Source organism: Athene noctua, chromosome 12 (genome assembly GCF_965140245.1).
Source record: "Athene noctua chromosome 12, bAthNoc1.hap1.1, whole genome shotgun sequence".
NCBI classification, from domain to species: Eukaryota; Metazoa; Chordata; class Aves; order Strigiformes; family Strigidae; genus Athene; species Athene noctua.
In genome coordinates this window covers 24,113,250-24,338,939 of record NC_134048.1, presented here as the reverse complement: position 1 = coordinate 24,338,939, position 225,690 = coordinate 24,113,250, and the positions used below count along the sequence as shown (strand labels likewise).

The window sequence follows — 225,690 nt, the reverse complement described above, 5'->3', positions numbered from 1 at the left end:
ATGACCATGCATTACAAAGACAAAACACCGATATCCATTTGGTGTCTGTGCAACACAGTAATCCCATAAAGCCAGATAATCCCTACCCCCTCTAAGCTAGACTTCCAAACTGGTTAGAGATTAGGGAGCAGGTTTTTATTGTCTCACCCTTTCAGCTGGCACTGATGCATGGGCTGAGGGTGGAAAGGAACGTCCTCCTCTTCAACACTTTGCACTCTCTTTTGCAGAGGAAAATGCAGACCCAGGCTCGAGATGTAACGGCATCCTGAAGTGAGCAGGATGTACCTGTGGCTTCCACTTCCAGCCTCTGACATGGGGTCACAAATTTCACCTTGGATGTGCAGCCACTTAGGGCAGTTTAATCCTGAAGTGCCTGTTGCCATCGCAGAGAAAGAAAAGAACAACACATCAAGCAGACAAAAAGCAAAAATTAAAAGCATTTGAGGGAAGATTATATTGTCTCCTTTTTTGGCCTGCTAAAGCAAAAGTTACTAAGAACTTTAACCCTTGCTGCTAGGAGCATAACCCTGCCTGCATACCCCCTTGTCTGGAGCTCCCCTCGTTCCCAGCCCCGTGGCCCGGACCCTCAGCCACTGTGCACGTCGTCACTGTCCGCTCAGAGGAGGATTTCCCTGGGAAACAGGGATCCACCGGGTGGTCTGGAACTGGCACAACTTGCTCTTCTCCCCCAGCCTCTGGGTACATCACAGGCCTGACACTGGCCTTGCTGTGGCAGGACTTACTCCAGACTAAGTGCCCTTTTCAGGTGACTTCCAGGTGCACTCGATGCAGCTGAGCTTGGTTCAGCCTTCTGACAGTCCTGGGTTTCACGTCAGCACCCGAAAATTAGTTTAGGGAACAACCGTTCCAAGACCGTTTGCAAAGAAGTGAAGGGCAGGATGTGTTTGAGTGACAAATTTTGGTGATACAGAGACTTTTTCTACTATTCCCTGAAAAGGAGAGCCCACAAGCTGTGCATGTTTTTCCCTAGGACATAGCTAGCAAGCAAACGTAGACAGACATTATCTATTTTTATCTATTTTAACATCTGTGTTGAAGGGGTAGACCTTAATGGTGGGATGATTTGGCAGTGGTTTCAAAGGGAAATTTGGTGGGATAGTGAATACAGACTGAACACAATTACTAATATAATTAGATAAGCTGGAGGTGTGGCTTGCTGGCACTGGATCTGCTGAAGAACTCTTGTCTCTACTGCCCTGCTGTCTCTGCTCTTTAGACCCAGGGGAACTTGCCCATTTTTTTGCCCAGCAATGCATGGTATAAACATCAAGGTGTTCCCTGAAGTGCCTTGAGCTCATTCATTTCTCTCCTGTCTGTTCCTACTGTGTCTCAGAGCCTTAACTGCTGCGCCGTGCTTGGCTGATGGAGTCACAGAATCACAGAACGAATCACAGAACCACAGACCAGTTCGGGTTGGGAGGGGCCTTAAAGCCCATCCCGTGCCACCCCCTGCCCCGGGCAGGGCCACCTTCCCCCAGCCCAGGTTGCCCAAAGCCCCGTCCAACCCGGCCTTGGACCCTTCCAGGGAGGGGGCAGCCACAGCTGCTCTGGGCAGCCAGGTGGGGTCTCACAGGAGCAGAGCAGAGGGGGAGAATCACCTTCCTGCTACAGACCATGGCTAACGATGACTAATGATGGCTGACCCGAGGACTGAGCACAGCACTGGCGACTCACCAACTCCACGGCAGTGTCCTCGGGAGCCCCGTGCTGGGGCTGGGGAGCGGCAGCAGAGCAGGAGCTGTGCACCAGGGCAAGGCCACACTGCAAAGGTTTTTCTGTGTTGCTGTCGCTGACTCCAGTCTGTACTGGTGGCACTTATGTCTCCTGAAACTTTGCAGCTGTCAGATGACCTATGCTAATTAAATGAATACGGATTATTTTATAATGTGTTTTGGCCATTACTGACCTGGTTAGAATTATGTAAGTATATTAAAGCTGAAAGCAAATGTAGCTTCTTATCAATTCTCAGAACTGTCTGCTTGCCTGAAAAAACATGCTTCAGTAAACCTCTAAAGGACCCCAGCTGATTAGAAGGTGACATGTCTGATGTTTGAGGAGCTAACAAGGATCTTCACGTTTGGGCCTTTTTTCTGTTCTCTTTGATGCCTAAAACTTCAAAAGTTATAGTTCAAATAAAATCTACCAAACTTATCTTTCCACTGAGATACCTCTCTCCTGACGTGTCTTCCTCCAACACACAGAGACTGCAGCCAGGATTTAGGTTCATCCTCTGGCCAACAAGGATAAATCTCTCTCTTCTGATTCCTCCCCCCACCCCTGCTTTCAAGCAGATGGAGTACAGGACTGTAGCAGTTAGCACATGGCTCCCTGGTGTAGCTTGGAAAGAAACAGAAATCCTTGCGGACTTTCTTCTGGACTAGCAGTGTTCTGGCCTCTGTAGCTCTGTCCCTGCTCAGCATCCATCACCTCAGCGCGTTACGTTCTCCAGCTGAGCGGCCGTGACAGGACAGAGCCCTCAGCTCTGCCTGCCCGGCCTCATCCCCTGCACGCCGAGTGTCGCTGCCCGGGTGCCCCCCGCACGGCCACGCTGCCTGCGGTCCCGTCCTTCCCCGGTGACACGAGCTCCTCTGCAGCGCCCGGGAGCCCGTCACTCTGCTCGCCGGTGGCCAGGGCTCACCCGCTGATCACAGCGCAGCGAGCTGCCTCCCGCGCATCGCTGGCCACCCACTGATCTCTCCAGTACAGTCTATCCTGGTAAATTCGTGACTCACCACGGAAAAGCTGAGACCTAAAGCAGTGCTCAAGCCAACTCTCCCTTCTCCTAGGCAGTAAGGCTTTGCTTGGCTCTTGCTAGTGACGCTGAGCCAGGACTGCTGCTAGACAGCAAGGAGTGGATTCGACTCTCTCGGCACAGTAAGGACCCCGATACCGAGTTAGCACAGTCTAGCTTTACACATCATTAGATGACAGCTGTTTCCCAGTTACTTTTCATCTGAATAAGTGAAAATTAAGAAGTTGTCCTGGCCATGGCAAGCACAGGTCTAGTGGCTGCAAGACATTAGTTTAGAGAACAGCGTTTTCCTCAAAGTGATAGCAAATGTATGACAGGCAAGCAGACTGCAATCCTTCAGTCACAGCCCAGTTCCTGCGGTATTTACATGGCAAAGATGCTTATGTCATGGGTTACACCAGAGGTAAGAGGGCCATGACAAAACGTGCACACATAGAGCCCTGCCTGCTTCACTAGCCTGTCCATTCACTGCTGGCTTCCTCACAGTCACAAGAAACCCTGCAAACAAAAAAACAAGCAATCAAAACCACAGTTCCTTTAAATCCACTATAATTCTACTCTGTTGACATATAATTACTGATTATAGGCATGTAACCACTGACATGTAATCACTAATTACCTCTAGATACACCACCTGGTTTTGCTATAGATCTTCAGCGTACTCTCCTGAAGCTGTGGGCAGGGAGGTTGGAAGCAATACTGCTTCAGGTCTGCGGTGGTTGATTAGGTCAAGTGCAACACCATGGAAACAAGGAAATCTCAGCTTAACCCTCAAAGTCCTGTTCAGGAATAAAAGCAGGCACAGAGAGGAGTAGCTGGTGATCCCTGGGACAGGCTGGAATGAGAGGGAATCACAATACAATCGTCATGTCAAAGAGCAGGGTAAGCAGAACCTGATCACAGTCTGTAAGTGCCAATATGGGGGTGCAGATACTTGATGCAGGAGGCCCCTGAAGCTCATGGATGGATGTGTATGAGGGGTCTATTGCTGGAACCTGAAGTCGAGCACATTTAGAGGAGATATGGGATGCCCATTTTTAACAGCAAGGGTAGGATTCTGATTTAGGCCCTTACTGTGCCTCTCATACTCCCCAGCACTAAAAGTGTAGATCAGATGGTTTTCTGAAAGATATACAGAGGTGAGATGGAGAACCCCTTGACATGCAGAGTAGCCTGGAGGATCACAGAGGTCTGTTCTGACCTTCTAACCTACTATGTCCAACAGTTCAGAAACTGGCCTTCCCTAATTGATGCAGACAGCAGTCACAGAATCACAGAATCATCTCGGTTGGAAAAGACCTTGAAGATCATCGAGTCCAACCATTAACCTCACACTGATCATCCATCTCTGACCTCTGCCTCTCAAGGCGGGTATGACAAGCAGATTTGCCTGTCAAGTTTGGCTCTTTCACTCTTTTTTCTGTTTCTCCTTAACCTGACTTTCCCCGAGGCACATGAAATGCAGTGCTGGAGGCTGTCCTGACATTGCTGCAAGAATGAATCAGCAAAACAATCCTGTTTATCTGGCAGTCTCCTAAAACAGGACACCCCAGTAAATCAGGACAGCAGACTAAGAGAAGGCAGCTCTAACTTTGCATGAAACAAGATAATTCTGACTAACTTAATTGTTGCTACTTATTATGCATGTAATAAAGGATGCAGTTTTATCAAACCCTGTAGGAAGCAGATGGGATGAAGTCACTATTGTATCATATGCAGAGGGGGGTGCTTCCTGTTGGCAGTTTACTAGCTCATGCTCTGACACGTGGTATTTATTTGTGTTTACCAATAGATGCCCATGAAAATCACCTGACTAAAGAACTCCAGATATTCACCACTGATCCTGAAATTATCCACTGCTTGATAAAATCCAGCTGTAGTATTTAGCACTGTGATTCTGCTTCACTAACAGGCTAAAACAAAAGTGAGGGCTAGTGGATTTCACCTTGTTAGTGAGACAAGGGAAACACAACAAGATCTCAACCTCCTGGTCTAGGGAACAACCTCCAGTGGCACAGGCAACATTATGTGAACAGGAAGCCCCAATTTGGGACACACTTCACGCTTTTTTAATCCTTTTCTATTTTTATCATAGACAGAATGATGTTGCACAGAGCATCTGTGCCCAGACCTGGCACAGAAGTTTGCCAACAGAGGATGCAGAGGTTTTCCAATTAAAAAACTGCCTGCCAGCCTGACAAACAGAAAATAAACTAGCAAAATCATCAGAAAACACCCGGCAAAGAACAACGGTGCCTTGGCAGCAGCAGGCAAGATGACCTAATATGACTTCTCTGGCAATACCTTTGCTGTTTGAATGATTCAGTTGGCAATTTCAATTCCCCTTCAAACATTTAGAAGATAACAGTAAGCGGGCAGCCTCATGGGGAAAATGCTTCTGAAAGTTATACCGCACGTGGTGCTTCTCACTGGTTACTCAGCGGGTTGGGCAGTCGTGGCTGTAGCCCACGATTCCCCTGTGTAGGTACTAATGGGAAACCCAGCTGGTGATCTGGCAGCAGGTGATGAGAACAACAGAGGAAACCAACACGGGGCTGAGTGTGCGCAGTAAGAAAACGCCCATCCCAGACAGGGTGATTATGTCCCATCTTATTAAGTAATCCTTTTGCAGAAAGGGATTTGCCTAAAGACCATTTCCAAGAAGGCTTCCCCAGTGCCCCCATTCATAACTAGTGCAGTGCACCCTGTAACGTGACCGATTTCCATTTCTGAGTGCTGCTTAATAAAAGCAGTTCTTACTCAACTAGAAAGACACAGTCAAGTCAGACGTAAATTAGAAGCTTGCCACTACAAAATGTAATTTCCCATAAAATAAATGCTGCTGCCTAATCAGAATACTACCCTGTTTCTTTCTTCTTCTGGCAGGCTGGGCCCAGCTCCTGACCCCCAAGGGACAGGCGTCTCACTCTGGGGTCAGGATGCCAACGCAGCCCTCGAGCCGAGGAAAGGTGCTGCAGGGCTGACGCCTTGGTTCTGGCGGGTCCTGCGGCAGCACCCACGTACACGAGCTCAGACGCCCGCCAGCAGAACCTCCTGGGGCACAGCCATTCTGTGGGAACCCCTCCCTGATCTCTATCTCTCATCTACTCCACACAGACAAGTGAGAGGAGATCTGGTTTGCCAGCAGGATTTAAAGATGCACCACTCATGACTGTTTGCCTCAAAAGCATTTTTGTCAACCAGCATATAAACATGTGATTCAGAGAAAATAAAATGTGCTTAATTACAGGGGACAGACATTTTGTCATTGTATAATTAAAAGCTTCAAATCTGATCTGAGACATACGTATACAGAAATACAAATCATGCATTTTGCTGGGCTCAAAAGCAAGGCTATTGCAGCGAACACACAATGAACCCAGTCAGTTTTCATGGTATTCTTGAACTAGAGGCCTTACAACACCCAGCAAAAAGAATCTTAAAACTGAACGTCAACTTGAGAAATAAAATAAAGAATTACCTTTTATACAGTGAATAACTTCCATTAAAGGCCAGATTTTCAAGTCTTCACTGCTTAGGAGAGCCCCCGTACTCTTTTACTGGTGCAGATAACTTCAGTGCAACCATTTATGCAGCAAGGCACTAGGAAAGATAAACATCAGAATCAGGATTTGAGTAAATATTGCTATTAAAGTACAATGCTGAAACTTTTGCACATTTGCAGAACCAGACAAAGGCCAGGCCCTGTTCCAAGGAATTTTAATTCCCCATAAAGCTACACAACCATATGGAGAGGTCCCAACCAAAACAAGGGGTTCGCTTGAACGTCACCATGGTCAGTGCACAAAGCCACAGGGCAGTCTGCAGCCCAGGAGCATGCTTTTTGGCCCAGGAAAGGCTCACTTCCTCACTTGCCTTACTTGGCAACCGGTAGGCAGGGGCTCTGCTCGCTGTCTGAACTATTCTGGCCACCGGTTCTGAGATCAGCAGGTGTGTAAATTTTCCCCCTTGCTAGGGGCAGAGGGTGGCTGAGATGGTTTTCAGCTTCTGCTCAGTGGATCCCGCTTACAGCGGAGGAGGATAAATTCATTCAGGCTCAGGGAGCCCCTCAGGAAGGGGAAGTCCTCATGGGCTGCCACTCTGTGTGCTGGTGGTCTCGCTGCTAAGCACCCAGCTACGGAGGGAGAGCGTTTGCCAGGGGAGCTGTAGTAGGAGAAAACCACAAAACTCACTCATTCTGGCTATTTGGAGGGACACTTCCTTCCTTAGCTGCCAGGCACTGCTGAAAGGCGGCAGCAAAGGCTGCGGGGCTCTGCCCCCGGCGCCGCCCCAGTCAGGCGAGCAGTGGGGCTCTGGCGCAGGCACGAAGCCCATGGTGGTAAATGCTGTGAACCACAAAGCCAGGGCAGCTGCTTATTAAAGTTATGCAAGATTGAGAGAATAAACAAATGTAACCCTCTCCGGTGTTGCCTTTGAGAAAGTAAGGGTAGACACTGACCGGTGTTTTACTCTGCTGTGTAACACAGTGTGGTTCAGGTAACTCACCCAAGTTGGCTGACACCCGATGTTCATATTCAGTGGATCCTCTCTTCTCCTAAACCCCCAGACCTGAATAATGAGTCACAAACTCAAGGTCCTGTAGATGGTTCCACTTAGGTGGAGAAAAAAGGAACAGAGTTAATGACACTGGTACAAGCCCAGCCACAAAAGCAGACTGTTTCGCAGAGTGCAAAAGGAAGGAAACAATCCCAAACTGTTTCCTCCCTCATAACTTCAGCCCTCTGTCAGCCGGTGGCCACAGACTCCCTCTCCGGGCATAATCACAGGGTCATTGTTCTCCCCGATGGGTCAGGCTCCACGTGAATTCTTCCTTAAGTGAGAACCACTAGTCCTTGGAGGACTGGCAGAGACAATGGCACTGCTTTGTTTTCACAAAAAAGGTCGAAAAAAGCGTAACTGGCAACATCTTGTAACACTAATACGCAGTGTGAGAAATTACTTGACGGGATGTTGAGCCCAGGTCCTATGTACACTTGCCCTATATAAAGAAATGGGCACTTGGAAAAAAAATTTTAAGTCAGAACCCAGTTTCGCTCTGTGTGATGGTTTTCACAGGCTGGTGCTCAGTTATGGAGCCACAGGCAGGCTCGAGGTTCAGCCTTGGCTGCCCTCCGGCCTCCTCCGCTTTTGGATGAGGCCGCGAGTTCTCCGAGCAGCACCTTAAATCAGCCGTTACACGGCGCCTGCTCCTGCCATTGTGTCCGGCGGGGTCTGTGTGACAGGAACACGCCTGCACACGCGTGTGAAGCCTTCGTGTGCCTGACGCCGCCCGTGTCTAGCGGGGCCGTTTGCGGGACCCGGGGCCTGTCTGGGGCCTGTGGCCCGAGCGGGACCCCAGACACCCCACCCGCCCGGGGACGGACGCCCCTCCGCTGGCAGCGCCCCGTTACCTGCCGGGGCAGGACCGGGCCCGCAAGGCTGAGAACAGCGCCCGGCCAGGCCGGCACCGGGCTGCCCTCGGAGCCTCCCTGCCGAGCCCCGGCTCTCGGTCCCCGAGAGGCTCCCGCGGCCGACGCCGGTGGCCGGGACCGCCCCGCCGCGGAGCCCCCGCCAGCCCCTGCCCGCCCCGTCGGTGCGGCCCGCCCCGCCCGGTCCCGCCCCGTCCCGTCGGTGCGGCTGCGGCCCGTCCCGCCCGGTCCCGCCCCGTCGGTGCGGCGCGGCGGGGCTGGCGGCGGGGATGGCGGCGGGCGGGCGGCGGGGCGGCGAGGAGCTGCCGGTGTACCTGGCGCGGCCGGGCGCGGCGGCGGTGCCCCGGCAGAAGCGCGGGGGCCTCTTCTGCAGCGTCGAGGGCGCCTTCGAGAGCAAGACCCTGGACTTCGGGGCGCTGCGCGTCGGGCAGCGCCGAGCCCCGCCGTCCCCCCGGCCCGGCCCCGAGCCCGGGCCCGGCCCCGAGCCCGGCCCGGCCGCCGGCAGCGACCTCCGCGCCGCCTCCGACGAGGAGCGGCTGCAGGACCCGGCCCCCGCGGACAAGGTAGGGGCCGGGGGGGTGCGGGGGGGGGGTCGCTGCCCCCGGGCGCCGTCCGGCCGCCGATCGCCTCCGGGGCTGGTCGCTGTGCGGGGGGGCCGGGGGGGGCGTCGGGCCCGGCCGGTTCTCCGGGGCGCGGGCAGCCGCGGGCGGGCACCCCCGGGGCAGCCAGACCCTGACCGCCGGGCGGGGGGTTCGCGCCGCGTTACGGGAGCGGCGGGGCCGAGCGTTCAGCGGCCGCTGCGGTTGCTCTGCATGCTCGGACGAAAGAACGCCAGCCCCCCCGCCCTAAAAAGTGAGTTTGGGGAGTTGTGACTCCGAATCAGGCGGAATTTTACCTCAGGCTGGCGCGGGGCGGCCCCTCGCCCGGGGTCCCGCGGGGGGTCCCGGCTGGGCCCGAGCGCGGTAACGTCGGTTCGGCCGGATCCGCCTCGGGGCTGGTCCCGCCAGGTGCGTCTGGCGGAAAGGAGTTAATGGCGGGCGGGGATTCCTCAGCTGGGCCTCGGGGGAGGGCAGGGGGGAGGCCAGAGCCGGGCTGTCGGGCGAGGGGTGCGTTTGGGGCTCAGTTCTGTAGAAGATAGTTGTCTTAAGGGCACTGGTTTTCAAGGGCGAACAGGGCAAATTAATAACCCCCCGTTTTTAAAAATGGAAGCAAAAATCACCGCAGTAAGTAGCGAGCCTGCAGCGTGGCCTGAAGGAGTGGGGCGGTTGTCTCGGGTCCTGCAGAGGCCTCAGCTGATGCCCAGAGCGTGAACCCCGGTAACGCGCAGACTGCGCAGGCCGGGCCCGGCGGGCAGAGCCGGGCCTTGGCCTCTCTTGGTTTTGGGGAAAAGCATCAGCCCGCCCTTAGTGTCCGCTGCCTTCTGTAGGAACCTCTAGCTGGGCATTGGGTCACTTTGAGGTTCCTTCATTGCACTTTAATTTCTTCAGCCTCTGCTTCTTGGTTTCTTATCGGCACACTATTTGGTTCCTCTCTTTGAGCTTTGCTCCTTTACAGCCCGTCTTACAAAGTCAGGAACAAAATTAACATTATTCCTGCCAGTACCCACCCTGTCTGTATGTTTTGAGTAGCAGCTGCAGAACTGACCACTGCATTAACGATTTTATGCGGCTTCATGTTGGAAAAGAAGCAGCAACTCACAACAGCCGGTCTGCAGGCTTTGCTGTGAGCTTTTCCTTTAGCTGTACCAAAAGTTTGAAATATTGTTCACTTTTAAGGTCTTACATAGACCCTTATCACTGGAGTTTTGTAGCAGAGGTTTTCCTTCAACACCCCCCCTCTTCCTGATGATTTCCACTCTGAGATTTCTGCCTCTGAGACCTTCCACCCAACAGGCATCAGCAACCAAACCCTTTCAATCTGCATGTCTTGCCTAAGGAGGTGGGAAGCTTCATTGTACGTGTTCTTGTGCACACACAGCTAGAAGGAGCCCTGTGACTGGGTGCTACAATTCCCCGTTCGGGAGCATCCCGGAGCCCTGCGACAGTCCAGCGGGAAGTGCATCCTGAGGCACACGGTGTCACCCAGGCAGCTTGTGTTGAACTTTGCAGATTCAGAGCACACAAAGGCTCTTTTGACAGGGCAAATCGAATTTCTTTGAAAAATTTCACAGATTAAGAAACAAAGAGAGAGGTTAAATCATCTGCCCTTGGCCAAGCAACTTGTTTATTAAGGAGAGCTGAAAATGAGAGACTTGCCTGTGCACAGGGCACAGACAGAGATATATCTCCTAATTTTTGCAGTGAACAGTTTCTTGGAAGTACAATAGACCAACACACCTGTTGTTGTTGTTGTTGTTGTAATGGCATTCATTGCCATTAGCACACCAGCATTTCTGCAGGACAGCTGCAGTGTGTAACATAAAATGTGATGCCATACAACCTGCCAGTGTGATATGGGCCCAGGTAGATGTTTCAGCCTCACTTTGCTTTAGCACAAAGTCTGTTGGAAGGACAAAAACTGAGTCAGGACACAGTGAGCCCTAGTGACACTCAGCGAGGGATACGGCTGAGAGCTGTGAGGTGCCATACCTTTGTTTCATCAGCAGGGACTGGAGCTTTGCCCGTTAATTGAGGGAGAAGGACAGTGACGGGTGGTTGGGGCAGGGGCTGCTGGAGGAGGCCCTGGCTGCGCAGGCTCCTGCCTGCCTGCGCGGGCAGATGGCTGTCCTGAGCTCGGCCACATCCAATGCAGTGCCCCGTCCTGGTGCGGGACTCATGCGAACAAGAGATGCTCTTGCTCTTTGCTAAAAGCAGGAGGCCCCTTTCGCTGGTACGAGGGTCGGCTGCAGCAAGGGTAGTTATTGCAGAACACTTGAGATTTGGAGGAACAGTGTTGGGGGGCCAGATTCTGCTCTGCTCTAGGCAATTTGCAGAGACCTTATTTAATAAGAGCTACTGAACTTGGTGCAGGTTTCTGTCAGAAGAAACAGAAGCCCGCATTCTGCCTATGTGGACTCTATCCCTGTGAAGTTTTCCGTGAGAGCTGCTGTGCCTTTTGTCTAACCAGAGTGGATTACGCTTGCTTTACTATAATGAAGGCAAAGAGAATTTCTCTGTAGGTTGCAGACAACACCCTCTGAATTCCTGTGGTGAGGATGTTCACCGAGGGCTAGGAATGTATGAATAGGTACCGGAGAGCTGCAGTGCTGGGCATCTGTGGAGGCAGCGTGGCTTTGAGGAGCGGGGAAGGAGCTTTACACTCTGTGCCTGGGACAAAGGTAAACCAGGAGCCTGTGGCAGCCTCCTCCATGCAGCTCCTCGCTGCTCGGCCGTGCAGACCCTGCTTTGCCATCCTCGGGTGTGGTGGCACGGGCGGGAGCACTCAGCTTGTTACGCTCACCCCGAGACGTTTTGTCTCGTCCCACTGCGTGGTTCTGCAGTGAAGTCGTCATTTCCAAGGCAACTGGCTGTGCTCCCACAAACACGGGATTGCAGCCTCACCGCAGGCTGGGGCAGCTCCCTCAGCCCGGCGAGGAGGAGGAGGAGGCGGCTCCTGCCCTTTGCAGGAGCCAGGAGCGTGAGGGAACGTTCTGGGCAGCAAAAGCAGGCGAGGGGTCCGTCCCCTCCAGGAGATGTGCTGGAGCCCGTCCTGGGCTCCACTGGCGTGGCCGGTGTCACACGTGCCCCCTCGTGCCCAGCCGTGTGACACCGTGCAGCCTCAGTTTGTGACGGGTCCGGGAGGGACGCGCGGGGCTGCCTCAGGTGTAGAAGGAGGCTTGAGCTAACTCGATCCTCTCTTGGTTTTTCTTTTTCTAACACTTGTAAAATGTGCTGTGACTTCAGCATTCAGCTTTTTTGTTTCCATTGCCAGTAATTTATAGCAGAAGCACCAAGCCAGCTGCAGCCTTTCCCTTAGCAGTGAACTTAGCGTGATCTAAAAGTTGCAGTTGTGCGCTGTCTTGTAGCACAGATTAAAATCTTGCTTTTGTGGAAGAGATCATAAAGCACTTTGATAGCATTAATTCATAACCTCAGTATCACCCGTTCAGCAGAGAGCTCAGGTTTTTGTTTTGGTTTTAACTTTTTTTAAGAGAAGGATTTGGAGTTACATTATTTCTGGTGTTTCTACAAACAACAAGAACAAACCCAAGCCACTGAAGTAGTTCCTAAAACGAAAATACAGCAGTGAAACCTATATTATAATTCACGGAGTCTGATGATAGATACGCTGATCTTTACTGAAAAAAATCCTGCACATTTTTGTTTGTGTTTTTTAAGAAATCTGATGCCTGAAGCACAACAATAAGAGGTCAGTTCTTTGGCTGTTCATGCTGGGATACAGATTATTGCCAGCAGTTATGCAAAACTGCAAAGTTTGATAGACTACCCCCCCGCCCCGTGTAAGAAGACTCGATTAGATTTTGTGGGAGCTATGCAGCAGGGCTAGTGCTGTAAAGAAATTAGGGATTCAGCTGAAAAGTTCCCGCTTGCTGCAAAGAGCTTTTGTTTTACCAAAAAACTCACCCTCAGATGGAAATAGAGGTATCCCACTACCTTGTGGCAACAGCCCTTGGTTTCCTTCTGTCCTCGTTCTGAGCTCTGGGTGGCCGCGGCTCTGCTGGCCCTGGTGTCATGGGTGGTGGGGTCAGAGCAGGGGCATAGGGGGTACCAGCCCCCCGCCTCCGTGAGGCACCGTGACGGCGGCGTGACGGCGCGCTGAGCTTGCACCACTGGGGCTGTGGAAGGACATTGCAAGTTGTTATTCTGGGTGATACGTTCTTGAAAACCTGAGGCTTTTCCCAGGAGAATGTAGGTCTTCTGGGAACTTTTATGCAGAAAAGAAACTAGGTTTTGCAGCCAGGTGTAAGAAAAGGGGTTGGCTGATGGCTCAGTCATGCGCTGGTCCAGCCTGTTCTCAGCCTCCTTGAAGCAGATCTCTCTCCTGACAAGGCAGGGGCCCTGGGCGGGCTGGCTGGCACCGCCTCCAAGAGGAGAATTTTTGCTGGTGCCTTTCTGTTGTGTTATGACCCCAGGACGTGCAGCGTTTAGAGGGATTCTGACCTGGTGGTCTACGAGGGGCTCATGTGCAGGGCAAGGAGGTCTTTTCTGTGCCTGTGATAGGGGTTTATAATGCTCTTTACCTTTGCAAAGTGATACCCCAAAAGACTCTTTATTTAAATTGAAAAACCAGTGATATTTTTTCTCCACATTTAACAACTAGTAACAGATCCCAGCCACGGCACATTTTATGGGAGCAGTGGGACATCACCAAGCATGCCATGAGGTGCACTGTACTTAGCAACAGCCCGTTGCAGCAGGTAGGAGAGGTGATGCTTCTTCTAATACTGTATATATTTTTTGAGGTTATTAGAAAACACAGCAAGACCTGCACCTGCTGCTGCATCAGGAAAAGTCTGTTTTCACGAGTAGCTTCCAGAGTAGCTGAGGCTGCTTCTCCCTGACCACAGACCAGCAGTGGCTGGCTCAGTGCTCTGGTGAGGGGTGCCACCAGAAGAACACCTGCAGCAGGACATGGCGTCAGCGAAGCAGCAGCTTCTCTCCTCTGAAGTGGTTCTGGGCTGTGAAGCCCAGCAGGGTACGAGGGGCCTCTGTCCCTGCCAAGCTGCTGGCTTTGGGGTGAGAAACAAAGGGCTGGTGTCCAGGCGCCTGTTGTCCTGCCAGGGCTGTCACGGAGGTGTCGCCGGGAGCCTCCTAGCAGGTACCATTCAATCGACAAACATACCTTGGGAGCCAAACAAGCTACATGGGCCACATGGACTTTTCTTGTTCTCACACATTTGTGTGACTTCTGAGATGCCCATTTTAGGAAAGAAAGGAAAACAATGAAAAGTTCTGAGAAGCAGCTAAACATTTTGAGATTTGCAAGGCAAGACTCACTGCTTTCTCACTTGGAAGAGGCTTTGTTGTGTTGGGAACTCCTCTAAGCATTTTTTATGAACATAGTTGAAAGTGTCAAACACAAATTTCAGTAGGTTTAAATTGAAATGAAACATTGTGGTTTGGCTGCAGCAAAATACTTGGCTCCATCCAAAATAATATTTTCCTTTTCTTTTTATCTTAGATGTCACTACCTCCAGCAGGCCAGAACAACCCTAGCTCTGCCTGCCCACAGCGTGGGAAGAGGGTTTGTCTCCTGTACGTGCCAGGCGTGCCACTGGCAAGGTGGACCAAGCTTTTGGGGCTTTCCTTTCCTAACAGGTGGTGTCTTGCTGGCAGCTGCCAAGACATGGGTCCTCTGGGAGGATTCAGCAGGGTCCTGGGTTTGTCCTGAGCAGCTTTCCCGTGTCAGCGGGCTGCTCGGCTCCTCTCACAGGGGAGGGTGAGCAGGGTGCTTGCTGCGCTGTTGCGGAAGGGTCTTGCTTGTGGTCCCACCGAAGTCCCACAGCAGCCGGTCGGGCCGGAGGCTGGTGGCCAGCACCTGCTGCCCTGGGCACGTGGATCAGGGCAGCCCAGAGGAGGCTGAGCCCTTGTGTGTGAAGGGGGGACCTTGAAATGGTCCTGACCCTGCGCACACTCTGTCAGCTGCACTGCCAGCACCGCAGTGGGAACTTGCAGATGGACCAGGTGGGTGCAGCTCCGTGGGAAAATTGCGTGGGGCTTAGAGGGGGTGTGTGTGAATTTAGTGCAAAGCTGTATGCATCTGTGTTAGAAACAACTCTTCTCCAGTATCACCAGTGACCTGGAAGGAGAGGTACAGCATGTGGCAGTGATGTTGTGAATGCTACCTGGGGAGGAATAATCCTGACGTGGTCTTGAGGGCTCAGAGACATGAGCCGGGAATGACAAAAAGAGATTCAGGTCTGAAAAGTGCAAGCAAACATTGCTAGAGACTGTAAAATGTAGATGCCATTGCAAATGGTGTCAAAATAAGGAGGTTTCATGATGAAACCCAGAAAAGTCGTTTCATATGTGTGGCCTGCTCTTCGGAGATGGTCTGAGCGAGGGCAAAGCTGGTCACTGACAGTCAGCCCTGATCCCGAGGAAGACCATGGTAGAGACCAGCTAGAGCTGCGTTTGCTCTGTCACTTCATTTCAGGTGAAAGCTTTCCGAACACCGACCCCTTCCATCCTCACCTTTGCAAAGAGGTGGAAAGCAGAGGCGGTTGGTTTTTCTGCTGGGGAACAGTTGCTATGGATGGCTGGAGGAAATGGGAGGAAGAAACAAAAAACCAAACATGCCTGCAGCCTTCCTGGAGACAGGGCTGAGAAGCTGGAAAATGTGGCTGGACCTTGGCTTGTTCAGCTGGGCTGGCTCGCGACTGTGGGCTGGATCCAGCAGCATCTTTCCCATCGCTCTGCTGGGAACAGCCGAGCCCCATTGTACAACACATGGATTTGGATCCGTAACGGATGTTTCCTGAGGGGCAGAAGGGACGGAGCTGCCACCATCAGATGCAGCACATGCTCTGATCCCGTGTGGGAGAGGAGCTGACCCACCGTCACAGCTGCACTTATCCTGTATGTGTCGTGAGTCAGGATCTGTTCCTGGGTGGGGTTTGGGTCTGTCAGTAGTTTACAGCATCTGGTTTTCTCTGGGATGTAAAATAGATGATGCTTCCAGGGAGCTGAGCCAGCATGCTGGCGGGAGCCAACCCCAGCCGGGTACCTGCGGTTTTAGAGATGCCTGTGGAGAGGGGAGCTCTCCTTAGTCTGGCTTTTGCCAGCTAGAGAAAGGGTGCCCGTGTGCTCCCCATGTCTGCTGGCCAGGGGTGTCAGACCTCTCGCAGGGGATGCAGTGAGGTCTTGATGTCCCTGGACTCACTTTTTTCGCGGGGTTCTTTGCCGTGACAGCACAGCAGCCTGCAGCAGGGCCTCTGCTCGTGGCTGAGGACTAAAAGAGTTATTTCTGAACATTCTTTTGGAGGCCTGGATCACCACCTGCTTGGCCAAGAGCCTCCGTGTCTTGGCGTTGCTGGGACGATCCTGTCCGGGTTGGGTGTCTTGTGTCCGTGGGGCTGCAGGGTGTGGCGGGGAAGGTGGCAGCAGGCCCCTCCGGCAGCTGTACCAGCCGTGGGTGCCAGAGGGCCTGGCCCTGCGGTCTGGTGACATCCTGCAGCAGGAGCACCTGTCAGCAGCCCCGCGCCGCTGGCACCGGGCATCTGCCGGCTAGGGGCTGGGCGGGGGAAGATGGTCCTGACCGGGAATGGAATGTCTCTTGGGGCACCCCTCATGTTCTCCTGCAGTTCTGGCTGTATGCTCCACTACTTCTGCTTCTTTACTGTAGTGCTGCTCTAATTTGGACCCTACTTCTGCACTCAGGTTTTATGCCCATGAGCCCTCGAGGCCATTTACAGACTCAGTTTTGCCACCAGGTACCCTCGAGTTCTGCCGGCCCAGCTGCCATGACCTTCTTGCTCTTGTGTTTCTCTCCCCTCCTTTTTTTTCCTGGTGAGCCTGGATTCATTCTGCTCCTCTCTGGGCTGTGCAGTTTCGCCAGCCCATCCTCGCAGCCGGGAGCTCTCCGTGTGCTTCCCACAGCCTGCCCTGCACCAGAGCCAAGGGGCTGCAGGGGGGGAAGCAGCTCCAGCCCCCCAGGAGACAGCAGTTTGTGAGTGTTTCCCATCGCCAGCCTGTCCGGGGGTGAGCAGCTCCCTTCATGCTAACCTTGCAGCCCGGGCAGTGAGGAGCTCTGGCAGAGCAGAAACCTGGGGGCTTGAGGGGGTGTGTGAGAGAAAGGCAGGAAATCATTAATGTACATATTGAGTAACAAAACTGGGACGTACAGGCTGCTCTGCTGGGCTCTCTGCATTTCCATCGTGCCTCTGAGGGGAGGATCTGGGGCTGGCAGGCGGGCAGTGTCTCACAGGCCGAGCAGAGGGACGGCGGCCGCGGCAGTGCCCGGCTCGCAGCCCGCTGGGCCGGCAGCTCCCAGCCCTGCCCTCGCGCAGGACGCTGTGCGACCCAGCCCTGGGGAAGGAAAAGCACCTGCCGAGCCACCCAAATCAAGGGCACATCATGACTCTGGAGGATCAGGCTGCAATTGAATTAATCGGCCTTGAAGCAGCAGTCACTTGTATACACATATTAGCGTATTCCGTTTGACATGTTTGGTTTCGACCTCATTTATTTCTGGCAAAGAGAAGAAACAGCTTCTCCCTTGCCTGGACACCTCCTCTGCGTGCATTTGGGGAGCAGGAGCTGTTTGGGGGCGTGAGGGTCCCTGCGCTGGTGCAGGGATGGGTTGGTAGCAGTGCGGGGAGCACCTCCAGAGGTGGTGGAAATGAGGGATCTGGTCACTCCTGAAGCCAGCTGGAGTCGCTGTGGGCTCCTGATGGCCAAGGGCAATCCCTTCTGGGGACATCTGCTTTGTCAGAGCCTTTGTTATGTTCCATGAGGCATCATCTCAGATGAGGATTTTGTGGATGGCATCACCTGTCACCTCAGTCCAAAGGAGGAAGAAAGGAATGGTCCTGAATAAGGCTGCTACAAATTCTGTCTTGAACAATTACCCACTCTAATGTCAGTCTGGACAGGTGATTGAAATCAGGTGGTAATCCAGCTGGAGCTGCAGTAATGCCTGCTGCTTTTAACCTAATGGTTCCTTGAAAATGTGAAATGCTGACCTAGAAGTTTAGTTTGTTTCGGGCCATACATCTGCTGATTTCCCTCCTTGTTTCCACTGACAAGGCCCCAATGTATCTTCTAGCCAGGAGAAAACTCAGCAGAGTTGCTTCACTGTGGAAAATCGTGTGTCCCTGCCCACCACCTGCCTCGTCTCCTGCTGCCTCCTGGCAGACCTCACGTGTGTCCGGCACAAGCAGCTGAGTTTTGGATTCCTTCCCATTCATGTCTGCTCCAGAGTGGGAGTTTGAAGGGCCACAGAGCTCCGTGTTGCCTCTGGGAGATGGTGTGGACGGTGGGAATGGTGTGAAAGTCAGTGTAGTTGTGTTTCTCAGTAACAGAGCCAGTGGGCTCTCTTCCCAGTTTCCTCCAGCTCTGGCTCTTAAGTTGAACGTGAGAGATTGGGAGAGCTGGAGCCAACAGCACTGAGTAGCGTGACTGTCAAACGCTCGTGAGCACTCATCGCTTGGGGCTGGACTCCCCACAGAAGTTGGGGTGACCCCATGGATCTCGATGCGAAGGGGACAGAGAGTGTGGAGGGAGAGCCACAGCTCTGGGTCAGCAACTCCCCTGCTCCAGGGGCATGCACAAGCACAGGAACAGCTTCTTTGAAGTTTGTGTGGCGGAAGTTCCCGGTGCGCCTGGGTAGGAGCGTGTACCCAGCCTTGAGGCCCCGCGTCCTGCTGGGGGTTCCGTCTGGAGGGGGTGCACCAGCTGTGCTGCTCAGCCCCTTGGACTTGCTGTGTTCCCGTGTAGGTCAGCCCCTGGAACTCATCTGCTAGGAGAGGAGAGGGGGTGGTTTTATGCAAAAAATACATATGGGGAGGAGGAGACTGTGCGCGTGGGGTCGGGCTGTCCTTACAGCTCTGCTGAGCACTGTGACATTGGAGCTGTGATTATTCCCTATACCCGGGTTGTGCCTGTCCACAAGGGCCATTGGTTGCAGACGTGTAGGGCTGGTGGGATCTGCTTTCATCCTTCACGCTAGAGCTAGGTCAGCGGCTTCCTGGTCTTTAAGGCAGGTGCTGAGGCTCTGGCACACCACAGCCAGAGCTGGGTTTGTTCTGGTGACAGAGTCCTTGCAGCAGCACCTGCCCTCTGCTCCGTGTTGACACTGCTGGTGTTCCTCGCTGTGCTCCCGTCACCCACCATGGCCATCCAAAACTGCCTGGTGCCCTCATCCCTGTGGGTGTTTCTGAGGAGGGTATGAGTAAGAGTATTGCCAGTTTTAAATAACTTTCAAGTTGACCTTGCTTCTTGTTGAGGATGTTTCGAAGCGTGTGAGTAACACCTCACTGACTGCACCTGGAAGAGGTCCTATGGAAAAAAGAAATCTTTTTCCATTTTGAATATTTTGGGCCCAGGGAAGCAGGTTTTACTGTGTATTTGTGTGAGTGTCACATAGCAACCAGGAGGAAAAGCACATCTCTTCAAAAGAAGGATCTGAAGTTGTCCAGCATCCATGGGGCTGATGCAGGCTCAGCTCTTCAAACTGTCCACGTTCTGCATCTGTCTGCATTGTCATTTAGCTGTTATTAACTAATTAACTGCTGCTCCAGACAAAGTAACGTGGTACCACCCAGCATAGGGACACCCTTCAACTTTCTGGAAAACGGGTGAGTGAAATTTCAGCAAGTTTGGTGATAGGGCTCAAGGGTCTTTCTCACGCCCGGCCCCAGCCAGTCTGATTTCAGCAGAGACCAGGGCCTGTTCCTGAGGCATCGCAGCGTCGTGGCAAGGGGCCGTATCTCTTCCCCACGCGCTCCCTGGTTGCAGAGGGTCCAGCACTGCTTCCCCGCTCCCTTCCCGGTGCTCGCAGACACCTCCCTGCCCACGGACCCACGCGGGAGGGGGAAGCTTCCAGCCCGTCTCTTGCCGACTGCTGGGGTGCTGCAGCTCGTGGGCAGGGAGCTGCGGGGAGGGAGGCGGGCGTCCAGCGGGGCCAAGCAGCCCATGCAGGTCTGCAGATGCCCTCATAGTCCTGGCAGTAAGAAGTAGGTTATTGAGAAGCTGCTGACTATCACTTTAAGCTGGTGAAAGCTTCTTGGGTTTAGAGTAAATATGTATCTAGTAAAACTTTCTAAGATCTTCAGCGGCAGCACACAGGGAGTAACAGACTCAGGGAGTAATGAAAGCTTTGGGCTGGGTTACTGAGCCAGTGGGGACATCAAAGGTTGTGGTAAGGGAGGGCTGCCATGCTGATCTGTGCTTAGTCCTCCAGCAAGGGGAACGCATGATTAGCACCACTGAGCATGCCCCCCCGCTGAACCCCGCGGCAGAGCACGCGTCAGGCCACGCTGCCATCACCCGCTCCTCCGAGCCAGGGCTGGCTGCGGCGCCGGGGCTCTGCCGGGGAGGGGGCTCTGGCCCTGCGGTGCCCGTGAGCAGCGTCCCTGAGGCCTGCAAATGGCGTCGGGCGCTGGTTGGGAAGGCCGCCGAGGGCAGGGTGGGTGCTGCTCACCTGGGGCAGATGGCTTCGGCGGGAGCTGTGCGTGGGGTGATGGCAGTGCCAGGCCTGGCTAGTGGAGGACGCGCCAGCGGCCACTGCCCGGCAGCAGGAGCTGTGGGAAGATCTCGCTGGTGGATTCAGAGCTCTGCGCGTCTGAGGGGCCACAGCCGGACGGGGGGAGAGCGAGATCCAGGCCCGGCCGCGGCTCTGCGGCCCTGCCGGCAGCACTGCGGGTCCCGCTGGGCGGGAGCGGGCGGACGAGCCCTTCCCGTGGCAGCACGGCTCCGGTGCTGGCTGGCAGTGGGGCCCCGGGCCCAGCACCGCCTGAGTCAGCGCACGCTCCGTACTGGTAACCAGTTCCACGGCTTAAACCTTCCTGCCGAGGTCGCAGCTGAGGAGATACAGGAGTTGTTAGGGCTGCCAGCACTCGTGGTGGACACAAGATTCCCCAAGTTAGATGTGTACGGCATTTTGCTATTTTTTGAATGTTTCCAATTCTTGTGCTCGTGACAGGAAGTTTAACGCGATGCAGATGCACTCTGGCGGTACCAAGTAACCCATTCTTTTAGAAATCTCTTTCATTTTTACTGGCTGTTGTTACATGGAAAAGTTTCAGCTTGCCGGGCTCCCGGCTGCCGTCAGCGGGGGGAAGCCTGGGGCTCGGGGTGGCCGCGGAGGGGCCGGTGCCCGGAGGCTGGGCTCTGCCCGGTGCTGGCTACCGGGGGACAGTGTCGGGGGGGGCAGCACCTCGTACCGGTGCCCAGCACCCAGCGTGTGGAGGGTGACGAGCCCTGCTCGGTGTCGGGGAGTTGTGCACGGGGAGCGGTGCCCGGTACCTGATACCCGGCGTGCGGGCAGACGTGGGTGGTGCCCGGTACCCGATGCTGGGTGCACCGGGAGCTGTGCCCGGAGCCCGGTATCTGGTACCTGCCGCACCGGGGGTGCTGCCCGGAGCCCGATACCCAGTACCCGGTGCCCCGGGAGCGGTTGCCGGTCCCTGACGCCCGGTGCCGGGGCGCCCCCTGGCGGGCGCGGGCGGCGCTGTGGGCGGGGCGGGGCGGGGCGGTCGGTCCCCGGTTGTCACGGCGGGCGCGGGTTCGCCTTTGTGCGGAGCCGGCGCGGAGGAGAGCGCGGGCGGGCCGGGCGGTGCCATGTCGTACCAGGGCAAGAAGAACATCCCGCGCATCACGGTGGGTGCCGCGGGCGGGGCGGGGGGCGCTGCCGGTACCGGTGAGCCCGGGACGGGCGAGACCGCGCCCCGGCGGGCTCGGCCCTGGCTGGAGCTCCGGCGGCGGCCGGTGCCCGGCGGTACCCGCTCCCCGGGCGCTGCCCAACTGCCCTCTCCCCATCCCGGAGCATCCCGGCCGGGAGCGGGCGCGGGGACCGGCCCGGAGAGCCCACGGCACCGGCGGGCATCCCTCCGGGCGGGGCCGGGAGCGGGTCCCCGGTGTCCCGGGGCGGGGGGGCGGGTGCCCGGGCCGGTGCCACCCGCCCGTCCCGGTCTGTCCTCCTGCGGTGCCGCCTCAGGTGCGGCGGCCCCGGTGGCTGCCGCCGGCGGGGAGGGGGCCGGTGCCATGTCTCCCTCGAAGGCGCAGGGACCCCTGGTCCCCCCAGTGCCACCGTGCCCCAGCGCTGGGCGCTCCCGCTGGGATCCAGCGCCTCTCCCCGGGGGAGGCTGCCCAGGGCGTTCTCCTGGAAAGCCGTCGGGTCTTTCATCTTGTTGGCGGCGTTCCGCTGGCTTTGTGTGGCGCCAGGTTCTCCCCCGAGGGCAGCTTCGGCCCCCGGGAGAAAAAGGAAAAACAAAGCACTTGAGCTTCATTATTCTTTCCAGTGTACAGATGCGAACAGAACGCTCCCAAAGAAGCACAAAGGTCATTAACCGCTGTAAAGAGAAATTCCTTTGTCAGCCCAGACCCAGTGGCTTTAATCAGCAATGTCACCCCTTCGCTCTCTTGTCTTCTCTCTACCCTTAGACCACCATGGCGGCAGCAGCGTTACTGCTGCAGGTGGGATTCCTCCCATTCTCTGGGGCTTTTTCTGCAGAGACCTTCACGATACACTTTACCCACATGCAGGGCTTGTTCCTGCTCCTGTGGGATCCAGCAGGATCTTTCTCACCCCAGTGGTAGCAAAATCTCACCAGTTGCTTTACTTCTGCCTATTCAATGCTCTCCTCAGCCTGCTGAAGCTGCAGATGCTGCGGGTGTGGTGCCCGTGGAGGTGATGTTACAGGTAGCTCTCTCCTCTGACTTCTGCAGCTTGGTGGCCACTCTCTGGGACTCGCTTGCCTCGTTCTGCAGCGTTACCGTGTCCTGGCTGGGGTGGAGGAGGCTGCTCTGGAATTCTGGTCAGGACACCCATTGTTTCCTGACCCCATGCTCTGGGGCCAAGGGGGGCAATGGAGTGAAGTCAGGTGTTGGGTGATAACTGTTTTAATGGTATGGCAGAAAGAAAATCCCAGCTACAGTGTCTCCTCTAGAACAAAGCTGTCTTCTGTCACTGAACAGAAGAACAGCTGAACTTCTGTCCCCTTCTGCAGACCGTGCCCCCCCTGGGCATTGTTTTGATTGTTTATTCCTCCTTCATAGATCTCTGCCCCAGAATCTTTTCTTGTATGTCAGGACACACGCTGACTTCTGGGGACAGCAGATTGTTAACGAAGCTGCACTTGTTAGGCGAGACTTTTGGGACTGCATTGTGCCACTGGGATATAGGATATCTGGGAGACCTCTCAGGCATCTCGGGCATCACAGCTGGGGGAGGTCTGAAGCGTGAGTGTACAGCACACGGTGCTGGCAGTGACTGTGCTGGTAGCACTGAGCGGTGGCAGCCTGCAGGTGAGGGCAGCGCTGCCATCCTCCCTTCTGTCAACTGAGCAATAGGAGGTTTGGCTTTTGTGAAGGATTTATTGGAATTTTGAGTATTGTTGCTTCCTGACAGCTCTTGTTTAAACTGTCTAGTGTGATTCTGGAGATGCACAAACACTCCCTCTTGGTTCCTCTCATGCTCAACAGTGCTGCGGTCAGAATTCATAGTTAGTTTCTGACAATAACGTCTGAAAAGCCACAGTTTGCCTGTTGTATCTGTTTGCAGCAATTTCTGGTCTTTTCTAGGACAGCCATTTTAGCGGAGAAGCCAGGAGCATGAGTGAGGGGTGTGTGTGTTTGTGTGCGATGAATTGCTGTGGGAATTATTCCCAACCTGAATTATAAAAGCCTGATCAAAAGCTATGTGTGACTGTGTGACAGGTGAGGCCGCAGCCACTGAGGGAGGACTGGGAAGCGTGGGCATGTCTGTTGGTTGCAATGTGGAGGAAACATGGGGAGGTTAACCAAGTCTTTTGGCTTTCTCAGTGATTGCTTCATCAGCTTGGTATGGAAGTGTTGCTCTTCACAGGTTGTGCGCAGTGGATCAGAGACCAGTAAATGTAGTATTGCTTTCCAGATGTGTGCTGATGGTGTGATGCCCAGCTCAGAAGAACAGTAATTTTGAACCTTGTGTGTCTATTGAGAGATTTTTTTATTGGTTCCTTTTCTTTGGTTGTTTGGAGATACGATTAAAATACTTCCCCTCCTGCTGTCCCCACAGTACGTTTTCCTGTTCTGCAGAAAGAGGTGGAAGACTGAAGTGGTGAAATACCTTGCCCCACTTTCACAAATTAACTATTGGCAGAGCTGTTGGTTGAATCAAAATCACCCAGTCTTTGTGCTTTGGTCACAAAAGCCTTTCCTATCCCAGGTAGACTGGAATTCCCGTGTTTTTTCTTGGTGTGGGCCATGCCCATCCCATTCAGCTACGCTGTCGCAGCCCACCAGCACCACCTCTGTGTGTCTCTGACACCTCTAAAGACAATGAAGCCTGCACCGGGACAGCTGCTGTGCTGTGTCAGGTGCGAATGGGGAGAAAAGCCTCAGCTACAGATTAGACAGGTTTTGGTAAATTGGCAGCTGTCAGTCTGGCGGTTCTTGCCATGCCCGCAGGCTGCGGGCAGGTGCTGGGTGTAGCTGGGGGCTGGTGTCTATCCTGGTGACTCCAGCCAGGGGTTCTTCCCTGCTGTCGTGTGGTACGTTAGTAAGGAGACATCCAGGTACTGATGAAACACCATTGCAATTAGTGTCTCTTCTTTCATGAGGGAGAGAGCAGTAAAGCCATACACCTGCTCCCATGCTACCCTAATTATGCCCTTGTGCTTTGTTAACAAGGTGAGCACTATTCTTGGCTGGGTTCAGCAGCATTCTGGAAGCTGCTGCCTCTTTCTCTGCAGCATCACGCTGAGGGATGTTAAAAGACCCCCTGCTATTCCGGGATCTCAGGTGACAGGATGATGCTTTAGAGCATCGGGAGCAGCGCGTGGCCGTGAGGGAACAGGTAATGGTTTTGGAAGCTTGACCCCAAGTGCCAACAGGTGGGAAACAGGGAGTGTTCAGCAGAAAGGCTTCCGGGCAGGGCAGGGGTGGTGGGGGCTGTTTTGGCAAAGCTGTGCTGGAAGGTGCGGCCAGGCTGCCTCGTGGAGCAGGTCCTGTGCCTGCAGCGATGGTGCTGCGAGAGGCACCGCACCGGTGACGGACGGGCTGTCGCTGCGGGCGCCGAGACTCCCCGAGACACAGTCCGAGGTGGGGCCGGGGCCGGCGAGCCCGGCAGGTCAGTGCCAGCCGCCGGGAGAGCTGTGCCCAGCCATGCTCTGCGGGGCACCTTCCGCAGGGCAGGGAGCACCTTCCCTGGGCACGCTCGTCCCGTCCCGTGGCACGAGGGAAGGTGCTCCCAGCCCTGCCTCCGCCGCTCCTGCCGCAGGAGGGTTTTTCCGTGCGCCAACAATGGCTGATGACACAGCCCGACACTGGCTGGCGGGGAGACGTGGTGGGTGTGGAGACGCACAAACGAGCCCTGGCAGGGGGAACAGTGCATTTATTGTAATCTGAGGCTGCTCTGGCAGCGTGTGCAGCAGAAGCCTATTAAGTCAGACTTGTTTCCTCGTAACTGCCTCGTTCTCTTCCTTTCTTGCTCCTTTTAATGTCTGGGTGCACTCCTGAATGATGCCAGAGCCTGTAGATGTGGTGTCATTTGGATTTTACTTATTTATTATTTTTTTATCTCGTAGCTGGTGGGTAGGCGCCGATGCAGGCCTCCCCTCCCCGGCGGGCACAGGGGGTGTCTGGCAGGCGGGCTCGGGGCAGGCCCCGAGGCGGTGCCCGGTCCCCTGAATGAACGAACGCCTTGTTCATGCTCCAGCCATTGTGGACCTCATGATTTTGTGCACTAACAGACTTAGCACTGAGCAGCCCTTCACATCTGCCACAGAATGACCATTTGTGTTTGTGGACAGGCATATTTTCTGAGTTCATATTAACAGTTTATTCAATAATTGTCAAGTGCTGCAGTCCCCTACCCCCGTGCCGCCCGCGCCCGTCTCCCTTTGCTTTCCCTTGTCCGACGCACGGGGCGGGCAGGCCAGCATCAGTGTTTGCTGGTGCTCCCACACTCTAGTGAGAACAAACGCCAGGACCTTTGGGAAAGCAGGTTGGGGAGATTTAAAGGGTGTGGGCAAGACAGAAAAATGGAGGCCCAGTTGTGTTATTGGATCTGGGCAGGCAGACTCTTTTTTTCTCATTGTGTGAGGTAAAGCCCAGGAGGGTCTGCCAGGGCATAGGGAATGGGTTATGTATGAGAAACTATGTGCCGTTGACTGAAATATAAACCAAGAATATTCTTCCCTCTGTTTCAAACTGTGGCCCTGATTCTTCCATAGCTGATGCCTGATACTGTTGCTTGGTAGTTTTTATCTACATTTCTTGTACTGTTGCTTAAATACTCAACATCTGCATCTATGGGAGCCATGGCTCAGCTGCTTGCCCCCAGTACTGACAGGCTATAAGCAACTTTGCTCTTTTAGGGGCTTCTGAACTTAAAATTGCGGTATTGTTAGTGACATGAATATTGGATAGACCAAGAGGAAGGATGGGTGCCCTGTGCTGGGGGAGGAGGAGGGCCAGTGGCTCATCAACAGCATTTGTTTGTGCCGGGGCCCTCAGCCCCGACGCGGAGCATCATCTGGCCTGTGCCCGGCCTGAGAACCTGGGACGCCTGGGCCAGCACACACGTGGCTGTCCTGCCTCGCTGTACCTGAGGAAAAGAGCTGCAAGTGGGAGGTGGCACTGGCCCCCCAGGTCACTAGTCAGTGGCCCCTGGGTCGCTAGTCAAGGCCGGTAGCTTCACGTGCAGGTTGTGCTCTGTTAAAGCCACAGTTCAAAGGAGCTGTGCAGGGCGGTCTGTGACCCGCAACGTGCCTTGGCCTCCAGACCCCCACTTAGCCAGCAGAGTTCTGCTGGACCTCTGCACCGACGCGTTGGAGAAGGGGACCTGGCGCCAGGTCTGGTGTCGGGGAGGACGGTGGGTGGGATGGGAGCAGGGGAGCAGCTCAGCCGTGCACTTTTCCTGGTGGGAGTCGAGGCTCCTGGTCGGCGTTAGGCTGTGCTGAGCGGCGAAGGTCAGTCCCCCTTGCTGGGGTTGTACGGCCGTGGGAAGGCCCCTGCCTGGGAAGCGAGGGGAGACGGCGGCTCTTCCCCCTGCGCCAGCGCCGAGCTGCAGCCGGGGTTGAGAGCGCCGTGCAGTCTGATCCTTTCCCCACCCAGTTTCTTTGTCTCGACTGCGTGTGAGATGAGATTGCTGTAAAAACGCACACAGGTCTTGGGGCTTTGGTGGCTGCGAGCTGCAGGGACACGGGGGGTTCTCTCCCATCCTTCTGTTGCCAGGGAGGAAGCAGCAAATTACCACTGCTGTGGTGATACTTCCAGAAATCGCCCCAGGGGCGGCAGATGAACAAACCCAGTTCCCTGTAGAGGAATTAATTGTGCAGGAGCCTCACGGGGTGAGGCTGGCGCGTGAGCCCTGCTGAAGGCTCCAGTCAGCCGTGGGCCAGGCTCAGGCCGGGGAAGGGGGGTGCATTCACACGCCAAAACCTGGGCTGTGGGCACCAGGGTGAGCGGAGAGGAGTAAGGGGAGCCTGAGAGCTGGAGGGTTGTTGGAGGCGTTTCAAGCCGTCGGGAGGACTGTGTATTTTTGGAGCAGCACAGTCAGCTTATGTCACCCGGATGCATGGCAGCCGTGTGCGAGGTGGGGCTGTTTGCCCCCGTACTGCCTGCAGCTGGTGCTTGGGCTTGCGCAGGTGGAGGCAGAAGAGTAGGACCTCAGCCATCCCAGCTCCTCAGGACAAGGGCTGTTCCCCGCAGGACAGTGTCTGTGTGGGCTTGCCCAAGTCCAAAAGCATGAACACAGGACGAGGTGAGAGCAGTTCTGGTCTGGGTGCTCCTCCGCTGCCCAGCTGCGCCCCTGTGGAGGAGGCTGCCGGCTGCTTGGGTCAGTAGAAAGGAGAACAGAGGAGGTGGTAAATGTGGAGGCAGGAAGGCAGTTCAGTGTCTCCTGGGTCTTGTGTAGACCTGTGGCACTGAGAAATGCCTCGGGACTACCCCAGGCACTGCAGGGGAGGGACAGACTCCAGCAGCAGATGCGTCATCTTCAGGACTGCCTGTCCTGTTGGGGGTCTGCAAGGTGGTAACAGATGAGAGAGGTATAAATTGTCTTCTTTAACACAACCTATTTTGCTTGATATTTGGATAAGATTTAAGGATGTGCCCTCAGTAACAAGCTCGCTCTGAATGCTGGTGTGTGGCTTGTGCTGCCTGCAGATTTGTGTGCGTAAGGACCTGGTGTAGGGAGCTTTGACTTCTCTGTATATTTTATGCAGGCAGGTTTGCCGTGTCCCAGTGACTCTCCTTTGTACTCATTCTGCCTCAGTGGTGTTTCTGGCAGCGCCTGTTCCATTCAGAGACAGCCCTATGAGTTTTTTCAGTCCTTGCTCTTGTCCCACTGTTTCGAGTGTGGGTACGGATGGGCACTCTGCGACGTCGGTGAGCTGTCTGGTGTGGTGGGAGAGCACCCAGGAGGGCACCGCGCTGGCGTGGGTGTCAGCTGCTGACAGCTGTGTCCTTCCCTTCACAGAGTGATCGTCTCCTTATTAAGGGAGGGAGAATAGTCAACGATGACCAGTCATTCTATGCTGACATTTACATGGAGGATGGCCTCATAAAGTAAGTATGGGACTTCTCTTACCTCCGTCTCCCCATCTCCAGGTTGAGTGGTTGTTGACTTTTGTGGGTGTGGTCTGTACCCAACTTGCCAGCCAGTAAAAGCTGATAGCCCACCCTGTTAGAGGCTCAGCTCTCTGCAGCGTGTGAGCCCCTATGGGATTGTCTGATGTGTTTATGGAGTAGCTCCAGTGATGGAACTGCAGTTGGGCTGGTGACTTCGTGGTACAGCATCCATTGTCCGGCAGAGCTGCATCTAATGGCACCAGCAACAAGATTTATCTCTGACTCCTGTTTTGCCCCGTGTTAACAGCATTAACGTGAATGATCCCACACTAGACCCTGTTTGTTAGTACTAACAAGGACAGTGCTGTGCTGCAGGTCACCTGCATGCTTGAGATTTTCAGGAATTGCAGGCAAACCTCTGTGTCCCCCCAGCTGCTTCGTGTGTCTGTGTCAGAGGTGCAGTAATAACTCAGTTATTTAAAGGCTCCAGTTCAAGCATGGCAGATGTATCACGCTGGGACCAGCTCCAAGCTGGCTGTATTGGAAGAACCATGACAGTTTATAGCAGAGAGACTTGAAAAGGCATTGCTTGCTCTGTGGTAAGAGGAAGATACCCAGCCTTCCCAGGATGGTATATTTTAAAAATCCAGCAGCAGAGAAATACTCCGAGAAGTGGGACTGTATTTTCATGAGGCTGTTTTTAGCTGGTGGGCAAGAGCATTGGTGATTGACTAGTACCAGGCAAGGGTCAGAGCCAGCCTCGGGTCTTGCTGTGACAGACTTTCTGGGTATCCTTGGGCAAATCCCTTAGCCTCATCTGCAGCCTGGAGGTCACAGAATTTCATTGCCTTGGAAGTGAAGTGCTCTCAAAAGTGAATTCCAGTAAGAATACAGTGAGCAGTTTAAATCCTTTGGTGATGGATTTATCTCAATAAAAGCTCTGAAAAGAGCAGCTGGTTTATTGCTGTGAGAACACTGGAGTGAGCAGTTCAGTCCAGAGAACTTTTGTTAAACTAAGGAAAAAAACCTGCAAAGTGATTAAGGTTGAATGAAATACAAAAGTGGAATTTGCTCCTCATTTACCTCCCCAGTGTGCCAAGGAAATCAGAAGTTTTATGCTAAAACCAACTTGTCTTTTATATTGATTTATCAGGGAAGTCTGAGGAAGGCTTGATGAAAATAGGATTTCTGAAAGAAGAGATTTGAAGGCTGAGTGCTACATATGGACAGATAAAGGGATTGAGGGGCAGAGGGCTGAGTGAAGGGAGTCCTGATGTTCAGGTGACCTGGCCTGCAGGAGGGCTGGGAATGTCTAGGGTGGAGAACGTCGTGTGTTAGAACAGCATGGACTCCAGAGGACTGTAATGGTATTTTAGGTTATGAGTAGATGTGTCCTGGAACTCTTTAAGTTTCCTGTTTTCAGCAGTTATTTTTAGGTACTTGAGGTTTTAGCTGCCTTCACAAGAGCGAGGCCCTGCTGATAGCAAAGATGTCCTTCAGGGGCAGGAGGAGACGGCGTGAGAGGGGAGGTCCTGGGGAGGGCTCAGCTCTGTTCCTTGGGAAGAGACTGAGCCCATCGGGGCTGCAGCCCGCCACCCCGTGCGCTTTGTGAGCCCCTCCCCAGCTCCCCAGAGGAGCTCCCCTTTGCTCTGGTGACTCTGTGCTGTGAGCAGCATTACAAGTCCTCGATGAGCCCCGGGCTTACCGTGCAGCTGTGGCGTTACGGTGGGAAATCATCTTCCTCTGTACGTAACCTCAGACTTGAGCCTTACTGAAGGTGGGCAGAAGGATGGGGGAGAGGAGAGACTGGGGTGCAGCTTGCTGGAAGCAGGGCTGGTGTTGGGTTTTGTGAACATGCCCCTGGGTGGGCAGGCAGGGCTGCTGCGCTGGAGACGCTTGCAGGAGCCTGGCTCACGCGCCTGCGGGTACGAAGTGTCCAAGGCAGCTTCTCGCCGTAGGCTGCGTGGACCTGCAGGCCTGTGGGTCCCGGCTGCCCCAGCCCAGGGCCGGCCCCGGCGGCAGGTGCCACCACGGACACCCCGAGAGCCGTGGGACGGAGAGCAGCCGCCCCTGGACTGTGCAAACTGTAGGCTTAAGCAGGCCAGGCCGTCGTGCGTTTTGCTGCAGTGAGGTGGTTTCACTCCCGCAGCCCCGGCGCGGGAGCGGGGAGGAGTGGGGGCATCTCTGTCAGCGCAGGGAGTGGACCTGGCTGCCTCCTGGCTGAGCTGCGCAGTGATGAGGTGGTGGCTGCCCCTCCTCTGTGCGTGGCTCACCACCTCGGAACGATCTCCTCAGGCAGATTGGAGACAATCTGATTGTCCCTGGAGGGGTCAAAACCATAGAAGCCAATGGGAAGATGGTGATCCCTGGAGGAATCGACGTCCACACTCGCCTGCAGATGCCGTACAAGGGGATGACAGCTGTGGATGATTTCTTCCAAGGAACGAAAGCGGCCCTGGCCGGCGGAACCACCATGATCAGTGAGTGCAGCAGGCGGGTCCTGTACATGGCAGTCCCCCGCACTCTTAGAACATCGCCCAGTTACTTCTTTTCCTCTTTGCTTTTCTCAGTCTTCTTTGTTTTGAATATCCATGAGTGTGCTCACCTTTCCTGTGATCTGTGTCAATGCAGTCTAGAGAGTGGGGATTGGGGTGAATCTTTGGGCTCCTTGGTAATAAGAAAGTGGGGGGACAGGAGATTTGCAGAGGACCCCTTGCCTGTGCAGACCCCGTGTTCTGCAGCCACTGCACCCTCAAGAAGGAACAATGGCATAACTTTTTTTCCCTGTTAAATAAAAATAGGGCAGCATGATGCTCAGATGACTCTGAGCAGAGGAACAGAGCAGTGCCCTGGCATCCCACACTGCTTGGAAATAAACAGTGCTAACGAAAAAGGAAAGGGAATTCTGAGGTCCTCCCCTGGAGAAGGCCACGGCTGTGCACTGGTTTGGGGTCCAGGTTTTACTGCTTGCAGTGGTCACAGCTGTGTGCACAGCAGGGTTTCTTGGGATGTGGGAGCAACTTTTGATCCTTCCAGTAAACGATGGGCTTTCTTGTCCTCCCCCCACCAGTTCTCCTTCCCCATGGGCCAAAAAAAAGTAAGATGTATGAAATGGGCTGTGGCAGAGCATGGGGATTATGTGGTGGGCAATAAAAAGTGCATTGGTATTGCAGTGTGGGAGGAGGCTATGTGCTAATGGGATGGAAGTGGGGTGAGGAGGGACAAGGCCCTTCAGCTGATTTCTCAGCAGAGGCCTGTAAAAGCCCCTGGTCCCGTGCCAAAGGCTGTTAAGCAAAGCCTCTGTGTGCTTCCCTGCCGATAAATGCACTTAGAGGAGCCCAGGCACGTGGCGGAGGTGATGGGCACCTCTTTGGAGCAGCCCCGAAGCTGCTGAGGAGCCAAGCCTGGGATGGCAGAGGTGCCCGGCAGTGTGGGGGATGTGTGGGGAGCCCTTGCCCACCCTGTGCCCCCCGGTGCCTCTGCAGTGGACCATGTGGTGCCGGAGCCCGAGTGCGGGCTGGTGGAGGCGCTGGAGCGGTGGCGGGAGTGGGCAGACGGGAAGGCCTGCTGCGACTACGCGCTGCACGTGGACATCCCACGCTGGAGCGACCGCGTGCGCCAGGAGCTGCACACCATGGTCCAGGAGAAAGGTTTGCTGCCCACCCTGGGCGAGCCACGCTCCCTGGCCACGGAGGGCGAGGGGTGACCACGCTGTCGTCCGTCCTCTCGCTGTCGGTCCCAAGGCGGCCCAGAGCAGGCAGCCTGACCCGGCAGGGAGAGCCCGGGCTCACCCCTCTCTCCTCTCTGCTCTGCCCCAGGAGTTAACTCCTTCATGGTGTACATGGCCTACAAGGATCTGTACCAGATGTCGAACACTGAGGTGAGATCCCCTTCGCCGCCCTGGCTGTGTCGGGCGCGGGGCGGCAGGGGGACGGCAGCCACGCTGGGCGCAGGGAGCCTGGGGTGGCCAGCAGCACCCCCGCGGGCCTTGGGCTCCTCTCCTCTGCCCCACTGCCTAGTAATAATTTTTTTCTTGTCTCTGTTTCAGCTGTATGAGATCTTCAGCTGCCTGGCGGAGCTGGGTGCCATAGCTCAAGTTCATGCTGAAAACGGTGATATAATTGCACAGGTAAGTGACTGCTCTTCTGGTGTGCAGGGGCTGAAAATCTATCCCGGGCGGATTCAGCGTGGGGCATTGGCAAAATGACTCCAGAGCTGCATGGACATCTTTTGCAAGGTGATCTCTGTGCTGCTCAGCAGCGCTATCAAATTTACTGAGGTTTTCTGCTGTGAACGTGTGGTGCATAAGCGAATCTGAAATAGTGGATTAGCAGTTATCTAAATGGAAGAGGCCGGGCCGTCCAGTACGGTGCATTCACTCCAATCGCAGCTCCTTTTCAGTGTGGAGAGACAGAGATGTTTGCCTTGCAAGTAATCAGCTAAGAGAGTTAAAGTGTGTTGAAAAGTGCCATGGCAAGAGAGGAATTTTCTCCCTGCTGTAAGCAGGCAGCTGGGTAATGGAGCTGGATTTGGAAGGGAATTATTATGAGGAATGTGGTTTGGTGTTCGAGTGGGTCGTCTGTATCGGCCTGCTGTGTTGTAATTGCTGGGTGAGCAAAGGTCCAAATGTTTGGATTTTCATTAAGACAGAAGACATTGCTCAGTTATGCTCTGCAACTACTTGTTTTTTCCTGTCTCATATTGTTGGGAGTTGAAGGAGTGTAAGCTAAGAGGTCATTCTTCAAACATCCTCTCAGATTACAAAATCAGTTTTTCTTTGGACTTTTTAGAGCTGCAGTGCACAATTGGATGGCTCTTTCACATGAAAATAAGGAGTGATCAGAGGAATTGTATTTGCTAGAGTTTACTTCAGAGGTGCTTGGTTTATCAAAGAGGTTTCAGTCAGTGTCCGTGCTCCCTCCGAGCCCTCCCGTTTCCCCATCCTCCCTCTCAAACCCCTTGAGGATGCAGCAGGGTCTCACCGTGCATGGTGGTCCCACAGGTCACAGGGTGGTGGCAGCCCCGAGGGAAGGGCTCGACACAGGAGGGTTCTGCTTTTCTGTGTGGGTGATGGTTTCAGAGTCTTGTAACATCCCTCTGTCCTTCCGCTGTCCTAGGAACAAAGCAGGATGTTGGAGATGGGAATAACCGGCCCCGAGGGCCACGTGCTGAGCAGACCTGAGGAGGTAAGGCACAAAGGATGGTACAGCCTTGCTGCACTGGAGAGCTTTCCCCACAGCTCACAGCAGGGCTTAGCGTACGTATTGGGGCCAAGCAAGCCTTGGGGAGAGGGGGGTGTGTGTGGGGTGTATTCATTTACACAGGCAATGCTGTCTTGTTCATCATCAGCTCAGGAAGGAGCGAGGTACAGGTTTGTGACAAGCGTTTTCCAATCTTGCTGGAGTCTCCTCGCAGAGACCAGGCTCCTGAGACTCAGAGATCAATCAGCCAACAGAAAGGTGGATGTGGCTGTAGCAGCATCTGGGGCTGCTTGGGGGTGTTTGTCTTGTATAGGTGACTCCATGGGTGTGAGAGGCCTGAGAAGAACCGAATGGTGAGTTTTAGTTCTCTGAAAATTCACTGTTCACATCTGAGTGCAGACAGATTCCAGCCTCTTCCTGCTCGATCTCTGCTTAGGGTCTAAAGTGTGTTTCAAAATCAGCCAGACAAAGCCATTGGTGGAGGGAGTGGGAGGGAAGGAGAGGGGGAATTCCCTGGATACAAATCATTGTCAGGACACTAATTAGATTATTTCTAATTTTAGCTCACATGGTATTTTTCTGTTTGGTCCATTAATCTGAGTTGAATCTAACTTGAGATGGGTTTTCTTGCAATAGCTCCCTGCTGAGAGGTGCTTTTAACTTTCCACAGCACGTGAAATAAGAAAACAATAGGGATTCAGTACGATAGCAAAGCTGAGCAGGGGAGCACAGGGACAGGTTTGTACTTCAGGGTCTGCTGGTAGTAAAATCGGTTGGCTTAAATTGGAAGTGTAAGAAGTTGGCTGTATGGTGGCTGGTAACAACACATACAGCCTCGTGTGGTACAGCACTTATTCCCTTTGAAGTGTGAGAGTGTAGAGAATTTTCCTGTGCAGGGAAGAGACTCAGTGTCAAATACAGTAGATGAGAGTCCCTCTGTGTGTAAACTACCATTTATTTTTATGGCTCTAGACCCATTGCCACTAGTTGGCAAGCTAACCCGTGGTTATAGGATGCTGTGGTTGTGCCAGGATTTGAGAACTGTCCTATTGTCATAAGACAGCACTTGTGGTTCTTCTTGTCCAAAGCCGGTAAAACATTGTTGAGTGTTTGATCTTGAAATGCCATTGAAGCATAAGGGAACTGAGAACGGTGCAAGAAGGCTCTAGATATCACCCGTCCAGCCAAATCCAGATCTCATTGCCTTTGACAATAACCAGGGTCCCTCTTCCAGGGCATGCTCTAGCTGGGAAGATGTCAGAGCACACATGACCCTCCTACCTGCCAGAAAGCTCTGGGAGAGTGGTCCCTGGCTGTGTGGTTCTGCTCTGTCCCAGAGGAACCTCTGTGCAGGTTAAAGGCAGGCTCTTCTGTCAGGTGATGGTGATTTGGTAGGGCAGGATGGTGCTGCTCCAGATTGTGACCTGCCATGAGGGCGTTCAGTGGTGGCTCTGCTCCTGCCCACGTGTTACACACCATCAACTCCTCAGGCCCATAAGTGGCTGAGAAAAACATTTTCTGGTGTAAGTTTCTGTTAAAGAATCTTCAAGCAGAAGAGAAAAACCTCTTCCACTGCAGGACACAGGCCTGCAGAAGCACGGGAGGTGCAGGGGTGCGTGTGTGCCTGGGTGCAGTGTTGTGCTGCTCCTGCTGCGGCAGCTCCTGTGCTCCCTGCGGCCCGGGCTCCCCCGGGACCTGCCGGCCCGTACATTGTCTTTTTAAGGCTTCTGTTCTGAACTTCCTCATGCCGAAGCTTGAAGCCAAACTGTAGAGCAAACACTTGGAGGACCTCTGGGGTTGAGCTCAGGCTGAGCACGGGCTGATGTCATAGTCCAAAGATATCCCTGGTGCTGGAAATGCGTCCTGGGCCGAGCGCGGGGCAGTGTGAGGTGGGGCGGTGTCGGAGCCGGGGTCAGAGCCTGGGACAGAGCCTGGGACAGCCATGGGCAGGGCGACCTTCGGTTAAACCAGGCGCAGCCTCAGGAGAGCCCGGAGCAGGGAGGGCTCTGGGGGACAGACCCTCGCCCTCAGCCCCGGGCTTCTCTGGCTGCCGGGAGAGCTGGAACCAGGCGCTGGAGAAACCAGCAGATGCAGCTCCGCGCTGGCCCCAGAGCACGCTCCAGGCAGCGCTCCCCCCAGGTGTTCCTGATTAACCTGGCCCCGGGGAGCCGGGGGTAAGAGCGAGGGCCCAGGGTGTCAGCGGCAGCTGGTGCTGTGCCGAGAGGAGCGGGGCTCCCCCTGCCCGCCCAGCGCTCTCTGCAGCCCGGCACCATCCTCTCTTCCAGCTGGAAGCAGAAGCTGTCTTCCGGGCCATCACCATCGCCAGCCAGACCAACTGTCCTCTCTACGTGACTAAAGTGATGAGCAAAAGCGCTGCTGACCTCATCTCACAAGCCAGAAAAAAGGGTGAGTGGCAGCTGCCCACAGCAGCAGCCCCATGGTCGCCGCTGGGTGAAGTAGCCCCCGTGTCCTCACGGTTGTTTTGCCTTTGGGCAGGGAAAACTAAACTTTTAGCTGAGCGTTAGTAAGACTCTGAGGATCTGCAGCCTCTCTAAAAAGAGTGGGGATGGAAATGTAAAAAAGTGCGTTTCTAGAGAAGATCTTGGTTGAGGTGGTGACTGTGGGACATAGCAAGTGTCTCCCAGAAGCACTTGCCCAGGCTGTAGAGCACGCTTTGGAGAGCAAAGCACAGTTTCTCAGTGCCCATCCTCATTCATCAGCATGACAAGTCCTGCTCTGCAAAAAGCCCTTGGTGCTGTCTGCCCTGGCCGGTCCCCGGAGCGTGGCCAGGGCAGGCCGGGCAGTGCCATCTCGAGGGCAGGAGGGCAGCTTGCCAGTGCCCTTCGTCCCTCTCTGGTGCCTTCTGGGGAACGCAGCTCCGCGGCCGGGCGTGCTGCGCCAGCAGGGTCTGTGCCCTGCGGCAGGAGGGCTCTGTGGCCGCGTGGGACAGCCCGATGCGGGTCCGGGTGTCCTCTGGGCACGGCGGGCTGTTGGTAGTGCTGTGGAGCCGAGAACACCTCCCGGCTCGACCCAAACAGCGTCCTCTGCCCCCTTTCCAGGCAACGTGGTGTTCGGTGAGCCCATCACGGCCAGTCTGGGGACCGACGGGACGCACTACTGGAGCAAGAACTGGGCCAAGGCTGCAGCTTTTGTGGTCTCTCCACCACTGAGTCCAGACCCAACAACTCCTGACTACATCAACTCCCTCCTGGCCAGGTGAGCGAGCTCTGCTGGGCGATGCTGCCAGCGGGAGGTGGATGCAGCCTCGGAGGGGGAAGGAAGAGGCGAGGGAGTACCCGGCAGCGCGGGCGTTAGTCCAACCGGCACCTCTTCACTGTCGGTGTTTAATGAGCCGGGTGAAGTGGCTCTGACCTGGAGCCGTGGTGGCTGACCCAGGAGAGCAGAGAGGGCAGTGGCAGCACAGTGTGCTTGATGTCAGTAGTGAGAAAAATACCAGGGCAGTTTAAAATGCCCTGAAGAAGACAAAGAAACAAGGACCAGCTAACACAGATGTGTCAGCGAAAGCAGTCACCAAGCTGGAGAGGCCGTTCCGCACGCGCGGGGTGGGACGTGGCTCCCTGGGTGCGATGGTGCAGAAGGTGGAAGGGCCGGTGGGGCCACTGGTCAAACACAAAGCAGTTGTTTTCTCACGCCGGTGCAGGTGAGCAGCGGCACAGAGGCAGGAGGCTCTAAGAGCAGCTCGTGCACGATTGACAGGGATGGTAGGTTGTGTTTTCATGCTGAAGGCAAGGGGGTGGGGAAGGGATTTATTGAAAATAGAGAGCAAACAATAAAAGCATTTCAGCAATTTGCTTTGACCTTTCACAGTTATGCTCCATCCTGTCACTGGCAAGGCACGCGTGGCCGCGGGGGACAGAGCTCGCTGCTGGCCTGTCCCCGCGCCGCGTGTCGCTCGCACGCCCCCCTCGCCCTCCGCTTGTACATCGAACTGTGCCTGTGGGGGCTGGTCTGTGTTAGCCAGGGGATGGCTGACACTGAGGGGCTGTAAATGGAAATGACCTTTGAGGTAATGCTGGAAACATTTTGGACTGGATGACCAAGGGATGGCTGGTCAGTGAGAGGTGTTGGGGCAGAGGGACGCCTTAGGATAAACCTGGGTTGTGCCAGGGTGGAGCTGCTGTGGTGGCATTAAGAGGTGCCAGTACATTTGGGGTCTGAATATGCAGCTCACCCTGGATTTTGCTGTGGTCAGGGAGCGAGAAATGCCTCTTCTCAGTCTGGATGTATGGAATAGGTGCAGGTCTTAGGGAACTGCCAGGGAGAGGTGAGCCCAGCTCCTGAACTGGCTTTCTAATCCTTCCCTTCCACTTCAGATTTACCCCAGACCTCAGAGCAGAGGCAAGAGCGCTTCTGAGTCCCTGCAGCTGACAGGCATCTGTCCTGGCACCTCTCCCATGCTGTTTTCTGGGAGGCTTCAGCAGGAGGGGAGGCTGTGAGACTCCAGCTGAGCTGGATGGATTTTCTTCCACCGGGATGATCTGGTGGAGATTAGGAATCACGTTGTGTCGTCAGCCTGGGCCTCTGGCTGTGCAGTCGGTCAGACATATGGCAGAAATTATCAGAGGAAGGGGGAGATTACCAGTGGATTAGGGCTGATTCGCAGCCCCGAGCAGAGCCGCTGTGTCTGCACCACCCGGGGCCCAGGCGCACGGGAGGGCACCGGAGCTGGCCTGTGTTCCTCTCCTGCCTTCACCCCGCAGCGATGACTTCCCAGCTGCTGCCTGTCGGCTGCTCCCCGAGGGCCCAGCAACAGCCACCCAGGAAGCCATGGGCAGCAACTCGCCCTGCCTGGCCTGTCGCTCACCAGCTCTGCCCGTCCTGCCCTTTGCCATCGCTGTCAGGAGCAGGGTGGCTCGGGGCAGAGGGCTCGGGGCAATGGTGGGGGGCAGCAGCTGCTGCAGGGTGCTGCAGTGGAGCTTCTCTGGGCCTCCTGGAGAGAGCAGCTTCTGGGGAGTCCTGGCCCTCCCCATCCCGCTGTCAGTGTGGCAGGGATGCTGCATCTCGCGCCAGCCTGTGCTCACAAGCACACCTTGGTCTGTGCTGCTGGCTGCTGTGAGTGTCCGTGGGGGCTCAGAGGAGCCTTCGGTGAGCTCAGCCCCCCCAAACCCCCTCCTGCAGCCACGTCCCCACTCCCAGAGACAGGGAGATTCCTGTGGGGCCGGGGGGGCTGCAGGGGCTGGCAGGACACAACCACGGCGCTGGCTCTGGGGACAGGGACCCAGCGCCAGGCCCCGAGGGAATGGCCTCAAGCTGCCCAGGGCAGGGTCAGGCTGGCTCTGAGGAAGGATTTCTGTGCAGAAGGGGCTGTTGGGCGTTGGAATGGGCTGCCCAGGGCAGGGGGGAGTGCCCGGGATCCCTGGGGGGGTTGAAGAGTCAGGCTGAGCCAGCGCTGAGGGATCTGGGGGAGTTGGGAAGGGTCGGGGGGAGGGTCGTGGTGGGGCTGGAGGAGCTGCAAGGGCTTTTCCAGTCAAGATGGTTCTGGGATTCTGTGACAGTCTTCAGGTGGAGAGGCCTTTTCCTCCCCGTGGAGCAGAAGTGCTGCCCTCCCAGGCAGACCTGACAAACTGCCAGAAATGTTTTTTCTGACTCACACTAGAATGTTTTTTAACCTGTCAGTTCAGGTGATGAACTCTGGTATGGAAGAACGTCTTTCGGCTTGACACAAAGGCCAGCCTGTTCCCTGGGACCGGAGCTGTTGACTCCTCTTGCGCACGGCCACTGTCCGTGCCCCGGGTGGGCAGCGCAGTGTGGCAGAGCTCTTGTCCCTGTGCCCCCGGGTGAGCACCACAGGGGCCGGTCTTCAGGCTGCGGGGCTGTAGAAATGAGGGCACAGAGTAAAACAGAACTGAGCCAGGGGCTGCCTGTGCCCAGAGGAGATCCGTGTGCCCCTGCTGTTGTCTGACTGTGAGACGACTGACGCTTTTGTTCTCCCCCTCAGTGGTGACCTGCAGGTTTCGGGAAGCGCCCACTGCACGTTCAGCACTGCACAGAAAGCGATTGGGAAGGACAACTTCACAGCCATCCCGGAAGGGACCAACGGCATAGAGGAGCGGATGTCTGTCATCTGGGACAAGGCCGTGGTAAGAGACACCAGGGCAGGGCGGAGCAGGCAGGGCTGACGGGCTCCCGGGTCCTTGCCCCTGCAGAGCTGGGCACCCGGCTGCCCGGCTGCTCTCTGGCTTTGGGAGTCAAAACAAGCCAGAGCAGGAGAGGCAGCTGCCGCGGGTTCAGGGTGAGCAGCAGGAGCTGTGACTGTGCCCCCAGTTCTGGGTCTGTCTGGCACCAGTAAGAGTGGCCGCAGCGACCTGGGCCCAGCCAGTGGCTTCTGTGGGAGTGAGTCTGGTGGTCCCTGGGGCTCTTACTCTCCCGTTCCCCAAAAGAGCACTTGGTTCTCTTTGTGTCTGAACAGGCCACAGGGAAGATGGATGAAAACCAGTTTGTGGCTGTGACAAGCACTAATGCTGCAAAAATCTTCAACCTGTACCCACGGAAGGGGAGAATAGCAGTGGGCTCGGACAGTGACCTGGTTATATGGGATCCCGATGCCGTGAAGATCGTCACAGCAAAAACCCATCAGTCTGTAAGGCTCCGCCCATCCGTGGGAGTGCTGGGGGCTCTGAGGAGGGGGGAGTGGGTGCAGGCATGGGGAGATGCCAGCTGTGGCTGTGGGGCGGGATGTCTGCGAGCCCTGGGCTCTGCACACAGGGCTTTTTCCACCCTTCTCCATTGCTTTTCTCCTGAGCCGGGCCCGTGCAGGTGTCAGGACTCGCATTTCTCCTTACCTGGGCTCCTCCAGGTACAAATGTTTTCTGGCTTTGCCAGTGTGCTCGGTCCCACCCTCCTCTGTTGTTGGAGTCCCTGCTCACAGAGAGCTCCGAAGCAGCAGGTTCTGGTTCGTGCTGGGAGCTCTGGTGTGATGGACGAGTGCACTGAGGGCGGCCTCTGGGGCTGTTGGAGTCCTCCTCTTGCTGCACTGGTGACGGCAGCAGCCAGGTGTGGGGCTGACAGTGCTCCTGCCCCTCCTGACTGTCGTCCCCTGGTTGCTGCAGGTGGCCGAGTACAACATCTTTGAAGGGATGGAGCTGCGTGGGGCCCCGCTGGTTGTCATATGCCAGGGGAAGATCATGCTGGAGGATGGCAACCTGCACGTGACCCAGGGGACGGGACGCTTCCTGCCCAGCAGCCCTTTCCCTGACTACGTCTACAAGCGCATCAAAGCCCGGAGGAAGGTGAGGAGGCAGGGGTGCTAGGAGACAGCGCTGGGGCACTGCGAGCCCAGATCGCCCTTTTCCCCCAACAACTGATTGTTTTTTCTCTGCTGCTCCCGCTGGACCTTGGGAACAGCACTGCAAACTGTGCTTGAACCCACAGTTGGGGCAGTCAGGGCTTGGGTGGAGCTTTGCCCTTAGGGGTGGTGCTGGGCCACCGCTGGAGGCAGATGCTCGGCTGGGTCAGCGGGCGATGCCCACCCCTCGCTGTCCTGCTGCTGCAGGGGTGTGGAGGGAAGCCCCGAGTTAAAAATGAGGGGACGGGGGAGGCGGGGGCTGAGCACGAGGCTCCCCCGGAGCAGAGTCACTGCCCCCCTCTCCGGTGACAGATGGCCGAGATGCACGCCGTGCCCCGGGGCATGTACGACGGACCCGTGTTCGACCTGACCACCACCCCCAAGGGGGGGACACCCGCGGGGTCAACCAGGGGGTCCCCCACGCGGCAGACACCCCCCGTCAGGAACCTCCATCAGTCTGGATTCAGCCTGTCAGGTGAACGCTCGCGGTGGCTGGGCCAGGGGAGTTGGGGGGCGGCGGAGCACGAGAACGGAGTGTGGCAGGGCCGGATGCTGTGTGTCCCTTACAGGACGTGGCTGGCCCTCCACCCCGCTGCGCCGGGCAGCAGAAGCGGGGAGGCCTGTGGCCACGGGGGTGCTCGTGCAGCACCAGATCCACTCTGGTGGCCTGGGGCTGCTCACGGAGGAGCCTCTGCAGAGACACTGCAGCCACTGCTGCTCTCGGGGTCGTTGCTGGGGCTGGAGAGGGAACAGGTTGCTGCAGTCTTGGGAGGCCCTTTGGGCAGACCCCAGGCTGCCTGGCCACTCAGTCTGGTGAAGAAAACGCTCTTAACTTCGCTTTCCCCCTTCCCTTTGTGCTTTCTCATCCTCCCCAGGCACCCAGGTGGATGAAGGCGTTCGCTCCGCGAGCAAGCGCATCGTCGCGCCCCCGGGAGGCCGCTCCAACATAACCTCCCTGAGCTAAACGTCCTGCCGAGGAGGACACAAAATCCCCGTTCAAGCGAAGGAAGAAAAATGGTACATTGGTGTTTAAGAAGGAAAAGCAAATAAACCTGTTCTGAAGAATCAATAAGCCTCAAGCCTTATGTTTCACAAATGCTACTTGCTACCTAGCTTTAAAGATATTGCTTCATTTTGTTTTCTGCATAGCCTTAACTTCTGTTGTTGTCGTTGTGGGTTCGGCTGGGTTGTGTTCTCCCTCCTCTCTCTGTGTGCATGCTGCTCAGACAGGTCGCTCGGGTCGGTGTGTCAGTCGTGTTGGACGCGTGGGGATGGCGTGGTGCAGGGCAGCGGGAACCACGCGGCCGGGGGCTGCTGGGGGCAGGCGGGTCCGTGTCCTGTTCACGTCCTGCGTCCCCACCCGGCGCTCGTTGGCGTTTCACCACGAGCCCGCGGGGGAGCCCGAATCATCTCTGTAACGGCCGTCACAGCGCCTCGCGCAAGGAGTTTTACTACTTTGTACACTTTATTAAAAAAAAAAGTTGTTCCTTCAAACAGCTGGTGTTGCTGCTTGGCTTTTTTCCGCCTGGGGCGGGTGCTGCTGGGCCGGGCGGTGCGAGGGCGGCTCCAGGGGGGAGGTGGCGGGACGGAACCCGCAGCCGCGGGTGTTGCTGTGGGGCAGAAGCGAAGGTACCGGCGAAAGGGTGCCTCGGCCGCACCCGCCTCTGCGCTTGGTCCCCGCCTGCCGCCTGCCCTGGCCCCCGCGGGCCGGTTTCTGTGGGCACCTGGGAGTTAAACACTCCCCTTCTCACAGAGGGTCGCAGCCTTCTAAAGCTTGCAAAGCATGCAAAAAAACTTGATTGTTTATTAAACACTACAAAAATTAAGTGTCAGTTTAGGCTGTGCTAAATACACTTTTTCTCTTTTTTCTTCCTTAAGTATTTGACCTTGAAATATTTATTTTTACATGCCTGCAGCCCAGACAGGACAAGCTGTCCACGCTGCAGTCCTTCAGGGGCCGTGCCAGAATAGTTTTGCCAGGGGTGGGGAAGGCTGCTCATACTTAGAAGTTTTGTGCAGTTCTGCGATCAAGTAATTAAAGCTTTTCCCTGTTGCCTGGTAGCGATTAAGCTGAGACTGTGACTCTCTTTATGGAGGAAGAGGGGAAGGGAGAGATGGTTTTGGAAGTCTGGGGAATTTTTAAAGCTGCAATGTTCTCACCATTTCAGTTCCCGAGGGTTTTGCTGCACTCGGCCTTACAGCAGCAGTTCGGCAGCAGCGGAGCCGGGCTCGGGGCCTTGCCTGCGCCCTCACACGCGTTTCTGTGCCTGAGCCTCTGCTTGACCCCCGGTGCCAGGGTGGGGGGGACACAGGTCCAGCTGTTGGCACCGTCCCTCTCGGCCCCACCTGGCCCCGCAGCCCCCGTGGGGCCGCACAAAGAGCGGAGGATGGAGGGGAAGCGCCAGCGGAGCGCTGACCCCTCCCGGGGAGCTCTCAGCACACCCGTGCTGCCTCCCCCCGCAAGTGACCGCTGCAGTAACACGGGCTTTTGAGCAACTGGGAAGGAGCCCTTCGTTGGCTGTTAATTTTATTATTTTTTTTTTTAGTTGATCAGATTTAGGCAGACAGGAAGGCACAGGGGATAGAAAGAACAGCTTTGGGTAAATGGGAGGCAAATGCTATCATGCATTCACTGTATTGCTGAGAACAGGAAAAATGGTGAATAAGGAGGTGAAACCTCGGGTCTGCCAAAGCATCTGAATCACAGCATCAGTCCCAGCTCGACCGATTGGCTGTGGCCAATCTCAGCCTTGGCAAGGACTGCACCAGGACAGCTGGTCCTGCAAACTCCAGATCAAGCACAATTCCAATGGCAGATAGATGAAAAACACAAATCCAGATTTACCTCTGGTGCTGGAAGCCAAACCCCATCGGATTCAGGGAGTTGCAGCAGCATCCTGTGCTGATGAGTGGGTTTTTCAGGCTGGCCTGGAAAAGCATCTGGATGCTGGTTATTCACCAGGGCCTGGCCGTTACCTCATCACCTCCACACCCATCTGCAGGCTCCAACCCACCACTGCAGCTCCGCTCTGCCGGGAACAGGCACAGGAGCCCGTGTGGGGAGAGGGGAGATGGTCGGGAAACCTCTGCTGCTCCCTCCCAGCAAGGGAGGCGGTCGCTGCCCCTTCCATCCCTCTGTGCCCCTGCTCACAGACGCTGGCAAAGGCCACCCTGGTCGCGATGCACCGGTGGAGACCCCGCAGCCAGGAGCGGCCTCTTCCCCCTGGAGCAGGTGCCCATGAGCCTGTGCAGGGTCCCAAGACCCCCAGCGCTGCCACAGAGCCGCCACCACGACCGACCCCAGCAGTGACAGCGCTGGGACCACCGGCGCGGCAGGCGGCACCACGGGCTGTGACACCAGCCAATGCAAGAGGGTGACTACCGAAACCTCATCCCACCAAGGAAGGCAAAATAACAGGGTCCCAGTCTAACTGACAGCAGAAAATCATGGGGGCAGCTCCCACGGCCTCTCTCCCCACGGCTAGGCTGTGGGGTGGAAGGCAGCGGGTGCCCCAGCTCCCGCCTGGCCCCCCTGCCCTGGGCTACCCTCAGCGTCCCGTGGGCCAGCGCTGCGCAGGGGTGCGGGTGGGTGTGTGCTGGCCCACAAGGAACGCTCCGGCAGGGCCGTGCTGCTCTCAGAGGTGGTTGTTCTGGCTGCCCTCCTTGTACGTGCCTCTGCTTTTGGGCAGCGTGATGGTCTCCTGGCTGTCGCTGCAGCGGTGCCTCACCCTTAGGGAGAGAAAGAAAGGGACAGTCGAGCTGTGAGGGAAAGGCCAGGCCGTGCCAGGGCCCACGCAGCGGTGCGGCTGCCTGGGAGCACCCCGATCCCCACAGGGGCTGTGCTGGGCCCTGCTGCCCCCAGCCCCAGCCCCTCGCAGTGACACTGCCTGCAGGAACGGGGCAGTCACTGCCCTTCGTGGCCCTGAGCCCAGCGCTCAGCCGCCAGCCACCAGCACCTGCTCTCCTCAGCGAGCTCCTAAAGCCACATCTGCAGCGTTTGCCCAAAGCCCAGGTCTGCCCAAGGCTCTGGCAAGGGCCAGTCTCTTGTGCTGCCTCTGCACCAGTACTTACTTTTCTCTGTTGAAAACAATGAAGTCCCTCTGGAGCATCTCTAGGTGCTTTTGAAGGTGGCAGGCCTTCCACATTCAAACAGAAAAATAAAGAGATGGGGAATAAATTTTCAGTTGACACAGAAAGGTGTTACAAGGACAGTTTCAAGGAGATGTAAAGGTATCTTTAGGTATGGGGCATCTTTAGCACTGCAGTGGGGAGAACAGCACTAACCCTCCTCATACAACACTGGTGCTTACACGTGCTGCCTCCCATCAAAGGGAAGATGCAGAAGAGTTTGAGGATAAGGCTGGTCACAAGGGAAAAACTGCTCTGTTTAAACAGTTTGCTGTGGCTGTGTAGGTGGCAATCAGCTTTCTTGGAAAATGAGACTCCCTTGACCATGTGCTTGTACCTGCTTCCTCTCACCTGGGAGGAATTGCTTTTGCTGGTGTCTTTCTCCTTCTTAGCCAAGCGCTTTTTTTTCTTGTGAAGAGGTTTGGATTCTAGGATCATTTCTTCCAGTTCAAAGGTTGGGTCACAGTTCAGTCTGCCTTTCTGGAGGGGAAAGAGAGGTGGTCTTAAGTGATCAGAGCCTGTCTCGAAGAGTCTCTCATAAATCAGACTGCATCTGGGAGCTGCACTTTGTAAAAAATAATTACAACTGCACACACAGCCAGAACACCTGCTGCACTTCTCATTTCATCCGTTCCTTCAGTCAGGGGACACTGGCAAGGTGTGACAATTGCTCTTTTTGAGCGAGGACACAGCTGTGTCTCAGCTGGGCTGCACCGCTGCAGAGGAGCACAGCAGCCTGCAAAACTGGTTTTAAAGCGTGCACCCACCAGAGAGAAAACCAGCCACAGAGGGGGAAAATACATACAGTTAACAAATATTCATCGTTTAGCCCAACTTTTATTTGGCTGAAAAGCAGCAGGAGTAACGCTGTACACAACACTCCTTGGATGATTTTCCTAAGGGTTATGTTACTTCTCTGCTGTTTTAAACTAATTAAAAAAGGATCAGAAACACTCCTCTACCAAATGTGTTGTTTTACTACAAACAATGGGTTTGTTAGGGACAGTCATCACAGGAGAAACGATGATGATAAAATGGTGGGTGACCTGCAGGGTAACGAGCCCACGCCTGCTCGCGGGGTTTCTGCATCTGAGGGGCTGGGGGGAGCGGGGCTCTGAGGGGCCCGTGACCTGGTGCCCCGTGTGTGACGCCTGGGCACACTGAGAACCTGTTAAAATCAAATTGCCTCACCGTGGGAATGAATTCTGGCGTCATCCTTTTCTGGAGAACAGCATCCCAGTTCACATCTGACAGGTATGGAAAGTCCTGGATATCCTTCAGCTGAGAAAAACGCTTCTCGGGGTTCGGCTCAAGCAACTGCAGCGAGAGTTAAATGGAAGAGGAGAGAAAGTGAGACCCTGAGAGGCAGAATCAGAGATTAGGTACGTACAGGTGTGCCTGTGCAGAGTCACACCAGGTAAAACCAGATGAAAGCTACATTAACTACTACTTTATTGCCTACACTTATTTGAAAGTTAGAAAACTATTTGCATATTTTTCCAAAGTCTGCAGCTAGTACTGTTACACTGGGTTCAGTATTTCAGCTCTGCTGCCGCTGCAGGCAAACCGTGTCTGACACTGTCAAACAACAGTTTTGTGTACTGAAGATACGGCTTCACTTCAAATGTGACTCCAGCTTCAAAATGATCCCAGTAATGATTTTGAAGCAATTTTGATAACAGCTTTATTAAAAATGCAATAGTGCATAAACCACATGGTGTCAAAGGATTTCAAATAGTTTCAGCACTTCTTGCAAATCTTCTCATTACTGGGAAAAACGGTTTTTTAAAATTTTTTTAAAGCAGGTGGTTTTTTCCAAATTTATTGATACATGTATGAATACCTATTCTAAGCTATGTCACCGCAGAGAGGCAAAGGTACAGAGCAGCTCTGGAAGCAAAGGCTGCGCGTGCCCTTAGAGGAGGCAGATGCCTGCGCAGCAGCCGTGCTCGCCCGCAGGAGCTCAGCCCCCGCCAGGCCCAGCGCCGCTCCCCGCTCCCACCCCAGCGCTAAGGCCACCCGGTGTTGGTCAGGCGGTGCCCTGAGGGTCTCCTGAGGGTCCCCTGGCTCTGGACACAGTCTGACTCCCCATGACCTACTGCGAAGCATCATGGAGGGCCGTGGCTCCCGGCCGGGCTGCGGCCGCCCTCACCCTGCTGAGCAGAGCCACCATCCCCGCGGACCAGGCGGCAGGGTACATCACCGGCACCGTCCTCAACACGTGAGCCATTTCATTTATGGAAGTGTTGGAGCGAATGTGATACGGCCTCTGTGAAAAATGCCACAAGGAAAGCATTTTAATTTATCTGTTTTTTCAGACTCCTTGGGAAATCTTTTTGGAGTAAAGAAGCTTCAAACAAAGTCTCTCTGTACACTCCCCAAGCCTCCCGCTGGAAGTCTCTCCCTGTGTGACTGCAGCTCAGTTGAAATAAAAATAATAATGTCAGCAATAACAATGATAACAGCGAGATATTTAATGAGCACAGACAGAAGGCAAAGCCCAAGGGTTCGAGTCATCAGCCAGCTTGGGTTTTCTTGGCCTTTTCGCTGTTTGTATCTTAAGGGGCGATCAGAAAGGATTTCATACATATAGTGCTGTGGTTAGAGCACCCCCAAGCTCCCTGTAAAATGTGTCCCTGGTCTCAGTTCTTCACTCAGGCTGGAGCTGACACAAGTGCAGAGGAGCAGGACCGCTCCCACCGACAGCTCCAGGGCACAGGCACCCGCGAGCGGAGCCACGGCACACGGCCCCGAGCCGCCCGCGAGCGACGGCCTGACCCGAGGGGCAACGCGCGGCCCCCGCCACCCTGCTGGGAGCGTCACCTCCACGGGCACACCCCAGAGCACCACTGCCTCGTGCAGAGGGAGAACTCACGATGGTAGGGTGCCTCCATTTTGAAAGATGTTTGACTCCCAGACTTTTACGGTATTTTGGGAGGCGAGGGTGTTAAAAGTACACTTGAAAAATAGTACCTATAAATTGTGAGATCAAACCATTGTGCTGAACGTGTACTGGCACTGGGTGGACCCCGAGGTAACCACCCCCTGTGCCACGGGTGCCACCATCTCACCAGGCTCTGCCCTCAGGTGTGAACACCCGCGGGTGTTTCTGTTCCCACCTTTGGGAATCGTGCCAGCGAGTCAAAAGCCACCGTGATGAACAGTCCTGCCACCCACTGAACACGACAAACCGAAAACTCAAATGTTACACAACAGGCCTACAGGGGACACATGGCATCAGCTACCCAGCAGGTCACAGTCATAGCCCCTTAATGTGAACTAGCTTGATTGCTCACAATTCCAGACATGCAATTTCATTTGAAAAATCTGTTATTTAAAATATATTCAAAATATTTTTTTTAGGCATTCTGCAAAGAATGATAATAGAGTTTCTTAAAAAAATGTTTTGCAGACTCGTACTGAAAGAAATTTCCTAGCCTCAAGATTTTAAACAACCTTTTGCTTAGCAGAACGTAATTTAAACAATTTTGTCCCACTTTTTTTACACAGCAGTTCCAAAACACTAACCTGATCGTCTGCCTACAAGGCCCCCAACCTTACCTGAGTTACAGGCAGAGCACTGACATGACAGGCAGGGGTTGTGCTTTATTAATAATTTACACATTGCAGTTTGCTTTTGCTCAAACTGCTCACTCTTACTATAAGAGACATGAGAATTTTCTTTTTCAAGTTTTCGTTTTTTTTTTGCTGGATGGGAGCTCAAAGTAAATCACACTGCAGCCCAGTTTGGGAGCTGTCAGTTGTTTGCCTTGCCCAGCTTACACCAACCCCGGGGCGCAGCGGGCAACCGCTGTGACACACCATTCTGTATTGTGACCGTTTGAGCCCTCAGCTGTGATCACAAGAACCCCGGCAAAGGTGTGGTTTCTGCTTCCTGTGCTGTAATAACCCTTCAAGCCTTGAGCTTGGCTCGGCCCCTTCACCCCTGTTACAAAGCATTAACCTCCCCAACAGAGCGTGTGAGGAAAGAGACGGATGGGAGCCGCACGCACAGTACCCGGGTCCTGAGCAGCTCGTAGGCAGTGATCCCCAGGGACCACCAGTCCACGGCGAAGGAATAGCCGGTGGGTTTTGTGGAGTTAAACATTTCAGGTGCTGCGAAACACAGAAAAAGGAAAGTTTGCCTTGCTGCAATGAAAGTGGAAACGAGCAACACAGATGCTTGATTCATGCCACAGAGAGCACCCCCGCCAGTCTGCCTAGGACACAAATCAGCATAATGCTCACTACCTCTGATAATTGCAGTTTTTTCCTTCAAACCAATGGCATATGGCTGGTAGACTAGTCCTTTACTGAAACACTCCTGAGGTGGACACGAATCAGAACGCATGGGTTTCCTTGCAGCAATTCACCTTTTGGCCTCTGTTGGGTTCTTTGCCCGCTGTCTCAGCCTTGCAGTGCAGAAACATCCCACTCCGAGGGGCCTCAGCGCAGAGAGAAGAGCAAACCCCGCGGGGGCAAACCACCCTGAGCTTCCCCACGAGCCACTGTGGCTGCTCACAGCGGGAGCGGCTGACCTCGCGTCCCGCACGGCACCGAGCCCGGCGGGGTGTGAGCCAGGCCTGACCCAGATCCCAGCACGCCAGCCCGGCCCAGACAGTCACCTGCCCTGGGAACGGATACTCCCCAAAACCTTGACTCTGCTCGTTACACATGCCGTTAGCACGGTGTGAAACATTCTCTACTCTGTTAAAAGCCAAACAAGCGCCTCAGCTCCTGTGTCTTTCCCCACTGGTGAAATGGGACTGTCCATAATCTCTGCTTCAGTGGACTGTTACAAAACTTAACTGGTTAGTGTGTGTAAATGATGGGATGTCCTGGAGAAACAGGTGTGCTATCCCCTTCGTAACTGGAACGGTTACTGTTCGACAAGCGCAATCCAATTCATTTGGATTACAGAACACTTTATTCCAACTCCTGTAATCACAAAGAGATTCTCCAGACCCAATTAATTTCCTACACTGTACAGAGCACCAAAACTCCAACCGTCCCAGCGCAGAGCCCTCCCAGAGCTGCTGTGATCCTGCTCCCGGGGAACCACAGAGCCCCCCTGTCCCCTCCATGTGGATCTGTCTGTGCTTCTCTACCCCCAGAGCCCAGAAAGAATAAACTCCTTTTACTGACGTAGGACCTGCCTGTTATCCCACAGTTAATGGGCTCTGGGACAAGGACCAACCCGAATTCTCTGCATCCAACCATAAAATTGGCCTGAGTATCTCCTCACCTCCCCCAGAAAGCTGCTCTGCTTAGTAGATCATCACGTTGGAAAGCTGTTCCCATCCCACTCACATCTCTTTGTTCATATTTAAAGTACTTCAATCTGGCAGAGCCTAAACAGCCTCACACAGTGAATGAAAGCAGCTCTGTAGAAACATTAATATGCAGCGTAAACGCAGACATAGTGCCAACTGCACCCTTGGCAGGGAAAAGCAAATTTTAACTGAACGAAGCCTGAGCACCACAGCTTCTTAGGAGGAGGCTACCAGGCTAATAGGAAGTGGGTGGAGGCACAGACTGAAATGTTCTTTCTTGGCCAATAGATTTCCCTTTTGAGAGTAAGGAAAAAAGTACTGTAGGATTTTTGTGTGAGCTGGGAGGCAAGAATTGCTCTAAAAAACCCAGGCAGCCCTGCTTTCTTTTCTGTGCATGTTTGCCTTTTTAAAGGGATCACACTGGTGATGCAAAGGTGAAAGGTCAACTTGGTCATCTTGATAAAAAGGAGATTCCCAGGGGATTGCCCCAAGGCAACAGCTGTAGGGAGGCTGATTTATTTAGGTCTGAGACAGTGCTGCTGTATATGAAAGTAGGTATTTTGTGTGGGAGGGGTTGTGTTGGCTGTAGTAGAGATGCTTTTCAGTGTTTTTGATTAGTTAGGAAAGTTGAACTTATAGTTAAAAGGGCTCTCCTGTGTCATGTTTGCACAGTTCTTTAGCATTAGCTCAGGACATTTCTCTCTGATTCAAGCCTTAAATCCACTCACTTGGCCTCAGCACAGAGTAATGCTAGGCTTTAAAGCAGCCAGTTCATATAAAAATTCACATTCTTGCTAGCAATGCAGTAGCTTAAGACTTGTGCTAATGTACTGAGGGACCAAATACAAGCCTCTGTGCTTCATCTTACTTCTCAAGGGTAGCAAGAGCATTTAATCTTCGCTACACGGCTTGGCTGCTGTTTGTGAAAAGCTCCGAGATCTCAAGAATGTAACTATCTTATTTCATAATCAAACCCATGCTGCACAGAATGGCATAACAGCACTAAAATCTGCCTTTGCAGTACATGTGCTTTGCTCTGTGGTGTCAAATCAGTAGACGGATGCACATTTTCCAGCTGCATCAGGGTGTGGCCGGGGAGGGGCTCCCGCCACGCCCCCCCCAGCACCTCAAGAGGTTGTTCCTCATCTTAAACAAACCAGGAGGAAAAGAGTTCAAACTCTCATCAAAAAGGATTTCATCTGTATCTCACGACAGCTGTCAAACAAGCCCGTAAAATGGTAACTCGAGAGAACATAATTGTCCTTGGTTCTTACCCATATACGGCTTCGTGCCAGCAATGGTGGTGACTTGTATTTCCTTAGTCAGCATCGTGGCAATATTGAAATCGGTGATGTGCACGTGTCCTGAAAGATAGAGGTTAATGTGTAACCTGGTTTGCTTTAATTTCACATGAAAAACAGCTTTAAATCAGAAACTTAAATACTGTATGGAAAGGAGTTTCCGGAAAAAAAAGATTCTGGTGGGGGAACTGGTAGAAAATATTTCAGCTTGCAGGTTGGTTACAAATACATCTTGTTACATCAAATTGACCCTTTGGGGAGAAAAAAAAAATGGAGCTCTCCAAGAGATCATTTAATGATAATTGTTGTGAATCATTCTAAATTTGGGGGAAAAGAGAACTGAACTCTTCTTACAGAAAAAATTCCACTATGTTTTTGGAAAAAAAAAAAAATCCTTGATATTTTTGGCTTTCTAGCTACTTGTCCTTTGGTGTTCCAGGTAATAAGCACTCTCTCTGTTTTCCTCCACAGAGAATGTCTCTAGAACGGAACAAAACACCTTTGGCAGCAAAAGAGCCTCGCGCAAGAAATTCAGACATCGTGAAAACCCAGCTTGGGGGGAGGAATGGTTTCTGCTGTCACTGCTACAACACACACAACTGCTGCCTGCAAACTGAAAAGGAAATGAGGTGGATGTGATTTGCAGGGATGAGAAAGCAAATGCTTCCACCTAGCTCTTGCCTGCTCTTCTGCTTGAACTTTTTTTTTTTCTTTTTTCCAAGCACTTCATTTATTATTCCTTATTCACAGAACCGGTACCGGGGAGCAGACCAAGCACGCACTGCAGCACAGGTGATCAATACAAGGCTGGCTTCACTGCAGAGAACCACTTTGAAACTTGTGTGTTAGTGCAGCCTAATTCTTCTGATTAAATGCAGGCAGTCTTCTCTCCTCCTGGCCTCGTGCATCTTCTCCCAAGGCACCTGCTCATCCCTGACAAGGGTGGGCTCACTACCAAAAGCATCAGATGTTTTGTATGTTGTTTTGCAGCCTCACCACCCTCCTCTGCAACGACAGAGGGTGGCTGAATTGCTGCTGTTTCCTCTAACCAAAGAGCGGAGGCGCTGTGACAACACTTCCCTCAGTCATTAGCTTCAACAGCTAGAAATTCATTGCTGCTTTAGTTCTCGAGTTAAAGCAGAATAAGATCACATTTATATGTCTAAAAGCTGCTGCTTTGGTAATGAATTCCCGTTGTCACCTCTGCATACTAAGAAACATTTAAGTAAATCTTGACAGTTGTGCCTATCTATTTAGGAGAACCGTGATACAAGTTTGCCTGCTGCAACTATCTGATCTAGTTGAGAAAATTTGTGGAATAAAAGTAGAATTTGTGATTTTACCTAACAACACTGTATCACGTGCAGGCTCCTGCCTGCATCTCTCCAAGATGTGTGTGTGCAAAGCGCAGGAGCCTCCTCCCTGCACCCCGGAGCAGCACCCCGGAGCACACGCGCCTGAGCGGGGTGTCCCTCCTTGCTGCTTACACCAGCCAGGCCTGCTCTTCCTCAGTCTGCACACTACAGAACGGGCATCAAATCGCTGGGGACTGCCTCAGAGAACAGACTGACATACGACTGTCCTGTCCTCTACGTCCTTGCATTGCTTTCTCTCCCATCTCTCGCTCCGCTTTGCGGTGAGCTGCTTTCCTAAATAGGAATCATAAAGACTGATTAAGAATTTGATATTCCGAGCACAAACATCCCTTTCTCTGGATGAATCTTTTAAATTATTCTCTTCAGATAAATACCACGGTTTATGAACTAGCCCACTTGGGAAATTACCAAATCAAGGCAGTGATGCTGAGGAAGGTGGATCCAGATGGTGCGAGAGGCTGAACAGCGGCGGCAGCGTTACAGAACGGGGTGTCCTGGGTGACCCGCGATGGCAGCTACTGGAAACAGCAGGGATGTGCTGGGTGTTGCTGCCAGGCTCTAGGCTCAGACACTCAGACCTGTGTTCTCCTGATTGCTCAGCGTCTCTAACTGCAGTCGGTTTTGAAACAGCCCTGCCAGAGCTGTAGGCTGGGACCCAGGTCCTGCCCAAAGCTCATCCTGTCTGCCTGAAACGGGCACTTTCGGATCAAGCCCTCGGTTCTGCATTAAGGCAAAGAATGTTCTTACTATATCCAGCACCTGTTACTACATAATTCCTTCACCTTTCTAGAGCATCTTTTGTGCAAAAAATATAAGACTTCTGCAGATTCAATGAAGATAACATTTCAAAGAATATAAAACAAGAGACATGAGAGCTACGGGGTACGGAGCTTCTCGGACAGACTGGGCTGGGATGAGAGAGCAGATGGGCCCCGCGCACAGTGCCTGCCTCGGCACGAACTCACTCCTCCTAGCACTGCCCTCGAGAACCGTGCGACAGTGGTACAAGAAACAATACCGAGCAAAGCCACTACAGGGCTCTTGCAAAACACCTCTCAGTTTTCCTAGAGATAAAACTGAGCTTTCCTTCAATTTTATTAGACAAATGACCTAGCCAAAAACTCCTGATGAATTAGTCACAATTCCTGGAAACTGCCATCTGTTATAGTCTTTTACTCACAGGTGAGCTGTGCTGTCACTGAGCCAAATCGATAGACTTATTAAAGGAGAAAATCACTTTGTGCTTGGAATGACTGTTGAAGGTGGTCATCTGCTGAGGAATTTTTCACTGTGGGACCTGATCCCAATCTCTGATGTTGAACAACCGCTTGATTTATTGCACAGACACACACTTGCCCGATATTCCCCTTTATTTATGGCTCACTAATTTCTTAGCTGAAATGGATATGGTAATACAGATTGCCACCGAGCAGGGTGACAGAGGCAAATGGTGTCACGTTCATGAGAGTCAGCAGCAGGACAACCCATTTCAACGTGTGGCATCAGGAGAGGCCTTTGTATGAGGGAAAACTCACACCCGTCTCCTACACAAAGATCAGAGGATGTGCACAAGGGCTCCTGCAGCCTCGTCAGTGAGTAATGGCAGCAAAAAGGGGGCTGCAGTTTGTATCAGACATGGGCACCTTTCGACATGTAAATCTGAAAGGGTGAAGGACTCACAGCTGGAAAGGAAGATGCGACAAAGAGTCAAGGGGCAAGAAGAGTCTAGAAAATGAAGGACGAAGCCCGATTGCTGAAGGCCTCCAGGTGCGCCACACTCATAGGGGACGGGTGTCAGTTGAGAACAGTATAAAAAATTGATGTTAGCAAATAGCATATGTTTTGTGATCACAGTTGTGAAAGCCTGGTGAAGGGAGAGGAGAGAGAGTGGGGAGCTGCAGCTCCATTCTATGGGAAAGAGATACTGAGAAACAAGCTCAATCTACTGGGCTAAATATAGATAAACACGCTACAACAGCAATTGCTCTGGGGATAAGAAAACCTGAACTGTGTGTGCACAAAGCTTTCTGTATGCATGAGCAGACACACCTTTGCTGCCATGGATGAAGAAAAGAAATACTGCAAGTCATAGTCAGCAGGACACTGAAGTCAAGGGCACATCCACAGAAAATAACTCTGAAACCTCTGCAACAGACAGTTAAAACATCACAGCGAGCAGAGAATAGGCTCAAAAATCAACCGAAATTGCAGTGTCATTACAGAAGTTTGCAGGTTATGTCCTGCTGAACTGAGGGCAACTGCAGAGACAAGCAGAGCTTCCTCCCCTCTGTTTTTTCCCTCTCTGGGGAATGCTGACCTACATTTCCACAGCTCTGGTGCTTCCAGCTCCCTCAGCAGCCATGCCACCCCAGTCCTACGGGGCACAGGGGTTCCTGGAAGATGGTGACAGGTCACCTGAGAGTGTCTGCTGGTGAGGACTGAGGGCATGTGGCCCTGCAGAGCCCTGGCCGGGGGAGCCTGGGGGTGAGTACCTGCCCCTGCATGGGGCTGTGCACGGGGCAAGGGCAGAAGTGCCGAGTGAGGCAGGAGAGAGGCTGCTGCACTTGGAGGCAGAAGCAGCTTTACTGACAGCTCCTAAATAAATAATTAGCTAGCACTCTGAAATTAGAGGTCGTATGCAAAACGGGTAGAGTCTGGGCTCAGGTGCTGCCAGGCAACCCTAGTCACACACAAGAGCCACAGCAATTCCTCAGGAGCTTCAGCATCTCTATTGCAGCCTCTGAAGTGATAACTAATTCAGAAACACCTTGTCCCTGCACTGACTCTCCCTCTCTGAGTGCCTTGCAGTAGCTGCTAATGAAGATTTCTCACAAACCAGTTACACGGATTTTCAAAAACTAGGAAACGACAAAGTGTTTTTCTAATGAGTTAAAATCTAAAAAATATCAGACAACTCTTCACTGTGAAAGCTTTGCCAGGACAAAAAAATATGTGTCTAGAGCGTAATACAAGAGAAAAAGACTAAAGAAAAAATGATAGTAACATCTATAATAGACTTAGCCCCAAATCCTCTTTGGAGCTCCCTCCCAATGTCAAATACTCAAGGAAAAAGAAAATACCTGAATGAAGAGTATCTATTCAACCACAATTCATTCTGTTTGTGAGCATACATTACACACAGCCTGCAATTACGTGAGCATTTCCATTCAAATGATTACAATCTGAGTAAGTTTTAAGCAAGAGCCAAGAAGGTCTTAAACCAAGGTCTGCTAGACACCTGACCACAAGCGGCCCAAGGGACACCAGAGACCAGTCAGAGGGGGTTGATTGAAGACTAAGGCACCCCAGAAGTACCACAGCATCACAGGGTGCCCAGGGCCCTGAAGGCACAAGACGCAGCCACTCAGAAAGCAAAGGACAGCAATGAAAGCACAGTCCTGTTCCTAACCGAACTGAGGGAGAGAAAGCAACACACAGTGAGAAAACCAGCAAGCACCTAAACTTTAACTGACTCTGCTTTTATGCATACGCACGACCGCAAAGCAACTGGCACTTACCATGCTCATCCAGTAAAATGTTGTCAGGCTTGATGTCTCTAAGAAAAAAGGCAGAGAAAGGGAGACAGCCATTAGCCTGGAAAAGTGTCAGGAAGCATGGCTGGAGGCACTGCAGGAAAGCCCTGGCTCTGGAGGGACGCCCTGACAGAGACATCGGCCCTGGAAGGTGCCTTTGCTGGGCTCTTCAGCTCTGATGTTCCTGCGGGGTCTGGTTTAGGGATAAGAGGGTGGCTGATCAAATCACAAAAGCAGAAACGGTGGTACAGGGCTATGGCTGTGAAGGCCACGGAGGTTTGGACTGGCAGTCCACCTACAATATCAGAGCTTCCTTTTCTCTTTTTCCTCCTTTTATTTCTTAATCTGTTTCAGTACTCTGTTGAGAGCTGTTCCCCATTTACTCAGTAAAAACCAAATAATTTTAACATCTTTGTTCTAGAAACAAATGGGTTGCCCACAGGTTTTGTTCCTGAACTAAAAAAACCAAACCCCAACCAAAACAATAATACCTCTACCTTTCTGTGGAAGGCAGAAAACGTACACCTGATATGCCTCCTGTGTCCACCTGAGTGACTTTACAAGTCATTACTTGTTTTTAATGAGGTCATTACACCAGTCCCATTCACCCGCTATCAGGTGGGGCCAGCACCTGGCCATTTAATCAAGAGAGCAGAGGGAGGAGGGGGTGCAGGCAAGCGGCGGGTTCTCCCCGTAGGCGCAGCAGAACTGTGCCACGGGCTAGGGCTGAGCAGTCCGGGTGGGCAGAAGCGAAACACAGCCATGCCACACTTGGTATTTTTGCGAAAACGTTACTTTAAGCAAAAACTTTAAGAAATGTTTCAGCAAAAAGAGTTTGAAAAAAATGGATTCTTTGAATCCCTCGATACAAAAATTTTTTTCAGTTTTGAAATGAACCATAAAGATGGGTTTTTGGTTCTTACCCAGTTTTCAACCTTTTTAAAATATTCTTTTTATTTCCACTGGGGCCTTTTCTGATCTCAGTCTGGTATGCAGCCTGTGGAACTACTCCAGCACAGTGAGATCATTTCCAGGATGCAAGCAATGAACAGGGATAATTTTGTTTATTGATTATTTGCACATTTATTTTTTAGAAACTAGTTATACCATTTCCTAGCCTGAAAATATAAGAAATTTTTCCCACTCTTCTACATGTAGGTGGGAAATAATTCCAGCCATCAGGCTGTTTGCTGGCTCTGCACAGCTTTGTTCAGACAAAATAAGGATTCCCTTTTCTGTCTCCTGATGTTCCCAGTTACAGATGTTGTAGTGTAATTGACTCAGCACTTTATCCATCTCATACTGTCCCACTGGGTTACGCTGTTAATTAAACAACTTGCATTACAGCGTTATTTGAATAACTCTGCCATACACGATGCACCTTAAGCATGTATAGCTCCTTGAAATACACGCTGCAGCCTAAACCTCAGCCTATCCCACCTATATTTACACACAACCCTCTGGGAATGCCCAGGAGTTTTGCCTTTTGTCTGTCCTCTTCGCACCCCCCTCGGCGATGCTGACGCGAGGGCAGGGACATGGCCCAGAACGGGGCCCACAGCCCCCGGGCCCCCCGTGCTCCTGCCTCCTTCATCCCTACGAGGAACAGTCTGCCCTGCAGCGTTGGATGGTGAGGAACCTCTGGCCCCCCAGTCCTATGAGCACTGACTGTGATACATCACTAATAGAGGATTTCCTCCCTGTGCTTCCCTTAGGCCCGTGCCCCGCTCAGCCTGCCCAGGCCAAGGCAGCAGTGGGAGGATTTATCCCTCACTGCCCAGGACAGGGACAGCCCGTCTGCCCTCGCCGTGTTTCACTCCTGCTCACCCATTGCTGGTGCTGGTGTCCCAGGCCGCCGCAGCGGAACGGGGCAGCTGCCTGCCAAGCTCGGGTCATCAAGAGCCCTGCGCGGGTGCAAAACAAAACAAGCAGCAGGAAAGACGAGACTCCTGAGAAAGTGGGAGCTGTGCCCAGGGAGGTCGGGCTCCAGAACCTCTGGGTGCTCGGGGCGGGGGCTCGCTGCGGGCACACCGAGCACCAGCCTTTCCACGTTCGTGTCTCAGAATCAGCAGCCAAACGCTGCAGCCATGAACAGGCGTTAATCTTCACCAGCCCTTCAACAGCGTGTTCCTTCCTGCTAACTACCAGGGGTTTGAATTTTGTACCATGCTTTATTTTTATATTCACACGAAAGCTCTTCTGGAGTGATGATTATAAATGAAATTATCTTCTCCTTGCCTTTAACCCTCTGCTAGTCCCTCCCTGTTTGCGCACCTGTTAGCAGCTACTAAGTCAGAACCCTCGGACCCCAGAGGCCTGCACTGCCAAACCCTGCCTCTCCAACCACGGAGGAGCTCTACCTCCTCTTATTTTGCAGGTCTTTGAATGTGTGGGAAGAGCTCAGATATGTTTTAACTGGCCATGAAAACTCTTGGTAGCCAAAAAGAAACTCTTGCCACTTCTAAAGGGAATTTAATTTCATAGAGAAAAAAGCTGCGTTTGGTCCCATTCCTCATCTTTCAGCGCGGTACGGAGGGGGGAGCAAAAGGGAGACCCCTTCAAGTGTGACAGCAGGGAATTCTGAATGCTGACGCCTAATCCCCCTGGACCAGCTAATGAGCTACAGCTAATTAAACCTATTAGAGACAGCTTTTTGCAGGATCAACAAACAAATCAAATAAGCTGTATCATAGCTATCCCAGGGGGAGAAATAAGATGCTCTCAGTTGTCTATGAGATGGCTTCTCCGGGAAGCCTAGTGTTTTACATAGAAGCAAATGTATGTGGGAGAATATTTTGTTCAGCTCTTAAGCATCTATTTGCCCTTTCATGTCAAAGAGGAAGAAGCCTGCCCCTACCAGAGCTCACAGGCACCAGCCCAGCCATGAGGTCCCCACTGACCTGTGGATGATGTGCCTGCTCTGGAGGTAGTCAAGGGCCAGCACCAGCTCACAGATGAAGAGTTTCACGGTGCCTTCTTGGAACCGCACATTTTGTTGGAGATGGTAACGCAGGTCCCCTCCAAGCAGCAGGTCTACAACCATAAACATATCTTCTTCATCCTGGAACGAGTACCTAAAATGGCAAGGGTTCAGGGATGACAATATTGAAATAAAACATGTTATAAAGGGACATATGGTAGCTCTGGGAATACTCATCATTTCTTGGAACTTTTTCACTTGGGGAAGAACAATTTCATGACCATTCCATGACCCATTTCCCACTGCAACTAAACTCCTATTGTCATACAATATTACATTGTAATAATAAATTATTACAATAATTTAGCTTCAGATCTGTAAAGAGCCAGAGCAGTTTGTCTGAACAATGACCAGCAGGCTCACTAGAGGAACAGGAACCCAGTGTTTTAATGTGAACATGTTACTAATAGCCACTTCAAAAGCAAAGCCACATCCAACCCCCAAACCCCTCACTCCAACGCAGCTTGCTGCTCATCTCCTCCTGCTAAGGGCTGTGACGGGAGATGGCAGGAGGCTGGCAGGCAGCACGGCTCCCAGGTGTGTCTGTGTGGGATGCAAGGGGCAGTGACTGCCAGCACAGACCAGAAAGGGCCCAGGAGGTGCGGACCACACATTTTTATGTTGGGGAGGACCTCATACTAATGCTTAGTTATTGCTTCTTCCTGAACCACAGGGGTCTACTCAGCATTTAACAGCTGGTGCCAGCAGCTACAAGCAATGAAACGCTCCCACAGAGGACACACGAGGAGGGAGGTGGCAGCCCTGCCACGCACTGCACGCGGCCGGGGAGGCTGGTCACAGGCTGAAACAGCTGCCCCTCCAACCACGAGTGCTGCAGCTCCAGACATCACCCCTGTCACGTCTGTGCTGGCACTCGGTGAAAATCATCCATAAATCTCCCTTCACTTGCCGCAAAGTCCCAGCTGGCCGAGCAATCGGTTACTCGATACAGCAGTGGAAATCCAGCTTGGAGCTCGGGATGAACGCTGTCTGCTCCCCTTGGGCTCCCACTCAGCTCTTCGGGATGGGCATTGGCTGCATGGTCACACTCAAATTGTTGTGGTCGATGCTCTGTGACCAAGTGCAGAGCAGTGACAAGTGATGTCCTTGGGGGTCGGGGTTGGCACCAGTGCTGTTCAACATCTTTGTTGGGGACAGGGACAGTGGGATCGAGGCCCCTCAGCAAGTTTCCCCCGACACCGAGCTGTGTGTGCGGGGACACGCTGAGGGAAGGGATGTGCCATCCAGAGGGACCTGGGCAGGCTGGAGAGGGGGGACGGGCCCACCCCATGGAGTTCGACGAGGCCAAGGGCAAGGTCCTGCCCACAGGTTGGGGCAATCCCAGCACAAACCCAGGCTGGGCGAGGAGGGGATGGAGAGCAGCCCCCCAGGAGAAGGACTTGGGGGGGTTGGGGGCGGAAAAGTGCCTGTGAGCCAGCACCGTGCGCTGGCAGCCCAGAAAGCCAACGGTGTGCTGGGCTGCACCCAGAGCAGGGTGGGCAGCAGGGCGAGGGGGGATTCCCCAGAGCACCCACCAGCCATCGGCGCCGCTCACCAGCACCGCGCAGCCCACCCGCCGCCAGCGAGACACCCGCCGCTCCCAGCCGGGCCTCAGAGATGTCTCCACCTGACAGCGCTGAATTGTGCCAGTAAGAAAGGAGCAATATCTTACCATAAATTAACGAGGAAGGGGTGTTCCAGGCCCTGCATAATCTGCAGCTCCTTGAAAACATTTCTCACTTCGTTACGCTCCACGCACTTCTGTTTATTCATGTATTTCATGGCATACATCTTCTTGGTGTCGTTCTTTTGCACAACGCAGACCTAAGTGAGCAAATCAAGGGATAAATCAGAGACAATTTGTCAGAAAATTTAGGCAGGTAAAACATGGTCACATAAGCGTTCTCCAGGGCCTTTAGCTGCCAAGTCACAGCTCCGGGCGTTGATGCTGCAACGCTGGACAGCACCAGTAAATCTCTCACCCAGTTTTCAGCCAAAGAAGAAAAGAAATTTTGCTGGGGGGGGGGGAAGGTGAGGAGATGGAATTTATCACCACAATGATCTGAGATAGGTGACTGCACACAAGCCAACATTTTATTTAATAGCACAAACTAATTTCAGTCACGTCCATCCCTCGCACATCAGTTACTGTCTGAAAGAGTCCCTTCCGTCACAGAACTACAGGTTAGAAACTGGGGAGCAGCCCCTTATCTCCCCCTTCTTGATAATTTTCATTCAGCTCACGATGAACATTGGGCTTTTAGGGGTACTGGGGTTTGAATTTTAACACTTGTATTTCACCAAATCTAGAACAAAACATTGCTTCAATTAAAGACTCAGTTTTTAGCAGTGCAAAACAAAACAGACTGGGTTTTCAGATTTATTTCCAAAACAGTTGATGAGTTTGGGACAAATTTGAAAAGTTTCAGTCAGTGTTTGTTTCACCACCAAATAAATCTCTTTGTCTAGAGATTTTTGTCACACTCTGCACCTAAGGCACAACCCACTTCTGGCATGAGTGGGCTTTTACACCAAGGGGCAAATGGCCTTCTAGAATTCTCTCAGCACATACAAATGGGGAATTCCATAACAGCATAAAAATAAAATGTGTGACCATAACCTGATGCTTAATAACAAACACTGTGTTTCACAGAGAAATATTCTTTTAAAAAAATTGCCAGGCCCGTCACATTGATTGTGGTTCTTTAATAAAGATGCATCATCATGGCTGGAAAATCTTAGAGAATGGTTATCCAGAAACATAATGAAATTCAGCTCACGTGATTTATTAGTTTCTCATTTTAATCTCCTGTAATACAATTTGTGGCTACAGAATGGATGAGGAATCAGGCTCTGATCCCTTCTTGATTACCAGGAGTTGAAACTCAGGTCAAAGCTCACTGACAATGCAGGGGTTTATTTCTTTACTCTCATGTGAGCCTCTAATTCACCCATTTCTCAATCAGCTACAATTCCAGCTGTCCAACTGGTGATTAGTTCACAAAATACTTACTTTTCCAAAGCTGCCCTTCCCAATAGCTCGCAAAATTTCAAAATGGTCGAAGGTGACTGCAATAAAGAGCAAACATTCAAATATTAAATGGCTGAGCAAATGTTTGATGATATTTCCTTCTTTCTACTTTTTCCCCATAAGATAAGAGCTGAGAAAAACAAGGGATACCCTAGCAACTTTCTGTTGCTTTTGGAGATTTGGATGCTGTTTAAAACTTGGCATTTAACAGCCTTTTTTTCTTTGCAGCTCAGCTGCCAGGGCAAGTTCCCTGGGTCAGCCTTTGCCAGTGGCAGATCAGGCAAGGAACCACCGAGTGAATGTTTTCGGTCTGCCCTGCCTGTTAAACACAAAAGCCTCATCTTGCTCCTGCTGAAACCAAATGCAAGGTATTTTAGTCCATCAAACATTTATACTATGTGAAAGATGAAAATGGGCAGCTGGATCTTCACATCCTTATGGTGTTCTAGGCCACACTGTGGGATAACTGTGCAAGATAAACCAGCAGCCCTGGCTGCAAGCTTCGCCCCCCTCCGCATCCGGAGTGGCTCAGAAGGGAAAGAGGAGAGCAGCAGCTCTGCAGACCGTGCACTGGAACAGGGAGGGAGGAACGTGAACGTGCATCTCGCTTCACCTTCCGGCCTCCGGCTGGAGCTGGCAGGTGACCCTCTGCTCAGCAAGGGAGAATGTTCTGTGAAGTGCCAGTCTGAAGGACCCTACAGATCAAGTGTTTCTGATGCACCAGGATGAAGCTGCCTGTGTTTCATCTTAGGCAATAAATAGATCCAGAGAAACAGCAAATCAAATTACCATCCAGCAAACACAGATTAAGTGTGCTGTTTCAAACCTGCTGCCGACTGCTGGATAGGGCACCCAAGCAGTGATTCCGGGCAGGGTGCTCTGACTCCTGCTAAGGCTCCTCTGAGACGCCGGTGCAGCCGCGTGGTGCCCAGCACCCGTCAGCTGGGGGGGGTCACGCTCAGGGACCTGCTACTTAACCAGCCACTGCTGGCTGAACCACACCCCACCCAGATGCTCATTCAAGGCCTCAGAGAAAGGCTTCTGATGGATTTATAACAACTCATCAGCTTTAATTAGCATGACCCCTGGAGCTGAGAGGTTCCACCGATGTGATGGGCTCAAAATCGTGGAGTTCGTTTGCCTTGTGCCCCTCTTTGTCAAACCTGGAACAACAGCTGTGAATATCGAGTCGATAACAATTGAGTTTAACTGGACCTGTTTACCAGTTAGACCATCCCAGAGAAGGGTAGTGGATACCTGCAGAATACAAAGGGAGAACAAAGATGCTTATCGCCTGCAGGGACAAATAAGAGGGGAAAGGAGCCCTCTGTTCCTGCTGCAGAGTGAGACTCGCTGCAGGAGCAGCAGGGAGTGGGGACTCTTGGGGGACTCTCGGGTCCCCAGCACCAGGACCCAGCACGGGGCTCAGCAAGAGCAGAGCAGAGCACAGAGGTGCAGCCAGGCTTTAACATCTGGGCCAGCTGCAAATCCAGAGGAGCTAAGGCAGCAGCCAGATTGCATGTTAACACCCTCGGTCTCTTGTCTTTTAATAGGAACACTTTCATGAAGGTGTAACACCTTCTACCTCCTTGTCTTTTAATATTAACATTTGCATTAAGATTTTAAACATGGGTCTATAACTGAGCTGGTCGTAAGAAAGCTAAATTGCATGTTCTTTATTTAAGACTCTCAGATTAGGTAGGCTCACATTTTAAACTCTCTTTTAGCTTTCCTACTATCCCCAGTTTTCCCAGTGAGCCAACCCTGAGTCTCACTTCCAAACAATACTGAAATTGGTGGTGTCCAAATCAGGAACAAAACACATGCGCTTAGTCCTGAATCCACCTTTACAGATTTGACACGCCTCATTTCACTGCCTGATGGCATCTAAAACAACGAAAGAGCCAAAGCATTTGCCCTTCAGAGAGAAAATTCATGTGATATGCCAACTCAGACAAATTATGTTTAAGAGATGCCAAGGAAGATAATACAATTGCTGTAAAGAAGCAGCTGAAGCATAAGCATGAAACAGCATTTTGAAAGTGGGGGTAGTATTGCTAAACCCAGGTTCAAGGAACGCTATTTAGATTAAAAAATACAGAATGAGCCACAAAAAAACATCCTTATCAGAGATAAATCAACTCTGCCAAAGCCCCTGGACTCCAAGTGCCGAGTGGAGGTCACTGCTCTGGGGGCTCAGGTCCTCCCACCGCTGTCACCTGCCCCAGGTAGCACAGCACCGCACAGTCTGTTATGACTTGTCTTCCTTTTGCCACTGCAATTTCCCCCATTTTCATTATATTCCCTCCCTCCCTTCTCTGCTCTGCAGCCTCAGGAAAACAAGTGCTACCACAGGACGAGGAATGGCAATGTGAGTCCCTCGCACTGGGGAGCTGAACTGGTGCAGAGCCAGGCAGCGGAGTGCAGACACGTCCAACGCTCTGCCCAGTCCCGGGCAAGTAAAGACAGAGTGAGCTGGAGAGGACGCTGGCAAAGGCCCACGAACGATGTACGTCCATCTCACCCAGCTGTTGTCCTCACCTACTATCTATTTCTACTTTATCTTCCAACAGATTTGGCCAGCTGGGGAGAATATCTGGCTGTCGTACTCCAGGAAGCTTTCCACAGCCTTTTGCCCACAAGCAGCACAAACAAAATCTGGCTTTTAACATGGTCTCTTCCTGACTACGTTAGGAGTTGAGATCAACTTGCAGCACTGAACCTCTGTTTGGTTATTACATCTTCTTTTCATCTCCCTAGCTTATTACCCACCACTGTGCCTAGCCAGAGGAAATGCTGAGAGAAAATCCTGTCATCCCACCTCAACCGAAGGCAAACAAAGCCCCTTTGAGAAGTCCGTCTTAAAAAAACCCCAAACAACAAAATCATGGTGCCACAGAAAAGAGCCAAATTATAGCAACAGCAATTTGGAAAAATACACCAGAGGCGTCAGGACTGTGCATGCACAGCGAGGGCCGGCAGGTGCCGTGTGTGCGGCTGGAGGGGCCCGCGCTCCGTGAGCGAGTGGCTGGGCTGCGGGAGGAGAGGGGAGCCCGCGGCTGCAGAACGGCACGGGAAGGGGAGTCGTGTGCCCACAGCACAACAGAAATCCAGGTGTTTTCACCCGCCACTCAGCTCCTTAACAACCCTGTTTTGCAAAAGGTTTCACCTTGTTGCAACTGCCCGAGTAGTCTTCCAGAATTTTTTTTATTTTTAAGGAAACTGAGAGGTAATGAAATGAAATCCCTGAACACCACAGCACAGTTCTCTGAGAAGCAGCCCCAGTTCTTGGGCGCAAAGGCAGAGTGCTCGTTAGACAGGGACCTTCCCCCGCCCCAGCAGCGGGTCCCGGAGCGTCCCAGCGAGCAGCACCAGGCAGACAACGGCACGGAGCTGCCGGAGGTGGAATTTGGGCCGTGAGGAGAGGGGGGCCTGCTCGGCACCGCGGCACTCACACCCCTCGATACTGCTGTTCACGCCCACGCGGGTGCCAAAGGAAAAGCCTCGCCGTGGCATAGACGAAGAGGTGGGACCGCTCCGTGCCCGCTGCAGCCCCGCCAAGTGACCCGCCAGTGCCAGCAAGCAGGAGAGCCATTGCGCTGCTTCCTGCTGCACCCAGCAGCTCTTAATTTGTGGCAGTTTTAATTGAGATTAGAATAAGGACAAGTTTGTGACATCTAGAGTGATACAGTCTCCGGTCACAAATTTGCCAAGATAATGGAAAAGTCAATAGGGGACGTGACCATTTCAGCTGGGTTTCCCCCCTCCTCCCCCCAGTATATTAAAATATGACTAATTTAGAGAAAAAATACACTACCGCTTTTTATATTTGGAGGGCCACGCAAGCACAACTGCACTGGTCTGGCCACTGTATCTGGGTGCAAGGGTGATCCCTGAGCCTACTGAAACTCAACAGACCAACACTGAACCACTCGAGATGGTCAGGCCTGGGCCCTTCCCTTGACTTGCCAGCACAACACACAAATGCACTGAGCAGGGGGCATGATGTGTCACACTCGGAAAGGCCGGTGCCCTTTGCCACAGAGCTAACAGGGGCTTCACATGCTGCCAGGCTTTGTCTGCTGAAACCAAGCCCTGACCAAGCACAGAGCTGGCTCTCACAAATCATCTGTCTGAAAAAATTTACCGCCCCAAGGACAGTCACCTCGCACAGGTCACTGCATTGCCTGGGGTATTATTTATTTCTCAGGAGCTGATACTGCACAAAGCATGTCAGATCCAGAGAAAGGATTAGCAGAGAGACCAGCCACTCCAAGGAAAATTCAACTTATTACTGCCATTCTCACAGCCAGGACATATCACCCCGAGGAAGGCGATCAGGAATGTGAAAAGTGCAAGTCACCCGGGGCAAGCACAGGTAATTATTTATGAGAGATGCCAATACTGAGCATTTAGATGCACCAGGAATAAAATCTCCAGGAAAACCTCACAGCACCAATCTCTTTTCCACTGAAGTTACTGGAAAAAAATATGAAAACCAAAGAAAAATCACAATCGCATCAGTAACTTGGGCACCACAGCCCCACAGCCGCAGGTGGCAGCGCGGGCGCAGCAGCACCAGGACGGAGCGGTGTGCCAGCGGCCTTTGTGCCCGGAGATCAACAGCAGCCAGCGCAGACCCCAAGGTGGGAAATCTCCACAGGATGACAAACTGGGACACATGGGGAAGGGCTGGATCGGAGCTGGGCTGTTTGGCACAGTGAGGGGAACGTGCTCCCATGCAGAACGACTGTTCCCTTCCCTGAGCAACCACCCACATCGGCAGCTGCATGTGGGGACGGAGCAGCGGGACAGACACAGCCTGGGGCAGGAGGCTTTAACGGCACTACTCGGGGTGTAATCACTGCTCATCCAACAACAGTGCATTCCTCTTTGAGACCTCCTTCCTCGAGGAGCTGAGAGAGAGACTAGGTTTGGGCCAATATCCCCTCCTTTTCCCCTTGTGTCCCCAGTAATTGGGACTACGTCCTCCCTGGCCAGAGTTCTTATCTCTAGGACAGCAGTTAACCAGTTATCTAGGTTCTCATATATTTTATTTCTATGCATTTGTATCTACCTACATATGCATTTTATCATTGTACCTAGGTGAAAGCCCATATGGCAGCGAGCAAGCTGACTCACGCAACAGTAAATGTATTTATGGAATGGCCTTTTAATGAGCGTCTCTCTAATCTTGGCAGCACAGTGACACTGGCCTCCAGTACCGCTCTCAGCAGTGTATTCTCCTTTTCCAGCTGGCCAAGCCCCCATGCTGGTCTCCCACTGCCAGCGGGCAGAGCTGCCCGGCTGGGTGCTCATCAGAGCCTCTGCCTCTGCCGCTGCTGGCCAGGCCTCTCCCAGTGAGCCCGCTGCAGGGACGGCAGGCACGTGGCTCAGGCTACCTTCCTGCCACACTTCACCCCAGTGCCTGGGCTCTGATCTCCAGAACGACCCTCCCCTGCCCCCAGCACAGCAGCATTCCTTCCCTTTCAGAGCGCCTGGCAGCGTCCCAGAGACCCCCTCAAACCCCACTCGCTGCCGACAGTTTCTGCTGGTGCCGGGCTGCAGCGCGGGGAGGCGACGGGACCCCCTGACCTCAGCTCTGCAGGAGGCCAACGGCCACACGCCTCGACACACCTTGGCTTCACCAAGACATCCTGGTGTTGGCAAACCCAGCCTGGAGCTGGCGGTGACGCTCAGCCTTGGCACTGGTGGACTCTGCAGCCCCAGACAACAGCTGGGAGAGGCTCTCACCGTCTTCGCTTTCACGGAAGGCTGGTGACTTGCTGGAGGTGTTTGCTCCCATGGTGTGTTCCGCCCAGGCTCAGTGCTCTCCACGTCTCTGCCACGTTACCACCCTCGAAGCCGCTGTCCCCAGGAGGGTGTCGCCCACAGGTCACTCCCAGCAGACCTGGGCAAAGCTCTGCTGGTGCATCCTGGAGAAGACAGGAGGCAAAAATTCACCATTGTTCAGGATTAAGAAGCATTCTGCAACTTGCAAATTTATCACCGGAGGCGATACTCAGACAAAACTGAGTATCAGGGAAAAAGCACATTATAATGGAGTTTACTAGATAAAACCACCAACACCATCACCTTGTATACCCAGACCAGGAGTGCTGCCCACTAAGGGAACCGTGGAAACAGACCACAAGATCTGAGGATCTGGCTCAGGTTTGCTGCATCATCCAACATACGATGACCAATTGTAGTGAGGTCAGTATCCAGAATAGATGGGCAGAGTGACTTGGCTTAATAAATTCGGAAAGGCACTCCTGAGGTCATACGGAACTGTATAAGCTCTACAAGAAGAAATTCAAAGAGTCAACCTTTTGATTTAAGCTGTTACAGAAGTCTTTCATTTGAGGCAAAATCATACTTTTTTTTAAATGAAAAGATTTCATGGTAAATCAGTGCTCAGTGCTCCCCAGTCTCTCCCAGCACCACCAAGGGGCATCCAGAACAGACCAGAGGCAGCACACAAGACGCACTTACTCTCTCCAGCGTGTTTTACGATATCAACTGCAACCCACCCATGCTGCTGCTGCGGCTCACGCAGACCTCTATTCCCAGCAAAGAGCAGGGGAGTCTGCATTTCATAAAAGGCAAAAAAAACCCCAGTGCAAACTATTAAAAAACCTAAAGTTTTGATTTCTCATCTCAGAGAACTGAAACAAGATCCAACAACAAAACAAATGAAGCAGCAGATGTTTATGATCCCCATTGGTGCCTCTGAAGGGAACAGGTTGAGTCTTCAGCCTGAAACAAAGCCACAGCAGCACCTTTTCAAGCCCCAGACTTACTTTTCAGAGGCAAAATACACCTTCAGATGCAATAGCCATGTCAGGTTCACATACTGATGCTGCTATATCACAGTGATCCTACTGGTGTCAAACAAGGCCAGCTGCTCAAGGACATTTTTTAGTATAAGAGTCTGTAACTTAACGATTTTTTGACAATACGTCAACAGATAAAAGCTCTGAGGAGAGATCACAGTATTCCTTGAAGTTGAACTAATCCAAATAATAATCACTAGGATCTGTATCTTTATAAAGTGCACCCAGGGTACAGTTATGATACATCTTTTCCTGTTTCACACTGCAAAGTCACAAAATTATTAAAATCGCTACTTTCCCCTGGGCCAAGACAACCAACACCTCCCGGTTAGCATTGTGCTGGGTGGGAGCGCTCGCTCCACTCCCCCGGGGTCTCCTCAGCCTGCCTGGAAACCTTACGGGTGTGAGAAAGCAGCTGCTTGGGCAGCCCCGGGGTGCCACGGCCAGCACGGCTGCACCGCGCCCGCACACTGTACCGCAACAGACACGGGGAAAACCAAAGCGGAACGTCACCCCCCGAGCGCCCTGCGGGGCTTCGCGCCCGCCCTGCCCGCGGGGGAAAGGAGCCCGGCAGGCAGGTGCACCGTTACAATCGTCACCGGGCTTCCTCGGAAGAGGACCCCTGAGGCAAGGGGTTCACAAAGAACTTCTCTTACCACCCTTTCACTGCCGAAGTGCTGCTGCTGTTCTGCCGAACTGAAACCGCGCAGCAGGGCACTACACGGCGTTATCCCACCGCTTCCGTCCCAGAGAAACTCACGGTTATCCTGAACGCCCCTGCAGCCACAGCGAAGCTCGGCAAGGGCGAGAGCAGGTACTGTGGGTGTCACCTCCGGTTCTCGGCCCCGGGAGCCGTGTGACCCCCAGCCGTGCCCGCTCGCCCCGAGCCCCCCGCCCGGCCGCGGGGAGCGGATGGAGCCGGTGCCGAGGCAGCCCCCGGGCTGCGGCCGCACCCCAACAGGCGCCTACCTCGGGAGGGGAGGGGGCCGCCGGCCGGACCCAGCAGCCGCCCGGCCCGGGCGGCAACAGCGTGCGGCGGGGAGCGGGGGAGCCGGAGCAGCCCGGCGGAGCCCCGCGGGGTGCCGGCCGGGGCACCGGGCCCTGCCGGGGTTCCCCCTCGGCGGCAGCGCGGACACAGGCGCGGGGCCGCCCCCGAGCGCGCTGTCCCACCCCCGGGGACGCCGCGCCCCGAGGAAGGTCCGTCCCCCCCCGCCAGTCCCCGCGGCCCCCCCGGCACCTGCCGCCGCCTGCGGGCGGGGCCGACCCTCCGCCGTTCCCAGCGGTGCTGCCGAGCGGCGGGGCCGGCCGGGGTCGGGTTTGAACCCCCGTCACGCTGGAGGTCGCCGCCGCTTTAGATAAGGGAAGGGGTCACCCCCAGGGCGCGGAGCACCCCAGCCCAGCCGGGCTGGCACCCGCAGCAAAGCCGGGCCCGGCCGAGCGCAGCCCCGCTGCCCCACGCGTGGCGGGGCCGAGCCCCAGCGGGCACACGCCGTCCCCTGGGCGGCCACGCTCCTATCGGAAACGCTCCCGAAAACAGTCAGACACCACATCTCCCCCCACGGCCCGCGGGTCTTCCCCTCCCGTTGTTCAGTGCTCTCCCAAGGGAGCGCAGTCCTTGCCCCGGCGCGGCTGGAAGCCAGCGTAATTATCCAGGTTTAGCCATATTCATGTATTACTCGGAGAAAAACCAACAAGCTGAAACATGGCTTGGGTTCCCCTAAAACCATCCGAATTGTAGTCAAATGCATCAAATCCAACTGTCTGAAAAATAACCAAGGAGAACGGGGCTGGATTCACTGCAGCGCTGGGCCGGGGGCCACTCGTCCTCGGCACCCAGCCCAGGGCTCAGAACTCACCAGGGCGCTGGGCACGGGCCGGCTCCCCCTCGGAAGGACCCCGGCTCCTGTCCCTGGGTGACGGCCTGCGCGCCCCTGCGACAAGGGTGGGGACCCAGCAGTTACTGCACAGAAAGAAAATAACAAAGTGGCTGGAATAAAAGCATCTCTGGTGGGTGGGATAACAAGCTCATGCTGCAGGGGATGTTTAATGATTTATCTACAGCTCCAGCAAACAGGAGAGGTCTGAGATTCTCTTCCCTGCCCAGGGGCAGACTTTACCTTTCAGAGCATCCACCTGCAGCCTTTTGATGTTCAAAGCAGCTTTTCCTGAATGGACTAAAATTTGCTGGATTGAGGATCCTTTCTATCTGATCTTTCACATTAGCAATTTAAATGAAATTTGAAAATTTTTACCTTAAGTCATTAGCATTCTTTTCTAAACATTATTCCTTTAAGATTTTGTTTTCAACAGAAGCTAGAACCCAGGACAAAACCAGTACAGTTAGTGGCATCAGTATTAATTCAGAACTGTTCTCTGCAGAGTGGGTCACCTGGAGAGTTTTGGTACCTCTGTACATTGACAGAAATAAAATATTAAGACCAAATTCCAGAGCAAGCCAAAGAAACAGCACATCAGAGGGCAGAAGGCAGCTCTCCCGCAACAGCTTCTGAGGAACAGCCAACCTCTGCCCCCCAGCCCGGCCACCACTGGGAAATGGGAAGCACACTCGGCTCAGCACCGGCTGCAAGCTGGCATGGGATTCATTTTCCATGGCAGACAGAGCACCTCAGGTCCTTCAGCTGGGGCTTTGCTGGGTTTGCAGTGAAAAGAAGGCACACTTGAAAAAAAAAAAAAACCCAAACACACAAAAAGAACCAACCAAAAACCAGTAAAACTTTTCCCCCAGTTTTCTTAAGCGGCTTTCCTACTCTGTCAACGCAGAAACAGGAGGCATGTCCCAAGTTGAGGAATTTTTTCAGTGGGAAGAGGGACTTTGTTCCAAAAGCAGATCCCCATTTACTGAACTAAGTCACTCACCTGTGTAACATGCTACCAATCTGCTGCACAAAATAGGGGCGTTGTGTACTGATGAGTTAGGGAATAACGAACTGCAGCTCACTTTTCTGCTACCCCAGTCACACTCTCAGCCCTCCTTCATCTCTACCAACACCCGTTTGTCCAACTTCAAAATTGAGAGAAAGTGCTAGAAATTCCCTCTTATGTGTAATACATGGCACACAGATCTGTCCAAGATGAATCCAGGGAACTACCTACCTGGAAGGAAAATGAAGCAACCACCTGGCCTATGTGTGTACCTAGGAGCTACACGTCCAAAATATGCTCAAAAGCTTACATTATAGACATTTATATAGATTTTTCTCAGGTTTCTTACAACACAACCAACACTTCCTAGCAAGGAGACCCACAAGCAGCAAGACCAAGAGGAGATGAGGATTCCAGCACACAGCAGCAGCAGATATCCCATCCCAGCACAGACTCCCACCGCACACAGACATCTCTGGGTGACAGATGAAGACAAGCTCCTGGAGACACAGCAGAGCTGGGAAGCAGAAGCGAAATTCCTAAGTGCAGCGGAGTTCACTGCGGAGGAGAGGCAGCGGCTGGGAGAGCCTGCATCGGAACGTGCCAAGCAGAAACGCGGGGAAGAGGAGTGGGGTCCCCAAGGCACCCGTCATGCGGAACAGCCACCCCTGCTGTCCCTGGCTGGTGGCACGGGAGCACCACGGCAGATCTCTGGTGCCTTCTAATGGCAAGAGGTGAGGCTGATCCCTCTGCTCCCAGAGGCCCCGGACACAAACCAAAAGCATCCTGAAATCCTCCCCTCCCACCCAGCCTGTGCACAAAGGACAAACCCCCCGGGCTCCACGCAGGTCAGAGGGAGACGCACCTAATTGCTGCCACTGAATTTATATTAAAAAAAAAGTTTAAGTCTCTTTTACAATTTTAACTATTCAGCCAACTATATTTTTGTTTCAAGTATCAAACTAATTTTTAGCAATGGTTTACAAAACTAGAGCAGTTTAGCCATATTTATGGTATGTATTTCCTGGAACCTAAAAGTCCTAAAAGAAGTGTGATTATACTTAGCAGCCGTATCACAACCCTCTGTATATATACACATAACCCTCTGGTGAACTTTAACATTATGGTATGTATTCCCTGTGTCAGATTTCAATATCCACTGCTGGCATCTCTGGTGGTAAAAGTGGGCTCACATTCACACGAGTGCCCAAAGCTTCTACTGCATCGGAGGAATTCTGTATGCTTTGCAGGTGGATGCTGGTTCAAAGGCATAGGTGTTGATATACATATATAATCAAGCTTAAAACTGGTATGTTGAATATTTTAATCTACTTCATTTAGTTTCTCCACCAAAATCTGTAAGTGCCCATAACCTCAGTGCTCCACCCAGGCACAGTTCTGCCGCTGGCCACAGAGGGTCACTCCTGACTGACGCTCTCCTCCCTGCGCTCACCCCGACACCAACATTGCTTGGGTCAGATGCCTCCACACAGAATCATCTCTGGAGGTTAAAAGTCTGCTGGGGGGGAGCTGGTGGCTCACGCTACCCAAACCCGCAGCAGCTCCTGGAGCCTGCTGCCTTCACTGCTCCCACCCAGGCTCCCCTCCAGCAGCACTGGCTCTCCCACGAGCAGGGAGTGAGGCTTTTCTAGATGGGCAAATCTGTCCCTGGTGGCAGTTGACCCCTCTAACCCATAGGCAAGCAAGGACTCATTTATCCAGCTGAGGATCAAACTACTGTCTATTAATAACACACTGCAAACCCTCCTGGGGCAGGAAGGAATTATATTATTCCTTTGGAGGGGCCTCAGAAGTCATAAGAGATGAGATTTGCTTAAGAAAAATCACGAGAGGAGACAATTATTCCAAGGACACGACTTCAAATGTGACAGCACACAAAGATTGTTGTCTTCAGCAGATCATGTGAAACAGTGCCAAAATCATACATTGGATTGAATAAGAGGCTTTGGAAAGCTCCAGTCAGAGACAGAGAAGTTAAACAATGAAAAGCCCTGTTAGGGCTTGGAGGGTTTTTTTAGTTTACATCTGACAGACAGGAATCAAAATGGCCCACTCCTGAGAGGCATGAAGCCCAAATTCCTCCCACAGCCAAGAGGACTTGAGTATTTCCCATCTGTTCTTGGTCTTAGCTTTAACCAGAAAAGGAGAAAACATTAAAAATAATTTGGGAGATGGGGAGTCACATCCCTTCAGCAGTTAGGTCCCATTTACACCTGTTTAAACAGCAAAGTATAACTGACAGCGGGACCTTAGCTGGTCCCCTGCACAGGGATGAATTTCTCCCCAGGCAGGATAAACACTCAGGCGCACTTTTTCAAAACGTCAATTAAAAAAAAAAATCCACTCCTACCTTCTTTCACTGCACAGAGGTGCAGACAAAGCAGTCGAAGCAGGCTGGATGCTAGTAAGCAGAATTTCAGCATCTCAAGTGTCCAAAATGTCATCCAGTGGATCAGTCCAACAAGGAAGCAAGCCATGGCTGGGGATTCAGTCTGGTTTTCCCAACTGACAGACATCCCGTTACATTTGCACATTGTCATTTAAGGGCTTTCCTTCTGAGAACTGCTAGAGATCTAGGCCACACTGGGTTGAATTCATGGCTCGTATCTCTCCAACACCAAATGTACAGGCGAGAGGAAACAAGCCACAGGTGGTTGCTGAGTTGATCTCCCCAGGACACGTCTTCCCCCCCCCCCCCAGTCCTGCCCGTCAGCAGAGCAGCGCCCCAACGTTATCTCCTGCCTCTGAACTATCTGTGGTGCGTGGAGTTGAACCCAGCTGGCGGCTGATCACAAGTGGTGTTCCCCAGGGCTCACTACTGGGGCCAGTTCTGTTTAATATCTTTATCACTGGTCTGGATGAGGGGATCGAGGCACCCTCAGTAAGTTTGCAGATGACACCCAGCTGTGCAGGAGTGTTGATCTGCAGAGGGCAGAAAGGCTCTGCAGAGGGTCTGGCCAGGCCGGGTCGATAGGCCCAGGCCAATCACATGAGGTTCAACAAGGCTCAGTGCCGGGTCCTGCTCTTGGGTCAGAACAACGCCACAGGCTTGGGCAGAGCGGCTGGAAAACTGCCCAGAGGAAAAGGAAGAAAAGGACCTGGGGGGGGTCAGCAGCAGCTGAATGTGAGCTGCAGTGTGCCCAGGGGGCCAAGGAGGGCAACGGCATCCTGGCTTGTGTCAGCACTGGCGTGGCCAGCAGGGACAGGGACGGGATCCTCCCCCTGTGCTCAGCACTGGTGAGGGCACACTTGAATGCTGGGTTCAGCTTTGGGCCCCTCACTACAGGGAAGACACTGGGGGGCTGGAGCGAGTCCAGAGAAGGACCCTCTTGTGAAGACAGCAGAACGAAGGACACCATCTACTGACTCATAAGAGTAGGCTACCCACTCATCAGTAGGATGCAGCTGCACACCTTCGTGAAGGGATGGAACTGTGCATCCAACAAATTACAGGCCTTGCCTGTAGTCTCTTAAATGACATTATACCTGTACTAATGAGGTAACTGGCAGAGGTGGGGAAAAAAGAGCATGATCAACCCTGTCCTGCTGAAGCATCCCTACACAGAGTCCCTCAATGCAGCAGAAAGCATTCCTGGGTTGAGCTAAAGTTTCAGCCACTCAACACCACAAAAGCTCTAAAGCAATGCAGAATTGCTGATACCCTGGCAGTATCATGAGTTCATTTTGTTTTAAAAAGTACCGTGATTTTAAAATTACTGCTGTTAAACAGATCCAGCTTAAAGGAAGAAAGTGTGTGCATGCGACTTCCCCGATTCACAGACTCCAGCAACCTTCAGCATGGCACAACAGCACCTGCACTCACTTGTGCTACCGCTGTTAGGTGGCTTGTCCTGAAACCACCCTGGACATCCTTCTCATAACGCAAACCACAGTACCAGGAGCCCAAGTTAAAAGAGAATTTTTAAACACACCAATCCCTGCAAGATTTCTGTTCGGGTCTGGGCTCCAGCTTTGAAAACAGCTGAACAGTGACTTTTCCTGGCTGCAGCACGTGAAGTGGCAGGACTCTTCAGCTAGAGGTCACTAGAATTTAAGGCAGAACAGGTTTTCAGAAGCTAAAGCTAAAGGAAGGACATGCTCTACAGAGAAGACTACTGGATAAACGCTTTTATGCATTAATGGTAAGATTAAAAGAAGTTCCATATTCCTTCTATAGCACTGTTCCTGGTAAATAGATTGCACAAACCACTGCAAACTCACACAAACCCCTGGCAAGGCAGTGTCCTTGTCCCTGTCTCTGTGACATTCAGCCAAAGCACCAGGCCAGTTACGTCACCCATCCCTCTTGCTAACATGCCATCAGAGTACAGAGCAGGCTGCATTTTGCTTTGAAAGGGTCAACACTGAATCCCAGATACAGACAAGTGCACCCAGACCTGAAGGACAAAAAACATGTTTCACAGCGGGCTTACCAATACGTTACAGGTCAGTAAATTAGTTTACATTACAGGTTAAATTTATAAGGATAAAGTGTGCATCTCCTGCTGCACGCGTTACTTCCCAACATTACATTGCTGACAGAATGCTGTCAGCAGAAGAATGAAGTTCTGGAAACTCCCTTCCAAAATAAGACACAAGGAGACAACCCAAGCAGTTTAAAATACAACTTGATAAATCTATAAACAGCATTACCCAAGTGGGATGCACGGAAAGCATCTGCCTTTTTCTGACCCTCCCATGGCAAGAGGAGCACTTGTCAGGGAGAGAAACACCTGCTTGGAACTCCTGATGCAGGGCAGCAGCTGGGGGCAGGAAGGACAGTGAGAAAGGAGCTGGTATCAGACACACGCATCACACACCCTTGTCAACAGCCAGCACCCCCAAAACTAACAGCACTGCAGCCTGAGCACTGGTGCTGTCTCTGCTGTGCTCAAGCAACTGGCACAGACTCACACATGTTTCTCCCATTTTAATTCACAGAGGAAAGCAAAAAAGTAACTCATGCAGATACTAGTGAGATACACCCTGGAGTTCTCTTTCATCCTTCCCAGAACACTCGAAACTTGAGGAATGTTTCCTGAACTTGCTTCTCAGCACACATTTAGGCACCACTGTTACTCAGGTCCCCCCTGTTTCCTACTCCATGCTAACTGAAAGTACAAAGCTAGCACAAAGATTTTAGTCACCAACAGCAGATCAACTCTGTGGCTACTGGACGCAAATTAGTTTTTCATAGATAGAATTTATTGCACTAACCTGAGCTTTGCCCACAGCAACTTTTGGAGGATTCACTGCCTGGCAGTGGTCTGTACAAACAGTAAAATTCACCACGGTTTCCCATTTGTCTGCAAGATTAAAAGACAACAACTCTAAAGGTTTCAGTTGTCCCAGAAAATCAACACAAGACTCCTGTTGTTCTCACATCTCCTAATCCTTCTCAACCTACTGTCAACTGGTTCCAGCTTCTGGAGTACTGGAATAGAAAGAACACTGAAGAGAAATCCTGAGACGCAGACCTGAGGCTCCCAACTCCCCCTCAGTAAATGGTTCCCCCCTGCACAGCAGCCTCTATGCTGTGCTGGTAACGGCAACGTTAAACTGGTGAGATGAGGTAGCAATGCTTCTGCAGTGTCAGCTGCAAAATCCAGGCAAAGAACAGGGTGTATCAGCATCTGTCGAACTCATTTTCCTTCCAGCTCAGTTACCTCTGCAAGGTATTGCACTCACAGCTACAAATGCACCAAAGACACCTTAAGAGCTGTAGATGGAGTGGAAAGGCGAGAAATAAGGAGCCAACTACGGTGGTTTATAGAGGCTGTTTCCCCCTGCCTCCCTCTGGTCACAGAAGTCTACTGATTTGGGATGACACCTAGAAAGCCGAAAGGAAAGCACAAAGCCCCAAGTTACCTATATCAGCCCTGTGCTCAGCCCCTGCTAGCGAGTCTCACATGAGAGCTACAGAAACACGTAATTAGAGGGCAAATCGTTAGTGACGTCTCTCAAACACACATGCAGACCATCTTCCGTAGTAACTCTCATGGAGCAAAATCACACACCGAATTGCCCAGCAGCAGAGCCTACAGCACCTGGATGCAATCCTCCACCTTGCATGGCAAATATTTAAAGGTGAACAGGCTGCCATTACTTACAAATGCTCAAGTAGTTATTTCTGAGACTCCAGAGAGACAGAAGTGTTAACAGGGAGGTCAGAGGGAACAGCTCTCATCCAGAACACACATGTGCACAAAAGGTTAAGTGCTATGGTTAACCCCGGCCTAGCCAGGGATGAACTCCTGATCAGCCTGCTGGGCAGGGGCTGGTGGCAGGGACTGTGGCACCAGATCTGCCATTCTGGCAGCACGGGGAGAAGCAGAGCTCAGTGAGGTACCTACAGAGGCACTGCTCTGCTCATACACTATACAGCCGGTGTACAAGGAGCTCACAGGTGTGCGAGAGCCTGCAGCAGCCGACCTCTCTCTTGCTTCAGTTCTTCGAGTCAGATGGCTGGACTGAGCGGTGACTTGGCGCACACAGCGGGTACGTGGTGCCCTCACCCACTCCTCTGGCACTAGACTCTCCTTCAGGGCGATGGCGGCCAGCCAAGCACCCGCTGCCCCATGGCTGCGTTGCCTTAGCACAGGAAGGATGAGACCAGGCCTCTGCAAGCGCTCTGAAACACACCGGGGAGGCAAACTGTCAGGAGGCCAACCCTGGAAGTGCGCAACTGGGGCAAGAAACAGGCGTACCGTATGTTCACTCACGTACCCACAACACCCGGGTGTCCCCTGGTGGCGCTCATCTTTGTACTCGACGCCGTCCAGAGACAGACACACGACGCCACCCGCTCAGAGCGGCTCAAGCGCTTCCTCAGGAGAAACACGAGAGCGCAGAGCGGCCGGGCCGGCCAAGGGGAGCGGCGAGGTGCGCCCCAGGGCCGCCCAGCCGCCCCGCTCGGACCCGCGCTCGCCGCGGGCCCCAAGGGCAGCCCAGGCGCCGCCTCCCGCCTCCCGCGCAGCCGGGCCGCGCCCACCGGGGCCTGACCGGGGCGCCCCGCCCGCCGGGTGCGCATGCGCGGCGCGAGCCGCGGGGCGGAGGGCGGGCGCGCGCGGCGGGTTTGGCGCCTTCCGGTGCCGCCAGGTGCGGGGCGGCGGGAGCGGTTTGCCGGCGGATTCCCTAGAGCAGGTCCTGCTGAAGCGGGCAGGGTCCTGCTGGCTGCCGCCCCTGCCTGCCCGCGGAGATAGAGCCCTGCCTGAGGAGCGGCATGGGCACCTGCCCCAGGCCGGGAGCTGACAGGAGGCCTCGTGGTCCCCCAGCAGGGTCCGCGGTGCCGCTCCCCAGGGCTCTCGGGAGGGTGGAGAGGCACAGGTCAGCCCTCTGAAACCTTAGCTCCGCCGTTCGTGGAGAAAAAAGCCCTGCTCTGAGGCTCAGAAGCTTTTCTTGAACAAGAACTGGGAACAACCCTGAGTGGAGCTGGGCACGCGGCCAGTAAGGAAACCACCGCGGGGGTGTCGTGCTGTCCGCATCTGCTCCTGTGAGCAGCCAAGGTACTGGAAAACACCAAAATCCCTGTTTTCAGAAACTCGTTAAGTGCCATCAGGCTCCCGGCTTAAGAGGAAGAATTTTAAGTCACAAATCCTTTTTCCTTTGAGAAGTTTTATGAGTGGAATTAGATAACACAAGAGACCTTTCTAGAAAAGGCATCACGGTATCGCTCCTCTCAGCCACCATGTTCTCTACTTGCTTTTGAAATATTCAAGCAGAACTTATGAGACATTCAAGTCCATGCAATAACGTTAAGACCTGTTTTTGTAAATGTCATTTTTTTCGTATCTTCCTGTCATATTTTGTAGCTGTTCCCGTTGTTCAGACATCTCAAGTTATGAATCTCAGTAAACTTAATAGTCTTTCATAATCCTATCAAACTGTCTCATACCCTCTGATTCCAGATCCTTTCACACTCTTAAAACTCTGTTTCCCCCCTGTATTTGGCTTGAATCATCCAATAAAGTTAATTCTGGAGTTTGTTACGTATCAAAGATACATAACGTTATATTATATTTAATATATATAGACTTGTATTACTATTCAGCAACTTCCTATGATTTAAATAAAACCAGACAGAAATCTCACAAAGACATTTGGGTAGGTCATGAGATAGCCCAGTTAACTCAGTTATATCTCCAGCTGTACATTATCTCCCAATGCCGTGTTTTCCTTCTTTTGCAGGGAAGTTACAAGTTTGAGTCTCCCATAACACGACCCGAGTCTCCAGTATCACACTTGCCAACTGCAAAACACATTTTCTGTGCCGCATTTCACCTGTGTGTAAAACGAGTAAGATGACATTTCCTGTCCTCACGGCTCCGTTGTGCTGCTTGCTTCATGTCTGGAAATTACTTTGAGATAAAACGTGTGCTGGGATAAAAGAAAGCAAGTTGTCCTTTGAGGCGGTGGATTTTTTGTGCTACAGTGAAAACTGCATTACAGAAAGGGAAATTCTGCTGAGCTGTCAAGAAAATGAGGAGCAGCAGTAGATAAAATCCTAATTTCTCTCAGAGTGACTTAACACAGAGTATTGCTACAACAGCAAGCACAGCTGAGAGCGCTACAGCTTAATAACATGCCTTCTAATAGAAATGCTTGTAGTATTCTTTTAAAGCAACTACAGTGCACTTCTGATTCCTGGCAAATTTTGATTATAATACTACGACGTCCTGTAAAGTGGCTTCATTCTGCTTGGGTTCACAACTACACTGACCATGAATTGGAAAAAATGTTGTTGTGGTAGCAAGAGTAGTTCTTTTTCTCTCTCCCACTCACTTTTTAATGGTGCTGGAGATGACTGGGGGCATTAGTATTCTGATGAAGAGAGGCTGTGACAAAGACCGTGACTACAGGGCCTCCTGACTCTTCTGTGATGCTGCCAGTGATGTGGAGGGGACTGACTCCAATTGCACCATTTTTGAAATAGCCCTGCCATGGTACGGAGAAAACAAACAGACGGGCGATTCATAACGTGGCCGTAATGTTTTCAGTTTTGCAGCGTTAGCTTTGCGCTTTGTATGGAAGAATGATACCAGGTGAGCAGCTATTTATCTTCATGCGGGGATTGCAGATATTTGTGTGCCAATTTGTGTGTGTGTGTTTGTTTAGAAAAGGGTAAGCTATATACCAGTATGATTGTATCTTATCTTTCTGCATGTGTTTCCCTGGCAGGATTTGGAAACCTCATGCAGGATGTGCTGTGGTGCTTTAGTCAAGTAAAAGGAACTATAGATATTGGGGTGACAGAAGGTAAGTTTATTTTTCCTTTTGTTGCTGTGATCAAAAATAACTTGTTTGTCATGTACATCTCCCCTAATCAGCGTGCAGAGGGTTGTTCCCATGTTGTTGAAAGCGGCTGGGAAAGAGCTAAGTTACACTCTCTTCGTCTCTGCCTTCATTATGTACCTATGCATTTGAGAGAGGCAGATCTCTAAAATTAACTACTGATCTAAAAAATTCATCTGCAGGCATTATGGCTTAATCATATCAATAGTCTTTGAAATAGATTTCCTTTTGGTTTTCAGCTGTTATTTACAGTTTCAGGGAATTACGAGACAGCCTCTCTCACTGTAACATCCTTTGCTGGAGTCAGTTGGATCCTGTTTCTGGGTAACATAACTTGGTGCTCATAAAGTAAAGGCTGATAGATAATACTTAAAGGCTATATTCAGTGAAACTGGTAACAAAAAGGTGATTGTGTTGGTCTGTTGAATCTGGTCAACAGGTACGAGTGGCCTCACCATGACTGAGCAGAACACTCGGGAGAGTATTTTAGGTGCAGGACTGGGCTTTTGGTTGCTATGCTGGTTTTGTATGTGAACGTGGATGTGTGTGGATCCAGATGTCCATACACATAAATCATGTCATAAATGTGTTTCTATCACAGATGCCTCACCTTCATCAGAAGTTTATGTGTAACTTAATATTTTATGCTAATCTCTGTGGCACGTTTTTGACCTTCAGAACTCTTAGTAACATCTGAGCATCCTGAATTTACAAAATTGGTTAGTGGAATGCATGCAGCTGTGTATGGTCAGGTGAAAGGAGATGCTACTGTTATGTTTACAGTGTTTTTCATCTTTAAATGTAGAAGAGCCTGCCTCCTTCAGCAGGATGGATTGTCATTCTGGCTTTCAAATGATACTTAAAATGTTGCCGAAAATAATTCTGTGTTAATTCTCCAATAATATGCTTGTTCTTTTCCATGCACGTGTAAAGCTGCACGAGCAGAGCTACATGTAGACTTTCCCATTTTGTTCTTTCCTTGTTCATTGCTTTCCTTAACTTGGGGCGTGGTGTCACAGTGTGTGGTACTCGTCCTGATGAAACCAGCGCTGTAACGGATCCTTTAACTCTCACACAACTGTGGGAAAGAATGAGCTCTCTTGTGCGTAGATGGGAGGCCTTGGACATCTTTCAGCTGCTCAAACACTGACTTCAGTGTTAAATATGAAGTAAATTGTGTTGCTGTTTGCCATTGTGGTGCCCCAGTGCTTTGAACTATATTTCATTACTACTAAAAGGAAACTATTTTTATAGAGATCTTGCCTTAATCTGATGTATGGATAATTAACAGTCTAGTGTAGAAAATGGATTAGTGCAAACTTAAGAGGTGACATTTCCTCTAGTCCTCTGGAGCCTCAAGATCCATGGTGTAGAAGCTGCCCCAGTGCCTGCTGAAGGGCACGTTGCCAGGGAGAGTCCTGCTGTGGCCGCAGGTGTCAGGAGGGCGAGGGCAGCCTCGCCAGATTTGGGGCTGCCGTGCCTGTGGGCTGCGCGCCTCAGGTGAGGAACTCGGGCACTCAGCATTTAAACTGTGGTCATACTCAATTAGTCCCGTGTAAAGCATACGTGTGATAAAGTTAGCAAATGGAGAATATCACGGAAGTATTAATGGCTAAATTGAAATGGCCCTAATGGAGTTAGCTGTTCTGCCTGGTGTCTGGAATGTTTTGCAGTTGGAATGTCACCAGATACCAAGCTCCATGACCAACAGTCATTTCCAGTGGGTTTGAGATTTTTGTTCTGCCTGCTGGCACATGCCCGTGTTTGTCACATCATCCAAACATGTAACCAGTCCCTCCAAATCAAAGAATTCAGGGTTGCATGTGGCCTGCAGGCTCACCAAGCTGGCTCAGAGCCGGCCTTGTGTTCTTACACGTTGGTTTCCATTTTGTGTTTCTTGCTAATTAAGCTCAAATATATATATCCCGATTTTTGCATGTGAAGTGAAACTCAGTTTGTTAATGAAACGTAAAGACTGAGTATAAATATTTAAATAGATCCAAGCCACAATAAAGATAATTTGGTGTTGTGGTTTTTTTCTGTACACGATTTTAATGAGGTGGGATTAAGCTGTTTCTCAGGGAATGTTTGTGTCTGTTTTTAAGTGGAAAAAATATATTTTCTGTTATGTACAATGGAATCCATTAAATCCATGCACATGGTAGAAGAGAGGCAGAGGATCTGCAGATTTCAGTCCCACAAGTAGGTCTCAGATGTGGCTTCTGTTTCAAGCTGACTTTGAGTTCCTGGGTAAACCTGAGGCGAGTCACTGCACAGCTCGGTGTGGGCAATGTTTATTCCAGGGGCTCACATAACATCTGACTCTGTGATCTCTATCTGTGTCTGCGAGGAGGTGACACAGCCAGCCACACAAGCTACAGGGATGCCATATAAATAGTTAAAAAGGCATAAATGGGGGAGAGACATGGATTGAGGAAGAAGTGCAGTCCTCTGCCTGAAGCTGTTGTGGTGATCTTGTAAGCAGAACTGGGGCAAATCTCTTTCTGGGCCCATAAGCATGGGGCTGAAGACGCTGGGTCTGTGCAGCTGAGGGACTGAGACCGGTCTGGGGGCCGCTGGTTTCCCTCTCCCCTCCCGGAGCAGCAGGCCGACGCCTCATCCGTTCAGTCCCAGCGGTGGGTGAACTTCCAGCTCTCAGCTACCAGCCCAGGGCTGTGATCGGGAGGATCCGGGTGGCACTGGGATGCGTGCAGTGTGGAGATCCGCGCCAGAGGCCCGTCGGGTTGGTCTGTGCGCGGCGGCTGGCCAGGCCCTGGCAGCAGCGTGCTGCTCCCCTCTGGGACACGCACCCGCACGGGCAGGGCACCGCCTGCCTGCAGGGAGGGAAAGGTCTGAACTGCCACAGTGACGCACGCGTTTTCCTGGGGAGCAAGCGGGTGGTTTCTCCAGAGCTGTTTGCACCCTTCTAGAGAGGCACCCCGGCCCCAGAACACCAGTTCAGCCAGCCGCCTGGAAATTCACGTTCTTTTCCAGGTTTTGTTGCGCACTCCTATGAAAGTGTCAAGTGAGCTGCTGTGATTGTTAGAGATGGGTAACTGCAGTTTGCATGTCTGTGATGTGGTTTAATTATGCAGACCTCATCTAGCTTCCTCTGATTTCAGCTGGAGGCAGCATTCAGCACTTTCTCCAGAAAACCTGGCTAGTTTCAAGGTGCAGCCAAGCAGCAGTGTCTGCTCCAGGGAGCTGTTTACATTTCCCGGCTGGTGTATGAAATAATCTGGTTGTGTGAGTCCTATGTGAACGCGTACAGTGACTTTCCATGAGGACTGCTTTATAAAATCCGCTCTCTTTAGTTCACATCTCGTTTCCTGGGATGGACTCGAGATACACAACAGTACTTGATCTCAGCCTCCACTTCTGTGTGATGCAATCCGTGAGCCACCATCCCTAACCACAAAGGGTTTGTGTTCTTGCAGCCCACACCTGGATTGTTTTTTCCACATCCAGTGAGGGTATTTTGGATAAAGGTACCTAAGTGGAATGAAAAGCTTCCCTCTTCAGTGGCACGGGCGCTTCACATCTCTTTGCCGTACGTGCAGTGGTGCCATCACCTGCCCCTGACAGCAGGACTGGGCAGGCTGCAGCCGGGAGATGGGACCGAACCGCAGAAAGGGCCGGTGCTCCGCAGGAGGCAGCACCAGCGGGCCGGAACGGTGAGTGGTCTGGTCCTAACCCGGGAGCTGGTCCGCAGAGGAGTTAACCAGCAGAACGCGGGGTGGGGGTGGCATCGGCAGCTCATCACGTTATTTCCTTCCGACCTGGTAGCGCGATGCTGCCGGTTACGTGCACCTGAGTGTGCAGCGGCAGCGTTAGTTAGGGACACGCTTGGCCTTGAAGGGCGGGTTGTGGTTGCCAAAGCGTTCGAAATGCAGATCTGGATCAGTTCCGCCGCGTGAACGCTGCCGGTTCCACCGGGGCGTGGAGCGCCTGACCTGAGCGCGCCGCCTGGGCGGAATCCGCGCTCCGGCGGGCGCGGTTGCGGGCTGGGGTTCGCCTCGCGTCCTGCGGTGTGTCGGCGCCTTCCTGGCGGCCGCTGCTCGCCCCCCGCTGCCGAAACGCCCTCGGCGCCCCCGCGGCCGCGCTGGGGCTGCGCCGGCACCGCTCGTCGGGCCGGCACCGGCGCCTGCGGAGCCGCTGGGCGCACGGGCTCGGGCCGGGCTTCGGTGTCAAAACACAAACCGACCCACGGCCCCCGGCCGGGCCCCGCGCTGCTGCACCGCCGCGGGCAGGGAGAGCGGAGCCTCCCCCGGGCCGGGCGCCGCTCTGCTCGGGGGGGGCGCGGGCAGGACGGGCTTAGTCAGCGCTGCCGGCCGCGCCTCCGCCGGGGCCGCGGGGCCGGGGGGGCCGGAGCCGGCAGCATGGGGCCGGCCGGCTCTCCGGGCCGGGCAGCCCCCGCCGCCAGCCCCCGCCGTGTGGGCTGCCTGGGCTCCTCGGGCACCCAGAAGGGCTCCCCTTATTTTCGGCTTCGTTTTTTTTAGTGGCTGGTTGTTTTCTTTTTTAGCTTTGTATGGTTTTATTTCCCTTTTTTTAAAAAAACCCAAACTTACGGGGTTGGAAGATGAAATGCTTCTCGCGGTACCTGCCGTACCTCTTCAGGCCGCCCAGCGCCCTCCTCTCCTCCAGCTGCCATGCGGAAGGTACGCGCCGCGGGGGGAGCGCGGGGGGCGGCTGTCGGCCGCGGGGGGCGGCCGAGGCGGCCGGGAGAGGGCCCGCAGGGCGCCCGAAGCCTGAGCAGGAGGGGGCTCGGCTTATTCCCGTCGGTGCGCCTGGTTTACCGTGGGCTCCGCACTAGCTGTGCGAACGAGCAGCAGGGCCGGCTTAGGGAACGCTCTGCTGACGGCGCTGCGCCCGTTCCAGGTTTATGTAGTTCGTCAGTGTGGCCTTTAATTAATCTGTGTTTACCCAAGAGAATGAAAAATTCACCTCTAGCACTGCCTGCATCTGGTTACCCACGCCCCTTCCCTCATCCAGTAAAGCCTGACTTCAGGCCTCAGCAAAACAGCTCTGAGCTATTTGGGGTAGAAGAAATGTTCTCAGCAGTGTTTGAACTTCCTATTTTCTGGGTAGCAATGCAGAGTATCGGGTCTGTGTCCACTGAGACTTCAGTAGGACTTCTCCCATCGAGAGCGCTCGTTCACGCTGAGTTATAACCCCCTGCGATAGGACTGCAGGTGCGTTCGCTGTGCGTGACCCACCAGACGGTTTTGTGCATCATCTGCAGTCACCCAAACGGCTCCGCAGGATCAAAATTCCACATCACTCTGCTCCCCGATGTGGAACCACAGCGATGTTCCTCCCATGCCCTGAGCAGAGTTAGTTAATGAGGAAAAACACCCTTCTTCTCACCAGCGTTCCACAGACTCGTCCAGTTGGAGACTGGGTGCTGACTGAGTTACCAACCTTGTCTGCTAGCAGTGGGGAGGTCCAGACCAGCCTGCAGGGGGGTACACCTGTGGTGGGGTTTGGGGTGATTGGCTTCGGTCTCTGCCCACTGGCTGTATCTAGCGAGACAGCAGCACTGGGGGTACCTTGCCCTGGCTCCTGGTGCCTCGGCCAAGAGTGTGGTAAGGCTGAAGGGTCGAGCAGGAAGGATGGGGCAGTAGGTGAGGACACTCCAGGCTAAACTATTGTATCTGCTTCCATTGCTATGTTGTAGTCCAAACAGACGGTATGGACTTTTTTTTAATTTTCTCTGAAGTTCTGAGCAGATAAAATTACCCCAGTAGATAACTCAGACTAACTCTGGAGTTCTTTCTTTGAAAGTTTCTCTGAAGATTTATTTTGTTTTCATATTGACTTTATTGAAAGGCAGAGGTCCTTAAGATGTTCTGAATAAGAAACTTTTGGATTGTTCTACTGGGATAAGTAATTCAGTGGAAAAGCAGACCTCACTGTTTCAGGGTAGGTCATACGAGACTACTGAGAAAAAAAAAATGAATTAAAGAATGCCACACCGCTGTGCTGTCTATTCCTCTCCCCTGCAGACAGTGTATAAAGAATAAAACTTGTGCATAACTATTTCTTATGTGCAGTTGTCAAATGCATATAGTTAACTTGGGGTGAAACTGAGGTCTGGGGACTTTAAATGACTCTGTTGCAGGCCAGATCACTAGCAGAACCGAGAACCCAGAGCCTGACTCCCGCCTCGGTCCTTTCAGAGGGGATAAAAAGGCCAATGTCGCAGACAAGAACCCTCAGCATATGATGTGCAGCAGGAATAGGAACCAGGGCTCGTACCTCCATGATTTGAAATGTTGAAGTTGCGATTTGGTGTCTCTGGGTGCAGTGCAGGCTCACAGATGGACAGAACCATTCACGGAGTGAAGCTGCGGTGCCTCAGGGGCCAGATTCAGTCAGCTGCTGCCCTGGTCCGTCTTTCAGCCCAGCTTTACCCTGCAGAAAGACAGAGGCACGGGACTGCTGAGCCAGTCCAAGAGAAGAGGCTCCTCTCTGCCCGCAGCCTGGCAGAGGTGACCCTCTTAACCAGAGGAGGAACTCCTCTGTGCCCCCGCAGCACACTCTGGACTCGCCCCTTCCTGGCGAAGGCATTCTCCAAAGACCCTGCTGATCCCGGCTCCATCCAGACCGAGACCGGAAATCCTGCTCTATTCTCTTATTACCTCGCTGTAAGAATTCTCTTCTTCCTTCATCCCAAATTCCCAGAGTTCTAAACGAGAGATCTAGGTCAGCAGGGAGCCTGGGAGAGAGAACAAAGACTGGGCACCAAGCTGCAATAAACCTGAAACTCAAGCACGCTGTTTATCCTCTTCTGGCACTGCCTGTGCAATGGGTTTAGAAAGCTGCAGCTGAGCTTTCATTTATTTCCTCACAGACCCGTTTGTTGTCCGGCTCTGCTTTGCTGTGAAGTTACGGTCCTTGCCTGGCCGTGCCCGTGGTGCAGCGTCGTTATCGTTACTGTGGAGGGGTGGGATGCTGGTGGTGAAGGGGGTGCAGCAGGTACAAGCCAAGTGCCTTCGGTGGTGGCCGTGGCGTGGCTGAGCAGGCAACGTGCTGACTTCTCTCGTGTGACCTGGTGTTGCCATCACACTCCTGATGCTCACTGCCATCCAGAAACACCGGTCCTCCTCGTACCAAGGCGTGTGGCTGAGGATGCAGCATAGCATGTGGGTTTTGAGATCTTTTGAAAATACTGGCTACTTGGGCCTTAAGAGCACAGCTCAGCGGCACAGGCAGGCCTGGGGCTGGTGTCGCCAGTTTAATTCAGTCCCGCTCAGCAGCACGTAGGAGCGCACGCCTGTGTCCCATCGACTTAAAGGTGTGCCTGTAGTTTGGCTGAACAATGGCAGTTTGACAGAATTGGAGCCCACGATCCTGTCCTTTGGACCCTGACTGCTCCTTCTGAACTGCATTTGGTGGAGGAATATTGCTGTGGAAAAGTGTTTCTTGATCTGTTACTTAAGATGCAAAACAGGTATCTGGGTCTGCCTTGTTCTCACGGTGGTGCGTGCACTAAAAATGGATCCAAATGTGTCTTTCGATGTGGAAAGTGCATTGTGGGCTTGCTATCATTTATTATTTGCTGAAAAAGGGCTAAATGACAGAGGGACTGGTGCCTTACCTGAGGCGTGTATCAGGTTTGCTGAGAAGTCTGGATGGGCTGCAGCAGCTGGCAGACTGGGGATGTACGTTTACAAAATGAAACGTTTCAGAATGAATACATACATACTGATCGATATAACTTCCTGGTTTTTAAAATGCAAACTATTTTTCTATTTCTGCAACATGTTCAACTCAAGAATATCAAAGATCATTTAAATCTTTAGCTAAGAAACCTTCAGAAAAAAAGCCTTTGAATTAAGAAAATAATATCCCATCCTGCAGACAAGGAAACAAGCACAAAGATGGGAAGTGAGTTCTCTGAGGTCATACAGTCACCAAACTTTGAGTCATGCATATGTTGTTCTTCCAGAATTTAAACAGAAATGTGTTTTTGTGCAATTTCCTGATCAGGGTTTGAAATGTTGGCTGTTCTGCAGAAGTATTAATTCTTTTGGATACTTTAATTGATGTTTAGACATGTAATAGTTCAGTAACTTCCAAATTTTCCCAGATTTGGTTGATGTTGAGTTAGACTGAAGGTCTTGAATCCTTCTGTTTCCTGCTGGGAAAGTGTGGCCATTCATTGCTGTGGGTGTGGGATCTCTGTGTGATGGTATGTTAGTTTGGTGCAGATACAAACCAGTGAACAATACAAATGCATCTGCTTTTAGTTCGCTCGCTAACATTGCAGCTGACAGGGATTGTTAACATTTAATCTTTATTTAATATTAAATACTTTATCCAATATCCGAATTTACCACTAAGGTCTAGATACAATTTTTTAATTGTAACAGAAAAATAATGATGCACATTTGATACTGTGATGCTAAAAATCTGGGCAATACAATGAAAGCACATTTAGGAGGTGTATGTCAAGGAAGCACTGTTACTTTCAAGCCAGGTTCACAGTACATATATGCTATAGGTTTTGTAGTAATTACAATAACAATGTAATAAGAAATTTTAGCACTACTTTGATACTTCCCATGTACTTTTGTGAAGGGCCAAAAGAGTGTCCACTGAGCGTAAGCCACGTGAGGCCGGAGGTTTGGAGCTTGGTTGTTGCTGCGAGTAGGCTCAGGCAGGACTGATATGAGCAATAAACTCACTCTCTCTTCTGCACCAACGAATCTTGGTATTTCTTGCTTTGAAGAGTCCACCAGGAGTTTGATATTGCTCTGCAGCTCATTCCTGCACATTTTTTTATTTCTGCAAACGATTTAGAATGCCTAAATCAGTAGCTTACAGAAAGTTATGGTGGTGGCGCATTTCGAGCAGCCCTGGGCTGAGCTTTGTAACCACTGGTGTAGAATTCTGATGCTGACAGGTTTTCTTTCTCGTGGGGGACAAAACAGCTTCACACTGTACTGCGGACAGGTTTCGGTTTGCTTGGGAAATAGAAAACATAGAAGTAAAAGAAAACTTCTTACCTCCAGCGTACCCAAAACCGCGACAGTGCGGGACAGGTACAGCGGGTCAGTGTCTGTGACAGGAGCAGGGACCAGCCGCTGCGGGTGCTGTGAGACCCCGCCACGCGGCATCCCGGCCGCTGTGGGCTGCAGAGGTGAAAGCAGCAGTGCTGCTCCCGTGGGCCTGGCCATGGAGCACAGGTGGGGGGAGCACGGGCAGCTCTTGAATCGCAGCTGCAGAAATGCCACAGAGCAGACTGGCTGCACAGTGACCGCAGGCTGCGGTCGGGGTCTCAGCCTCGTTGGGGAACGTCTCAGCTGCCTTTATTATGTTCTCGTCGTGGCTGCGCTCGCTGCCCTCCTGGCTGTGCAGCTGGACTCCTGGGAACCCGGGCTGTCCCGGGAGGTGGTTCTGTTGATACTTCACCCGTGCCGATCTGTGCTCGGTGGGACTGCTGGCACGGCAGCCTGGGATTTCACACGTTCCTTCAAAATCAAAGGATTGGTTCAAGGCTGGAAGAAAAGGTGGGTAGATTTCTTAGTGGCATTTTGGAAGGAATCAAAAAAATAGCATTGAAGAGTCCCTTGGGAATCATCTAGCGGAATTAACTGAAATTATTGACAGTATTGACATAGTACAGGGATTCTTATGAAAGATCTCCATCCACACCAGCTCTGGTCTGGAATCACTCCCATCTAGCTGGTCTCTTGGCTCTTCTAATTTAGAAATAAATGAATTAATGAATTGTCTTGAGATTTTTGAATGGGAGGAGATATACAGGAGAAAATCATCATGCTGTATTGAAAATCATGTTCTCCCAAGATTTAAGCGACAATTTTCAAGTGATTTTAAGTGATAATTATTACAGATAGCACCAAACATACAGTCAGAGAAGTAATGAGTGGCTGGAGGGCTGGTAAGAGCTGGGGAGGGCTCTTAGCTCACCTTTCTGTTTGCAGCAGGCTCTACTAAAGCAGATATTTAACAGGTTCTTGTCAAACACCTCTCAATCCTCAGAGGATACCAAGTCTTGCTCTTTGCTGCTAATCAGTTCTAGTGCTGAGCTGTCTTCACGTGTGTGTTCCTTTGTCTCTAACAAAACTATCTGCAAGTTAAAATGATTCTCAGTCTCCCCCAGTAGCCTGCGGAAGGATTGCTCAGCGCTGGCTTTATCGTGATGTTGTATCTAGCCTTGTTCCGTTAAATTCCCTGTCTGAGCCTGTCCTTACAAATGAAGCTTTCTGAACTTCTTATTACTCTTGTTGGGCCCTTTTATTTTCCCTTCATGCGGGATGGCCAGGAAGGGAACTGGCACTGGAACCAAGAAGATTGACCGTCCTTAGTAGCGAATGTGTTTTGTGTATTTACTGTGTGGCAGCTGGCTGGTGGGTCGGTGCCTGTGTGACCTGTGGGCCGGTGGTGCTGTTAAACTCAGTTTCTGCTCTTTACTGCATCTGTGTCCTCCACTGCGATGAGTTTTCTACGGACAGTAGAGGAATTCTGGCTGAAGTTGTGAGTTTCTGTATTGCTGAAGATAGTCATGGCTGTGTCAGGTAACACCCTAGACTGTGAAAAATGGTTTGTTAAGGGTCAAGCTTGTCAGCCTTCCTTGCCTCCACCCTCTTGAAAACTTTATTCTAAAGCCCATTGATTTCAAAGCAGGTGATCTGCCTTCGCAGGGCCTCCGTGGGTGCTGTCACCGGTGCCCCGGTGACGCTGCCCGGCCTGGCCCGGGTGGGTGGCTGTGTGTCCCCATGAGCAGCTTTCCCGGGGAGGGGCCGCCGTAATGCCGAGCGCAGGAAAAGGAGTGGAAAGACAGTTTAACAAATAGATTTTAAAAAACCAATGGGGTAAATATTTCGTATTTGAAAATGAATGCTTCTTTCAGGGCCTATGAAGAATGGCTGGCACCCGTGCCCAGGGGGGCTCTGCCTGAGCTGCAGCTGCAGCAGAGGCACAGGGCAGCGACTGTCTGTGGCGAGGGTGGGCACCAGCCCGCGGTGCAGCCCCACTCCACCCTGCCACCGGGTACAGAAGGCCCTTGTCCCCAGTCCCTGTCATCCCCCAGAGAAGGCAGAGCCTGCTGGCGTTATCCCAAGGGGCTGCCCCATGGCTATGGGCCCGGTCCCAGCGCGGTGCCCGCTGCTGCTGCTGTACCAGGCGTGAACCCGCGGGCAGCAGCAGCGTGCTCTCCTCCCAACAGCACCTTGGGTCTGTCCTGCAGGGAGTTTAAACAGCGTATCTACATTTGATCTTCAGAAATTACACATACTTCCAAATTACAGACTGTGCATGCAGAGAGCAAGGGGGGCATGGACCAGTTCTGATCCCAGCTGCTTGATAACTCACAGCAGCTCCTCTGCCTTCTGTTAAGTAGCTCCTGTGTCTCCCTGACCTGGGGCATCTCCGGTTTGGCTTCACCACCTCTGTGGGCAGTGGGAGTCACACAAAAAGCCCAGCTGCGCGTTAGGAGCCTGCTGCGGAAAGCGTTAGCGCTGTGATGCTGCTGGAGCCCGCTGGACTTGCCTGGAGGACATGGCAAGTCCTTGCATGTCCTTGTAAACCTCCTTGTGCTCGGCTGTGCCTGGGCTCTGCTCCTCAGTCGAGTTCGTACAAATGCATTTTTGCAAACCTGGATCCTGCACTCTCTATTTGGTATCAATATTTTTACAAAGGCAAAGCTAGAAAAGGTCATACAGCCTCGGCCTGGAGCTGACTTGGTCCGTTTGATGTGATTACTCTAAGGAAGTTAATCCATTCCTTTAGGAATTCCTTCACCTTTAGTTCATTAATACCGAGTGTTCAGACTGTCCAGTGCCTGATTTATAAATTTCTCAATGGCAAGGTAAGCAGCAAGCACCACTTAGGTAATCAGTGCTGTTAGCGAAACCGACTTTTAGCTCAAAATTAAATACTGTTTTAGGGAAAAAACACACTAAATAATGAAACCTATCTTTAAGCATACTGATTATTTCCTGAATAGCTTGATTCTCACAAGATTCAGGGTCCTTAAAAGACCAAAATGTGACTTTCCTTTAAAATAAAGGATTTTGAAGTTGTTATAGTTCCCAGAATATTTGTATGAATAGTTCCCTGGCCCAGAAAGGTGACCAAAGAGTGGAGCCATTCCTGTGTTTAAGTAGCCCCAAGGTAACGATCTTGTTGTCTTCTCTGATGCCTTTTACAGTTTCCCGTTTCTCTGCATTTCGCGGTCTGTGCCCAGGGTTTGCGCGAGCATTTTTGGAGGTTCCAGCGGAGGTGACATGAAGGCCGGGGTGTTTAATCACTTGTGTTTGAGCCGATTTTAAAGCTTAGCTCAAAGGTGCCCTTAAGCTAGAGGGTTATCTTTTTAGGGGTCTTCAACATGAAAGCACAGCCAGAGGCACCTTAAAATGGAGCACTTTACCTTAGGGGTACCTCTAGGCTAAGCTTTTGGCCTTTGGAATATTTTTGAGTGATGAATATGAAAAATAAAAATAGTTATTTCCTCATGCACTCCAGACAGTGGATTCCTCTATGCGTGACCACAGAAAGTACGTTCAGGCTTTACCTCTTACCATATTTAGATCAGTGGAATAAGCCAATTAACAAAGTGAAGGGAAGTCTGCTTGGGAACTGTTTAAAATGTGTCCTGAAGCTTCTGATCCCAGACGTTAAAGCGTCAGTGGAGTGGAGCAGCCGCGGGGACCAGCTGGCCAGTGGCTGACTCTCTCCTTCGGCTGCGCTCGGTCTCTGTTCAGGGCTTTGCAGGGCAAACCCTGGTCTGGATGCTGGAGAGCTCTCAGGACAGCAGGATTCCACAGCCAGAAGCCTTGGCCTGGAATGAAGCTAAACCAGCCAATTTTCTGGTCATTCTTTTTTGAAGGCCTTAGCTTTGTTGTTGTGGTGACCCTTAACACTCACCATCAGCCTGTTGGTTTTGTCCCCGCGGTGTTGACCACGAGTGGGTTTATTTTTCTGGTGAGTCACTCTGATGCCTTCGACCTGAGTTAATCAGGCACCGGCAGTTGGGAGCTTCACTGAAGTCCTGAATTACCCTGGAGTAAAACCCACATAAATTAAATTTGAAGCAGTGTTAGTACTACAGAATGGTATGTACATTAGAGGTACAGTAAGACTGTGTAACTATGCAAATATGGTTTGGTGTAACTAATAGTCTATAATTACATGAAGAGAGGCCATTAGTTTAAGGCTGATGGAGGAGAACACCGAGTTAAGATTGAGCTCCCTACAATAATTGCATTTCCTGATTTAGCTGTTCTTCAATTTCTCAGTCTGAGTGCCGTATCAACCCTTGCTTTTTACTGGAAAACATCAGACTTGCTCTAATCTCAGTTCTTACATTTATCAGAACCTGTGCCGTGTGCAGGAGTCCAACCGCCTGGTCTGTTCCCTCCATAGCAGGAAATGAGGTTAGTTTTGTGCGGCCATGAAGAAAGGGGTTGTTGCTAGGGGGAAAAGAAGCAAATTCCCTCTCCGGAATACCAGGCATAACGTCAAACTGAAGCATGGCATGTGAAAACTATTTCTCCTCCCAGTGAGCTTGAGGCCTTGTTTCTGCTACCTCCACACCTTTGTCCGTTCCTGTTTACCTGGGGGAGGTTAATCCCAGCACTGCCCAGCTCCTGCCACGGTGCCGGGCATGAGGTGGGAGCTGTGCTGCAGCTGGAGGGGAGGGAGAGCCACAGGCACCGCGCTGGGCTTTGTTAAGAGAAGAAATCGTGAACTCTGTGGTGAGGGGCTGAGCTGGGCAATGGCGAGGTGCCCAGCTCTGCAGCTGCCAGGTTGGGTTCCTGGTACTTGGGCGTGCTGGTGGTGCAGATGGGTTGTTCCCTCTGTTAGGGATGATGGGTGCACCTGCATTTTTGTTGTGGTAACTCAGGAGCTGGAAATATCTTTCCTTGGCTGCGCTGATTGCATTTCCGTTGCATTTTTTCTTACTGAGTCCATTTCAAGGCCTTTTAGGAAAAAGTAATGTGTTCATTATTCATGTATATCCTTACAGCGTTTTATTTTGCTCTCTACTAGCTTCAGGAATTTGTAAAAGACAGAGAATGCTGTTTCAGCTGTCGCAGATATGGAGCTTTCTTATTGAAATTACACTCTTTCAGTATAATTTTTTGCCACAGAATATGGTAACGGTAAGACCCATATTTTTTGTCTGAATGGTGATATGCTTGGAGCGCTTTCACTGGGGGAAAAGTGTACAAGCCACTTTGAAAGATGTTAATGTTTCATTCAACTCAGCTTGAAGTCTCTCCTTAACGAGATGCTAAATTTGTCTTTTAAGGGCCGTCAGAGATGAGAGAGAGGACTTGCTCTGGAGGATTCCTCTGTGCTTTGTTCTTTGCTCACAGGCTCCAGCCCTTGGTGTCCCCAGGTGGGATGGCTCTGGCGAGCTGCAGCTCTTGCCCCGTGGTGGGATGTAGCTGAGATCCCTCCCTGAGCCTTCTCACTGCGTTGCCTGGAGCAGTGAGGGTTGGCTGGGCAGGAGGGGCTGCCTGGCCCAGGCCGCAGTGGGTGGATGCCCCAGCAGAGGCTGTGGTGAGGGGGGGAGCTCGGCAGAGGCCAGGAGAAGCATGGAGGCTGCTCACAGCCTGGGAGAGGGGTCACGCTGCGCCTCTGCCAGCGGCTGGTGCCGTCGTTCCGCAGCCTCTCCCTGCCCCCCGAGGACCCCCGCTCTGGCGTACGGGTGCAGGAGCTGAGCTCTCAGGGCACACTGGGGCTGATCTCGTACCGCATGTTTCTGAATGGCACCTGCCCTGCCGCCCAAGGCACGCAGTGCTGTGGGCCCAGGAGAGTAACGAAAAACAGGTGTTGGGGAAAACAAAAAACTGCCTTTTGCAGTCTCGGTTGCAGAAGAGCCCAGCCGCGGTCTGTGTGCTGGGGATGCTGCCTTGGCTGGCCTGGGGGGCAGCGGGCTGGTGGGGGCAGCGGGCTGGTGGGGGCAGCGGTCTGGTGGGGGCAGTGGGCTGGTGGAGCCACGCCGCCTGTTGGGGTGGCAGCAGGAGTCTCTTCCCGCTGCCACGCGTCGCCTCCCTCAGCTGCCCCGCAGCCGGTCGTTCCGTGCTCTCGTCTCAGCTCTGCTGCAGTTGGGATTCCTCCAGGAGCCTGCAGACCCGTGCCACATCTTCTGTGTGAACGTCCCTCTTGATTTCCTGCAGGTAATAACTGCACCTTGGCTGGGAGAGGTCCTTGCCCGCTTCCCCTGTGACCAGCTGCCACAGCTGGAGGAGCAGAGCGGTTCCTGTCTCTGCGCTGGGCTCTGAGCTGGGGGCTGATGGTGGCCCTGCTGAAAGGCCCTGTAAACAAGGACAGAGGTCTAAGCTGCACGTGATGCTCTCCTCCCTTAGGGGTGGAATTTTTTAGTTCTAGCCAGTGGCATTTCTAAACCTCTTAATGCAACATAAAAGTGCTTTGTATCTACAGATAAGCTCTGATAGCATAAACATTTCTATATCGAGGCCATGATCCCTCACATGATCATACACTGCTCTTAAATGTACAGCCATAAATGACATGTCTGTGCTCAAGTAGGTTTTTTTTAAAGGAGGGGAAAAAAACACCCCAGTAGCTCCTAGGCTCAGACAAGGCCTGCGTTGGAGATCAGCTTTTATTATTACAAAAGTATATGCATTTGCACTAATTTCCCAGGCTGAAACATGGCCTCATTTGTATTCCCTCAAAGCTATTGGGTAGAGAGTGGGATTGAATTTGGTTTTAAATTCTCATGGGCATGACACTGAGCTGCTATTTGAAATGAATTAATCTTCATACCCTGCTGGGACCCTTCTGAGCTCTCTGAATAAACACAGTTGAGCCGGTTGTTCGGTTTTGCCTTTGGTTCCCTTTGGAGTGGCTGTGGGCAGTGCCATGGGACTCCTGTCAAGACCCCGGGGTTGTCTTCAGTCAGATTTTGGGGATTACTGATGCGGAATAAGGGTGCCGTGTGGGCTGGCTCGTGGGGCTGTACAGCTCTGGTGGAGGAAACTGGGACTGGTCTGTCCTTTCGAGTTCTGCTTTTTAGCAGCGACATCTTTGTGCTGGAAGGCCAAGAACGGGAAAATCCCTGACCGTGGAGTTCATGATAGTAAGTGTGAGTGAGCATTGAGCAGGAGACGATTCTGCTGAGTTTTTAAAGTTTTAATTGAAATGTAGTTGAAAGGTGGATGTAGATTAGCCCTGCCCGGCGAGGTGGTTACTGGAGTTGCGCGCAGTTTACCTGGGCGCCCGTTAAGGGTGGTGTGTACGGTTTCTTCTGAAGCCTTGTTTCTAGGCTTTGAGGCCGTTTTCTCTTCGAAAGAAAAAGAAGAGGCGATTACTCGCTCACTGGAGACAAATCGGTATTTTTCCCCCGAGCCTGTGTTCCCTCTCTGCCCTCGGCCTCCCGGCCCCGCGCGGGGTTGGAGGGCGCGGCAGGGCCAGCGGCGCCCCGCGGGGTCCCCCAGCGCGGGTGTCACAGGCGCTCCCGCGGCCAGGCGGGACTTCGGGGCAGACGCTGTTCCGGACCGGGGCCTGAGGCGCCGCCGCGGGGGGGACAGCGGGGGACAGACCCGGGCACCCCCGCGGAGACGGGGCCGGCGCCACCCCCCGGCGCTGGGGGCAGCCGGAGCCCCGGAGCCCCCCGGGCGGGTGCGCTCCCGCCGGCTGCCGGGCGAGGGCGGTGCCGGGGCCGGTGCCCGCCCCGGGGGCAGGGGCGGCCTCTGCGGTCGGGGTCCCCCCGCGCCCCTGAGCCCCGCTGGGGTGCGCCGGGCGGTGTCGGGGGGCGCCGGCCGCTCTGACTCCTCTGCCTTTCGCCTCTCCTCCCGCACCGGAGTGCGGCACGGGGCACGGCCCCCCCCACCGCCCGCGCTGCGGGGGATGCTCGGTCGGTCAAACCGGGGGGGCTCTGCATCGCGTCACCCCTGGGGACCAGCGGCACCTGAAACGGCTTTCTTCTTCAATAACAAAAAATGTTGCTGAGGGGTTCTTAATCAAAAATAATGTAATTGTGGATGTTCCGTCCTGCCATCAGAGGATTTTGAAAATGACTTTTCCTCTCCCCCGGTCCGTGTTGGGAAGTCGCTCCCCGTCCCACTCTGGCACTGAGGAGCAATCCCTGCTCGACCCTCGGTCCCAGGCTGCAGCTCCCCGCAGCTCTGTGGTCAAGCCAGCTCCAGCTAAAGAAGGAGCCGAGTTAAGAGCGTATTTCCAAGGCTCTAGAGACATTCCCGTTCTGTGGCTGTATTTCACTCACTGCAGCTGTAGCTTCCCAGTGTTCCCGTGTCATCTATATTTAGTCAGTGCTTAAATCAGCACAAAGGTACCTTCTGCCATCCCCCTGCTCTGAGGAGACCTGACTGAGGTGCAGGGCTGCGCAGCCAGAAATGCTTCAGGGTGGGAGAGAGCAGCTGGCTGGGAGGCTGAGCATCTCCCAGTCTGCGCCTGGCTTGGCATGGAGTCATTTTAAGCACTTTTGGGGAAGGCAGGATGGTGCGTGTGAGCGGGGTGACCTACCTGTAAGAACAGACAGGGGAACCGGCTCTGTCTGTTGTCCTACCACGGACAGCCTCACCCGTGTGTCGGTGGGGTTCCCAATCCTCTGCCCAGGCCCGGGGCGAGGGTGCGCATGTCCCCCAGCACCATGGGCTGCCTTCTGCACAAGCCACAGCTTGGTGACTCTGCTCAGACCCAGAGGGGTGTTTAGCTCCTGTCCTGGGTGGTAAATACCCAGCGATAGCCGGCAGTGTCTCGATTTCTGTGTGCTCTCTCCACTGAACCCCCAGGAATGTCACAAATGGCCCTGCTGGCAGGGAGCACGAAGGGCCACACATCCACCTGTGTCAACTCAGCAAAAACGTTCACAAAAGCAGTAGTCTGAGGTTTAACCTTTCTCTTCTCTGCAGGCAGCTTTGCTAAAGCAAGGTCACCAAAAAAGCCTTAGAAATTCCTTAAACGTTTTGAGACTGTGGTGAAGCTGTGCAGGTGTAATTGCTGTACACAAGACCCTGTTCTTACTGTGAGAGCTTTGCATCACACCAGCGACTATTTGACAGCAACCCAACAAATTGTGTTTGATACTGTACTCTAAACAATTTTCTGATATGGATTATAAAAGAAAACCAGCCTGTCATAGGCTGATCCTGCTATATTTGGGAAATAAATGCACTATCAGCTTTGTAAAGCCATGTGGTGGATTTATTCACAATCAGCAGTTCCTTTCAAATGCAAGTTCATGGCATTTAGTAATACATTTTCCAGTATACAGCTCAGCACTCTTTTTTTTCTTTTTCCTTTTCCAGCATATAATTTGAGAGCGGTCAGCTGGCTGCGGTTGTAGGCCACCTCTTGTCTGGGCAACGCGTATTCAGCAATATAATTAATCACTTACATTAGTGAGTTCTTACAAACTCCTGTGTACTTCATCATCAGATTTTGTCCCTGCACAGATTCGTTTCCCATGCTGCTGGCTGCTTTTTTTCCTTTCTGTGCAGCGTGGCACAGCAGTGTGGCTTTTTGGCTCAGTTTTCTCTGGAAATGGGGCTTGTAAGACCACGCCTGGCACGTGTGTCTGTGTGGCCATCAGACCCGTTCTCCTCCGTTACTCCTAGCACTTGCTCCTGCTCCACCAGATGTGGCTGAGGGTGGGGGGTCTCGGAGGTACCAGCTCCGTGGGAACGTGGAGATCCTCTTCGTCCCTTCGGAGTGGGATGGTCTTGTCCCGGGAAGGGGGCTCTGTGTCCTGTGCCAGGGGTGCTGGGTGCTGGAGCCTGGGCTCTGCCGAGCAGGGTCTGTGTGCGGGCAGAGGTGTGCTCGGCACCTGGCTGGGGAGCAGTTGGTCTCCATCACGGACCCAGCAGAGTTAGAGGAGGGTGAGAGCACGCCTGACCACGAGCAGGGGGATGCCGTGCTGGTCAGAGACGGAGGGACCTGAGAAGGGCCTCCTGCGCCACCTCCTGATTCGACCTCACGGTGGGAGTAACCGCTGACACCCCCAGGTCACTGCTGCTCTGGTCCCTACGGGCCGGGTCTGTGTGGATGCAGAGTCACAATTGTCCCAGGTGGATCCCTCGACCCCGCTGGCTGTGCAGGGAGCAGAGGGTGCTCGGCTCCTCTTCTTTCCCTGCATCTTCCCTCGGGATGGTCGCTGCGTGCCGGTGCTCCACAGATCCCCGCCTGCTGCCCTCGCTGCTTTGTAGCCGATGTCCACCACAAACCTTTCCCTTGTGCCTGTTCCAGCTGCTCTGCCCACCTGTATAATGATGGCACTTAGCACTAAACAGCTTCAAAAAGGCCTTTTTAAACGTGAACTAAGGAACCTGCAGAACATCTTTGCTAAGGAGCTATGCATTATTTAAGGAACTCAAGGGGAGAACAGAAAAGGGACTGCAGGTGGGGCTGAGTTCAGGACTTGATGCTTTGATGTGGATGTGCTTTGCACCTACATGCTGAGCTGCTCTATCAGCCTGTTTCATTTGTTGTCTTTGTCTGGAATGGAGTATTTATTTTCATAATAATGCATTATAAAATCCCAGCTGTCTAAAACATAAGCAAAGGGTTTATCAGTTCTTAATCTCTGCTCTCACTAAGCAGAGAACACAAGTTTACTCCTTTGATTTGTACCTGGGTGAGACCCTTTACTGGGCTCAAAAGATCCTTATTCTGTCTCTTAAGGCACCTTCTGCCCTGGGACACAGCACGCTGGATTGCCATCCACAGCTGGAAGGGCAGGCTGGCAGGGGCTCAGGGACCTGCGTTTTTAAGTATTTTTGTGAAGCACAGATGCCTGAAAACATCCATGGCTGCATGTGCAAGCAAAAGAGATGAGTCCGTGTCTGTACGTGTGTTCACCCTCGTGTGACCTTGCGCCCTTTCATACGTGTGTCTGTCTCCCAGCGCTGGTAAAAGCTGCTTCCTGGGCAGTGAGAGCTCAGGTGGAGCTCCCGGGAAGTGTGTTCCCTCCAACAGGATCCAGCAATGGCAAAACACGATCCCCAAGACTTGTCCAGGCCAGGCTGCCGGGTCGTGCCCTCTGCCGTGCTGGAGGTGGTGTGCCCTGCGTCCCCCACCGTCTGCCGCTCACGCTTGCTGCTGTTGTGGCAGCATACACGTGAGCAGGAGGAGATGGGGAGGCGGCCAAAGACGCCCTTGCTGTGGAGCCATCAGTCCCTTGGGGAGCCTGGCGCCTGACAATTAGCCAGACATCTCTCCTTGCTCTCTCCTGGGCATGGGGGGAGATGCTTTCTGGCAGCTGCGATCCGAGGAAGTGCTGCATACGGAGGGCAGGAGTCAGCACAAGACCGTGCTGCTTATATCCGTGTTTTTCACAGAGGAGCATACTTGGCTGTTGGGATCGTTTATTTAAAAACATATAGTAATGGATACATCTGATTGCCTCTGCTTTTCCCTAGAAATTGGGAACGGTGAGAAAACCACAGGAGCAGTCAGAAGGGCAGGGCAGTAGTTCAGCATCGCTGCGGTAGTTTGGCAGCGCGTGACGCTGGTTGTGGCTTCCCGCTGGTCTGGGGCCGCAGCTCCGCGGCAGCGCAGAGGAGGTCGCGGCTGCGCCCTGTGCCCCGCTCTGGGCGCTGCCACCCTGCACCCATCGAGCTTCTCCCACACGTGTGCCAGCGGCAGCCCCCGCCCTTCAGCCAGAGTGACGTGCAGCTGCAGCCTGCGGTTTGGGGAGGAAACCACGCACGGGCTGGATGGTGTTGGCAGAGGTTAGTCAGTGTGATCGTCAAATCACGCAGCTGGCCTGGAGCACGGCTGGAGGAGGCCTTCAGGAGCCTGGAAAAGGTGCACGCTAGGTAGGGCTTGGGCCCTCGCAGTCCAGTGCAGATACCACAGCAGACGTTTTCTGTGCTGTGAGTGTCTCCCCATTAGAAACTGTATGAAACCCCACAAAACCCACCTCCCAGGAGCGGCTATGAAGGAGCCATGACATGAAAATAACATCTTCTCTCCCTCTGTGCTGGGCATGAACTGTTCATCTTGGGGAAGGAAAGCTCTGTCGCTGGGCCCTTGGCCGGCGCAGCGGTGCCATCCCTGCGTGCACGAAGATGAAGGGTCAGTGGTCGGGGAGAAGCGCAGGGAGGGGCTGGTGGGAGAGCAAGGCGGTGCCGGGCTGTGCGTGCTCCCGGAGACGGTGTGATGGGTGAGGGAATTCCTGCTAGGCAGGCTGTCCGTCCTTTAAGTGGGAAGAGACACTCTTGGGTTTCTGAGGAGTTTCCTGATTTTAAATACATTTCTTCTTTTGGCTAGCTGCAAATTCTCTCCTGAATTCTTCTAACAGTTAATGAAATTGGTCTATTTTCTTCTTTCTTCTGCTTGGGGACCCCACTGCCTCAGTTACCTGGATACCTGGTCTGTGGGTCTGGGCTGCTGTGATGTAGCTGCTGAGGCATCTTGCTTTTTGTGTAGAAGTAAAAACCCATCAATACCATGATCCTATTAAACCAGGGACTGTCTGAGCAGGGTTTATACTGTAAGGTTTGAACTGTGGTTTATTTTTATTGGGAGCTATGAAAACTGAAATGACTTTGGGCTGAGTAACGGCAGCACACAGTGGCACTGCGAAATGCATCGGCCCCGAAGGAGGTTTGGAGGTGCCGAGCACCAGGGATGCGCCGCAGGCAGCACAGCTGTGCCGGGGCCCGGCAGAGCCTGGGGTGAGCATGTACCTTGGCAGCTCCTGCCTGTGTTTTGTGCTTCCCTGTCCAAGGGGGAACAACCGCTGTCAGCGCTGGCACCGTGCCTGCTGGCATTGGGGCCACGTTCGGTTCTTGCCTGTGGAAACACCTCTAAGTGCAGGTGAGTTCACCTCCTGCCGGGAGAACAAGCTGCCGGCTCCTGAGGCTGTGAAATCATGAGGACCTTGATCAGGAGTCTGGCTTTAAACACCTGAACTACCCATTGAAGAAGGATTTATTGCAGTGAGTATTCCTAGGGACTTCATGCCTTAGTCTGGGCTGGATCAAAGCAGAGCTGGCTCTAAATCTGGGGCCATTTGTGTCACGTTCTGCCCCAGCAGCCGTCGCAGCGCGTGTCCCCGGGGCCGGAGCGGTGGCACAGACCAGGCGCGAGGCTGGGCAGGGTCCTGCAGCCACCCACCTGTCAGCCCCGGGAGGGTGAACGTGTCTGCACAACCGTGTTCTCCGGGCGTCGGGAAGGAGCGGGTGGAGGAGTGCCTTGGTGCAGGAGAGGTGTCCCTGTTGGTCGCAGGCAGAGCTCACCTTACACTTCCCTTTCGTTGGATGCTCCTTTTCAGAGCTGTGGGATTCCGTGCACACGCACATCCGTGCAGACAGGCAGACACGCGTGTGCAGATCCTGTCAGTACAAGCTTGCACTGGTGTTACTTCTCTTTAATCTGGTTTCTTAGTAACCCGCCTGAAGTGGAAATTTCACAACACAATCAACGCATTCGAAAGCAGGAGCTGATGAGAAGGCTTCGCTTTTATTTTTGCCTTGGTTCTGCCTTTAAATTCAACATTCCTCAGCTGAAAAAATGAGAGTAAGCAGCTCACAAGCAGATGGCAACAAACCCACCATGCTAACCCGTGATAAAAAACCGTCACAGTGTGTTTTTTGACCCACTGCCCCATAGTTAGATGTTTTTCCATTGAAAGAAGCTAACTGACTTGACTGGGTAACCTAAGAACAGCCTAGGCTTCTCTCCATCCGCACTGTTAATCTGAAGTCCTAGGCAACAGAAAAATTGAAGAAGAAAGCAAATAATCCAATTGATTAAAACCAGGATCAGCCTAGGAGCAAGAGGCAGAAGTGTTTGTGGCTTGGGGAAGCCAGAGGCAGTTGTGTTCCCCGCACGGCTCTGGTCCGCAGTGTCCCCGTGGGCAGAGGCTCCACCACGGGCCATTGCTCCCCAGGCCGGGGCAGCCTCTGTCCCCAGGATGGGGCCCTGGGGCTGCTCCAGGGGGGTCCCAGCCTGGGGCTCCAGGGCCTGCTGCCTTGCAGGGGGTGAGGGTGGAGGGTCGCCGGGAGATGCTCATTTTCAGGAGAGCTGCAGGACCGCAGTGGCAGTTCCCGGGCCAGGCCCGAGGGTGCCTGGTGCAGAGCAAGGAGCGAGGCTCAGCCCTGCGTGGGGGTGACCCAGACCCGCTGCGTGGCCCCGGGGGGTTCTCGTGCCTTCCCCGCCCTCCTCTCGCCGGGGAGGCAAACAGCTCTCTGCCTTCTTCTGGGGTGCTCTGTGAGTGCTCACATTCAGGGTACAACTGCACGGCAGACACATTCCCTGCGGCTGAGTCCATTTACAGTCCTCCCCTGCTCGGGCTGCCCTCAGATCTTTATCTTCTGCTTTTTGTGCTGGCTTGGTAATTTTTCAAGGGTAGTTGTCCTTGAGAGAAAAGGCATTGCAGGTTTGCTGTGCTTGACATCACTCTCCGTGTTGTCTAAACTTCAAAGCCATAAAATTCACACTGATGAAATTCCACGTGTGTAAGACTGGGAAGACCAAGGAGAATGTTTCTGATAGAATGTCGTGGCCATATTCTTCTGACAGATTATTTGAGGGCAGGAGTGAGGGGACCATTGCTGTTACACCCTTGATGTTTTGTTCCCATAATTTGGATCGCAGAAGGATGGAGCACTGAGACCTCTTTGCCACAGTCTGCTGGCAGAAGTTACCTGTGACGGTGTGTGGATAGATCTAAACTAGTCTCTGCAGTCAGCAGGACTGTGACTGTCTCTCTGGTTGGACTGGCAAGTTGGAATGGAAGGGCTAAGAGAGATGAAGCGTGGGAAGTGCTTGGGACAAGCTGGTGGCGACCAAGAGCTGCAGGTGCTAATTAATGTCTGTGGTTCGTTTGGGGAGGAGCTGGGTGCGCCGCCCCTTAGCCCGGGACACCCTTCTGCAGCACTACGGGTGCGTGTTGCTCCGGAGGAGTGGAGTGAGTGCCCGTGCATGGGAACTCAGGAGAATTATGTGAAATATGCTATCCAGATGCCTTTTTTTCAATGGGCGCAGTTTCTTGTTTTGGGTGAGTAATTGTGGTAAGGCCACATACGAGCTGGCACCCAGTTCTGCAGATCTACAGCGTGGAGAATGGGGCGTTCAGTGTTTCGTGCCTCGGTGCTGTGCTGAATGTCCAGAGAACATACTGATGGGTGAGTGATGATCATGATAATGAATCAATTACTCTCCATGCGGGAATGTTTCTTCCTTTAAAATCATTCAGAAACATGACAAGAATGAAATCAGTTTTGTTTATTAAATTGGATTAAAGTAACTGGATTCCCGCGTGGACAGGAGCGATTGGATTTAATGTTAATTTGCATGTTGTTCTAGTCTCATCTTGGTGGGGATAGTTGATTGGTTTAGGAAGTAAATTTTTTTCATAGGACAATAAAATCTTCATGATCACATCATCACATTTCAGTGCAGACTTTTATACATAGTGTCACACTGACCTCATTGCTTGGATTGATAGTCTGTGTAATTCAGGGAAAGGCTTTGGGAAAGGCAGGTACGTGTGTGAGCACACGCACGTGTTTGTGTTCGCCCGTAGCCCATGTGCTAGTCTGGGCTGCTGCTTCATTCATCGTTTGGTCGGGGCTATTAGATTGCCTTCCCTCAGGCATTTTATAATCTGTTTAACATAACACAGTCATTTGTCTTGTTTGCTGACTACTTAACAGATGGATTTGTGGTTTTCGTAATTACTGTACGAACGTTAATAAGACGTGATATCTTTTATTAATTAACAGTTTTTCCAGGTTTGTTTTTCCAAATGACATGAGGTAGATTATATGTAAATATTAGTGACATACAAATATTAGTTTTACGACATTAGCATTTTGAGAAGCCGTGCAAACTTTTAAGGCTCCCCGTGGTGTCTTTTTTTTTCTCCCCCAAGCTATACTTTGTAACAGTTCTTCAGTGGCGTAACGGGTTTTATGTTTTGTTGGAGGTTGGTCTCTCCTTGTCGTAAGGAAGGCATAGGGCTGGCCCATGTCCAAAGCCATTCTCTCTATTTATCCTGCCTACGTGGTGTTCTTCCATCCCCTTTACATCCCTGTACGATACTCACATCCCAGCTTTCTTCCTGGAGATTTCCAGGAGTGGAAATCAGTGTAAACGAGTGTGAAGCCTGTGTATCACACAGGAGAGAAGAATTCTCCCAGCCTGGGCTGCAGTTGTTTCTGGGAGCTCTTGCTGTCCATGGCTGAAGAGGAGAATGGGACGACGAGCTCTGTTGTCCTAGGGAATAGCGAGGGACTGGCAGCGCAGGGCACTGTGAGGTTCATTTTCCCGGGTGAGACCTCATGCTGGGAGTCCAGAAACAGGGGGTATTTTTGGTCTGTGATGGAGCAGCCCCTTCTGTCACCCAGGCGGGGCCAGCCCAGCACCAGGGCACACACTGGGGACGGGGACCCAGCCAGTTCCAACACCACATTTCCCCGAGCTGCCGTTCTTATTGGAGGCACCCGGAGTCCTGTGGAGGAGCCCCAGGGGTCAGTGGTCAGATCTGAACGCTGAATTTCAGGCATCCACAGGGAGCGAATGAAATGGGAACGATGTGGGAGGGAAGGGCTGTGCCGAGGGCAGCGCCGGCCTGCAGGGCTGGAGCCGCAGACGCTCCGTTTGCTGCCGTTTGCCACTCCCTGTTTGTGGCTCTGAGTCACGGGGAAGCAGCATCACCGGCTGAATTTAGGATCACGTGCACGTAAGAAACATGGAACGGGAAAAGCGTGACATTCCCTGACACCCCGTTAATGCTTAGGGGCTTTGAACACAAGGATAATTTAAGCTGAAAGGTTCCATTGCAAAGGGCTTCGTTTGACAGGATGACGCAGTATGCATAATGACAACATGCAAGCGCAGACGTGACGTGAGCACACAGCAGTATCTCCCCGGTGGTGCACAGCCCCGGGGAGCGCAGCCGCCTGCCTCCGAGCTCTCCCGTCCCAGCCCCCGGGCTCACCCAGGCTCGGCCGGCGCCTCCCGTGCCCCCTCGGTGCCACGGCTGCCGTCCCCTGCGGTAGCTCAGCCGTGCCTGTGGGACGTGTGGCCATACGCTACCGAACAGCGGGTGAATCAGAGCATGTCGTGATGACTTGGTGTGATTTTTTCCCATACCAAAATAGTTTCATGCTTAAAATACTTTCTACACTAACCGAAGGGTGCATGAGGCTGGGCTGGCTTTCCAGCACTCGGCTGACTTTCAGGCCCAGCTTAGTGCAGGGCCCTGCCAATAGACTGGGTCCTTCTGCCAAGGCAGCTGCGGAGGAAATGCAGTTATCAGGGGCCAGGCCTGTGTTGCTTGTTGCTTTGTGAAGTATCACTAAAAATTGAGAAACTCCTATGAATGTTGAAACAGTTGGCAAGTAGATCAGTACTTAACAGGCCCCCTCGGTTGTCCAGCTTTCAGTACTGCAGCCATCAGCTGCTTTATTTTGCCTTACCCAGTTCTGCGTTATCCACCAGCTCAGTTTTAAGATCCCATCCATCCTTCTGATGGTTGAGAAACTTCCCGGTACAGGTCAAGATTGCTGCTCTGCCAGACATAAAGTTTCTTTTCTTTGGGGAATTAATCCTGTCTGATTAGCCTTTGTGCTTTCCATTTCACAAGGATGGCCAAGCTGCATCTGGGTGTTCTCCTCTCTTCTGCTGCTAGATGACATCTGAGGACAAGCAGAATGATTTTTATAAAATAATAAACTCAGCGCCAAGTTCGCAATGCTGCAAAATTTACTGTGCCCATGTTACAAGGAGTAGGCATTCCTAGTTCAATTTATACCATGATTTCATTACTTTTTGATATAGTCCATGTTCACATTAAATGAAGGTAGTGGCGTAATTGCAGTTTAGAATGTGGGACTCAGGATGACCTAGATATGTTGGTCTCTCATACTGGCATACATCCTTTCAAATAAAATCCACCTTTGGGGCCATACAAAATTTTACATACTTAATGCTAATGTAACAGAAATAAATGCTAAACAGTCATTCTCACAAATAGTATCTTGTGCCAGGGTATGTCTGAGTGCTCAGTATAAATACATTACATGGCAAACTTAGCTTTTTTCTGCACTCAGACTGATCCCGGTTTCTCCTTTTGTTGCTTCTGATCATTCAGCTGATGGATAAACAGTTTGCAGATTATTGGCCGTTTGATAGCTTTCCAGGTTTTGGGGGTTGCTTTGTTTTTTTTTTTATTACTGTGGTGTGTGATTGTCATCTTTGCTCTGTGGAGTTGTTTTTTGCCTTCAACTTGATGACTGAAATTTTTTAAACAGGAGTGATGAATGAGAAACAGTTCTAGGAAGCCAGTGGACACCCGCCCGTGCCGGGACAGCCACTCCCCGGAGCCTGTATGCGTTGGTGCCGCCAGCGGCCGGTGGGAGGGGGCGTGCGGGGCTGAGCTGCACAGCCAGCTGGCGATAAGCAGAGGGCCTTCACTATGGTTTTACAAGGTCTGTGCCACTCAAATGCACGTGCGAGTTCACACATTCCCCTCCTATGTGGTGATCTAACCTAACATAAAACGTTTAGGGAGTTGCATCTCAGTATGGAATAGTGGAATTAACATGGTGATTTTCTTCACCAACAAACTAAATCAACGGGGAAATCCGAGAAACAAAGTATTGCCTTTGTTTTTCCATTCTTTGCTTGCTAGATTTAGTTATTCAGCCTTAGACTTCCTATCCTTACTCATGAACAGTGTTCCCGTGTCATCGTGCATCCTCTTTATCCCTTGTGTCGCAGTTGGCTGCAGTGGACTGGGGCAAGGAGCCAGTATCTGTGTGTGACACGGTGCTGAGCACATCGGTCCTGTGCTCTGCATGTAGTGCTGCAAGTCCCAGCAGGCCTTCTCCGCTGGTGTCTCATGAGGGTGTTTCAGACCCAGATACCCAACCAATGCCCATCAGGTTTTGGCTTTTCTCTGTCAGGGGTGGGGAAGTTTGTTCCTCCAGCTAAAAACCAAAGCCCAACCCAGGACCCCAGCACCGACAGACCTCGTTTGCAGCACTGCTCAGAGGAGCTGTTCTCAAGCGAAAACTTACCCCTTAGCATAGGCTGTGCTCAACTGGTCCCGATGCACCAATGCTGTAACATGTGGCCTTAATCTTCAGAAATGGCAAATCCTATTTACTGTGTAAGTATTTAAGCTAATTACATCTCTGATGTGAGGCACATGTGACAAACAGTTCACACTGTATCCTTTAAAAGACATTGAAGTCTTGGACCCTCATGAAGTATTCTGTGCCTCATTCCATTTTTGGGGAATCGTGTGTGTTCTGCAGTGTATTTAGCAATGATATCATTTAGTAATAATACAGAGGAAATGAGTATGTTACGTCTAGATTGCCCGTAAAGGAATTCAGAACAGGTTTTTCCTGGAAGCACCGTGTTTGCATTGCAGTTGCCCACTTACGGTACCTGGTGCATTATAGGAGTGATTTGGTAAACAGAAAGATGTTTTGGCTTTAGAAAAGCTGCATTTGAAACCAAACTCCCGTGCTGATGCCTTATATGAGAACACTACAGTTTCTCTGGTGAGCCTGCTGTGTGAAGCTCTGAACGGGCTCTGCAGGTGCTGCGGAGGGGCCAGGAGGTGAGATGGTGCCACGGAGGGGTGGCCAGCAGCCGCGGGGATGGGCCGGTGGCACAGGGCCCGCTCCCGCGGCAGGGAGGGCGGCGCTGGGCTGCCGGCGGGGATGTTCTGCTGCCACGGGAGGCAAAACCCCGGACGGCTCTTGGCCGGATGTCGCCACGTCCCCCGAGGCGTCCCGGGCGCCGGTGGGGCTTGGCACGGCTCTGGGCCCTCTCCTGCGCGAGAGGGTGCCCCGACACCTCGCCGTGCAGCGCCGGGGCAGGGCTCGGTGGGCGGGGTGCGGCTGCGGGGAGCGGGACACCGGATGGCCACAGGCACCTGCTTGGCTTCGGGAGCATTTCTGCAGGCTTTCACGGGCACGGGCGAGCTCAGAGCCGGCCCTTAGCTCCCTACTGGTTTTGGTCAAAGTCAAGACGCTGCAGAACAGCAGGCTGACAGACTGCCAAAAAATAAGTCAGCTTGCTGAGGAGCAGCCAGTAGATAATCCAGGTCTACTGCTTAAGAGACACAGAAATAACTCTCTCTTTCTAATTTCAGTGTAGTCTATTGTTGTTTCTCCCTCATTTTTCGTGTCACATTTGCAACCCATAGGATAACGTTTATATATATATAAAATGTTCCACTAAACAGTATGTCCAAAGTGCATAATGTGATAATATGAAGAAAATACCTGAAAACACGTTTAAGAAAAGCTATTTCTTATCTGATGTATATATACATGTATACGTCACAGCCTAAACCTGCAGGGAGAGTTCCTACTGATTATTAGCCTGCATAATTACAATGGTCATTAGTTACCACTGCCCTCAGAAGAGCAGAGAACAAATTGTGAAACCTTTATCAAATAGCAAAAAACGGTTTCTTCTTCCAAATGGTTCTGCTGCGGCCAAAGATGCCAAGGTTTGTTGGTTGCGCTCGATGGCGGGACATCCCTGTCCCCTCTGGGTCACCAAGGGCTCTGTGCTGACACGACCTTTCCGTACCGCATGTGCAGTGTGTGCACAGTCACACGTGAACACTCGTGCAAAATCTGTGTAGTTTTGCACTGAAAAAGCGTGTCCCACTAGCTCGGTTGTAGCTATTTGGGTGTGAACGAAGGGAGAGCAAAGATTTGGCTCAGAAGAAAGCAAGCAAGAAGCACTGGCAATGGGCACTGGATAGGGCTGCTCAAAAAAATGGGCAAAAGCAGTAAATAGGCAAAGGGAAGCTGTTTTCAGACCCTGGCATAAAATGCTTAGTAGGGAAAGAGTAAAACTGAAGAAGGGCCTGCTAAAATGCCACAGAAACTGGTCAGTGTGATCGAAGATGGGAGAGAAAGCAGTTGGAGAGTAGCTATTCCCCAAGCCGGGCTGGGTGTGTGGCAGTGCTCGTTACTGGTGTGCTGTTAATCATGTACAGCTTGTACCAGTACCAGTAACAGCACGTAGCAGGGGCGAAGGCCAAGTAGATCAATTTATCATACGACCTTTGGGAGGCAGAAGTCTTCACCTACTTTGCATTCGATGAACTGATTCTTCCCTTTTCTGCCCCGAGGTCCTGACCCTTGTTCTCCCTCATTTGTGAAGGAGAGGGCTGCAGCTCGCCCTCTGCGTGTGACCTGACTTCCCAATTTTCTTGATCTTGGTTTAATCCAGTAAATTATTGGTCTTCCCGAAGTCATGCTAATTAAGGTTCATGGGACTGAGACTTCATCCTGGACATGAGTTGCAGCTTCCTCACCTTTCTTAACATGGCTTATAGTTGCAAATGTGTGAAACAAACTGGCAGTGTAGTGAAATCAGTCAGCTGTTGTGGTGTGCCACATTTTTGCTGCTTAATTAGCTCTCAGATTTGAGGTGCGCTGTCTGCTGGAATCTGCTGGCCAAAGGACTCGGAGCACATTTATAAATGCAGTGGGAGCCAGACATGGTGAGAGAAATTGTAGAAGGGCTTTCAGTGCTCTCCCTCTCAGGATACTGATTTACGACACGACCTTCACCCAGAGCAGAAGCGAGGTGCGAGGTGCAGCACGGTGTTGTCCTGTCCCGGGTCTCCTGTCCCACACAGCTGGTTTTCCGTGAAGCGTGCTCTGAGGTTAAGCAGACCTGGTTAGTGCAGATAGTGGTGGCCACTGATGGTGGTGTGTCCTCAGCTTGGTATCTCTGCAAGCACTCCTTGGGAGAAAATTTCTTTCCCCTGTAAGAAGACCCCCGTGTGGAGCTGGCTGCCTTTTCAAAAGCCAGTAGTGGTCTAAGGGATCGCATCAGTTTGGGAGTAAGGACTGGCACAACGGCTGTCATGAATTCTGTGGAATCTGCATATGTGTTAAAGTGCACTGTCAAGAAAGGTGATATTTCTCTTTCAAACATACGCAATTCAATATTTATCCCCGTTGCACCCCTCTGGGCACCGTTGGTGCCGCTCCCACCCCTGCCAGGTTCCTCGGGGAGCTCCTGCAGCGCGCCGCAGCAGCATCAGCTCCGGTGCCATGGGGCAGAGCGGAGCGGCCATGGGGACGCTGCGGCCAGCCCCGTCCCCTGCGTCCCTGTGCCCTGCTGTCACCAGGGCTCCTCCGCACGGGCTGACCTCCCGGCATCGTCCAGCAAGTCAGCGCCGCAGCGGCATGGCACTAACACTCACCTAATCGATAGAAACAATGCTTACAAGTTTAAAATAAATTTTATTATCTAATATTACATTCAGCAGTTAAAAAAATGAGGCTAGTGTTCTACCCCAAACTGGTAATTAGGAAAATAGATTTAGTGCTCATGGATGTGAAGGTAAAATAAATGAGGTGGAGGAAGTTTTGTGCTGAGCATAAAGTGTGAGTTTTGATTCAATTATTCTTAACACCCTGCTTAGGTCCCACAGAAGCCCGTGCATGGGGGCTCTTAAACCTATTCTAATTGAAGCAAAAATCAGTGGAGTGGAAAGTGTCCTGGCCCTTCAGGAGATGTCAGAGTATATAACATGGTAGGCACCTGGGGGTTTGGAAAACAGTGACAGCTACAAGCTGACCTTTGGCGAATTTAATCTGCAAATGGATTCCTGCTTAGGACAGCTAATGCTTTTAGTTATTGTAAAGGCTCGTTCCTGGATTTTAAAAAGATGAGAATAAATGGATTTCATGATGCAGCTCCTATGCGTGTTGCATAACAAACAGGTGGCTGGTGGATGTATTTAAGTGATGCGGTATATTGAAAAACTTTGCAGGACTTATGAATACATAATTATAATTCATGCACAATGGGGAGAATAATTTTTCTAGTTAATAAAGGAGAAAAGACTTGGTGCTTGTTAAAATGGAAATACACTGGAAAGACGGAGCCTGTTGAAAAGAAAGAGAAGGAGGTTGCTGATTTGTGTTTGTGTTTCATAAATGATATTCATAAGCATCACAGGAGCTTGTTATTCAGCTGGGCATTGCCTTTTGGCTGAGGCTTGCCATGTGAGATCCGAAGGGAGGATGTGATACGGTAACGTTTGCCTATTAAAAATCTTTTATTTTTCATTTCTGGAGTCGGGATTGTTTTATCTGGATTGCTCCTGTGTTTTACACGGTGTACACGAGCGCACACCTTCAGGCAAAGGCACATTGTAGGCAGAGGTAATCTCATTCCTGGGTGTAGTGGGTTGGTTTTAACCTTTCTTTTCCTTCTCTCCTTCCCTGCGGGGTCTGTATACCCTTCTCCCCCTTAGGAGACAGGAGGCCCCAAGCACGGAGCGGTCAGTGACGTGCTCAGAGCCAGCGGTGGTTCCGAGACCTGTCGCGCTGTGTTCGGGTCCGGACCCCTGCGCTGTCTCGTGTACACGGAGCCACTAAGCGACACAAAAGTGATTCTTAAAGCCCAATGTTACTGCTGTGACCCGTTCTGGCCTGCAGGACAGCTTTGCTGAATGCATCTCTGCACTTCGCCATGAAACCGCTGCCAGGTCCTGTGCCTTGTCGCAGTGAGTGAATTCAGACTAACCCGTGGGTCTGGCCCACGGCAGCCGAGGGCAGCAGCAGCCACAGACAGAGTGTCTTCACTTCACTTAAACAGTGCTCGGTGACTGGAGCGAGGAACTCGTGTCCCAGAATAATTCGGTGAAGGCTTTGGGCGTGGAGACTCCAGGCTCGTGCTTGTCTGATGAATGCTTCTGGCTTGTCACATCAGTAATCCCCATATTAATGAATGGCCCGTGAGGTGATGGGGCTGACTGACAAATCCTTGAAGTTACACACGTGTACAAGTAAGTGCCAGGGCGCTCCGAGGTGCTGTTTTACACCAACTTGCATCAACCTGCATGGGAGAGTGTGTCAGCAAGCATCCGGGGGGGCAGGCAGGTGGAAGCCTGGGAATTTGCCTTTCCTGAGGAGCTGACGACGTGGGGCAGAAGGCGCTTTCCCTCTCTCTCTGGAGGATCCACATGCTCCTCCGCAAGGCGTGCAGTAGAGCTGCGGAGCGCCCTGTCCCCGGATGGGTGTACTGGACGTACTGGGGTTCTTGGGCCGTCTCACTCAGAGACGCTGCCTCCGCGCTTCCCCCAGCACAGGCAGCTCCCGAGGAGGCAGCGTGGTCTCAGCAGAATAACGTAGGCTGTAAAACCTTACACCTTCCCAGTGAGACTTTAATTATGATACTACAGCTAGGAGAGGAAATCAAGCTGCTGCGCAACACTGTATGGAGTGTTACCCAGTCCGTGTCTTTGTCCGTTCCCTCTGCACCTAGTAACACATAAGGGTCCCCTCTGGTCCCAGTAACAATAACGCTCCCCACTGGTGTGGCACTGGGCTGCTGAGACAGCTCCTGTGCCGAGGTGGGCGCCGACCCCCCGGTGCCTGCGGCTGACCCCGGCCCTGCGCCACGGGGATCCCGAAGGACGGCGGGCACACAGTGCGGAGGGGCTGCGGGGCCTGTGCCCGGCTGCGCCCAGCACCCTCAACGGTTCCGGACAGGGCGAGGGCTGTGCCACTGCCCAGGGTGCAGCTGAGGCAGGGCTGGACCGCAGCGCGGGGCTGTGCTGTGGGACGCAGGAGCGGGTCAGACCCCAGCTCCGTTCTTGTCTTTGAGACAGGCGGGTCAGGAAGAAGCTCTTCTTCAGGCAGGAGCTTCCCGGGGACGGAGCGTCCCCCACAGACAGGAGCATCCCCGGGGCAGGAGCATCCACCGGGCAGGAGCATCCCCGGGGCAGGAGCATCCCCGGGGCAGGAGCATCCTCCGGGCAGGAGCATCCTCCGGGCAGGAGCATCCCCGGGGCAGGAGCATCCACCGGGCAGGAGCATCCCCGGGGCAGGAGCATCCTCCGGGCAGGAGCATCCCCGGGGCAGGAGCATCCTCCGGGCAGGAGCATCCTCCGGGCAGGAGCATCCTCCGGGCAGGAGCATCCCCGGGGCAGGAGCATCCACCGGGCAGGAGCATCCCCGGGGCAGGAGCATCCCCGGGGCAGGAGCATCCTCCGGGCAGGAGCATCCGCCGAGCAGAAGCATCCCCGGGGCAGGAGCATCCCCGGGGCAGGGGCAGGGGCAGGGCCGTGCCCGACGGGGCGGGCGGAGCTCGGCGCCGAGCCGAGCCGTGCCGAGCCGTATGGGAGGAGCCAGCGGTCTCCGCCGCCCCTGCGCCCCCCCCACCGCCGCCGCATTTCGCGGCCGGCCGCCGCGGAGCAGGGCGCGGGGGGGGGATGATGGATCCGCGGCTGCGGCTGCTGACGCCCCGCGCCCGCCAGCCCGCCGTCAATGGAGGAGGACGTTGAGACCCGCAAGATCAGCAGCAGTTTCCTGCGAGACCACAGCTATGCCACGGAAGGTGAGCGAGTGCCGCGGGGGGGGGGCCGGCGGCGGCGGCCCCTGCCCGCCCCGGCAGGTGGGGACCGGCCCCCGGCATCCGTCCGCATCGCCCCGCATCTTCGCCCGGGCCGGGCCGGGCCGCCCCCCGCCCCGCGGCGGCTGGTCCCGGGGGCTCCGCGGGGGCTGCGCCGTGCGGCTGGACCCGCTCCGGTGACTCAGCACCGGCTGGATTCCCCCCGCCCTGCCCCCGAGCCGGGCTGGCGGGGGTCCGGCCCCCCCCGCACGCCGGAGCCGCGGCGGAGCCGAGGGCCCCCGCCCCGGGGCTCCCGCAGCCCCGCGCCCCCCGCCCCGGGCAGCCGAAGTGCCCGGGCCGAGCCCGCCGCCACCTCCGTGCCGGGGCCGAGCCCCCCTCTCCCCGCTCGCCGCTGGGCTCCGCCGCCGCCGGGACCGGCTGGGGGAGCGGGGGGAGCCGGGCCTGTCCGCAGCCCCGCACCCGCCCGGGCCGGGGCTCCGCTGGTGCCGGCTGGGCTCGCTGGGGCTGCGGGCGGCCGCGGCTTCGCAAGATGCTTCAGCGGCTGCGGCGGGGCCGGCGGGCTCTGGGGCTGCGGCCGCCCTCGGGCGTCAGGAGATAGGGCAGATACCGTGCGGGTCTCGGCGCAGGAATTAACTAGTTGTCTCGGGGCTGTTTTTCCTACAAGCCTCCGCAGGGAGAAATACGTGCTCAGAGTTGTGCGTGGCAGAGGCGAGGGGAGGCCGGAACTGTCGGACAGGGCTGAGCCGGAGCCCCGCTGAGCGCCCGGGCCCTGCGGCCGCGGTTCCCCGTCACGGCTCGGGGCGCGGAGGAGACGCTGTGGCCATGTTCAGCTCCGGCACCGCCAAGGGAGCCGCAGCCCGCACATGACGCGGCAGCCTGCCACAAAGAGCTGCACCGGCGGAGGTGGGATGGAGGGACGGGACCGGCCGCGCCGCCTCATCCTCCCTGGCAGCCGAAGAGCTGTTGGCTCCGCCACAGCCCCACCACGACCCCCGCCTGGTCCCTCGCTTCCAGGGCAGACGCAGCTGCTGCGGAGCAGAGCCCAGTGCCCCATCCCTCCCGGTAGCACTGACCCCGTCCGTGAAACTTCAGAGAACGGGCTCCACACCAGAGAGTCTGAACAGGCTTATTAATAGCTTAATTAGTGGCCCAGGAGGCTTCCCCTGACTGTTTCACTCTCCTAAGGCTCTAGAGGAAGCCACCATAGGACCAAACTTTGGGGATTTTACGATTCCAGCACATGGCTAAAGAAGGGCTTATCTAGCAGGAAGGTCTTTGGTGTAATACAGTAATGCAGAGCCTTGGACACCTGACGAGCTGCAGCGAGCGGGCATCTGCAAGTGCATGTGGCTTGTGTGTGGCTGGAAGGCGAGTGCTCGGCGCTGTCAGCCCCAGAGGTGCAGGGGTGGCACCCCGGCGTCCCTGGCCCCGCTGCTCTCTCCGGTGGGCCGGGTGGCACGTGGGGCCACGCTGGGCTCCTCGCAGCCAGTTTGCCAGCCCGGGGTGCTGGGACATCTCTGCGGGGGGGATGGTGTGAGCTGGTGCTTCCCGCAGGGTGGTGCGGCCGGGATGGGGCTGAGCTCCTGTGCTCCGCGCCTGGCTCGCGCCGCCTTGTGCTGCGGTCTGTGGGAGGGTGAATGTGCCGGTGCTGCATTATAAAAGCAGCTGCAGCAGCCAGCAAATAAAAAATGGGATGAGCTGCCCTGTTGTGACCTGCTGAGAACTCGATTTTCCTGGTGGGAAGGATGGAGGGCTGAGATGAGCCTGCAGTGACTTCAGCCCGTGACACGGGGAGGTCTGGGCATTCTCCAGCTCGGGGTTTCAGGGATAAAACCTGGTGGTCTAGTAATCCGTGGAGAACTGCCCCAAGCTGTGTGCTGCCCTTTTCAGAAGAGCTGTGTGCGTTGTACCAGAAGACTGGAGCAGAAATGAGGCAGCCAGAGCGTGTGCGGTGGGCAGCCGACTACGCCAGGGTGATCCCCGGTACCGTGGCGGGGCTGGAGGAGCTGCAGGAGCGTTCAGTGGCTGCGTGTCAGCTGGGAGTTCTCTGCACCTTGTGCTGCTCAGGACTCCTGATGCTCCGTGCCGTGGTTCTGCCAGAGGAAGTGCTGAATGCTTTGAAATGGTAGAGCTTGCTAGTGTGGAAAAAAATTTAGGAAGATAATTCAGTTTTGCTTTTTCTATATGTGAAAGCAGCATATGGCTAAGACAATGTGGTTGGTAACCTGCTTTCTGTTTAAAAAAGAATAAAATCCTTCCAAATCCTGTTTCAGAAGGTGCAGACTTGCTTTGGAAATGAAGGTGTCTCTGGTGTGTCAACTGAGGGAACAAGTGGGGTTATGTAATTTCGTTTACAGAAGTGTTGTTGCTTAAATAGGTCTGGTATTTTTATGCAAATGTGGGGTGAGGATGGTATTTCAAAAGCACACACTTGAATGCCTTGTTCTTGTGTGGTGCTCAGAAGTACTGCTAATGAAGGAAGTGCAGCCATTGTGCTAATTCGACTTTAGTTGCCAGGGAATATTAAGTTGCTGAGATGCAGCGTGCATCCCCGGGGCTGGGGTCGCAGAATTCACCCGGTGCAGGGAGTGGGGAGAGCTGGTTCCAGGGTGATGCCAGTGAAGCTGTTCTCTGGCTCAGGCCCCGGAACAGCAGGGCTAATGTCAAAAACGCCCAGAAAATATGCTTGGTTTGTTCTGCTGCAGAAATCCATCTTCATTCGCAATTCTGCTGAGTGCCCGGCCAAAAGTAGGACAAATCGAGACTATTTGAATACAAACAAACCGTTTGAGTAGCTTCCACTTCTAGACATGCCCGCTAGAGATGTTGGAGGGCCCTTCATGCCCCCCCCCAGTTGGCCCATTTCCAGTAGCTTGACCCAAAATGCCCGTCTCTGAAGTCTTCAAGCTGTGGGTGTCACCTTTTTTGTGTAGCATTGCTGTCACCCGGCAAGTCTCTGAGTCCTCTTTGTGGGTTATAGGTGGGCAAACGCCTCCCAGCAAAGGTGGAACGGCATGAACGCCCCTGGTGAGAGTGGTGGTGGTGGTGAGCGAGCCCACGCGCTCGGCTGGTTTGGGTGGGACGGGGGCCGTGGCCATCGTGGCTCAGCTAACGATGGAACCAGGGCGCTCCATGCCCGTAGACACCCGTCCTGTTGCAGGGCCGGGTCTTCGATGGAGGAGGGATGCTGAGCACCGTGTTAGCCCAGGGGAGGCGGGTCCATTCTGGGGCAGGTGGGTACAGTGGCACCGCCAGCGAGGGGATGGGGTTCTCTTCTCCAGCTCTGTCCTGACCCCCTTCTGATGCTGCAGGATGTCCTGGGCTCCGCACGCAGACCCTGCAGGGTTTGGCCCCACAGTAGCTGTGGCTGGGTGACCCTTTTCTTGGAGACGTGTCCATTCCCGACGGTTTGGTATGATAGGCAGGAGGATCTCACGGGGCGTGAGGGTGCCCTGCACCCCAGGCACCATGGACCATGTTTAAACATGTCTTAAACATGACTTAAACATGTCTGCCCTGTGGCAAGCATCAGGAGGAGCCTCTGGGGGGGATGTGCATTCCGGGGGGTGCGCTTGGGCTGTACAGGCAGTGCGGTGCCCCCAGGCCCGCTGTGGCACCCCTGGCTCCCAGCGGTGTGCTTGGAGGGGGAGCGGTGGCCTCGCCTGGGGCTGCGTAGGGGAGGTGGCCCGTGGCCAGGTGGCTGTGCTGGTGAAGGAGGACCCTCGCCCCATCGCCATCACGTGGGACTGCTGTGGGGCCACCTGTGTCCCAGGGCCGTGCTGGCCCATGTAGAGGGACGTCCCTGTCTCCGGACAGCTCTGCCACGGGAGCGTGTCCCCTGTGGGCGTGTGGCCCCGCGCATGCGCCATGTCCCTGGGTGGGAAGACCACAACGCCCTGAACTTGCTCCCCAGCCACTGCTCAGCTGCTCCCTGCACCCCTTTTCCCAGGGTGGTGGCTGGTCTCCTCGCAAGTCTTTAATCTCCTTGAGGATTGTTTCCCAAACTGAATAGATTTTGCCATTGAGAAATCTGTCATTAAGCCGCCTTCTCCTTAGTTTAATCTTGTTTCTCCCAGCTGTAACCCCCATGCCTCTCTCAGTCATTCCCACCCCGCCATCGTGCTGTGGGAAGGAGCCCCGATGCTGGTCCCCTGTTCCCCCCCTCAACACTGGGGACGTGGCCCCACAAGCCCCCCACCAACACCGTGACAGGGCCTTCGGGTACCCCGGAGCCATCTCATGCATAAGCAGCCTCCACATACGGCAAAGGACAAGTTCAGACTCTTTTCTTCTGTTCTGGGGAGAGAAGCAATCCATGTGATTCAAACCTGACCAGTTGATCACCAGTTTGCTCAGGTGTTGGGGTGTGTGTCCATTTCCCGAGGGTTTTCCATCCCTCTCCCCCTCTGCCTGCCCAGGCCGTGGGGGTCGGGGCTGGGCCATGCAGCCCCACAGCCCTTCCAGGGAAGATTTTTCACTTTCCAGGTCAGTTTGCCAAGAGCTCGCTGTGTCAGCTACAGTGACTTTTTAAAAAAATCTATGTGTAGTCCCCAGAAAAGCACAAAGGAAGGTGTTTTCCCCCAGCGCTGGTCTCAGGGCGAGAGCGGTTGTGTATTTTTGTTGTTGCAAATGATGTGAGTTGCTGTTTAGGGATCATCTGGATTGGGATTTAATTAATCCGGGAACCTCCTTGAAGTTGTTGTTTTATCACATAAGTACTTTGATTACGAAACACAATCCTGTCCTTTATGCCTTTTATTTATATACATGGACTATGTTTAGACCTCCCTTCCTCTCCCTGAGCCTGTGCTCCAGCTGGGTCGGAAGGACCCACAGACATGTCTCCTTCTGTCTAATCCGAGGATCACTGCGAGGAGAGCGTGTAACTCCGCTGTTTGTAGTGCACTGCGTCAAAGCCGACTTGGGGATACTTTAATCCACGGATTAATGAGAGAATAGATGTGCCAGGGGACTCTGTAATCTCGGGATTACTGAGAGGACTGGGAGCAGGTAATGACGCGACTCCAACCTACCACAGATGGGCCCGGAGAGGGCCTGGTTGTCGGTGACGGCACCTGTGGGGCTCGCACCCCTCTGCGGGGACGGGGCTCGTCATCTCCCTCTCCTCATCTCCGTGCGAGTTCTAGGTCAGGAGCTGCTTCCCTCTCTGATGCTGGGGAAGGCCGGGTCGCTCCCAGCAGGCACCGACAGCAACATGGAATGGTTTGGCCCTAAAACCCAGTGTAGCCCCAGTCTCTGTTGCTGTAGGGGCCCATCTGCTATGGGCACCAGCTGTGTCAGGTCGAAGCCCATCACCAGTTGAAGCCTATCACCAGTCTTCCCCTCAAGCCCAGGGCGCTGCGGGTGCTCGCACGGCGAGCCTCGGGCTGCCGGCACAGCACAGCCCCCGCGTCACATTTCCAAACGGGATCGTGGGACTGAGTGAAGCGGTGCGGGAGGCCCTGGGGGTAACACGGCAGCTTTCCCCTTGCTCGTCTCATCCCATCCACTCTGTGCCTGTGTCCGTTTCATGCCTCCCTTTGGCTGTGTTTGCTCCTCAGCTGGCTCCGCCGTGATGTCCGGTCTCTGTAGACCACTGGTGTCTGGCCAGAGCGCTTGTTGGGCACACGGGGTCATCTTGGAGAGGGAGAAGTGACAAGTGATGTCCTTGGGGGTCGGGGTTGGCACCGGTGCTGTTCAACATCTTTGTTGGGGACAGGGACAGTGGGATCGAGGCCCCTCAGCAAGTTTCCCCCGACACCGAGCTGTGTGTGCGGGGACACGCTGAGGGAAGGGATGTGCCATCCAGAGGGACCTGGGCAGGCTGGAGAGGGGGGACGGGCCCACCCCATGGAGTTCGACGAGGCCAAGGGCAAGGTCCTGCCCACAGGTTGGGGCAATCCCAGCAAAACCCAGGCTGGGCTCGGAGGGGATGGAGAGCAGCCCTGGAGCCTGCCTGGAGGAGGCCATGAAGGTGCTGGGGGGGCTGGAGCACCCCCTGTGAGGACAGGCTGAGAGTTGGGGGGTTCAGCTGGAGGAGAGAAGGCTCCGGGGAGACCTTAGAGCGGCCCCCCGGGGCTGAAAGGGGCTGCGAGAAAGCGGGGAGGGACTCTCCACTGGGGAGACAGGATGCTGGACTGAATTTGCTTTTGATTTGACTCAGCCTTGCTCCTGTGCAAGGTTCTTGTGGCCGCTTGTGTGAACAAGAGTCTGCTGGGCTCTGCCAAACCCCCAACACCTCCTCCCCAAAGACCCGTCAGACCAGGTGATCATCTGCTGCCCTAAACCCTGGAGCTGGAGCAGAAGTGTCCCCCTGACAGGGTACTCGGGGGTGGTCGGCTGTAGGAATGAAGGTTCATGGAAGAGATCCTTTGAGAACGTTAAGTCCCAGGTGCTGGGATTGCTGGAAATGCCACTGGTGTGGGCTGGTGACTCCTGTAACTGCCGTGAGAGGAGAGGTGTGTGCTGGCTGGCTCAGAGGTGAGGCCCGCGGGGCCGCGCACACGGAGCAGAGCTGACGCGCGTCGACGTGGCAGGATGCTGATCAGGCAGGTTAAAAATAGCAGCTGCTTCCTCCCTGCTCCTCCTGATCTCGGCTGCGCGGCTGCGACCGGGAGCTGGAAGCGCTTAGGCTGATGTGCTGAGCAGGCACAAAGCCCCGGCTGCAGGCGGTACCGCAGGAGCGTGCCAGGCAGTGCCACGCCGGTGCCCGCTGCCACGGGGCTGGAGCGGGAGCCAGGGTGCCCAGGGAGGCCGGTCTGTCTGGAGCTGGTGGGTAAACACCAAAACACCCACTGACGTCTCATCTCGGCACGTCCCTGTAGTGCTGCCGGGACTCCCGGGTACCCGGCAGCCCTGCGCGGCAGCACCTGAGCTCCTCACGGCCCTCCCAGCGTCCCTGGGCCAACTGGGATGGGCCTGGGCATGCTGTGCCTGGCCCCCGCGCTCCTGGAAGGGACGAGGAGCAACTGTGGCCATCCTGCCCCAGCCCTGGGCACCGCAGCCCTGGTGTGGAGGCGTTCCGCACATTGCCCATACGTTGTCGGGCCGCTGTGCACAGCTTGTGTCCCACCGCCCTCCCCAATAAAGGCGTAATTGAGCCATTAGTGTCAATGTCTCCATTCAGAGTGGTTGTTCCAGCACCAGTTGTTATTTTTCTCCTGATGCATTGTGAGCCTAATTTCTTGAGGGGAAACATTTGAAGGGACTTTTATTGAGCGGTTTTGTTCTCCCGTAGCAGCTGCGGCCGCGGACGGAGCGGGGAATGGTACTGCTCCTCTTGCAGGGTGCCACCGGCCTTTGGGCTGCCCTGGGAGCGCAGGGAGGGATTAGTGGGACCTGGCTGCGTGTGGCAGCGAGCGAGGGGAGCCCTGGGCGCTGCTGCCATCCTTGACATCCTGGTGTCATTCCCTGTCAGCTTTGCAGTTGCATCCAGCAGTTGACTGGTTGCAATTTTTCACTTTGCCCTCGACAGCCCAATGTGGCAGACGGCTCCTGACCCCAGCGACCTGCAGCCCCTCGGCCTGCTCAGCACGGTGTGGGCGAGCACAGTAAGGTGACAGGCGGGCGGAACAGTCTGAGGTAGCGCCCTTTGTGATAGCTTTGCATTTTTGTTGGGGCTTTTCTCGTAACCCAGGTGTTTTCCACGAGCAGTGCAGACTTTACACTTTCCCTGTGTCAAGTTCAAGATTGTCCTAAGCTCTTTGGTCCTCTGAATCTGTCCAGCAGCACAGTGTTGCCTGGGCAGGGCTGGCCCATCCCACCCCAGGGTTTCTGTGATGAGTGCTCGTGGTGGCTGGTGGAGGAGCGCTCCCTGTCCCTGCCCGCGCTGGAGGGTGCCCCAGGGTCACTTGCACCTTGTCCTGGGGATGGAGGCTCTGCCGAATTCCTGAGAGGAGCCACTGGCCCCTGCCCGGAGCCAAGTGTGTAGGAGGCCCCAAAGTAGCTGCCCCTCCTCAGTGTCGTACCCTCTCCCGGTCAGCGTGAGGCCTTCTGAGAAGTGCGGGACCGGGCAGGTCAGTGGTGGAGTGGGAATGGGAATGGGAACAGGAATGGAAACGCAGCTGCCTGTGGAGCGGTGGCCCCTGGTACTGCTGTTGCCTTCTGGTGTGCAGCAAACACAAGTGGCAACTGCGGGAGGGAGCGAGGGACTGCGGCCCCCAGGCTGCTTCTGTGCCAGAGTGGAACCGGTGCCCTTGCGGGCACAGCGGGCCCTGGGGCTGGGCAGGTGCCTCTGCGGGTTCTGTGGGTTTTCTGGTTTGGTTTGGTTTGGTTTCCAGCCTTTAACTGCTTAAGCCTCCTGCAGCCAAACTATCACCACAGCTCCAGCTCCTTGGTTTTGGAGTCAGCTCACAGAGGACGTTGTAGTGCTCTGAGGCACGATATGTACTTTGGGAAGAAGGAAAAATGCCCAACAGGTTTGGAGCTTTGTGTTGCAGCCTGGTGGGGGGCTGCAGGCATCGCAGGAACGCGGGCGGCAGGGCTGGGCGAGAGCGGGGAGTCGTTTCCAGGCGGCCGGCCTATCCAGAAAGATCCTGCCTCCGTTGCAATGCTGTTTGTCTGCATTGCACAGAATTGTTCTGCAGCCTTTTTGTTTCCTTTAAAAACTGTTTCCCCACTTGCTCGTGCGCAGCAAGTCAGCTCTTGGGCAGCGCGCGATGGACCGTCCCTCCCAGCGCCGCGCTAAAGCCGATCCCGTGAATGGAAAGGTAACCGAAATAGAAACCAGAACAGACAACTAATCTCCCATTTCGATCTTCTCTGTCCTACATTTCCGCTGATTCCCTAGTGCAGTCATAAAACACGACCATTATCTCAGCTTCCCGAGTATGCAAACAAATTGCTGTGATTTTCCTACCCTTGGATCAGGCCGTATCCATATTCTCTGAATAACAATAAAACGTTAATGGAGATAAAGACTGTTATCTCCCTCATGTCTATTTTGTCATTGGAATAACATCTTTAAATGTTAAGAGTGCTGAGATTTATAGATGCCAAGTCTTCTCAGCAAAAATAAATCATGTTCCATAGTGCACATTAACATTTATTGCTGCTGTATTATCTCAAGCCAGAGCAGGCGTTAACCCTGTGACAACATCCTCAAAGGGGATTTTAAATAATTTTGTGGTTTAATTTAAAAATTCTGTTTGCTGCCTGGTTTGATCTGCAACTCATTCTAGCGCAAGGGTATCAGAGTGGAGACTGCCCAAAATGCTGATAACCAGCTCCCCAGGAAGTACGGCACGGGGAGAATCCCTGGATCCCGAAAGAGCCGCTGTTTCAGCTGCAGCCTCAGTGAACCCAGCCCACACATGTGGCCTCCTAATCATGCTCTTTCCAAGGTTTTGTAGACTTTGGAAGACCACTGTTTTTTTAAGCTTCGTCTTGGTGTTTTCATTCGTGATGTACGAGTCCTCGGTGACATAGATGTTGATAGCAAGATAAACGTATCTCAGGTGTTACTTGAGGCGCGACCCGAGCCGGCGTGGCCCTGCAGTCAGCGCCGCTTTGGGTGAACCTGGGTGAGGAGTCGTTAGGCCATTTCCTCGTGCTCCCTTTGTTAGCTCCTGAGTAAAGGAGAGACAGTCTGGTGAAGAGCAGCCAGTCTGGCCAGCACAGGCTTGGGACCAGACACCGAGTCCCAGCTTTCAGCAGTTCCTTCCTGCTGCCAGTCCTGTGGCGTTAGCAGCTGATGAGCAACGTGAGCTGGGATGACAGATCACTTCATTGCAGGCTGAGTAAATTTTACCAAGTGAGAAGGGGAGGGAGGTCAGGGTGTGCGGAGGAGCCCGTCCTTCCACCTGTGTTGTTTGCAGCGCTCGCTGATGAATCTGTCTCGCTGCAGAGCGCAGACTGATGGGCGCCAGATGCCGACCAGCGCTGGGGGGGCTGAGGCTTGTTTAACACCTGGCTCCTACCCATTAAACTTGCTCAGAGGCACGGTGCAGAACGCCGAGTGCTTGTACTCTGGTGTTCCTGGTGCCGCTCCCACAAAACCCACCGCCAGGAAGAGTGCCCATCTACACGTGGTGTTCCAGGGTCACGGCAGCCCTGCGGAATGTGCCTCCAGAGCTGTGCCGTGCAGGCCTGGGGCGGCTCAGCCAGCATGGAACTGCCTGCAGGAAAGTGAGCTTCGTTTCCTTAGGGCCCCTGTTCCGTCGCTGCCTGGTGTGGTGCCCGGGAAGCGGGTGCGTGGGGTGACCCTCCAGGCAGGAGCAGGGCACCGCTGGCAGCTCTGCTGCCATCCACCTGCCTCCCCCCGGGGCACGTGCCTGCTGCTCCCAGTCTGGGGAGGCTGCTCAGAGCCCAGCTCCCTCTTCACTTGCTTTTGTCACCATCCTGCTCTCCGGGTGCTTAGGAGTCTGTTGGGAGGTCATGCTGCTGGTGTCCAGCTTTGGCTATTACTCTGGTTTAAAAGTTGTGATAGAACTGTTACAGAGCAGTGAACAGCCCAGATGCCCCTTCAGCCCCTCATGTATGTCCCCAGATCCCTTGTGCAGGGTTCAGAGAGTTTATTTCTTTTCTTTAGACACTTCATTTTAAGGGAAGCGCTTCATGATGTTCTGTCATAAAATACTGTTGTGGGCCCCAGGTGCAGGTAGCTGGGCTGTACAGCTCCGAGGAGCTCTCTGAATGCCGGGATGAGAGCTCTGCACTGAGAAAATGAGACACTTGATGTTTCCTGAGCGAGTGAAACGGCTCTTGTGACTGATGATGGTGTTTGTCCCACTGAGGCAAGAGGGTTGTCCAGGGGAGGGGGAAGGTTGTAACCCCACCGCCTGCAGCAGGAGATGATCTTAAGCAGAGTGTTTTACTGGGGTGCATAATTCACATGAAATGTAACAGAAGGGAGCTAAACATGTCACATACTTAATCTGAATTTTCTGAACACTTACAGGCAGATACATATAAAATGAACACCTTTCCAAACCCATGTGTATCAAGCAATTTCCACCTGTCTGGCAGGTAGAGGAAGCTTCTGTTACAAGCAGATTATTTCGTGACTCCTGGCTCAGGATCCTTGCACTTGCTGTTTCGGAGCAGGGGATGTGCTCTGCTGCTGGGAGCCAGACGTCGGCAGAGGTGGAAGCGGCTCCAGCCTGGGCTGGGAAGCTGTCTGTGGAGATGTGTGTCTGTGTGGGATCAGGGGAATGGAAGAGGGAGAATTAGAGAGGTGGTTTCTGAGTGCCCTCCCTCACCATGCCTAAATAAACTTGGCCTCGGTTGCAGTAGGCTGACAGACCCTTAATTATAATAACAGCATGAGCAGTGTTGCTTTGTAACTGGTTCCCCACAGAAAATTTCTGGCTAGCAGGAGTGGTATGCCAGATGTCTGCTTGTGATTGCCTCTGGTTGGGAGGATCAGCTCGGGGTAACGCTCTCAGCTGGAGGGTACAAATCACGCAGGTATCCGGGGGTGGCTTGGCCTGTTTGCCTGGTTTCTTGGCAGAAGCCAGAGTCCCATCACATAGGCCCACCACAGTCTTTCCAAGCGCCTCTGCAGCAATTACCTTCTGCAAGAGTCATTATGTTGGAAGGCACTGGAGTGAGCGGGGATCTGCACATCTCCAGCCAGTGTCGTGCTGCTGAATTTTGGCTGAGTTCTGGAGAAAGCGTCCCTCTGCCCCAGCCCTCGTTGTGCTCTCTGGGCTAGGCGTTCGTGCAGCCACCAGACCCGCCGTGATTTCAGCCTGCCGAGACACGGCCACGTGCAGAGCGTAGCCGGAGCCATGTGGCGGCGGGGCCCTGACTGCCGTGGCAATGCCTCTGAGGCCCAGGGCTTTCTCTGGGCTGGAAAATGCACTGAAGGATGCTCTGAGACGGTGATTTTTGCATCTGCTGTGCTCTTTGTGTCGGAGTAGACAGCAGCCTGGGGGCTGGGCAGGGGAGAGAGTTGGAGGCACAGTGGCTGTGAGGAGTCTCTGCGCTGTTGCTAGAGAGCGCGTTAGGCTGCGGTGCGTGAGGAAGCTGGAGAGAAGCCACCTCTCCCGCTGCTGGCACCCTGAAGGTGTCTACTGTTCGTCACAATTAGCAAAGTGCAGCTGAAAGCCCCTCTCCCCCCGCACCAGCTAGGTCTGAGTCCCCCTCCAGCCAGAGAGTCTCAGTTATGGATCCTGTTTCATACTGTTGTTTGACACCTTGATGTAATATTTTCATTAGAAGTCCTGCAAAATACAGCAGCTTAGTGTTACTGATGAAGTGCCTCCAGCTAATAACAGGCTATTAAGCTTTTTTCAGCAATGGAAGTAATGAAGAAACATCCTTTATTAGTCATTAGGCATAAAAATAAAGTCAAAGGTCAGTACTTGTGGCATGAGCTGGTTTAGTTCGCCCAAGGTTGTGTTTGCGACGCCGGCAGAGATCACCCCGCAGCCAGGGCTGTCCCCGGTGTCCATGGAGCCAGATCCATTTCTCCTCGCTGGCCTCGAGGTGAGCAGAGTTCCGTGTTCTCTGTCGGTGTGCGTCCGTCGGGTGACAGTGCCCCGGCTGCGAGACGGATGCGGGGATCCAGCCCCAGGCAGGCGCTCGGGGGCCGCTGTAAGGTCGGTCAGAGAGCAGCGGCTCCTGGTTCTCATCCTTCACTAGCAGCTCTCAAAGCCGTTCATAAACGAGATGGGGCTTCCTGCTCGTATTTCACAGATGCACTTACCGACTCTTAGTGCACTTCCAGGCTGGGCACTGATCCTGGCAACGCTGCTTTGAAGCTAGAGCTGAAGTCTGCAGCGTTACCTTGTCTGTATGGGGCTCTTGGGAGGAGACAGTGAAGTCTTGTCGTGTTGGACATCTGATCTAACGTAAGAACTTTCTAATTAGGATGTTTATGAGTGAATCACATGTGACACTTTCTTTGCTCTTCGCTGCAAGCCTGAGATGTGTGTGAGGATGTGGGGAAGTGGATCATCCTTTTTTTGGCTTTGTGTCACCCTAATGCATTATCTCCATCTGGTTGTCTCCTCCCCCCTCGTGTCCCTCAGCTGGAAGTAAGCGTGTACCAGTGGCTATTAATAGCTGAATCCTGCAACAGTCTGCTCCTGCAGATGGGATTCTCCGCTTCTGAAGCCTAAAACTCATTACAAATAAAGCAATACGCTGTGTGGTCCTTAATGCAATTAGGCTTGCTCTAAGTGAGGTTCTCGGGGCCAAACACCACCCTCAGTTTTGTGAAGGCTGCCTGTCGTGTCCTGGCCCGCAGATCCCCCCCGGCAGATCCCCTGTCCCTCCCGTCGCTGACGCCACAGCACTGTCTGCCTGTTGAACAGAGACACGAGTCCTGGTCCCGATGCCCCTGGCTGTGCTGTTCTGATATCCCGCGTGGTTTATGGCACCAGGACGGGTGAATTGTTGCTCTGCAGCTTGTCTAGGTTGCTCGAGGATGCTGGCTGTCGAGGGCTTTGACTGGGCTCCTTTCCTGCCATCTCCTTGAACAGCTAAAACCAGTCACAGTGCCAGCTGCCCACTTTGCACAAGGATTTTCTGTGTGGCGGGTAGAAGCCAACTCTCCCTTTCTGAGGGGAGTATTTTACCTGTGGGAGGAGGTGGAAGGGCAGAGGAATGTTCATGAGCATTTCTGGGACCCCCTTTCTGAAGGGACAGGCAGCTGCGCATCCAACAGCTAAGGGTGGTTGGTTGTGTCTTCACTCTCCACCTTGCGCACCCACATGCTTGGCAGCACACACGTACACTGGTGAGCCCGCTCCTGCTTGCCGGGCTCGGCACTTACTAGGAGGGGAAAGGGAGAGAAAAGAGCAACCGCCTTGGCCTGGGAGCAGCTGGGACCCTGGCTTAAGTGCACTAGGACAGCTTAGGCGAAGCAGGCAGAACGCCCATGGCAGGTTCCCAGGCAGGGCACCGTCCCCGCGGGGGGGTGCGTGGCTGCAGGCAGCGCCGAGGGGCGCGGGGGCACGGCGGGACGGCACTGCCATGGCCCTGTCAGGTGCCGGTGGCTGGTAGCATGACAGATTCAAAGCTGTGGACTTCTGTGTTTATTTTTGTTCTGCTTGGAATCTTGGAAACTCTAGCTCATTTTATTCTCCAAATTGCATTTTGCCTCATCTTCCCGTAACTGTGTCAGTCTGTTGCTAGAGTTACAAACCCGTGACATTATTCTATAGATCATTCATAGATCCCTTGCTTGAATTTCACACCTCCCTGAGCTGCTCAGGAGCCTGAAGGGCATCCTCGCACAAAGGCACCTTGGCCACTGTTTCTTCTCAGGGGGCTCTGGCCCGCCCCAGGCAGCGACCAGCATCTCCTCAGCCGACCTGATGGCAGGATCAGGCCGTTTGCCTCCGTGGCACCGTCGAGTGGAGCCAACAGTGACATGACTCTGTCCTCGATGTTGATGGCCAGGGTCTGTCCTCATGTCGACTGCCAGGCAGCACCCCCAACCCTCCTCCTCCTCCATTGTTTATTTGCAAAACAGAAAAAAATGGTATTTCCCTGCCTGGTGTATAACAAGTACCAGGTTCCCATACAACAGTCCTGAGTTGGAAAAGCAGGAGAGGTGGGGCTCTTGAGAAAGTGTTCCTTATTCTATGAAAACACAAAAAAATCTGAAAACGTTGGAAATTCTTCCTGAAGGGGAGTATGAAACATTGCAAAGTGAACTGATAATGCATATTTCAGCAGGATTTCACCTACTGGGCCTGTGAGCTTTGCAGAGTTTCTGTGGTGTAATACTCATTGCAAACAGGAATAGCTCAAAACACAAATGTGATCAGGGCAGAAGAAATAAAGTCAGTTTGTGGTTTGGGCAGCTGTCCCACAGGGGTTGATGTGTCTAATTCCGGGCTGAGAACTGAGAATTTTGCTAAAATTTCTGCTGAAACCAGGACATCTGTCTTCTCAAATGGCAACCTGTATATTTTACTACTTTTCTAACCAAAATAGCAAGCTTGTCTTCTGCCATGTGTTAGAATAAAATCCTTGGTAGGTATGGGAACAAGATAAACCCAAACGAATTTCATTTTGAAATGAATAGCAGAGTTCTGGCTGAGCCCGTGGCCTGTGTTTGATCCAGCAACACCCCCCCCAGCAGGGAGCTTGTGCGGAGCCCCCACATCTGTGCAAACCCCCGGGGCCCTGGGAGTGCCAGCCACCTCCTGCCTTTGCCATGGGAGCTGGTGCCTGCGGGGCCCCCGCGGTGCTGTGACGGGGACGGGGACACCCAGAACCGCGGGGACACAGGGGGGCTGGCCCTGCACCCCTCGGCCCTGCCTGAGGGCCAGGAGGGGCGGTGGGCCGGCGGCGGATGGAGTGGGGAGAGGCGGGAGGGCCCCTCGCATGGGAGAGGGACGCGGGGTGGGACAGAGACCTCCTTCAGAGGCAGGAGGAGGGACCCTGCACAGAGCTGTGTTTAGAGAGAAGCTGCCAGAAATTGCGCCAAATTGTGCTCATGTCTGGTGTGCTTCCCCCTGCCAGGGACCCACGCAGCCCTGGGAATGAGCGAGGCTTTGGAGTTTTATTCTTGAAGGTTTTGTTTCTTTAATTAAGAGAGGTCTGCTTTCTCTTAAGAGAAAAACCTGCTGTTAAAACTGTGAGGTTGTTTTTAGATTCATTTTACCTCTCCTCGCACTTTTTGGAGGGCAGTGTCTCCTCAGGGATGCTCGTGTCCCGTGCACAGGAGCCGTCCGTCCCGGTCGGGCTGGGGGTGCTGCCCTGTCTCTGCCTTGCTGGAGTGGGGCGACGCGTCCTGCCCGGAGGCGTTGGTGTGTTTATATCCTGCGGCTTGTGCCGGAGCTCCCCTCCGAACAGGGGCACCACAGCTCCCGCTCCGCTTCGTGCCTTTTCCGTTTGCCAGGTGATAACGCAGCTGGGCTGAAGAAGATGTAGCTGTTCACTTTGCTGGCTAGAAATAATCGTCGTGGCTCCAGACAGGAGACACGCCCTGGTTTGAAGTACCACGGCGCAGCTGAATTCCTGACTTCTGTGGCACTTTGTTCTTTATCTCTCAAGAGCTACTGCCTCACCAAACCTCTTTCTTTCATTGCAATCTGTTTCTGACAACGTGCGAAGTTATTGACAAGGTGATGAAATCTGGTGGACTAGGATTTGCCAGAAAAAAAAGGCTTTTCTCCTCTGCGTGTGCAGTCTCAGGCCTGCAAATGAAACCATCCCCCTGTAAAACCCGTGTGCCGATGCGCAGGGGACGGGGTTCAGGGCAGACAACGACTGCCGGGCTGGTGGTCTCACAGCCATGGGTCCAGCGGTACCTTCTCAGTCATGTGCAGGCCTGGGAAGAGATGTGGGTGATTGTGAGCACAAGGGAAATGCGCTGAGATATCGTCCTTGCGAGTTCTCTTCCCTCAGGTGCTGGATACTGCTCACCAAACCTCGTCCTGTGCCTGGCTGGATAAACCTGCAGCAATTTTATCCCCTGGGAAGAGGAGTGGTTTTCAGTGCTGTGTTACAGAGTCAGTCTCAGGATGCATCTGTTTCGTATCTGCCCGGCGTCCAGGAACTTTGTGTTGTGGCAGGTGGCCCGGGCAGGAGTCACCGCGCTGTTTGGTGATGGTGGCATGGACACGCTTCTGGGCACAGGCCCTGGTGTGGGCTCCGGGAGTGCTCTGCCACCCGCTGACAGACTTGGCTTCCTCAGGGGGGTCAGGGTGAGAGGATGCGGACGTGGTCAGACAGCACAGCGCTGGGAACCTGCAGGGCCAGGTTGGGCGGGCTCTGAGCAGCCTGGTCTGGTTGGAGATGGCCCTGCTGGCTGCAGGGGGGTTGGACCAGATGCTCTTTAAAGGTCCCTGCCAACCCAAACCCTTCTGTGGTTCTGTGATCCCTTAAATGGCCAGACACTCCCAGTGGATGATGATACCAGCTCATCCAGACAAAGCTTTTGGGAATAGTTTGTTGGGAAGAATCCTGTCTTGGCAGAGTGCTTAGAAGGACTTTAGTTCTGCAAAGTTAGTGTTTGGGTTTAGGTGACATTATTCCTGGCTGTTCTGTCGCCTTCAGCTGTCCTTGCAGAGGCGCCTTTCTGGGAGCCAGGCCTGAAACGCCCGCTTGCCCGCGGGCGCCTGCGGCCCCGGGTGCCCCAGCCCCGGCCAGCCCAGCCCGGTGAGGAGCTGCAGAGGAACTGCATCTCCAGCCCTTTCAGTAGGAATGGGCTGCCTTTTCCTGGTGCAGTTTAAATAGTCTCTGTGTGACAGGACATTAAAATAGAAGCTTGTTTTAACCATTGCACTTGGTTACCTCCAGTGTGAGAAAGCTAATAGACAGCTTGGCTAGATTGTCAGATTTAGCTTTTGTTACGCTCTTGGCAGTGCTATTTGGAGGCTGGAAGGCTATTTTAGGTATATTTAATTACAGTTTTTTCTTGCTTAGTGAATAGCTGCTGGTACAATTATTAACCTGTAGTGAAAAATGCTGAAGCAGATGGGAAATATTCAAGGCATTCTTTTGCCCCATCCCCCTCCAAAAGACGGGGAAAACAATATTTATATCTATCGGCAGGCATTGTTTTCTGGCCAGCAGGGCTTGCAAGCAGTTTACTGTGTGCGTTTCTTTTACTTTCCAAAAGCCATTGATTTTTGCAGTGTTGCAATTAGAAAACAAGAAGCCTATAAAATGATGTTATTTCTGTATTTTAAAATGGAGTTTCAGTCCCCTGCTGTCTTTTTATTGGTTTCCCCCCTTCCCAGTGCCGCTGAATGTTGCTTGAGTCAGCATGTTGTAATTGGCCTGTGGAGATCCAGGTCTTGCTGGTATCACTTAAAACCCAAACGGCTTCGCTACAATTTCGCCGTTCTTGGGCTTCCTGTGGAACAGAAGAGTGTAGGCTCCTGCACAGCTCCTACTGCAGTTGTATTGACTGGGAGCACTTGGCTAATCACTTCTGTAATTAAATTCTTCACTAGGAATAAAGTTAATCTTCTCCGAGCATGTAAAACCTGACCCGCAGCCTGAGCAGGCAGAAACGCTGTTGTTCGTAGACACCTTTATCCAAGCACAAAGGGTCCATTCCCAAACCAAAAGCAATTAGTATAATTAGATATTCCTCATCCTGAGCCAAGGGTATATAATAATAAACTGTAACTGATATGGCACCTTTCCGCTGAAGATCTCATAGATTTTCAAGGTTGGAAGGGACCGTTTTGCTTGTTCCCTTTGACCTCTGGTGAGACACAGCTCTGCTCCAGCCCCGTCCATCCGATGGGGTCATCAGTTCTGCCTGTCAGGGTGCTTGGGACCGATGCGGGGAGTTTGTTGGGTTTTTTTTCTTTTTTAGATGAACATTTTCTCAGCCCTGTGGTGCTCAATAAGTTTGGCAGAGAGAAATTGGAGAGACTTTCCCCAACTCTTTTTCTCTGTGTTTGCATAAATACATTAATAAACTAATTGACCAAATCCTTGCTGGCTGGTGGAAGCATTGCACTGGCTATGGGTAGCTGACTTGAACCATGCGGTTTGGTCCCAAGGCTTCTTTGGGTTTTTAGAAGAGGCTCAAAAAGTGCCTATTTGCATCATCTTGAAATATTGACATTCCAAGCACAAATAGTTTTGCATAATTTATTACTCGCTGTAGCTTTGCTCATACTCCTAAGCTGAACTTCAAAGTACTGCCTCCTCACTCGTAATTATTTATGTGCAGCAAAACAAAACACTAAGTGCCATCCAAGCATTGCTGCGTCTCATTTGATGGAGAAACTCAAAGTTCTTTCACAGTTATAAGATTTCTCGTTCATTTATTAAGGGCCAAAGTCAGCATAAAAAATAACCTTTCCAGCAGCCATAAACATTTGTCTTCCCTGGAACTTAGACTGATCAAAATAAAGCACTTACGGAAAGCAAATCTGTATTACCTGGATGATGCCAGGTACTTGCCATCAGCTGTTTAATTTGGCCAATTAAGGTGTATTTGTCTGTTCCACTTTAATTTAGAGTGAGATCCACTTGCCAGTTCTCACACACTGCCTCGGTGCAGCAATATTTCAGCTGCAAACAATGTCAGGGAGGGTTCCGATGTGACGACTATTATTTACTTCCCCCAATTTATCTGTGATACCTGTTATCTTTGCAGCAAATATTATTATATCTAAAATCAGGAATGAAGGTGAAAGGTGCAGAACCGCTGCAGTCAGCAGAGTGCTAGGGATGCCCTGATGGCAGGACTTCACCAAACCTGCCAGTTGTTAGGTTCCCCTCATCGCGATCCTGGGTCCCCTGCCCATGGCTTGTGCCCCAGCTAAAGGGCTATGGGGGGAGCCGTGGGACGCGCCCTGGGCACCTGCCCCTCCCCTCGCTGGGTGGGTGCTAACGGGGGGTGCCAGGAGATGTTACCAGAGACAGGCTCTGGATGAAGCGGTGTGCATGGATCGCTGAGCACCTTTGTCATAAAACAAACGGCCTGTGGTCAGTTAATCATATAAAGAAATGTCTCCCAGACCTCATGGCGTTACTCGTAAGTCCTAAATCCTCTTGCAGTTTCATAAACAGAACATCTGTTAAAATAGGGAGAAATTACAGTCTGGAACGGTTGTTAGAAATGTGGCTGCCGCAGATTGGGGGTGCAAAGGAGCGCGATTATTTATTCTTGCAGAAGGCCGGTCTCTCCACCACTTGAGCCGTCCTTTTCTCTCTCTCTCGCAGGCCTCCTCGGGCCGAGTCCCCTCTCCTGCTCGGGCCCCACAGCGCCCACGTGGCTGGGGCTGGGACCTGCCTGCCCGGGCACGCTGCCATGGGCTGCGTGTGCCTTGGGCTGCTGGCCCAGGGTGCCCCATGCACGGCTGATGGCTGCCTGACCTTGGGTGCCACGTTGGTCCCCAGCGCCAGAGCCCGGCCACCGCGGCGTGACCAAGGGCTGGCAGCAGCCCGGGGCCCCGCGCAGGCTGGTGCGTCCTGGCATCGCCCCTGCTGTGCCGTGCGGATGAATCCTCTTTGTTTCCCGCCCTTGCCTCTCCCCGCTGGAGGGGAAGGAGCATGCTGGAAGGCCAGGAGTGTGTCCGCCCTCTCCTCTAGTGCCACCAGCCGCTCCCAAGGCCAGCGCTGGGCGCGCAGCAGCTGACGGGGCCGTGGGAGACGCTCTCCCCCGGCGCGGGCGGCTGCAGACACCCTCCCGCTCCCCAGGGCTGGGGCTGCTGGTGGGTTCCCCAACCCGCCGTGAGCCTCTGGCAAACCCCCTGCCCTCCCCCTGCCCTTCCTGGGCTGCACTGGGGTGAGGCCCAGGGCACCAGTCCTCTCTCCTCTCAGCCAGCGCGTATGGTGGAAGCGCTCCCAGGGACTGATGGGCCGTTAATTGCTTACAGCAATTAATCCAGGGGGCACCTGGACAGTTGATGTTGCAGTTCATTTTGCTGCTGCAAAGCCAAGGAGCTGCGCATCGCAGCACCAGACTCTGACACGGGCTAGTTTGGCAGAGCCTGTCATCACTAGGTCCCGCGTTAACTGCCAGAGTGTGCGTTACCTTTTCGGTAGAAAGTCACAGAGTCACTGTGTTGCTTTCCCCTATATTTATCTAATTCTGTGTTAAACTGTCTTGAAGTAGCTCCCAGCCATGTAAAACTGGGTGCTCTGGGCCCTGTTACGCTGCCTTTCCACACTACTTGGTCCTCAGTCCCTGAAAATCAGTTGCTTCTGTTGAAGGCCTAGAATTGATGTCTGTTGCTTTTCCATCATGATTAAAAAAAAAAAATCTAACTGTGGCCATCCCAATTTACAGTTCGTGTTTCAAGAAAGTGGCTCTTACGTCTTGCCAACCCTCAGCATGTTCACTTGTTAAATTATGCATATGCTAATGAAGTGTGAAAATCAGCCAAATAACAACTCTCTGTAATCGCTTAATGTCCCCAGAGCATTGTGGTTTTTTTATTATTATTATTTTATGATTTGTGACCTATTCTGAGTCATGTTTCTGCAGGCCGTTCTTCCAACAACCAAGGTGAATTACTATTTTCCCTTTTCCCCTCAGCCCAAACATGTGCTCACAACCCACAGTGCCGCTTGCGTTTCCCATTTTGAATTAAGTAATCCCCAGATTTCCATCGGAGCGGGGAGCAGCTTCCCAGCACAGCTGCTAAAATCCACACCATCACCCTGGGCTCGCACCCGGGCGCGCTGGAAGGCCCCACGGCAGCCGTTGGGCGTCCTGCGATGGCCCCTCGTGGGGAGGGTGCTGCTCCTGCCCCCGTCCCGGGGCTGAGGCACCGTCTCGCCTTGCGCGGCGGCAGCCTGCTGACCTGCCCAGAGCGTCGCTGGAGCGTTACGGCAGGAGCTGGTGGCCCCGCTCTCCCGAAGCCGGTGCAGACGGTTGTGCCTGGCGCAGGCTGTGCCGCCGGCACGGGAGGGGCCATGCTGGCCGCGGGCCCCCTGCGCCGGGAACTGCTGTTCCTCCCCCGGCCGGCCCTGGGGTCGAGGGCCGTGTTCGGACGCTGCAGCGTCCCACCCGAGGGATGTCCCACCTCCGTGGCACCCGTCCCTCTTGGCGGCAGAGACTGTCCCAGAGTCGTTACCGTGAGAGGGCTCCGCCAGGCTTCAGGAGACCCGACGGGGCCAGCACTGACGTGCGGGGTCACCGGAGGGGGGTGATGCTGCGGGGATAGAAGGGAGCCCTGGACTGGAGCTGGCTGTGACCCAGATTTAAAGCAAGATTTAGATCTGTTCTGCATGCTATGTGGCCTTAGTCCAAAAATGTAATTCACTACTTGGCAAACCTCAGCGGGCAGCAGTGTGGGGAGGGGAAGGTCGGTGCCTCGGCTGTGGATAAGCGTCGGGCAGGCCACGGGTGGTGTGTGGAAGCGGCGTTGCCCAACAGCTGCCAACATCTGGTAACCTACTCTCTCACTGGCAACGCGGGAGGAATGGAGAGCGGGGACCCAGCCCTTATCTCGCAGAGGCGTGGTGGTGATTAATACTTGAAAAGCCCTGAAATAATTTCCAGGAGATGGTCTGTAAGAGGACATATTATTTATCACTGAGTGTTTTCAGTGGAAGTCAGTGGATGTTGCATAATTACATGTGTTTGGTGTTGGCCATGGGTGCTTGAGACGCACTCGATAACCTCTCCTATGGGGTTGGAGCCATTTTTCACACTCGCCCCACTCCTCTCATGTCGGTAACAGGTTTGTGTTCAAGATCTTTATACTCGTGGTGCCACGCCATCCACCTGTGATGCATGGGGAGTCATGCTCTTCACACCAGCCAGGTCTTTGTTCAAACAACATGTGGACGATAAAAGAAAAATAGTTCTCCTTCTTTTGTGATGAGGCCCTAACTCTTGGGAAATTATGTAGTTGTAACAAAAAAAAAGACATAGTAAAGCCCATTTTTTTCAGTGGCAGTGCTGCAAAGGACTGTTTAAATCCAGGTGATTCTGCCTTGCAGCCTGTGCCATAAATCAGAGATTGATGTGAGCCTGTGACCAGCCAAGGTCTGAAATGTCCCTGAGCTGTAGGTCACCGCAGGGAACAGCAAGGGATCCGCTTGTAATAGGCTCTGGCCTCCCTGGAAATTATTAATTAACTCTTATTTTCTGCCCGCCCTAACGCTCCGGGTGTGACCCTGCGGAGCTGAGCAGCCCCCTGGGGCAGCAGTAGCCAATTCTCCCCCAGGGCAGCCGCTCTGGGCTCTGCCCCGTGGCTGGGGGTGCTGGGGGCAGAGGGGGGCGAGGGTGGGGGGGGTGAGACTGCTGCCCACGGGGAAGAGGCGCCCGGCACTGCTCCAGCCCGGGCCCCGCCTGGCAGCCCCCAAATGTAGAGGAGGGGGGTCTCTGTCATGTCCTGGGGTCCCCGTGGGGCAGTTTGGGAGGGAGTCGGCTGAGAGTTGGGAGGGGCTGAGATGTGACTTTGGGGGGATTTCCCCCATCCTTCCCCCAGCCCGCCTGTCTCGGCAGCTGCCGTGTCCCTCGGCTGCGGTGGCACTCTGGCAGGTCGATGGGGCAGGACGGGCCCATCCCCACACTGGCCAGAGCTGTCGGAGGTGCCCGTGCCCCCGGCCCAGCACCTCGACCGCGGCCTCCCAGAGCTGCCATGCTCCCGGCGCCCCATTCCCCAGGGGCCCAAGGTTAAGGCTGGGCAGGCAGTCTGCTTAAACAGGATTACTCGTAGTTTGATAGAAAATCGGTGGACTCGAGAGTGGGACGTTTTACTAAAAGCACGTGGGTGTTGCTGTTCGATTGCACATGGACCTTCTGCAATAGCAGTCGCCACGTCTTGAGGAGCGATCCCTCTCTGCCGCTGCTCAGCCCTGTCGTGTTGCAGAATCATTTTCTGTATTTGTCTCTGCATTTGTCACTAGTTCTAGAATAAACAAGTTGATTTTCTATGCACTCTAATTCACTTTTCCGTGTTACTGTGTTAACAGTAAGACCTCAGTAGGAACACCCAGGTTCAGCTCCGACTCCAGTTCCTGCACTGTGGCAGATGAACAATGTCAAGATTGTCTCAGTCTGACAATTTTGTGCAAAATATTTTGTATTAATACTGCCTCGGAAGCACTATGTTTAGCTTCAGTGATGCAGCCCTGACACCAGAAACAGAGCTCCCAGCAAAGACCCTTAATTCCCTGTCAGAATCAACTTAATTAAATCCCATCTGACTGGGAGAGGCTTTTCTTTTGATCTGATGAATGTCCGTGCTTCCATTTGGAAGCGTGTTACATCCTGGAGTTTATTTCCTGATAGCAAGCAAGGTTTGTCTGCCTGTTTCCACTAAAGAGAGATTAAAATAAATCCAAATAAATTTTCCTTCCAAGAGGACAAAATCCATGGTGGAATGATTAATTACAAATGAGAAGCAAGGGGACCGCAGCTGAATTCGCTGGGCGGGCAGCGGACAGAGCAGCGGGGGGTGGCGTGGCAGGATGCCTCGCAGCCGGTTCGCTCTGCGTGGAGCAGCTGCTCCCAGCCGCCGCCTGGAGAACGGCCGCGAGCGCGTTGGGGCGTCCTCAACGCCCCTCGAGCCGAGGGGTGGGTGGTGCTGCGGGGACAGTCCCCCGGGGCAGGAGCTCAGCAGCTGGCAGGGAGCTCCCGTGCCCGCCCGGAGACGGTGCCTCTCGCACAGCACCTGCCCCGACCGCAACCCTGAGAGAGGTTCTCAGGATCCACGTCAGCTCTCCAGAGGCTCCAGAGGATCTTTGCTCTCGGCCCTTGACGTCCCGGTGTTCGCACACTTCACTCACGGGCTGGTTTGTGCCGATGAAGAGGCTCTGCTGGGAGTGATCAGCAGGGGCCTCTGGCCTTGTATTACTGAGGGTCCCTCGGCCTGTGCGCGTGTGCTCCTTGCACGTGGTGGTGGTGACCAGCAGCCTGGCTGGGGCCCAGCTGTGGGCATCTTTAAGCTGAAAGATACTCGTTCTCTCGTCTTGGAGATGAATTCTTGTTATCACAACCCAGCAGATCCTAAAAATAGCATGACCATGACCTCTCCATTTCAGATAGAGATTGGATGGTGATTTATCACTCAGGGAAGTGAGCAAGGTTATTTCCTTTTGGGGCAGACAGGAGGAGATATTGCAGCAGTGCGTTAGATCCTTATCTAAATGGGGAGAAGAACAGTACAACCAGGAGTGTGTGTGAAATTCCTCATCGGTTTCAGAAAGAAATATTTGTTATTTACACTTGCAATTTATAAACCAAGTATTTTTCACTCTCAGTTTCTTAGGCAGACAGAGCATAGGCCACCCCAGGGGACGGCAGCGCACAGCACCTGGCGCTCTCTGCTCCCCGCAGCGTGGCCGCGGCTCTGCCCAGGGGTGCTGAGGCCGGGGAGCACCGGGGCAGGTTCCTCCTTCGGCAGCTGCCGCCAGCGCCACGTTGGAACCGGGCAGGGCCCTGCAGGGACGGGTGCCCGTTACCTTTTCTGAACCATTACGTCAGATGATGCGGAATGCTGCTAGGTACAGAAATGTGCACACGCTCACTGCGAACGGATACCAGCGAAAAATGCAAGAAGATGGACTTATTTATAGCTATAATCTCCTCCTTCAGCTGCTGCACAAATTACTTTTAAGCAATTCATTTCAGCAGCTCAGAATGTCACTTAATGAACCTAACACTAAATTGAAAGAAAGAAAAGTTTAATTAAAATACTGCATGGAAAACGTCTTGAGACAAGCTCTTCCAGGGACAGATTGAAAGCGATGGCACAGACATCCAGCTTCCATTGGAAGAAATGTTAAATAGACAGAAATCTAGTTTATGATGAGTTTCAAACCGAGCAGATGAGAGGCGTGTTGTGGACTGGCCTCGTGCAGGGGCTTTTCCTGGGCTGACGTGAGTTTTGCACTGCCTGCTGTGTCCCCGAGGCAAGGAGCGGCAGGGCGGCAGTGCCAGCGCAGTTCAGCCCGGTGTGATGGCAGAGCCCGAGTGGCTGACAGCTGCCTGCAGGGGTGCAGCACCTTTGGGTGCTGGCGGGAACGGGGTATGTTGCACAGGGAGTCCCCAACAGCACCAGGAGGGTGGTGGAGGGTGCTGACAGGGAGAACATGAGGACCTACAGGTGATGGGACTCGACTGGGACAGTGGCAGGAGAAACACCCTCGGCAGAGCTTGGTGGTGCTGATGCCGAGTTGAAAGGCCCGGCTTGCTGGGGCCTGGGCTGGCTCAGGCAGCGGGGGCACAGCCCCGTCCTTCAGGTGGCATCGCCAGTGCCGCTGGGCTGCGGCTGCTTGAGTCCAATGAGAAAGAAATCCTTCTGTGATGCCTTCCAGCTTGATATAGCCCCAGATGTTGGATTAAGCCATCTTTAGCTGATTAAATTCAAATCTATGCAACAAATGCCAGGGACTGTCTGTACATAGCTTCAGTGTGTTTGCTTTCCCCTAAATATAGAGCAGGGATATGAAGCACATTCTCTCAAATACCAGCGCTCTCTGAGGGCTGCGGCTTCCATGTGTGCTTCCCATAAAGGTGGATTACGGCTGAGGAGGCTCAGCTGCTCCGTGCGGAAGGTGTTTATCTCCCATTGCTGCGTTCCCCGTTTGCCTCCTCCCGTTCCCCAGTGTGCGCCAGGCCCGCCTGCGTCGTCTCACCGCTGAGCCACTGGCGTTTCTCCCTCTGCGCTGCCTCCCAGCTGCCCCCGCACGCGGGCAGCCCAAGAGTTCTCATTTTGGAGTTTCTTTATGAAAACCCTGCAAGCAACGGTCCACCCTATTTACACAAGTACCCCCTTGCAGTAGACAGTGCTTTTCCCGCTCTGGTGTATGAGCTTTCTAAAGCATGTTCTAAGCTGCATCACCCTCCTTACGGCTTTTCAGCTTCAGAGGGGGAGTACCCTGGGGCCGTACTCGACGTGGGCCGTGAGGGCTGCAGCCTCCAGTCCGTAGCTGAAGCGCTGCTGAAGAGCAAGCGCGTGTCTCTGGCCAGCAGTGGTCTTCTGGTGAGGAGGTGTCTGATCTCGGGAGCTTCAGAGGAGATGGGAGTGGAGCATCTCACCTCAGAGCTGGAGAGAAGGTGAACAGTTGTGATGTCCATCCTGTAAGTGCCTGATGGGGTCGTGAGATCCACAGCGTGCCTGTGCGAGCACTCGAGGGCTGTGCCGTGCCCGGCCCCGCGCTGCCCGATGCCCGGGACAGGCGTTGCAGGAGCTGGCTGTGGGGCCTGGAGCACCAGGAGGGTAACGGCCAGAAGGTCTTCGGACCCTGCGGGCTGGGGAACCCCGGTCTGTCAGACTTCGAGGGGAGCTGCGGGCCGGGAGGGGAGGACCCCGTGTGAAACCTCACGTGAGCTGCCCCATGCCTGGCTGCAGGTTCTCAACTTTACTTAGGTGTCAGGAAACTGGGAAGGAGAAAACAGAAGAACTCTCTGATGAGGGATATTCTGAGCCCAGTAGCCCAGATGGTGTATATGGCTTAGGGGATTCAGGCAGCTCATGGAGCCATCCCATGACCACGTCCGCCCACCGGTACAGTCGTTCCTGTGAGTCCCTGTGTTTGTAGCACATTTTGTCATCCTTCATGGACAAAGTCTCTCTAAGTGGTGCTCATTACTGAATGCTCAGTAGCAGTGTCCTGTAGAAACTCCACTTGCAGGAGGAAATCTCTGGTGCTGCACTGCCTGCGTTCAGCCAAGGTGCTTGTTCCAGGGGCACCAAACTGGAATAATGAGACAGAGAATGCATCAGCGCAAGACGATAACAAATTTTGGTCCTAAGCTGAAAACAGCTGCTGTACATGAGAGGAAAGCTTGCTGCTTCCAAATTTTACTCACTTAGCTGACATTTGGGTACTTCTAATTAAAATTTTTAAAAAATCAATAGGTTTTGCTGATAAGCTAGCAGATGGCTTCAGCAAGATGACCAGAAAGGCAGAATGCATGGCACACAGCGCTTTGGCAAAACATCCATCCTGGTGTCTGTACGCCGACCCTTTTGCTGTAATAATAATTTAACAGTGTACACATGTGTTAGGGTTTCCTGGGTTTGCACAGCAACATCTCGAGAATACGTGTACGTCCTGATGATCCGAGCTGGTTGCTGTAGTGGCCACCACGACGTTGATCTTGCTAGAAGAGCAGTCTTTGTATTCCTGATGAAGATAAAGATCTTTTAAATACAAAGAGCCAGGTGTTGTTAATGTCTGTGAATTCTTGTTTCCTATGTCAGCTGTTCAGGTTTCAGCAGCCAGTCATATCACAGAAACGACAGGTTTTCAGAAGGTTTTTGGAAACCTGGCCACTTTTTGGGTTGCTTATTCCTTTATGCCATGAATGAGAATTGCCCAGCTGGTTTTATGGCAGACTAGAGAGCCCAAGGTTTGTAGAAATCCTTAGAGTTTTTAAACATGTTAGTGTGGAAAGGGTGGAGGACTTGGTCAATGCTCAGATGCTTTTAACAAAATCTAGTTTACTTTAAGAGTATATTTTTTCAGGTGGACTTGGATTTTCTAGTACTACTTCTAAACCCAAATCAGCCATATTGAGGAGGTTTTCTGTCTAGTGTGCCTCTAGGTCTCTTGGCAAAAGGATGGCAGCGTAAATTCGTGAGCCAAGGCCCAGAGTACAGTCGGATGAATTGTCTGGGGACACTTCGGGCAGCGTGAGCCCGCCCAGCAGCATGGGGCAGGAGAGGCTGGGAGGTCTGCGGGGGGTGCTGGCGCCGGGGGTGCGGGTGAACCGCTGTCAGCCGTACCCCTTCCCAGGCCACGGCCCTCTGATCCCCTTGAACAGTCAAAACGGAAGGCTGTCCTTACGTGTGTGTGCCTGTGTGCAAGAGGGATAACATAGAAAAGAACAGGAAAAAGAGAAGAGTGCTCATACAGGAAATGATGGATTTTAGTAGCTGCACAGTTCGTGACAGGTGTCATTTGCTTTGAAATTGCCGCACGCTGTGGAGCATGTTCTGTCATTATCTTAAGCATACTTGGTGCGTCTGTCCCACCACAACCAGGATTATCAAGGCGGCATTTTTAAATCTTCCCCGTCACGCACGGAGCTGCGTGCACGTTTGCTTTCCACGAGCGGGCACTGCAGCCTCCCCCCCTGCTTGTGTGTGTCTTTAAGTTGGTGTCTGAGGGGATGACAGCGCTCGCCTGGGGCCAGGCCCCATGGTCAGCTCCGGCCATTCCCGGGTGCCAGGAGGGGCCGCGGGCTCTTGCGTGGAGCAGGACCCGTCCCGCTGCTGGGCCGGGGGCTTCACGGGGAGGAGGGCCAGTCCCCACGGCACAGGCTGGGCTCCCCTGGCCAGGGAGCACCCGCTGGCCTGGCAGAGGGCTGAGCCAGGGGTCCTGCAAAGCGAGGTGCTCTGGGACACTGGCAAGCAGCTGTTAATTTTCCTCTCAAAGTGAGAAGGATTATTTGTGCTGGTAGAGAGATTCTCTGGGTCCCACACTAATTGTCTTGATTAACATGCTGTTCCGCCATCACAGGTGTAATGTATAACAGCTCTATAAGGTTTTCATAGCCTGACCAATTAAAAATTGTCGTTAATCCAAGAAATAACAAGTTGCGCATCTTAATGCCAAGCGAGGGGTTTTGTGTTGCACGTGCAAATCCACGACCAGCGAGGGTTTGGGCACACACGCAGCCCGTGGGGTGCCTGGGGGAGCTGGGGCAGCCTCCTGGGAGCCAGCCCTGGAGCTCTGCCCCTGCTGCCTCGTCACCCCCTCGTCTGCCTGCAGCGAGGCCTCTGCTTCACGAAGGGACCCGCGTCTCCCGGGAGAAGGGGGACGCAAGAACCCAGCGTGGGGGTTTCGCCGTGTACACCTGCCTTTGCCTTGCTGCTCTCAGCCCTTGGCCTCTGCCTTTGCTACCTCTTGCCCTGAGCCACCATCTGTACCACCAGCATTTTCCAAAGCGAGCGCTTCTGTCCTGCGAGTGGTGGCTGCCGCATGGCTCCGGGGACACGGCCCAGGGCTGCAGCAGCGCCATGTCCGTGGTCTGCTCCGGTGCGCTCCAGAGCTGTGGCCCGAGGGCCGCACCCTTCCCCACGGGATGGGTTTCCCCTGGGCTTGTCAAGATTGGGGTGTTCCTGCCCCAAACCCGGGAGGTTTTTCCCAGCCCTGTGGCACATGAGTACCCCAGCAGGGGTAGGTGGTTTGGCCCGGCCTGTCACACAGACCGAGCCCCCGGCATCTCTCCATTTCACCCCCTCTCTTCCTCTTCGCCCTGTTCCTTGCTCGCCCGGCCCTGCTGGGAGGGCAAGGGACAGCTGAGCCCAGGACGCACCTTCACCTTCACTTACCAGTCCCAGTTCTTCCCTCCTCCCCCCGTCCTTGGGGAGAGTGTGTTACCGCAGGGCAGATGGTGCCGTTTGTCCCTCCGGGACGTGGAGTCATGGCCAGGCTGCGTGGCCGGACAGGAGGGGCTGGAGCCCTACACGAGCTCCATGAGAGCGAGCGCGTTTCTGTGCTGTGCTGGGAGAGGTCCTGGAGCTCCCCTGCGCGGGGGGCTCCTGCCCCGTGGTTTGCCGGGCATGTTTGTTATGGTCAGCTGCAGCGGGGCCCTCTGAAGGCAAGACGTGTTGGAGTGAGAAAGAAGTATCTCTGCCCGGGGCCATGCTAACTTATGGTTCTGCCTGAAGCTGGTGTTGGCTTTCTTTTCTATTTTATTATTCTGCCTCTGTTAGTGAACCGGCCCATGAGGAACTGCATGGTCTCTGCTGAGGGCGTTCCGCTCCGGAGGAGCCTTCGATCGCGGCTGCCACATGATGGGGACAGCACTGCCCCGGGCACCTGGGCCCGCAAGAGCCGCTGCTCTCCCTGCGCCTTCCTGCTAAACACTTCCACATTATTTCCTCCTGGACCCTCATTTCCAGCAGTTACAGTGAATCAGACCTTGTGAGGATGGTGGGAGAGATGTAAATTCACATTCTTTCATGTAGGCACTCTGAAACAGGCACTGTGGTGGGGGAAGCTGTAGAGATGCGCTGGGGGAGCTGCCAGATGGAAGTTTCTTTCGTCTAGGTCGGTAGCACTAAATTATTCTTTGCTGTAACAAGGGCAAAGAAATTTTGAATGTGCCAGTATTTTTAGCACTTAAATCTAGGAGAGTTATTCCATTTTGGGGAAGAGTAGCAGCTGCTGCTAGCTCTGCAGCATCACATTGTCGCGGCAAGGAGCCGTACCCAGACGGCAGAGCCCAGCGTGTGTCCAGCCCTCCCCGAAGCTGCCGGGAGGTCTGGCTCAAGCTGTGGCTCCAGCCGATCCCTGCAGGGAACGGCGCTCGCGGTGGGGCAGAGGAACTGCCCCGGGCGTTCCCAGGCCTTTTCTCCATGCTCAGGGGCGGTGTTTCTCCGCAGAGCCTGTCGTCCCTCGCTGCCGCAGCCCTGGCCCAGGCGGGACAGGGGGCTCGGCCGGGCGCAGGTGTTGCGCTGCGCGGCGGCAGCCAGCAACGGTGTTTCAGGGCGTTTTGCTGTTGATACCAGATCCTTACTGGGCTTAATGCAGTGGAATTGATTTCTATTTGCCAGGCTATCATTCACCTCAGCAGGGAAAAATCAATGCCCATCAATCACGTGATTTTGCATGCCATTAGATCCCAGCTTAACCTCTGCTGTCCTCTTCCCTTCCCGCCCTGCTGTCCCCCGCCATGGGCCACACAGTTTGGGGAGGATCAATGGCCTGGGCTCAGCCCTGCGTCACCCTGCCTCTCTGGTGGGGCTCGGGTGCCACCTCCCTGTCCCCTCCACAGCCTTGCCCAGGCTTTTCCTTTCAGCCTGTCTTTTCTGTAGCTGAGGGGCCTTGGAGTTCTCCTGGGTTTGGATCCTCACTAGCCCTTTTTCACAGGCAGGGAAGAAAGCTGCATTCAGGTCTTTGGGTGAGTTTTTTGCTCTGCCTGCTGGGGTGGTGACGAGGGGGCCTGGCTCTGCTGTGGGCTGTGCTGGGGCTTGGGGCTGGGTCCCACTCCTCAGCCGGCACTGGCAGTGCTGCTCGTGGAGCTGCTGGGCTGCTTCGTGTCCCGGGAAGCGTTTCCAGGATGCTCTGGCATCACCCAAGAGGTGACCCTGGAAAGCTTCCGAGTCCCTGAAGTGGCCAGCACAAGCCCTCAGTTGCAGATCTGGAGGGACTGGCCCCAGGAGCACCCTCCATTTGTCGGCCAGTCAGCACCCACAGCAGTCGGCATGGTTGGCCAGTTTGCATTTGGGACTGGGTTGGTTCCTTGGTTTGGGTGTTTTCTTTTGTAAATCTGAACTTACAAAGGTGAGAGCAGGTCATCGTTCCTTTTAAAACACCTTGCAGTGTTCAAGCCCTCACACTGGTATTTTCACAACTCTCCCTCAAAACTCCGCAAGTCTGCATTTAAAGCTCTGACATGCAGCGTGAATTCTTCATCGCTGACAGCGTGTGAGTTTCAGAGTTATTAAAAAACCCCCCTCTTTTTTTTTTTTTAAGAGAGGCAGACAGAAAGGGAAACCAAAGGGATCTCTTAAACAGTGAAATGCAAAGAGTCTCACAATTTCCTGAGCAAGATAAGACCCACAGGCTGTCGCTGAGGTTTGGAGCCAGGAGTCCTCGGGAGACTGAAGATTGTGCTGCATTATTCAGTGGCAACTTGAAGGTTTGTGTCGTCCTTGAAACCCCTCTCTGAGCTCGGGGTGGTGAGTTGCAGAGATGGTGCTTTGCCTGCACAGAGACCCCCGCAGAGGATCCACGGGTGGGCTTAGGGTCTGGCTCTCCCATTACCAGACATGGCTGTGTCCTTCATTTCCCTCCCTAAGCTGTTTAATTTTTCATGACCTCCTCGTGCTTTCTTCATCCACCTGAATGGTTTCAGCTGTAGATTTTGTTTTGCGGTTAACAGGACCCGTCGGTCCCAGGTGCTCTCTCCACCGTGGCCGAGCAGCAGCTGGGCGGGGGGATGGTGCCACAGCTCCACCACGTTCCTGGTCAGGGGCAGCATCCCCGGCCGCTCAGCAAATCCCCCTCTGCCCTGGCTCTGTTTGAGGGACTGACGTGGTGGGGAGGAGAGATGTGTTTGCCGTGAGTTATTATCCCACACTTATCAGCATTAAACTGGATTTGACAACTCATAGCCTGCGATTTGAATGATCTAAATCCTTCTTGATTTGGCAGCCTGGTTTGCTGTTATTTATGGTGCTTCCCAATTTATTATCATCTGCAGAGCTGGAGGCTTTGTGTGCGGTGCCATCCGCCGAGTGATTTATACAAATAACAAAAAGAACAGGGCATCCGGAGCTGAGCTGCGGTCACGGGGCCACGTGCCGGCTGGCAGGGCCGGGCGTGCCAGCGAGATGGGGACGGTCGGGTGCAGGGAAGAGGTCAGGACCTGCCTGAGGAAGGCAGAGCTCCACCCTTGGGGGATTAGGGAAGGAATTGGCCCGATGGTGTCATCTGCACAGCCCCAGGGCTGGGGTGTGGGGCGTGGGGTGACAGACCTGCCCACTCTCCCCACCCCGGACCAGACCCGTCATGCTGGGAAAGCAGCCCGAGGGGAAGGAGATGCAGGAATGAATGAGGAGGATCGAGGATCGGGTCCCTCCTGCGCTTTCTCCCCGGACACCCAGTGCTTGCGGGTTGCCCTCAGTTACAGAAAATGTGCAGGTCCTGGGGGCACCAGGTCTGAGGTGCGGAGCAGAACTGGGGGCTGAAGCACTCCCTCTGCTCTGCCCCAGGTGTTGGGCTGAGGGGCCCTCGGCCGTGCTGTGGCAGGGCCTGTCCCAAGGAAAGCTGATCTTGTCACCCACGGAAGGGCTGGGATCGCGTTTTCAGGAGGTACATAAAAAAGTGAAGAGAGAGAAAGGAGAGCAAAGCTCTGCTCAGCTGGAAGGAGCCAGATTGCCAGGGCTGGTTTAGGGGTAAATCCCTTCTGGGTCGCCCCTAAGTGTCCCTGAGGGACAGACCAGGGCTGTCACCCCTTCCAAGGAGCAGGGAGGCAGTGGCCAGTTCCTTGGAACTGGAGCTGGACAAAATTTGAGAGTTTTGTCGTATTTTTGACAACATTTTGTCAGGAGCAAGAACAATCCTAAAAAGCATTGAAAACGTTGCAGATTTATTTTCTGCCTTTTTCTCTCCTGATTATTGCTACGTGATGCTCTTCTCATGGATCTTCCATGACTGTAAATAGATGGATCCTCTTGACTTCAGCAGGCTCTGCCAGCTTGGTGTCAGTCCTGCAAAGCAGCAGCAAGAACACCTACGTCTCACTTGTTTTGGGGGAGTGAAAATCGGGTCGTTTTATGCATGAGGGGCTGAGCAACAGTGACGGAGCACCAGGACCTGAAGAACAAGCCTGCTCCTCGATACCGCTGCCTGGGACGAGTGAGCTGTATGAGGTGTTTATAGGAACAGAGGAGCTTTAGGGTGAAAGCATGCATAGCAACGGGGAGATGTCTTGTTGTGTTGGAAATTGCGAATTTTGCAGCTGTATGCCTGACTCATTTGTGGACCCCAGACACAAAGTTTACTGTTTGTGATCTTCCCACTGTAACCAGTTTATCACAGTGGTGGTTACAGTGACGCTCCTCCTGCTTTGCAGAATATTTGTGTGTCTGCCGTGGTCCTGCCCTGCGTTTGGAGGAGGTGGTGCGCAGGAGGGTGCGGCAGGCGCGGGCGCAGAGGTGGGTGGGCAGGACACTGTCGTGCGGTGACTCCGGCATCCCCCGCTCCGAGCTGACACGCTGCAAACCCTCGAAACGCGCCTCTGCCGACGTCCCTCCCGGCGAGGGCAGCGGGGCCGGCCTGGGCAGCAGCTCGGTCCCGCCGGCAGCGCAGGGCCGTGCCCCCGCCTGCCCGCCCGCGGCACCCGCTGCCTCCTGTACTGGAAGCCGCGCCGAGCTCTCCTGCAGGGCCCTGCTAGCCTGTTGGGCTGTCACAGTGCCATGCGGCAGCGTGCGGTGGTGAAACCGCTCTGCCCCGCTGGAAAGTGCTCGACTTTGGAAGAAAAGGCAAAAGCTCATCACTTCTGTGCAAGGCAGGCCCTGGAAAATGGTGCTGGTCAGGGGGTGCCTGGGCTGTCCCGGACTGTGCCGGGCATGAGCCGCTGCCCAGCGCCAGCCGTGCTGGCTGACGTGCCGTGGGGACACGCAGCCGCGGGCAGGGCCCTGGGACCGAGCCAGGCCTCGGGCCGCCCTGCTGCACCCTGACCCCCGCGCAGGCTGCACTGGGGATGTCACCCTCTGCCAGGCCAGGACACGCGCTCCTGGCAGGGGCTGGGGACACCCGCCGGGACAGGCGGTATCGGGGACGATCTGCATGGAGCTGATGATGATGTGGGGCAGGTGGGATGTGCTGGGAGCAGAGATGAGGTGCCTGGGGCGCTTCAGGAGTGGAATGAGGTGTCTGGGATGCTCCAGGACTAGGGATGGGGCACCCAGGCCTCTGCAGTGGCGGGCAAGAGCAGAGGGGCAGCAGCGTGGGCAGCTACCCCCTCCGGGTCAGGCTGCTCCAGGGATGCAGGTCCCAGCACCGAGTGCAGCTCCCCTGGTTTTGTCTTCTTTCTTTTTAATAACGGGCTCATTTTCCCCTGCCTCGTGGAGAGCACGCCTTCCCTCCACACTGGGAGAGGGGGAGGGGGGCGTGTGTGTGTGTTATAAATTTCCTATTTTTCTGATAAAACTGTATCGCTACGGCGGAAATCAAATCCTGTCTTCGATATTTTTAGCATGAAAGCGTGAAGGAGCACTGATGCTGAGGGAAGGGAGGACGGGCGGGTGCTGGCAGAGGGGAGGGTCTCCATGGAAACTGTTTTCTTTAAATTCCCACATTCGGGGCACTGAGCGTGTAGGAGGTGATGAAGGAAATGAAAAAGCAAAAAAAAAGAGAGAAGCTTTTTTCCTTTCTGTTGTCACAAAACTGCTATAGGACCTTAGGAGAAATGGGCATAAATTATTGATCATTTCAATGTGAATACATATGCATTTTAATTAATATTCGCCCTGTCGTGTCTCTTGAGAGCAGGGGCGGGGAGATGAGCCAGCAGCAGCCCATGACTGACCAGCCTGTGCTGGAGGGACCCAAGTTCCTGGAGGGACATTGTGGGAAGGATCTGAGGCTGCTCTGTGCCCCTGAATTGTCGCCTCTTCAAGACTCCTCCACCTTACCCTGGGGATGTTCTCTGGTGCAAGGCGAGACCGTTGGTCCTGCCCAGAGCCAGCGCCCAGCCCGTGGGTCCTGGGGGTGACGCTCTGGGTTTTGCCTCGGGTTCAATACTTCTGCTCAGAGAGGGGTTTTTTAATTGTTGGGGGTTTTTTAAGGTATGAAAGTGTGTTGTTAGCCAGGCTCTGTTGTTATCCTTTGAAATCCTGATGGTGGGCATGAGCATCCCACTTCCCCGCAGAGCCTGGGAGTCCCGGTGGTGCCCGGACCTGGCACTCCGGCGGTGCCTCTGCTGACAAGGTGGTGCATTAGGTAGCCGGTGCTGCCTGAAAAATGTCTCACTGCAGCACAGAAAGTTATTTTTAATTCATTGAAAAGTGAATGACCTAAAACCAGCAGCTGGGATGGAGAAAATTAAATAGTGCAAAACATACATTTTCAAAGGGAAAAGTGCCACTTAGTGCGAGGTGCAGGTTAACACTGCCTGGCTGCGGCCGCTGCGGCTCCTCGGCTGCTGCTGCAGCTTCTGCACCCCGCGCATTCTCTGCCTGACCCTCGACTGGTGCAGGAGTGAAAGCCTCTGCGTGAGCTGGGGCTTTGCTCGAGCTGCCGAGCCAGCTTTGGTTCCAAACACAAAGTTTCTCAGTGCTTGAGCGGGTTTGATTTTGGCTGAGGCATCTGTCTACAGCGGTGGGTGCGGTTACCTGTGCGGGTGGGAGGCGCCTTCTGGCTTAACTTTCTAGGGATGGGTGTTTTCTTACATTTGTTAGACCCAATGTCCTTTCCTTGAAATGGCAAATTGGTTTCTGATTCTGCAGGACCCTCAAACGCTGTAGCAAGTCTGGCAGATTCACAGCGACATGGGTGGGATTTGCCCTGCCTAGGTGTTCCTTGCCAACCTTGAGCGGGTGTTTAAAACACCTGTCCTGCCCCTTCAGACACGTTCCCTGCGTGTGGCGGCTGTAGGAAGGAGAGCTCTACCAGCTGGGTTTTGGTTCACTGGCTTTGGCTCCTTTAATTTTGGAGGTTCTAGCTTCAGTGCAGCCTCTTCGCAAAGGTTTCCTTCATGCAGGGACTCATGGATCCTCACTATTCTGGTCGAGCAAATCCAAGGGTAAAGAGCTGGGTGGGTACGAGAGGTTTGTTTTTGTAGTAGGTGCTTGTTTAACAGCAGCATGAAAACCGTGTCTGTACTGTGGGAGCAGGCTGTTGATCTCCTTTTTCCTTCTGCCAAACCCAGTAACGTCGCTGTGTATTGTGGCGTCGCGGAGGAGGGAAGCGCCTCGCACACAGCGCGAGGAGCTCTTGGGCGCACCAGGGAACGTGCAGGGTCGCCTCAGTCCCTGTTGGAGGCGAAACGGTGATGTAGAGGTCGGAGGCTGTGTGTCAGTTATCTGAGGCATTCATGGACTGGAGACCTCTTGGCAGAGAGGGGATCTGTTCAAAGAGCTTTTAAAGAACTGCAAGAGCAGTGGAAGCAACCAAGAATTACGTGTAGATTACATTGGTTAGGGGAAAACAGATGAAAAAACCCTGAAAACCTTCCATGACCTGTTTTCCGAATTGCTTAGTGGGAAGGATATTTAACAAATAGTTAAAACCCAGCCAGGAGAGGAAGAACAGGTGACGTGAAGAAGTTCCATTCAGTAACTTTGACCCCAAAAGACTGAAATCCCTGACCGATGCCGTCTGTGCTGGCACTGCAGCCCGTCCCGCCGCAGTTGGCCTGGCTCTTCTCCGGCGTAAGCAAGAGCAGAGCTCGGCCTCTCTGCACCATGCTTCAGCCTTCTCTTTTAGTGGCAGATGGTTAAAACCTTCCTGGCAGACTTTGCTGCCCATGGAGGAGGTCTGAGGCAGAAGGTTCCATGCCAGGGAATAAGGTGCTTTGCCCTCACGCTTTCCAGCTCAGTGCCAGCCAGCCCAGCCCTGGCACTCCCCCCTCTCCTCTTGCTCGGCAGGACGGGGTGTTACCGTTGGCCCCTTGGGTTTTACTTCTGCAGCACCATCTCCATCTGCGGTGAAACCGTCTCCCTAAATCTGTTCACAACAGCCAAGTGGTGTAAATGAATTAAGATGGGCTTCGGAACGCATTCGTGTGTCACTGCAAACATGCTTCATGCCGCAGAGGTGGGACAGTATTAACAGGAGCAGCCCAGAGTTCATCACGCACCTGCCTGCAGCCGTCTGGATTTTCACAGCTCAGCAGATGTGGTGGGGTCCTTGCACGCTGTCAGGGACAGAAGATCCAGAGAGTGAGTGGGACGCCCCCTTGAAGACAGAGAGTGGTGGCCAGTGTGAACAAATTAGGGATGGTCTTGTGTCCTGGGTTTCTCTGCACCGGAGGACTGGTTTCCCAGGCCGATGTCCTGGAAGAGAGACCCTCAGAAGTGTTCCCAGTCTCTGAATTTGGGCTGACGGCCTTTTATTCCTTCTCTTTTCTAATCGGGTGTGGTAACTTTCTACTACGTGTCTGAGAGGGATGAAAATCGTAGGAGGGAGAAGGGGCACTTCAGGTTATGTGGTTCTGATGTTTTCTCCGCTGCCGTGGGGCAGGAGTCACCGCGGCGCCCTGCGGGTGCCGGTGCCCGCAGCCGGGCGGCTCCAGTGCCCCGAGCACGCAGCCATGGGCAGCGCAGCCCCGTTAGTGCAGGTGGCCTGCGGAGAGGAGAGGGGGAAGAAAAGCAAATGCTGTCAGCCGTGGCGGCAGGGGGGAGCTGCTGTTACCACAGCTAAGTGCTGTTCATTGCAAAATCAATCTTGCACCCAGCACTGGGGTCGTTCTTCTCCCTCCCCAGCCTCGTGCTGGTGGGAGCTGCGCTCCAGGCAGTGGGTGAGCACCAGTTGGGCAGTAATTGCTGTGGAATTAACCTCTGACATTCTTCTAAAAATAGGCCCAATAAATCCAATCATTAGCAGCTCTCCTGCTTGCTTTGCCTCAAGGGTAAACGCTGCAGATTAAAGCATTTACAAGTTACAGGTCCCTGAGCATTTCCCCGCTTCTCCCGTTACTGCAGTGAACCCCGTCCCTGCTCAGGGGCTTTGCTCCTGGTCCGTGGGGAGGGAGAGCGGCGCAAGCGTGGTGGCTTTTGGGGTGACAGAGGGCGGAGAGGCCTCGCTTTCATTTACCTTGATAGACGATGGGAGATTCAGCAACAGCCAGTGGAAAGTGGCCGAGCTGTTGTGGTCACCCAGGCTGCTCTGCGTGGGGAGTTCTGGCGAAGAATACAAAGGTGCCTTCATCTGCCAGGGGCGAAGGGAAACAGGGAAACCACCTCCCCGAGCGTTGGAGAGGGGGAGCAGAAGAGCCGGGCAGGAGTGAAGCCTGCCCCTTGCCCGGGTGAGGTGCTGGGGTGGCACCGAGCCCTCCCCAGGTCCCAGGAATCGATCACGTCCCCTGAAGTGATGGGGGCAGCTCCCCGGGACATGAAGGGAATGTGCTGTGCTGTGCTGTGCCGTGCCGTGCCGTGCCGTGCCATGTCATGGTGTGCTGTGCTGCGCCACGCCGAGCCACCCAGGTCCACACCCCTGCTGCCCACAGCGGTCCCCAGGCTGCGCTGGGCGCAGGAGCAGCAGGGAGATGGAAACTCCCCTGAATCTGGCCGCCGGGGTGCAGGCCAGACCAAGGGGGCAGGAGTGCCAAGCAAAGTTCCAAAATGCTGTGGCCATTATTATTATAAACAATAGAAAAAGGGAGATTTATGGAGATCCCACAGGGGACGAAGCGCTGACAAGGCGTGTAGCTGTACAGGGAATGGCGCTTCCTAGAGGCCTGTGAAAGCCAGTCTGCGGTGACTTAAATTGTCTTTGTCTTCTTCTTTCCAGCTGACATCATCTCTACAGTAGAATTCAACCACACTGGAGAATTACTAGCGACAGGGGACAAGGGGGGCCGTGTTGTAATATTTCAGCGTGAGCAGGAGGTGAGTGCCAGTGAATGCAAAATGCCCATTTGATCCTTTTAGGAGAAGCTTCCTGCTGTTTCCTAATCACTCTGTGTCACTCCTAACCTCAGGCCTCTCCTGGCAGACTCTAAACTGAAAAGCAGCCATTAACATAAGCAGAACTAGATTTCGTGTTGTAAAACAGCCTCCAAACCACATTGCATTTCCCACATCCTTTTGCTATGCCTGCAGCTCTCTGCAGCCAGGCGTATCTTGTCCATCTCATAGCTAACACCACCCGAAAAAAGCCTCCCACACCACCAGGATGTCTGGAAATCACGTTTCCCTTCTGAAACGCTTTGCCCCAGGACATTTTAACAAACCCTCTGTTGAAGCCTCCAGGTGAGGATCTGCCGCAGGAGGGGCGAGTGCTCGGCCATGGGCCGGGGCGCCTGCGCTGGTGTGCCCAGAGCCGGCCTGGCCCACGGGAGCTGCATGGCCCCAGGAGGTTTCCGCTGCTTCTGGAGCCGTCCTGGTTAGCTGGTCCCGGTTAGCTGGTCCTAGTTAGCTGGTCCCGGTTAGCCAGTCCTGCTCAGTGCACAGTGGGAGCCATCTGCCCCGGGGGGTGTTTGCTCATGGTGGGAGGGATGAGTCAGGCCTGGCCATGAAAAATGTCACAGTCCAGTGACGCTTTTAAATTTTTGTCAAAGTTACAGCCTCAAAATTGTTTCTGTATACGCTGGAGAGAACCAATCGGTTAAAGGTTACATGCAGAGATGCTTCATCAACCTTTCCAGCACTATTTCATTTCTCATTTTATTATTCTACTGCTTTTCCTGAACTTTAAGCCTCCGAGCATCTCACCGGGTGTATTCTGTGCAACTTCCACTTTGGAGCAGCGCCGTGCTCCAGGGGACAAGCGGCAGTTCACCAACCCAAACACTTCATTTGCATGTGGGAAGTTCACCTCCCTGATAGTTTTCCTTTCAGTACGCAGCCCCGTCCGCAGCCCGGTGCTGGGCGGTTCACCGGGTGGGATTTGCAGGTACACGATACCGCACAAGTCCGAGCGCTGGGCCGTGGCACGCAGCGCCAGTTCCTGCACAGATCGTGTCCTTTTCTTGGTTGTGTTACTCCTGCTTTGTATTTGTGCACCTGTGGGGCCAATGCTGCTCCCCCCATGCTGGTGCTGTGTGGCCGGCTGCTCCTCGGGGGATGCTTTCACTGCCCGGCACGAACTGCCGCTCGGTCCCAGCTGCTCACAGGGATGCCAGCACGGTGGGCTCCGTCCCCACACCATCCCCGCTCTGTCCCTGCTCCATCCCTGCTCCAATCCCACTCCATCCGCACTCTGTCCCTGCTCCATCCCTGCTCCAATCCCGCTCCGTCCCCGCTCTGTCCCCGCCGATCACACCAGCGTGCGGGGTCGCTGGGCCACGGGAGGCCGTGCCTGGGGCTCAGACCCACGCTGCCTCACCGCAGCCAGGCACTCGCTGTCACTTAACAAACCTGAGAGAACCAGAGAGCCAACACAAAATGTTCCCTCGCTCCATGTGCCTTAACTTCACCCCGTTCCCTTCCCTGCAGAGCAAAAACCAGCCCCATCGCAGGGGAGAGTACAATGTCTACAGCACCTTCCAGAGCCATGAGCCGGAGTTCGATTACCTGAAGAGTTTGGAGATAGAGGAGAAGATCAATAAGATACGATGGCTCCCGCAGCAGAACGCAGCCTATTTCCTGCTCTCCACCAACGGTACGTGGCGGCGGCCGTGGGCAGCCTGGGCCAGCCTGGCACACGCCAGCGCTGCCGTCCCGCAGCCCCACAGCCAGACGGGGCCTTCTCTGTTTGTTTCTGTGAGGAAAATACACGCTAAAAACCCATCGGTAACACGGGTGTCATGGGGGAGCAGGATCAGGCCCAACACTGTCTGGCTGAGCTCGATTCCCGCACACGAGGTTTTGTCCTTATTTCACAGCAGCCTCACAGCAAGGGAGGGAGCCTTTTCCCCTGCTGACAACTTTAATTTTTTATTTTTTGGATCCTAAGAACTCTTTTTTTCAAAAAAGAAAAACTGCAGCAGATTTGTTTCAATTTGCAGCTGTGTTCAGCTCAGCAGTTCCATGTTATGTTCAGATAAATATCAGGAGGATCCAGGAGTATTACTTGGGATGAATGGGACCTTAAGATGGATGTGACTTAATTACTTCAGGGGAAAAGGAGGGGTCTAATTATCTTCCATAACCAACTTACTTTGTATTATAGAATTGACTCTATTGATCATTGTAATAAAATTCAAAGACTTATTAAACTCATTTGGGGGAATAATCATTGAAATGCAATGAAGATTAATTATAGAGCATAATGTTCTGTTAATTGAGTTTTTAAATAGTTTTTTGATTAACAGGGATATTATCTTTCCATTTGGGATGGTGTTTCATAAGCTAGCAGGTTATCAAAATGATTCTTTTAGAAATACTCCTGTGTTATGCTGTTTCTTTTTGTTGTTCCTGTTAAACTAACAGTATATATAGAAACCCTCCAAAATGAAGCGGGTTAATAAAAACAAAATTAATGGCACTCGGTTGGAATTGCCGTGTAAAGGAGAAAATGAAGATGGATGATACGGTTGTGTATGAAACCTGGTGGAAGTGATGATAAACTACTGATAGAGTCTCTGCCAGGAGACTCGAAGAAAACACCATTATTCAGAATAAATCCAGGCGTTCCTGGGGCTCGGTGGCCCTGGGCGGGTGGGACGCCAGGAGGGGACAGGGAGCCATGGGGGCAGTGTGGAGCTGCCTTTGGCCCGCGGTGAGTGCTGGGCTCTGCGCAGCCGCTGGTGGGGAAGGTCAGGGTGATGTCTGAGTGCGTTTTAGGCACCATTACACCCCCCTGGGGGAGCGTCCAGGGGCCATGTGCCTCCAGGCACACTCCGCTCCTCCGCCTGCTGCCGCCCCAGCTGGCTTGCTGGGACCTGGAGTCTCCCAGAGCTCTGCCCCGCTCGCTGCACGCTGGGTTTCTGCAGGAACTCCACCAAAAGTATCATCTACCTTGTGGCACCCTGTGCCTGATGAGTTTTAAAGCCGTGCAGAGCTCCCGGTGCCTGCTGCTGGCACGGGCGCTGCTGTACCCCGACACCTGCGGGGTGACACCCAGCTGGAGTCACCCCCAGTGTCCCCGTCCCTCCTTCCCTGCTGCCGGAGGGGCTGGTGTGGGGCTGGGGGTCAGCGGGGATGGCCAAGGGGTGTTTGCAGAGCGAGGGTCAAAGAGGAGGAGAAAGGGAGCAGCTAGCAGGGACAGAATTTGGAGAGCTAGTGCTTCCTTGGTATTTAACACATTTCCAGTTATTAGAAGCTGAATTACTTTAGAAATTACTCTTGGAAAGTAACCGGTGGCCCCCGGGTGACTGCTGCATGAGCTGGGAACCGTAGGAGCAAAATTCTTAGGTGGCAGCCTGCTCTGGGCTGGGTGTGCGGGGAAGGGGGGGGCGTGTCTGTGTGTGCACAAGCGTGTGCACGTGTCAGGGAGGAGCAGAGCAGCGTGTGTGGCACTGGCCCCTCGCCAGGACCTGGGGTTCGGCCGCTCTGCGCGGCCCCATCCCGGTGCCAGCACCTCGTCACCTCCTCTGGGCAGAACTCGGCCCCGTCAATGGGTAGATTGAACGCCAACGTTCAGGGCCTGAGCCCTGGGGCTCCGAGCCCTGGGGAGTCACTTCCTCTGTTGGTTCTCCGTTAGTCCAGTAGTTCTGTTCAACATCTCCTTACATGGGGCGTAGCTGCACCAGCACTTGTCTGGCAGGAACAGGAAAACCGGGGCTGGGGGATAAAGTGCTGTGGTGAGAGGTACCTCTGCGGCCCCTTCGCACGCGCGGCCGGCGGGGACACAGCAGATTTCTCACCATCATAAACCATCCGGCCTCGGCGTGTCGGTCAGCGGCGGCTGGGGGGCAGCCGGCTGTAACGCCTCCTCTCTCCTGTCCCCAGATAAGACTGTGAAGCTATGGAAGGTCAGCGAGCGGGACAAGAGGCCGGAGGGATACAATCTCAAGGATGAGGACGGCCGCCTCCGAGACCCCTCCATGATCACCATGCTACGGGTGAGTGCGGGGAGACCGAGGCTGCCGGGAGCCTTCCTCTTCAGGCTCTGGGATGAAAATGGCTGCTGGTGTTGCCCACGTGCCGCAGTACCAGTAACACCCCGCCGACGCGGTAGGGCGATGGTGGAGGGCAGCGCTTGCTCCTTGTTTTGGAGGCCGGTGCTTTGCCTGGTGTGTGGGTGCGGGAGCTGCTGCCGGGGCGGTGCCCGGGCTGTGCCAGCCCTGGGCCGGTGTGCCGCGAGGCACCACGTTTCAGCTCGTGGCAGGTACCCCCGTGCCGCCCTGCACTGCCGTGCGTGCCCCGTGCCCTGCGTGCGCCATGTCCTGTGTGCCCCGTGCCCTGCGTCCCCTGTGCCCTGTGTGCCCAATGGGCGAGGCGGCGGTGAACAAGCTCTCCCTGCTTAGTGTGTTTGCCAGCGCAACTCCTGCTTCAGGAGCATAACTACTTCCTCTAAATGAGTTTTCCTCCCAAGGAAATCTAAGGAGATTAAAACCAGCCTCCCAAATCAAATGCAAACACCTAAGGCTGCATTTCTCATCTCCTGCAGGGGGAGGGATGCCCAGACCCCATTAACACAGCCGCCCCTGTGCCCTGGGAGCACGTCCCTCGGGCACGGCAGCGCCCGTCTGCTGGGCATCGCTTTGCTGCCCGGGCAGCTGCCTGCACCTGCTCTTCCCAGGCTGCCCTGGGAGAGCTATTTATGATCTTTAATTTGCATATAAAGTGCCTGCTCTGGCCTGAGGTGCTACGTGCCCTGGTAATTCAATCAGAGCTCACCCCGTGCCCCAGCAGCTCCGGCAGCGGGTGCAGGCAGCGGGTGCAGCAGCGGGTGCAGCAGCGGGTGCAGGCAGCGGGTGCAGCAGCAGGTGCAGGCAGCGGGTGCAGGCAGCGGGTGCAGCAGCGGGTGCAGGCAGCGGGTGCAGGCAGCGGGTGCAGCAGCGGGTGCAGGCAGCGGGTGCAGACAGCGGGTGCAGCAGCGGGTGCAGGCAGCGGGTGCAGCAGCAGGTGCAGCAGTAGGTGCAGGCAGCGGGTGCAGGAGCGGGTGCAGGCAGCAGGTGCAGGCAGCGGGTGCAGCAGCGGGTGCAGCAGCGGGTGCAGCAGCGGGTGCAGCAGTGGGTGCAGGCAGCGGGTGCAGCAGTGGGTGCAGGCAGCAGGTGCAGGCAGCGCTGGAGAGCTCGAGCGCGTGGGCTCCAGCAGCGAGCGGGGAGAAGCCGTGCTCCCCACCGCCTGGTGCTGAAGCAGGGACAGACAGTACCGGCTTTAACCCATGGGCCTGGAAGTGTCAAGTGTGCAGGAATTTCGTCATGACATTAATCAGACTAAAGCAGCTTGTAATTTATTAACATCCTGACAGAATTTGCATTTTGAGCACTTGGTGGGTTTATATTTATATATACAAAATTGTTGCTACGATCACCCTTGGCTCATTCTCTGGCTTCCAGTTCCATTGGAGATGAAGCCACTGAGAACCCCGGACAGGTAGTTAATTCTCTCCGTGCTGAGTTGTTCCTGGTGGCTGGCAGGCATTTTTCTTTACTGAGCAAGAAAACATTTTATTTCATGTATCCGTGTATCTGCTGTCACGTTTCAGGCAGCATTTCCAGCCTGGTATGTGTTACTTAGCCCATTGGAGGACTTGCTCGGCATCTGCCTGTCAGTGCTGGGTTGTTGGTGCTCTGAGGGCTCGGTAGTGCCAAGGGCTGTTACTCCAGGTAGCTCTTCCTCCTCGGTGTAAACGCGCTGGAAAGGCCCTGGGCTTCCTGAGGAAACTCAGGTCACTGTTTTGCCTAAATCTGCCATCGCGGTGCCGGTGCCGAGCTCCGCTGCGGTCGCCTGTCGGTGTCAGTCCTGTGCCTGGGGGCACCTGAGCACCCCAGCACTGCTGGAACCACCCAAACCAGCAAATGCAAGGTCAGCATTCTCAAAGGAGCAATTTCTGAATGCTGATTTATTTTTATTTCTAGTCTGTTCTTTAAGAACATTGAATTTCTGGGGGAGGTGAACCAACTCAAGAGTCCAGGATAAATGTGATGCGTATTTCTCTTCTTTCCCAACACAAACTGTAGCAAAACTGCCAAAAAAATCGATATAACCTCTTAAGCAAAATACTTAATTATGGGAACACTGAGTTTTGAAATGAAACTTTTTAACCTTTTGAAAATGCATTTTTATCTTTTGGATTGACCCAGCTGTCAGCTCTGTAGGTGTCACGACATCTGTCTCACCTGCGGTGGCCGCAACCGGGTCAGACCCAGGCTGGGCAGCGGGGGGAGCGCGGGGGGATGTGCACCACCTTGCATGGGCAAGGGGAGGCCACGAGGAGCACGGCCGGTGGCCCTGGGCAAGGGGAGGCCACGAGGAGCACGGCGGGTGGCCCTGGCCATGTGGCACCGCGTCCTCCCCTGCTCACAGTGCCGGCTCTGCTGCCCTCCCCACGGCACAGCTCACGTGGGCTCTGTGGTGCCGTGTGTGCCGGGGGGCTGACCGCTGTCACGTAGCTGCTCCTCCTCCTCCTCTTACCCGTGTTACAGCCGCTGGGTGGGCAGAGGAGCCAGCCCGTGGGGGTGGCACAGGTCGATGCAGGAGGGCCGAGCTGGCGGGTTGGGCTCCCATCCTGGGCCCACCTCTGTGCCCCCTGTCTGCTCCCACCATGCCAACGGGCAGCGGCTGCCAGTCGGCCAGAGCCTGCGCTGAGAAACACGGGTGGTGTGGTTATGGCAATAAATAATCGTTGTGCTTATCTTTGCTATTGATTGTTGGCACGAGTTGGTGACGTTTGACCACATACTGGCCCTTGAATTGGCGGAAGTGGAGCTGAAAATCAACCCGGCTGTTTCTGGAAGTGCTCAGCCTGAAGTCACACCATCCAGCCCGTCCGGCCATCTCCGCTGGTGCCTGGGGGGGCGTCTCCGAGGAGGGGCAGGGATGCCGAAGTGCTGCCGGCGCAGCCAGTGCCAGGCCCAGCCCTGGGCAGCGCGGTGCCGGGGGTGTCCTGGGAACACAGGCCACCCGCAGCGGGCAGGGGCCATGCCTGGGGCAGGGGCAGCCATCCCGTCCCACCGGGCACCCCCCTGCCCTGTCCCTGCTCACCCTGGAGCGCCCCTGCCCTGTCGAGGTGGATGGAGTTTGCTCAGGAAGGAGGGAACTGGGATTTTTTTTTTTCCCTATGAAAAGTCACACTGGAATATCAGAGAACTGGGCACTATTTACTGGAGTCTGCTGTCTGCCTCAAAAGTTTCAGCCTTGGTTTTACTTTCAGTCCATTTATTCCTGGCAGCAGCTTGGCGCCCTGCGGCTGGAGGAGTTTGGTACTTGGGTGTCTGCCCTCCTGCTGTGAGATAAGACGCTGTGATTCCCCTGCTCCTCCTGCTCTCTGGTGAGGAACGGCTGCTCCTGCTTCATGTAGCGGGAAGGGGTAAAACACGATGTAAGTGCTCAGTAGATGGTTATTGGTCTCTGCCTGCACAACGCCTGCTGTCCCTGAGGGCGGAAGATTGAGGAGACTTCCACCAGCCCCGCTTTGATGGAATGTTTTGATGATTTTGCTCAGACAGATATTTACATAGCTGTAACCATTTTGCTGCAGCTTGGTGTATCTTTGACATTTAATTGTCCTGTGATGCTTGTACTTTGGAGTAAAGCCGCATCCGTCCACAGTTTAATTTTCAACCACAGACAAGCAAAAAGGTTTTAAAACCACCTTGCTGCAATCATCTCTTACCCATTCGTCGTAATGGTTTAGATGTACTTGATGACCATTGTTCTCTGAGGAATTTCTAACTCACATAGTGCAAAAGGAATATTTATCTCTGCTCAGACTGTAAAGTAAGGCTTCCGCAGTCGTTAGAAGAGCTCTGCTGATTAGGATACCCCCAGTCCGATAGCTGCAGCCCTTTGGCCTCACTTAACAGCCTCCACGAGCTCTCGAGTGCCGCGCAGCGTACGGCCGTACCTACGCCGTGGGATGTGTACAGGAAACCACACAAATAATATCCAGGGCTTAAACCTTTCTGAATCGAGAATGTGTTTGCTTTGATTCCTCACAGCGCGAGTCAGGCTGCAGTGAAACTCCCGTGAAACACCCGGAGGCACCCGGGTGCTGTGTGTGCGGCAGGGCGCTGATGTGCCTCTGGTGAGCGGAACGAGGGAACTGGCCAGGGGGCGGCTCCTGGGCCTCCCTCTGCTCTAGAGAGGGGTGATCTTGACCTTGTTCCTTTAAGGAGAAGGAGCAGGAGCGGGCTGTGCTGCCAGCGCTACCTCGGCACGTAACGCCTGAGCTCGGAGCGCCGCGGGGCCGGCTGCCTGCCTCCCGACCTGCTGGGCCGAGGCTGCTGCTGGGGAAGGGTCTCGTATCGGGGCTCCGCGCGTTCTCAAGCCAGTCCGGGGTTTCTTACTCCACCACGTCCCCTGCTCCTGAGTTACGACCGCAACAGGGGGAACAGCCGGGGCTCCCCGGGGCTGGCGGCTGGCGGGGCTCTGGCCGGGGGCTCTTGGGGGGCTGCTGCTGCCTCCCTTCCTCTGTCCCAGGGAGACCCAGGGGAGCACAGGTACCATTTGGGAGCAGCTTTCCCTGCCCTGGGCAGCCGATCCCTGCCTCGTGCACTTCAGAATGTTGGTGAGTAAGGAAGCAGCCTGGAGACTGGCTGTGTGCACCCAGTGAGCCGGGGGGGGGGCGGGGGGTCCGTTGGTTGTATCCTTCTCCAAAGCATTATCATTTAAATGACAAGGTAATGTGAAACATTTGGCTTTTTTTGGCTATAAAACGCACATGGCAGAACTAATCAATTCCAAATGATCATCGTCAAACCGTTGCTACAGAAATGAAAAGAAAAAAAAGGTTTTTCCCATTTTCCTTACTTGCTTACATTGCTCTAAAGCAGCTTGGTGTGTAATGTGTGTGTGCTCGCCTGCCCTTAGTGGCCTGGCCCCGTGCTGTGCCATGCCGTGCCATGCCATCCATGCCGTGCCATGCCGTGCTGTGCCATGCCGTGCTGTCCATGCCATGCCATGCCGTGCTGTGCCGTGTTGTGCCATGCCGTGCTGTCCATGCCATGCCATGCCGTGCTGTGCCGTGTTGTGCCATGCCGTGCTGTCCATGCCATGCCATGCCGTGCTGTGCCGTGTTGTGCCATGCCGTGCCGTGCCATGCCGTGCCATGCCGTGCTGTCCATGCCATGCCATGCCGTGCCGTGCCGTGTTGTGCCATGCCGTGCTGTCCATGCCGTGCCATGCCGTGCCGTGCCGTGTTGTGCCATGCCATGCTGTCCATGCCATGCTGTGCCATGCTGTGCTGTGCCATGCCGTGCTGTGCCATGCCATGCTGTCCATGCCATGCTGTGCCGTGCTGTGCTGTGCCATGCCGTGCTGTCCATGCCGTGCCATGCCGTGCCGTGTTGTGCCATGCCGTGCTGTCCATGCCATGCTGTGCCGTGCTGTGCTGTGCCATGCCGTGCTGTGCCATGCCGTGCTGTCCGTGCCATTCCATGCCGTGCTGTGCCATGCTGTGCCATGCCGTGCTGTGCCGTGCTGTGCCATGCCGTGCTGTCCATGCCGTGCTGTGCCGTGCCAGCTCAGGAAGACACCATGCTGGTCTGGGACGTGCTGGGGACCTGCAGGCTGCAAGGGCTGGGGGGTCTGTCATTTTTGTCCCTCTGGAAGCAACACCTTGTGTGAAGAGGGCAGGGCTTGGCTCAGTCTCCCAGCGAGGCACGGCCAGTCGGCAGGGCCCGGGCTCTGAAGTCACCGTGCCAGTAGTGGTGGTTCTCCAGAGAATCTCCCTCCGCCAAGCCCACGGCAGCACCCGGCCTGCCCGTGTGCCCTGGCTGCACTTCGGCTTGCTTCATTCTGTAGAACATAAAAAAAAAATGGAGGAGCCTGTTTTGCCACTGCTTTTCTCATTTTTTTGTTTTTCCCAGGTCATGAGCTGAATTCTTTCTTTTCTGATGAAAACTCATTATTCATCCTTTCAGTATTTGTGAACTTGCCTTGAAATGCTGATGACCAGAGTTGACCTTTCAGATATTTTTTCTCTTTTTCCACAGCAATTACACTGCTGGTATCTGTGTCTAGACATACTGTAAAAACAATGCGCCAGGCAGAATTACCAGCCGGGTTTGGATTGCTCTGAGTGTTTGGTAACGTGGCTGTGCTTCCACACGCTTCCCCCAGGAAAAGGAGGAAAATTGTAAACGGCCCTGTGGGATTTCACTGACACCAGCTCTTTTTCAGTGGGAGAAATAAGTTAAAAAATATTTTTTCAAACAATTACTTCCTTAAGGGGAATTTAGTTCTGATGAGATTGGCACAATGACTTCAGGATTTTTAACTTCAGATAAGAAAAATGTTCTGTTTGGTTTTTGAGGTTTCTGCAGATTTATTTCAGAATTTAGGTACAGATAATGAAAGTAATCAGGGAGTGTAATAACTGAACTAGGACAAATTCTCAGTTACAAACAAAAAAATCCTATTGTGCTATAAAAATATACAAAGAATGGGAAATCTGGGCTGCTTTGGGCTGTATGTGGAGCATCACTTGCAGTCAACACTCAGCCGGGCACTCAAACCCCTCCGTGAATGGGCCCTGTCTTTGGGGGGTGTTTGTGTTGGCCCCAGCAGCCCCGCAGAGGGACTGATGTCAGGCTTTGTCCCTGTGCCTCGGTGCTGGTGGGGCAGACACTCCTGTGACCCCCTCCCCGCTGTGGCTGAGCCCTGCTGCCCGCAAAGGGCTCTCGTCTCTTCTGCTGGGGCACCCGGCTGGGGACAGAAGGACAATGGCCCCGATTCTGCCCTGCTGGGGGCTCCGGGGGGGCGCACGGGGCTGGTGGCACAGGGACCTGTGGCCCTGGCCCTTGCTGCTGGCACGGCGGGGTCTCGGCACGCGGCCAATTATGTGTGTCACGTTCTCCCCCTCCCTCTGCCCCCCTGGCACCCAGAGCCTTTGGGGCAGCCGCTGCCTTTTGGGCCTGGGCACGTGGAACTGTGGTTGGCAGCTGGTCTGAGCCGGCATCTCACTGGTGAAATAAGGCTCAGAAACAGGCCCCAGGAGCGGTGCTGGTGTGGTGCTTGGCAGGGAGGGACACGTCAGTGGAGGGGAGATGAAACCAGAAGCTCTATCACCTACACGGACGAAGTGAGAGCAGGTTTATCCTCCCGCAGGACTGTGCCGTCCACACTTCGCAGGAACGATCTGATCAGACAAAATCCTGACAGGGACGAAATTGTCAGCCTGCCATGAAAACAGTGTCAGATGCACATTTTGTCTGCAAACTATTATCTGCAGGCAGCGCTGGCCAGTTGCAGAATGTGACTTGTGTAGGTGAGACCTGCGCGTCGGGGAGCACCCGGGGGGAGCTGGGCTCTGGAGCGGGCGCAGAGCCCTGCCGCGTCGCCCCCGAGCAGCTGGCCCTGCTCTCCCCTGTGCCAGGAGCTCCGTTACATTTTCCTTCTTGCAAACCCAGGGTCAGGTTAGTCTGGGTTCCAGCTGTGACTAACCACGCTTGGCCGAATCCTGCCGGCTCGCCGGGGACTGGGCTTTCTCCTCATGAGCCAGCCCTGTCCTATTCCTCCCTTTAGGAGTTTTTGGCCCCCGGCACGTCCCGTGCGGGTTCCCGGCAGCGCTCTCCCTTGTGTGGTGGTTGGGTCCTGTCGCGCTGTGGGGCTGTGCTGGGGGCGTCCTGTCCCCCGTCCGACCCCGGCAGTGGCAGCTCAAACCCGGCACACCTCGGGCTCGGGGGGTGGTGTAACCACACCGTCCTGGAGGCTGAGGCCTTTATCTTTTTTCCCTGTGTATTGACTTGTATTTTGAAAACCTCTGGCCAGAAATGCTGAACCTCTGCATCTCCTCAGGCTGCCTCCACCACAGCGCTGTAAATGGTGAGGAGAAGCTCTGCCAGGTGAAGCTTTTCTCCGTAGGAGCAGGGAACATTTGGTGACAGTCAGTACGATGGACAAGAAAAGGGGGAAACCTGGTGGGAACAGGGGGCAAAGCAGCGAAGTGGCAGCAATTCCTGACATCGCGTTCCCTGCGCCGTGGTCCCGCGCTCGGGGAGGCGGCTGGAGGCCATGGAGCACCCGTGGGGGGAAGGGGCCAGGGCACGCCGGCTCCCTCCACCCCCCAGCCACTCAGAAAATTAATTTTACAGCCCAGGGGAGGATGAGTGCCTCATTAACCCAGGGAAGGGGAAGCCTTCACCAGGCAAGGAGAGAGGAATCGAGTCTGCCCTCTGAGTGAGTGGGACCGGCTCTTTTGCAAGGGGTGCCTGCTGAAGGCAGAAAGAAATATTAAGACATACTTTGTTTTAAATGAAAAATGACTGGCATTCCCCCCCCTTCCTGAAAACAGAAAGTAATTTAATTTATTAGTGGTTTATTTTGTTTGACAGCCTTTCTATGTACTTGATGCGGTTTGTTACACTGAATTACCCTTTAATAATGGGTGTGTATAATCCCAGAGCCTGCCCTGCAGGTTGGCTCTGTAATTGAAGAAGGGATGCGCTGGGGAGGTCTCTGTGCTGGTGGGGATTGCCATGGCAGTGCTGGTGGGAGCCGGGTGCTTTATGCAGATGCTGACTGGGACTCTGCCTGCTTGAAAAAAAAAGACAAGTTTCAGCCGCTGTCACATTGCCCCATTTGTTGGGCACTTTCTCCTCACTGTCACTGGTCGCTGCCACCCTGAGCCTCTCCTGCATTCTCCCCCCGGGCTCGGAGGGGTCTGGGGGGTCTTCCCCAGACCACTCCTTCTTGTCCTGTAACGCGGGTGTCTGCCAGCCGTGGGGACGGGCCCCGGGGCACTGGGGGTTCCTGTGCTGGCCAGGAGGCGGCCGAGCACAGGCCGGTGCCCGCACTGGGGTCGAGCCGTCGCCACAGACGCACATTGGCTCCCCTGCGCGATGGCGCTTCCAGCCGCTTCAGGGCAGGCGTCAGCGGAGAAGAGATTAAACCCAGGCAGGGGCTCAGCCTGTGCTGGGCGCCTGCTCCCCTTGGCCGTCCCGAGCCAGGGTTTGCCTTCTGCCGTCGTGGGACTAGATCCCTGGGCCAGTCTGTGCTCCCAGCACGTTCCTGGCTGCTCCTGCCACAAAATGTCAACGCTTTCAGGTTTAAATACTTATTGTTGATAAACTTGAGCGTAACCGTGCAGCACGTGGTGAGGAGGGGCGTGGGCACTTGCTGTTTTCCATATTCCAGGGCAGATTCTTGCCACCGTAGCAGATAAAAAATCCTGCCTTAACAAAATACTCTCAGATGACCAGGTTTGTTCCTCTCATGGGGTTTTACCTGGTGATGGACCAAGTTCCAGCCATAAAAAATGCCCCAGAGTTTGGGTCTGGAGTACCGTGTGGGGGATTTTCTTGGCTGAAGAGTTGATCTTAGCTCTGTGAGTTGCTGCCATACACGAACTGGGCAGGGAGCTGTGCTGGGGTGCTGGAGCTTGCTCTGGCTCGGACCTGGGTTGCCCTGGTTGCTTTGCACTGCCGGACTGGGGCCAGTCCTGGGGCTGGACCACGCAGCCTCATCTCGCTGAGTGAAGTCCTCTGCCGAACCCTTTGCTGTACTTATTTTTGTGCCCGGCAAGGCCTGGTGTAATCGTTGAACCCCTTCCCCTTGCACAGCCGTCACGTTTCCGACAGGCGCAGTGACAGCCCGGTTCTAATCGCCGAGCACAGCGCGAGGCTCCGTCCCCAGATGGCTGGGCAGAGTCCTCCAGCGCAGACAATGCGTCGCTGGCTGTGTCAGGCGGAATTAGCAGGCAGGCTCGTCACATTAAGCTCAGGCCCTGAGCTGGCAGCCCCTGTGCTCCAGTGTCACTCGAGCTGGCTGTCACACTCCCGTCCCCACCTCTGCAGCCGTGGGAAGTCTCTTTGGGCAGCGCACAGACAGTGTACACAGTAATGAAGTCGCTTGAGGGAAGAAGAGCTTACTGGCAGCACAGGCTGACACCTTGCTAGTGCGTTCAGTTGCCTTAGGAGCGCTCTGTCTGGAGTTACTACGTACGCTGCTCCTTGCACACGCTGTTGGTACCACAGCTCGCCGTCCCCCGGTGTTTATGCTTATTCATCTAAAGGCAAACGTGTAGCTCTGTTTCTAGTCCCTCCATCTGTCCCTGGCCTGTGTGTTCCCTTTCCCTGTCTCTTCTCATCTCTTACCTCCGTCACTTCGCTGTGAAGCAAACGCAAAAATGTTAAAAGAAAAATCTGTGCTGACCTGACTCTTGCAAGAAACATATTTCTGTTAGAAACGCTCCAGGAATTTCCGATTCCTGTTAACAGTGACAAAACAAGGCAGAAGTGGGTTGGTTTTTTTTTTTTCAAAGAAGGAACACTTGCGGCAGCAGAGCTCTGAGCCTGGTTTGCTGGGCTTTCGCTGCCTCCCCGCAGCCCTGGTGCTGCTCTCAAGTGTCGAAGGCGTCCGTGCCTGCCCATCCTCCTGCTCGCGCCCTGAGCGAGGCCTTGGCATTCCCCGGCGGGACGTGGGGGACGGGGCGCAGCGCTGCCGGCCGGAGATGTGGGGGTGCCCCTGTGCAGGGTGCTGGCGTGGGGCGGGTGGGACAGCGGGGCCCGTCCCTGGGCGCTGACACTCTGCTCCCCGCCCCACAGGTCCCCGTGCTGCGGCCCATGGACCTGATGGTGGAGGCCACGCCACGGCGGGTGTTCGCCAACGCGCACACCTACCACATCAACTCCATCTCCGTCAACAGTGACTACGAGACCTACATGTCGGCGGACGACCTGAGGATAAACCTGTGGAACTTTGAAATCACAAATCAAAGCTTTAGTATCCTTTGGTGCATGCCGCCCGGCGGGACCGAGAGCCGCAGTGAGGGAGGTGCCTCGGCTGGCAGGTGGGGTGTGAAGGCCCTGGGAGCTCAGACACACGCAGGTGTCAGCGGGAGCAGGAGAAAGCTGGATGGGGGCGGCGGGTCCCCGCTGAAGGTGAGGGGCAGGGGGACCTGCGAGGCCCAGTGCCGCGGGAGGCAGCGGAGCCGGGCCGTGTCTGCTGCGATGGTGACTGAGCCTTAGTGCAGCCTCGCGCCTGGCCCCGTCCCCGTACCCCGATCGCGGTTCCTTGGTAGAGGAGCTTCACCCTCTGGCAAGGGGGCTTGAGAGTACAAAATCATGTGTCCGGCTGCAGGACATCGGGGATCTCCAGTCCCCAGGTGTCATTACATCCCTCTTGGCTCACCCGCGCTGGTGGGCACGTTGGGCCATGGCCGAGTCGCTCCCGCCGCGGCGCAGGGCTCAGCTGGCATCGCCGAGGCTGCTGCTTCCCGGTGTGGGTGACACATTTCTGAATTTTGCCTGCAGGGTGTGTGTGGGGAAGGAGGGAGGGAGGGGGGTCCGCGGGTGATGGAGAAGACAGCTGCCTTGGGGAAGACGGAGAGAGGAAATATTAATCGTGCGGTGTCCTTTATACCCTGCAGCAGGGTGACAGGCTGCCAGTCACAGTCGTACAAATGAGGTCGTGCCAGTCACCCTTGTAACAGCCGCATCAGAAATGATAACAACGGGGCACTAATCACCGGTGGTATTTATATAGTGCTTCCTACAGAGAAACCCCCAGGGCATGTGGCAGATTTAGGCAGCTGGAGCGGATTGCAGCAGTCCCAGCGTGTGGCTGGTGGGAGCTCGCAGTGGGTACGGTTGAGCAGGGCTGCAGCCTGTGTCGCCTTTCAGGGAAGCAGGTGAGCAGTACTAAATATGGGTGAAACCTCTGGGAGTTTAGATGGCCCGAGGGAGTTTGGCCAAGGTGCAAGTGCAGCACCTAAAGCGCTTGCTAAGAATTGATGGAGAAGCGTCACCACCAGAGAGATGTCCCCTCAGATGTCCCATCCCACTGGCTTGCTGGTGTCACCCCTCTGCCCAGCACCTTGGAGCCCCTCCCGGGGGTGTCCCCGCTTTGGCTGAGCATGAGACCAGCCCCTCTGGGCTCTCTGCAGGGGCCGGGTGGTGGGAGGAGAGAGGAGGCTGCACCGCCCGCCTGCCCAGGGAGGTGAGGAGCACGTCACCGTTTTGTCAATAAAACCAAATCCAGCCCCTGCCTGCCAGCTGGGAAGAGGCAGTGCTGTGGGTTGGGGTTTCTCGGTTTTGTGCCTGTCACCAGCCGCTGCACAGTGTGATGGGGTTTGAAACCCTGCTGAGCAAAGCGTGGGGGCTGTCCCTGTGGGTCAGAAGCCGGCCGGCGCAGGATGCGGGACGCGGTGCGGCCCTGGACCGCTCCTCGATGCAGGCTGGCTGTGCCTCACCAACACCCGCACGCCCCGGCTGCGGCGCCTCGGGGGGCGATCGCTGCCCCGCGGGGCCGGGCGCTGGGTGCGGGGCTGGCTTCCACCGGCCTCCAGGTTCCGCTGCACATCTGCAGCGCGGCCGGGCGGTGAAACAGCTCGGCGGCTGTGAGCTGCGGTGGCTGCTTCTGCAGGACGGGGTCTGCAGCTCGGTTTGCAACCCAGCGTTTTTAACCCATCAAAGCCCCAGTTTGCGCGGGGCGAGGGGAAGCCGAGGTGTCCAGAGACAGCAGCGGGAGGGCAGCGGGGTCTGGGCCGGGCTCCGTGGGGCTCCTTGACTCGCCCTGCCAGACATCGTGGACATCAAACCGGCCAACATGGAGGAGCTGACGGAGGTGATCACGGCCGCCGAGTTTCACCCGCACCACTGCAACACCTTCGTGTACAGCAGCAGCAAAGGCACCATCCGCCTGTGCGACATGCGCACCTCCGCCCTCTGCGACCGCCACGCCAAGTGTGAGTACAGCCCCGCCAGCGGGACGGGGCCCCCGTTGGCTTAAAAGAGCCCAAAAACGGGAGCGTGGAGCCCGACCTGGGCTCAGGTCTGTCCCACCAGCTCTCCCCGTCCTCCCTCGGGGTGTGCAGGGCTGGGGTCGTGCGTGTCCCTGGGGGTTCCCATGGCTACGTGCCCTCAGCCCTGCCTGTCCCCGAGAGGAGCAGCTTCCCCTGGGCCCCGGCCACACGCCCTTGGGGCAGCCTGTTAAAAACCCCCAAGTGTGGTGTTTCGGCAGCAGCAGGTCCAAGGGGTCCCTGGGATGTCGGTGCCCAGTGTCTGCAGAGCTGTCAGTGCCAGAGACAGTGCTGTGTTTCTTGAGGCTGTTTGTCCAAACAGCCCCACGTCCTGTTGCCAGCTCCAGTTGACTCCGCGGGGGTCAGGACATGCAGAAAAGCCCCGCAATGTTTGGAGTAAGGTGGGCAGGCAGGGAGCTTGTCCTGGGTCCTCCCCGGGCTGATGCGACAGTGAGCTGCTGCCGAGGCAGGCAGCTGAGCGTGGCTCCTGCTGAGCCTGGGCCCGGCAGGAAATATTCTCTTTATGAGCAGCTGCTGGTAAACTGCTGGCATGAACAGCTGTGGCGGTTAGGGGTGGGCTGGCGCATCCCTGTCGCTGTTGTTGGTGCCCCAGCAGTTCCTGGGGGGCAGCTCCATGCCGAGCTCAGTGCTGTGGATGAGACACAGAGGTGGAACAGACCCAAAGGAGTTGGGTATCTGCCTCCGAGCAGAAACACGGGCTGCTATTCTGTGTGACTGGACAGCTACACCCCTGTGCCTCCTGTTCTTGAGTTTCCTTCAGAAAATTGCCAGTGTCTTGTGGGAAATGAAGGAGATTTTTGCTATTCAAAGTGTGATAATGTTACGAGAACAAGATGCACAGACCAGGTGCAACTTCCTGGAGCCCCATGCTAATAATCCACGTGCAGAGACACCCGGCTGTGCTCCAGGCTGAGGTTTCCTAGAGGTGACAGGGAATTACACACCAGCTAATGCTTCTGGGCTTTTGAGCTGCGGTCGCAGTCCAATACCTGTTTTTTTGAACTAGGGTAGTGGGTGGAGGGGAAAGCTGACATTGCTGGCAGGAGATACAGAAGTGTCAAGTGTCAGTTTTCCCAAAACACGCCTTTCTATTCTTGCATTTCCCGACCACGTCTCGCAGTCCTACAGTGCGGCTCCCAGCTGAGAATCAGAATACAATTAAGGAGCAAACAAAATTCATTTTCCTGACACTCCAGTGGCAGGAGCCCCCCCCCAGCATTTCCCTTTGTCTGGGCACTGCCGCGTCCCTCCGGCCCCTGGCAAGTGCCCCAGCCAGCGGTGAATCCCGGCTTGGTTTGACCTCTCCCGTGACATTTCCTTATTGATTTCCCTCCGTCCCTCAGAAGCATCAGCCTCAGTCAATTGCAGTTCAGCAGATGTGTGAGTTGAAATTGAGACAGTCCATCAAAGTTCAAAATGAAAAGCAACATTGGCTTTTGGAGGCGAATCCTCCAACGGAGACATTTAATAACTGTCAGTATTTAATAAAAATGCAGAAGGTAGCGCTGCACATCCCAGTCATGTTTATTTAGATACATGCAGTTTGCTTCTCAGGGCCAGCTTCTACTTATTAACTTTTGTTTGCCCGTTTTATTTGAGGCTCCTGCAATCTGTGACACTGTGCCTGTTACCTCCAGCCTCGTAGCTGGCCTCGGAGGCCATCTGCTTCCACACGGAGCGCCCGCTCGGCAGGAGGAGAGGCGCGGGCGCCGCGCTGAGAGGGCCGTGGCCCGGCGGGGGGAGCCTGCCCGGGCACAGCAGGCACCACAAAAGTGGGGGGTGTCCGAAGCAGCGTGGGAAGCCAGCGGGGAGGTTGGGTTTCCTGGAGCAGCTGGTAACACCGGCAAAAGTAATCCTGTTTGGAGAGTCTGTGGGAAAGCAAGGAAGGACACTGGTGATTTCCTCATAGCCAAAGGTGTTGGGCTTTCCTTTTTTTTTTTAAGGGGCCACCTGTGACTGCATGTACCAAGCTCCTGAAACAAGAGGCTCTGAGTACTGCCCGTTTCCCAACGGGGAGCCTTTGCCTTCTTGTCTTTATCCTGCTGACTGCCTTACAGCAACGCTACCAGATGTTACTCTTGGCTGAAAGCAGTTTCAGCTTTGGTTAGAAATAAGAAGCACACAGCTGCTTTGCTGAGGTAACCCACAGCCCACAGGTTTTACCCTCCGATATTGCAGATGTCTCTCTGAAATGATCCCCCCGTCGTTTGGGCCAGCACTGCTGCCTTTGGAGGGGCCCCGCGAGGAAGCCCAGCCGGACTGTGCATCGCCGCTGCTGTTGGGCCGGAGGAGAGGCCCGTCCCCGAGGAGCAGGGTCACCCCGGGACCGTGCAGCCCCCGCGGGGCCGCGGGGTGCGTGGGGCTGTGGCCCCAAAGCGAGGGGGCTCGGCAAGGCTGGGGGGCTGGTGGCAGAGGGAGCTGGTGGCGTGGGGAGCACAGCGCCTGCTCGATGTCAGAGGAAAATGGGTTTGTTGTGTAACAGAGAATTAGGGCTCAGAAATCCTTCCCGTGAGCAGCCCGGATCTGCTTCTGCAGCCAGAGCAAAGCCACAGAAGCCTTCAGCCGGGAAGCAGCAAAAGCTCCCCTGAGCCCCTGCCCAGCCGCATTCCCCGACCCCCGCCGCCCCGCCACCGGGGACCGGGGGGCCCTGCCCGTGTGCTGTGACCCCCGTCCCAGCAGAGCCCCCGCCAGGGCCGGGGGGGGCCCCGGCAGCCCACGATGGAGCGGGCGGCTGCGGCCCCGCTGCCTGGTGGCCGTGGGGACGGTGCTGGGGGCTGGGGACAGCGGGGTCCGGCCGCCCCGCAGACAGCAGCTTCCCCCGCCCTGCCCGCGTCGGCGCGCGGAGCACGCTGCAAAGCGCTTCCTCGATCCCTACCTCGGCTGTGAGGAAGAGGAGCACGTTTTGTCGCCTCACTACAGATAGGCAGAATGAGGCTGGAGTTCGTGGGGGAAATTGGCACCAGACCAGTAATTTCTGCCCATAGCCCGCGGTTGCAAGGCTCCTGCACCTCTGGGATGGGGGTGGATTGCAGAGTTGGTTTTTCTAATGCAGAGCAAAGCTCAGTTCTCTGCTTGTGCTAGCTTAGCATTTCCCCAGTGGTGGTCGTGATTAATTTTGTGCTTAGGTGAACTATCAGTGGAGTTTTGACTTTTTATTTGAAGCCAGAGAAGGAGCAGAGGGTGAATGCATTTGCCTGTGCAAGCGCTGCTCTGCTGTGCTTCCAGGTGCCTGCGGGGGCCCCATTTATTACCGGATTAACTGGAGTCTCAGCTGAAATCCGGAGAGGTCGGGTGCTTCACTTGGGGCTTACACTCCAAGTGGCCCCATTGCTTTTGGTGCAGCCACCTTGCACACAGGAGTGGCATGCGGCCTCTGGGCCAGCAGGCCCCTGGCCCCCTGACCCAGGGGTGCTGCCCGAGGCTGGGGGTGTGCGAGGGAGCAGGAGGCAGCCAGAACCTGGCAGAGACACGTCTCTGCCCGTTTGTCTCACACAGGTTAATACAGACCTGTGCTGAAACAGCTAAACCCACAGCACACTTGCTGGCGGCCAGTCCCAGGGACGCCCCAAAAGCTCAGCAAGGAGGAACGACCGTGTAGGACGGGACTGACTGATCCAGAGTCCCTTTATCTGACACGTCACTTGATGCAGCCGCTGGTCTGGTGCAGCCAGGGTGCACAAAAGAGGGGGAGAGGGAGGAGGAGAGGTGAGAGGGAAGCTGGGCTTTGCTAGCTGGCTCTTTCCAAAGAGAGGAGAGCACAGGAGTGAATCAGCTGCATTTGGACTAAATTAACTTCTCTGACCTCGACGCGTGGCCTGGGGAGACGCTCCCAGAGCTGCGGCTGGGCTGAGGCTCTTCCCCCAGCAGCTGCCACCCGCGTCCCGCCGGGTGATGGTCTGGCCTTGCCACTTGGCTAGTGGGTGGCCTCTAAACACCCCGGGAGGCTTGGCCTCACCCCTGGCCCGTTCAGAGGAGAGGCTCTGAGCCACGTATCCCAGGCTGCCACACGCCATTGGCACAGCCAGGGATGAAACTAAAGTGCCAGCTCTGCAAAGCCAAAGCAGGCTCCGGCAAAACACATTCACTCCCGAGTTCCTGCTAACAGCATGTTCTCTTCACCTATTTTTTCAGCTAAGCCTTTTATAGAGGAGAAAGGTTATCTAAGTAGAGCACAGGGATCTGATGCCCTGTTTGTGCAGACAAAGCCAGGCCTGTGCAGCACTGGGAGTCTGTGAGGTGAGGTGAGGTGAGCTTAGCTGGGCTGAGCTGAGCTGAGCTCTCATTGTCCCAGGTTTCAGCTGGAGCAGAGCTGAGCTGGTCATGTCGCCCCCAGAAACTAATCATCTTCCTCCGAGCCCTCGCAGGAGCTAACGAAGTCCTGCTGCATGGAATAACAGGGCTGGCAAGACCTCAAGCTAAGAATTAACTAGTCGGTTGTGCAGAATCTCCGGGGAGGTGAAAAACAAGCCTCTTGTGCCACCCTGAGCTCATTTAGCAAAGCAGGAAACCTCTTTGCCTTTGCAACACTCTCCTGTCTTCGTCTGAAATGAGCCCTTCGGCCTGGTGCCTCGCTGGTGTCTAGCAGGGCGGGTGCTGGGGCTGAGCGGTGACGCTGAGCGCAGGGAGGGACGGGTGGCAGCCGTGGCCCAGCGGGGTTTGGTGGCAGTGCAGGGCAGCTCTGCTCTGCTCTGGGTTTCCTGGTCTGCGTTGCTAATTGTCATGATTAAATGAGGAGTGAGAAAGAAAAGGCAGTGCTTGAATTGGTGTTAAATTTATTGATGAGTGGAAAAACCCGTTTGCTTTGAAGCTGCCCCGAGAGGGGTCCCCTGGCCGAGGGGAGCTCCTGGGAGCGCGGAGGCAGCAGCTTGGGGTGGGGGTGTCACCTCCAGAAGTGCTGTTTGAACGGTGGCTCTCGGCGTTGGTAGGTCTGGTTTTCGCTTCCCAGTGTCAGAGCCCCAGTACGGCAGGCGGCCGGCGCAGGGAAGGGGCAGTTAACCCGCAGCAGCCTGCCCCGAAGTCTGAAAGGTCGACAGCTCCTCTGCGCCGGCCGGGGCCGGGACTGGATCCCGCCCTGGACTCCGCTGTGCGCGGCCGGATCCCACGCTGCGCCCGGTGCTCGAGTTCCTCGGCACAGAGGAGGAGCTGCCCGGGGCCCCGTGCTCCCCCGCTTGCCCCAGCCCCGTCCTGGGCACGGCTGCAGCCCCTCCTGGGTGCCAGCTCCCCCCGGCACGAGGGCCCGGCCGGGGGCTGGCCGAGGCGCAGAGCAGACGGGAACGCTGCCGGGGCCTGCGCTCGGTCCCAGGGTCGGGGATCCCTTCCCCAGCCGTGCTGCTGCCCTGGGGTTCGCTCTCTGAGGCCTTTCCTCTTGGGTAGTTGAGCTGCAACTTAACATTTCTACTTCTACAGTATCAGCAACAGTTTCTTCTTGCCCCCGTTCTGTGAACTGAACCCCTCCAGGCGTGGCCAGGCCCCCCTACACCGTGACGGAAGGGAGCCGCGGCCCCGGAGGGAGCAAACCCGCCGTGGTGCAGCGAGATGAGTCCTGGCGTCAGCTGCTCTCCGCAGCCCACTCAGATCTTCCGGCCGCTCCTTGCTGTCGCTTTTCTTATTTAAAAATACCTGACGTGCCATCAGATTTCCTGCTGGTGATGAAAGGCCCCAGAGCTGGGTCCTGCTGTGGGCGATGCTGTTTCTGATTTGTAGGGAGATCATTTATAGCGGCACTTCAGGGGGTTTCCCCGCTGTACTCAGGAGTTCAGGTGTTGGTACCGCGGGGCTCAGTGCGGGGACGATAAGCCCGGGCGAGCGCTGGGCACGCTGTCGCCGTGCGGCCACGACCACCGGCGCCTCGGAGCCAGCAGCCACCGTGGCGGAGCCTCAGCGCTGGGGACGAGAGTCGGACAGACGCAGGTGGCGACTGGATTTTTCTCCGTTAGAGAAGCAAAGCGGTGTGAGCTGCTGTTAGCCTGTGGCGTCCTTCACCGCCAGGCCAGAGAGCTGTCTGCGGGAACAGGGAGACAGACGGACGTCCCCGTGCCCGCAGCCTCTCTCTGTGATGTTTTTTTTTAAAGCCAGACTTGCCCAGCTGATGTTGCTTTGAAATCAAATTTGTAAATACATTTAATTTGGAACTTCGTCTCCTTCAAACTGTGATTTATTCACAGACTGATCAGATTAAGTCTGTAGGTTGCAGTGGCTATAAAATATTTACATTGACACTGCTCATTGATTTCTGGGGAGCAGCCGTGCCGTGCAAGGCTCTAAATCTTCTGGGCTCTGTGGTGCTGGTGATGGATCGGTCTCCAGTGATCCTGCTTGCTTATTGCATGCATTAACAATGAAGGAGCTTCAGTTGGGCCAAGCAAAGTCCTTAAAATACGGACATTTGTCTGGTCTAGGCCAGTGGTGAGGTCCCGTGGGGACGGGCGTGCTGGTGGAGCGGGGCCGGAGGGCGTTTGGGACAGGCGGTGGCTGCCCCGGCTCGGTGCCGTCTGTGGGGCTCCACGCCGAGTCGGAGCGGTGCCGGGGCGGGATGGCAGGTCCCGGCCTGGGGACAGGGAGCTCCTGCCTTGGCTGATGCCGGGGCTGGTCATTTCCTCTTCTGCAGTTTTCGAAGAGCCCGAAGACCCGAGTAACCGGTCGTTTTTTTCTGAGATCATCTCCTCAATCTCCGATGTCAAATTCAGCCACAGTGGGAGGTATATCATGACCCGGGACTATCTCACTGTCAAGGTCTGGGACCTGAACATGGAGAACCGGCCCATCGAGACCTACCAGGTGAGCGCAGCATGGCCAGGCCCCGGCAGCGGTTGGGCACCCGCAGTGCTCCCGCCCCAGCTGCGTGGGTACGAGCCCCACGGATGGCAGCGTTGTGCCGTGAAATCATGGAACGTGAACATAGAAATGTTAAACATGGGCTCGAGGGGCTGGAGAGGTGGAACCCGCATCCCCAGGCTGGGTGTGGGTGAGGAGGGAAAGCTCGGGTGCTGGTGGCCCCGTGCCTGGCACTGCCTGAGCCGTTTGCGAAGCGGTGCTGGTGCTGCTCCCTACAGTGGAGGGGTGGCTGCGGTCCAGGCCGCGCCATGTCAGGCCGTGCCCAGCGCTGACGGCTCGGCCGCGGGGCTGGGCCGGGTCCTCCAGCCCCGGGCGAGCACCGGGCTGGTGTTTGCCGGCCGCTGGGCGGTGCCAGCTGGGGCCTTGGCCCTCACACCCATCCCTCCCTGCGGGCAGGTTCACGACTACCTGCGGAGCAAGCTCTGCTCGCTCTACGAGAACGACTGCATCTTCGACAAGTTCGAGTGCGTCTGGAACGGGTCTGACAGGTGAGTGGCGGCGCAGCTCCAGGGTCTCGCTCTGCGGTGGCCTGGGGGCACCCACCCCCCCCCCCCCCCCCCCCGTGCCAGCCCTGCCCCGGCTTTCGGGGTCTGGGGAGTAGTTGTGGGTGCACCAGGGATCACCCAAACCCCACCTCTGCACCCAGGAGCTGCTGAGGGTGGCCAGTGGGGTCCCGGGGCCCTCCTGGACGGGTTCGGTTCCTCTCCTCATTCCTCCCACACCTGGGTGAGGGTGGTGATGCGTTTGGCTCCAGATTGCCAGATCTGGGGCTGACAACTATCCACAGGTGTGCCACGTCGAGCCAGGTGGCAGCAGGCAGGTGCAGCCAATTGACCTGGCAGGATTGCCCCACCTTTTCTCTGAGCCATCAGAGCCAGTTAACGAGGCACAGCTGGGCCTGAAGCCCAAATTCCAAATCTAATCCAAATCTCGTTATGCCTCTGGATATCCAGTCTGCCTCTAAAAAGGTGTGAAAAATCACTGGGTTCAGGGCAGCTAAATCTTTGCCATGAAGCCTGTTCTCCCATTGTGATCCTGAGAGGAATTGCCTCCCACATGTGCATTGCCCAGGGTAAGGTGGGACACGGCCTCCAAGGTGCCCGGTGTCCCCGTTGTGCCCCCGGGGCCGGGGTGTTGCAGGGCTGGGGCCGTGTGGTGACCCAGTTGTCCTTCCTCCCTCCTGGCAGCGTCATCATGACGGGCTCCTACAACAACTTTTTCCGCATGTTCGACCGCAACACCAAGCGGGACGTGACGCTGGAGGCCTCGCGGGAGAACAGCAAACCCCGCGCCATCCTCAAGCCGCGCAAGGTCTGCGTGGGCGGCAAGCGGAGGAAAGACGAGATTAGCGTGGACAGTCTGGACTTTAGCAAAAAGATCCTGCACACAGCTTGGCACCCCTCCGAGAACATCATTGCCGTGGCAGCAACAAACAACCTGTATATATTCCAGGACAAGGTTAACTAGGAGGACAAGTTGTTATTTAGGAATCTCATGTACTGATTACTAGTAAACACAAGATTTCAAATGTTTCTTTTCTTTCTTTTTTTTTTTTTTTTTTCCCCTCCTTTTCCTTCCTGTTCCTGTGTTCAGTTACTGCTCTGCAGATAGCGGCTGCGCGGAGGCGAGCACCCCCGTACCCCCGGGGCGGGGGGGCACCCCAGAGACCCCAGATTTCTCTTTATTTACGCGCTGAGAGCTGTGGGGCGGCGGGGGCGGCGTTTGGCTTTGGGCTGGTGCCCCCGGGCGGCTGCGGCCAAAGGACGAGCGTGGGGCAGGGGCTGGCAGCTGCAGGGCACCAGCACCGGGCACAGCATCCCGCTCCGACCCTAGAAACGCCCCACCTGGTACGCTGCAAGATCAGAACATCGTCCCCTTTGCCATTTTTCACCTTTCTCTTTTTACTATTATTATCTTGTGTTTTTACCAACAGAGACAGCAAAACCAAACGTAAAATGGAAAAGTTCAGATTTGCAAAGGACAAGCTTAAAGGGGGGGGAGCTGCTGCGCGCCGGGACGTGTCTGCTCTAGCCAGGCTGCTGCCTTCCCCCCCGCCCCACAGAAACTCTCCTGAGGATTTGGCTTTGTAGATACTGTGGTGCCTTTTTTTGGTATATGAAATACCTTTATAAATGATGCTTCCAAACTGCATTGATTGCAAACCAAATTGAACCTGGGCTTCTCTTCTGCATTTCTTGTCTTTGCTTTGGTCATTTTTACTTGTTCTGTTGTAAGCTCTTGCATGTTGTGACTTTCCCTCTCTTTCTTTTTAAATTAATTTATTTATTTATTCATTCATTTTTTTTAAAGATAAAGTATAAGTTGCTAATTTATGACCTTCTAAAAAAGAATCCAACCATATATTGCTGTTAGCACCTGACTGCTTCAGAGAGAGGCTGTCTGTGGTCCTACATTATAATAATAATAATGACAATAATAATAAAAACAATAACTCTTCCTCTTTGCATGGCAAGGCTGCCCCTTTCTACTCTAAAGAGTGTTCAGGTCCCTCTTTCACTTGAGCAACTGTTCAATAAAAACAACAGAACTACTGAATTTTTCAGTCAATCTGAAAACTGCTCCTGCAACAAAAAGCAAATGAATAATTAAGTTCAATTAAAAAATTCAGCACTGTCACTTCAGAAGTGGCTGGTGAGGGTGACCCTGCTGTGCCCCACCGTTCTGCAGGGGCAGTGCAGGGACATTTCCACCACTCCAAGGGCATTTTTCCCCTCCTGGGCCGCCTCTCTGCGAGGCACCTCCGGGGCTCCCGCGTGTCCGCCGTGGCCTCCCCCTTCTCACCAGCGAGGGGCCGAGCAGCCGCTTGCTCCAGGGACCGTGTGGGAAACCAGGAGCTGCGCGGCGGCGGGTGCCCTGGCCCTGGGACGGAGCCTGGGGGTGCTGAACCCCCGGGACAGGCGACCTCGCTGTGGGAGCCGGGGCAGGGCCGGGGCAGGGAGAGCTTGCTGCCTTCCAAGGAGTGACCTCAAGGGAAAAAACAAAGTGCACTGGCTCGTAAATTTATTACAAGCGTTGGCTTTCAGGAGTAACTTTTTTTTAAAAACAAAATGGTATAAAAAAATAGCAAGAGTAAATGAACCATTTTTTTTAAAAAAATAAATGAAAAATGTTCTTTTTTGGTTCCTGTAAAGAAAGCCTGCACTCTGGTATCAGAAGTAAAGTTGTCCCAAACGTGTCCTTGTGTGGAGTCGCTGCTTGCTGTGCCGTGGGTGCGCTGGGCAAGGGGAGTGCTGGGGCACCCAGAGGGTCCCTGCCCAGAGCTTGGCTGCCAGGTCTGTGCTGAGGAGGGAGGGCTGGGGGGGGGGGGGGGTCCCAGGGATTCTGTGTCAGGACAGTGGATAATTCGGGGGGAGTACAGCCTCCCCCGAGCCGGGTGCACCGTGGGGAGGGCGAGTCCCTGGGGGCAGGGGCCGTGGTGGGGCTGAGGAAATGTCACACGGTGCTTCAGCTGGTCCCCGCTGCAATCCCCAGCGCTTCATGCAGCTGGGGGGGGTTGGGGTGCTGCCTGGCAGGGCAGCACGTGCTGTGCCAGCAGCGTTGTTTGGTGCCACGTGTGTGACACTGCCCAGTGCACATGGCGCCCTGGGGGCCGGCCGACATCCCGCAATCGATGTCCTGCTCGGCCATGCAGGGAGAGACATTATCACATCCCAGCCTGTAGCCCCGCAGCCCAGCCTCAGCACTAAATAACTCCAGTAACGGGGCTGTGTGACGTGACAAGGGCCATTACTCTTACCCTGCAGCCCGGCCTCTGGAAAATGGAGCTGCTGGACCCTTCAGTTTGGTGACAGTGTCTGGGGAGTGAGTCAGCCCCCGTCAGAACGCCACCCGGCCCCAGCGCCTGGCTCGGCCAAGGAGCACTTGGGTGTCTCTGGCACAAGCTGGAGCCACCGGCTAACGGCAGCTGGCTGCTCTGTTGCACAACCCTTGTGGGAAAGGAGCACGGGCAATTCCATGGGGATGTGCATGCCCATAAAGCAGCTGCTCGGGGTAGAGTGTTGACCCTCACACCCTTGGCAGCCTGATCAAACACCATACCTCACAGAAACCAAACACAGCTTTAGCTCCAAACAGGCTTGACAGCACATGCACAGACAATTCACTGATTCCAGCACCCTCCTGGCAGCTTCACTGACCCTTCCCCCTCGCGCTGGGGAGGTGCCCGGGGCTCCTCTCACTCCCTCCTGCTCCGGCACAGGGTGGGCAACTCCCCGCTGCAGGTACAAGCTGTGCCTCGACTCTCCACTGCCGGGGAACAGCAGGTGCTGGGGAGCTGCTGGGGAAGCACCAGCTTTATTCTCCATTTGAAGCCATGGCTGAGAGCCGAGTTGGCTTCAGGACACCCCCAAAGCAGGATCCGGCGCAGAGCAGCTCCCCCAGGCAGGGGTTGTCACCGTCCGTCTGCCCTGAGCTGTGCAGGGTGCGATCACCGACGTGCCGGCCCTGCCGCTGTACCGGGGGTGAAGGGGGGAGGGCTGTAAATCACTGGCCGTGTCCACCCGCTCACCTTCTCCAGCAAGACAAATCTCATTATTGGGTAAAGTGTTAAAACGAGCTGCCAGTTCCTCTGCAGTCCCTGTGCCGATTCTCTGCTGTTCTCGGTGATGAATTTAAACAGTCACCCCTCATTAGAAGCTGCAGGGCATGGATTATACTGTCAAGGAAATGTTATTCAAACAGACACTCATTTACCTTCACATTAACTGTGTGACCTTAATCTACTACAATGTGCACAGCTTCAAGCCCGGGGTTATTCCCCGGTGCACAGCGTGGGGCCAAGGGGGGCGGCTGGGGCAGCACTGTGAGGGTTTCCAGCCCGGCTTCTGACATTTAAAACACCCACGTTTGTCTTCACCTCTGTGGAAAAGGAGCTGTGTGCAGAACGCAGCTCCTTACCCCAGAATCGAGTCCAGCTTTTCAAAACTGGAGCCTCTCTCCCTCTCCTAAGCTCACAGAGATTCACCTCCTGCCGCGGCAGCCCGTGGCGAGCACTCAAGCCACAGCAGGGCCCGGCCGCAGAGAAGGTGCTAGAAAAGCCCTGGGCACCCCCGATACCCAACCGCCTCTCTGGAGGAGGCGCCCACCGCTGCCCCGGGGGCTGGGGCAGTGGGGACCCTGCCCGAGGCGCCGCGGGGGGGACACCAGCTCCACTGTCCCGCCTCGTCCGCGCGTCCCCCAGCAGCACCGGCTGCTGCTGCAACCGCAGCCCCCCCCACCGAGGGGGTGGATAATTGCTTTATCCACAGAATAAGCAGATAAATAAATGTTAATGAACATCTGGTCTCCATAAACAAGATAAATTAAAATTAATAGCAATCTTATTCATTTAATGAACAAGTTAACCATATTTTAAAACAGCCGTAAAAACCAGGCGGCTTCCTGCAGGGCTGCGCCCAGCCGGGGGAAATGAATCCACCCCCTGCCTTCACGGGGAGCCGCAGCCCCCCCATCCTGCTCAGGGCACCCCCACAGCCGCCCAAGGGGCGTGGAGGGGGCCCGCTGGGTGCAGGGGGGGCTGCAGGGTTCCCCCACACCCGGGGGGCTCAGGGGACTCTGTGCTGTCGGCAGCGAGTACCGGGATGAGCCGCCGGGTGTGGAGCATCGACCCTCCCCTGCTGCATGCGGCGGGAGGCCGGCTGTACTTCCCAGTACAGATGCCTCTGCCATCCTCCTCCCCGCTCCTGCAGGCACTGCCCAGCCCAGGGGGGAATGGGGGGGGTCCCACCACGCTGGTGGAGCCTACGGGCAGCCAGAGGAAGGACGGACGGACGGGCAGCCAGAGGAAGGGCACCTGCCCTGAGCCTGGGGGGTTCGTTCTCCCTACGCGCACCAGTTTCAGCCACCAGCAGTACAAATCCCTCCCAGTGAGCAACCTTCCCCTCTGGGGCTCAGCTGCAAGGCCCAGGGGGTGGCCACCAAACTGTAATTGCTGAAAAAAAAAAAAAAAATTAAAAAAAAAAAAAAATCGATTTCTCATGGAAGAATCAATCCCTCCTCACCCCTCAACTGAGAGGAAGACATCCATGCCAAAGACAGAAGTAAACACTTTGACAGCGCCAGCCCGTCTCATTGAAGCAAAAGACTAAAGAACTAAACCAGAAAACAAGTGCGTGTGCTGACCTGAGGGGGCCGCAGGGAGATCCAGCACTGCGCAGGGCCACGGGTCTGCCAGGCACGGCCATCGGTCTGGGCAGCAGGACTTCATGCTGTACTCGTGAATTCGAAGTCCAACAAAATCCAACAAAAACTGGTATTAGGCCTGTACAATCCATATATAAAAAGGGTTGGTTTATTGTAGTTCAAATACATAAACTGAACAATCCCAACATTTCAAAATTAAACTTTAGAAACACAAGTTTAACATTCAAAACAGGAGTATAGTTTACAAGAATCGCCCAGAGGGGAAATCCACAGTCTAATCCAGAAGTATGTAAAGATCACTTTATTGTAAATAAAAGTGTGTTTATACAACCGTCCTGTTCTGCTCCAGTAACCACTGTTATTGACCAAGAATTTCCAACTTTGAGTAAAAACTATTAGACAAATCTTCACTTGGGCAGAGCAACCTGGTTTTGCTTCTAACTCATGGGTAGGGTAAGGAACAAAGCAGACCTGTGAACAAATTTAATTTGGTCTCAGTCCTAATTCTCCTCTCAGCTCTAACTCTGGCTTTCATCGATTTAGTTCCATTTACAGGGGTGGAAGCAAGCAGACCTGGGACTTGTTTCCAGGATGGGTCTTCAGCCAGGAGCAAGCGAAGGTGCCGCGGGGCAGCGCCCGTCTCCTGGGCCGGGGCCCGCCGGCGCACACTCGCAGTACAACTGACACCGCGGGCGAGATCGTCCTCCAGACCCACACGGGCGACGCTGCTGAGAAGAGCCTCCAGACACCCACACCCCACGGATACCGCGCTGCTCGCGGCGCTGAAGCTACCAAACACAGCCCACACGATCGATCTTTGTCAGTCATGCCCCAGAGAAATTCATAAATACCTTTAACGTGGGTTTTTTGTTGTTGGTTTTCCCCCCCCAGAGACCATTTTATGTTCACAAATGCTGCTTCTTCCTCTGCTCCTCAGATGGTTTTGCAATATATTCACGGTAATGTGTATGTATAAACCTGACAGATGGCTCATGCAAGCTTTTGATTTAACAGATACCCTTGGCTTAAGAGTATTTCGTAACTATTTTGTTGTTCGCCTGGTGGGCTCGGAGGCGGTGGGCGGCGGGGGCGGGCCTCGGCGGTCCAGGTCATCTACGTAGGACACGATGAGCTTGCGCCTCTCCTCCGGCACGCAGTCGAGTACCAGATACCGCTTGTCGTTCTGCAATATCTTCTCTACATCTTTCAGGTGCTGATCTGACTCCTGGATCAACTTTTTGGATCTGAAAGCAAGTGGAAGAATTACCACCCTGCCCCCACCACAGGGAGGGGCAGAACGGCAGAGCCAGGAAGGGTGCAGGGACCCGGGGAGCTTTTCGGCTGGGAAGATGCCACTTTGGGCCAGGACCAGGCTCCTCTGCACTGCTCCGTGCACGGGAACTAAAGGCCTGTTGCCTACATCTGTGCTACGTTAAGGAAGCGCCATGGAGGACCCGTGTCTGGCTGCAAGGGCCTTGTACAGCGCTACACAAACTATACGGGGCTAAAACCTAGAGGGGACCAAAGGAGAAAAAAACAAAACAGAGTTTTAAATTCAGCATCTAAATGAGGCAAACAATGAGAATTTGGATGTGGAAACCTCAGCAGGGTCCAGCACAAGCTCAGAGCTCTGTCGCCCAGCTCAGTGATGCCGGGAGCCAGACCCCCCCACAGCACAGCGCTGGGGACCACGCGGGACCCAGAGAGCTTCACTGCAGCTCCCCTGTAAGTGAGCTCGTGTTTCTGATAGGAAACTTGTTCTGGTCCATACCCACGATTCTGTATCAGTCCCTGAGACCCAGTGAAAGAGGCACCTGCTTTGTGAATCAACCCACCCGCAAGGACGCCCTTTCAGCGAAACCCTCCCACAGAAACCAGGGAAATTAGTTATGGGGCTTTGATAAAATTTAATCGAAGCCAGTATTTCTTAGCTGTCTACTCCAAAGTGCTGAAACAGAGGCTCAGTACTGATCCCTCCTCAGACTAAGCCAAGGCTTAGTGCAGACAGGAAGGACGGTCCCCGCCACACCGCAGGGAAGGCCTGACGCTCAGGGTGCCACCGGCTGCTCCCAAGCCAAGCAGAACCTCTCACCTGCCGTGGTTTGACCTTCACTGCTTGTTAGTCAGCAGCAGAAGTGTCAAAATAAAGCAAAAAGAGAGGTCTATAGCTGCTGCAGACTTTTTTAACAGGTTATGAAAGGTTGTAAAAGCGTAACTTAGACATCAACTTAGCTAGGAGCAAACTTCTAGCAAAACCCGACATCAGTTTGTTGCTGTTTATATAGAAGAGAGCAATAAAAAGGTTAGTCCGTTGCTGTCATTATGCTACACACCTGTAGGTTATAAATTTGGTCTCTTTCAATAGTGTTCGGAAGTCAGCTTTGGCAGTAATGTATTTGTCTCTAATGTATTCTTCAAACTCCCTTTGTTTTTTCTGAAAGGAAAGAGGTAAGCTCACAACACTGAATGCAGACTAAGGACTTTGTGCAACATACAGAACATAAGCAGTAATTACACTTTAATTATGTTTTTCCTTATATTTTACATTTTTAATTTAAAACACACCTTATTTAAACATTACTCGTGTTCATATAAAGCAGAAATCACTCCAGCAGCCATTAACTGATTTTCTCTGTATCCTGCACTAAACTGAAAGTCAGCAACAGTGACACAAACTGCTTACCCTGTCACTCGAAGAAAATTTAATGCACCTTGGATCTTCTTTAATGATTTTTTTCACTTCTTTCCATGTTGATGTTAAAGTTATCTTTCAAAAGAAGCAAAAATAGTTGAATTAAAACAAAGATTATAAGAATACGGCATGTAAGTATTACTACATCTAAAGCTTTTAAATATCTCCCAAATCCACTGAAAGTTGTTGCGGTATTTTTAAGGTTGGGTTTTGATTATAGTACTACATTTGTATTTTTAATTAGTTGATTTTATATATTTATTTTTCTTCAGTATTTTGCATGGCATTTTCAGATCAAAGTCCTCACAGTTTACATCCCAAAGTCTTTCTAGTACATATTTACGTGAGTGCATTGTTAAAAATTACCTATAGAAAACTTGCTTCAGAGTTACCTACCTGTCATCTTATTCTGTCACACTAAACATCTGCCTGATGTTCTAAGCACTTTTAACTAATGCATTACAAAACAAGGGAAAAACTTTCAGGTTAAAAGAAAGTTGACTCGAGTCAGTACATAAGTAAAAAAGAGCAAGACTCAGTAACACCCCACAGGACACAGAAAAGGTGCTGCATCTCCACAGCACGACACAGAACACAAGCCCAGATTCAGTAGCACAAGATAAAGCAGGAGAACATCACAAGAGATGAACCTGGTAAGACTATGCACTGATACTCATTAAGACAAACACCCTGGGCATCTGAAAGAGCAAGATGCCATATAGTAAAGAGTGTCAGATAACTCAGGGTTGAAGAAACGTAACACCCTGCAGGAGATAAAAAGATCACTGATTAGAAGTTTGAGTGCCAATGAACTGTACGTTAAACCAAACTAACAGATAAACAGGTAAGGAAACATAATGCACAAATTCCGTTATGAAGAAGAAAAAGGTAGTGGTGAGGCAAAGGGGCCCTGGCAATAAAACCAAGCCAATCAGATCAATTTATCTTCTGGTTTTCTGTCACACACACCGGGCTGGCAGAGATCTGAAGTTTGGATATATGCAGCTCTTACCGCTGAGGTTTCATCCAGAAGTTGCCTAAAGTGTTCCCTCTTCTTTTTGGTAAGTGCTTCAATATGTTCATTAAAGAGCTTCTCTTTCTCTTCTCTTTCTAGCAAGGAGCCAGATTCCCACCGATGATCTTTGCGTAAAGTCCTCCTGGTATCAGACCACGACACGTCTGAAGAACGCACCTGACCCAAAAGATGATAATTTTTTTAAACCATTTTTTCTACAGGTTGTTGATATTTCTGATATACTACTTAGGTTTTTTATTTCTCTTAAGTTTCAAAGATTCAAAAACCCAACAAACCAGCTTATAAGTAAGAGACTGTAGTAGCTTCCCCACAAATCCTGGACAGGCAGTGGCAGAAGGAACTACTCTGCATCAGTTCAAATGCAGATGGAGATACCCGCCGACCTGGCTGCGTATTCTCTCAAAAAGAAAAACCCAGCACCCTCCTCCCCCCTGCAGAACGTGCTATCTCAGCCATAAGCCTCAGAGCTGCCACAAGATCAACCCTAAACACAAAGCATTCTCTTCCAACCAGCGGCGAGGGGAAGGCAGTGGGGAGAAGACAACAGGATTCTATTTCTACATAAACTTAACTACAAACGGCAAAGAGCTTTCACCTAGTGCAACAGTTACAAAAGGAAAGCAGTGAGAAGCTGAGCAGGCCTGTCCACATCTCACCATGTCAGACAGAAGCGCCTTGAAGTTCTGTATAGCCTCCTCCCGCTTGTGCTGCTCGCGCTCTCTATCGATTTCCTTGGTTTGCTCCGAACGAGCTTTCTGGACTTCCCGTTCTCGTTCACGCAAGCTTGCCTCGATGCGGGCTTGTCTTTCCAGCTCCTTTTCTTTTTCAGAATCTAAATTCTGAAACGCAATAACAAAGTCTTCTCAACAAAAACAATACAACACCTTTCACATTGTCATTAGACAGGTAAGTAAATTAAAGGGCTATCAAACTAAAGGCATCTTGGAACAAAGTATTTCTAATTGATCTGGGATCAATAGTTGAAGCATTACAGGGTTTACATGGGGGAAAGAAGTTTGGTCACAACACTGATCACCTAACAACTATTCTCAGGAGCATGTGTCTGGTGTAGGGACAAACTCCAAGTAACGGGGGACAGGGGTAGAGTGGTGTCACTGCTTGTTAGCCCAGTTTTACATTCTCAACCGTTTATTGCCTGGAAGAGAGAAGTAGGAGTATTGGATTAAGAGAGAAAAACCAGCAAAGGAACTGTGTATGAACCATCTACATTCCCGAAGGGAGCACAAATAAATACAGAACAGTCACAGCAGAAGAAACTCTGCCCATCCTGGTAAGAAGCAATCAACGTGCTGTCTGTATTTTCTGAAGTTTTACAGCCATTTTCACAACCAGGGCCTCGGCAGGAGTTTCTTGCCTTTCTCCTCTGCTGGATAAATTCTAGCACATGCGCTGCGTGCGCGTACATGCACCAGGGCCCTCCGCAGCACCACCAGGACAGTACTTTGAACCTTCAAGCTGTCGTTCTGGGGTACTTCTACAAATAACTGTGGTGTAGAGTTCTCTTTAGTATGGAACTAAAGCACGTACTAGTTTATCTTCTGGTTAGTTACCTCACACACTAACAGCAATGTGACCCACAGAACATCCAGTCAGACTTCCCCATGCGTACCTTAGCTATTTTTTCTATGTACTGTTTGAAAAGATCTTCCCTCTGTGAAGAGCTATCTACTGCTTTGTAACGGGGGTCAGTCTCTACTTTGTCCTTCACTTTGCTCCAGCGAGACTGACTGTCCAGGTGGTGATTAGCCAGTAGCTCAAAGAAGTCCATTTTGATCTGTTTTACAGACGGAAACAGAAAGACAATACTTGAGAAAGATACTTTGATACCCAACAGTTTGCTCTTACGAAAAAAGGAGTCAACTTACCTCCGACAGAGGGAAGTATATTAATATTACATACCATCACAATTTAGAGAAATCGCTAAAACTCTGAATTTAGACATAACCATAACTAAAACTCACTTCCCCTTGGGACAACTTTGCTAAAGCAAAGATGATCTGCTACATCTGAGATGAAGTAAAGAATGGTTCACCAGTACAGCTTTTATTATTTTACTCCAATTTAAGCTTTTTTTTAGCTTTTATATCTCTCTCTCTCAAAGTAACAAGTTACAGATTCTACATTACAGCATTTTGCATATTAATATTAGAGAAGCTATGCAGTTTTAAACAGGGCTCTAGACAAATCAAGTATTTATGGATTCATCCTCCAAGTCTACAAATACTTGGATCTGCTGATAGAGAGCAATGTCTTAAGATGGATCTAACCAATCAAGAATTATTAATTACCATAAGATGGATATGCACATATATACAAAAAGTTTAAGGAGATGTTTTAGTCTGTTTTTTCAATGAGAAATGGCATGACAGCACTCTGTCCTAAACAGCCACCACAAAGGGCTGGCAGAGGATCAATCGTATTTGGTTTTTTATCTGAGACAAATAGCAACATCTTTTCATCCAGACTCCCAGAACCAGCAGTTGCAAGAGCGACTACTGCACCTTTACTACATCTCCTGTCTGGGGTAGATGATCTCCCTGTTCCTGCTGCACTTTAGGTCCTTGGTATTGTCTCCTTGTCATTTCCCTGGAAGTCTGGTTTGGCCCGTAAGCCTCCGTCTCACGGGAGCGGGGAGGCGAGGGCCCGGGGCCTCGCTGCCACGTGCCAGGAAGGGCTGCAGGGACTCCGGGCGCCAGGCCAGGGGTGCTGCCTTCACAGCACCCACACCCCGCGGGCCGCAAAGCAAAACCCCTCTTTATGGCACATTAATTAAAAACCAAAGCAAAACTAGGAGAAGGGCTGGCCATTCATTCTTTGGTACCTCTCTCCTCACCCCTTTAAAAAAAAGAAACCCACCAAAAGCAGTTTAGCTCCGAACCACTGAGGTTCGTGAGGGAAGCGAGCAGAGGGATGGGCGAACAAGCTCTGGCTTGCCAGAGAACTGTCACAGCCCGATTCTCTAAAGATGTGTTTTGTTACAGAATGCAAGAATGAAATGAAGATCAGAACCAACATTCTGTAGGCTTGCCCACCGACAATTTTAGTTCTTCACAATATTAACATATAAACATAAAGACTTTATAGGCTTTTTTCTTTACTATCTCAACAAAGAGGTTAAGATAGTAAACAAAGATTAGAAAACAACTGGTTAGTGCCAGTGGGAAGTTGTTCTACATCTACAGCACTATCACTTTCTTAAAGTAGCTGAACAAAATGCTAAGCAAACCGTTTATTCATTGTAAAATTAAGAATGTTGTTTCAAAACATCTTAAAACATGCATGCAGTATCAAAAATATGAAGCTTTCTAAGCCATGGCATCAGAAATATTTGTTAAAAACCAAACAATTCCCAGACGTTACTACAGAAGTCTGTAAAGTAAGGGTATCTCCGAGCTCCAGCAGCAGCGCCCTGCACAGCTCACGTGTGTACATCCCGCGGGACGGGAACTGCCCGCCCGCAGCGCTGCTGGGAGCACCGTGGCACCAGCTGTGACACAAACCCAACCCCAGGACCCCCGCAGCCCGCGGGAAGACACTGCCACGGTTCACCGTGGAGCGTTCTGGCTCGCAGCGGAGGCGCCGGCGGCCCCCCGGCTCCCGCGGGCGCTCGCTCGCTGCCGGCCGGCCGGAGCCGGGAGGGTGCAGCCACTTCCCTCCGAGAACAGGCGGTTCTCCGGACCCTCAACGCCCCTGAAGTGTGGGTTTAACTGCAGTCACCTGCAGCGATAGAGCACGAGTATTGCAATTTGGGTTTCGATTTTTAAAAAAAGGCCAAAACTTCTCAAAAAACTGAGGCAAAGACATCTCACCAGGGAGTAACCTTTTTGGATCACAGCTCCGTGATGTTACTGCGCAGACACGCAGGGCTACGCGGGGTATTACTGAAGGGAGCTCTGGGAGATCCTGCTGGTGTCCGCACACGCCTGCAGGGCGCTTGCAGCTGGACCCCTGGCACCTCAGGCTCCTCTGGAGGACACGGAACAGCGCCGCGACCCGGCACGGAGGCGAGCAGCTCGGCCAGAGTTACGGGCTCACAGTCCCTTCCCACACCCTCAAACCCAGGCCTGCCATCCCAGCAGCTTAGCGTTGTGTTTACTCACTGCAATTAGCCACACCAATGAAAACAATCGTCTGAAGCTGGCTGCTCCATCACCACCCAATAGGCTATAACTCAACGAAGCAAAATCAAAACATTATAGAATTTAAAACCCTTACGTTAAAGATTTCTGTAAAGTTGATCCTCCTTAAATAAAGATTTTGGACTTTTAAAACAGACTGAGAAAGCTTCAGGTTAAATGCCTTAAATTTTCTTTTATGTTTTAAGCACTTTCAAAATCAAAGGAAAATAAGACTGAAAATATTTCAGGTGTATTTAGAAGTCTTTTTTTTTTTTTGGCAGTTAACACATTGCAGGTACAACTCTCATCACTTCACAAGGAAAAAAACTAAAAAAATGTAAAGTACCGGAACTGCGGGAGGCTAAAGTCACCACACAGAGATACCAATTCTTTCCTCACTAGGGAATCCCATAATATTTGCGTGTCAGTGATTGACAGCTGTCAGACTGAACTGATTGACAGGCCGCACAGCACATAACTGTAAAGTCTATCCACTTGTTATAAAACAGAATACATAAAATGGTTACAAAAGGCTTTTGGAGAAAAAAACATTATTTCAAAAGCAAACAAACACAATCTCTCTTCTTTTAAATTTTCAACTTTAGAACAATCATGCAACAACAAAACAAATATTTACTTTTTTAAAGTCTTCAACTGCACTATTAAGCTGCAAGAATGCTTTAAAATTCCATATTCATAATCAAAATGCAGTATGTAAAAGTCTAGTTTTGAACTATATCAGTTCTCCTCTGAAAGCACAATCATTTATTGATATCAGCAATAAGTCAACATTTGAAAAAAATTGAGTACAGAATCAAACTAGACCAGAGTACCTAGATTAAAAAAAAATAGGCAAAACTTACTGAATAACAAACTGTCCCCAAATCTAACCTGTTAATCAGATTTTTCTCTTTTGTAAGCATTCTTAGTAGGTGAAATTTGCAGTAACTTTATACTACAAAATAAATATTGCAGACTTTAAAATGTCAAAAATGATTAGGCTTTAGAGGTTATTTTCTCCATTCGCACAACACACAGGGACATTTAAGTAAGTGGCTGCGTATTTCGATGATAATATTTGATGCCACCTCCACAGCGGCCTGCTTCCCCAGTGGTGAGAGCCTGCTCCCCGCTATTGACAGTACGGGCACACGACATTTGGAATTCATTAATCTTTAATAGCTGACCTTTAATTCTAATAAGCAGCAGTTTATACATAAGATATATTTACTGAAAGATTTAAAAGTCACTGAAGTGCTAGCTTTTAGATGGAAAGAGAAGATATGGAATCTGTTTGAAATTTAAACGGAGCATCCTATAGAGAATTTCAAGTTCTTACTGCCTCCACTGAGAGAACAGAGTTCTGGGGCTTCCAGCCAAACGGGGCAGGAATCCTTTTCCTTTTAATGCTTCAGGATAATATAACTTCAAAAAAATAAAATAAAAATCAGCCATTATTCCAGTTAATAATAGAATGTTACTTGCTCAGATAAACAACAAGAAAGTGTGCTTATTTAGGTAAACTCAGCTTCACAAAGTTCAAGTCTATATACTCTAAAAGTCAGTACACCTGCAAACTCAAAATAGTTAGTTCAGAACAACCAAAGGGACATCCATGAAGCGTTTACACTGTCAAAGCTCTCTGGAAAGAGCAGGACCGTGCCTCAGAGCAGGCTCACTGGAAACCAAGCACTGGCTTCGTCCCATCGCACTCACGCTCACGCCATTCACGCTGCTGGAACGAAAAAAGTCACCTTACCTTCTCGCCTCTGGTCTTCGAATCTTCTTTTTCCTTCTTTCTTGCCGCTGTGATAAACTCATTAAACAAGGCCTCTCGATCTTTCATCTTTTCAATTGCCTTGAATCTCGAGTCTTTAGCATGCTTGGCTGCAAATTCACTAAAAGTAGTTCTGCAACAAAATGGCAAGTGAACTCATTTGGCAGAGCTGTCTTTGCTGGGAAGCAGGTTCAGCAGAGAAAAATCTCTTCTGCTAGAATACATGCCAGAGCACAATTTAAAAAAAAAAAACAAAAAAAGAAAAAAGAAAAAAGGCAACATCCTATGATCTCACTACAGAGATGCTTGATCAATGTACTATATAGAAAGGAGTCAGGTTTAGGCACACACATGAAAGGTACTGTCAGAGACTTGCAGGGGTTGGTTGGTTGGTCTGAATACAGCTACCTGCAGAAAGTGCAGGTGTAGGAAGAGAGATTACAATGCAACCAAGAAGAAGAAATTAAAAGCCTCAGTTGTCTACAAAAATCTTCTTTTTGTGGGTTAGCAGTTCAGCCACCAGTCTGTCCAGGTATTTCACAGCTGTGAAACTGAAGATTTTATGTGCACTTACTTGCAGCCAAACCATGCTAAGAGTTCACCAGGAAAATAATCTTTTGGCATTAGTCACAACAGAACACTGGCTGAATCGGTTTTTCCTCCTACCGTGAGCACTGCATAGCCTGGTCTTAACACACTCGGAGTTGAAAATATTTTCAACACTATGGGCAGAGGCAGCAATCCTGGGCTTTCAACCCATCATCCCCACAGCACTTCCCTGACTGTTCTCTCACCTCCAGGGCCAGATTCCAATCTGTGCAGTAGATATAGTACTGCCACTTACCTCGAAAAAAACCACTACTGTGCTTTTTCCAAGCTCTGATGCAAATCTGGCCCCAAGAATACGTGAGACACTTATAATCATACGAATGTTTTCATCACAGCATGGAAATAATTAGACTTGGAAAATCCAGCCTACTGTTGCTGTAGGGTAAATTGAAACAAGAAGAGAATTTGGTAGCTTATTCAAAAAGATTAGAAAGTGAATGTACAGCTATATTGAAGAACAAGAGCTGTTTAAGTGAAGTGGAACACAAACTCTTGAGCATGTTGGACTGAGATAGATGATAAAAAACCAGTCTGGCACTCACAGAAGTACAGCAATACCTTTAGACAAACACTGAAACCAGAAGACAAAGGATAAGATTAAACAAGACAGTATTTCAGCTGGAACTCTTTCCCACCCCAACCCATAACCAGGTAAGAGTCAATCCCAATAAGACACATCGGAGGTATCCTGGAAGCTGAGGACACTCAAGCTAACACAACAGTCCACGTTAATCTCCGAATTACACGTTAAACTTACTACTGATGAACTTTTTCTTAAAACACTTCCGTGCCTCCGTTCTTCCCAGCCCACTACTGTCGAAACTGCTACCCTTATTACATGAGCAGGCAGGTGTTTTAAATAAGAGTTATTAATCAGACTTGAAGTAATTTAAAGTGAACATAACCCTGACTTCCACCAGATTTCCAAAACGGGTCACTGAAAAAAATTAAGCTGAAGTGAAACAATTGAGTTGTTATTTCACTGTAAAAGAATTAATGCCAGATAACCCAAGAGATGCTGAAAGAGAACGCTTTAGAGCTCATCTGGTGACATATTTCATGAACTCTATGTGAGAAAGCTGCGAAACAAACAACTCTAGCAGTAAGATCTTGAACGCCACTATATTCACTGTCACCACCTTGCTATTATCACTGCAAGCAGGTCTGAATATGAGGGGTATGTAAAAATTTATATATTAAAGTAGCTGGAATATTCTGTCATATTATCATTAACATACTTAGTAACCAGAACAACATCCCTTCAGCCCCCTCCAAACTGAAGAAACCTGTCCAGTACTTCTCAGAGACTACCAATATTCTTAAGAAGAAACAGGGTTATTAAGGAAAACTTGTGGTGGGTCATGAGGTCTTTCTCACAATCCGGTCAGCATGCTGGGGAGCTCTTCAAAACAACTTAAAATATGCAAATCATTATAAATCTCAAATTCTACTATTCCAAGGGTTAGGTGAATACAAGCAGGCAAAAGAAGATTTCAACAGTGTCTGATGATTCTTCTCCTCTTTGCCCATTTTGAAAGAGATTAACCTACCCAACACCACCCAACATACTTCATTCTAATAGAGCTTATGCATATGAACAAGAAGCTCCTACCTTGGATTAATCTTTGCTTCTTCCATCATTTTCTTGAAATCCTCCTTGGCCTGCATTATTTTGTTTTTCTTCTCCTTGCGCTCTTCTTCTGCTCGGGTTTTCACATACTGATCAAATACCTACAGAAACACCAGTCACCGACATAAAACATACAAACCTGAAGGCACATAAGCTCTAGGCAAGAGGGAGGAAAAAAATCTCATTTCTTCCCCTTTCTCCTGTTTCCTTTCCTCTCACCACAGAACCAACGCAGACGAGGCACAAAGAAGGGTTTGTATATATATATATACTTGTATAAATACAAAGGGTAAATAATCTTTGTATTTGAATATGCAACCTACTCCAATCTGCTGAACATGTAGTGCAACCATATCTAGACATGTGATCTGAGACCTGTGAAGAAGTTTCTTACGCATTCATGTTACGTTAACATTTTTCTGGTGATACGTTTCAGACAGCAGACACTTCCTGTATTCTTGAAGTTTTCCATTTCCCTACAACCATTTGAAGAAAAGCTTCTGGAGTGAGAACCTGCTTAACAATAAAAACGTGCTTTGTTTTTTTTTCCCCCGACCACTTTTTTTCTTTAATAGATAGACAGACTATTCATTATGCCGATATTTTGAAGAGATACTGACAATTCTCACCATTTCATTCAAGCTTTGGGAGCTCTCTGTATGCATGCAACTTTCACTGTGTTAAAATATTAGCTCTTCCAACCACAGGAAAAATAAAGCCTATCAAGTCACTTCTTTCCTTGCTGGCTTCTTCCATTTCCAGACAAACCCTAATCATAACAAAAATCCCTTCCAATACTGATTAGTCTGGAAGATTAGCAGGAACAAAACTGGCAGACCGAGGATTTAGACAGAGCCTGTAGCAGCTGGATGGGGAGTGAATTTGACTTCTCTTTTACCTGTTTTCTTTCTTTCGGGTTGAGAAGTAAGTAACGAGGATCAAAAACTATCTTGTGTAGCTCTTTCTCCCATGTTGAAAAAGCAGAGACCTTTAATTAAAAAAAAAAAAAGTCAGATTTTAACTAATGATTAAGTTTCTCAAATATACATTAGCTGTCCTATAATTTTCAAGCAAAACTGTACAACTGATGAAAAAGGGGAAACAAACTCATCCTGAAGTATTCATCACTAATGGATGATAGAAACTGTCACAGCAAGTTTCAACACTAATTGGCTCTAAAAAACTTCTAAATAATGCTTAATTACTACTACTGTGTTGCATTAAAAAAAAAAGTACATCAGAAGAAAGCCTCGAGATTCTATGCTCTCACATCCCATGTCTGCTCTATACCTTTTTTAAGTGTTACGAGTGCAGACAGTTCTGCTACAGAAGAGATTGATTTAAACACATTCAAGGTCATCTTAAACAAGCTTTATTAGAATCGCCCCTTAAAATCCAGTTATTGAAACTAAAGGAAAGCTGCACGGGCAGCTGGAACCACTTTCATTTTTTAAAGTTACTATATAAAGTTATATTCTAATAGAGTAATTTATCTATCAAAACTGATTTGTACCGAGCAGATCTCAAATTTAGTTCACTAAAAGCAAAAAGTCTCCCACTTAAGGGTAAGAGTGTAGAGACCACAGTGGAACTTACTGCTTTTCTCATGTAGGAACATTTCCAAAAACATTAAGAATGTGTCCAGTTTGTGTGTCCTACTTATTTTCAATGGCGGCATTCAATTACATAATTAACTTGGAAAAAAGTTTTAAAAAAACCTCAAACTGTCTTGATACTGTTCAATTTCAGTTACTTAGAAATCAAAATTTTGCTGTAACTGTCACATGCTTTGAAACATGGAGTCTTGTACCAAATGCATCCACTAATCAGAGGAAGGCTGAGATTATTTTCCTTCCATAAAGCACCACAGGTTCTGAATTCATTAAGAACCGAGACCTCTGCCTCTTCCCTTCTCTCTCTCTCTCACACACACAGAGATTTCTGACCCCTCTTTCTAGAAGCATGTCCTTGAATTGCTTCATCCGAGCCTCCAGAGGGACAATGGCTCTCTCTCGGGCAGCTTTAATTTCAGCTTCCATAGCAGCCTCCTTCTCTGAATCAATATCTTTGTTATCATCTTTCCTGAAAAAAATTAAACATACAGTATAATTTTAGAAGCAGTATGTCAATGCTGTAGGTTAGAAACTGAACTACCCCAGGCCGGGATGGCTGTAACCGAGTACTGCAGAAGCGCAGGCCGACGCACCGTGAAAGCCCCTCCCTGACTCTTGGGTACGGATGGATGCTTCCACCCGGGCAGAGCTCAGGACCCAAGGTGTTCTCAGGAACCTCAGTGCCAACACGACTGCACTAAGCGAGCACATCTGGTTGTGTTCAGTGGTCTCGCCAGATGTGCAACAGATTTTACGTTAACCACACAAATTTTCTGACCTTCTGTTCAAGAGCATGAAGCCCTGTGAGAGGCTACGACTAAGGGAGTTAGCTCAAACGGAGAGCACCTCACAGTCACTGCAACAGAAGGTGCTGTAACACAGGTGATACACCCACCTGTCAAAGCACTTCTGGAAAAAGAAGTGTGCTCTTTGTTGATTTAAGTTTACTAAGAGCAAACACACTTCGGCCCAAACAAACTCAAAGCTCTAATTGTAGACAACTTTATCATCATCCCTAAGAGTACACAATAACAAATAAAATGGTAAAACCTTTAGAACAGCGCGTAGGTAAAAAGCAAAGTGACATGTATCCCTTCCAATGGGCAAAACAGACCAAAGACCTAAACAGAACTCTTAAACCTTTACAAAAGAGTGAAAACAGAGTCATCACTACGACAATCTGGATGGCTGGATTTTTTGGCAACAAAATCTTGTGCACAGAAACTAACAAGCTAGATAAACAAGCAACAGAAGCAAGTTATTAAAGATAAACCGCACTCAAAATATTCCTTGCATTCACCAACTTGTACCATTTATTTCCATTTTGAATGGTTTCCAAAGGAGATGCTATTTCCTCCATACATGAATTTCAGCTGTCTCAGAGAAACAACAAATACTTGAGCTGCTAAAGTAAAACAGCAGAAAGCTGATGATTGTGTTCACCGATCCTATCGCTGCTCTACTCCGCTGAATACAACAGTACACACGCTGCTCAGATGAAAAACTTCAGTTATTTTATCTACACAGACCACTAAGTATCAAAAAAGCAAACTTACTTGCGCTTTTTGATTTTAATAGGCTCATCTTCATTTGCTTCCTCTGTAGATTCATGTTCTTCTCTAACTGTAACAGATTTCAATAATATTTTAGATTTTACATTTATGAGAAGTTTGTGATTTACAAACGAAGCCTTGTGCAAGGACAGAGGACAGTATTCTGACAAGGGAAGATACACAGCTTGCAGTCGCTCGGCAATGTGGTGGCAGGACTAACGGACTTGTGGCCAGCTTGGGATTTAAAGTGACAAACACCGACCTCTTATTTCCAGGGAAATAAAAACCTCAGGCCAAATAGTCTAATGAAGCACATTTGGATCTCCTCATCACCTACTCACACTTTGCCCTCCTCCAACTACCAAGCCCACACGTCATCCCAGGATCCGTTACCAGAACTCATGCCAGAAAGAAGCCTCATCTCAGCAGCCTCCTCCTGCATGTTCCCTGCTCTGGGCAGCTGCTTCCAAAACTGTTTTCCAGCTGACGTTCTCCAAGTTAAAACCTCTTCTGTGAAAGCCCATTTGTACATTATGATTAATCTTTTCTGGCCCCCAAATTCCTCTTACTCGTAAAACAAACGCAGTTCCTTTTTTCAGTCAGTAAAAACTGTGGGGTTTTTTTCCAGCCTGTTGGCATTTAGAAGAAAAATCAACCCTGTTAATATCTACTTTCTTCAATAGACAGTTTTTTCCAAAGGACTCTATAAATCTGCATTCTCACCAGCCTTCTTAAATTCAAAAGTTACATACATTCAATACATTTATCACACTTATTTAAATATTGCTAGTTTTGGAAACCAACACCAAATAAGTGATAAATTATATTCAGACTTCTTAAGAAGGCAGTAAGATTGCTCTTACTAAGTTTTTTTCCTTCTTCCATTCCTTTTTTGTGAGGAGGTTCTTGAATAATTTTGTCCACATCAGCTCTTCCAATGAGGTCGTCTGGTCGGTCCCACATAGAAAGTCTAGTGGTAGGGTTGTAGAAGAACACACGCTCGTCACCAGTCCACACCACACACCTGGAAACGAAGTCAGACGGGAAGTCCTGCATTAGCTTTGTCCTCAGCCCTTCATACACCTGCTACCACACTCAAAGCCTGGAACAGAAGGGTCACAGAGAGTGCACAACTACCAGACACTCCTACTGTCCCAGTGAGAGGCCAAATCACTGCTTTCCTCTGCTAGCAGATTTGAAATGCAATTTTAAGAATGCTTTTTATCAGGAGCTGCAGTATACTCAGTTCTTCTCTAGAAAAACGTTTTAGACAGCTGAATCAGATTTTGGCATAAATGTACCTCATCTCTTCAATGTCTCACTAAGTATAAGAAAAAGCAACCTAATGAGCCTGCCAGAGCTTCATACTTGATGGGATGAAAGAACCGCAAAGTCACTTGAAGTGAGACAGTTTTAAATATTAATAAAAAAAGCATCAATGGCTAGATTGCAAAAATTAATATCTCCTTCCCATCAGTGAGATTTTTACCTTGCTCATCCAAACACACAAAGGTGATTTATGTGTATTACAGCAAGAGTAGCCTCGTCATTACATTATACACATAGGCACCTCATGAATATCTGTGCGAAAAAAAAAAGATTGTTTTGGCCAGCAGCTGCACCTATCCGTTCCCCAAGCCTTAAAAACAAAGCAAGTCCAAGATATTTTTTTTTTTGGCCATTATTTCATACCAGATGAGGAGGAAGCAGTGGCAGATGAAGGGGGCTGGGATATGAACTCTATACGGGGAACACACCTCACAGGACTGCAGTCAGGGCTGTGCTCACCACCCAACACCCCGAGCACTGGCACAGCCTGAACAGCACTGGCTGGAGGAATCCAACCTTATCTGAGACAGAAGCATACCCAGAACGGGATCTCCACACACTGTTACTGTTCTGACTACCCAGCAACCTTCCTGGTGGCTACAGGAAAGGAACTCAGTCCCGCCGCAGGGAAGACTGTTACCTACCAGGGGGTCCCTGGAATAGGGGTGGTTGCAACCGGCTTGGCCTTCTGAGCTGCTTTTTCTTCTTCAGTCATTTCTTCCTCTTTTGGCTCCTCGAGGAAAAAGCAAGTTACGGAACTCAGGCAATGACAGCTAGCTAATTATTTATTAAAAAGTAACTAACTTGTTTAAAGCAAGCAAACGTATTTTGAAACAATGCTAAGAAACAGCTCACAATTACACTTCAACCATGCTTAAAGCAGAAGCACGGGAATTTCAACAGTAACTGCTATTCAGAAATCTCAATTCAGAAAACTTCTAAGTGTTTACTCAACCTTTGACTGACTGCAATGAAACCTTATTTAAGTGCCTTCCAAGATTTGCAGGGATCAAGGCCTGAATACAGGGGCAAGGGTGTACTTTCTCACAAAGAAATTTTGATTTATTCTTAATTTACTTGAAAGTGCAACACAGGGTACAGAACAGTCAAAAATCTGCAACCACCTTTGTAGCAGAAAGAACCAAACTAGCAACTACCTCAAAAGTAAACAGGGTAGAGCGGTAATGAAACCCAGCAACTGAATCCTGCGCTTCTGCTTACTAAGCTACACTGAAGTTCACAGAAATCGGTATGAAAGCCTTAATTTTTATCCAAGCACCTTAGCATCTTCAAGAACTAGGCTTTCTCAGCACGACAGAATGCCTTGCAAGAAAGTAGTTAATTTTGTTTTCTGCAAAGCAAACACTACAGACATTTTCTAGGACATTTGTTCCTGACAGACTAAACTCATCAGTTACAGCACAGGGAGAACTTGTAAGCTTTGTTTCAAAACTGTTCAAAATAAAGAAGAAATAGAAAAAAGCTATTAACTATTAATGTAAAGATCTCAAGCATTCAGGACAAGTTTAATTTTTCTGAACACCTCAAAATCGGCGAGAGAACATTAAGTCTATGTAACTAGCTAAGTTTTTTCCATGTTCTTACTAATTTCTTAACTCACATACTCTGTGTTTTTCTTTTAAAAATTTTCCTTACGTAAAAAATAAAAATTTTTTAAAGAGTTATGAGTCCAAAAAAGGAAGGTTTTCAAAATCACCCCAGGAATTTAAGAACTCCAATTACTAACCATGTCTCCTGTCAATATGTCTGGTCTACAGATGCATCCACACCTATAGGATGTAGGATTCAAAATGGCAATACTGACTATTTGGTTGCAAGGTCTTTTACCTCCTTTATAAGTTCTTTTATAGGTTCTTCTTTTGGCTCTTCTTCTTCTGTCTCCATCGGTAAAGGCTCCTCCGTAGGTTCTTTAATTGGCTCTTTAATCTTCTCTTCCATTTTTTCTTAATAAAGATAGAATTTTCCTTAGTATTATTAAGAAACCATTATAGAACCACAACAAATTTATCAGTATGATTTTCTAAGCATAACAGCAAAACAAAACTTATTTTTATTGTATTTTCACCACTTTCTGTCCTTCTTGGGCTTTACAGTGTCTGCTTACAGACACAATTTTCTCCTGTACCAAGATCTACTTGGGACTGGAAAACAAAATACCGTGAGGCAGCCTATTCTACTAAAAAGCTACCTCAAGTGTACCAACAGAAATAGCTGAAAAAACAATAAAAATATCCCCCAACAGTGCAACACTGAAGACCACTTTCAGATTTGAGATGCTGTTGACAATAAAAAAAAAACCCACACAGAAAATTCACCGAGTATCATCTGAGGATTGCTCTGCATCAGTTTAAAAAAAATTAGAAAATACATAATCTTTAATTGGCAAAATTGGTATTTGCTGTCTTAGATGTTTTTACCTCAGTAAAAAGATCTATTATTTAAACCTGAATTATTTGAAGGATGGGTATTAAACGAGCTAACTGTCTAAGTGTTCTGAATTTGTCTGAACAAAGATTTCTTGTAACTAAAAAGTTCAGCAGACCATAAAAGGAAGAACTATTTGAGTTCGACTGGATTTGTGTTTCTAAGACTTTATAAACGGAATGAAAGCCACAGGACTTTTGCCCCTTCTTCCTTATTTATGATACAAGAACAATTTCCCTCCAGTATCACACCACCCATGGACGTAATGTGGATTCAAATAAACACAAGTCACAAAATACGACCAGAATGGACAGGGGGAAATAATTTATTTTTTCCTCATATACCAAATATGCTTATATACTTAGTTTTTTAAGATCTAAAATTAAGCATTTCAATGATTTTCATTCTTTACTGTGTTACAGTCTTTAGAATAACTGAATCTTCCTCTCACTTTGTCTTTCTGCAATTGGGATCCTCTCAAACACATGAGTGTGTAAAGTGCTTACTTTCTACTGGAGCGGAAACACGCTTTACCCACGTGTCACAGGGTTTGGAAGCAACTCTAGAACCAATACTCTTACAATACAGCAGGAAGCAAAGAAACTCTAACTCGAGACTAACTCAAACGGATACTTATAATCAGCATTTCAAAAGATTCTTAAGGGAGATAAGGGATTAGAAATATTCACATTTTCGAACACAACCGTTAACGGTCTAAGCAATTTTGCCTAGTATACAGCTGTATTTAAAAAAAGAAAGTACCTTTTTCTTTCAGTTCTTGGGGTTTTTCCCACGTTGACTCCAAAGTCCTATTGTTATAATAGTAAGTCTTTCCATCTGCCGTTTTGTACTCTGTCCACTCAGAGACTGCTGTTGCTCCGGCCAAGGTAGCAGGTGAAGCAGCAATGGCGACCTGAGGATGGATCATCGGTACAATGGGAGGGGCCATGCCTGGCAAGACACCTGCAGAAAGAAGAAAAAAAAAGGAAAAGAAAAAAGAAAAAAGAAAAGGAAAGAAAACAGTAAGTGACAATGAAGTACTAAGAACCAAAACCTAGCACTGTACTGACTTAATTTACAAATAATCAACCTATATAAATAAATATAAAGATTGTTTTCAAAGTTAAATTGGAAAGCAATGCATTGCTACTAGATTTCCTTCCTGTGTTTTACAATCCGTAATGCCCATATTACCAGGCAAATTAGATAGCTTTTTATTTTAATTAATGTGTAATTCTGCACAGCACAAAGCTTGTTAGTTTTTAGACATTTGCTTTAATTCTTCAAAATTAAGTGCTCTATTTATTTTTAAAGTCTTTATTAGATCTCCATAGCAACTAATTATTTTTTTTTAAATGTACTACATTGTTTAATTATGCTGTCAATTTAAGAGATATTCCTATTGCTCTTTTAAAAAAGACAACAGTGGCTTGAATTTGAGCCATATAATACCGAGCAAGAACTCTGACAAATCTTAAATTGTGACTTAAAAAAAGTTAACATTAATTCAGAGCCTTGGATAAAACCTGATGAGAATTAAGTAATTTCAGACTGTGTGGTGGTTTTGATTAGCACTGCAGACCAATTGGAAAAAAAACATTTTACTCACATCCTAAGGCAAAATGGCAAGTAACTATCCAAAGATAAGAAAGCCAGAATGCTACGTTATCCTATTATTTCTCTACTCATCCCAACAAAATGGAGATATATTGAACATATTTTGAATGACAACTTCTAGAAAAACAAATTGGATAGGACTAGAATTACGAGATTGTAATTTTGAGCCTTTAACATTTATATGAAAAAATCTTTTTAAATATTGGAAAGCACAAGCACACATTACACACTGCCGTATTGTCAGTAAGTGACTTTTCTTAAATCCACAATTTGAAAAATGAAAATTTATACTAAGACGCACATACACGCACACCAACATGCGAGCACAATCATGTCACTATACATGTGGAAGTAGGAAAAACAAAAATCCACACACAAAAAACTAATAAGTATGGGCATGAAGAGATTCACAGTTATTACAGAACTCAATGATTACAGAAAACTGTACTAGATTTTTTTGTATAAAATAAGCTAACACTAACAGTTATGTGGGAAAATTATTTCCTGGCCAAATATGATATTTGCATTTATACTGGTTTTGAAAATAAAGTATATATATTCATTCAATTGGGGAAGCAAATAAATAAATAAAAGATAAACAACAACATTCACTACCATGCCAACTTACAGACAAAACGAACTAAGATGGTTTTGAAAATTACCGGTCTTGGTGGTAGCGACTGTCTTTACATACGGGCAGCTGACTATTTGCATCATTGCTACACCTGTAAAAGGGATAAGCAAGCATGTTGGAAAGCTGCCATTGCATGTCGGCTACCACGGGGGGTCTGGACGCTACAGATTCCCTGCTACAATTTGGAATGCCATTTCCAGCAGGCAAAGAGAAAGCCTCCCGGCAAGAAAATGTGAATTATTCTTGCCCCAACATTTTATGCCAGATCAAACATAAAACTAATTTTAAGCTGCAGCAACAGTTTCTGCCTACATTAAAAGAGCTGTTTAGCAAATTATTGGGATGTCATTAAAAAGAAAAGAAAGGTATTTCAATGAAGATTCAGGGGTTTAAGTTCATCCAAGGGGGGACGCAGCTCTCCTTGCAGGGCAGCACCATGGGGAAACGTTCTACTAGTGGTGCCGCTTCCCACCGACAGCCTTTGCTCAGACAGATCCGTCAGGGGAGCAGCAACAAAGTGAAACCAACGGTCTTTGCTATTTTCAGTCTGCTGCGGCATTCAGAAAGCAGTGGGAAGAGAAGGAGGACGCACTAGTCAGACTAGCAAGGCGTGGCAGGGTGAAAGCCAAGTTCAACCCAGAGGGAAAGCTGAGGTTATGAGGGTCATTACGGAAAGGCTGGAGGCGGAAGAAGAGGGGGGGAAAGAAATAAAAGCAACGAAGCTGCAAACAGAGGTACACAAAGCTGCACTAGGTCAGTTGCAGCAAACATTTTCCTTATTTTTCATTATCAGGAATGTCAGGAGCGGAAAAATGCTCTAAAAGCAGCATAACTAGCCCTCAAAAAAGGTAGCATCATGCACTGCTCTGCTCTCCAGCTCATTAAGAAATGACACAGAAAGGCCATGAAGAGGAAAGCATCTCAACCTCTTCAGTTAGACGCTAAACTCAGTAGGAAGTTGGACAGGGGTAAGGGGAACACGTTTCCAAAAACCTTCATTTTAGGGTATGGAAGGAAACTACAGAAGTTCTCTTTACGCTGGTCCAGTCTGGACACTCAGAAACTTCCTCTTAAATAGTTTCGATTCCATCACCTGATGTTGGAAATCCTCCAGCGCAAAGTGAAATTAAACCCCTGTGTTTATAACCAAAGTATTTTGATTTTTCTTCTTTATAGTATGGAAAGCATACAAAAATATCGATAATTTATTTTTAAAATATTTTTGAGAAGACAGAATTGTAATGTTCTTTAATAATTTCAGTAAAAGAATCCAAAACTAGTTTTATAAAAGAAAAAGTATGAATTGAGACACAAAAACATTGACTCAAACAGCACTGAATGAAGTGTCTGTCTAAATTTTTTCTGGGGGTTGGAGGGTGATGTTGTTTCATGTTATGTACTTGAAAATGAATCTGAAAATTCGTTTTGTTAAGGAAGTTACAGCATGTCTTCAAACTGGGTCGGTATAAATAATGCCATCTGCGGGATCACTGAAATTAGAGGTACTGCAGCGCAGATAAGACTTAGCAAATACCCAACTGTTTCCTCTGCCAAGTTCATTCTCAAACACACAACTAACTTTTAATGTATGAATTAAGAGAAAGCAGACTTACTTTTTAAGATCTGAGATTATGAGATATCGCTAATCAACTCTTCCACTGTTCCGTCTTACTACAGTATAATACAGAGATTAATTTTGCAATCACTTCACAGCAGTACTGTTCAGCTCTGCCTGTAACCTGAAAGCAACCTGGCCGACGCTGTATCTAGTGCCGAAAGCCCCAAACATCTACACACTGAAACACTGTAAGCTGTTCTGAATTCACCTTATACTGCCATGAAGTAATTTTGACTTCTGTTTCTTGTTGCTGTAAAATATTTTAAAGGTTTCCTTTTCTTCTATAGCGTTTATAAACCATTAACAACCAACTCAGGACAGAATCAGCTGAAAGAAGTAAACTGATTTTATTCTGTGATCAGGCAAAACGACAAATGTGACTCACTAGTGGAAGCACACACTTCACTGCTAGCTATCCCCTCCTGCGGTTATGGGTTCCACCCAAAAGGCTCATCTCACTGCGAGAACAGGAGAAGCCAGATCTAAGACTTGCTACCAGGAAAGTTCTGAAAAAAATAATTTTCAAAAATGACTTGAAGATTGATGTTCTTGCTCTGTCTTTCCTTCTGTATTGCAGTACTTGCAAAACTTTGAAAGCTTACAAAAACCCCAACCCAAGCACACACCCCAGGGTCTCTGTTTTCACTGGCGCTCCTCTCCACTGCTCTGACCACCCACGTTTAACCTGACAGGTCAGACCCCAGTAGATGATTACGTCCTTCAAAGGTACCTACGGACCCTCCGCACTACACTGATCCCTTGCTGGCAGCGTCAGCAATTGCAGGTAAGAATATTCAGCTGACCACCCTGAACACTTAACCCTTTTTATTGTTCTTCCAAACCTCACAAATATACAGATATCGGAATCCTCCCTCTATGCTTTATCCATTTTTTGTTCAGTGTTGGCAACCATGTTCAGCATTGTATTTGTTTCCTGTCATAAAACAACGAGTACTACACTGCCATTTCCTTTTCGAGCAAACTACAGATTGAAGTCGCTTCGCCCAGTTATTTTAGAAGACTATCCTAAAAGCAGAGGCAACCAAAAGTTGGTCCTCTCTTACAGTTAGTAGGACTAATACCCATTTTAACTACTTTGATGCTTATATCCTCTAAAGAAGTGTTCTAAAGGATTACTTGTCATCCAGCCAGTTTGACGGAAGGTAAAGGCCCCCTCCACATGTACTGGATTGATCGTTCAAAGCCCACAGGACAGTCATCACCTCCCTCAGCCTGCACAGGCTCAAAACCAGGGGGATGCTGCCCAGAGCTGCTTCTTTGTAAATCTTAGAAACTCACTTCTATCCAGTCTGCAATTGCAACCTTCCTTTGCAACAGAAAATCATCAGCTCTTGGTATATATTTAGTGCTACCGCACACCAAAAAAAACATTAATTACTTTTGTACTAGCAGAGGAACTCAGCTGTATCAGTGCAAACTGAAACATGGTATTTAAGCCAAGAGTGGTTTTAGAGACCTCCTAGGAGGACCTCTGCAGCAATTACAAACAGCAGTTGAGTCCAAAATATTGCCAGCCTAACATGACTTCTTTAAGTATCTAAATATTTTATAAAAGCTTAAGAAAATATATTTTACCCAGGAGCCAGTGGGCTGCCATCTAAGATTTCTTCTCCATGGTCTTTACATCTAAAGCCTAGGAATAATACCCTTGCATCTTGAACATCTTCATTACAGCCCCCACTTTAATGCATTCCCATTACACCTGACAGCTGCAAACCAAGAGAACTGGAAACACCAATCATCATTCAGAGGCAATGCATCTGAATGGACATTTTTCCTGCTCATAAGTATGTAATTTTCTTTTAATTTCTTTCACCTATAACACACGTCCTAACAAATATTTATGCACAAGACTTAAGGTCTAAATCAAGCAAGTAGAAAAAAAATTATAGCAATACTGCAGTTAATAAAATATAGTGCTATAATATTCTGAGTCACATAAGGATTCTGTCCAGAAGCTCACTTTTTTTTTTTAAACAGGATGACAAGATAGACAAGTGCCATGAGATTAAGAAGTGTTTAGTGCAATTTTCCTATCACCTAAAAGAAAAGGTTTACATGTTTAAACGCAGCTGGTTTTCAATATATATATATCAAAGAACTAGAGGCAAAAAAAATTGATGTTCTTTGTTAATTAAAAAGTCTGTCTGCTAACCCTGAATTCTTTCAAAAATACTCTGAGTGGAGAGGATTCAGGCAAGTTCTGTACACAGTGGACACATGAGTGCAAACAAATTGACAACATGGACATGTAGCGGACAAGACAATTACAGTTTGCCAATTTACCTGGAAGTGGAATAGGCATGCCAGGAAGGGGGACACGAAATGGAGGTACCATTACTGGTGGAAAAGCAGGAATTGCTGCAGTTGGTTGAGGTACTGCATGAGGAACTGCAGGAGGCAATGTCTGTGGGACTGGCTGGGGTACAGTCTGCACAGGTGTAGCAGAAGGAGCAGAGGTTGAAACACTGACTGATGGTGTGGCAACTGAAACACCCGAACTCGGGGTCTGGTCTTGTGTGGTAGGTGCTGATAAAAAAAAACAAAGAACACCTTGTATCTTAGACACTACAATATATTTGCTGCAAACATACTGGCTCTCTGTTTCCCAACAGACATTATATAAGCAGATATGCTTAGATATAATCAGCAGGAAGACATTCTTGGACTAATAACTTTGTCTTCTCTGTAACATTAAATATTCACAAAGTCAATTTAAATTTTCCTTGTCCCATTCTTTACACCTAACAAGTCTCTATAGCAGTAGCAAGGGTGTATCGAAGGACAAATACAGCCCAAAATTAAATTCTACTCTGTATCCCTGTCCAGAAAAATAGAAAGGGAATATTACAGAGAGTTTCAAAGGGAAAAGGGTTGTTCTTATGTTAAAGGAACACAGGTTCTGCTTTTTAACAAGCAGCACGTGTGTGACAACAGTCAGTAAAACTATGCTTATGAAGTTGTGATCCAAGAATGGAAAAAGGTCAATAAAAATGTGTGTAAATAAGCAAGGAAAAGGAAATACTTTTGCTCAGAAGCTGGAAGAACCTTCTTGGTCTTCGGTGCCTCCCAGTGGAAAAATACACTACTAGCATTGAATTCCATAATCCTTGCAACATGACTGAAACCAGCACTTAACCGAGAATCAATAGTGCTACGTCTCAAAGCACTGGCAAAAGGAGCTGGAGATGTGTCTGATTCAATGCGTTGACCAGCCTTGAGAATTTACACCGTAAAATTTGGTGGAGGGGAAGAACAACTGTTGTAAAAATGAACTAATTGAAAAAAACAACCTACAAAAAACCACACCAACTTATGACCATATTATATATGGGCATACTGTGCATTTTCTTCAGTGTTTAACGACTACCAGAAGCATTCCCAATAACATACCAGTATTAGCACATTTAAATAAAGATTTTTTGATCTGATGTTAAGTGTTTCGAAAAGGGTAAAGTTCTTAGCACTGCCTAAAATTTAGGGAAACAGAGCAGACAGTCAGTATGTGATTTGTTTTAAGACCTAAGTCAAATAGGTACCAGACAAGAATGAAGCTCAGCCAGAAGTCCCTTTTTTTTTTTTTTCTTTTTACAGGCCAAGTTTGAGAGTTATAAAATTATAAATGATAGAATTTTATCACCTAGGCACAGACACCAACAGTAACAGTTCTTGAAAGCAAAGACAAAGTTTAGCAGGTAGAACAGATAGAAGTGGAACAAATTCTCAGCGTTCAATATTAGGAAATCTTGTTTCAGAGAAGGTGCATAAAGTGCTAGTCCAAACACAGGATCAGTTCTCAAAAGCCTGGCATCAGGCCAGAGGCTAACATTCACCTCCTACCTGATTCTCGTTACTCAACAAAATAGTTAGACCAGACCATATTTCAACAAAGTAGCTGAACACAGTACTAAGTTACCTGTCAAATTAAATAAGAGCCCTAAAATGCTTTAAGCGGTACAAAATTATTTGCTACCCTAAAAACCTGTCCTCCCTCCAGCATTAACCGAAAGCAGAAGTTGAGGGTCACCTGCATTTGACTCCCTTTCACACACAGATCTCTAGAGCTTGGACTAAACGGCGAGTCAAGCTTGACTTGCCTCAGCTGTTACAGGAGAAGGATGAAGCAGTTCCAGCAGATGCAGCTATCCACTACAGCTGGAGCCAGAGCAGGTCAGCTGTCGCTCATCCTCCCCAGACTCTCTGCCCTGGCTCCGCACACGTTTTTGCCAGCGCAGCTACAGCGCCCAGGACTGCCAGACAATGGGGCGGGGGCCCAGCACGGCGACACCAGCCAAAGCGCCCCGGGCCCTGCCGGGCCAGGCCAGGCCACCTTAGGGTTTGCTGCTCACACGCTCGTGCAAACGGATCTGTGCTACACAACACGCCTCTGTACAGATGCTCTGCACTAGATGCCATAGTGTAACTCGCTCTATTTCTACTATATGCAGATACCACATATAAACATGCAGTATGTGCATGCTGCCTAAACTCAGACCCCTTTCGTCCTGAGGTTCCCTCAGTTGGAAAACCCTTAAAAGCAAAGGCTCAGCCCATGTAAACAGCAATTATCTTCAGGCTATTATTCAAAGGTCATGAGTGAACAATAATGGCTCTAAGGACTTTCTTTTTCCTCTTTTGTGCAACTCTAACAAATGGGAACTTAGGAGGCTTAGTCAGAAGAATAATGCTAATAAAAGTAATACACCAGAAGCGGCTCTATCCTGCAATCAGCCAATTCCGCACAGCCCAGGAGCAGGACTCAAAAGATCCAGCCTCTTCAAGCAACAGATGCCATTTTGGAAACAAAGCAGAAATTGCTACAACTAGAATTCCTACCTCAGATTAACTTTTCTTGCGACATACTTAAAAAACAATTTAGCTTTATCTACAGTCAAAAGGAAATGGATGCATAATAGCTTTGAGATGATGTGATAACAGCAGAAGAAAAATATACAAAGACCTAAAGAAAAAGGGTTGCATGCTGACCTAGTATTATTATCCTGAAGTAACTCAGACTGGGGGGGGAAGAAAAAAGAAAAAAAAGGTTCTCATGCAAAGTTCTTCTAGATTAGATACTGCACTTTAAAGTCATACTCCACTTTATGTTGAAACAACCTCCTCCTGGATACCAAGTTTTTGCTGCAGCAATTCCCCAAAGCAGCATCCCACCACCTGCTCCCCACCATCACAAAGCTTGAGAAACCCGCAGTTACTCACTGGAAATCGTCTGTGAAACAGAAGTGGCTGTGGTTGTGGTGGCGGTTGTGGAGGACTGAGTACTCGAGGATGTGGATGGAGATGCCACGGATGCAGGACTACTGGTGGTCGGTGTGGAGGCACCTACTGCTTGGGCCTGGGCCTGCGCCTGGGCCTGCGCAGCCAGCATCGGCGTCAGCTCCGACTGCTGGATGACTTTGACCCCGTCTGGCTTAGTCCACGCTGACTCACGTGTACGTGCATTATAGAAATAGACCTGCAATTGAAGAATGGCACCATCAAACCACTGCCCATCTGGAGGAGGAGCGTTATAAACGACCAAGTCCCTGCTGGTTTAAAAACAATTAGTAAGAGGATAGACAAGAGGGTCGGATTCTACCACAGTGCCAGACCGCGTACGACAACGTGCTGACACCCACTACTTCGCTCTTTCTGATAACCGCCTTACCTTGCCATCTGGAGTTTTGTTTTCTACCCAGATCTCTTCAGCTGGGGGCATGGCTGGTGTTCCAGGGGCAGTGACAGGCGGCATTCCTGGAGGGAACATCATACCGGGAGGTGGTGGCATGCTACCCATGGGAGGAGGCATAAATGGTGGTCTCTAAAGGCATACAATAACAATAATGATGATGGTGATAATAATAATAATACAATTCTCAAGCAGAGTTTTCCTTTATTAGAGCACCAACAGACAGTACAACTATAGGAAGGTTAACTCTGGCAGCCTCGAGAGCTTCTTTAGCAACCTACTGCTACCAGCTCAGAGCGTGCTCCCTGGCCAGGCACCACCTACAGCAGAACACCTGCATGAGCACTTAACTGCCGAGACACTAACATAAATGCAAAGCATCAGAAAAAAGTGGCATGAAAAGAAGTGGGGTGAAAGAAAACTCCTCTCCTGAAAAGGAGAAAATATCCCAATGCAATAAAGAATGAAAGAATTGTTCCTGAATAACTGCCACTCACAACATCCCCAGCTGGGAAGCAAATACACCACTGAACGGTTACACAATGATCCTCCCAGTGAAGAAATATAAAACATTAAATTACAAGTGAGGACCAAATCCATCGGCATAGCAGAGCAGTGGATTTTATTACAAACTATTCTACCTCTTCGTTTCCCATTAACTAAAATTCTAACTAGCTCCAATTATAAAAAAAAAGAAAAATATCGAATTACATTTTCGTTATTGCATCATCATAAGAAATCCGGAACTGCCCTGCACACCATTGTTACCTGAAAGCCCAAACACCTGCTTTCTAATTCAAAGTACATTAAGTTCTTTTGTTCTACTTATTTATTTGGACTGTTTGGAAATTCCCTGTAACAAGTACAGTGAATACTTCCCTATAAAAAAGACAGTCGACAAAATCCAGCAAGTTCTTTAACTTACTCTGCATACACCTACAACTGACCCAATTATCTCCATCACTCCCGTTCTAATTGAACTTGTGATTCAGAAGGTTTCCTCTTCAGAGAGGCAGTGCCAAGACAGCCCAGGGGTAAAGCCCTTCGAGCGCTGGGCTCAGAGCTGACAGGCCGGGTGGGAGGCGCCGCTGAACCCGGGATGTGTGCGGGGAGGCCCGTGCCACGGGGACGGGGCGGCTCAGCGTGCCACCACGCAAACACGGGCCCCAGCTGCACCCAGGCCTGCAGTCCCACCCTTGGCAGTTTCCAGCACATGCCATGCCCTTGGGTTCTGCCCGCATTCAACTTTTTAGCCGTTCCCCCGAGATCAAAATTTCTGCCGTACGAGTGATACTTTAAACCGCTTTCTGAACTCATGTACCTCCTCTGATTTTTGTTAAATGCTATTATAAAGGAAGTCAAGAGTATGTGGACAGAACTCAAAACAAACAAAAAGGCCGTTAAAGTAACTACAGCCTTTCTTTCTCTCCTTATTTCCTCTCCACAGCTCCTCCAGCTGGCCACAAGATGATCTTACTCTTTACTGCTCTATAATCTGTAAAAAGAATCCAGCAGAGTTCACTTTTTACCTGCTGTTGCTGCTTTCCCCAAAAAAAGGCATTAGGGCAGTCCTGGGAGCGAGGAGGGGATGCCAGGTGCCCACTCAGGGCATCCCGAAGGCCCTTCAGCTCCGCTCTGAGCACGCCCTCTCCTCCATTTCAACCTCAGCACCTTTCAACATCGTGTGTCCCCTCGCACCAGCAGCAGGGCGAGAAGCTAAAAACCAACATTCGGTGGGAAGCAGAGCACAGGGCTGACATGAAAGACTCAAACATGCTTGGTGCATGGATTCCACACACGGTAAGGAGCTGCAGCAGACGTGCTCACTGCATGGCAGGATAAAGCTGCTGTGATGTAACAGCTGAGAGCTGAAGCACATTCGGAATGTAATTCAAACACATAAATCAAGGAGGTATCAGCAGCTAGGCTTGGGGCTTCAAATTAACTCTGGCTGATTATTGAAACTGTAAGAAGCAAGATCCTCTTTGTTGCTTCAGAGCTTTCAAGGTAGCACACAGGCACACGAACACTAACACAAGAGGGAAAATTGGAGCACGAAGCACCAGAAGAAAGGTGCAGTAGGTGGCAATAGTCTTACATAAACTTAAGCTGAGCACGAAAACATACCATAGAACAATGCCCCTGGTACTGAAAGAAAGGAAGAGATGGCACTCAGCGTGGTGAGTGGGGCTCTTTACATCCCTCAAACCTACTGCGTCAGGCTTCAGCTCCACAGGACTTTTGTTCAGCCAAGAACATTTCAATGAAACGAACAGGGGCTGCTTCACACCTCCCTGAGCAGCCCCGGTTCTAACAACACACAGAGAGAAAACCGCTATGGAAAATGTGCACTGGTTTCTTCTTGAACTCTTGTGCTCAGCATGACAGCACACAAAAATCAGGCTACAGTTTGATCTTAATTTATTTCAGATTAAGTCCAGCTTAAGTCCCTGTTCCTGCTCTCACCGCTCCTTGCCCCCTCCCACAGCGCTCCCCCATTTCACACGAAGCTCTGCAGAGCCATGCAGGGACCCGATCCACGGCACGGGCACGTGGAAAAAAGCCCCCAGAGCCCTGCTGCCGAACACCATAGGCAAAGCAAAGCCTAAAACGCCAAGAAGTAACCCACGTCAGCATCTTCTCTTTCCATCTTGCCCACATGCTTACATTTTAAAATAAATTTCACAGCCCTAAAGTTTTTACTGTTTTATTACAAATAGTGGATATAAACCATTATTTATAAACCACATAGTACTGTTCACCTCCTTGCAGGCCCACACAGGGATTACACTGCCCCAACAGCACAGCACTCCTACAGCGCTATTAAAACAATAAATTTCTTATTCACAAAGGTGTTGTACCTTTCAAACTGTGCGAAAAGTAGACAAAAGAACTTAAACATACATCACCATGAAATGCAAACAGAAATCTACCTTACTTGAGCCCAGCAGGCTCAGGCTATCCCAGCAGGTGCTAGGAATGTTCTAAACTTAAAAAAAAAAATCCAAACACAAACAAACCCCAACAAACCAAAGACAACAACAGTAAAGAGCATTCTCCCTCTGCCAAGAGTAAACTTATGTCAGCACAAGGGCCACACCTGCAGCTGCTCCAGGCAAACACCGAGCCCACTCTTCCATTTGTTTCCAGATGTTAACTTTTCCTCTGTCAGCGTGTCGACAATTTCGGGTGCGTTAGGAACCACGTGCCCTCCTGAAGCAAAACATGCCTGCCACTGATTATATACCTGCTTCTCAGAATGCTGCCTGCCCACCTAACCCATCCCTTGGTGATCAGCAGTAATAAACCACCAGAGTGACAGCAGGTGTGGCTCGTGCCAGAACCCCACAGGATTCAGCTGCACCTTCACTGTCGGTCCCTGCACGAGTCCGTCACGCACTAAGCGAACACGGGCAGAATTAAGATAACCCTCGGAGGCTGACCCGTGCTCCACGTGCCTGCTTTGACACGTTCAGAAGTCTGAGCACGGCCGGAATCCTGCATTCCGCACGGCCACAGGGCACCAACACAAAGTCAGGTTTCAGCACAGACTCTGCTGGTGAGCGTACCCCGACCGCGTCATTAGAACTGCCTCAAGGAGCCTTTCACAAGTTGCGGTTACACACCACAGCTATGCATTAGTTTCATAATACCATGCACAAGCTTTATGTTTTAGTCGTGCCCTGCTGTTTTTTTCATTCATTTTAATGTCTTCCCTCTCATCATTTCCACACGTGAGAACAAACAAGGAAAATCCCTAAACCCCAACTCAGCAAACCACGAGAACCCCCGGTTCTTTACCTGTAAATGCGGAGGTCCCATTGGTGGAGGGATCCCTCCTGGAGGTGGCATCGGAGGCATGTTTGGATCAAAGGGAGGACGTCCAAAAGGAGGGCGAGGTGGTGGAGGAGGGCCTCGCATCATCCCAAAAGGCGGAGGTGGTCGCATGAGAGGCGGTGGGCCCCTCATGACTGCGTTTGGTGGGGGAGCTGGGCCACGGAATCTCAGTGCTTGCTGCTGAGCCATTCTGTGGATAAGGCCAAAGGGGAACAACGTTCATTTCCGTTCGCTGTTCAGCTGTAGGAAAATCAGTTCTTACAATAAACAGGGAAAAACCCTAATAAAAACCAAAAGGGTGTGGAAAAAATGACAAGTTTGAATAAACAAAGTTAAGCGTGCCATTACTTCAATAGTTTCTTCCCCTTCACAGCTCAAGTTCATTAGTCCTCAACTGTTAATTTTTACTCATGGAAATGAATAACCTAGAGCTGGGATTGGGGCAGGCAGGCATTGCGGAAGCGCATCCAGATCTGCCAAAGCTCCTTCAACATGACCTGCAGCTCTGACTCCTGTCTGCATGTACAGCCTAGACTTCTCAGGCAGCGGCTGTCAATCGTGCCGAGGGCTTTAACTGTTCTGTAGCACGAGCGTCCAACGGGACCGTCTACATCCGCTGCATTTGTGACCTACGGTAAAGCCTGAACTCTGACCGTCGCACTAACCCCGCTGTGCCACCCAACCCTCTACACGGGGAGCCTTTTAAATGTATATATAGAAAAAAACGTTCACCTTTGGAACCAACAAACGCTCTTCTGCTGCTCTCAGGAAAACAATTTTGCCCACCATTTAGTGCCAGTGCAATACCAATGTTGGCATGATGACTCAAAATTGAAAAAAACAAAGGTTATGAGAAGGTGAACGGCAACACACACGCAGCTCAGCGCCCAGAGCGCGCGGGCAGCCCCTGCTCCTGCCGACCCGGACTGCAGCGGCGCGCAGAGCGCCAAGGGCAGGCGCTGCCCGGCGGGAGCTGCCCGGGGGACCCCGCCAGGCGCCCCGACCGCCCGCCCGCCGCCGCTCCCCGGCAGCCCGGCTCCACGCCCGAGAGCGGAGCCTCGGCGGGCGGCCCCGGCCCGGCGACGAGGGCTCGGCCGCCCCCGCGGGGCCCGTCCCGGCGCCGGCTCCACGCGGGGACAGAAAATGGAGGCGGCGAGGGTATAGCTCCCGCGGGCCGCCCGCGCCGCGCCGCCCCGCCCCGCCGGCCGCGCCCAGGCCCAGGCCCGCTCCCCCGCCGCCGCTGGCGGCCGCCCGCCGGGCGCAGGCCGAGCCCGCGGGCCGCGCTACGGAAAGGCCGCGGCGGGCGGGCCGGGCCGGGCCAGGCCGCGGCCCCCGCGAGAGCCCGCGCCCGCCGCCGCGCGGTACCTGAGCTCGCTGCCGTACCGCTCCGCCGCCGCCTCCCCCTCGCCGCCGCCAGCCCCCGCGCCGCCGCCGCCGCCGCCGCCGCCGCCCCGCTCCGCCATCGCCGCCTCGCAGCGCCGCCGAGCCCACCCGCTGCCGCGGCCGCCCCGGACAGGCCCCGCCGCGCCCCATTGGCCGTCCCCCACGCCCGTCAGCGCGCTCGGGGGCGGGCGCGCTCTGCGATTGGCCGCTGCACCCGCCGACTTTGAATGGAGGAAGCCAGGCGCGCTGGGATTGGCTGCGCGCGGGCGTCCCGCGCCGCTGGCGGCTCTGGGTCACGTGAGGCGTGACCCCGGGAGAGGAGCGGAACTGACCTCACGTAAGACGGAACAGGCTGCGGCGGAAAAAAGGGGTGGGCGCTACCTCCAATCAGCGGGCGGAGCCCCGTGCGCCAATCACGCCCCTCAGGCGGCCGCGCGCTCCCAATCAGAAAAGCGCAATCAGAAACGTCCCGCCCCGCCTCCGGGGGCGGGGTTGGAGCAGCGGCCAATGGCGGGGCACAAGGGTGAGGCTTAACCGCCCAGGGAAGATCGTCACCGGGCAGCAGCCAATGAGCGGGCAGGCGGCGGGGAGGCGCCGGCCAATGGGGAGCTGCGCGGGCCCCGCCCGTGGCCGCCGGGGGGCGCTGTCCGCCGGGCCGGCCCGGCCCGGTCCCTGCCCTGGCGGTGCCCGCGCCCCGGGGCGGAGGCGTCGGGCCCTGCCGGCGGGGGCCGCTCGGGGAGCCCGGCCAGCGCCTCAGGGCAGCCGGTGCTTCGCTCCCGCGGCCGCGCCGGGTTTCGAGGGGAAGGAGGAGGACGGGAGGGTGGGTTTGTACCGGCCGCTGGCGGCAGGAGCGGCTCGGGAGGTTCCGTGGCACCAGGAGGCGGCGTGAGCCCGCCCGCACCCGCGGGGCCCCCGCAGCGAGGGGCCGGAGGGGCTCCGGAGGCGGCTGCGCGCCCTCTCCCCGCACCGCGGGCCCATCTCCAGCGCTGGAGCCCCTGGGGCTGAGCCAGCGGCGCCGGGCGGGGCGGGGCGGGGGGGTCCCGCCGCCCCCGTTAGCACCACCGCGGTAACAAGGCGCCGCAGCTGCATCCTGCTGCGCCCCCGGGGCCCTGCCCGACGTCGCCGCTGGCACGGGCCGGGTGTACGCGCGGTGCGCTGGCGGAGGGTGCAGTGACCGCCGTGACGCCCCGCTTGGGCCGCGGTAGCTCATTCCTCCGGCTGGTGGGGCTGCTGGCCTGGCCACCCCCGGCAGCCGGCCGAGGGCCGAGACGCGGGTTGTGGCAAACCCCGGTGTGCGCCCCGAGGTGCCCCGCGCGGACTTGGAAAGCGGCGAGTTCCCTCTGCGCTGCGCTCGCCGCGGGGCCGGGCTCCTGCTGCCCGGGGGTCCCGTCGGGGCAGGAGAGGGCCCCGGGGACGCGACTGCGGTGGGGCCGGGTCCTCAGCCCTCGCGGGCAGGTCGTGTCGGCGGGTTCCCCTGAGACGTGGCCGTCGGGGCTCCCCGGGGAGCCTGGCCAGCGGGTAACGGGGCTGAGGACTCGTTACGGCCGAGTCACGCAGGTGGGAGATCGTGCAGTCAGCGAAGGAAACGCGCTCGGCTCAGACGCTCAGTCCTGGGTTTATTTTATGGCCCATGTAGCTGGGACGCTCCGCACACGTGGGAGAACAGTTCCTCCTCTGAGACACTTGCCGGCCCTGACTCGGCAGGTGAGGGCTGAGAAAACTCAATTAATGGGTAAAGCCTGCAATAACCCGCTGCAGAAACTGGGAGCTCAGCTGTGGCACGGATGTTACATTTGAGACAAAGTGAGATATAAAATATTGAAAAGCCTCCTGCAGCTGAATTACACTTTTCAAAAGAAAAAAAAAAACTCAGAACAGAACAACCCTGCAAGGCTGCGTTTCGTGTACCGGGGGCGGTGCCACCCTGCCCGCTGCGGGGAGGACACGGGGAGCCTCGCTGAGCCGTCGTGTCGTTCCATCTCTAACTGCTTTGATTTTGTGATCCCGCTTTTCCTGTTCCTCTCTTCCTGTCAAAAAAAAAAAAAAAAAAAAAAAGAGAGACGTCTTTTCTTAAATAATAAAAATAATCAGAATTGCTAAGGGGCCTTTTGATAGCGCTGTGCTGAAGAGAGTCCTGCACACTTTGATTTTACTGCTGGGTTTCTTTATTCATGTGTTTTTCTTGAAGTCGCTGCTGCTGGGAGGGTTTTTGACAGCTCGGCAGGTGGGGGGGCTCCCCGGGCGCGCGCGTGCCCCCTCCATCCCAGCGGGTCCCCGGCCCACCCTGCCCGGCCGGCAGCAGCTCGGGGCGCCGGGGCCCTCCCCACGGCCTCAGCCCCTCCGAGGAGCGGCGGGAAGGAGCCGGGGCGGCGGGTGAGCGGCACGGGGGGAGGAGACGGAGCCGGCAGTCCCCAGCCCCGGTCCCCCTCGCCAGCGCCGCGAGCGCTCGGCGCTTTCCGACGGCCGGAGATGAGAACGGTTCTGGGATGCGATAGCTGAAATCCTCCCCAGACAGCGGGGCTGTCTGTCTTCCAGGAGCGTCTTTCATCCTGCTTCTCATCTGCTTGTTTCAGGATTGGCTCAATAATTTATTAATTGCGGGCTGGCAGGCAGGAGCATCTGCAGCGCCCTCTCCTGTGTTTGGGGAGAGCTGGCCCTGTTCCGCGCGGGGCCCCCCGCTGCTGCGCCACGGCCCCCCCTTACTGCTCAGCTTGATTTTCTCGAAACACTGCAGCCAGCAGTTCTTGGACTCCAGCTCTTCGATTCCTCGTGAGCTGCGAAACGCCGGTCATTTTGAGAGAGTTGACAGCAGCTCTCGTTCCGCTGGACGCAGCCCCTGGAAACGGTACAATTCATTGCGCTTAATGTGAACTTCCCCCCGATCACATTAAAAATCCGGACTCTAGTCCCGCGGGCCGCTGGCTGCGGGGACGCCCTCGCTCCTTAACCAGCAGGGTGGGCTCCGGGAGCACAGATGCGAGAGGCGACCGATGGGCCACCGGCTCCTTCATCACCTCAGAGAGCCCCGTCACCACTCCCCGGGCTGGGAGGGCACTGCGGGCCGTGCTCGGGGGGACGGGTCCCCCCAGGGAACCCCAAACCCAAACCGCGGTGCTTCTGGAGCGGCTGACGTGGTAGCACGAGGGTGACGGCCCTGGGGCCAGCTGGGCGTCCCTGGAGGTTTTCAGAAGAGCCGGTGGCCAGGGCGCCCGCAGAGCCTTCCTCCCCCCTCGCCCACCCACCCCGGGCTCGTGGCTGCGGGGGGGCTCGGGGGCTGCTGGCTCTGCTCTGCCACGGCACGGAGCTGCTGCGAGAGAGAAAGAGCGTTCTCTGTGGAGATTTTTAAACTGTAAACCTTTAAAAATGTTTAGGTCTCCGTAATTTTTAAAGGACTGTTTCTGTCGTCATCCAACTTCTCTGCCAGCTCTGTGGGAAGGATGATTGAAATTTTACGTTTTGGACGCTCCCTCTCAAATCTACCCAAGTCCCCGAGTTTCCTAGGTCCAAAGTGAGCGGCCTTTTAATTCCCTGGCTGCGGCTCTGAGGTGAGCTGATGCTCAGCGCCGTGGGGTCAGCGATGTCACACCCTCGGGCCGCGGGGGGCTCCCGCAAGGGCAGAGGCCCCGCACCGCCCCCGAGCGCTGCCCCGTCCACGGAGCCGTGATGAGCCCTTCGGTCCTGCAGGCTCCCAGACGCTGACATCTTGTCATTCTTTTTAAATTTTTTTCAAATTTCAGGTTGAAGTGTGATGCCGAATTAAAAATTTTGCCCCGGGCTGTCTGCAGGGCCTCTCGGCTGCTGCGGCGCCAGCATCTGCCAGGGAGCCCCCCCGGTCCCGTGCCGGAAGGCGACAGCCCCGAGCTGGCACCGGCAGCGGGTTGGGGGCGGCTCCTGCCGCTGCCAGGGAAGGTGCCGGCGCTCTCCCAGGGCCTCGCATTCCACCGCTGCCCGCGTCGGGCCCAGGACAGGTCCCCGAGGGCAAGAAGGTCCCCGCAGAAGCTGGGCAGAGCTCTGGCGGGGGGAGCCGCCCGGCCCGGGGGGTCCCTTGAAGACCTTCATCCCGCAGAGAGCGGCGCTGGCGGAGCCGCAGCGCGTCCCTCGGCAAGGCAGACGCTGCTCCGTGCCCTGGGGCAGCGGGGCAGCGGGGCTGGGGCAGGGCAGCGCGCAGGGGAGAGGGGAGCGCCCACCGCCCCCCACCCCTGGGGCCAGCGGGGGCTGCGCTGGGGCTGGGCCACCGGCGCGCAGACACTTGCTGCCAAGGGGGAGATAAACAGAAGGGCCTCGGGCTGTGGTTCTGGTTGGGATCCAGCACTCACTCCTCTGGTAATACATCCGTTTTCTCTCCTGCTGTAATTTTTTTTCCGCAGAATAGCAATGGTTAAAATGTTAATTGGCTTCACTCTGGCTAATTGCACTTCACGGCGGACCTATCTGTAGAACAACCCTTTCATATTTTCTGACTGCTGGGCTATTCAGCCGGGGGCAGAAAAAGGAGTTTATGGTTGTGCTTTTCTGTGAGGTTTAAAGAATTATTTTTGGGTTTGGTTTTGGAAATTATACCTTGGAAATGGAGAGGAAGGAGCAGTCTGAAGGAAGCTCGGGGAGCCGGCGGTGCGGAGGCCAGCGCCTCGCACGCACGCTGCAGGGGTGGTACCGCCGCGCCGCTCGCCGTGTAATATCGTTTGTGGGGATAATGTCATCTAAACCCCTCAGCAACCTTGCGGTGGGGCTCCAGAGGTGGATTTTGGAGCTGAAACCCTGGGGCTGGCCTCGGTGGCGGGGCTGGGGCTGGCCTGTGCCCGCAGCCGCCGTGAGGCACCGGCCGGGCGTCGGGGGGGAGCAGGTGGGTCTGGGTGTCGTGGGTCTGGGCGTTGTTAAACTTTAACAGGGCACATCCCCATCCCTCACGTCAGCTGCCGCGGGGCACAGTGCACCCAGCCCCGGGCATGGAGCTCCTCGATCTGGCCTAATGCTGTCCCCGGGTTTATATGAGAAAACATTTTTTTTTTTTTTTTCTGTGTATGGAGGGTCTGTAGATCCCCCCCGACACAGGGGAAGAGGGCTGTGGGGCTGCAGAGGAGGGGGTGAGGTCCGTGGAGGTGCCCAGCGTCAGCCAGCGCAGAGGGTTGTGCTCAGAGTGGTTTGGAGGCTGGAGATGGAGGTTATGGATGGAGCACAGCCGCAAAGCCGAGCCCAGGCTCTCTGCTCCCTGTTGGCAGCACAGTCATCTCTTGCAGCTCCTTGGCCAGGAGGGACCATGCCTGGGCCGTGCCACCCCACCCTGCGAGTCCTTCTGAGACCTGTGGCCACCGCCGTGGGGCTGGGGAGCAGGCCCTGGCCGAGGAGGGCCCCTGTCCCCACATTCTGGGGGCGTCCAGGGCAACTTCTCTTGCCTGAGACCAGCCACAGAGCTGACACTAATAGAAAACGACCATTAAAAAGCTCTGTGATATTCTCTTCTCCTGCTTCTGGTCCCTCTCTCCCTTTGTTGCTGCTGGCGGTTTATGAATCATTGATGTGCCTAGGTGCTGCTGCTCTCCCGTTTCCCGCGCCGCTGCTCCCGCCGCCGCAGCCGTGCCAGCCCCGCACCGTCCCGGGGACGGGCTGTCGTCGGGGGATGCCCCGGGAGGCGGCAGGAGGGACTCGGTCCCCAGCGTGTCCGCACGGCCGAGCCGCTCGGTCCCCGGGCTCCTGGCTGGCACGGGCCGGGGACTCAGAGGGACGTGGAGGTGCCCTGGGGGCTCCTCTGCCCGTGTCGGGCTCGTCTCCAGCTCCCGACCGCGGCTGCTGCGGGTGCCCTGGTCCTTCTCCAGCCCGCGCTGCCGGGGGCTTCTCCCCGGGGCCGTGTCAGCCCCTCCCTCAGAGCAGGGGCGCAGGGCGCGGACACAGCGGGGCTGCCCGGCCCCAGAAGTGCCCCCGCGAACCGCCCGCGGCCCCCCAGCAGAGCGGGGCCAGGGGCCGCCGGGACTCCGTGTCCCCTCCCGGGGGTGGCGTGTGGCAGCCTCGTGCCAGGGAGCGGGGACCTTCCACGGAGCACTGGAGGGGCCCCTGTCCCCGCGCCCGCGGCGCTCCGTCCCCGGCGTTGGTGTTTCATGAGCGGCTTCAGGGTGGAAGCCGCCGGCGGAGGGACAGGCGGACGCGCCCCCCCGCCCCCGGAGCGGTACCGGGGGGTCACGGCGCTGAGTGTCCGTGGGGCGGCTCCCCGGGACCGTGGCACCTGCTCGGGGCCGAAGCGCTGGGGGCGGGGGGGCTGCAGCAGGGCGAGGGGTCCGTGCCACTCGGGGGGGGTAGCTGCCCAAGATCGAGGGGATTTGGGGCAAACCCGCTGCTGGGGCCCCGCCCCAGCCCTGCCGGGGAACGGCATCGGCGTGAAACCCCGGGACGCCGCAGCTCACGGCCAATTTGCTCAGGTTTCCTCGGTGGGGGCTGATGTTCTCCGTGTCAGCGTGCCTGCACGTGGCATCCAACCCGAGTGCGAGGCAGAGCCGCTGGCACCGCGGGGCTGGCTCACGGGCCCCGTTTGCGGGGGGGACAGGGGCTGTGCACATCGCCCCTGCTCGGCTCCTCCAGACAGCTTGGGCCTGACTGACCCCAAGTCCACGATACTTCAGCTTTCCTCGTGAAAGGAGGGAGAGGACGACTCCTCCCACCTCGGTGTCTCTGACAAGGAAAACACTTGCTCTATCCAAAATATTTCAGGTTCCTTCACTGCCCACACCCCTTCCCCCCCCCCCCCAAAAAAAAAAAAAGCTACTGAAGGGAAGCACAAAAGTGCAGCATTTAAAGAAATGTCAAAATTTTTTCTCAATATTTCCTTCTGTCTTTAGGTGAGAGTTATTTTGAGTTGCGAGGCATTTCAACCCCCTCGGCAGCATCAATACTTGGTCAACCCCCCCCTTAGAGCCGGGCCCGGCTCCCCTCCATCTCCAGCCGCCGCTGGGGTTCCTCTCCCCGCAAAGGGATCCAGGAGAGCCCATCCTTGCTGCCCACCCCCGGCCACCATCCCTCGGCCTCCCGTCCCACTGCTACACGCTCGTTCCTCTGCTCCCGGGGAGC

The 225,690-nt window shown here is 52.9% G+C and overlaps 4 protein-coding genes and 1 long non-coding RNA gene across 19 annotated transcripts; 2 read left to right on the top strand and 3 right to left on the bottom strand.

Moving 5' to 3' along the window:
• Window positions 1–3,500: 3,500 nt before the first annotated feature.
• On the bottom strand, window positions 3,501–7,379 carry LOC141965206 (uncharacterized). The gene is made up of 3 exons (XR_012634435.1): window positions 7,280–7,379; window positions 6,255–6,376; window positions 3,501–3,608 (listed from the first exon to the last, which is right to left on the bottom strand). It is a non-coding gene; the product is annotated as an uncharacterized LOC141965206 (long non-coding RNA).
• Window positions 7,380–8,459: 1,080 nt separating this feature from the next.
• DPYSL3 (dihydropyrimidinase like 3) lies at window positions 8,460–42,315 on the top strand. Of its 2 annotated transcripts, none has more exons than XM_074916444.1 (14): window positions 8,460–8,765; window positions 28,228–28,316; window positions 30,615–30,799; window positions 31,805–31,969; window positions 32,138–32,199; window positions 32,368–32,448; window positions 33,437–33,505; window positions 35,806–35,926; window positions 36,580–36,736; window positions 39,480–39,621; window positions 39,951–40,121; window positions 40,591–40,770; window positions 41,139–41,301; window positions 41,702–42,315. In XM_074916444.1, the coding sequence occupies exons 1-14, from the start codon at window positions 8,472–8,474 to the stop codon at window positions 41,788–41,790; spliced, it is 1,968 nt and encodes a 655-aa protein (XP_074772545.1). In that variant the 5' UTR covers window positions 8,460–8,471; the 3' UTR covers window positions 41,791–42,315. The 2 variants fall into 2 exon arrangements, with proteins under 2 accessions (XP_074772545.1, XP_074772546.1); XM_074916445.1 differs by lacking the exon at window positions 8,460–8,765 and adding an exon at window positions 21,297–21,422.
• A 213-nt stretch (window positions 42,316–42,528) lies between these two features.
• On the bottom strand, window positions 42,529–78,613 carry STK32A (serine/threonine kinase 32A). Of its 6 annotated transcripts, none has more exons than XM_074916451.1 (14): window positions 69,941–70,427; window positions 68,545–68,750; window positions 68,086–68,384; window positions 62,431–62,486; window positions 61,090–61,241; window positions 59,338–59,511; window positions 56,423–56,460; window positions 51,502–51,591; window positions 48,973–49,070; window positions 47,107–47,223; window positions 46,146–46,271; window positions 45,306–45,434; window positions 44,898–44,962; window positions 42,529–44,555 (listed from the first exon to the last, which is right to left on the bottom strand). In XM_074916451.1, the coding sequence occupies exons 5-14, from the start codon at window positions 61,206–61,208 to the stop codon at window positions 44,462–44,464; spliced, it is 1,050 nt and encodes a 349-aa protein (XP_074772552.1). In that variant the 5' UTR covers window positions 61,209–61,241; window positions 62,431–62,486; window positions 68,086–68,384; window positions 68,545–68,750; window positions 69,941–70,427; the 3' UTR covers window positions 42,529–44,461. The 6 variants fall into 6 exon arrangements, with proteins under 6 accessions (XP_074772552.1, XP_074772547.1, XP_074772549.1 ...); XM_074916446.1 differs by having other exon boundaries at window positions 68,203–68,384; XM_074916448.1 differs by having other exon boundaries at window positions 68,203–68,384; window positions 69,944–70,427.
• Window positions 78,614–81,110: 2,497 nt separating this feature from the next.
• On the top strand, window positions 81,111–180,385 carry PPP2R2B (protein phosphatase 2 regulatory subunit Bbeta). 3 transcript variants are annotated; one of them, XM_074916252.1, is made up of 10 exons: window positions 81,111–81,229; window positions 81,366–81,443; window positions 155,055–155,152; window positions 156,701–156,866; window positions 159,098–159,210; window positions 169,804–169,981; window positions 171,780–171,944; window positions 178,627–178,796; window positions 179,250–179,341; window positions 180,041–180,385. In XM_074916252.1, the coding sequence occupies exons 1-10, from the start codon at window positions 81,220–81,222 to the stop codon at window positions 180,318–180,320; spliced, it is 1,350 nt and encodes a 449-aa protein (XP_074772353.1). In that variant the 5' UTR covers window positions 81,111–81,219; the 3' UTR covers window positions 180,321–180,385. The 3 variants fall into 3 exon arrangements, with proteins under 3 accessions (XP_074772353.1, XP_074772351.1, XP_074772352.1); XM_074916250.1 differs by lacking the exons at window positions 81,111–81,229; window positions 81,366–81,443 and adding an exon at window positions 85,815–86,137; XM_074916251.1 differs by lacking the exons at window positions 81,111–81,229; window positions 81,366–81,443 and adding an exon at window positions 115,605–115,790.
• Window positions 180,386–185,136: 4,751 nt separating this feature from the next.
• TCERG1 (transcription elongation regulator 1) lies at window positions 185,137–218,717 on the bottom strand. 7 transcript variants are annotated; one of them, XM_074916603.1, is made up of 22 exons: window positions 218,617–218,675; window positions 217,984–218,075; window positions 217,216–217,441; window positions 213,394–213,546; window positions 212,946–213,201; window positions 210,015–210,257; window positions 206,118–206,180; window positions 204,601–204,801; window positions 203,242–203,357; window positions 202,038–202,126; window positions 200,928–201,088; window positions 200,068–200,134; window positions 198,845–198,980; window positions 197,797–197,886; window positions 196,881–196,999; window positions 194,642–194,792; window positions 190,374–190,538; window positions 189,400–189,582; window positions 188,720–188,899; window positions 187,699–187,782; window positions 187,349–187,449; window positions 185,137–186,259 (listed from the first exon to the last, which is right to left on the bottom strand). In XM_074916603.1, the coding sequence occupies exons 3-22, from the start codon at window positions 217,438–217,440 to the stop codon at window positions 186,058–186,060; spliced, it is 2,985 nt and encodes a 994-aa protein (XP_074772704.1). In that variant the 5' UTR covers window position 217,441; window positions 217,984–218,075; window positions 218,617–218,675; the 3' UTR covers window positions 185,137–186,057. The 7 variants fall into 7 exon arrangements, with proteins under 7 accessions (XP_074772704.1, XP_074772700.1, XP_074772699.1 ...); XM_074916599.1 differs by lacking the exon at window positions 217,984–218,075 and having other exon boundaries at window positions 200,068–200,152; window positions 218,617–218,717; XM_074916598.1 differs by lacking the exon at window positions 217,984–218,075 and having other exon boundaries at window positions 218,617–218,717.
• Window positions 218,718–225,690: the final 6,973 nt, after the last annotated feature.

Bases quoted from the DNA above. Each gene is read 5' to 3' on its own strand.
- STK32A (XM_074916450.1), bottom strand. From the start codon at position 68,254: ATGGGAGCAAACACCTCCAGCAAGTCACCAGCCTTCCGTGAAAGCGAA. The intron at 51,592-56,422 runs GTAAGTGCCAGT...TCTATCTTTCAG, and splicing joins CATTTTACTGGATGAGCATG to GACACGTGCACATCACCGAT. The intron at 45,435-46,145 runs GTGAGGCAATTT...TTTCCCCTCCAG, and splicing joins CGCCAGAATTCATTCCCACG to AAAGGCAGACTGAACTGTGA.
- DPYSL3 (XM_074916444.1), top strand. From the start codon at position 8,472: ATGGCGGCGGGCGGGCGGCGGGGCGGCGAGGAGCTGCCGGTGTACCTG. The intron at 8,766-28,227 runs GTAGGGGCCGGG...TTCCCTTCACAG, and splicing joins ACCCGGCCCCCGCGGACAAG to AGTGATCGTCTCCTTATTAA. The intron at 33,506-35,805 runs GTAAGGCACAAA...CCTCTCTTCCAG, and splicing joins TGCTGAGCAGACCTGAGGAG to CTGGAAGCAGAAGCTGTCTT.
- TCERG1 (XM_074916599.1), bottom strand. From the start codon at position 218,714: ATGGCGGAGCGGGGCGGCGGCGGCGGCGGCGGCGGCGGCGCGGGGGCT. The intron at 204,802-206,117 runs GTAATTTTCAAA...TTCTTTCTGCAG, and splicing joins AGTCGCTACCACCAAGACCG to GTGTCTTGCCAGGCATGGCC. The intron at 186,260-187,348 runs GTGTGTAGCATA...ACTTGCTTTCAG, and splicing joins ACCAAATTTATAACCTACAG to ATCCAAAAAGTTGATCCAGG.
- PPP2R2B (XM_074916252.1), top strand. The intron at 169,982-171,779 runs GTATCCTTTGGT...TCGCCCTGCCAG, and splicing joins AATCACAAATCAAAGCTTTA to ACATCGTGGACATCAAACCG. The intron at 171,945-178,626 runs GTGAGTACAGCC...CCTCTTCTGCAG, and splicing joins CTGCGACCGCCACGCCAAGT to TTTTCGAAGAGCCCGAAGAC.